General features: G+C 41.2%; 1 protein-coding gene across 9 annotated transcripts; it reads left to right on the forward strand.

Moving 5' to 3' along the window:
* The first annotated feature begins 2,265 nt into the window (after positions 1 to 2,265).
* On the forward strand, positions 2,266 to 130,053 carry ARHGEF7 (Rho guanine nucleotide exchange factor 7). 9 transcript variants are annotated; one of them, XM_029998757.2, is made up of 23 exons: positions 2,266 to 2,599; positions 17,463 to 17,549; positions 52,854 to 52,938; positions 57,178 to 57,308; positions 59,845 to 60,046; positions 69,334 to 69,422; positions 76,170 to 76,264; positions 76,579 to 76,674; positions 84,881 to 85,003; positions 95,364 to 95,502; positions 96,405 to 96,464; positions 97,687 to 97,833; positions 99,740 to 99,826; positions 103,352 to 103,430; positions 104,841 to 104,980; positions 105,663 to 105,887; positions 107,255 to 107,275; positions 107,860 to 107,953; positions 110,823 to 110,912; positions 114,138 to 114,314; positions 123,440 to 123,539; positions 124,173 to 124,227; positions 126,837 to 130,053. In XM_029998757.2, exons 1-23 carry the CDS (start codon positions 2,435 to 2,437, stop codon positions 126,957 to 126,959), a joined length of 2,610 nt encoding a protein of 869 aa, XP_029854617.1. In that variant the 5' UTR covers positions 2,266 to 2,434; the 3' UTR covers positions 126,960 to 130,053. The 9 variants fall into 9 exon arrangements, with proteins under 9 accessions (XP_029854617.1, XP_029854619.1, XP_029854618.1 ...); XM_029998764.2 differs by lacking the exon at positions 2,266 to 2,599 and adding an exon at positions 3,211 to 3,229; XM_029998763.2 differs by lacking the exon at positions 2,266 to 2,599 and adding an exon at positions 17,267 to 17,377.
* Positions 130,054 to 288,358: the final 158,305 nt, after the last annotated feature.

Below are 288,358 nucleotides of genomic sequence, written 5' to 3' on the forward strand. Positions count from 1 at the left end.
TTGGAAAAGGCCAAATAAATTGTCAACTGCTTAATCTTTATTTAGGGAAAATGATGTGTTGTTAAATCTACTAGATCTCTGCCAAAGCTGGCTGATGTATTTCATAGAGTAATTCTTTCTCTCTTGTTTAAAAAAGGGCCCAGATATTATTAAACCAAAAAAAAATTGTCAAAATATAAAAATCTCTTTGCTTGCGTAACAAGATTTAAGACCTGGAAGTTACCTGAACCTACATACGTGCTCTGTATCTATCCTTTATTTATGAGTGTCAGTACCAAGATGACTTTTTCAGCTTTGCATACATTTAAAATGTTTTGCAGAAAAAGGTGGTTAAAATCATGCCTCTCAATGCCTTCAGAAAGAGGTTAGATTGCCTAAACATTATCGAAATGGGTGCTTAAATAAAGATATCATCACTTTATGATTTAGAAGCAAAAGTGGGACCAAAGTCAGGACAGAAGAGAATCAGAACAGCTTTAATTGTGAAGCAGAGGAGGAGTGCAGGTTGGCAGTAATTGTACGTTTCCTTGTTTGTGTCACTTCAAACCCCCCACCATGGCACGGGTTCCACTTGCCGGGTGGTGCAGATGCAAAATGTCCGTCCCACGTGCTTGCGGTACAGACAGACAGTACTGGGGGCATGCAGGAGGACAGGGTCAAACAAGGGAGCAGTGCAGAGGGTTCGGGAGGTTTGCAGGGGAAAGTCTGACAAGGAAGGAAGCCAGGAAGGGATTGGCATGCTCCTAAATCTTTCGGGCACTTCCACTTTTTTCCTCTGAAGATTTGGAAATGGTTCCCCTGCCTGTGGCAAGCTTCTTTCAAAGGTCTCCAGGTAGGCCATCCGCACGGCAAAATCCCGACGGCAAAAATCAGCCACGGTTGTGTTCTTCATAGCAAACCAGCTGTCGGGTGGGAAGCTGTTGCTCAAAACACACACGGAAGTGGCGAAAGACAAAGTTTTGAATGGTTGATGCTAACAAATTTTGGAAGAGGCGTCACGCCTCGGGTGTCGGAGTTTAAGAAAACCTGTTTCTATTACAGATCAGAAGGAGACTGAACGTTGGAGTTGGACGCTCTCGTCTCGAACCCAAAGGCGTTCCTCAGGAGCGCGTGGGCTGGCCCGCGGTCCGGCAGGGGGGAACTCAGGACCAGGAGAAGAACCCACCAGAGCTGCTGCTCGGGCCGCGGTGCCGGCGGACGCGGCGAGCCGGGCTGGGAGCAGAACCACGGAGATGAGTTCAGGGGTTGGCAACGTCCCCTCGGACACCGCCTTGGCGGCGGAGGGGCCCCGCCGGGTCTGAAGGAAACACGGTGATGGCGGTAGGGTCCTGGCCGAGCACGGCTGTGAGGAATGGGCCCAGCTGTGAGGGACAGGGACCGGCCGTGAGGGACTGGGCCCGGCCGTGAGAAACGGGCCCGGCCGTGAGGAACAGGGACCGGCCGTGAGGAACGGGACCGGCCGTGAGGGACAGGGACCGGCCGTGAGGGACTGGGCCCGGCCGTGAGGAACGGGCCCGGCCGTGAGGGACAGGGACCGGCCGTGAGGAACGGGACCGGCCGTGAGGGACTGGGCCCGGCCGTGAGGAACGGGACCCGGCCGTGAGGGACTGGGCCCGGCCGTGAGGGACGGGACCGGCCGTGAGGAACAGGGACCGGCCGTGAGGAACGGGCCTTGCCACTGACAAGCAGAGGGACGCGTCCGCCGCCCCGTTCCTCCGGGGTCATCCCTCCCAGCCCTCCGGGGCACCGACATCGCCTTCCCCCCTCACAGCCGCGGCCCGTCGGGGCGGGAGCCGACGACGGGAGGGAGCCGCGCCGGGGATGGCCGGCGGCGAGCCGCGGGCGCGGTGGCGAGGAAGGAGCGGGCCGGGTCTCCCCAGCGGGGCTTCCTCGCCCACGGGAAGGCAAAACCCGCGCGGAGGGCGGGAGTCGGTCGGGCCGGGCACCGGAGGTGAACGGAATGAAACGCGCGTGGCCTGGCGCTAGCGGCCCGCGGGGGGTCGGCTCCTCCCGCCGCGGGGGGGGGGGAAGGCCGCCGGTGCCCGCCCCGCTGCGCGCCCGCGGAGGCGCCGTCCGCCCGCGAGGGGGCAGCCTGCGCCCGCCCCTCCGGCGCGGAGCGGCGCGGGGGGCTCTCCGCGGGCGCGCTGCCGCCAGTGATGTCATGGGGCGGCGGCGGGAGGGGGGGGGGGGGGGCGTGTGTGTGTGTGTGTGAGTGTGTGTGGGGGGGGGCGGGGAGGAGGCGGCACTGCAGCTGCATGTGTCTGTGTCTGTGGCGGCGGCGGCGGCGGCGGCGGGGCCGGGGCGTCGTCATCTGCATTCACATGGGGGCGGCGCCGGCCTCCGCCTGAAACCCCCGCCCCGGGGAGACACGGAACCCACGCGAGGCGCGGGGTGCCGCGACCCCCGCCCCGCCGCCGCCCCCGCCGCCGCCGCCATGAATTCGGCGGAGCAGACCGTTACGTGGCTGATCGCCCTGGGCGTGCTGGAGTCGCCCAAAAAGACCATCTCCGACCCCGAGGGCTTCCTCCAGTCCTCCCTGAAGGACGGGGTGGTTCTCTGCCGCCTGCTCGACCGCCTGCTCCCGGGCACCATAGACAAAGTAAGTGCCCGGTTCCCCCCCGCCGCTCCTCCCGGCCCCGCCGCCCTTTGTGCAGCCGGGCCCGCCGCCCCCGGACCCGGCCTCGCCCGCCGCCGGGCCCCCCCGGGCCGCCTCCGCCTGGGCGGGAGGGATGGGGGGGTCGTGTCGTGTGTCCCCCCCTCACACACACACACCCCGGGCCCGAGGTTGGGGGGGGGTGGTCGGGGTGCGCCCAGGGAGGGGGGGGGGCAGCCTGGCTGAAGAGCGCTTCTCCCTTGAGGGCCACGGTTTTCCGTAAAAAACGCTTCGCTCTCCACATCCGAGTCCTGGCCGTGCATGGGAGAAGCATTTTTTTGAGGGGGGGGAGTTATGGATCTTTTCTGGCGTGCCACGAACCGGCTGCAAACTTGTCTACGCAACTGCTGGAATAGTCGTTGCCTCACCTCGCTCGGGAGGTGATTCAGCTCATCCCTCCCAGCCCCTGAAGGACATCTTAGTGTTTGATGCTTCGTTTTCCTGAAGGCTGTTTTAGCGTTATTTGGGTCTTCTGCTGCTTGGTAGCCTGTGGAAAAACATCTCGTTCTTTTAGGGGTGAAAAAACGCATCGCAGCTCTCTCCTGCGTTGCGTTTGAAGAAAATGTACTCTGTCAGGTAACTTTTATGTGTTATGTGTGCGTACGTAATTCTCGTCGTAGCTCAACTAGAGGGGAGGGGTTTTATTTTTGGTACTGTGCCCCGAGACTTGGGACAATGCAGTTGTCTCACCTGGCGTTCAACAGCGTAGCGACCCGCGTGTTGGCAAAACTTTCCTTAGGAGCCGATACAAGGTAGTGAGGAGAAGATTAATGAAGGTCATCAGCTATGCTGATGGGAAAACTTGCATTTTTCACCTTTTGCAATTGGCAGACCACTCCACGCGTTGGAGCCTGCTGACAATGGGCTTCTTATCTTTCGTGGCTCTTCTTCAAGTAGTCTGCTGACCCACAAAGTTGAAAACCAGTGCTTTGAGCTCGTTAGGGCACTGGACTGGGCTGTCTCCCTTCAGTTCTTCAGTCTCCCACCGACTGCGGTTGTTACTGGTTTGTGTTGTACCGTAGCGTGGAGGTCCTGGCTCTGGACTGGAGTCCTGCTCTGCTGGCTGTAGTAGTTCGTTCCTGCCCCCCTAAAGTCACGAGCAAATTAGGAGGCGGCATGGGGATACGGAAACCCTGCAGGAGCCCACGGTGCTACCGATGGGCAATGGAAGCAATGAGAGCGAGGGCAGCGTGTCGGCGGCGGTGTGAGCCTGGCTACCTCGGGGTCCACCACGGTGACCGTCGGAGCTAGCTGGGACAGCCGAAGCCACCACTTTCCCAAAAGTGGCTGTTTGTGTGATAGAGCCGAAGAGGACGTGTCTCCCCTCCTGAGGCTCTGCGGCTTTGCGGCCGTGGTACGCGAGGTGCAAGCTGCTGTCCGGTACGCTGGGCTGTAAACTGCAGCTTGGGAGACGAGGTGACACATGAGATGTGGGGCTGAGGGCAGGGACCCCCTCGGCGTGGGGATCCCCCTGCCTGGCCGCCCGCCCGCTGGGGCGGGCTCTGCCCGTGCCTCCTCGCCCCCAGGTTCTCTTGCCTGGTGGCACCAAGTCCGAGGAGGGTCTGGGCAGCCCGTCCGGCCGTGCCGCTCCAGGCGCTCTCTGAGAGCACCTCTCCAAAATCCCGTGGCTTTGGGTCCTGAGCTTCGGGGCAGAAAAAGTCTTTCCCCTTGTGCAGATGTCAAGCCTAGTAAAATGGGGTCCTGAACTCAATTTGGGAAACGGGTGCTACTGAACAGCGAAATGAATAAAAGAGCACGGCAGGAGCAAGTGTTAGAACAGTGTTTCCCAACTTAATATGTTTTTCCATGTATGGTATAACTAGGGACAGCTCAGTTAGTGTGAATGAGAGGCTCTCTTCTCTCTTCACGTCAGAGGAGCGAACACCTCTGATGCTCGGGCCGGGGGTCCCTCCACGGCACCCACACCCAGAGGAGGGTTTGCAGGGGGGCACAGCTCCCCACAGCCTACCCCGCCACCGGCCTGGCCTGCCAGGGGCTGTCGGGGGCTTCTCATGGACCTCGTGGCGCGGGGTTTGCGGTGGGTGGTGCGTGGGCTGGGACGGGAGCCAGGGCAGGAGGAACGCTGGCACGTCGCAGCCTCCCACCTCCCCGAGCTCGCCCCGCGTCGAGCAGGGCGCTGGGCCGGGGGGCTGCCGGAGGTGCCTGCTGACCTAGTGTGTCTCCTCCGGCTTTGGCTTAGTTAAAGTCTGGCTGGGGAGAAATCATCCTTTTTTTCTTTTTTTTTTTTAGGTGCTTTTTATTTTTTTTGCGAGGGGAACTGTACTTATTTTTGTGGGCCTTTCACGTTGCGCTTTCTAATTCATAGGTGCGTCTGAGAAACTCATGAACTCATTTTCCCATCCAACTTTGTGAATATTCTTTTTCTGTAGACTCAGAGTATATACCACATACTTCTTTCATGCTCTCAGCTGCTGTTATAAGTCTGAACTATTTCCATGATACTTACTTTTTTTTTGTTTGCTAATAAAAAGATATAAAATTTACATCCTTCCCTGTATTATGTTATTTTTTCAATGTCTTTTTTGCTGCTACTGTTCATTAGGTGTTTTTTTTTTTTTTTATATTGAGTGCATTTTAAATATGAGCCCTTTCATTCCTTATTTGTCCTGAAAGCCCCCAGTTCAAACTGGACATTTTTGAAGTCTAAAAGATAAAAGGTTTGTCCCACAGATGTAGACTCATTCAGTTCTTAAAATCACTTGAGATCATAACTTTCTGTAAATATCTGACATCAGCAGACACTTTGCAGACTCACAGAGCTCGTTTTTCTGTAAATACAAAGTAGTAACTAAAACCAAAGAGAACTTTAAAAAAAAAAAGTTGTTATAAATAAGAAGGAATGTTTATCAGTTGGGGTTTTCTTAAGACGTTTTCTAGAAAATACTATAAATGCATTTCTTTCTTTCAAAAACTGTTTAGAAAGAAGATTCAATATGTGCAGGAATGCAATAATACATTTTTTGATATTTTGTGCTTTTTAAAGCCTCTGGGTACCCTGAGAGTAATTGGTAGAAGATTTTTTATAAATAAAGGTTGTGTGACCATAAAAGGAATCAAGCACTTGAAGGTCAAAGAACAGATTTTTCTCAAGTCGATAAAGCAAATTAGTGGGTTTCAAGGCTGGTTAGTATGTTCTTCCTTTAGATTGCTGTGTATTTGTATACCATCCTTGCACAGAATAACGTACAGAGCTTCTTGTCAGGAAGTTTTGGCTAAATTTGTTTATGTTACAGTCATCTTCTATCTTGAACAACAGCTAAGGACAGATATTAAATTCACCAGATCCCAAGAACTCTTGAATGAAAATACTTTGGAAAGCAATATTATTACAGACTGCTTCTTTCATGGTGGGGCTCCCATTTAACATCGTTGTGATTCCTTTGCATTTTGAGAGAGACCATGACAGGGTAAAACAAAATAGTTGGGTTAGGCAGTGTGATGGTACTGCTCAACAACCTTATCCCGAACACAGGAAAGGAACAAAAGGGAGAGCAGTTACTTGAAAAAAAAACCCCAAACCACAAAACCAACAAAAACCACAACAGCTTCCCCCACCCTGACCAAACCCAGCCATGTCTTAGTTTTTTAAAGCGCAGAGATGAGTGCTGAAATACAGTGGTCAGTTGATCTGCTCTAAAAGGTAGGGAATTGCTGAATTCAAGTCCTTTGAATGAAAAGCCATGGTTTCAAGTTACAGGATTTCAACCCTGCACTGTAAAATTGAGTTACTTTGATGGCAGGGGAGAGGATCCCCGTGGAAGCATTGCAGTGTGGTCGTCTGCCGCTTAGATGCTTTTCCTCGCAGAGATTGTCTTCCAAACAGATTCCTCCATCGCAGACCAGTTTGACCCACTTTTGACGTTGTAAACAGAGATCAGAACTGGAGCGGGAATTTTCCTTGTCATATGAGGCTTCGCGCTCCATTAAGTTTTGTTTGTACTTTCATTTTTGGTCAGCTGTTGGACAGAAAGCATCATTTGGAGGACAGCTTTGTTCCGTTCAGGGAAAACGGGGAAGACTCATGGGGGGATGCTGTGCAGCAGCCATTTGGCACCTCGTGGTCCCCCCCCGCTTCTGCTAGGGGCTCCTGGAGGGGATGACGGCAGCTGGTGCAGCGCTTTGAAGCCAGGGGATGGGGAAGCGTGCCGGGTCTCGCACGCCTTGGCCCCCCCTCCGTCAAACAGACCATCCCCAGCCCTTGCGCCGAGCATAGGATTAAACAACCCCAAAGCTGCTCGGCTGCGTGTGGGAGGCAGATCCAAAACACAGCCGCTTCCTCTCGCCGCTCCCCCACGGCCGAGGGGCGAGAGGAGCGGTGCGGGGCTGGCCCCGGGAAAATAAATACAGCTCTCTCTTGCTGGCTGAGACTTGGTGTGTGGCTGGAAGAAAACTTTGTTCTCCCTGTGGAGGATTGGGCACCGGTGTCGATATTAATTTGGTTGTTAATTGGGATAGTATCAGGACTGATGGCAGCAAAGATTAGGATCTTTTTATAAATACCTCGTGTATTAGTATGATTCTCTTTTTAACGATGGAGGTCTTTGGCTAGATGAGGTGTTCTGAATTGTGATTTAGGAAGAAATTAACTCTTGGCGACTCACAAGGCAAATGAATTGCTGTGTATGAACGCAAGCACTGAAAGAGGGTCAGAGCCCCCAAAAGGAGGGTTCGGGCTGCCCCGTGCGGCAGCTGTCTCGCCAGCCTTGTCCTCGCGAGGGTGTGTGCACCTACAGCTCCGGCAAAGGGAGATGTATGTTCACTTATCTCTGACTTCACACGGATGTATCGGGGCCAAGTACTTCTGTCCTGTTGTGACAAGGTGTGACTTGAAAGTGGTATTTCAAGCATTGCAAAGGAAGAAGAAAGGGAAGTTGTTTGGGAGCCAGGTTAATAACAAGTGGTGGTTTTTATAGCCCAGTACCTTTGTGGAGGGTGCAATGCCGGCTGTGAGCTGACTGTGGAGCCCAGGCAGAGCTCGGGAACCGTGGTGAGCATCCCACCAGTGGTGCAGAGGTTACTACTCCTAAGGTAGCAGTTGCCAGGTGCTGGTTGCCCCCGAGCAATCTGAATTTTGGAAATTCTTCTGGCAGGCTGGCTCTGCCCTGGCAGCCCTGGTGAGGCTATCGGGGTCTGCCTGGCTGAACCGAAGGACTGTCCTGCTTTCTCTCACTGAAATCTGTTGGGAAGGTATTGCAGACGCTGGTATTGCAGCAGCAGCAGAAGGTCATCGTAGGACTAGACCTGTGAGGCAGGAAGCCAAATCTGCGTTTTAATGTGCATATGCTCTCTCCCCCCGGCAACAGTCCTTATGTAGAGCCTCCCAAGGAGATTATTGTGCTTCTGGCAAGAATAATCCGTGGCAGGCAGCTGTGCCTGCCGTGGCTGCGTGCTTGGGGAGCACTGGCGTGCGTGTGGATGCTGTTGCTCCAGGGTGGAAGCACTGCGAGGGCGAGCAAAACGCCGGGTGAAAGCTATCCCAAGAGAAGTTGTAAGAGTGCCTTTTTCCTGAATACATGCTGTTCTCACACGTGTTACTGTGAGCTTCTTAGGGGATCGTTCAGTCCTGTTATGGAGTTGTCATTCACCACGTTACTCCTGTTGCTTTGCAAGAGCAGGGGTGCACAGATGCACCGAAGGAGGATGCCCTTGCATTTCCCATCTATGCACTGGCTCTGTAATTCTGGTGACTGGGATGTTATCCAGAGAAACACAGTCTGCCTGTGTGTGCTGAGGAAGCAGAGGACGTGCATCTGTGTTTGCTGTCTTTTTCCTTGAAAATCAGACCCTTTTAATGCGTAAGGATCTAGACTGAATTAAATAAGGGCATGCCAGACCCTGAGAAGAGGGGGCAATTAAGGAAACTGTTGGGGACTAAATTGTTTTTGTGAGTAAATACAGAAAGATAATGTAGTTTTGCTGGTTTTACTCTCGTTAATGTCCTTTCCACAGTTTCTCGATGCATTCTTTCTATGTCTGTGCATAATATGGACAACAGACAAGGCAATTCCTTAGCCCTCAGGTGCCCTACTGCTACCCAGGCCATCCGCTGAACACTGTGTCTCTGTGGGGAAGAGGAAGAGCTGGGGAGGTGCCACCAGCATGCTCCCTCTGGTTACTGCTGCATGCTAGTGGCTGAGGGCACCATGTCGTTCAGCTGAAAATGTTTAAGATTGTAATTCAAGCCTTAGAAAAACTGGAAGTCTGGCTTTGAAATTGAAGTTGACAAATTATATATATATGTAAATGTATTTATACATATATATACACACATATAGGTACTTAAAATCGGGCTTTGAACCGCTGAAGGGAATTCAACCTACATCTTTCTTAAATAACAGTTTTATTTAGTTGTTACTCAGTGGCTGTGATTTGAAGAGCTGGAACCTTAAAACATTTCAAGCATGACGGGGCTTGCAAAAATACTGTGAGCACGGAAGCGGTGTCAGTCTTGCAGCTTGGCTGGCTGAGCTTTACTCCCTGATCCTCAGGCAGTGTGACACTCCCGTGCTCTCCCCGACTTCGCTGCGTGGAGCAAAGCCACCTTCTCTCCACATCTCTTGGTATGACGTGGTTGCTGCCATCACCCGCCACCGGCACCGCGGAGTCAAGGAGGGGCGGCCGGCCTCGTCTGCAAGAAATTCATGTCGTGCCACTCCTCACCACGGACCTTTGGCACCCGGTGGGCAGAGTCCCCTCTTGGCCCGCGAAATGCTGCTGGGGTCTAAGAGCATTTCGTTCAGGTCTCCATTTTCCTGCTCTGCAGTGAGCGCCGTTGGATGATGCTGGCAGCTTGCCCAGGAGAGGGTCTTCACTGCAGGGCTTTGGTGGTCCTATGGAATATTTGTACACAGAGAGAGGGGGGAAAAAGCAGTAAAAATCATACACACAGACCCCCGCCGGTGCAGCTGTGCTGACAGAGAAGTGCTTTTGTTGGCTTTGTTAATGTCATTGGGGGAAGCGGTACCGTTAGACTGGCAGAGGAATTCCCTCTCTGGCATATGTTACATCCACACCAAGGAGCGATGCCAGCATATCTAGCAGCAGAGCTCTCCCAGTGTAAACAAACCCTGAGTGATTGGACTCCTGAAGCCCGAGCTTGTGCTGCACCAAAACAGCGACGCTGCGTGGGAAATGCTGCAGGGTTTATCTGAGAAAGGGTGCAAAATCCCTACCCGCCAGCCTCCCTTTGCAGGGGAACCTCTTTAGGTAGGTTCTCGCCAAGCCCTGCCCGAACGCTGCCCGCGCCTGGAGCAGCACTTCATCGGGCTTTTTCCACTCGCTGAGTTCAGGGAAACACACGTCTTCCTGCAGGCACCTAATGCTGGCACTCCTGGAGCTCCGCAGCGTGAGGCTGATGATACTGCACGGGCTTGGTGACAGTTGCACGCTAGCTGATTTCCTCTTTTTCTTTAAAACAGCAAGAAAATAAGCAAAACCACAGGAATTAGGAGTATTAGGTCTTAGCATTTAGGAAACACTGGAAAGATTACTCCCGCAGCTGCAACTAGACCCTCTTACGTGTATACATAAAATTGTTCAGGCACGCTCCCGTGCATGTGTTCCGGTAAGACTCCTGCCTGATTCAGTTCACAAGCTGGCCTGCAAGTGGATCATAATTGCAGTTGCAAAGGCAGCTGTCAGTCTTGTATTTGCTAAGTTTTACGTGCTTGGCATTCTCAGTTTCTTAATGGTGTCTTATTGTAGTTTTTTGTGTGAAATATAAAAATATAATGGAAACTTCAGAAAACAAAAATACCATCTGGAATGTCCCGGCGCTCTTAACTTAGCTGTGTTTGTATCTTAAGGCTTGGTCAAATACCCGCCTCCTGGGAGTCAGTTCATAGACTTTGATGGGAATTTGATCAGGGTCCAAGGGAACTGACAAAAGTACAGTACTTCCACTGCAAAGAACGTACTGTTTTCCTGAATGTTGTTTAATACAGTTGCAAATCTGAAAGGATGAGCTCAAACAGCTGTATCAGTTTTACAGTATCATTTTCGCAGGGCAGATTGTAGAAAAAAAAGTAGCTCTGGTTGTTGTGTAAGAATCAAAGAGACAGTTTATCAATGCTGGCATTTTAACCAAACTGTAAATTTCCTTTGCAAACTTGGCTGAACTTAGTTTTTGAGGGCTATTCCCAATAAGGGACTGAAGCGGCTAAAGCAGAACATTGGTGTGTTTGAATGTAGGTCACTGTTAATGAAGGCTGGTCAAGCAGACGAGCATTTCTGAACATGTGCAGGGGAAGGACTCAAAGAGCTGGAGGAGTTTTCAGTCAACCAAAGTGCTCCTGGTTCCAGGTGCCATAGCAGGGTGGGAGTTGAGGGAGCATGGAGCTGTGGCTGATGAGTTGGTATGGCTCATTGGACAGTAAAGGAAGGGTGCTGGGATAAGGTTGTATGGTGGAAGAGTAGGGCGAAATGTGGGATTGGAGTTGCTGTTTTGGGAGGTGGTGGTGTGTGGTCTGAGGTGGGACAGATGGAAGGATGGAGCACAGGGACTGGTGTGGTGATGATGTAGGATGTGTGGCAGAGGAGCGTCAGATGTGGGGTTAGCTGTAGTGATGGCTATGGACCAAGGCAGTGGGACCTAAGAGCTGCTGCTGCGGCTGTCACTAATAGTGGTGTCCAAGGGCAAGAGGCTTGGGAACCTCCATCCTAAATTACTTCATTAAAAGTGGGCACCTGTCACTTCTCAGAGAGGATGCACTGTTGAGTTCTTCCAAAGGACACTCAAAGGACTCTTGTAAGTCTAGGAGATGACTGGAGTTTGGGCCGCTAAGCATATGAAGGCTCACTGTGTTAAAGTCCCGGATGGGGTCAAGAACGTAGGTGCACTCTTGCTTTTGCCTTCTGCTGTGTCTTAGCTCTTGGTTAACTTCAAGGCCGGGTATCCTTCTCAGCATATAAGAACTTTGGGGCATATTTTAAGGCACCTGCCTTCCCCTTTGTGCTGTGTGCAGAGCCTAGGCGAATTCTTGTGTGAACCCTGGAAATTTAAAATTTGGGCACCTTACTGCATGGCTTGTAGGAGCTTCAGTCTTTTACTGGATCTAGCTCTTACGATCTATGCTGACTGACTGCTGCTGTGTTTTCAGAGGTGGGTTTCCTCATGCCAAAATACAGGTGTCTAGCACACGGTAACTGCTGCGTGGCTTATTATTGAAAAGTTTGTGGGCAGCAGGTTTTCTAAGTTGGGAAAAGTCAGTACTAAAGAGCTACGGTACCGCAGAAGCAGTATCGTGTTAAGATCTGGTGCTCTGTCAAGACACCTAATTTTAAAAGAAAAACTGCGCCTTGCTGAGAATGCTGATCTGTGGTTTTAGTTTAATTATAGCATCCTGCTAATGTCACCTAACACCACCAGCAAGACGTGCGATCCATGAAGTGGTTGGGCTCAACTGCAGAGTGCTCCTCACTTAGAGACATGGAAGATGCGACCCTTTAAAATGCAGCTGTGACTCCTGCTGTCCTGGGAGGAGTGTGGGGCTCCATCTGCAGTCCTCTGAGCCCAGCTCTGTTCACCGACTATGGAGGAAGCACCGTACCTGCCATCGGTCCCTAGCAATGGATGCTTCCTCAAGAAGCCACTCGTTCTTTTCCATCCCTGCTGGGGGCAATTTGTGAGGGCGGGTGCTCTGGGACAGAGGACGGAGCAGGAAACCCGAATGCCCCAAGGGATGGACCCTCCTGGGCATGGGAGCAGGAGCGGACAGGAGGTAGCACGGCTGGGAGCGGTGGGGAGGGAAGGAACCTGCAGGAGTTGCTGGACGGTGTATCAACCTGCAGCTTCACAGCCCAGGTTAGTGTGAGAATGGCCTGGTTTCCTCCTCATCATTTTTTTAAATCTCATTTTTATCCATGAACGCAAACCCTGGTGACAAAGCCCAGCCTGCGGCACTTGCGCAGAAGATGTTCGCTTCTGTGCTCCATTGGAAGACCAGTTGCCCTTGATGTTGTGCCTTAGCCACTGAAAGGGGCTGGACACAAAACACGGCTGCTGTGGGACCGAATGTGATCCACAGGACCCTTTGCTGCATGGTTCATTTATAGTGTTTTTACAGATTAGGTTGCGGTAATGCTCTGTATGTACAAGGTGTTCTGAAACCTGGAGAGAAATCAGTTTCCTGCTGTGAGGCGGATACGGTGTAAAAGGCTCCGGGCGGGATGAACAGGGTGCAGGAAAAATGGTCCGGCACATTGTGACAGAGGACGGCACCCTCATCCACCCTGTCCCTACACCACCTCCTTTTGGGATTGCATTCTTCTGTGATGCTCTTCACAGTGCAGGGCTGCCTCTTCATGGGGTTTTCCCCTAGTACCCCTGCTTGAGAGCCAGGTCTTCGAACTTCAGACTCAGGCAGTCGTACTCCTGAACAGGACATTTTTAAGTGTCTGCTGGACATGCCTACTAGTTTGCAGCTACCTGTTATGTTCTCTATTAGTTTCTGCTTTCTCCTAACTGAGATAATCTTACATAGTAAACCATGTTGTACATATTTTATGTCATGCTAGGTAAATGATTGATTTTTTTTTTTTCTATTTACATGTAGTAACTCTGCTGTCATTCAATCTCTTCCTATTGCCCTCATGGCAGATTGCAGTTTATGTATGAAGACCTTATACACCTCTCTTCTTTGACTCATTTTGTCAACTTGTTTGTTAGATAAATGCAAGTATACAGCTAGTTTTCCATACATGTAGCTCAAGGTGTCTCCTACTTCTTATTAATTTCTCATGTTTACTTATTGCCATCAAAGGACTTTGTTTTTCCTTTTAAACTCATTATTTCATACATTCCTTGCTTATTTTCTTCATATACTTTCCCTGTTCAAATGAACTAATGGTAGCTTTTTTCATTTTTTCTAAGACCACCCCTGTCATACCCTTCCTTGATACTGCCCATCTCCACAATGCCCTTTTTAATGCATTTGTCATTGATGATTAAAATGATAGATTTAAACTGATCAAAAGGGATGTAACATTTAGCTAGGTACCATCTATTTGTATTGCACATTGTTCTCCATCTTTTCTGGATGGCGGAAGATGTGCTCCACTCCTTGATAGCTGCAGTGTATGACATAAGTGTCCTCATTGAACTATCCGTGATTTCCAGAACTACTCCCTGAGAGATTAAATCTTAATCAGAACCTGTCCCTGAACCACGAAGAAGTGGTTTAAACTGTTGCTGCTCTGTGTATTGCCTTCCACTTGTCTCTTTGGATTCCACTGTGGAGCCCCAGTCCCTAATTAAGAATCTGTCAGGTCCCTCTGGAATTCCTGTCTTTTCTAATTACTATTAATCTTTTTTATTTGTATTACTAGAGCACATAGAGGTTCCAGTTGGACACTGAGGCCTCTTTGTACTGGGACTTGTATAGACATATAAGAAGACAGCCCCTATTAATGAACTAAGGGTGTTGGTCTGTGAAAGCAAGAGGATGAAGCAAATACTGGAGAGGAAAATATGTAACCTCTTTATTTCCTTGGCTTTATGTGCATGCAATCTACTTTTTATTAAGCTAAGTAATTTTGGAGTATGACTCTAATTTTATTTTATTTTGTTTATTCTTTCTCTCTGAGTGTATTTGCCATCTTTCAGGCAGACTAGAACTTACCTGGCTGTGGTCTGCTTGCAGTTATGTTCTGTTACGTTTTGAATAGTCTGCGAGGCTATAAATGTGATCTGTGAGAGAGAGGTCACCCTCCTGACCTGCCTATAATTGTATGTGAAGGATGTCGTATACCGTAAGTGTGATTTTTAACATGGACTTGGCCCACATAATTGCACTTTGAGATTCTGTCAGAGGGGCTGAGTTTGTTAGTCAGATCCCTCACCGTGTTTCTCACCCATCTGTAGGAGAAGGTTGCCAGAATCACATTAAGATTTCCCAGGTAAATAACTTAACGGGTTTGCTTCTTTTCATGGGATCATTAACACTTTAAATTTGTAGCGGGATACAAATGCTAAGGTATTTTTAGATTCGTTACCCATACGCTTCTCTCTCCTCTTGGATCAAAATGCCACTGTAGCCACAGAGCTGAGAAAATGTATCCTGCTTCTCACATCACCCCTGAAGTCTTTCCCCTTGTTTTGTGAGAGAAGAAATGGCATTTCTAAAGATTTACTGTAACTTACTTCATTCTTTTGAAGGAAGATGATTTTTAACATGCATTAGAGTACTGGTAGGGCTGAAGTCTCACAGACGTGTATTTGGCATTATTTTAAACTTCCAGACGTGACAGAGGACAATTTGCAGGGTTTGGGTTTTCTTTGCTCGTTGTTTCTTTAATCTTTAATTGGAAGTTTTTGCCCTCCTCTAATCAGATGTCCCTCCTTGTCCCTGCACCACCCCCACCCCCCCTTTTTTGGCCTACTTCCAGGTATTGTGCAGTCTTTTATGAATTATGTGCAGTCTCTCATGAGGTGGTAGTACATATATCTGGCTTTCTTACAATTACAGACCTCTGCACTTAACGTGTTGGGGACTTTGGGAATAGTGTTAATGTGGATTATGTTATGAAACAAGACATTTGTTTCTTTTAAGAGAAATCTAGCTTTACTCTGATTTCTTCTTAGAGGTTATTGTTTGGAGAGTAGAAGTAATTTTAAGGTTTCTCAGAATGAAAGGAGGCCTTGATGAATGAAGTATAAGCAACGAAGAAAATGGTGGGTGCAAAATAAGAGATGAGGAAGTATGACCTATAAAGGGAGATAAAACCCAGTTATTATGCAAATAGTTTAAGAAAAAAAAGAGTTATAAATTGCAACTATATAATTGTTAGGAACATGGAGGAGAGGGCATACTAGAAGCATCAACATGGAAGGACTAACAGGATTCTCAGGAACCTGTTCCAACAAGGGATGTTGGCATGATTGACCACGGTTGAGATTTCTTACTAGAATTAAGAAATAAAGTAATAGAGTAATCAAAAAGTATAACAAGCAAGAGGGATGAAGCTCATGACGTTTCCAAGAGGGTTCTCTCACCACTTACATCCTTTCTAAAATTACTGAACTTACCTGTCGGGCTGTTGTACTCCCATGGGACTTCTTTGGCTTTCCCTTTACACATTTTAGTGTAGTAAAAGGGTTATTCTTAACCCATAGCAGTTTATCATAGTACCCAACAATTCGAGGAGTTTGATGTGTGTGTGCTTGCTTAAGGAAAGGAAAATTATTCAACTCGTATTGCTACCAAGTTCCTTGTATTACAAAATAGTGGCTTTCATTTAAAACTCATCTGAATTTTGTGTTTAGGAAATGATAGTGACTTGTGTTTTAAGTTTCTTCGTACCAGGTTCACCCTGTCGTGCTGTTGCATTTGTTAATTTTTGTGGCATCACGGGGTCAGAGATATCTTTGATACCGTATAAATGTATGGGAGGGCACTGCCTTGGTTTCAGGTTGGTGCAATGTTTGGAGTCAACCTTACGCCAAGTTCCCAGTGCTATGGAGGTGGATTATGCTTGTGAGTTTATGTAGCCTTGACGTACGGGTGCAGTTAACAAATCTTCCTTCTGAGTGTAATGCATAATCGAAGGACACGCCGCCCGCTGCACGTTACCTCCTTAGCTTCCAGCGACTTGCAGTGCACGTCTGTGCTAGGCTTTCCCCTTCCAACGGAACGAGGTGTCCAGGGCTGCAGGTCTGCTTTCCTCTCTCAGTTTGGGCAACGCTTTGTTTGCTAAACTACTTCATAGAAATCAATGTATTGTGAAATGATGCTTACGTGCACGCGGAATTTGAGTTGAGCTGTGGTAGGTTAAGCTACGTCCCTGAAGCCCATGGGGCTGGCTGCTTTTCCGTGGAAGGTCTACGCTGGGCTTTCAGGGTAGAGGTTGAACCGAAGGCAGCACGAAGGCGGCTGCGGAGAGGACACGGCTGCGTTGCCAAAGGCTCTTTTCTCTTAAGTTCGGTCAAGGTTTTCCTCTTTGTGAAGTTGCTTTTCTTCTGGAGCAGGAAGAAGTTTCATAAACTGCAGGTAAACAGAGCTCGTTAACATCGGACCCTGGAATTGGTCGATCATTAACTCCGGGTACTGCTCTTTTCCCACTGAGGTGTTTGGGGCATTTCTGATAGAATTCCTCGTTAGAAAACCGATAGTTAAGGGCGAACCGAAGTCAAAACACCGGGTGGGGGGGGGGCACCGGCAGCCTGCAACAACCGACACGACCCACCCGCGACGTGGGCGCTTTACCCCGCGCACGATCGTTTCTCGCTGCGGCCCGGGGCGGGAGGGGCTGTGTCCCGGCTGCCCCTCAGCCCCGGGCCCGCCTCGCCTCGCCTCGCCCTGCAGCCGGCTCAGGGGGGGTGTGTGTGTGTGTGTGTAGTATTATTAAAAAAAATAAATAAATTAAAAAAAGACGAAGGCGGGGAGGCCTGGGGGCGCTCCCAGCCGGGCTCCCCGCCTTCCCTCCGCCGGCCGGGCCTGCGGCCGCAGCCGGGGCGGGGCAGGGGAGGGCCGGGTCGGGCCGCGCCTCCTTCCCTCCCTCCTTCCCTCCCTCCTTCCTTCCTTCCCTCTTTCCCTCCTTCCCCTCTTCCTTCCCCTCGCCGCCCGGGGCCGCGCCCGGCCGGGGCACCCCTGCCCGCCGCCCCCTGCCCTCGCACGCCATTTCCTGTCCTCCGTGTTTACTTCCCGGTTCAACCCCTTCAGTGGGAGCGATCGGCGCCGCCGCCGCCGCCTGCGGAGGGAGCGGGAGGTGAGGGGAGCCGGGGGGACGCCGGGCCGGGCCGGGCCGGGCCGGGCCGGTCCCCGCGCTGAGCCGTCCGCCTCTTCTCTTGCAGGTGTACCCGGAGCCGCGGACGGAGGGCGAGTGCCTGAGCAACATCCGCGAGTTCCTGCGGGGCTGCGGTGCCTCCCTCCGCCTGGAGGTGAGTCGGGGCGGGGGCGGGCAGCGCCGGGCGGGGGGCGCCCGGCTCCATCCCCGCGGGTCGAGGAGGAGGAGGAGGAGGGGGTGTGGGTGTGGGGGGGCTTCGCTGCCCGCCCGGCGCCGCGGGAGGCGGCCCTGCCCTCCCTTTGTGCCCGGGGAGGCGGGGGCGGCTGACAAGATGGTGGCGGCGGCCGCCCCTCCCCTGGCTGCGGGCCCGGGAGGGGGAAACCGCCCGGGGGGGGAAACCGCCCGGGGCTGCGCTCGGCGGCCTCTCTCCCCCTGACCGCTGGGGTCTCGGTGGCGGCTCCGCCGCGGCGGGATGGCTTGGCTGGCCGACTGACCGAGGGGGTGGAACGTTTCACGGGGATTCGTTCCTCCCCCCGGTACCGCGGGGAAGGGGCTCGCTCCTCCTTACCGAGGGCTGGGGGAAGGTGACGCCCCCCCCGGCTCTGTCCGTGCGAAGCCGGGGTGCGGGGGGGGGGAGTTGTCCGGCTCCATTGCGGATAAAACCTTCGCTTTTCTGTTCAAGTGGGTTCTTGGTGATAAACGTATAAACGGCATCCGATTCATTTGTGAAGCTGCTTCTCATGTGCCGGAGTTGGCTTATGGAAATTAAGTTGGTAATGGCCAAATGAAACACTAATTAAAGAAAATGGTAGGTGCTGTTCCTTCCGTTTAAATTTACATTACGTAAAAGCCCAGCAAACTGCCATCTTCTCCAAACGTGCATTTGCAGGGTTGCAAATTAGGTAGTCATATATTACCAGTATATTTAGCTATAGCGAGTACATGCTGCCGTCGAGTTTACTTGATGTGTGTGTGTGGGAAGGAACTGATGCGATTAAAAACAGGTTGCAACTTCTGTGCATTGGAAAGTGAGAGGTATCACAATTTCAGTTCTTAGAGGCATTTTTTGCATGGAAGAAATGGTTTCTAGTGCCTTTTTTTGGGTGGAAGAAATGGTTTCTAGTGCTTTTTTTTGGGTGGAAAAATGGCTTCTAGGGCTTCTGAACTTAAATTAGCAAAGTGTTGCCTCATTTACTTCTCAGGTTCTTGCAGTACCTCTGGTCCTGCCTGTGATTTTGCCAAGCAGTAACAGAGTATCATTAAAAAGACCCTGATAGCTTTACTGAGGCCTCTAAACCATGAAGTATTGTTAGTGAAATTAATGATACTTACAGGACTTGCATTTAATCTTAGGTTCCATCGTGGGGAAAGATGGAAATTACGACAGCTTTTAGCGCCGTTCCTTGTGAAATAAGACCTTACACTCTTACCTGCCTTTCTCTTCCCCTCACCAAATAAATAGAGAATCTTCTAGGATTTGTTGGGAGAGAAAAACCAAATTAAGTTCTAAAATGTTCAGAAACCAGGTTCTGGGGTGAACTTTGCGTTCTCTCAAGCATTCTGTTTTGCCTTAAAGCAGCTGTCTCTCCATTAGTCTTTTCTAGGGCTACATTAAGTTTTTCATGTTTTGAACATTCATGTGTGAGAGCCGATTGAAAAGTCAGCTAGTAGACATGCATGAGCTAGGGAGAATTGGGGAGGCAGGCATTTCAAATCTCACTTCAGAAATAAATTGAGTACTGCAAATGTTAAAGCAAAAGGGGGAAAAAATACCATTAATATCCCTCTCCCTCCCTTACTCACTTCCTACCACAGGTCTGTCACTAAGCTTGAGGTTTTTTTCAATTGTGACAGGCTAGAAATAGTCACAGTGTTGCAGTTTGGTCTCTTTTGTAGTTGCAGAAAGCTTTTGTCAGCTCTTTTCCTCAGAGTGACAAGAAAGCGAAGAAAAATGATTAAAAGAAAAAAGAGAATTTTGGTCTTACTCTCAGAGCCTGAGTATCTTTGGGCATAGTCAGATTGTTAACCTGGCCTCGGGGGCTTCTCAGCAAGATTGCCGGAAACTCCTTTCTTACGTGGAGGTAGCTGGCTGCAGTAGCTTCCAGCTTGGCATGTTGGAACAGGAATTACTCCCAAGCTACCAGAAGAGTTGAGAGGCTGGCAGGAAGGAGCACAAATGCTTGGGCTTATGGAGCCTCTTGTGTGTGTATTTACGGCTTGTACGTTGGCCGTTCCCTGTTGTTTTCTCATTAATTTTTCCAACCCCCTAGCTGTGGCCAAAGATGAGAGGAATGGCAACCCGGATTCAACCAGTGAGTAGCTGGCAGGGGCCTCTCGGCCGTCCACTAATCCTGGGCTCTTTCTCCTGTCTCCTTGAACAAGGTGTGAGTCAGCCCTTGTGGATCTCTGCCTTCCTCGCTGTGGGAACTGGGGAGATGCCATAGCTCCTCTGTGCAGGCAGCGTCTATGTAATGCTTCCTTAGTTGCGATCAGGTTTAAAGATTGCGTTGAGCGAAGAGCGTGAAGAGCGTCTCTGGAAGTGGTGAAGGGGATATTTTCGGAGAGGGCAGATTAGCTAATAAAGAGTTAATGGTGAGTATAAATATTTGACAAAGTGGTGGATGTGTATGTGATACCTTAAATAGTAGAAACATTTGGATGATACAGGTATCGGAGGAAGCTCTAGAGTGGTGTGGGGAGATGTGACCTTGTTCTGCGCACTAATGCGGTGCTTTTCCTAGCAAGTATTCTGCAATGTGGAGTTTTGCATGGCTCTGCAAAGGGTGCAGTTGAGCCTGATGTTGAACCTGAGTTATATGTAGTTGGATCAGGTGATTTCTCTGTCTGTAATTTTGTGAGTGTCGTAAAAACACAGTACTGGTTTGCTCAGCCTAGGTTCGGCATTGCACAAGCACTTTTTGCTCCCAGATCTGAACTCATCTTGGAAGTAGTAGAATTGTATTTTTACAAAACTATGTCAGAGCTCCTTACCTTGCTCTGGAGCTCTGTACAGTTAGAGCTTTGGAGACTTCGTTATGGAATGTTTGAGGACTTGATAAACTGCTGTGGTTAATGGAAAGTTGCACAGCAGTAGATGGCTTCTTTGGGACGCTTTCCTCTGTGGTGTCCTTTTATTAGAGGACATGATGACTCTTGCTTTCCTACCCTAAAAATAAGGAGTGGAGGTGAGAACTTTGTTGGTCTGGAAATGTTCTGGTGTCTGAAAGTTGTCGTTCTTGTCTTCTTCCGTCTTACTTCCCAGTAATTTGGGGCTATTAGAAAGATGACAGGATATTCAGAAAGGATATTTCAAATTATAATGAGAAAGATTGCTATTCCTCAAAGGAAACCAGTGGCTCCCTTCCCACACCCCTCAGTGGTTTTTGATGTTTTAAGTGTTCCAGAGCAAAAAGTGTACTTAATCTGGAGCTTGCAGCAATCCTTTGTAAAATGAAATCTGGGTTGGTGAAGCAGAGCAAGTTTCAAGAAATAACCAGAAGAATGTTCTGCAAGTATTGTTTTTTAAAATATTTTTTTAATACAGGTTTTTTGTATGCAGATACAAAGAGCTGAGACGTATTAATGAATTTGCAACTCCATATTGTTTTTCCCTTCTGGAAACTCTTAGTGTTTGCTTAGAATAATTCTAGTGTTGAGTAGTTTATTCTACTTTGAAGCTTCACTGGCTATGATGAATGTCTGCGTAGATGGAAGGGACTGTAGAATAGCTGCCTACATTGTCAGTTCACAACTTACTCTGTGCTTTTTGCTTAGGCAAAGCATATTTACTATATACTGCTCATGCCATTTTTGCTTTAAAAGCTATTTTCCCCCACAGTTTTGTCTTTGGGTAGGAAGACATTTAACTGTACTTCCTTCTGAGTAGTATGACCTGCTTTTCGAAGCAGGGTCCTAGACAGTTGTTGTATGTGATGGACTCTGTTCTAGAAGAATATGGGTGGATATGTATAGTTGAGATGGAACTCACTGCAGGTATACAGTACCTTCCACAGAAGTCTGGCGAAAAAGACAAAAATGAAAAGGTGATGGTCACAGAGCATTTGTTCCTGTCTGAGCCCTAATAAGTTTTGCCGTAATGATTATCTTGTACCTGTGTCGTGTTACTCCAGTTTTGTTCTCTTTCAAAGGAGTTTCAGCTTCCTGAATATAATGCAGTCTTTCCTCTTTCTTTGACCAGAGCTGCTTGACAGCTTGCAGGGCCAAAAAGAGGCCCTGGAGAAATCACTGTATAGTTCAACAGCAGAGAAGATTGTTTGGGGAGCAGTTAAATGTGGAATAATAAGCAAAAATAGGTTAATAGAAAACCATGTTAGTGTCTGTTGTTTAAAGGGCAGAGTGCTTGATATATCCTGTGAACAATACCAAGCTCTATGTGATCAAATTCCATGAGTAGTGTCTTGCGGCATTTTTCTGCTGGCTTTCATCACAAAAGATTAATGCCTGCTTATCTGCAAGTATCTAATGTTAACAGGTTTCTTGAGCTCAAAAATGTTTTGTATTTCTGACTTTTATACTGATGTGAAAGATGGCAGCTGGTTAATGGAAAAAGATAGACAAGCCATGGATCTGAGAACCTTCTCTGTACCTGCCAAGAGACCTGCTTGCCTGTGGGATTCAGGATGGTCATTTTATTACAGAGACAGCAATGCCGAAACCAGGATTTTATTTCTACAGTAAACTAACCAAAGAAGAAATAAAGCAAACCTGGCAGTCTTATGCAATCTAAGAAGATCCTGTGTTTTGTTTATTATTAAATCTCTCTTGTACAAGAAGGATTTGCCCTTAGGGTTCAGAACACTGCATGCAAATTTGGGAAATATAATTCATAGCTCTCGAGATTTAATCAAGATATACAAATGTCCATAAATGTCTATAATACAGCTCTAGCCTTGGGGAAAAGTTTGTAAGGGGTGCCAGTGTCGTTCTGTTTGACCAGCTTATCTTTTGGGAGCAAGCCTGCATGTCTGTCATCTTCCCTCACACCTACCCCTACCATAGCAGTTCATCTATTAGGTGATGCTCCTCTTCTCTGAGCCTTGCATACTTCTTTAGATCATTATGGCTACAATCCTACTACCATTGTGGCCTTGGAAAGGTATTCTGCAAGTTGGCCTTCAAAGACCTATTCGTGTAAGGAACGCACAGAGCTAAGCTGCTAGCATGGATGGACTTAGGTGACATCTGTTAGTGAATTAGGAATGAGTAGGATTCTAGTACTGAAGAGCTTTAGGCCAATCTTACGATGATACAGAAATTCAATCACCCAGCTACTCCTTTCAGCCCTTGTTCAGACTGTAATCTTTATTTTGTCAAGAACAATATTTTCTTTAGATTTGCTCTTGGCTTTATTCCAACAGAATGCCTTTCTAACCCAGAAGGCGTGTTGCCGAATGCTGTGGCCGAAGGCCTTTGTGATTTTTTGTGATAAACATTTTCCAGAATTGTTATGTTTTAAAGTTACCATTCTTTGCTTACAGACCACACGTTGGAAAGTTTTGTTTGGAGGCTGAGATCTTACGGGTAGATTTTTCAAAAGGAAAAAGCCGTACAAAGAGGTTGCATCTTTTATTAAAGATATGGCTACTGTATTTCTTCCCCCCACCCCTGATTTCTAATTGTTTACAAAACTACTCTAACAGATCTATACTAGATAATATTTACAGTAAAGTGTGGTGTGTCACTGCAACTTGCCTTGTACATACTGACCTCTAAGAAATGACTGTCATGTCTGTCATGTCTGTTCCCCCCCCCCCCCCCGCCCCGGATTTCTATCCTTTTTGTCATGTGTTAATATGACAGTTCTGAAAATCGTTGTTTCATGCAGTTTGTTCTTGGGTCTTGTCTTTTTGGTCTGTTTTGCCCATCACATATAACAGAGAAGTACAGCCTGACTTGCATGATTAGAAGGCCATGGTAGCACATCTTGGAAGCTTCTAAGACAGGAAGATGCTGTTACTTGACTATTTACGTTACTTTTATAGAATGGCTTCTTTTTATGATACAAAGGATTCTTATGATGCCCAAAGTAGTAGTCTAGGACTGTGATGATGTTTCATGGGTTTACCAGTTTTTTGTATTTGAAGCCTTTGAATATTACTTTAAGGGTGTCTTACAAATAGAATGGTGGAAAAATAGTCTTTTTTTTTTTTTTTTTTTTTTTAAGGTCAAACCAGTTCCTCATCTCGTATACCATTCATGCGTGGTGTCATGGTAGCTGAGGAGGTGACAGAGAGGCAGGAACATATGGTGTTGGACAGGGAGGAATGGTAGTATCGGAAGCTGTTACAGTTTTATCCGGTAAAACACGGTCTAAAACATGAATGTGCATGGTAGCATTTCAGATCCTCACACTGTTTCCTGCTCACTTAAACCTTCCTTCTCTTCCCATGAGAATTTATTTCTTGTGGTTCTGCCAAGCTTGTCGCATCACCAGTTGTGGTATTGTGCTATCGCTTCTGGACTAAAGCAACTCCAGTGGCTTTCATTAAATAGGAAGAGTGCTTCTCTTTATTGGGGTACGTGTTCAAAAGCACCTGATACTGAAAAATTTTAAGACGACTTTAAAAAAAGAACCCTAGCAAATAACAAAAGTAGATTAAAAGCATGTGCCTTTGTAAGGAGTACTGTAACAAACACGGTTGGGGAATGTGCTAGTATTTTTTTGGCTACGTAAGGGATATATTCAATATTTCGTAAGTAAAAAATTTTTCAGAAATTTTGAATTTGGACCATAAGTATTTTCATTCCTGCCAATTCTTTTGTATTGCACGCTGGCATGATACTTTGAACGCAAAAAATATAAGTGAGTGTGTGTGTACAGAGTCTGTCTGGCATGATGGATCTGACACGGGCGCAGATCTGTTTGTCTTCACTGCATGGACCATACGTGAGGGTGAGTTTGGCATGTCAAAATACATCCAAAACGTTTCAGTCATGTTTTGGAGGTCAGTACGTACAAGGCAACTTGCAGTGACACACTGTACTTTGCTGTAAATATTATCTAGTATAGATCTGTTCAGAGTAGTTTTGCGAACAAGTCGCTCTGTGTTTTGGGAGAGGCTTCTGTGTAACTGCTTCATTTGTGGCGTTCATTTGGATCTTAAGAATAAAATGAACCTTCATCTAGCAATTAAAATATATTGCACTATTAATCTAGAATTCACAGAAGATTTCAGCATTGTACTCATGCTCAAATATAGCAAGCTGTTTTCACAAAAGGGTTTCAGTGCTTCTTCGATAGAAGAGGAGTTAATCATGTGAGGGAAAGCCTGGAAACTAGGAAAATTGGGAGGAAAGGGTGGGTAGAGAGGGCTGGAGGGGAGGAGGCTTTTGGGCAGAGCTTTGGGTCCCTGAGGGGGAAAAAAGGGAGAAGAGGCTGCTTGCTGACTTACGCTGTTCTCCTGACTTGTCAAAGGAGTTCTTGCTCTCTAATTTCTTTAGCCCTCTCCTGCCCTCCAGCTCTTTGGTGCGAAGCACAGTGAGGAAGGGCTCATCTGCTGGCTTTCTGAAGGGTGAGAGCTGCGGGAGGAGGGACTTCTGATTAGCCCCGAGGAAGGAGCAAGCTGTGCAGGGGTGGTGGGGATGCCAGGTGTGAAGACGGTTCTTGGGAGGAGGGCAGGTGAGCTGCCCCATCCTTCCCAGCAAGAGAGCGACAGCAGGTACAGCAGGTTGGGTGGTGAGAGAGGGGAATGGAGACTGCGTCGGGGCAGTGTTGCACCTGCTGTTAGTGAGCGCTGAGCAGTGAAGCGTGTTTCGGGAGACTGGTCTGTGTACACGTCAGGGCCTGCCTGCCCGTTTCCTTCGCAGGGGATGGCTATGGTCTTGTTAGCTGCTGTTGTGGTTTTTATGAATGACTTGTGAAGTTGGGCTTCAGAAATCTCGGGCTCCCTCCCCACACACATTTCTCTTGAATAGTTTTGAAGACATGTAAGACATTCTTTAGCTGGCAAACATACTGAAAATAGAAGTGTAGATAAAGCTTGCCCTCTACAACTGGGCTTGTGTACATTGAACATAGTTCCCTTGTTATTAGGTGTCAGCTGAATTTCCCAAGCCTGGGTGTGACAGAGGGAGAACAAAAGATTTACCTCTATACAGAATGTGTTACCTCTATACAGAATGTGGTATTCTGCGTGAAGAAAACTTGAGTACCTGCAGATCTAATGATGCAGCATCGTACGTTTTTAACACAGGCTTTTGGACTAATAAGGTCCTCATAGCTGAAGTGCCTCCTGCAACATAGGAGACGGCAGTGCTCGGCCTCCGCAGGAACTCAGAAAACTTTCTCCTCTTCTGACAATGACTATGTTGGATCCCTTTGGCAAGGGAGGAATTCTAGCAGAACGGTTGCTTTGAAGATTACCTGAGATGAGGACTACGCAGAAGAGTGTCCAAGTCCGTAAAACAGTCTACTGCTTTTGTTTACTGTGACCTCAGCAGAATCTTCTCTTGATTTTTACTTGGGACTTAAGAGTCAACATAAATCACTTCAATTGTGTGAAAATGATGCAATGTCAAATCTAGGTTTTCTGTGACTTGCTCTGATTTCTTAAATGCTTCCAGCTTTGCAACTGTTCCTGACTTCTGCTCACATGTAAATATCTTGGCAGGTGTGGGAAAGGTGATATGCACTCTGCTGTGGAGAGGAGGTTTCACAGGCTTGATTTTGCAAGATTGTGTTGATGAGAGGAGAGAAAAGTGCCTTGCTCACTTCCTCTAATTGAAAGGAAAAGGCATATTAGAATATGGTGATTTTTCCTTAAGGGGAGTTAATCTTATCTTACTATGTTCAGGTGAATATCCAGATAGCTCTAGCTCTCACATGTTTCAGCTTGCACCCTCTGTTTTGCTGTAGTTAGTTAACTGTGTTTAGATGTTTCATCAGGTGCTGGGCTGGTCCCATCAGTATTATTGAGAGCTGGAGTCTGCCTGTGCGGGAAGTGTCATGGCTTTTTGACAGGACTAGCTTTTTCCAGGTCTTTACGTTTTTCAGGAAATACTGAAAAATTCTAGGTGACAGAAAATTGTAGTGCTCCTGTTACTGAAAATAAGCTGTCCTCAGCTGCGTTGCCTCAGTCTGTCGCCTCCCTGTCTGACGAAGCCAGCAGGGTCTAGCTGGTGGGTTGACTTGGGGGCAGTGGGAAGGGAACCTCAGCCGTGTGGGAGGGCGGTGTGGTGTTTCAGTAGGTGGCAGTCCTCCTCCGAGCCAGGCCAGGGCCAGCCGTCAGCCCGGTGTCGGAGAGAGGGAAAAAGAGGGAGCAAAGTCTTTCCGTCAGTGCCATCTTGTGGGCCAAGCGCAAATACGCGGGCCCGAGCGCTGGTGGCTGGGGAAGAAGAGGGGTGTCTGCCGGCCGGCTGTCCCGAGGTGGCTCTGCCCCGCTGGCAGCCTGCGCTGGGGGAGCGGGGGGAGCCCGTCTGGGCAGCGCAGCAGCTTCGCCTTTGGGGCCAGCGCGGAGGGCGTGAGGGGTTCTCCGAGTACCCGGTGCTTCCTCAAGGGATGGGGCTGGAGGCTCGTGTTTAGCAGATGAAATCCCGACTGATCCTTCTCCCCCCCCTAAACTTGAGCCGAAGTCAGAAGACTTCTTCCAGTTTTTTGACTGTCGCCTATTTTGCACAGCGTAGGGTGTTGCTCTATTTCATCACCCGGTTGGCTGCGCTTCTTTGAATGAAGTGTTTAGAAACTATTAAGTAGCGGTTGCTTTAGAATCCGATTTAGAAACAAAACATTAAAACTGAGCCAAGCCCCTGCTGCAATACAAATCCTCGATACTACTTCACCAGCCATATGACGGGTAGAGTGTAGTAGTGCAACTACCTTAGGTGGTGAAATAATAAAGGAAAAAAATAGAGGGGGGGGGGGAGAAACCCCAACAACAAATATGTGCCATTACTAGCTGGTGTACTTCCTGTTTGTGAAGGACACCTTCACAGATCCTCTCCTGGTAGTGCTGAGTGATTTTTAATATATATTTATATTTGTAAAATTTTTGTTCCCGTGCCCCCCACCGTCTTATTTTCTACCCTCTACCCCTGACTTGTTTTCCTTAAGGAGGAGGGCATGCGAGTGGTTATCAGAGAGGAATAGTGGTGGTTAGTGAGAATGTGGTGATGACATGCTTAATAGTTTTTTCCAGATATATACTTGTTAAATATCTTGTGAAATTCCCACCTGATCAAGTCTTCTCCCTGTGATGTCCACTCTTGCTTCACAAGAACCCCTAGGCTGTTTTGCATGTTGATTTTAGGGGATTATTAGCTGGAAGTGCCAGCAAAAGCAGTAGCTCTTGTCCTCTTAGGCTGGTAGTGCTGAAGAACAAACAATTGCCCTAACTTTAATTAAATTATCCCTCCCGTTTTTCCCCATTTCTCCAAAAAGGGGCCTTAACTGGTTTGATTCCTTCATGCAGATCACTCAGCAGATGAATGGAAGGTGGGTGTGCGAGAGGCATTTTTCTTTTAATGGCATTTGCAGCATTGGAACAAATTAAATAGTCCTCAATTTTTAGGGTGACTTAAGTGTGCTGAGATTTGTCTAAATAGGACTCTGGTCTCTGTGCTGAAAGCTGTAACACTCCTTTTTCCTTTTTTTTGTGGTTTTTTTGGTTTTTGGTTGGGTTTTTTTGATGTTTTTTTTTTTTTTTTTTTTGCATCAAGTTCCCCTCTGAAAAATTTTAAGAATAGGGACTCTGGGTGTCCCAGGGCAGGGTTTGAGTGCTGGTTAAAATGCTTTCCCCTCGCCCACCTGCCTGGCAGTGACTGAGCGTGGTGGAGCAGAGCTTCCAGGGGTGGTGAGCGGCTTCACATGTAGCTGTGCACTAGGCAGCTTCCCCTGAAGCCAGGAAAATAGAAGTTGAATTGAAATAGTACAAAAATATTTGATGGTGGGATTATTGGTGGTTCAGTGTAATGATAACCAGTGGTGAATTTACGTGTAACAAAGGGAGCCAATTTAATTGGTCGCTGCTGCCGAAAGAGGTCTGCTCCCCGCTTTGCTCCCCCCTGCTCTCCCTGCCATGGCCATTTCATCTTGTGCTGGTTCTCATGTGTGCCATCTAGCTGAGTAAATGCACAAAAATCCAAACTGCTCCCTCCCTACCCTCTCTCTCTCAAAAAAACCCCCAAAACCCAACCAAAAAAACCCCAACAAGAAGGAAGAGGGAAGGGAGGAAAACCCACTCCACCTTCAAAAACAGAAAATTGTGCGTCCCCCCAGCCCACTGCTGATGGGATGGTGAGCCAGGTTGCCTCAGTGCAGGGTCGGAGTGCTGGGGTTGGTGCAAGGGAGGAGTTAGGAACACCTCTTAGAGCAGGACCGTGTATTTTAGCAGGTACCTGGATGGAAGTTGAAATCCTGCTCTAATTTTCAAATAGAAGAAATTATTTTTGAGAATCCTATTGATGGGCAATTGCTCAAGCATCTGTGTAAGGAGTTGGTTTGGTTGGTCAGGGAGCAGGAGGCAGTGTTAGGCTGTGCAGGACCCTGGTTCAGATCAGTGGGAGCTGCCGTGGAAACACCCCTAGCCAGGCATGCACCAAGTCAATGCTCACTGCCAGAGTTGTAAGGAAAGTCAAACATGTACTGCCCAAGTATTATTTTTACTTCATCTAGATAAGTTTATGCTGTGTTTCATGTTTATTTCTAATGAAATATGACCAGAAACACCGCTTGCTTTATTTTTAGATGAATTGCCAGGCTCCCAGTTAACTGTTTGTTGCTTCCCTGCCAGTCTCTGGTGAGTTAGATTTTTTTTCTTCCAGCGTAACTGACCCCCTGAACTGGATCAGAGTGGATCACTTGAGTGACTGTGGCACAAAGGACACAGGGGAGAAGGGAGGGGACTGGGACTTCCTCTTTTGGCAGCAGCAACCTAACCTAAAATAAATAGACCTTTACTTACTTTTCAGCTGGATCAGTCTATTCTTCAAATATTTTGAGTTCATTCAGTCAGGACAAAGCAAACAGACTGGGAGAGGGGGTGGAATTTATCATACCCCCCACCACCCTACTTGTTCACTTAATTAATGAATAAAAATGAGGTTTAAGAAAAAGACAGTTCCTAATTCTGATCTCTATTAGCAGAAAGTGCCTAGAAGCAGTTTGTTTTAAATCAGCAGGCGCAAATACTTCTTCCTATTTGTTAAATTAACTGGTTTTCCATGCAAAACATGTTGAAGCATTTTTTTCTTGCATGTTCTGTATGTTTATTAGCTACATAGAGTACCTTCAAAATGTACACTTCAACTGATTACCATGTTTTGTCTAAAAGCAGCCTCAGTGCAGAAATTATGACATAGTTCATAATTTTCTGTCACTTGATCAAATTCTTTGTTCTCATGTATGTTAAAGCATTTAAGTACATGGAGACAGGGTAATCTCCCACTTTTTCTTCCTAAAGATTGATATCCAGTGTTTAGGAAAGTGCTTGAACTACAAATATGGAACAGGATGTTAATGTATACTAATCTAATCATTATTTGAGTAGGCCATTTAAATCCATGCACTCCACAGGTCTGTGAGCAGCATAAAGTAAATTACAAGAAAATGCATTTTCACACCCTTTGCCTTAGGCTAGTTCTTCACCCTGGTGTCACATGAACATTTTGCAAAAGATAACTTCCATGTATAAATACAGCTAAAGTATTTTCTGTACTTGGCAGTTAAACTGAAAGAGCAATTCTTCATTGTTAAGATACAAAGTTGTTGTAATTGGCTGACTTTGATATTGTAAACTGCTGATAGTTAAATTGACCACATCTAGGTATTATTTATGGCCTAAGTTAATTAGTTGGCTTGGAGGGCTCTGCAGTTTTGAAGATGCCTGTCAGCTTGTTGATTTCTTTCCTGCCTGTACTTGCTTATTAAGATGGCTTATCTCTTAATTTTTGTTAATATTCCTTGTAGAAGTATCTCATTTTCAAATGTCTGTATATAACTCAAAATTAAGTGAATGATTGTAATTTTATTTATAGCTGCTGTCAGCAAATGCGGAAGAAAATGTAGATGTGCTTTTAGAGCAGTTCAAAAATCTCGGATCTCAGGGAAGTACTCTTTGAGGTAGAAATGACAGAATATTGTAGCTTAAAATGCTGCAGTTTGTTTTTCCTAGTTGACATATTCAAGAATGTGTAATTTGGGCTTGTTTTGCCCAGGTGTAAATAAATCAGTTTTTCTATTAGTTTAGCTGATAAGTAGGTAAGTGGGGTACTTATCTTTTGCATTGTAAAAGCGTTTCAGGACCAGAACACCTGTAGACGAACTTTTGCGCACCACACTATCCTCAAATCTGTTTTTGTTGTGGATGCTACTGAGGCTTTGACCAAAGAAAAATTGTTATGCTGAAACCAAAAAGTTTTATTGGGCCCCCTCTGTATGCGTATTGTGATAACAGGTAGTTGTTTGGTTTTCTGAAGGAACCTTGCCTCTTTTCAGCTGGAAGGCTCTTCAGTGCTCTTCCTTTGTTCATTGGATGGTCTCAGACTTTTATTGGATATGTTTTAAGTCTTCGTTCGGAGGCAGAATTAGTAGCTTCTGCATGGATGTTCTGTGGTGCTTTCCACAATAGTGTCAGATACAACCTTTTTTTGGTTTGGTTTGTAAGACTGTTTATGAAGGAGTGGTATTATGCCAACTTCACAGTGCTTGAGCTGCAGGCTAAAGCATCTGTAGTTTGACACAGCTCCAGTGGACCTCAGTTGCAGCTGTGAGTGCTAAAGATGCTGCAGAGCGGACTGAAGCCAGGCTGTGGTGCTAGGGTAGCTTAAACCCATTGCAGCAGTGCAGCAGCAGCATCTCATGCTATTGCTTATAGACTCATAGAATCATTTAGGTTGGCTTGTATACTTCTTGCCCTTCCCTCTTCTAGCATGGCTGCTTGGCAGACTCCGAGGTGAGGTGGTACAGGGAGATGGGCTGGTAGAAGTAACCCTACTAACCTGCTTTCTTTCCCTCTGAATCAGTTCACTGTGGGGATCGGGAGAGCTGGGGCTGGCACAAAGTGGGGGGATATTTGCAGTGCTGCCTCAAATTCATTTAAACTCTTATTTAACTCAAAGCTGTGGCTTCTGAGCAGCTGAGGAGACAAGCAACAGATCAACTCAAATGAAATGAGATTACTTTTTTTGTAGTGATGCAGCAATGTTGTGGCCGATAGAGGGAATTAATTTCTCTGATGTAGCTGTCACCTGCCTTCACCGTGAGACACACAGTTTGCTGGCTCCTTACCATGCCTTATGATTTCTGCAGTAAATGGCATGGGCATCTAAAGGAGCAGGTTTTGTGAGCTTCTGGCTCAGTGGCAATACTAGTTTAGCACTGCCCACCACCTCACCAGCCTCCGTGTTTTGCAAACTCAATTCATTTTGGAGCTAAGTTGCAAACCAGGACCCATTTTCTGAAGTTGCTTTTTATCCAGGTAGGTGAAGTGATTTGCCCGAGTAATGTACAGAATGTGGTGGGTAGGAGGATGTCCTATATGAGAGAGATTTGGGGCTTGGGAGAATGCCCTTACAGGCAAATCCTTTTTTAAGGCTTCCTGATTGATCCTTTGACCAGCCTTGCCCGAAGTACTGAATGGGGACAGAGATGTTGAGGGAAATGGTAATAGTTGATTGTTGTACATTGAATATGCAGATCATCTTTAGGTGATCCTAGATTTAAAGAAGTGTAGGGGGGAAGCTCCCTGTGGGAGCAGAACTGCCATCTCCTGCTCAGCCTCTGCACCTGAACTGTCAGTGTATCTGCTAGCAGCAGTAAGCTCATGTTTCTTCTTTGTGCTGAGCTGGGAAGAGATGGGCACGTTCTCAAATGCTGCATTTTCTGAGTATTTGTTGATAGCAGAGGGATGACATAACTTGGCTTCTACACCAAGCTCTTGACAACTGTTTTTGTTTCTCCTCTCCCATTCTCCCTTTCTCGTTGGCTTTGTTTTCCCACTTGGGTTTTGAGTCCTGATCTTCCTTTCTGCATGTTCTCAAGTGATTTGCCTCGCTGTTTCCTCTCTCCTGCATTCCTAGCCTAGCATCAGCTGACTAGCCCTGATTTCTGAGGTCTCCAAGACAAATAAGTCAGTGCCATCTCTGCTCAAAGAGAGAGGTGTTTTTCTGTCTGTGTCTGCTACTTACTGTAGACCAGCTCTGGTGCTGGTGAGGCTTCTGAAGTGGCAGAGACCTACCTGAGCAAAAAAATGGATTGCCTTAGTCTTTAGCAGATTCAGTTTTTTACAGTGAACGTGGTGATGGGCTCAAAAACTGTTGGGCAAGGGAGGGTGCAATTTTGAGCTGAGAGTGTGGTTAAGGAGGAGTGGGATTTCCAAGGGCTGCAGTTCTCTGTGACACTATCCTTCCCTTGCTTTCAGTTCTGTCTTCTAGACCCCAGCTAAAGTTAGTTATGGAGGCTTCCTTTTACAGTCAACAACAGAAGCCTCTCCAGAGGATGACCTGTGGTGGATGGGATGCATGTCCCTCTGGGGATACAAAAGGAGACAGTGGTTTCCTAAAATAAGGTGAAACTTAGCCTTGACAGTGTCATTCTTCCACCCCCAGCTCCTTGGTTCTGGATGTAGCTGTTGTTTCACGGCATTTGAATTGGGCAGTTGCTTTCTCTTGGAGGTTCCCTCTCGGTGTTAGCGTCCAAACTGTGTTGAGACCTCCAGGAAAGTGTTCTGCTCTATGCTTTGCAAGTGGACTCCTCTGTGAATCTGTGACATGCTCTCTCTGTCCTAAGCATGTGTATAGACTAGTTTAAAGAAAAAATGAACAAAACAAAGCCAAAGGGTCTTAAGCTGGTCAAAATTGGGTGGTTTTTTTTTTTTTTTTTTCTATGGGACAATTTCTGGTACATTTTGGAAGGAAATTTGATAGTGTAGAGAGCCTTTAGAAATTCTGCTGCAAAGCAAAGGGAACGAATTGTTTCAAGGTTTGGATTTCCCAAACTTGAGTTCTGGCAAACATTGTTTTCTTGATGTCATTTCTGGTAACAACAGAATAGGGAAGTTGTGTACAAAATATTGATAATGATAAAGTGAGGCATGAAGCACATGCACAACATTAAAAATACTAGTCCAAATGTTTGAAGTTTAGGAAAGCTTAAGACAAAATAAAAGATCTGATAATGGAAAGTGTTAGCATTGACAGGACTACCAGGTCCTGATCCTGCAGACTGCTGATCTGTAGTAAAGCCTGTCAGACATCTACTGGTGTCTCTTGAAGAGACTTGAACTGTTGGGGGTGATGTGGTACTGCAGTGCTCAGCCCTTCAAATAGGGTCTTGGTGATTTTGTTTTGCTACTGAGAGTCCTGAAGCTGGATTGAATTCCGCCTAATTGCTGCCTGTAATTGCTCTGAAGTCTGAGTCTGTTCTTGGTAGTAGTTAAGGCAGGTCTCACCAAGGAGTGTCCTCACTGCATACTGAATACTGTAGTTTCATTAGATAAACTACCCAAGTGAAATAATTATATTTTCATGGCAGTGTCTACCCTCAGGTAACTGTGGCGATGCTTGAAATGAGGTACGTTGAGGCTTGTTTGAAATAATCCTGATTTTAATATTAAGACAATTTTTTCATCTTTGTATGTTTCTTTTGCTTCTGTAGAATATGGAGGCTTTGTAGTCCTGAAGAGGAAGCCTCAGGTGCCCTTCCCGCGAGTTAATGAAGGACATGAAATTCCCCTCACAACAGGAAACTCTCTCTTCCTTTGTTTTCCTGCCTTTTTAAAACAGTCTCTCCAAGGGAATTTATGCAAGCAGACGCAGTCTGCCTTTTGAGGCAGTGAGCTGTGGCTTGTTTGACAGTCAGAGAACTTCTTGCTCGAGTAGCTTGCAGAGAGCACAGCTGCTCTCCTGCTCTCTTGGCTTGAAAGAGATTTGGATAGAATACCTTGGCCCATAGCTGGGGTGGCAGGGTGGCACTGGGAAGGAGACAATCTTGTGTTGGAAGCCAGAATGGCTTCACATAGGACTGTGTAGGTTAAATTGTTTGGAAAGTACTAGGATCGTGGAGTTCAGGGTGGTGAGCTGCCATGAAGCAGAACTTGCATTGCTTTGGTACGATCGAGGCATTACGTTATGGCTTTATTTGAAGCATGTCGTAGTAAGTTCATTTTAAAAGATGGTGTGAAGTTAGAGATTATGGTATGAATGTCTGTCTGGAAGGAGCTGCTTTTAGAGCTGGTAAAAGGTATTGTGGAAGCTACTGCTGCATGGTTTAAGAGCAATCTTCATAGCTGGATTTATTGTCTGCGTACCCTAAAACTAATTAGGTTGCAGGGCACGAAATACAAGGAGTATGTACTGTACATGTATTGCTTTTTCAGGTGTGTGTTATTGGGCAACATGCCAAGCTTTGTACAAAATAAGGCAGGCTATTCTAAAAGCCTTGCAAAGGCTTGTGTAAAACAAATTTGGCTTGACAGACAATGTACAAAATAAGTATATTCAGTCTGCTCTTAAAAACAAATGAGGAGTGCTATTTAATAGTTATTTTATGGGCCAGATGTGTTTAAAGACTGTGTGTTTGCTTTCAGAGCTATTGTTACTTCTCAGAGGTTAAAAATTTTATTCACTTGGAATTTTTTGCTAGTAGCTGTGACCTGTTGGAAAACTCCAATGTTGTCCTAACTTGTTTGTTAGCTTTGCATTATGTTTCTTGCAATGTATCTGAAAGGGTTTCTCACCTCTAGAAGAAGTTCAATTTTTTTTTTTTTTTTTTTTTTGAACACCAGTCACCTTTATGTTGTCTTCCATAAAGATAACATGCTTGTGGCACCAGCCCTTTGAGAGAATGTTGCTGGAGACTTTTAAGCAATTCCTCTTTGTTGGAACCACATCTTTTGTTTTCTAAATGCTTCTGGAGCATCCTATTGGAAAGTCTTGCTTACCTTTTCAACCTGCTTCTAGAATGGCACATTTTACTCCATTATATTTTCTTTTAATTTCACTTCCTTCCTGCTTGCAGCATCTGGTATCACTTGTTTTTCATATGAGAGGAAACAGCAGGACTTTGGAAAGCAGACAGAGTTTGCAAACGTGTGTTGATTGGTAAAGAGGATACACCTTCCAGGAGAGATTTGGATCAGCCAGAGATACATAAGATACAGTACAGAAAATAAGCGTTACCATCACTGTTCCAGCTACAGGGAACAAACCTGGTATTGCTCATGGAAGCTCTTGTGTTCCTGAACAGGTATCGATAGCTTTTTAGCTATTGTATTCCCTAAGAACAAAGTTTTGCTGTAATTGCTTTCTGCGTCACATTGCTCTGCATTGTTGCAGTCCTAATCTGGGTTAAAAACTGCGGCAGTTGACCCCTGCTCCAAGAGTAATCCCACAGTGGGTGAACAGCTCGCAATGGCAGCCTGGTGGATTCAGAGCACTTTCACTGTTTCCTATTCACATGCAAGGGAGAAGCCCTTGCTTTATTGATCAGGTCATAGGCTGTATTTTTGGGTGTGGTTAGACTCACCGGAAAGCTCTCACCTCTTTTGCAGCTCAGTTAGCTATAAGTAGCCATTATGTGCCTTTGCTTTAAGAAGCAAGGGAAATGAGAGGGCATCGCCTGGAACATTGCTTGATGTGATGCCTGCTTTTGCCACGTGCAGAGCACCTTGGTGGGTGTTTTGGTGTGTATTGAACTCCTCTGAGGTTGGATCTTTACGATCACTGCCCTAGTTACTGCTTCTAATGCCTGACCTCATATTTTTCTATTTCTTTTATTCAGTTGGGAACTTGACGCTGCATTGGCATTTTCTATGTTAATATAGCAGTATATTTTGCAGACTTTACCTCCTGTAGAAGTTATGTTTCCAGTGCAGTATGACTCTGGTAATAACAGGATATCTACTCTCATCTCACAGCTAAAAGGTTGAGGTCTTCAGACTGGTGTCAGTCACATCAGTGACCTCAGCAGGAGTTTCACATGTGGTTTGGGGGGGGGGGTGTTGTAGTGGAGATCACAGTCTGAAAAGGGTTTATATGTGCTCTGACTGGCTCTTCTGAGACTGGCGCTGAATGCCAGAGTGTTGTAGCCGTTCATGCCTTTACAGTGATGTCTATGATAAATTGTGTTTCTGAGGATGCTGTAGCACCATGTGATTTGGTTGGTATCTTTCTCCTTTAAAGTGTTATGTAAGTGACAGTTTCAGTTTTAAGTGCTTCCCTGTAGGGGTTTCAGTTACGCTTGAAGCTTCATCCTTAACTCTGCATACTTAACTTTGATGTGTCTGAGAAAATCATGAGCCTCCAGCAGAAGTCTCATTAGTATCAACTGTGAAGATGGGTCAGTATAATAATCCATAACTTGTTCTTCTAGACTGAGGCTGATTTTTGTGGTATTTAAATAGCAAAGATTAAATGGGGGGGGGGGGGGAACCCATGTGTTAATATACCACATGAAATTTTTATAACAAAATGTTATTGCTGTTCTGTGCCATAACTTTAACATACTGGTATAGTGATATATGGAGCTGTTTCTTCTTGCTTGTCTCCTTGCTGTTATTTAAACCTAGACATAATTACTAGCTAATTTTGAAGTGGTGCAAAGTTCATGTCAGTATTAAGAGGTGCATTTGGTGATATTTGCATTACAGTGTTTGCATCTCTTAAGGGTGAATACAGTTTGTTGCCCATCTTCTGCTGTAGCTGTGGGCTGCCCTTGTGAAGGGAAATCCTGATCGTGCATAGTCTTAAACAGAGTCCTGCCACTTCCCCAGTGTCAGACATACAGACTGTGCAGTTGCAGAGTGAGTTGTTTCAGGGAGCTGATATTAGGGAAAACTAAGGTTGATTAGCTTTCTGTAGCTGAACTGACTCACCCCTTGATTACCCTGTAGCCAGATCCCACACTGGGGAGGTATATGGGGTACATCTGTGGGAAGCATTGCGTCAGCATTGCCTCTCTGGGTAACAGGGTGCAGTTGGAATGACTGAGGTAAAATGTTTTCTTAAATTTCTGGCAGGTAATTTCTGTCATGATAGTATTTCTGTATCTTCCAATATGACTATTCAATTGCTTAACTCGGCTTTTAAATCCTGTATTAGTTGTAAAACGAAGTCTGGTGCATGGTTTTGAGAATTTGGGGAATAAAGGCTGATTATTGTTCCTCAAGCAGTGTTTTACCGAGGGGTTTTCTGTAGTGACTAAGTTAGCATAACAAACTTTTTTTGCTTAACTTGGCTTTGGAGGTTAAAATGCAGGACTAGTTTTATGGTCTTTAATGACCTAAGGATGACTATGCAAGTTCAGATGAAAGGTCCGTTTACTTTGTTACCCTGTGAGATAAGGGTCTGTAATAGATGCCTGGGAGAAAAGGTGTGAAGAAAAAAAAAAAAAAGTGAAAATACAGCATGACACCTTCTGTTATATCTTCCCAGCTTCTGACAGTCCATAGCTGAGGAGCTTCTTGAGGACTTGGGGATGGTATCTGTATCACTGTGTATTTAACAGCTCAATGGACCCCCTTCTATGGCTTTTTTTTTTTTTTTTTAAATAGCTTTCCAAAGCTATTTTGAGCTTTTTTTACCTTCACAGCATCCTGTGGCAATAAGTTCCAGGGTTAAATTATGCATTTTATAAAAACTTCCTTTTGTTTGTTCAGCTGCTGCAGCTGGTGGCAATGAGTGACTTTGTTCTTATGTTATGGATCTTCTCCGTGCTATACATGACTTCACACAGGACTAGTGTACTTTGCTGCATCCCATATTCTCTTTCCAAGATGAACGCTTTTAGTTTATTTACTCTTTCCTTTTATGAAATCCATTGCATTAATTTAGTTGGTTTAAACAGCATACATCTCTGTACCCTTTCTTGTTTTACGGTATCATGGTGGACCAGAGCTGTATTTAAGTTACAGAGATACTATGGAAACAATAAAAGCCATCTGTTTGTTGCCTCTGTCTTTTCTAATTTTCCAGTATTGTTTCTCTTGGACTTTACAACTCGGCTGATCCTTGATCTGAAGTTGTTAGCTGACTGTCATCTTTTACTTGTCAGGGGGAGTAGCTAATTTAGAACTAATTTTTATGCAAGTATAATGATGAGATTTGGGTTTTTTATTATTTTGACTGAGGGTAGTTTTTGCATTTGTTAGGCCTGGATTTCACCTGCCACTTTAACATTTGGTCATCCCCAAGATCGTATGGTAGCTGTTTGCTATGAGTTCAAGTTTTGACTACCTTGAATAATTTTGTATCCTTAAAGTTCATTCTTCATGCCTTTTGTGAAATCACATGTACATTGTGTCGAGTGGTGTGGGCCCTAAGTCAGATCCCTACGGGACGCTTGTGGTACTCCCTTCACAGTGAAAACCAATTGTTTGTATACAGCTGTTGTTTCTTACTTCTTGAGCACTTCTGAATCTTCAAGAGGAGTCTCCTAGCTCATATTACCTTTGTTTAAAACAAAACCAACCCTTGATAGGTGTCTTTTCAAAGGATATTTAGATATGGTGTGTTAACTGGACTACCCTACGTTTACGACTAATTGCTTCAAGGATCATAGATGCATTTTGGAAAGATTACTTCCTTCTGCCAAAGCAATGTTAATTACATCTATTTCCATATTTATGCAAACCCCACCAATTCTGTTCTTTATTATAGATTTTATCGATTTACCAGGCTTAGGCAATTGCTTTACTGGTCTGTAGTTCTCTGGATCTCTTCCCTTCTTTCCTTCCTTGATCTTTAAAGGCTTGGTTTGTGTTTGCTGCCTTCCATTCCTCCGCTACTGAGGCTGTGCCAAGTCCAATGTTGCACACTATAGTTAAAATTTCAGTATAGTATCAGAGTTCTTTGAACTGACGGGTATCATGTAGTCCTGGCAAATCACAAAGGTATTGTGCTTGGTCGCTCTCTCTGACTATTCTGTGAGTTGTAGCATTGAGATGAATTATATTTATAGCAATGGCCAGGAGAAATGCTGTATTTAAAGGAAATGGAATAGCCTGCCTTTTCAAGACTTAACAGAAGTTGTTACAAGAGCAGGAAGGAGTGGAGTCCATGTGAGCTGCAGATAAATGTATTGACTCTTCTGTTGACAGAAGAGATGAGTACCTGAGGTTGATAGGGTCTCAGTAACGGGTGGCATGGAGAAGGTGGGAAGGTTGTTTTCTCTTTCTCCTTGCACAGGAGCTAAGGGCTACTCAGAAAAAGCAAGCAATTGGCGAGGTCATATCATATGAAAGGAAGTGATTCTTCACAGTGTAACTGAGATGTGCAAATAATTTGTGTGGGTTTTTATAGAAGTTGAAATTACGTGGATTACAGAAGTGACTAGAGAAGTCTAAAAAAATCCATTTAAGGCTTCTAAATGCAGATAGTCCCTGAGACACAAACTGTTGGAAGAACATCTTGGTTAAGTATTACTATGTAATATTTGCCTTTCTATATTCTTCCTTATTGGCAGCTCTTAGATGCAGGTTTTGGGGCTGGGTGGGCTGTCATCGATTTTTCTTAAGCGCTTGTCCTGATTCCATAGATGGCATCCCTGGATGCTGCTTGGAGGAGTGTATGGCTCTCTGCTAGAAATTCTTGTTGTCAGGGGGAGCAGCTTTAACTCCTGGATTCTGCTGCATGAGCAGCAGTTACATTAGCAAAAGATCTCACACTGAAACAATCTTTGCCAGTCACTGAACTGTTATAACTCGTAAAAGCACACGGTAGCATACCTGAGTCTTCATCAGAAGGTCCCAAGCTCTGGTGCCTGCAGACAGACACATTCCTGACCCTACAGGGCATCACCTACCACAGGCATGGACTCCTCGGCATTGGCTGGCTGTATGGAGGTGATAGGAATAGGATATCTCTGTATGGGTACCATTGATCAGGTGGTGGCTGAAGCTTGCTCTATTCAATGTCTGCTGTGGAAACCCAGGACCTGCCTTCTGGATCAGGGTGCCAGATCAAGGCCCAGACAGTGCTGGTGAGGCAGGGTGTGTTGCAAGTGACAGGCTGAATTTAGGACTCTGTGTCGGGAAGGTTGGAATGTGAGCGGTTGTGTTTTGGAGAGGGCATTGAAGTCAGGGCATTGCAAGGGGGAGGGTGATGGCATGAGGCTAGAACAATCCTGGACCATGGAGATGAGAATATGTAGGAGAAAAGGAGGAGTTGAGATAAACTGTTGGGCCTGGTTGCTCATAGTAACACCTCTAGCTGCCCTTGCCAGCTTGGCTACCCAAGCCCATCATATGGCCTATCAGCTGATGAATGAGAACTATAAAATTCTTGCAATAGCTAGTTTCTTGGAAAACTTATCTTTATTTCTTTCAGATTGTGTCCCCAGGCATTACTATGAATAAGCAGAATTGGTGTGGATTTCATTTTTGTTGTTGCTTGTAACCTGCTAGAGCCCATCTTTTATTCATATTTGGAATGTGGAAATTTTAATAGGTATTCCCATAAACTGTAAGTTTTAATTTCTTACAGAAACTTATTACTGAACATCAGCACAATGCTGGATGATTGGGGTGGGGGTGGATTGCAGCTAAGTTGTGGGTTTTGGTTGTGGGTTTGGTTTTTGGGTTTTTTTTTCTTTTCCCTATTGAAAAATACCTGAACAACTGTGGCATTTCCCAGCACCTCAAGTGAATCTTTTTCTCTTGACAGACAAGGTGTTTCTCTCCCACACATTGGCTCAGGTGCTAATCTCGTCCAGTACTGAGCTGGTTTAGCTCCTGAAACTTGCAGCAAATTTCCTGCTTCTTGCTGGATTAATTTTCTGCCAGTTCAGCTGCTGGAACTGAATTGCTGTGGGGGTTTAATGACCCCTTGAGTGAAAGAAGTGTGAGGTGGTGTGGGAGAAGGGAGTGTGGGAGATTTCCCTCCTGAAAGCTTGCCCTGATTTGTGGGCTTGTGAATCCTGAGCAGCAATGGTTTACCTAGAGCTGTGCTGCGTGTCGTGCCCCTCGGTGTCTGCCTCACCCTTCGTAGGGATGACTCGGCTGCTGGCCTGGCAGCTGCTGAATGCCCTCAAGTTACAGGCTGTTGCATTGAATTGGCTTCGGTTTTCTGTCTTCCTCGCCTGAAGATGCTGGGACCTCTGGCTGCCCGGCTGCTCTCAGGCAGCTCCACCAGCCCCACAACAGGAGGAGTGGTCGGTCACCGGAGCAGGTGGTGGTGAGGCTGGTCCCTGCTTGCTGGATCAAGTCCTGTGCCTGCCCTTTCAAAATGGGTTTTATAAATGGTGGAGGATCCCGGATCACATTACTGCAGGTGCCTGGGAGAGAGGGAGAGGTCCAGTCCTAGGCTCCTTTTTAACAGTATTTGTACTGGCTGAAATCAAAATGGTAAGCTATGAATCAAAAGGGGTTTGCTTGGGAGGAGCTGTAGCTCAGCGGGGAGTGCATGCAGTTTTGTGCTCTTCAGTGAATTTTTAAAATGGAAGTGTTGAAATGAATTCACTCTGATCTAACTGAAACCTGAAATCTTGGTTTTGGGGGGCTTGTTCATTTCTGCTAACTATTTTGCAATTACTTTTTTCCCATTGGTGATTCTAAATGAAAGCTTCAACAGGCTATATGGAAATTCAGTAAGCCTTTATTCTTAATTTTTGGCACTTTCCACAGTACATTCAGGAAGCAGTTGAGATTTCTGATTAAATCCCTTCTTACCAGAAGGGTATAACACTCCTTTTTTTTTTTTTTTTTTTTTTTTTTCTTTCTTGCATGTCTAATTTTCTTTTTCCCTCTCCCACTTTTTTTGCATTCGTCTAATCATGCTTAGTCAAATTCTGACCCATGCCAGAAATCTCAAAATATCAATTCCCCTTCAGTCTTTCTCTTCCAGCTACTAATACATATTTAATGCTACAAGCATTTTCCTGTTTCTTCTGTTAATAAGTTTATTTTAAAAAGTGTGTGTGCAGACAACAAAATGAGACTGCTAAGGGTGCTGATAAGCAGTAGGTGAAATAGTGTTTGAGGTCAGTGGGGCTGTTTTTGTGGCTCATGCTTTGTCTGTAGTTGGTTCTCCATTGATGCTGAATCTGTGCATCATCTGATCACTTGGCTGTATGCATTTGTTCCAGATGAAACGTGAGCATGTGATAGTGTTTAAGTTGTGGTTAGAGCACGTGGTAGTGTAGTAAAACAGCCAGCAGGCTATTTTAAGAGGGCAGATAACCTCATGTAGTACAAAATCTTTTGCAGTAAGACGACTCCTTCCCGCCCCCAGCTCTTACTCTCTGGCATGCGCTGGGTGTGTCTCTGTCTATGAACACTGCTGTTTTAAAGCAAAAAAATCTGTCTCTGCGATCTTACTACGTGTCTGTAATACTTCGATTTTATGGTAGTGACTTAAACTGGTATTTAGCCACTATTTTCCCTGTTTTGCAAATGGAGAGATGGGTTGCAGGTAACACTACCTATGTTGGATGCAGAGAAGTTGGTTTTTCTACCTGTTTTTTTTTTCCTTTTTTCCATTATATAAATTAAGCTTTTTTGCTTCATTATATAGGCCTCTTCTCACTCCATACAGCATGGCTTTTGAAACTAAGCTGATACTTCAGAAATTAGTTGAGAAATGTTGGCAGAACATGTATCTAGACAGAAGGCATCTGAAATAGTTATGGCAAGTCATCCTTCCTGTGTTTTTAGGTAAGAGTATGGAAATGTTCACAGTTCAGCTGATGTGTACTTCTCTATTTTAGAAAATAAATCTAAAATTCAAGTACTCCAAAAGCAGGCATCTCCCTTCCTAATGTTTGAAACCTAGCTGCAAGTTTCCTGGATGTATCGACTCCCTCTTCCTTAGGAACTGGTTTATTCTGAGCCTTACAAAATTCAGTGTGTCACTGCTGAGTTCAGCCATTGACAAACAGCAGTTTGAAAAACGTTGCACAGAGATGGCTCGGTTCTGAATGTTTGTGTTCAAGATCTGCTTTCAGACCCTGGCCAGGCCACTTGGGCAGCCTGTTTTGGTAGTCTTAAGCGACTGTCATTGTTGCTGTCCTGTCATTTTGATTTCTTCTATGACTATGAGTGATCTTCTTGAGGCCAGTCTTCATTTTCAGTGCTCTCGATAATTTCAGTTAGCGGTTGGTCTGGTGTTTGTGCAGAGCCATTTTTTGCATTGTTCTTTCATTAAGGGTTTTTCTGAACTTGTTTCTTTATAACTTATTATTGCGGAAAAAAGAAAAGTCAGGAAGAAACTGTAGATGTGTGAAAATGATGGAGCCATAATGTATGTTTATTCTTTAAGATGGGAAACAGTTTGCAGATTCCATTACAATAGCTTTGCTCGCAAGTACAACATTTATCTATAAATTATGGAGGAGGAGGTGGATATCTACCTGTGAACTTTACCTAGTAGTTCAGGGCAAGATAGCCATCCTCCCAATTGGAACTCAAGAAGGCTTGTGTTCTCCCTGCTGTTCCGTTGTGGCAGTGTTGAATGGGGTTGGTGGAAGGACAGGTGCCCAAGAGGGTCTGAAGTAGCAGAAGCTGTGGGATGAAGGAGCGGCTTCCCAAAACTGCGATCTACTACTGTGACTTAAAAAAAAAAAGCGTGGCCACTCAAGTGACCAACCACTCCCATGACTTGCAGTTGTTCACATCTAATGGGGACTGTAGTCTTGCAAATGTGACCAGTTGATACTGTTACAGACATCACATGAATTTGGAAGACCAAAATCTGCCTTTTTTGTGTGTGTGTGTAATTGCAAGTTATTGACAAACTAATTCAAACTAATTGCCAGCATCTGTCTCATAGAAAGGCCTAAAAACTGACTTCACAGGCTTTCTCCTGCTACATTTATCTTTAATGTAAACTATTCATACAAGAAGAAACTGGTTTCATTAAGTGTAAGCATCTGCTCTCAGAATCAGAGGCACAATCCTGGAGTTGATGTTAGCATTGTTCTTGGAGGGAGGGAAAGCGGGACCTAGAAACTGCTTTCCTTCTCTGCAGTCTATTGCTTTTGGGAAAATCTCCTGTTAGTTCTGTGGGTTTTGCTGTTGTTTGCTTTTGTTTCTGGAATTTGGGCCAGCCTTTTTATTAGCGGTGGCACTGTATCCAATCCCCATGGCAGTTTTGGCTTCTAGTCCACCCACGCCCTTTAGTGCTGAATAAGTTTGTCATCGGTGGTGTCCAAAAGAAATGCTATGAAAGCAGGAGCCTTCTTTTTAGCAAAGGTTACTGACAAATCACAATTTTTCTGAATATTTATGCTAATAAGCACCGCAGAAGTATATGTGTTTTTTCATTGCAGGCTCAGATGACACAGTCACTTTCAGGAAGAAAAATACTGTGACATTCTTGAGACACTTCTTGCTGGTTTCTTGTGAGGCAGTTCTGTCAGTGCAGAGACTTGAGCTTTGACCTCTGGAGCACTGCTAGGGTACATGGCTGGCTTAGTGGAGCACAGAAGATTAAGTAGAACCCATCAGCAAATTGAGGAAATTAATGTAACTTGTAGTTAACTGAGCACCTAGTCTTCGTCCTCCAAATGTATCATTGTTATTCTGTACAGTGGGCCTTCATCTAAGCAGGTGGACATTGTCCTTCAAGCCAAGTAAAGTGTTTGGGTATAATTTTTTTACTTGTCATTCAATTTCCTTTGGTTCTTTCATTCTTAGGAATTGCACCATTGGGAGAAGGATAAGGTGGAGTTTTCAGTTCTTATTTTTAGAGAGAAAAGCTAGTTCAGTAGGATATCCTTCATCTTTCTCTTGTGGTTTTCCCCAGAACATATGACTATTTAACCATGTCCTTGTTTATCAGATGCACTGTCAGTCTGTGATGGCTTGTGCACTTATTAGCCCAAAATTCATTTTTACCATTTTTATCACTGAGCGCTTACTCTGCTTCATAGCAGAGCTGTCTGTATTTGTTTCCAAGCATGTACTTTGTGGTTTTTTTCTCAGTCCTCTGTGTCGTCTTACTTACACATAGTATTCCCCATGCATTTTGGCTGTGTTGTTTTCCCGCAGCTGTGTGTCCTGATTTATTTTAGGAGAGTAGTTTACATAGTTCTTGTCTGTGTATATCAGAAAGAGAGGTGACTTTTACTGGGCTGAATCTTCCTCGGGGTACGTTTGTGGCCAAGTTTCCCTGTTGAGGTGCCTCTCGTCATTGGCACCCAAAGGTCCTTATGCAATTGCTTTCTTTCAGCTAAGCAAGTAGGTGTACCCTGTTGCATGGGCAAGTACTGAGGCATCTCAACTTCAGTGTCCCGATCAAATTTTACCATGAGTAATTTCATTGCAACAACTTTTATTTTTGCCTGTAGTTCCAGGACTGTGAGCTTCCTTAAGCTTTAGTGCTCAATCATGTATGCCACTGAATGTCTCCTTCACTGGCAGCTGAGATTACCACTGTGTGGTATCATCTGTAAGGTTCAAAACCTACAAAGCAATTTGAAAGTGATTTAGGATGAAGGTGTGATAGATGTAGTTCTTGTTTTGCTGTGCAGGTAGAAATTTGGAACAGGCTGATGTTTTCTTACATGCTTATACAAATGTAGGCAGTGCTAACCTTTCTGTTCTATAAATTACATCTTGGTTTGCTACTACTAGAAGTTTATGGTTAAAAGTGCCAAATTCTATGACTTTCTTACTAAAAAATTCATTTGAGGATACTAACTTGCTGTGTCAGATTCTAAAAACAGACAGATGTGGAAAGCTTCAGAAATTGTACAGTCCATCTCCAAAAAAGAACTTTGTGTTTCTTTGTGTAGATTTTTTTTTTTGTGCCATTTTTGCTGGGGTTGGTGAAAAATAAGTTCTACATGTTTAGTTTTGGCAATGTTTAGATGTTTACTTTGAAGCAGTGGCTTAGGTAAAATGTTATGTAGCATTTTAAATTAATGATCTGCAGAATCATTAATGCTTTGATGCAGTTGGTTTGGGCAAAAAATTCTTGGAGCTGGAAAGGTTTAGTACATCTTCAGGGACTCTAAAAGAAGTTGTTTTTTTTAACCTTTGTCCTCTTTGGATTTGTGTTGTAAATGTATATTTGAATACATGCATATGCACACAGATGTGCACACAGACACTACAAACTTCCATGTACATTTTTATTGCTGGTTTTGCCTGATTTTGTAGATAACAAGTTAGGTCTTAAAAGTATTACTAGTTGTAGGAATTAAAGCTTTCTAGGTGATGTGGTGGTTTTAGTACAGTTAAGTTTTTACTTTTGAGGAACAGGTTTATATGAGCAGTAAAACTTATTCCAGATCTCCTCTTAAGTTTTGTATATTCTTTACCACTGAGTTTTAATTTCTCTTGTGAACTGTTACCAAATCACACAGAAATCCTGCACTGCGGGTCTGTTCTCCCAGTTATTTTCAAACTTTTCCTCTTGTCATACTTTTAATTTTTGAAACAGAACTTACTCTTTTTTTTTTTTTTACCTTTCCCTTGTGCTGTGCATTACTACATTTGGGCAACAGTATGCTTCATAGAGATTTCCAGAAGATTTGTAATCATCTCTTCTTCTCCCCCCCTTCCCTTCCTCTCTCAGTTGTCATAGTTCCCTGCTTTTCTTATCTCTCCTTTTACTGCCGCAGCTTTCAGATGATAATGCATGGCTCGAGGAACAGCTGCTGCATAATAGCTGAATGAGACTCAGCACCACTTCCAGCTGACCTAATGTGAGAATAAATGAAAAAATTTGTGCTTTGCACATAGGCTTACCTACAGGATCTTTTGTCCAGCTTGGGAATACTAGGTGTCATCACGGGAAGGGGCACCCTGGATGGCCTCCATGGCTTCCCCTCGCCAGCTGCTCCAGGGGTAGAAATACACCAGGGGCGGTGGCGCAACAAAGCAAGGTGTTGGAGATCCTTAGTGTTTTTCAAGAAGGTCACCTGTTTCTGACCATGAGTTGCCTTTTTTTCCTACCACTTGTTCATTCATGCTCCGGTGGCCAAAACCGCCGCAGCCTGTGCACTAGGAACAGGTGGAGCGACACGGTGTCCACGGCCATGCTGTGCTTTGCCAAGCTGCCCTCCTCATTTCCTTTCCTTTCCTCCGGCTGAGCGAGCCAATGTTCGCGTAATCTTTTGCACTGGGGGCCCGAGGCCACCAAACTGAGCTGGAAAGTGTCCTGCCAGTTTAGTACACACAGCCTAGGGGTTACAGCTTATTTTGGGGCCGGCTGGTGAGGTTAGCAGCGGCAGCCCTATCTGTGCTGCACAGATGTCTGGGCTGCTTGTAAGTCAGCTCCTCAGCTGCTGCAGTTTATGGTGCAGTGCTGTAAAGAAAGCTGTCATCTATTTTTGTCAGACAGATGCTTAAAAAGTTGACGTTCACTGGGAATACTGTACCTGTGTATATTCAAGGCACTAATCTAGCAAGGATATATTTATTAAGAAAAACCTTTCTATTTTATGCTTAACCAGTATAGGAACTTTTCTTACTATGACTGTTAGATACAGCCTTACTGATGCTCTGGTGGTTTAAGGATACAAGCAAGTTAAGATTGGTAGAAGACATGCTTGAAGAAAAAGCATGTGTTTGGAAGTTTGGCTGAACCACCCCAGATTTTTTTCCCGTCTCCAGTTGTAGACCTTGCCTTAATAGAAGAAGTACCTTAATTTAAAAATATTTCCTCTGTAACTGGCTTCTGACTTAAAGGGCTAGAAGGGGGGAATAAAATAGTGTAAAGGATACCTGAGGCCTTGAAACTGATTGAGCTGAAGAAAAGAATGCTGCTGCAGGCTTACTGTATGCTTTAGTCTGCTCTCACCAGGTATATTCTCAACCTTATTTTCTAACTTACTTTTTCTTTCACTAATTCCTCAATTAATGTTTTTCCAATTTCAGTAGGTACTGATTGCTGCAGGGTTATGAAAGATGAGCATTGTTATGTTAGTTTTATTTCCTTATTGCTATTAGATTGTAAACACCATTTGAATGGAAGTCTTATTCACTGAGGGTTAGTGGTTGAGATGACTTAAAATTACCTGAGTGTATTACCATGGCCATTTTGCATGTGATGGAGTTCAAACAGATGCATGCAGAGGTCAATCTTGCTTTAAAATGTGAGGATGCATTTGGTAGTTGAACAACCAGCATGTGGATGAAATGGATCTCTAAGGCATTTAGTTTTGTGTTTAAGAAATGTCAGTGATGGAAAAATCAATATGGCTCATGTGAAATTAATTTTAAAACTGGCTTATTAATAGGCTTTAATACAATTACAAATGTAGAATGGCCATCCAGTGTACACCTTGCTATAGGGGATTTGCTGCCATTGGTACTCAACCATGTTATTTAACATTTCATTAATGACCTGGAAGTAGTCATAAAATTGTTATTAATAAGTTTGCAGCCAATTGAAATCCTAGGAGCAAAAAATGCAGGCATAGTTATGGAAAGCCAGGCTTGTATATTTGGAATTGGTGGGGGGTGTGGAAAGGGAAGCCAGAATCTGTGGGTCAGGGTAGGCAATCAGCAGGCTTTGGCAGTCAGTGTCCTGTCACCAAAAGGGCCAGCATGTTCTTAAGAGTATGCATAGTGTCACGTAAGATCACGTAAGACCCCTTGTTATTAGGCAGTTTGATCTGGTCTGCTTCTAGAGTACAGTATCTGCCTGGGATATTGATGTGTCAAATGTTGAAATCCAGGAGAGAACAGAAGAATGTGAGAAAGATGTTAAAAACCAGGAAAACAGGCAGATAATAACAGGCATACAGGGATGAGTCTGCTAAGCTTGAAGTTCATTGGTCCCCAGCTAACTATTTATAAATTGCAAAGTGTTTCTAGTGTAAGGCTCCTAATACAGTCCTGGTCTGTCTTTATTTAATAGGTGTGCTTCGTGTTAATGCTTATATAAGACATATCTGCATGTGGTCAATTCTATGGAATTTAAAAATGAAGGTATGTTATTTAAATAGTTTTAAATTTAAAAGATTTTGCTTGGCTGGGTCCTCATCCAGTGTGACTTATGACTGTTTTATACCTGCATCCTGACTATTGTTTTATCTGTCTTGGTGGAAGATAAGGATTGGATGAACAAGGGGGTGAATGTCATCACAGGAGGAGTCTCTGCAGAGTTAAAGATGTTGTTTGCCTGAAAGCAAGGGCATATTGGCAATATTTTTCCATAAAGCCTTATTTAATGTCTATATATGCCTGTTGCATAATGTTTAAAAGACAAATCTCAGTATCTCCAAGGTAATACCTTTCTAAGTGTTTGCATTTTTAGGCTTTAAGAGCTGTAAGCATGTGCAAGTTTGAATTCACGTGCTTCTGACATGATTTGAAAAGTGGGTTATGCTAGAAGGTAATTTAGCATGCAGACCTTGTTATTTGGTGATAGTTTGCAACATAAAAATAACTTTGCTTGATACTTATATCTCAAAATTCAGCTTTGATTCTTGCAGATGCAGAATTGAGGGTGTTGTATGGGGGGGATGTTTGTCATCCAGTGACACTGAATAGGGAAGTTACTGAATGACTTTCTCGCATCAAGATATCATGCTTTAAAGAGTCAGTTCTCACAGCTGATCTGTCCGTAAATACCAGAATGAAGATTGTAGTCCACATGCAGGTCAGACTTCTCTTGAAAACCTGGAACAGACTGTTTTCTCTGGCAATCCTATGGAAGATCCTCTTAAAGCATTTTGGTGCTTTTACTCATGTCAGAGTTTTCAAATATGTTGTGAAATGAGCAAACCTCCACTAAGATAGAAGGGTGTGAGCATTTGGTGGGGTTTTTTGTTGTGTGGATTTGTGGTTTTTTTTGTTCTGGTTTAGTTTTTTGAAACAATGTTTTTATAATCAAGTAGTTGAGTTCATAATGAATTAGTCTCAAAACTTTGGAGCACCTAAGCTTTTTTCCTTACTTTTTATCTCTCTATCCTCACTCTTTATCTATCTATCTATTCTTAAACATTTGTTATGTTAGAAGACAAATCTCTCTGGAGGGTGTCATGTCCCCCTCCCCCTTTATCAAATGCTACTATTGAACATGCCGGCTGTGAGCGTGCTGAGGGTGGCTTCCTGTCAGAATTGCTTTATGCAAAATCGCAAGGAAGCAAATGTTTGTCATATCCTCCCATTGTGTTGTTTCCTGTGAAGTAGCAGACTGGATGCGTGTCCTGGATACAGGCTTTTTTATGGCACTATACGTGTTGCGATGATCCAATCAAATCGTTCTTGGTATCCCCTATAGCCTCCGTATAGCAGGAAACGAGGCTTCCTTGCATCCTGTTGTTCTGCAGTTAGCCTGACTTTGGAGAGCTCTTGGCTCTATCAGAATCCAGAATGAAGGTGAGCTTAAAATGGATTTAGGATCTTTTTTCTTTTTCTTTTTTTTTTTTTAAGTTTTTGTAAGTTTAAGCTATAGTTTATAACCTTTTTCTTAAACATTCTTTTTTTTTTTTTTAATAGCTCTCTCTCTCACCTGTAGTACCTTTCTGATCCAGTACTGGTGTCCACACAAGCATGTGTGTCTCATGTATTTCCTTTTTTTTAGGATCGGGACCATCATTTTGTGATTCGGTTTGTACTTTTAGTTTGCTTGTTTAAAAACTACCACAACACGCATGTAGCTAGCAATGAAAATTTTACACTCCTGATGCTTTCTCGCTCCATATCAGCTTGAATTTTTTTCCCCGATTTGAGCAGTGGTTAGGCTGATCTCCAGTCTGGTTTTGCGTTTAAGGCAGGTTTTATATATTCTGCTGCCACCTTATTGGTGTCGTTTCTCATCTCTATTTATAATAAATTATGCTATTAGTAAAACTTAACATATCTTTATTCTTTTTGTAAAATCGGATTATTTCTAATTTGCATAATGCCTTTTTTGTGTATATAGTCTTTAAATACTTCCTCATCTTTCAGGAAAAACCCTACAAAATTCACATCCAGGCAATTTCCTGGTCCCTCTCCTTACTCCTTACAGCTTCAAATAAATAAGAGTGGTCTTTAAATTATCTGTAGCCCAGTGAAACTCGATGAAATACTTACTTGACTTATTTTATGTGAGTGGTAACTGCTTGGAGTATATTAGTGTTTGCCTCTGCTTGATTCTGCATCTGCTTTGTGGCATTGCTCTTCTGAGCTGTATACATACTAGCTGAGCTTGAGAGATGTCGGCACCTGAACAGCCAAGGTAGAACTGCTGCTCGCTGGGACCAGAGATGATCCTCAGTCTGAGGGGCAAAAATGTGCATGGTAAAATATGCAAGTACCTTAAATACTGTAAATGCTTCGGGAGATTTTTTTCCTTGCTGAATAATACTGTCATTAAATGTTTTCTAAATGTGCTCTACCTTTGTCAGTATATCACATAACCAGTCATAACTGATCTGGCAGCCCCTTCTGTGGTTACTTTAGATAGCTTTCATGAAAATTTTCACTTCTCTTGGGTTCAGCTAGCCTTCCTTTGTCCTTTTCTCTCTTCTCCCCTGGGAATATGGGTTTTTCCTCTCCTGCCTCTGAGGGCTGCTTTCTGAGGTCCAGACTTTCTGATAGTGCCTGTGGGATGGGTCTGTTATCAGGAAAATAAACACGTTTTTGTTGACTTTTTAGATGAAAACTGCTACGCTGTGGGAAACTAAATCTCTTTCTGTTTCTTAAATCAGTTGGAACAACTGTGATAGCTGTCTTTTATTGTCCTCTTTCTAGTCTTGTACAAGGGAGTACTGTGACTGCTTTCGACCTATGCAGAATCTATTGTGAGAGCTATTTTCATGAGACTTTGGATGAGTGTTTCCATTACCTCAGGCAAATATTATGGGTCTCTCTCTTTTTTTTTTCTTTTTTAATCTCCTCTTTTCCCCCTGAAAATCCAGATGTTTAATATCATCACTCAGTGCTTGAAAGTTACTGGAGTGTTTTCTACAAGATAGTTTGGGGTTTGGATCTCTTTCCCACAGTTAAAAAATAAAAATAAAATAACCCTCAGCTTTCATCCCTCCCCTCCCAAACCTCATTTTCCATCTAACCTATCCAGCAATTTCACTATTTGTAAAATTAATTAATTTTCAGGAGTGCTGCTTTCCTCTGTCTTGTAGAATAAAGAGATAGCATGTACATTGTTGTGCTTTTTAAAGTACTTGTAGTAATTTTAAAAGTACTTTATAAATAATAAGGTACAGTGCCTGTGAGCTGCTACAGAAAAAGAAGAGTATGCCAAGAGTAATGGTACCCAGTAACTTCTTTGGCCAAAATGTCTGAGGAAAGCTTCTCTCTTCTGATAATTATGCTTTATTCAACTTCCCTGTAATTTAAATGACACTTGGTATTTTTAGCTTATGTTCTTCAGTTTTTCCCAAATGCAGCTGTTTCTGTATTCTCTTTCTATTTAAAAAGGAATTGATTTTTTTAAATTAAAAAAGGGGGGGTGGGGGAACCCCCAGAGTTTTACTGGTCCATAACAGCTACTGAAAGACTGATACCTTTATCAGGCAATAGCTTCTACAGTCATGGTTTGCACGGTAGCATAGAAGTGCTTAGTTTAAAGGCTTGTTTCTACGACTTACTGCTTGTTCTTTTGTTTTCAGACTTTTGATGCAAATGACCTGTATCAGGGACAGAATTTCAGCAAAGTTCTCAGCTCTCTTGTGGCTTTAAATAAGGTGACTGCAGGTGAGTAGACTCTGCTCTGTCTTGGTGCTTGCTTACAATTACCTTCAACTCGCATCAGTGTATATTTATACCTGTTCCTATGCACATGATAAAATGAAGATGCATAGTGTTTTAGAAGAGTTTTTGTGGCAGTTCATGTTGTTAAGACTTTGGCAGTGGCCTCTCTGGGTTCTCTATTCTCCTCTTCTGTAGAAGGAAGCTTTGCAGTGGAGCTAAAACTGAGCCTTTTAGCTGGCAAGAATTCTTAGAAAAGGGCCTGGGGTTTTTTGGTTGTTTTTTTGGTTTTGTTTTTTTTTCCCCCCCGTTTGAAATACTACAGTTGACTTTTGCTTCACTCTGTCATTCCCATGTTTGAACAACTTTGTCAAGGTTTTTTTGTCGTTCCCTCCCCACTCTCCATTCCCCAGAACCATCCTTTCTTGACAATAACAAAAGGATAGCCAACGTCTTTGATACCTGAAGCCACGCTTGTTTCATTTAGGTAGCAGCTAGAAGTCTCAAACCACACACCTCAAGTTCTTTGGTGGGAGGGAGAGAGCTGTAGAAATAGCACACAGGTGATAGGTGTCCGTGTTTCATTGTAGGGTGAGACTGTGCTAAACGATGCCAACTGGACCCAAGGACAATGAAAAAAATGTTAACATTGGTGGCCCTTTTTGGCTTCTTTCTGCTCCATGCTGGGGCTTTACACTGTCAGCAGCAAGTTCCAGTAATGGCCATCAGGTTAGAGTCTGGTGAGAGAAAGAACGTATTTAAAAATGAACCATACTTGTCAGTTTTTATGTGAGGAGGAAAAGGAAGCTGATAGAAAAGTCAGCGGTGGATCAGTGTTCTTTCGTTTAATAGCAATATGGTAAGCATCTTGTCACTTCTATAACACTCCTCTGGTCCATTACAACAGAGGGGGGGTTTTTGTGGCTTTTTTATTTCTTGTATCAGAAAACACCCCATAGGAGTGAGTTTTACAACCACATTCTTAGTTCTAATGAATGGGCATGGAGTTATACCATTGACTTCTTTGAAGCTATTTAGACCGGTTGAAGATACTGCTTTTCATCTTAACTGCAAGTGCAAATGTAGACCATTTCAGTACATCTTTAAAGCTGCTGTACACAGACCATAGCTGTATTGAAAGGGGAGAAAAAGTGCAGCTGTTTGGTCCAGACATTGATAGATTAATACCCACATAAAAAAGCCACAATTGCAGCTGGCTTAGAAAGGACCCGGGCTGATCCCTTTCTTTGGGGGGTGGTAGTGGTATGGAAACCAAAAATCAAACCCACGTGCAAACTGTGGTGTTGCCTCATTCCTAGGAGCAAGCAGAGCTGCATAAGTCTTCCTGACCAACTGTTCTTCCAATGTTCTTGAATTGGGTGACGGTGTAAAAGGCGTTGTAGACTCTGTCTCCCTACTCTAGTATTGGAAGATGGCTTTCAGATCCACATCTGGGTCTGCAAGAATTTCAGGTATACACAGGTTCTTCCAAGATGGGCTTGTCTGCAATGGAAGGAGTGTGAGTAATGAGCATGAAGACTGATGAAAGGCTGCTATGGATATATGCTCCGTTAAATTCTTAATTTCAGGAGGGGTGGGATCAAGTTGCTGTTTGTAGACAGATGAGAGGAGAGGAACTGGTATAGGGAAGTTGAGGTAGTGGTAGAGAAGAAGAAAGGGTGTTACAAACCCTGGAAATCTTTGGATGGATGGAAAAGTGAAGCTTCAGAGAAAATTACCAAATTAATATTTGTCAAACGTGCATTCTGTTGCCACTCAAGATTCTTGAGTTTTTAGCAGCAGGGTTGAATTTTTCCTGACAATAATCCCATTGAGAAATTCATTGAACATGTTTATTTGGTATTGTAATGGAAACTTTAATGGATACATGGTGTCTGCAAGCCTTTTAAATATATAAAAAGTTCAAATTGATTTAAAAGTATTCACATATTGGTAAAAATACTTGCAATTTGCATGTGGTTTGTTTGTAATAATTTTCCTTCTTTTCAGCTCAAACACATGCAGTTTCTAATTCACGCCTCAAAAGGTGCTCTTGTGTTGGTGTATTAGCTCTGCTGTTGTGCGATAGAAAATTTCAGGAATCAGGCCACACTTAAATTCTAGGTAGTGTGTTTTAGGGTTGCCCAGAGGCTGGAACACGGTGCCATAAGTCAACCTGATCCTGTTTTCCTGGGTGAACTGTGTCAAGGTATAATGCTGGATTTGGTGGCGTGTCTGTTCTACTTGACTGCAGTTAGGAAACATAGCAAACTGGACATGGAGATGTTTCAGGTTAATTTTAATCCTTAAGTTCTATTAGTTACTGATGGTTATGGCAACTTCAAAGTTTTTGGGAGCATTAGAGTTAGCCATAAAGTTATGATTTACAAATGAGGCCCATGATATAGTACCATTTCTCTCCTGGCAGTCTGTGAAAACAAAGACTCATGTCCTTTCTCTAATGGACTATAATCATCAGCGTTTATATTAAAACAGTGGCCTTTAAATGTGTTTAGGAAAGCAGTTTCACAAAGGTGACATCTTTTATGACTTCAATATGTAATGATACTGTCCATACAAAATATGCAACTTAGTGCAATATTAGAACTATTCATATTATTTGACTAGGGAGTGTATATTTTATAGGTTGGGTTTTTTTTGAAGGATAATGATTTTCGAAGGATAACAATGACTCGCTTAAAAAGATGCACCTGAGGAGGGTGTTTTCTGCTCAGTCACTGCGGACTTGGAGCATCCTTTGTCAACACTTTTGTGCTTGTTGTCAATCTCAAACCCTTTCCCTCCTCCTGCATCTCGGCTGCTGTTGGATGCTGAAGTTGAAAGGCTCTCCAGTTACGATGAATCGAGTTGTCCATTCAGGTTTGACGTGGAACGGCAGATACGCCTTGTTCACCAGTCTCCTCATGGAACTGAGCCTGTATGTGTCATTTCCCTTGGACCAAAAATAACTTGGATTTGCATAGCCATGGTCTGCATTAGTCTGGAAGTAACTAATAGGAGACTGTAGTTGTGTGCATGTACCTCTGATATGGAGGTCAAGGGTTGGAAGCAAAGCAAACTACTAGGAAAGAGAGTAACAGAGGCATAAAACCCAGGAGAGCAGTTGGGAGGCTTGCGTAGTCTAGTGAAAAGACCGAAGTTTGGGACACAAAATACCGCATTGCTTTCAGGGCTCCTTGAAGCTCAGATGCTCACCGAATGATTTCCTTGTACGTGGGAGGACATGAGGAAAAGGCGCGAGTTGCCACGTGTGCCTGCTGTAACGTGTCCCCTGCGCGAGGGCCCTGGGCGCGTGCCCCTGCTGGGGGTCCGGCTGCGAGGACCGGGGAGCTGGCGCAGCCAGGAGCAACCCCGTCCTGCTGTAATGCTGCGGGGAGGCTGGGGCCAGCACTGACCCCGGCCCTCAGGAGCCGCTTTCGGTGCCGCCGGGCCCCTGCCTGGCCGTGGCCTGCTAATCCCCGTGAGGACACCCCGCGTCCCGTCCGCAGGGAGGTGCCCAGTGTCCGGGGCTGGGGCGGTGGGATGAGCCCTGCCCCGCCGCTCCCTTGATGCTCCCTAGCCCGCAGGGACCCCGGCGGCACCCCGACGGCCGCCCTTGGGATGAAGAGCTCAAATGGGTGTGCTTCTCGGAGTAGAGACATATGAAAGACGGGAGAGGTTTTGGGAGGGTGGTGGTTTTTTTTTTTTTTTTTGAACAAGCAGCTTTCTTCCTTTCTACTCCTCCTATCCCTCCCCCTCCCTCCAAAGAAGAAGAAATAGCTTAGTTGGCAAAAAAGGGATGAGACAAAGGAACGCAGGAAAAAAGACAGTGGAAGGAATGTTTTAATTGAGAAGGAGATGGTGGAGGGAAGAGCTAAGAAACAGATGTGGCTGGCTTTACTTCAAGCAAGTCCTATGCATTCGAAATCCTTGGCCACTAGCTAAAATGATGCTGGTTAATTACCTTTAGACTGGTAGTGAGTAGGAATGGAGAAATATTACCCTAACCCTCCTCTTCCTAAACAGCTCAAACTGTTTTCCTGTCTGTGTGGAGAAGAAGCTGCCAGTGTCTCAGGATTTCAGATTATTTATTGCTATAATTTTTTTTTTAATGTTTAATTATTGAGCAACTGCAGATACATCGAATCTGCTTTAAGCATGTGAGTTTTACAGAGGTAAGCAGAAGTTATATGCAGATTTCTCAAATTCTAATATATACTTTTTTTTTTCCCCTCCCTCCTATAGACATAGGGCTGGGCAGTGACTCTGTATGCGCACGTCCCTCATCTCATCGGATAAAATCTTTTGATTCTCTGGGATCCCAGTCTTTACACAGTAGAACTTCAAAACTCTTTCAGGGACAGTATCGGAGTTTGGTAAGTTCTAGAAGAAATGAAACATGCTGTGGTGTGATTTTTTTTTTTTTTTTTTTTTACGTATTTTTTTCTTTTGACGAGATTTATAAGTAAACAATAGTGTAGCAAAGTAACTGCTCTTTTTCACCTCTGTATTTGAAGCCTGTGACATTCTATTTTTGCAGCTTATCTTACAATGCTCCAAAATACATGCAGCTTTCTGTGAACTTCTAAGTATTTTTTTCCTCACTTACCACTCCATGTTGTCTGCATACACAGTATGTTCCTGGGTTTATTTAATTCTATTAGGTATAAGGACTTGCTTTTCCAAAGGCAAAAATCTCATTTTCTCCATGTCTTGAGTTTAGGGACGATGATTGAAAGATACTCAAACCTCAGCAAAGGTGGTACTTTTAATGTTGGTAGTATTGGTAGTTATTCCTGTTTTCTATTATGTTTCAAGGTGAATCCTTCAACTAGCCTTCAGGTAACTGAGTGGTATGGGCAGTTATTTTACAGTACAACCCAAATCAGGATGGAGTACTGTATTGAAACTAACTGTGATGAAAGGTGCTTTTAGTGACTAAAAGGTTTGCAAGGAGGGTTCAGATCCCTACTGTAAACTGCTTTTTCCATGCTTGAAGGAGGCTGGTTTGAACTATGTGATGATTGCTATGTGAAACTTGAAACAGTGCTCTGCTTAAGCTTTCTTAGGTGTGGTTTGATGTGTTTTCTCTGGTAGCAGAGCCTGTGCAAGTTCTTGCCCTAGGCCACTAATTCCAGCTCCCACTCTGCTGTTCACAACCCACTCAGTTTTGCTGATGCAACTGTTTGTGGGACTAGCTGCTAGCTGGATCACTGAAGTAATCAGAGTTTTAAGTATTTCTCACTTCAGTGATCTGAGCAGCTCTGCAGAAAGCTGCAAAGGGGCAGAGAAGTACAAGAAGCAGAGAAAGAGAGCTAGTGGCCAAACCTGGGAAGCTTTTAGTTTAGTTTTACTGCTGTAGATGATCAGTTTGGAACTGTTCTCACCAAATTTGTACTCTGTTTCCTTTACTCGAGAGCGATCCTGGCAGAGTAAAGGGACTGTAGTTGATGTCAGTGTGCAATGTTGCTGTTTATTTTGTGGCTTTTTACCATTTAGTAAGGCAAAACTTTTTCTCTTGTTGAGCAGTCATAGCAGATGAAAGCACATGATGTACAAGCAGAGGACTAAGGCAGAGGCACTTGTTGGAAAATGTGCCGATCTAATTGTCAAACAGTGTGACTTACAGTATCTTGGGGCTTTCTGCATGTTTTCAAAGTTGCATTTGCCCTCATTTTCCTACAGTTTCTCAGCCACTAAAAGTCTGATTATTAAATTCACAATAACATGATTGCTGTGGATACGAATTAAGCAGACGTGTTACAGGATCCTAGTGACATTATGCCGTACATCTTTTAATCATCTCAACTGTATAGACAACGTGTAGGTGAAATTCTGCTACCTGGATAGTTGACTAGGATTGCTTACACAGTCATTTCCTTACTAAGTTACTTTTAGTTATACAGGTATTGATCCGTACTTACGATAGAGACAGACATGATTTATAGTCCTTTCACTTCCAGTGCAATGGATTGTATTTGGATTATTTAAAGCTGTCCAAGCATTTAGCTTTTTTTAGCATAAAAGTTTGTCCTAACACTCATGAAATGCTTGAGTGATGCAGATACTCAAAACTGACATCCAAGAACAAAATGCTGAATTTGAACATCACCAATTTGAAAGACTTCTTAGAAGTAGCTACTAACATTTAGGTGTTAGGACAGAGCGATAATCAGCCTTCACATCTGTGGTAGGGGATGAGCGCATACATATATATATATATATATATATGCATATATATATGGACAGCTGCAGGTCTGACATGCTGCAGACTTGCAGCTTTGCTAATCTTGAGGCAAATGATTTGTGAGTACTTATTCAAGGTAAATTGCATAACTGTTTTGTAGGTTTTGTGGAAGAACACTGTACTTCTCCATTGGCAGGCCATGGAGACTTGCACGTTCAGGTGTGGAACCTTCCAACCTGATCTGTTACGGGGAGGGGTGGGGAAAGCTGCGAACTCTATTTATATCCAGAATTACATTAAACCCAACTCAGTTTTGCCTTCCTCCCAGCCCGGAAAGTTTTAGAAAAAAACCTCCCTAATGTAAAGCTGTTGTTTCTTTGTAGTTGCCGAAGGCAGTTTCAATTTATACTATATATAGAAGATAGAATTTGATTTTTGGGGGAAATAAGAATTACTTTTATTTTAGCTCTGTTACCACCTTCTGATTTGAAGGATCTGTGATAAGACGATATACTCCCTGGACTGATACAAATCCATAGATTAAAAGTGTCAGAAATACTGGAAATGGCAAATCCTACCTTACAAATGCTTAGAGTAAAAACGTGTGGGGAGTGTTGTGTGTGGAGAGGCCATTTCCATTTTATGGATACTTCTGGTTTGTTCATAGAATAATTGTTTAAATCTCTTAACATGATCTTTTTGTTGTTTGTATTCTCACTTACTAGGACATGACAGATAACAGCAACCATCAGTTGGTGGTGAGAGCAAAATTTAATTTTCAACAGACAAATGAAGATGAACTTTCTTTTTCAAAAGGAGATATTATTCATGTTACAAGAGTAGAAGAAGGAGGCTGGTGGGAAGGAACTCTAAATGGCAAAACAGGGTGGTTTCCAAGTAACTACGTACGAGAAATAAAATCAAATGGTGAGTTTTGAAGGAGAGCATATTTGCACAAATTCTTGCTTTGGGTAGAGGTTGATAGTTGGTTGATTCATTAAAAATTGTAATGCTTTTTGTTTGACTGTATTTACTGAACTTCATTCACAGCAATCATTAATGCTCAGGAACTCATACTCCCCCACCCCGGTTCTCTATACAGAGTGCTCTAGCACTTTTGAATTAACAGTAAGCGTGCAGAAAAATCCCCCATTCTATTTGCTTGTCTGTCTGTCTCTGTCACAGTTAGGCAGCTCTGAATTCCTAGAATGCTGGATTTTGGCTCTGATGCTAACATACTTTGAGTTGGTGCTTTGGGTTTAAATAGTGAGAGATTTCCTGCAAATCTCTTTTAAAAACAACAATACTAAAAACCAAACCAAAACAAATCCCCCCAAACCAATCAAAAACTACACAAAAAAAATCTCTAAACATGTGCCATTACTTAGAAACAAAGAACCGCAGGAAAAATCGCGGATTCTACCGAAATCTACTAAAAGTTAGAGACAGTTTTTGAAAGATAATGTGTTTGTGATTTTTCTTTTTCTTATTTGTTCATGTGCCTTCAACTTTTCTTTATAGAGCCTTTAGTCTTCCACTGAAGTTTTATTTTGAACTTCATACAGTGAACATGCCTTCTGTAAATGTCATCTTCATGACTGAATATCAGAACTAACACTGCTTTGTAATCCACTAGGACCTTGACATGGGTGACATCATCTTCCCTGCCCCCTTTTTGGGTCTTTTTCCAGTCTATACTTACTTTCAGAGATCAGGGATAAACCTGGTAGGATAAAACTACCCAGGGACTCTCTGAGAGGCTTTACAACTCTTTCCCTTGTCACAGCTCCAGTGAAAACACAGATCTTTGGGCCATGCTAAAATAATTGACATCACTGGCATGACTTTTTTTTTTTTTTTTTGGCAGCCATAAAAATGTGTTACTGCAAAGTGAAGTTGTGAGGGTAAAACTCCATTTTAAACTTAATCTTTCTCCTCCAGTTGCATCCTCTTATTTTCTTCCTTGATTGGCTATCTACAGTCTGTTTTTGCAGAATGCTAAGAGTCTTAGATCTGTAACTTAGTTGTCATTTTTAACTAGATCCCCTTAGGCATAGTCAGGATGTGAGACTTAGCTTTAATGTTCTTCAGAGATCTCTCAGATGTGGCTTATCCTGAAAAACAATTCCTGAAGCCTGTTTTTTTCTTGTTTGTAGTGTTGTAGCAGTCTCTTTCAGCCATGATGACTCTTGTCCCATCGTTATTCATTTAAAACATTGCTGCAGAGGTCTTTTTTGGATTTCATCAGTTTTGATCTCTTCTGACTCCTGAGACTGGAACCTGGGTCAGCAGTTAGGCTCTGGAATGGAAGTAGCTTTTAACAGTCAACATATGAGAACCAAAAGTTGCCACCAACTGAAATTGGGGTTGTTCTTGTTTTTTTAAGAATACTTCACTTGGGTAAAGTAACTCTCCTAAACAGGAAAGCCAACAAGCCTTGGGGCTGAGGTTAGTACTAAGTGCAGTTTGATTCTTGCCAGTTCTTGCAACCCTGTCCGATTCCTGGGGGGGCTGATATGAACTGCTTCCAGTCCCTGGTTTAACTTTAACTTCTCACCATCAGAAAAGTTTTCTGCTAAACTCTTCTTTTCCCTCTGCTGTATAGGCGTGTTCCCTGTGCTACAAGGGCTTGCTCCTTCTGGCTTCTGCGAGACTTCTTGCATTCTTGGAGTGCGCTCTCATACGCTCAGTTGCTTCTGTGGAAGGGAATGTGCCCGTGCTTTTCTTTCTCTGGAAGTTGAGTTCATTACTTTGTTTTCTGTGCATTTACTGACGATTGCAAAGTTAAAATGACTGATCTGTAGTGCTCTAGCTTTCTCTATTCTCCTCCCCTTTAAAGACAATTACTATCTTTGGCCTTTTCCAGTACTTTATGGAACTTCACTTGTCCTCTGCGGTTTCAAACATGGATATAGCTAGTTCTCTTACTGCCAGATCAGCACAGCAGGTACTGTTTAATTTATCAAAGTACTAGTTTTAACCTGGTTTTTATGCCTTCGTAGGTATGTGTTCGAATTGTCTGAAGCTGACCTTTTTATAATGAGGATGGGGGGGTGGTAGAAAGAAGCATGACATACTAAGAGCTTCTTGATGCCGGTTAATAACTCTTCTTCTCTATTGAGTTGCAAATCAGCTTTCCCCCTTGATGTTATATATACTATGGAATGTTTTGTTGCTACTACCCCTATGTCTATGTTTTATTTCAACTGGTGACCTGACTTCTTCTGGTTACTTTTGCTTCTTTTTGTGTGTTTGAGGTCACTGTAGTATTTGTGATATTTGATCATGTCAATTTGCATCTACTCTTCCTGTTCTTCCTTTGAGACACTCCTAATTTTTAAAGGACTTGTCATTCTTGTGAGCCGTTTCCCCTTGCATTGTCACTAGTGGGAATCCTTTTTTTACCCATATTTTTAAGTTTACTGAATTTTTCTTACTTGAAGTTCATTGTTCTTGTTTTGCTGCTTCCCTCACACCCCCGCCCCCGCATTCCCCTCTTCTTGGGTGTTTCCATGAAATTTCTATTATCAACTGATTTCTGCTTTGTGGTGTTCTTGAAGGTGCTAAAGAGAGGACTTTTCCGTAATTCTCCTCCCTTCTGCATCAAAGTGTGCTGCCACTGTGTCCTGAGGTTGGACTTCCTTTGTTTCTGCTGTCCTTATTGAAACAAGAACGTAGTGCCGTTTACCACAGAGCTCTGAAGTTACATGAATGGCTCTGTTGGGTGTTCATGAGAAGTTTCATCTAGGTTATATGTATGGGTTGACAGTCTCTATTGCACTCCCGTGCCCCTGCTCTTTTTTGCTAGTCTTCATTAGACTGGTTGATGTTTCTTGAGTTGATAGTCTTTTACTGTGCATTTTTCTTGACTTCCTGGCAACTATATATACCTCACTTGAAGATTTTCCTGATTCAGAAATATTTTAAGTGCCTTCATGCTTTAAGCATGAGGATGAAACACAAAAGTGCTTTTTTTCCCCTGATGTATTTTAAAATGAGTTAGTAGAACTTGCTGTCTTGCAAGCTCAAATTCAAAATGTGTTTTCTGTCAGCATTACAATGAATTGATTTAAAAAAGATCAGGATAGGGTTGTTGAAATACTTGCTCTTGATTAAGGTCTCTTTATGAACAAAATGTTCATCCTGGACATCTAATCAGTTTTCAAAATATTCTGTAAAATGTTCTGGCATCAATAGTATGACTCCACCCTTCTTTCTTCTCTCAAATCTGGCTGAAAACATTGCAACTAGTTAGAAATTCTGTACAGGCAACACTGTTCGTTATAATTTTTGATGGTGCATTATTTGGAGAGCTCCTGGGAAATAGTGGGTTTGATTAAATAAATCCCTTCAGTCTGCTGGAACCTGACTTCGGCAGACTGGGTAACAGAAGAAGGGAAAGAAGTTCCTTATGCATGTGTGGTTTTGTTTTAATTCCCACAAAATTCATGGGCATTAGATGTTTAGATAAATGGATTTTTGTTCTAAATTAAAATCTTCAAATGTCAGATAACTGTATATTTGTAGTCTTATATTTAGCTTGTACGGTTGCTCTGAAGTTAGATATTCAAGGAAAGGAAGGAAGAGCTGCTTAGTGATGGGAACTGCCTTTACCCACATTGCTTTCTTAAAGATTTTAGGAGAAAAGTAAACTACGTTACATATATTCATATCACATAACATGCTCTGCTTGTATCTTAGAGTAGCTAAAACATCACAAAGCTGTGCCCATGTTTACTACGCTGTAACTTGTTTGCGTAGCTGTGCCAGAATGATTAGTGTTAGCACAGAATGCTAATTTATGAATGAGGCGAGCTGTGAATGGTTGTAGGACAGATACTGGGATTATTGAGCAAACCACAGCATTTAGTTTTCTTAGGTTGGACAATGACTGTTTTTTGGGAAATAAATTTGGTTGAGATGGAAGATGGTTTCTATTCTGCTTCTGAGTGTGTGTTTATTCTTTCCTCCCCCACCCCCCTGACCCAAGGGGAAAAGGAGGATTTGTTTGAAATTGTGGTACTTATGATCAAAGCTATAAATAGAATTTAAAAATGAAGTAGTAGTTTCTTTTCAGGTATGCGCCTACACTGCAAGGATCAGAAAGATGGTCCATTTCTCTCTCCTTCCCTCCCTGTGCACATGTTTTCATTTCCCTTTTTAAACCCTGTAACATCTTGCCTTTTTTTAATGTTCTTTGATCGCTAGTCAGGAAGTACTTTGAAATGAGAGGACTTTATTTTTATCCTGCTGTACTGTTACACATGACAGAGGGTAAAAGATTTATACTGTGTAAGCTTGTTAGATATTTGACAGTGTGGCCTTATTGAGGTTTGGGGTTTTTTTTTTTTCTTACATAGAACGGAGCAGGGAGGGGTGAAGGTGTAGGTGGAGTCTTGTCTCTAACACTGCTGCTTCTGTCTCGCACAGTAGAGAGATCTGAAGACAGTTTTGTGAGTTCTCTTGCAGTGAAAAGAATAGCGGTTAGCTGGAATGGGATGCGCTTGCTTAGCTACTGTAAGATGTTGATCAGAGTTTTAAAAAAAATCACATGGTCACTTGCTGGGTTTTATCAAAGTGTAATCCATTTAAATGGCATGAGATGAGCAGAAGGGAATATAGCGTTGAAACATTACATCTGATATGTCACAAACTTTTTTCTAATTCTTCACAGAAATTAATGTGTCATTACTCTCCTAGCCTCTCTTCTGTTGCTTTCTTGACAGTTAGGTTAGTATCAGGCCCAGTGCAAATTACAGTATTAGTGGTTCTCCTGGTTGGATGTTTAAAAAAAAAAAAACAAACAAACAAAAAAAAAAAAAATCAGTGTGGGAAAAGCCCAGAGTATAGTGAAAGAGTAGAGTATCTGTTGTTCCCATCCTGTGGTGCATGAGGGAAGGACACTTTTAGCTTTGCAAAAAAAAAAGAAGAAAAGGAAAAAAGAAAAGAAAAAAAAAAAGAAAAACCCACCAAGAATGCTAGTTTTCCTCTCCCCAACCACATACACTTGGAAGAGTATTTTGTTCTCTTGTCAAGTGTTATTCTACAGGCATAAATAGAATAGAGGTTGGGGCCAGTGAATACTACTAGGGAAGAGGCATTTGTAGTGTCCACATTGCAGGGTGCAGCATGTTGCAGCGATGCCTGAGCCAGCTTGGGAACTGGGAACGAATTTAGGTCTGCCCTCGTGGTGTTGGACTTGAACTGATTAGTCTAGAGAGACAGAGCTTGCTTGTAGCACTTCACTGATAGGGACCACACAGCTTTTGGTGTCTCAGTTGGCACATCTTTCCTCCCGTATTGTAGGATGAAATAGCCCAAACTGGATCTTTGCATCTAGATTACTCACCATAGCCGCGTAATGGCAGAAACACACGGTGATGTTTGTGCAGCAGTAGGGTTGAAATGCTTTAGTAAAGTATGTCCTGAAGGACTGCTTTGTGGAGTAGCGTGAAGTGGACTGTTAAATGAAAAAGAGTATGACATAAACTGGAGCCATGGCAGAAGAGAGATGGGAGAGAATATGAGAATGACAAGTAATTTGAAGGCAAGTAAAAGAAATACTTACACGTAAATGAAAATATAATGAAACAAAACATTGGGAAGGATTGGGTAAATTGTCTTTTTACAGTCACTTAGGTAGATGTTTGTAAAGGATAAGATAACTTCATTTTAGAGAGTTCATGGCATCTTATGTACTACTTAGGGAAAGGTTAAAGAAGCAGCTGCTCTAAGTTGTTTTTGTTCTACTGAGAATAATTATTTGCTGGAAGAATAATGTTAAGCCTGTGCCAACCTCACTTTCCACCCAAAGATGATCTGTTAAGTGAATTCTATCTGGTTTATCACTAGCCACTAGCTACTTCAAAGCATTATCAAGTGTAGCTGAGTGCAGTTGAATGTAATGCTTTAATCAGGAAAGAAACTGATAGTGGTAACTTACCTCTTGGTTTCAGTCATCAGCTAGATAAGGCCTCTTGCAGTACTTGAGCAGATGCGTGTTTGCTTTGGATTTGATTGCATGCTGTGCATGTTTTTGTTGTGTTTTCAGTGTTAGTGTAATGGATTCACATTGTGACTGGGAGAAAAGTACAGAGAAGGGAAGAATCTTCTATATGGGAAAACTTGGTGTCTGGCTCAGGTCGCTCCCTTCCAGTGCTTTGAGAAACAGAGCTTATATGTTGGAGTGGGCAAGGTGCCAGGGTTTTGGTAATGTTTCAGAAACCTATGGACTTCATAGACCTATGGACCTATAAGACCTGTATGTGTTCCCAGTATGCTGAATGGATGTGACACCTGCTTGAAATGTTTAATGAAGCATGCTATATGTTTGCAAAAGTACTCTAATGTTCTGTCATGAAGGACGATAAATAACACTTATCTTTGTTTATGCTAAGAAAGTGATTTCTTATGTGCAAGATCAGGGTTTTCTTCTGTGTAATGCATTGTGCAATAAACTCATTGCAATGAGACTGTTTCTTATTCCTCTTTATGAAGCAAGGCAGTGCTTGGAGGCAGAATACCAGACGTGATAGACAGCTGGACTGATTTGCTCTGTCTAATTCTGTGTTTCTACAATAGAAATGGCCTTCGCATTTTAAAAGCTGACTGTTGATTACGGCTGTTCAGGCAAAATGATCTAAATGTGTGATTCTTTTTTTTGTCCTCTTTTTAAATCTGAATTTGATCATGTCTCTCTGATGGATAACTGAAATCAACTGAACAGTTGGTGATACAAATGACTCCGTATATTTCAGCAAAAAATCTCCCACTTTCTTCAGCAGCTTAGAAGAAGAAAAAGTTAGGGGAAGAGATGTATTTTTACACACTTTAAGATAACAAAGTAGCTGGAAGAAGAGCCAGATTTCTATGACCAGTCAACTTTCTCCAGATTAACAACGGTCAGACTTCTGTATTATGATAAAATTCAGTGACAAGCATTTACCTTTTTCCTTAAATAACTCTGGTTTCTCCTTTCATGCTTTTTTGGCACATGATTAAAAAACCTTTAGGTATTTAGCAAACCTGAAAGTCGCTGTAAATTGTAGGGTAAGTCAGGAGCTTCCACAGAGAATGAAAGCAAATTACCAAGTTTGTGTAAACTACATCATTTTCATCACTTAGTACAAAGAAACAAATTGTAATTGTCTCGTAAATGTGTAGCATTATATACGAATACATAAATGAGTAGCTGTACGTATGACATGGCTTTAGGTGCTTCTTTCACACTGAGTGTTTGATGACAAATCTGCTTGGGTTTATGGTTTTGTTCTAAGGGGATGGGAGGAGTCCTGTCACTTGGAATTACTTGGCTGTACAGCAAAGCACGTACATACTGCAGGGCTGGTGGCTGAGAGCATTGCAGTTCCCAGCTGAAGAACTGCTCGGGCTAATGGTTTTTGTGCTATCTGTCGGCTTATAGCTGAATTGGGGGGGGTGGGGGGATATTAACCAAAAGGATTTTTACTGTTATCTCTGAACATGGTAAGGAGAAACGTTTTTGCCCATGTTTGGCAGTTTTAAGACCGTATTTTATTTTTAGAGTAGCTTCTTTGAGGGGAGTTGCAGTGCAATACAGAGAAAATCCCCTTAAAGATAATACCACTTGTGTGCTCTTGGGGCCTGCTCCTTACGGGCTGTCAGCTAAAGCCTCGGGTCCTGCCAGTCGCTCCTGGCACTGGAGATGAAAGGGTGGCCGGCATCTGTAGTCCGCGACACCCGTGGGGCTGCAGTGGGCAGCCTGGGGAAGCAGGGGATTACCCAGGACCCAGTCCAGCACGGGCTGGTACCACATGGGCTGTTGTGCTTATGGTGGTGTTTCCCTGGTCAGCCGTAGTGTCCGTGGGAATTTCCCATAGCTGGCCCTCACCTTGGCTGACTGGGCTTCTCCTGGAAAGGCAGGCCTGTATTTGAGACTTGCATAATTTATTCTTAGTGCCCTGAGGTATCAAGTAAACTAGAGTTGAATTATTCATACATCTTTATTAAAATGTATTTGAAACAGGAGCTTGCTTTTAAAATAAAGGTAAAACTTTCAGTAGGTATGTTTTGATGATACCATGCTTTTTTGGGTTGGTTTGGTGGAGGTTTTTTTTTGTTGGTGTTTTTTTTTTTTTTCTTACAATTTGCCACTTTATTGTTTGGATACAAATTACTTGAATGCTTATTTGAAATTTGCATATTAGACAAGCCTGCTTATTTAAAAAACCAAACCAAACCACCATAATGTTCTGATAAATACAGTCTCACAAGCTTTTTCAGTTGGTTTTGTATAAAGTCAGGTGTGAGAGATCAAAAAGAGAGGCTGTAAATCTTACTTGCTGTTTCTCCAGCATGCAGCATGATGCTTTTCACTGTCTCTCCCCTCATCTTTGTTCCTCTGTGTCTGATTTAGAGGAATGGTAGAGGTGGGAGGGGAGGCTTTAGGAGTGTGTTTTCTGTGCCTCTGCAGTCTGGGAGTCAGCACTTGGATAACTCTCAGGACTGTTGTTTTGGTCTTGCAGACTTATGTTCTCCTTCCATGAAGAGCGTGCATTACTGAGGGGTACACTCACTATGGGATTATAGGAAGGATTGCATTTATTGTTGTGATGGACTCTGTTCTCAAGTGCATAAGCATTTTATTTTTTCCTTCATTAACAGTAAAAGATAATTTGTTTTAAAAAGATGATTTTCTGGGATAGGCATCTGGTAAGTCACTCTGCTACTTACATAGTGTTTTGATTCTCTCTTTCAACCAGACTGAGTGTAATGTCCCACCTCTGGTACGTTCAGCCTTTGACTGGTGACTTGCTTTTACCAAGTTCAATAAATTGATATTAAAACTTAATACTACTTCTGTTTGAAAGTGTGTGTAGTGTTTAGAAATGCCTGTTGGTTGTGGTTGGTTTTTTTTTTTTTTTAATTGGGATTTGTGATAATGTTTTGTTTTTAAAAAACAATTTTGGAAAAGCTAATTTTATTAACTGACTTTCTGGTTCCAGGAAAAAAAATGGGAGTTTTTCTACTTGCCTTCATTAAGGCTAGAGTTTTATTCATTGTGAACATGTGAACTGTTTTGATTCTTTACCAATAATTTCAAGCACAAGTATGTATGTTTCTCAGTGAAGCACTATTTTCACTGTACTTACAAATATTTTAAAGTGGTTTGTTTGACCTCTAGTGTTGAGCTATGAAATTGCATGCCACTGACCCCAAAATATCTTACGTTACAGAAAAACCCGTCTCCCCCAAATCAGGTACATTGAAGAGTCCACCTAAAGGCTTTGATACGTCTGCAATTAACAAAAGCTATTACAATGTGGTAAGTAATCCTTTTTCCTCCATGTGAGCTGTTACATACCATTGAACACCATTTAACTAAATGCTCTTATCTGCACAAAAAAATTTGGCAGTCTTGTCAGAGCCTTAGTGCCAAAACTAGATAGGGGTTTTAGTGAATTCTCATATAAACAAGATCATTACTAGTTTAATAGAATATCACACATACGGATTCTTAAGCATGATGCAAAATTATAGTCTAAAGTAAGTGAATAATAGGCATTTATGTAATAAATTATGCTCGTTTTTATTTGCTTTGCTAGTTGTTAATTTCCCTTTTCTCCCCATCCCCCAAATATGCAATCAGTCTTCCCCTATCTCTATGAATTAATTAATTTCTGCTGTGTTAAAATGATTAAGAATATTTTTTGTCTTTTTTGGTGAACAAGAGATTGAACATTTTGAAAGAATTTGCCTCCTTTGTATTTATGCTTATAAATCAACTCAGTTACTAACTTCGGGAACCTCTCCCTTGCAATGATTGATAGATTTCACAGCAAAAGCAGTATAGCCAGAGCCAGCCTTTAGCGCACACACCAGGAATTCTTAACCTAGTACTCAGACCTCTTTAGTAAATGCAGGTAAGAAACATACCAAACTCTGTCTTTAAATGTGGTGTTGTAACCATTTTGAGAATCCTTTATTTACTAACAGGAGATAGGAAGCATAAAGCATCTTACTGTTTTTGTTAACCACTGCTCCCTGCTGGTCTAAAAGCAAAACACAAGGTTTCTTTCCCTTTTCTTTGAAGCAGCTGTCATTGGTTTTCATTTTGTTTGTCGGTTTTTAGCAGGGATCATAAAGCATCATTTTATGCTTTCATCTTTTGCGGTTGTGGCATGAATTGACACCAACCACCTGGAGGAACAGAGCAGTTTTGCATATAGTCCCCTAAATAAAAACGATGAAGCAACCTCCAGCTCCTGCCCCTGGCTTGCGTGGTGCCTGTCAGTAGCTGTAATTCCATGGTAAAGGGAGGGCTGCAATTCTTTGGCCATTGTATCCCACACCTCCTAGTCACAGTGGAAAGTACCTGTGCAGGCACACCTTCCTTTAAACTGCAGGAAGTAATGATCTTACTGTGGTACCTCCAGCAACAAAATATCAGATAGTTTTCGGGGGGGTTTTTTGTTTGTTTTTCACTGTATCTCTTTATAGTAATTTTTTTCAAAGTTGCTGTAGTGTGTTCTAGCAAATATGTCTTCTCAACAGTTGTTTGCATGTTAAAACCTGTGTTTTTCAATACGAATAAACTGAAGTGAATGCAGCAAAGAGAGGATTTAGTTCCTTCACTAGGCAGAAGACTGCTCTTAAATTTAATCTATATCTGTGTTGACTTTTTAATCAAAATAAATTGGCAGCTCTCTTGGACATCAGTCCTTTAGATTTGGGTTGGTTTGGGTTTTGGTTTTTGGTGGGTTTTTTGTTTGTTTGTTTGTTTTTTTAATCAGTAGTAAATACATGCCTCATATTTAATCTTATATTATTATTTCCCTGATAGATCTTAATATGATGAAAAGTAAGAGTTGCAGCTGTTTAATTTGGACTTAACTAAAACTTTAGTTTGACTGTGTCCAAAATTAATTGAATCTTGTGGTTGCATATTTTACTTTGTAAGAGTAATGCAGACCATTTTGGGGGGCAATAGTGTACTTCAGAGTGAAAATAATATGAAATAAATGTTTGATTTTGCCTAAAACCATAGTTAAGTTATAAAAGGCCATACAGTTTGGAAATAGCACCTTTGGCTTGTGTGGTTTTTATAATTGTTCCCTGGATAACCTATTGACATAATCATGGAGACTCAAGCTAATACCTACTTTGGAAAACAAGATAGCCATAGTTGGCTTTTAAAGTAGTTTAAGTAAAAAAAAAAAAAAAAAAAAAAAGTGAAACTGGTGACCATCATACCTACTCTTGGAACTAGGGTTTTTTTCATCTTGCTTAGGTGCAACTTTCTTGGTGCACTAAACTGATGTAATAAGATTCCCAGTGTTTTGGCTGCTAGCTGTTTATTAATAAACTGTTGATAATATATTACATTGGGGGGGTATTGGAAATTACCAACTTGTAATAATATATATATTTATATAGTAAATTAGAGCACTGGCCCTAGAGTGCTGTTCTTAATTCTGTCTGCAGTGATTTGGATAATTGTTTTGTTTTCATGTTTTTCCACAGTGTGGCAAATACCTCTACCTTTTTTTTTTTTTTTTTTTTTTAAGCTGCTCATTTTATTCTTTTTGTTTAAAGAATGAGAGGCTGTGCTGTAGAATGCACTTTGCTTCAGAGAAGTAAGACTTTACTGCTGTGCTTAAAACCTAAATTAGACTAGCTGGCATCTGGATTTTCTTGAAAATGCTTCTGATAGCAATATAACTGTAAAATAATTATTTTTTAATAATTATTAAATATGTAATGATTTTTACATGTATATATGACAAACAGCAAACCCATTCACTGAAGTGAAAGCAGTTTAACCTGCGAGTTGAGTTTTTGTTCTGTCTTGATACGTAAGCTGCAGACATGGGACTTCCCTGTGCTAGAAGTCTTACCATCAGTCTGCACTGATAGCAAAATTGAGCCCATACTAAGGTAAAAACAGAATAGCTCCAAATAAACCTTTGGCAACTGGTAGCTAAAAGGATGTAACCTGAGTTAAGGAGTAAGCATCAAAATCTGTGTTAAAGGCTCTCTTGACAACCAAGCGTGATTTGAGGCTGGCGCTCTGGGACTGCTTGCTATTTTTATGTTGTGGCTATCTTCCACCATACGGGTATGTGCCGAGGCCCTGTAAGCCTCATGATTATTTATTGCTGTTTTTCCTAGGGAAGGATTTGTGCAGGTGCGGGCAGCACGTGTGGGTACATTCGTCAGACTGAGGACAAAAATCAAAGGGCAGTTCAGAGGAAGTTCAGAAAGTGGTAGGAGAGGCTCTGCTAATCTCCCTTTCTGGGAGAAGGACTGGGATAGGCTAAGGGAAAGGTGCTTCCTGTAAAGAGGAGACTGCTTTCACTGCTTTCCTCTGTTCGTCACTCCCTTGTAAATGTGTTCTTTATTTTTACGGATTCGCAGAGCTCCATCTGAAGTTCATAACACAAGTCACATACCTTCTAGTCTCAGTGTGCTTTATTAGCTGCACCTTGCACTAGGTGTTGCTGAGAAGACAGAGCACATTTGGTTTATGCTTACGTTTTGCCTGGCTCGGGAATGCAGGTTAGTAGAGAATGACTAGTGCTACAAGGTCTTGTACTCCATAAAATGGTACAAGTCTACAGCAGTGTGTAATGTGAACCAGACTCGTGATCAAGCACGAAGCGTTTTTCATGTAGAAGTAATTTAGTAACCTGTTACTGAAAAAGTGGGCATATTATTGCAGGTTATTCCCTGAAGACAGAGCAGGCGTAACTTTTGAGTTTTATTTTTACTTGAAATCCCTTGAGAATTTAATACTTTGTGTCCAAAATAAAATTAGGTTATCTCCACTGACAGGACAACTGCCTTGAGATTAAGCAGCTGTTCTAAAAGCAGGTAAAGAAATGGGCAAATTTCTCCATAGTATGAGTATTTGGATGACCTCATTTTTCATCTAAGTGTTTGAGAAGTGATGGAAAATAAGCACTCCTTTTGAGGCCACACTTTTGAAGTTGGGTCAAGAGTTTGTGTTTACTGTAGTTCATAAAAGTTTTTGAGGACCCTTGAGATATGGTATACTTGTGTGGTGCTTTACATTGCCCCTCTCAAGGGCCTGTTTTAAGGGGTTCGTCTCTCAGATTCTCCTGATCCAGGAAAATTAGACGTTGATCACCGTTTTGCTGAAGTACGTGATACTTCAGTTGAGTGCCACACTACTGCCATAAAATGGGACTGTGCTACAGGATCATGCCCAAGCATAGCTGTGAAATCTGCCTTTTCTCCCTCTGATTTAGAAGGTTATCAGCTTCATGTACGTCATTTTAAATCCATTTTTGGGTGGTAGTTTTTGCCTTAGGGACATGGCTGGGGTTTTCTGTGACAGAATTGTTAACCATGCTTGAATTTTCCATGCCGTGTGATTGAGAGAGCTTGTGCTGTATGAGCTCAGTTGTCTGTGCCTGCCATTCATCAGTGTTACGGATTGCAAAAGCTGCCACTTCAATGCTGCTCTTTTGGTACCCGGTCTTATCTGTGCAAATGTTGTGGTGGAGTTGTGGAAACAAGGTCTTCGAGGTCTCATGGGGTCTTGCAGCAGCCAGAACGCGCAGAAAGCAGGAAAGGGAAGAAAGGTGATTATTAGAGCATGCGGGCGAGATGTGGATGTGAGAAATATAAGGGTGCTCTGGTGCCAAAAAACTGAGTTGCAGTACTGACTGCTTATCGCTTCAAAGCACAGTCCAAGCATTTAATCCTCATAGCTTCTCGGTGAGGTAGGTAAGTCAAGCTGGAAGGATGCGAGATTTCACATAACTGATGTTTTAGAGCTATGTAAGCAAGATTATTCTTTTTAAAGGATATTAAACATAAAAGAATGTTATATGCAGTAGAAACTGTACTTGTAAAAAAAAAAAGGAAATAGATTTAATATGTTTTGGGAAGTGTTTAAAACTGTGTATATCTAAAGTATTGTGTAACACTGCGAACTACTGCAATAACATAAAGCAGTGTAAGTGTGTCTAGTACTTTGCATAGGTTTTGTAGCATAGTTTTATTTACCGTTGCATTTTACTTTCCTTTTTTTCCAGTAATTTATTAGGTTGCTAATTCTAGTTTTTAAGCTTTCCTATTCTTTTTTTTTTTTTTTTCTCCTTTCAGTCTTTTTCTTCCAATCCTATATTCTCCGTATTGCAAAGAAAATCCTCAAATAAAAATACAAATGAGCACAGGAAAATAATGGAGTTGTGTCCAACATGAAAGTAGTTTTATTTCAAGCTTTTCAGACAGCTCTTTATAACAAAATGGAAATACTCTTTGAGAAAGTGGAGCAGTGGTGCAGCTTTTCAAGATCTCTAGTGATTTTGTTGATTTTTATCTTTTAATGCTGTTCAATGCTTCATCAGGACACCGTGTTTTTGTCCTTGGCTTTCAGTCTGCTTTTCCCTACTAATGGCTGTGTAATGACTTTGGGCTGGGAGATTTTTGTAGGAAAAGCCATATTGGAAAAGATTGGTCTTGCATTTAGTTTTGAACATCATGGACACCAAGTACTTTTATATTTCCATTTTAACAATTGACTTTGTTTTATATATGTCTAAGAGAATATGGGGTTTAATTAGTGCTATGATCAATGGAAATTTTTTTCTTTTTTTTTTTCCTGTTCTAAGTGGTCGAGAAAACCTTAGCTTTTTAAAAATGTGTGCCCATATTGTACTTTATGCTGTAGTTTCCTAGTTAGTAGCCATAACTTTCCCTGTGACGTTCTTCTGTCATAGTGTTTAGCAGAGAATGGAGACATTTTAATCTTCAGTTCAGGATTCAGATTTCCAACAAAAGAATGAACTCAAAAGTGGTCTCTCTCCCTCTCTCCACATGAATAGAAGCATTCAAGGAATAAGCAGAATCAATGACACCAATGAAAGGAACAGTGAATTCTTCATTGACATACTGAACTATTTAAAGTTATTTCATCAGGTTTGCATTTAGGAATGAATGGCTTTTTTTATTTCCTAAGAAAGAGTATTGACTACAACAGTGAATAATGCACTCAATTACAGTTGTTACTATAAATGCTGAAATGAGATATTACTGTAGGCTTGACAAATATGGCATGTAGCAAAATGAGAAGGTTTGTGGTGTGGCTTATGACCAGTGAATAGCAAAAAGTTTTCAAAGCTCTGCTGTATTCATTGAACTACATTTAATTCTGATAGTTCTCTTACTAAATCATTAACTTTTTTGAAGGCAAGAAGTAATTCGCTGGCTAGAAGCACAGTAGAACTTGATGTGAATATATTGGAGGATATCCTAAAGCAGGCTCCCGGGAGATGGCCCAGTAAAATGTTTTCTTGTACATATTTGGGGGCATTCCAGTTGTTTGATTTAGATTCAGCCAAAAGACAAGTGTGTGCTGTATTTCATAAACTCTTGGCTTTGCATCAGAATCTGTTGTAATTTTCTCATGGTAGTGTATATTATTGCACTCCCAGTGGAAGGTTAGGCAGCCTCATTTACAAATAATGCAATAATGCTAATCATATTGCTAAGTAAAGTTGGCAATTACTTGATATTTATAAATCTGTTAATATTCAGACCTTCTAGATAGAACAGCACATCTGAATAAGTAAACACTTCGCTAGCAAAATTAGTTGTAACATGTTGTAATGGAAACTGAGAAAACGTCACTAATTGTTCATTTCTCTTACAACTTCTATTGTGCTTTACCAACCTCTGATGATCTTTGGCTGTTCTGAAGTACATAGGAAGAATAATTACCCCTAGCTTTGGAAAAAACACTGTATAGTTCTCAAATTTTACAGTAAAAGTTTTAAGTGTAGTGAGATTCCTGTTAGCTTACAAAAACAGTGGTATATGGCTAAAGGATGGCTCATAGCATGTGGGTGTGGTGGTTTTTTTCCTGTGAATTTCATAGATTTATAGTATTCAATGCTTTCTTGCTGATATTTTTCATGTAGGAACACTGATTTTAGTTTTCCTAGTGCTAAGTAAATTTTAGTACAGTTTAAAAGTGGTATTTATTTGAAGATTTTGAAGTATCTCTTGAAAAATACCAATTAGCAACTGTCATTTATTGCAGGTGCTACAAAATATATTAGAAACAGAAAATGAATATGCTAAGGAGCTACAAACAATGCTTTCAAACTACCTGCGACCATTACAAGCCAGTGAAAAGTATGTGAGTTTGTTGTTGGGTGTGGGGGGGTGTTTTTGTTTTGTTTGTTGTTTTTTTTAAATCAAGCTTGAGATCTCTCGTGTATTGGGAATGGTTTACATGGTCAAAATTTCAATGTCAGTATGCATTTTCTTGTGTGGACTGTGAGATTCTTGAGGCAGGGCTTGCTTTTATTCAGTTTGCTTGCTGACTAAAACAGCTGGTCCTTGATCTAACAACCAGTAAACATTTTCTTTTAAGGCTGTAGGTTTTATTAAAGCACAATTAGTCAATAACTGCAAACGTAAACACCCTTTATTTACTTTGGCTCCAGGTTAAACTCGGCAAATACTTCATACTTAATGGGAAACCTGGAAGAAATAAGTTCTTTCCAGCAAATGCTTGTACAGTCTTTAGAAGAATGCACCAAGTAAGTACTATGCATACTAGATACTGTAAAATTCTAACAAGCAAATATTTTTTATTATTTTACTTGTGTGTATTGTTTGACATTTTTGTTCCTCTCACTTTAAGCATAGTTGCTACAGCAGTACAGTAATGTTTGGATAATGCATTGATTGCTTGTGCAGATAGATATTGGCCCTAGGAGGCAATTGCAGAGGTAGGAATTTTGATGTAGTTTGAAAACAATTTATGAATTTCCATGATGCACTTGCATACCAGTGGGGAAGTGGTAGAGGAAGTGGTGTTTTTTGTTTTGGAGGCATTAATTTTAAGTCTTTTCTTAAAGTAAGAGAAATAATGAAGGGAGCTTACATTGTGATGGAACAGTGGAGGGGGGGGGTAAGTGACTTGGGTGAAGGACACTGTATGAGAATGCTTGTGCTTAGTATTCTTCTGTCCTGAACAATGGTGGTCATCAAAATGTGCTGGGAGAGGCATGCAGGGCAGGCAGAAGGAACAATCTGAATTTAAAAAAATAGCCTTAATGCCTGTATTGTACCACATAGGAAGCATAAAGCCCAGAAAGAAGGGGATGAAGGCACCTGTGTTCCTTCCATAGGTTAGGCTGAAGTGGTAGCTGGATATTTTTCAGCTTGTACCTTAGCACTTGGGGGTGTAAGGAAGAAGGTGACCATATCACGTTTAAATTGTCCTAACAGTTTTCTAGTGTTGAAACTCCACTGAAAGCATAGTTCCTGTTCGTAACCTCAGTTGTGCCCTCTTCCTTGTCTGTGTTCTGGTTTTGTCTGACCACTTGCTAATCCAAATTTGCTTGTTTTCTGCCAAGTTAGTAATTTGAATTGGTACTGAGGGCTTAGGCAAGTTTCAGTCTGCTGGGAGTACTTGGCTGTGAGAAGGAATGAATGTCTTGGGTGGAGGAGAAAATACCTCTTTTGGCAGCAGTGATCTTTAGATCAGCTCAGTGTGTTGTGTTTTGACCTCTCCCTCCTCTCTTCCTCTGAGCTGCTGCACGTGAAGAGGAAGCTTTGTCATGACAAAGTATAAGCTGCATCTCCACTAGGCAGTAACATACGTCTGGGTCTGTTGCTGACTTTGGATCCCACGTCTTCCTACCACCTGGCTTCTCTCCCTCTCTTCTGCCTCTAGATGACTTAGGGGAGAATGGAAAGGAGGATGGTGTAGTTCAGGTGACTATTCAGCAGTCGAATGGAAACGTTCTTGAAGTGGCTTTTCTTCCACGCTGTGTTTGAGAGGAAGGATATTCTTTCTGGCAAGTTAGACTTGATTAGTTAAGTGTCTAAATCCCTGAGAATGACCCTTTGTCCCCATACTTCAATGTTTTCTTTCTTTTCTTGTCACTGTGCTTTGTTGTCTCATTCTTTTGTTATCATGATTTTGTTTCTGTGAATCAGAAGTTAGGGAAATGAAGTACCTGGCATGAACAGGCTGTCATCTTTTAAAACTTTTGATTAAGGTGGTCTTAAAAACAAGAGTGGAAGAGCATATGTCTTTAAACAAATATTAATGCAAGCTTTGTTTTGACTTGGTGTGTGGGTTAATGTGATATCATAATGTAGCTTCAAGCTCAGAAAGCTTATTTAGAACTCCTTCCTTGATTTAAACTCTATTAGAGCACCTTCTCACAATGTCCTTTATTTCTTCTTTCTGCTAAATGAAACGTTGCTGCATAATAAATTATGAACATAATGGATGCTAGTAGGTGGGCAGAGGAAGCGATGCCCCAGGGTTACTGAAGGGTTACTGCAAATGTTTTGTGTTACTTTCATTTCATAAATATGGTGGTGATGCCAAGTTGTATTTTCAGTTTAATTTTCATCATAACATATTGACTTGAGTGTCCAGCTTCCTCCTGTTTTGAATCTAATCCATCATAATTCCCATCCTGTAGAAGAATGCTTGCCCTGCTGCCTTGCTTTTTGTCATTTTGCCATGTTTTTTTGGCTGGTGAACCTGTTCTGTAAACTCAGAGTAGCTCCCGGGCTGAAAATAGATTTATCGTTTTATTTTATTTTTGGCAGAGAGCTTATAGTTCCATCATTCAGGCACTTCATATTGCAGCATCCGGTGTGGTGTTTTTTCTAACTTGACATGTCAGAATGACCAAATGCCGATGTCCTGCCAGTTGTAGTGCTGCCAGCCTACCTTGCTTGACAAATTCCTGTTCTTGGGCATGAGAGTTGACTGTTTTTTGAATTCCACACCCCTCTTGAGTCATTTTGTCGTCTGAGTTTTCTCTTAACAAATCCTGGCATGTACTTCAGTGACAGAAACTTTCTGCTGCTTTTCTTCTTGCCTGTACCACTTTGGCTTGTTTAATTGTCATGTTGTTAAACGTTGGATGCTGTTTTTTTCAGAACACATAATGCTGTAGTGGGTGCTTCGTGTGTGTCGGGGGAAGTAGTTGTTTGGATGTGGTTTGGTTTCAGTTGTGTGCCACCGTCCCACCCTGCCCCCAGCCTTGAAGCTCTTCTGGTGCATTGCTAAAGGCTTGTCCTTGTCGAACTTGTCCAGGTTGGCCTCTCTTGCAGTATCACTGGGCTGCTCCTGTGGGCTGCTCCATCTGTCACAGGCCTGGGAACACTGCTTGTCTGCCTTGCCTGGATGCTGGGCTCCATCGGACAGATTCGTTCGGGGTTACTTCTACCTTCGTGACTTCTCTTCTTCATTTACCAAACTAAAGTGGCATATGAAACGAGTCTAACTAGCACCGAGTGAGAATCTTCTGGCTGATCTGCTTCAAAAGTGCTTTTTTTTGACCGATAGCTTCAAGTGCACGTTGTTTTGCTGCCAGAGCCTTCAGTTGCAAAAGGGCAGATTTCTGACAGTAAAACAGAGCAAGAGCACTGCGTGCTCCCGTCCCTTGAAGACCCGAAGTAGTCCAGTGCTCTAGGTCTCTTTCCAGATCTGTGTGTGATCCAGTGCCAAAGATCAGTTCTGCAGTGGTTCACACAGCAGAGGGGTCTCTGAACGAACGAAGTCAGTGTCCGTCAGGTGATCTCTGGGCTGATCTAAATGATCTCTAAATCAGGTATTGCTCTTTGGGTATTTTTGTAGCAGGAGATTGAACAGATGTCTCCTGCTCCATAAAAAAAAAATGTCTTCCATTCACCTGGGAATAGAAGCTGTCAGTCTATGGCTATACTTCTCAGTATGGGGAGTGGGGACACGACACACAGGCTGGCTGGTGACACCAGCCTGCATGGACTGCTTAGGTATAATCCCCTCTGTAGCAAGTTGAAGGCACTGGATGTCTTTTAGCTAGTATCACTGACTTACCTCCCTGCCCTGTAACAGCCATAGCTGGGTTTTGTCTTCTCTTTCCCTCATGTCCCTGCTCTTGCAGTCACAGTAACTGTGATGTTTTTCTTTATCTTGTTCTGTGTTTGGAGTGCAAGCAGATACTTCATGTTCTGGGATGATCCTGGAATGGAATGGGAATTTTTAAAAAAAAAAAAAAAAAAAAAAAAAAAAAAGGCAGGAGGGAGGCCAGGGTGTGAAAGGGAGAGCGCTTAAATGTAATCCAAAACTAGAGTGTTTCAGATTTGGTTTTGGAGTGTAGATATAAATTGAGTCTGTTAAAGGTTTATCCCAGTATTGTCCCTTGCTTTTGGTTATTGTGAGTATCAACAGAAATAAGGCTATCAACGTTAAGTTAATTTGAATACAGTGTCTTCAGGTTGCCTGAAACAAACATGCATATTAACAGATGTCTGAGAGGTAAGGCAAATAGACAAATAGTGAAAAGTGTGGTTGGGAAGGAAGCATTGAAAATCACTGATGGATTGTGAATAAGTTGAATAGTGTCTCCATTTTTGCAAACAGTAGCTCAGAAAGTTGCAAAGCGTCCCCCTTATTTCAGTAACCTTCTTAACTGTGAAGCCTCGGGAGATAACATCTAATCTTGTGTTTCTTCACAAGCTGCATTCCTTGGAGTCATTAATCACAATTATCCCTTAATTTTTGCAGACCTTCACTTGCACTGCTATCAGCTTTTTGTCTGCTATCAGCTTTTAAGTTCGACATTCTCTGTACTAACCTCCTGCAAACATAGCAAACTTATCATTGATGCTCCAGTTCCTTCAGGAGGCCTGCGAGAGGGGCAGGAAATTCTGCTGTTTATCTTTCTGTGGGAGGAGAGGGGGAAGAGCAGAAAATGCCACCCAGATAATTGAAAGTTTCCAGTTTGTAGCAGGTTCTGCAGGTGTGTGTCCCTATATACAGGGACATAGATTGCTGCATGACACTCTTATGGTAACCACACAGTTCAGTGAAATTTGGGGACATCTGATCTTTTCTTTACAAAAAGAAAACATACAGTGCTGATTACATTTTGTTACCTACTTTTCTTTTAAAATTGCCTCTGTTAGTCTGTGTTTAAATTTGTCTGAATTCATCACAGTTTCCACAACCTTTCCCAGAAGGTTGTAATATCCTCTGACACCAAAACTAAGGCAGATTTCTTCTGACAGGCAGGACATAATTAGATATTCTGTAATGTCACTCTTTCTCTGTTGGCTGCCAGTCTAGCTTTAGTCCAGTTCTGATTGCTGGTTTTGATCAGAATCTTAAAGTAAGCACGATTGAGCAACAAGGTATTTTCTTCGTTTCTTTTCTCAAATTATCATGCAGCGGGAACCTGTTTTGAGTCTGGAGAAACAGTACGGATAGCTGTTGGATGCAACTCCAACAAGCAGATAATCTGTTAGGTAGTTTAGATGTAGTCGTATGATGATGCCTTTAGCATGTGTGCAGCAGCAAAGGCTTTGTTATGGTTCTCTTAATTCTGTAAACAAAATTAAAACGTATCTTTGGCCTTTTTATAACTGAAGTTATTAACATTTATATATATGTAAAAATAGTTATATGTGATTCCTTTTTAATTAAAGTACCAAATATGAGAATATTGGGATGACAACTTAAGAATAAATTGTAAAATAACTATGCTCTTTATTGAACACATTAATTACAAAAAGGTTTATATGATGTGGTGATAGGTGTTAAATTGTTGGTTTTTTCAGCAGTTAAAGGAGATACAGATAACTTACTAATGGTTCCTCTAAAAATAGTAGAACACTTGCAACTAATGCGTGGATTAGAAAAGTCACAGGGGGATGAGTTGCCACCCCCTCATAAAATCTGTTAATTATCCTAATTCAACAAAGAATGTGCAGTATAAAGTTGCAATGCATGTGCAATATGTAAAAGAGAATAACGTCAGTCTTTCATTCTGCTAAAAGGACAGCAGACTGAGAAGACACAGATGTCTGCTTGGTGCGAGCAGCCGTAATTCACTTCCCCGCCCGGCACTACAGTATGAAAAGGGAATTTAACCATTTTCAGCAACTGTTTCTTGGGGCCTCTTACTATTTAATCCCGAGTTATATGCCTTGAGTATGTCTTCAGAGTTTGAGACTTTTGCTGCATCTATGACTCGAAGAATGTATTATTAGCTCGTGCTTAGATGTATTAAAGGGAGCCAGCTGCCGAGCAGGAAATGCTGTTTGGAAGGCTCCAAGAATAGCATTCCCTCGGTATGCTGGGGAATGCCCCTGGTTTTCCCCTGAATACCTGCAAAAGCAGCCACTCTATTGATTTCAGAACTTAAACTTTTCTTGAAAGAGAAATAAAGATGCAGGCAATAAAATAATAAAAAATAAAATAAAGGCCCTAGCCTTTAATGTAAGGAGTGCTGATAATGTGTTCAGAGTGTATCTGGCATGATGTGCCAGCTGGGGGTTCAGCTGTCATTTTCCAGGTGTTTATAGTGAAAGCTGCTTTCAAATAAGGAAGTGTGTTTCCCTGCCTCGTGTTTTGATCACCTGTACAGTCAATTTTGACTTCATACTGGGTAGGTCTTCCCACACCATACAGAGGGACTGAACAGCTTAGTAGTAGACAGACTTATTGTTCTGAAATTTGGGGGAATATTTCTTGGGGTCATCTTGGGATGAACTTTGAGTTTTAACTATTATGAACAAACCCAAGGAATGGGAGAAGAGGACTGTGTTTGAGCAGGATGGGAACATCCCCTGCTTGGAGGAGTGGCTGTCCTGGAAGGCTGAACAGTTCTTCTCTTTACTGGACTTCACTGGAGCATCTCTTACTTTTTCAGAGGGAATATGCTAAATATTGATGTTTATAGAGACTTTATGCAGATGTTCAGGACAATTACAGAAAATCTTGACTTTAAAAAAAAAAATTATTTTTAAATAAAACCAATATTCTTCCAGAGAGAATTGTTGGAACTAATTTTAGCATGAAACCCTTTGACTGTGCTTAATGGTATGTCTGTTGAGTACTTACTGAGGACTCATCTAGCTCTAGAGCAGTGTGGAATACTAGTTTTAAGAGTACTTAAATGGGTGATAACAGTAGCAACAAAATCCACTGTTTGTTTCATCTTGCAAACAGGCTGAAGCAAAGACTTGGTGTATTTATATCAGGAGATGCAATCTTTATGCAAGGAGAGGAAACATATGGAGAAATTAAACATTTCATCTCCTTGCACATGTTGTACAATGGGTTTAGGCAAGGTATCAGGGACAAGCTTGTAGTCTAGGACTGATGGAAACTTAGTGTCCCATCTTCTGGTTGACTTCAGTGTGGGTTATACAGCTGGCTATTGGCCATAAACCCTACTGCTGAAGAGGCTTAGTCCTTCAAGTGGGAGTTGCTCTGTAGTAAATAATAGGGTTTCATCCCTTCTGACACCCTTACGATATTGTTCACTTGTTTGTCCAATTTATTCTTTCTCACGTAAGAAGTAATCTAGCATGGATATTTTTGAGTGGTTCTGAGAATGGTGATATGGTAACAGTAAGTAAGCATGACTGGTTAGAGTATATGCTTCTTCCCATCAGTTTGTGTTTAACTTGAAAATTATTTTAGATTTTTAAAAAGTATGTAAGTGTGCATCTGAAGTATGCAGCTTAAGGAGATACTAAGAATAAGACTGGAAGAGTTGCATTTTTCTTTTTCTTTTTTTCCCCCTGCTTATACAGATGCAAAATCAGAAGTCAGACTTTTACTTTCTGCTGATCCTACCAGTTCTACGCTGGTGCCACCCAGCCAGTTTCAGATATTTATACTCCAGTTATTTTCTTACTGCAATTCGAGATGACAGTTTCTGCTAAAAACTTCTGAAAAATACACTATGTATATTCATATTATCTTTTTTCATATCCTGTCGTCCCTTATTTATGTGGATAAATATGTTTTTATTCCTCTGACAAATCTGATCAAAACTGATTAGGTTCACCAAGACTGTGTGAAAGTAAGCTTTCTTCTAAATACTGTTCCTCTTTGCTGACTCATCTTTTTTGCCAAAGTCACTGAGGCTGCTGTTATTTAAGCACCATTTTATGCTAGACAAAATAAGCTGTTCTGAACAGAATTGTGAAATTTTCCTTCACTGCTTGGCAGATGTGGTACATTTGAGCATGAAAGATGAAGGAAGTATGAGTTACAGAAAGTATTTCTGTACTGATGGTGGTAAAGCAGCACTCTTGCCCTGGTTACAAACCAACATAAAAGTGCTTTATGGTCCTTAAAAAGCAAGATGAGTGACAATTGTGTAAAAACAGCGTCTTACTGCACTGTAACTGGCTTCTATTTGTGCTATCAGAGCTTAATACAGTACTTAGGTCTTTTAATGAATATTTTAAGCCTATCATCTCTGCTGGTGTAGGCTAGAGGGAAAGAATCCTGCTGCTACTCCATCCATTTTTTTGTCTAAGTGCTGAAATACTGCTTTTAAGATTTGCATGGCATATATAAGTGGATAGTAAACTGTTCTAACAGATAGGTATATCTTGACTGAAAAATCAAACTCCTAAAGAAGGTGCTAATTACCACTAATGCTTGAAAAAATTTTGCTGAATGACCATCTTACAGGTATGTAGCATATTCTGCCTGTACTGTAGTGGCATAATCAGGCCTGACAGTTACAGGGTTGAAGCTGTGAAGAAGGAAGAGAAGGGTGTTGGTTGCTGGTCAGTGACCATAGAAATTGATCTGTTGATTTTGTTAAAAAAAAAAAACAAACAAAAGAACACCCCCCCCCCCCCCCCAAACAACAAAACAAAAACAAACAAAAACAACCCCCAGTATACACTGCTTTTCCAGGCTTTAATTTTTTTCTGTGTCTGGCTGGTATTACAGTAATTTCATCTTTATTACTCTCTTTTTAGGTTGCCTGAAGCTCAGCAGAGGGTTGGAGGATGTTTTCTAAATCTGATGCCACAAATGAAAAGCTTATACCTTGCATACTGTGCCAACCATCCATCAGCAGTAAATGTTCTCACAGAACACAGGTATGTTTGCTTTGGGTCTTTTAAGCCTGATACAAAAAAAGTGCATAAAATATACTTGTGTTGTAAAGCTGTGATGTCTCTTTTGACACACATTTGGTATGGTAGAGCTTGTTTAAGGAAAAATAAAACTAGTATATTTTTTTAAAATAAGACCAAAAAACCTCACAACGCAAAGCTGTTCCATGTCATTAGGACCAGCTTGTCGTTTTAGCCAGTGTCTTATCAAGTATTTGAGAGAATCTTCTCATTTAAAGAATGCATGCTGGACTCTGAATATGTAAACCAAACTGTACTGATTGTCATCTTTTATTTAAAAATGTCGAGATCAAAACAAGTTTGTGAAATTATGGCATAATTGACATGATTACCAATAGGCTTTTTAGACAGTTGGCAAATTGTAACTTAGCCCTGTAAAAGCCTATATGTTTGTATATACTTAACTTTATAATGGTATATCCTTAGTTTTACTTTTGAGTAATATGAAAGGAGTGTGAAAGTTGAGAAAGTTTAGGAAATTAGTATTTCCTGGGTGTAGAAGTAGGATGCTGAGTTAACATGATGTTGCTCAGCTTTGGGACAGACCTTGAATTTGCATAGAAGATGCCCTGTATCACCTTGAGGGAAGAGTGTTGAGGCCAGAATTTGCTAAAAGAAGTCTGCTTTCACAAACTTTGCTATGTATTCCTCTCATGAGCATGTGCTGAAGCAGCTGTTACTTTGGGGCTATTTATGTTTGCTTGTGGTGCAGGACAGAACTATGATCTTCTCTTGAAGGTTAGACATAGGACAAATTCTAGCAGGATATCTGTTCTTTTTGCTTCACCACCACCACCCCCCCCCCCCCCCCCCCCCTTTTTTTTTTGTCTTCTTGTGATGGACCAAAGTAAAGTTATTTTGAATGTTCTTAACGTTTCCTAAACAAAGAGGAGAATAATTGATTGTTTACTATAATGTTAGCTTCTTCCAAGAACTCACATTTTGTTTTAACAGCAACACTATGTGGCATATTTGTGAGCTTTACTTATAATATTATAAATAAAAAAACCTTGTAGCTACCAAATACTATGAACTATCGCTTATGTTAGTAAGACATGTAACTATGTTCCAACCCTAGTTTGAAAAATCAAGCTGTAAATTCTCATTGCAACATAGGCAGAAATAAGGTAGTTTTTTGTCAGAAGCAATGGCAAATTAAAATTCAGCTAGACGAAATATGTTTAAAACCCCCTGATGAAGCCCCTTAGTGTTTGTTTTCTTTCAAGTGGCCTACTTCTAGTACCACTTTCTGTAAATGGTAAATACTCTTAGGCTTAGATTTTTTGTTTGCTTGTGCCTTTATGCTCTTTCCATACAGAGATCTGGGATTTAATCTATAGATAGAGGATGGCAAGCGATAGCAAAGTGATCATCTACATTTCTTAAGGTTTGGAGACATTTATAAAGGATTATCCTAACTTTCAGAACTCTTGGAAAACACAGGGAATAGCCATGTCTGAGAAACAGTGATAGAAATGTGAGGGAGGAAAGCTGTTCTGCAAATGGAGAAAAGCAGCATTTCTTCTCCTCTGTGTTGCTTTGCACATCGGTTGTCTTAGAAAAATTCAGCTTATGGTCTGTAAAGTGGGCTTGATCTCAAGTCCTGGTGGAGTCAGTGTAGGAGTCATAAAGTAGTTAAGTAAGTTGGATGTGGAGCAGGTTCAAAGCAATTGTATTGTTTGTATGAGATAGCTCAAGGGGAGAGACGTTGTGATAAACAGCTTTCTGTTTAATGCTATTGTGTTGCCAGGCATGAGTCAACAGAAGTGAATCCTGGTTTTTTTTAAATTACCCCTATTTTATTATTCTAAGCCCATCATTTTTGTGGAACATTGCTGTAGGTAGTAAGTGGCTTGACTAAAAATTCTGCTTGAGATGGCTGCCATGAAGAAATCAGAAGGTGCTTTAAGCAGGTCTGAACCTTTTCCTCTCAGAACGCTGGGAAGCTTTTAATTACATTGTTTTAAAAGTAGAGGAAGAGAGAGGAATAACAAACTGACTGAAGGCATGAGGAAAAGGAAAATACTCAGAACTATCTGCTTGTCTATTTAGCTGAGATGTTTTTAGTGTGTAAAAGCATCCCTCATAAACCTTAATGTAAAAATTACTGCGAGGTTTGTGGATAGTCATCGTTGTAATAATAATGAAACTACTACACTGCGGTTAACACTAGATCATATTGAACTGGAGTTTTTCAGAGATGTCAAAAGCCAAGGTTTAAGACTTCTAAAAAATAGTGATGATTTTGTTGGCTGGTTTTGTAGTATAGTTTTACCAGAGGGTCCAAAAGCATTATATGTGTTTTAATACCAGCAAAAATATGGCAGAGAAATGGATGTTTGCTGAATTCTTGGATTTGAGTATCATGTTTGTAACAGCTGTGCTATTCAGTAGCGTTTTAGAGAGAGGAAAAAGTAACAGTCCGGAGCGGTTTGATTTGGAACACAAATTCTTACTGTCTACAGTAGATTATTTCTTGCCATGAACTCTGTGCACTTTGTAAACTGAACATATATGCATTAACTGTGCTTCTGAAAGCTTTTCTACAAAAAAACACAGCAGATAACTTGAAGTCAGATTCTTATATCGCAAAACTAGTATTTTCTACAGTTTATTAAGTTCACTTGCTTTTTGGTGGGAATCATACCAACAACAAAGAAACAAAAAATCTCCTAGATAATTGTTCTAGGTGAAACTTCAGAAACTTTACCTCTCTTTTTGGTTTTTATTCGATAAAATATACTAGTTTTATTATTGTATTTTTACTGTCACTGACTAAAACCAACTTACAGGAAATTGGCTATCATTTTGAAGCATTAACTATGGTTTCTATAACCAGTTGGATCACTGTAACATCAAAATTGTAAGCAGTCATCTGCTTTGATGGAATATTGCACATGAGGTTTTTATATGTAATTTTCTGAGGTGTCAAGCATGCTCTTTGAGGAGTGTTGTAATATCTATTAAAATGCCATTGACACCTGGTAAAGACTGTGTGTGTATGCATATGTGTATATATAAAACCTGATGGCATTAACTTAGAATTGTTTTGGACTTCTAGTCAAAAGCTTCTTTTTTTGAATAGCATTTTCATGAAGTCGATTCTAAATAGCAGTACTTAGGATGGGGCTGGAGATTTAAAAGCGGCATTCAGTTGGAATGTGACTGGGTTTTTTTCTTTTTTTTCTTTTTTTAAATGCCATTCAGTATGAATGCCAGCCTGTGTTTCCTCTTTCTTTTCCTTGCCATTTGCTTCTCGATCATATGTAGCAGCAACATGGGGTCTTTTATTCAATTGGTACAAATAAGGGGGGGTGTGCATATATATGTTCATATATGTCTGTGTTTATATAAACACACAGTTGGAGGTGAAGGGAGTAAATTATATTACTTAATGAATAAGAGATTTTTTCATGTTCAAATCTTCAAAGTTGCAAACATCATTCATTTCCTTAAGTTAATAGTTAGTAGTCAAACTACTGAAATTAGTATCGTTAGAGACCTGAGTGTATGTGAATACGAAGAAATGGGAAAAAAACCTAATACAGCCCATAACAGGAGTTCGGGTTCCAGAGCTGCATGTTTCTGAGGATGTATTTGTCTCTGATAATCATGACAACAACAACAAAAATCTTACTATTAAGTTTGGGAACAGATTCTCTTCTTGGTTCCAGATGTGACACTGTAAGTTTTATCTAGGTGTTAGAGTTGGTACTCAACATAATTTCTCCAATTTTATACAGTCCTGAAATTTGGTAGGTACTTTCTGTCTCAGGAATTGTTTCAGAACTGTTAAATTTTTTTTTTCCAGAATTACAATTATTTCTGTTTAATGAATCAAGAATTTTGAAGAATTAAGTCATTTTTCCTTAGGTTTGTCATCGTGTCTTGTAATTGTGTCTTAAGCCACTGGCTAAAGCCGAAGAGGTGGAGTTTGCTGGGTACAGTTGGGTGATGGCTCTGGCAGAACTCAGTGTTTTGCATGTTTCCACCACTGCCTCTTACCTTGTTCCCCTTGTTCCCCTTGTTCCCTTCTCTCATATTGGCTATAGTGCCACTGTATGTGATTTTATTTACTTTATTCCATAACAGTCATACCTTTTTGGCTCTATTATATGAGGTTTGTTTCTAATATCCCATAGTTTTGCTTGAGGATCCCAGTTCAAGGCCAAGGGTAGGTGATTCAATATTATAATATGGTATTATTTTAGGAGAGAATTTTCCTAGCTGGTGAGAGCAGTACGGCCTCAGGAGCATAGTGTTTAGTCAGAGTAGCATTGATTGCTGTGTGTGCTTCTTATCGTAGACATATGCTTGCCTTCCAGTAAGAGAATAAACAGGATGAGCAACCTAAGGCATGAAAGAATGAATTTCCCTCAAATTAAAAACCCCAGTTGAATGCAAAATACAGAAATGGGTAATTGCAGTGGAGTAAGGAGTCCCAGGAACATCAGATGTTCTCTACCTGGGGAAGATCACAAGCCACAAAGTTCAGTGTAAGAAGAAACTGAAGCAAAGAAGAAGATGAGGCAGAAGCTAGGACTGGGAGTTTATGTGGACTGTATCCAAAATGGCAAGAGGAAAGATATTTGAGTATAGAACTCACTGAAGGGTGGATAACATAATTAAAAAAAAAAAGTCTTAACAGGCCCCACTGATCAGTGGACATAAAACTCTTCTGAAGAAATAGAGAGTGCAGACCCAACGTAATCAGCATTAAGTATGTAATTGGGGGGGGGGGGGGGTTTAAGCTTTTTTACTTAGTTTAAACAACACCATGTTTATTTTAAAATGAAATGGATGAAAAATGTTTCCAAAAGAAAATTTAATTTGATTAAAAGGCAGCCAAAAATTAGTAATATACGCCTGCTTTATTTATTTTGCCAAGTGGCAAGTGTCGATCGAGCCAGTTCTCAGCTGGAAGAAAGCTATTCACAAATCTTTGCTTGTTCAAACATTAATTTTGCTAGATTCTTTTCTTCTCTTAGATAATGTCCCAAGCATATTCTACACTTGCATCACAGACCTAGCAGTCTAGATAAAATTTGTGGAGCTGAAACATCACAATTACTCAGAGTAACTGGAGCATGGAATACAGATCAGCTTGAGTCAGAAAACTCTTTGTGCCTCCCCCACTTTGGTGCATCCCTGAGCCTGCAAGTGTGCAGGCTGATGTCATATGCCAAGCAACAGTCCCTGGGAGAGGAGCTTGACTGGGAAGTTTAGCACTAGGAAATTAAAAGCTGCGGTTGAGGGGTTGCTGAGGCAAGCTGTGCCACAACGCTCTCAAAATGCGGTGCCTGTGTGCAGTCCTCAGACCCGTCAGCAGTGATAGCTCATGTTCCATCTATTACAAACAGAGACCTACTTCAGAAGTGTAAGTTGTGATTTTAAACATATATGTTTTAGTTCCTGGGTGTGCTTTCCTCAAGTTTAAATGGCTGCTTTTGGGTTGGGTGGTTTTTTTGGTTGGGGTTTTTTTTTCCTTCTGTTAATATAGGCACATCTGAACTTGTTTTCTTCCCTCCCACCAGTCCGATTTGCAACTTTTGAGGCATCTGTACTAAGAAAGATGTGAACATATTAATAGGGCTTAAAGACACTTTTCATGGTGACCTTTAAAATATCTCAAGCTGTGAACTAACTCTAGTCTGGAGTGAAGAGAACTCTTCAGCTCGAAATTTCAGCATAAATGAAGCACAGCACTTTCATACGCTTCTCTGCATTCTGTTCTGTGAAACAACGCAAGTAGTGAATTCAAATCTCAGCTGCCTCTTTCTGAAAAGATACTTATTTAGGCAGTTGTGACTACGTTGATGATTTCACCGTTCAGAAGTTTTTTCCTGTTCAGCTAAATGATACCTTTTTTAAAAACATACTGCTTAGCTGTGGGCCGGAGTTTTATTTAGCATATATTGCCTAGGAGAGTGTGGTACTTGCAGGCATCATTTGCAATTGTGACATGAAAGAGCCATTGTCTTTGGCAAAGCAGCTGCGCTCTTCAGCTAATGACACTGACTTTCAAGCAGCTATTAATTAAAAGACAGTTGTGAACTGCTGTCGTATTCAAACAGTTTTTTAATCCACCCATATTTTATTAAAAGTAAACCTTTCAGTTATGTTCTGTATCACATTTGTCCTTTGTGAATAAATGAAGGATGCTCACTTTAAGCTTTGAGCTAAAGCAACGTCCATTTTGCCAAATATTTTATGTCCACGAAGCTGCAGAGGTAGCAGGTTGGTTTAGCATGAGTAGACTGCTAACGGGGTCTGCGTGATGGAACTGCTCAGACAAAATTTTGGGTCCTATTGTATTAAAAGACTGTGTGTGTGTGTCTGTGTGTTCACACTAGAGTTTGAACAAGCTGGCATGTCAAAACTTGTCAGAGGGAAGCACAGAAGTGTATGAAAGAAAACATTGTCCTCTTGGGAATGTTGGGAGGAAAACGACGTCATTCAGTTTTAATTACACCTATTAACACTGCTCTGGTAAAAGGCTTCCTGATGATGCCATTGCTAAGCGTGTTTTTCAGGACTTTGTGTACATTTCAAGTGAGCTGAGGTTTAAACTTGCTTAGTAGGTTCCTACACTGTGATTAAGGAAAAGGGAGGTGATAAACAACGGAGTATCTTGTGTGGAAGAGCAGTGAATGGTCTGGAAACTGCTGCAACATTGCGTAACCACAGAGTGTGTTTAGTCAAAGGCGTTGCAGAGTAGACAGTGAAAACAAGATAGTGTCAGGGTTTTATTTCAGCTTTCCAAGTAGTCGATTTTAATTCAGGCTACAGAGAGTTTTTTCCTGTTTTCTCACACATTTATTTCATAATTCCGAAGTTGGGAAGAAATGGAACAGTGATAATGAAAATTAGAAATGCGAATATGGGTGAAATGGTAACCAATGTTCCTCCTACTGTAGAGGCATTAAATGGAAAAAAAAGTGGGGGGGCACAAGCATTGTGTTGGTGGATAGCTCAGCAAATACCATTTATATAATGCATTTGTATGCACCCAGCAGCATGGAGATGGCTGAATTAAATAGGAATAGGATTTTTTTTTTCCTCTTTGCAATCTGAAGGCAAAAATTATTGCTGTTCAGAACAATGTTAAATTGAACGGTGTGTGGTATTTGTGATTGGCACGTCCTGTAGAACATACTGCTATGCTGGGGGGGAGAAGAGAAGCTGCATAGATACGCGTATGGATTGTGCTGCTTGAAATGGGGAAGAATAGCAGATAATGTGAAAGGGAATAAATAGTTGATAAAGTTAGGCAGCAGGGGTTGTGTGTCTGGCTAAAGCAAACAAAATGCAAAGAATGAGTTTAAATGGTTACTTCCTGTTGGTTCTTGTAGCAAATGTCTTTCATTTAAAATAAAATAGATGAAGATACTTATCAAGTACCATATGTAATCTAGCTTTATGATGGTGGCATGGGTGGGGGTGCTTACAGGGAGAATTAATGGATAAAACAAACAAAAAAAAGCAGTGTTGTGCAGATGATCAGTGTCATATACACAGTGAATTGAAATATAAAACCACTGAGTGCCTTCTGACAGAAGGGCTTTCACATGTGAGCTTTGGTAAAGCTTCCTGTGGAAACTGGGCGCTGTACCTTCACTTGCCTGCCTCATCACCTTGCTGGAAATAGGTCCCTACTTTTTAGCTGAGTCAGGAGGAGAGGACGTGCCACCACACCAGAGCCATGCAGCTTAATGTTTCATTTCAGTGAATTAGCCTGAATCCTGGATGAACAAGCAGCTGGTAACACTGTAAAACCGAATCATGAGTCAAAATCCTTAGTCTTGTTTAGGGTGCCACCAGAATCAGTTGGCAAGTTCTGAAGTTGGTGTGATTTTATGCTAAGTAAGGGCTGTGACTAAGAAGGCGTAAGGCAAAGTAGGTTTTCAGGCTCTAGGTATACAGAGTTGGCCAGCTTTACTTCTTCAATCTAAAGTTAAGCTAGAAGAGTACTCAGGTTTATCTGTGTTGCATTAATGTAATTTTTCATGCAAGGTACTGTAGGAGGTTTTTTCATTGGGTTTTAATTTTGGCTAAAACATGATTGTGTCATGAGCTGATTGTAGGAAGCCTGGAGTTGCTGATACACGTTGCTTGAGAGAGATGTAGCAAGGTCTGCCTGGTGGACCTGTGGACGTTCTCAAGTGTGCCCAGCCCTTCTCTTTGCATCTTTAAAACGCGAGGTTGGCCGGTGTTGGGAAATCCCTTCACTGGCTTTGTCAACTCTGCAGTTGAGTACAGCAAAAATTGCACAAATACATGCACCGAGGAGTGCCTGGGCCTAGTTAGAATGGGGATGGCGTGCTCTAAAAGAGGTGGCGTAACGTTATGTTGGACCTGACAGTTCAGAAAGGGTACTGGATGTATTTAAGCAAGGTAGTGTAAGTAAATGCCAATTAATTAATTTGAAGACAAGTAAACATTGGAGTAAACTGTATGGAAAAGTACCTTCTGTTCTGTAAACTTGGGGAAACTTCAGCAGCTGGGAGGAGAGAGATCGGGGTGGGATGGTGGGTAAAGCACTTACATTGGGATGGGAAGGTTGCGGTTCACGTTCTTGTTCTGCTCTCTTATCTATTGGGACAGATGACATCAGTAAAGTGTCACTTGTTCTGAAATGGGAAGGAGTGTGCGTGTGTCTTGGGGGAGGTAGGGAGGTCTGTTTTGTCGGAATCTATGTAATGCTTTCATACAGCATGACTCACTGATAATTGAGCATGTGTGTTATGGCAGTGTCCTATCAGTGTCTGTTTCCTAGGGAAACTGAGCAGGTCAGGATTAGCTTTCTGCATGGAAACGCTGTGCCCTAGGTTTGGAAATCCTTGCCCTTCCCTTTTCGTTAATGTGGCCATAATGTACAAGTGTTCCTCCTTTATTGCTGTTGTTTCAGAAAGTATAAAACCAGTGCCAAAGTACTGAATCTGGTAGCTGACTAAGGCTTCCTTTGAAAAATGAGACTATGCCAATAACCAGGGAGGGGAAAAAATTTTAAAGTAGTAATTCTGACTTATGGGGGCGTAATGCTATTAATCAGTAGAAAGATAATCTTAGAGTAGAATTTACTCGACTGCCACATGAGGATAGTGGGGTTTTGTTGTGGGTTTTTTTGAGAACTAGTTAATTTATTATAACAAGGGCTGAAAACATGAGCAACCCTATCTGCAGATGTTTGGAATGACACAGCTTGAGTGCAAGAAGATGTTAATCTTTTTAATAAGCGGCTTTCTGAATTTCCTTTATTTAGATTTTGTCTTTAGAATCCCATGTTCTTCTGCAACTTGTATTTTCTGAAGCCTGGAAGTCAGCTCAGGTGCTGCTGTATCTTCCTTTCCCCATGGAGAGAGCTCACTTTGTTCTTGGTCATTTAAACTCTTGAAAAGCTTGTCCTCCACCATAGTCCTCTGAAACCTCTGCTTTATGAGGAAGCAGAATATGTAGCTATTTTAAGTCTCCTTGATAGCAAAGTGAGCTGAAATTCCCAGGATGCGCTGCTTTTTAAACTGAGTTAATGTAAAAAGTTGAGGGGCTGGGCCAGTTCTTGGAAATGACAAATATGAAAAAACATCTGGGTAGGGAAAGTAGCAGTTCGTGATACTTGGAGAGCATGGATTTCTTACAGCAGCTTTGCTGTCCAAACAAGTGTTGTTGTGTGAGTACACCCTCAGTGAAACCCTAACTCGTTTGAGAATAGATTGCCCAGTAATTATTTCTACTATGGTCTACCATTTGTATGGCTGTTGGTTAGTTGGTTATTCTGCAATAACACCTTGGATGTGTGAGATGAGGTCATTAAACATGTAAGTGTGGGAGGAAAAAAGGTCCTGAAACATTCTGTGTCTTCCCGTTAGTGCCTGACACCTTAAAAATATCAATGCTTGATTAAATATGAAGCCATTGACTCATTTATGCTTGTGTATTACCTGTGTAAATCACCTCTAAGGTCAGATGTCATTTTACTAGAATAAAGAGCTGAGTAATAAAATACAGCGCAAATGGCTTTATTCTGTAATCTTTGCTCAGATGGGGTACTCTGTCTTTGAGCATCAGTTGCCTAGAAAGGTGGGTTTGATCCTATGTCTGTTGTTCCCTGGATGGACCCCAAATCTGCAAATGTCTTTGTTCCTGTATTTTATTTAATGCAGAAACTGATTGCAGCACTTAAATTGTACTTGAGTTACTTTTTGATTTATTTGGCCTCTTGTTTTATTGGCAGAATTCATTGTGGATGAAAGACTGAAGAACCCAATGTAATTTTAATTGCCTTGGTAATTTGATCTTAATTTGCTTAAATATCTTGTGTACACAGTGAGGAGCTAGGAGAATTCATGGAGATGAAAGGTGCCAACAGCCCTGGGATCCTTGTACTGACCACGGGCCTCAGCAAACCTTTTATGCGTCTGGATAAATACCCCACGTTACTCAAAGAACTTGAAAGGCACATGGAGGTATATCTTATCAGCATTTATGTTCCAGCTTAATGATGATTTGACAACAATTATTTTAAAGGTACATGTCAAACATGATGGGACCCAAAATTACATTTGTTTGCTCTTCCGTCAGCCTTCTAAAATATGGGCTGGAGTGGTTTAAAATTTAGTGCAGTAAAACTTCCTGTAAAAGCTAAACGTTTAAAGTAAAACTAGCCAGAGAAGTTAATCTTCACTGCTAGAACAGTCTTGCAGGGTCTTTGGTTGACTTGACGTTAAATGTGTCTCCTGCATACTGCTCGAGGCTACTTTATCTTGTAGAAGGAGTGCTGCTTCTCATCTTAGGACCCCAGCATGTCGAACACATCACTGGAGTAGTCCCTTTGACTTCACTGAGCACTGTCCAAAACCGATCTTTCCAATATGGGAAGGTGTTTGAGGAGCTACTGTTTCCGCCTTCGCGTTTTATAGGTTAGATTTTGGAGTGTGAAGGAGGGAAAGAAATAGAAAGTGTATGGGTCTTTGTCTTGTCACACAATTTGGTTTGTCAGTCAGTGGCAACGGAACACACTAGTCTGCAAGGAATCTGGTTTGTGACAAAGCTAACATGCCAAATAAAACTCTTCAAAAATAAACACGTTCCTATTAGGATTTCAAAATCTCTTATCCACTAGGTCTTGTAAAACTTTCTTGGCTCTATTTTAAGCATAAGGAGGAACGTTATACGTGCTTCTTTGTTTTTACTACAAGCAAGACCACCAGTGTTTGATATAAGAATAAGGCGGCTGTGAAAAGAGAGCAGATTGGTCTACAACTTCTATTTTACAGAATTACTTGTTTTTAGTTAAGCCTCTAAAAATTTTTTTGTTAAATTTTACTAGAACTGAAGTTTTTATGTGTGTTTTCTCCCTTGTTTTTAGGATTATCATCCGGATCGTCCAGATATTCAAAAATCCATGACTGCCTTCAAAAATCTTTCTGTAAGAGTGATAAAAAACAGATGATATATTTTAAGTAGAATGTTTTCTAATTTCATCCCCCTCTATTGCTTTAAAAAAAAGTGAAGCCTTTTTGTAAATGTTTGTATAAGAAATCTTTGTAAGCCTGGAAATTGATGCTGTTTGTGGGGAGAGCTAGGGATGGTAATTTGCTGGGGAGTTAGAACAAATAGACTATTAATGTCAGAGCAACGGAAAGCATTCTGCATCTCTTGGTCTGCCCTCTTGCTCGTGCTTCGTCTCCCTTTTGCCTAGTGGTAGCATAACTAGTGTCCTGAAGAAGGGCTTCTTTGCAACAATTGAGTATATTTTCTGAGTTTTTTCTAAAGTGCATTACTTCTAGGGGAATGGTGTTGGAGTTGGGGGAGAGAGGATGAAGGGGAAAGTGCTAGTGAAGTTCAGAAGATATGAAACTTCTAGGAATAATGGGAGCCTAATTTGAACAGATGAGCTGTCTGTTACTGTCTTTAAAAAAAACAAACACAAACCACACGTCAGCTGCAACAAGCGTATACTTAATGCAGTCTCAGTTACAATAAACTTAATGTTTTGCCCTTCCTGTTAGGAGTGTGTGCTGGTGGTACCCTGGCATTTTCTGGTTTTTATTTTTTAACGCAGAAATTAAGTGTTATCTGTGTTCAGAAGAGGTTTGGGGATCCTGTTCTGTTGGATGCTTTACAAACAAGAGGAAACAATTTTTGTTGAGAAAAATTCAAATAAATGGGAGTACAGCTAGTAGAGCAGGTTGAAGACATTTAATAAAAATAGGAACATAAGGTTATACACACTCATAGTTGGCACAATTGTCGTGACTCTTTTTACTAAAGAAATTTGCTTTGTTGTGTAGTTGTGTATTTGTGGCAGCTGTGTTACTCTTTTCTGCTGAGCCTAGCTATTTTTGGTTGGAAGTACAAAAATATGAAATGTAAAGAAAGGAGAAATTTGAGAAACAGAGCTATGACTATGAATTTGGAATGGTATTTGAAGTCAGTGTATTGAAAGGAAAAATAATAATATTGAAGTGCAAAACTAGTTTTATAAGAAATATTGGTATAGTCATCTAAATGAAAATGTTTCAAGTTAGGTACTGTCTTCTGTGTACTACAAGCACGACAGTAAATATAACTGTAGTGGTATTTCTATCCTTAATCCGCTCCAAATTGATAGAGTTGATAGAGATGGTATTTTTCTCTATGTTTGTTAGGCACAATGTCAAGAAGTACGGAAACGGAAAGAACTTGAACTACAAATACTGACAGAAGCTATCCGTTGTTGGGAGGGAGAGGATATTAAAACACTTGGCAATGTGATTTACATGTCCCAGGTCATGATTCAGTGTGCTGGAAGTGAGGTAATGTCCTTCTCATTTTTACTGTCGGTCTTTTTTTTCCATTTTGAATAAAATTAATTATAATAATTATGCAGCAGAAATAAACAATGCTTCAGAGATACTAATCTAGACTAAAATCTTTTTCTACTGATTTAAGGCTTTTATTACAAAACCTGAAATAAATGTCCTTGAAGATGGATGGTCTCATCTGTAAAATTTACTAAAACATAACCAAATATAGCAGTTATAAACATATGAAGATGACTTTGCAGGATTATTTTCAAAGTGCATAATTAAACAGGATTTTCCATGTGCAGTTATGTTACAGGATCATTTTGCATAGCAGTTATTACGGCTTGTTTTAAATAAAAGCTTTCAAGTTTGGTATTGTATTGTATGCTGTCTGAGGCACATTTTTTCCTTGCTGTTTTGGGCACTTAGCTCCAGCAGTAAATTTTAAAATACAAGCTTGAGAACTGAGTGGTTTTGGAGAAATAGGATAGAACGAGACATTAGAAAGTTGAAGGTGACACTGGGGTGGTTTTTTAAAATGCAAACCAAACAAACAAAACACACAAAGAAAAGGTTGTCCTACCAGAAATAATGTTAAAATAATCTTAAAGTGCTAACAGAAAGGAAATGTTATACAGATTACTGACATGTTTTTACTGTAAGTTGTTCCCCTGTAAAATCAATGAAGCTTTGAACCTGGTGGGGCTTTTGAATTGCAACCTCATTCAGTCAGTTTCCTCCCTTAGAACAAAGGTGCCCATAAATATGAAAAAAGAGTAAAGTGTTTATGCAACTGAATGTTTAAAAATTTGTTGCCTGATGTTTTTCTCTCAGACATTTTGTTAGGTGTTAAAATAAATAAATAAGATTCAGTAGTGCTGATAGTGCATCTTCTGCAGTCCCGTCTCTTCTTGTAGTCTTAAAACTAAACCAAAACACCCCCCCCCCCCCCACTCTCATCATGAGCTAAAATGTCAAATGTAATGACTTTCAGAAGTTTCTGCATAGCATTACAGTTTTTTGACTAGATATAGAACAGCTTCATTTGTGCAAAAGCAATTGGGTTTGGTTTTGTCTTATTTTAAAATGATATAGATATTTACAAATGTTTACTGAAAAACAGAAACATTAAAACTTGGTAAGGACTTGCATTGTTTTGCAAAGATGCTTGAAATTGAGACGTGGCTTTGTCAATGGATATATTTGTTTTGTCAGTAAAATTAAAACATTATACCTTAATGCTTCTCTATTTTGTTGTTTGTCTATAGCAGTAGATTGAGTAAACCTCCTCCTTCCGTAAAAATACCCCCAAAACAAAACCACAAAGGACAACTTCATAAGTGAAACCAGCAAATTAAAGCCAGAAAAAAGTAATGAGTGTTTTTGTTGCAAATATAAGCGTTACTCCTTTTCTTTGATATTCTTTTTCTGCTTTGGGGCATAATCCAACATCATTCAAAAATCCAGTCTCTCCAATTTGAGAGACCATGGTCTTGACGTTACAGTAACAGCATCCATCTAAATTATATTAAGAAATATATCAAATTTGTAATTTTGGTTTTGATGAAATTGGCAAAACATTTGTTACCATATTAAATGTGGTCAGTATTTCACCCAGACTGTAAAATTTCTGTTTTAAAATATTAGGCTGTAGTCTCCAGGAAGAAGCAGAGGCATGTGTTACTAGCACTTTTCGAACAGAAAATCAAATAATTCTGGCACTTCTTGGGGTTTGGGGAGGGAGTGGGGGTGTTAATTCTATGGAGAGTTAATTTTGCCAGGAGCAAATACTTGTGGAGTAATTATGGAGTTGTAACATTGATGGTAGCTTTTAATAATATAAAACAGAAAAGGGGGGGGGGGGGGGGGGGCTTCTGATGTTGTATTTACTTTTTCATTTTCTTTTTTTGATAAGGAAAAGAATGAAAGGTATCTTCTTCTCTTCCCTAATATTTTGCTAATGTTGTCTGCCAGCCCGAGAATGAGTGGGTTTATCTATCAGGTAAGGTGATACATGTACGTATGTGTATAAATGTGTTGGGGTGTGTTTTTTTCCAAATGGTATTTCGTAGAAAATTTGGAAGGATTATTAAACTTTTACATTATAAAAATAAAAGGTAATTTCTACAATAGGAACTGGTGACGTGTTTTATAAAATTCTGGGCTAGAAACGCAGGGTTTGATTTTTGCAGTTATGACTATCAGTAAAGGTTTTTTTACCTTGTTAGTAGTAGCTAATGAGAGGAAGTATCGGTAGCTTTTTAGATCTACATAGGAAAACAATGATGTTATACAGGTTGGTTAGTGCTCTTTGCTGGTCGAGTCTTAGCAGAATTACACAGCACTCTTAAGCTTTCATGGGTGTGAGTTAGGCTGTTACCATCTGTTTCTTTAGGCGCATCTACAGTAGTGTTTTATCTTTGAATCAGCAGAGCACTTTTGAAATGAATCTAGTTTTTTTCTGTTTAATGATCTTTGAGTCACAGTGTAGAAGTCATTTTGGGGCTCAGAGACTAGATTCCCTCTGGATGAAGCTGAACTGGAAGGCATGCTCCAAAAGTGCACTTGATCTGCTCCAGCTACTGGAGCAGATGAAGTGCATGGACTGACATTTAGTCCCTGGCCCCAGCCTAGAGCTAGCCCACTGTAACACCACCCAAAATGCATACAATGTGGCCTTCAGGTCCTCAGCGCCAGTGTTTAACTTCACAAATCCTCTGCTCGCTGCTGGTAGACACAGTCTTTGAGCTCTCTACCAAGTTTCCTAGCTGAATACTTGTGCCTGTTTCCCCACTACAGAAATAGAACAACTCTGCTACAGTGCAGGAGGATCAGTGCCGATTGGGTTGGCTCCCCCATAGCTCTAGGACACAGTGCTTCTGCAGAAGCTCTCATTTTGGGTGTGTATTTCGAAAGACACTTGAGAAGTAAAGCTAAAGCAAATGCACAGTCCATGACTTCCTGAAATCTTTATAAAATGTTCTTCAAGTATTGCTATGTGGTTTCCAGTAGAAAACCAAAAGCAAGGGAAAAACTGCAACAAAATTCTAAAAGGAGGCAGATATTTCACCTGCTGTAAGTACTTCTGTAAATCAGGCTCTTGAGCAGTTTGTTCCTTGCTCCTGAGCAGTGATTGGCCTGCCGTGAAGGAACGCTGAAGCTTAGTCATTCGGGGTTCCTACATGATCAACCACAGCCAGTCACAAACTGTGTGACTTTTTTTTTTTCTATTTTTTAATTAAGAGCAATTAAATTGGAAATTTCATGTTTGGATTTGTATCTTACCTGCCATGGCGGTAGCTGGATTTGTCTCAGACAGTGTTGCATTAGGTGGTTCAAGTGGACAATGAAGTTTGTTAGCTTTGTGCTGCTTTTAAGAATTTTTGGCAAGTGCTTTATCCCAACACTGATGGAAAAAGATACTAGAAAAGGCAAGTGAGCTCTGTATTCCAAGTGACACATCCAGAATTTCTGATGAAGGTAGATCTTCTGTACTGTTTACAAAGGCAACTGACTGGAAGTTTAGTGTGTTAACAAACAAACAATATGAAATTAAACAATCTGTCAGGCTTTCTTTTGCTCTCTTATTGTACATCACTTACATTTCTTCCTCCTCCCTCCCACCTTGTCCCCCAGGTGCACAGCATTGTTCAGTAAATAAGCAATTTTCTGTGCATTTGTCTTCAGCTGCTATTAAGTATGGCCACAGCACTTAAGTGTTCGCCATCCAACCCTCTGTTGAATGCAAAGCTCTTAATTTCCTCATAACCTCTCATGTGATTTTCTCAACACTGAGAACTTCTCAAATTTTAATGACTACATATTCACAGCAAGGTAAAATTATTTCATCACTGTTTGTGTCTGAGACAATGGCTCAGAGCCATGTCTAGGTTGCATAATGTAGGCCGCCTGAACTTTTCTTCTGAGGTTCTTGTCTCAGAACTGGGATGGATATGGACAGAAGATGATGCAGCTCCCTCAGTCATTCCCAGGGAAATGATGCCACTGGAGGCAGCATCTTACATTACACCCTCCCTGTATTACTGAATATTCCAGTTATCAGCAGGCTTCAGATTTTTTGGTTGATAGTGCTGATATCTGCCACGTGAGCTAATGGGCAGAACTTTAAGCAGTGGTGAACTGAAGCCACAAGGGGCACAGGCCATGCTTCACAGGAGGGCTTCACAATTGTGTGTGGAAAGAAGGGGAACGTAAACGATTCACAAGTTCAGTTCTGTTTTCTTCATGTTTTGCTGACTTTGTACTTTTTCTCTCCATGTGGTTCAAGTGATCTTTGTTCTGTCACCGGTCTTTTGCTTAGTGTATTCCCATATTCCCTTTCCACCTACATCGAGAGTTCTTGCACCTCTCTTTCCTTGCAGTTGTGTGCTGTGTTATTCATGAACCAACAAACACAGAAAAGCAGAAGAGAGAATTTTAGGCTGCATCGTAGTGCACAATGCCACCATGTTTCCTTCAGAGGGGAAGCTGTTGCAAGAAAACTCTTCCTTTCCCTTTGGCATCTTGGGCTTGAGCATGCTTTGTGCATACAGAATATCCAGTGATTTTTAGTTTCCAAGCTTCTAAGAAACCTTTGTCCATTCTGCAGACATTAGGAAAGAAAGGGGGAAGAAAAAAAAAATTTGGTTTTTTTTTTTTTCCTTTTCTCTCCATTGGAGCCAAAATTCCACAGTACATAGTATTTGCGCTTTTGCCAGCAAGTGCTGAATAGTGTTTCTGTGCAGGAGAATACAGAATCTGTCTTAAAGAACTTGTATTGAAGTTGCATTTTTGGTAGAGCATTTCATCCTGACAATATTCAGTCTTATTTATTCTTCGTGTTTCTGAAGGGTCAAAAAGTTATCCTAAACTGACATTTTTCTTCCAGCTTGTCTGGGTTTCAAATGAGAGGTTATTTTCTGTAAAATTAATAAGTTCTTCTGAAACTTTACAAATGTAAAGGTATGTTTGCTGCTTTTGTTTTTTTGGTTTTTGTTTTTTTTTCCCCAAATGTTTCTGTGAGTGAATTTAGTAGTGGGGTTATTAGAGACGTAAATCTTCAGTAAATAATTGATGCATGTTTAGTGAAGTCTTCCTTTCTAAATCTACTTGTACTACAAACCTTATTTTGAGAGCTAATCAAACAGTTTGCAAACAAATGTGCTTAAAGATGAGTCACCATTGCCTCTCATCATGTAATATGGATGACCCTGAAGGCCTCGGTTTCAAGAACCTGAGGCTATGATGAGTGACCACTATTACATTTGTATGGATATCATACCCTGCCTAGGTATTAAATAGACTCCTTGAAGTCACAGGTGTCATTTGCAGAAGTTGGGCATGTCAAAAACTTCCATTACAGGGTGTTTGTATGGATTTTTAAAATGTTTTTAAACCCATTGGTGTGTATGTGTTTGTCAATTTACTGTGTATGTCTTTGTTCAGAGCTTGAAGTTTATATATTCTTGGTAATGTTTTTGTGTGTTTTTGATTTAACTTCAGTGTTACTGGTTTTTGGTTTTTTTAGGGAAAACTGCCAATGACAGGAATGACTATCACAAAGCTAGAAGACAGTGAAAACCATAAAAATGCATTTGAAATATCAGGTATTGATTATAAATATTTTTATTTGCTATTTACTCCAGGATATACTACTTCAAATGTCAGATGTTCTGTCTGATCAGAGGGAAAAACTTTTCCATTGCAAGGGTGACCAAGCACTGGCACAGGTTGCCTGGAGAGATCTCCATCCTTGGAGATACTCAAAAGCTCTCTGGCCACGGTGCTGGGCAATCAGCTCTAGGTGTCTGTGCTTGAGCAGGGGGTGGATGACCTACAGAGGTCCCTTCCAGCCTCAACCATCCTGTCATTATACAAAATCATACAAATTTTGTAAGGCAGCTACCTGGAGCCTCGCTGGAAAGCCGCTTTTTACTGCTTGTCTTAAGCAGTTAACAAACTGTCTTTGCATGGGATTCATCCCCAGATTTCTGTATTTCAATAAATGGAGGCAGTAGGCTTGGAGGAGGTCCTTTATAATGAAGCAGTTCAAAGTATGCTACTCACTGGAAGAAGAGGAATTCCAGAGACTCTGGAAGAGCTTTAAGCAAGAGCTTTCTTGTAGAAATGGTCCACCTCTTTCCTGAGACCTTTAGTATCTCTAATGCTAATGATGGTTGCCATTGTGCTTACTTTGGGTAATTTCTGTCTGTTACGTCATTTGTTTCAGCATGTACCTTACATCCTTGGGTGATTTAAAGGACAGTGAGAGCAGGGTCCACACGGTGGAGCTTCATACCTTCATTCATTTCCTGGATCAATTCTGCCTCTGAGCAGGTTGCATTTAAGTAAAGTAATTTTGACCCTCTCAAGTGGCAGGCAGTATCACACCTCAATGCTAGGAGACAGAGGGAAAAAGCTGTTGGTGGTGCATGTTCTTCTGAGATAATAGCTATGAAGCTGACCTCGGATGAGGAATGTTGATGGGTTAAAATGGAATGAACTGCAGAAATAAAAGTAATCTTTGGTTAAGATTGCTTTCCCAAGTGACTTTTGCCTCAACTTTAATATTAGATTCAGACCAACTGTATGCCTTTTTCTGAGAGAGATCAGTGAACTGTGTTGTATAACTTTTCCTATATTGTAGCTTACAGACTCAAGAATGACATTTTAGGCTATACACTACCTTTCCTGGGGAAGATGGAGAAGCATAAGGCTACTAGATGAGCCTGTCTCCTACATCACGTCTATTTCTTGTCATTAAAGGTTGTGTGTAATTATTAGAGGTGGGGAAGAAGGTAGAACTCCTATGCCTGGCACAAGAACAAATTTAAGTGGAGGAAATGTTTGTTAAAACTGGAAAACTGAGATGCTGTTGTACTGAAAATAAAGGTTAAAATTTTTGCTTGGTACTCACAGGATTCAATGTTTTAGGAAATGAGTGTCTTTATAATCATGTCAGACTGAGTAAGGTGTTCTTCTGTGGTTTCTTACATCTTATCATTTCTGTCACCTAGGAAATATGATTGAAAGAATACTAGTGTCTTGTAACAACCAGCAAGATTTGCATGAATGGGTGGATCACCTGCAGAAGCAAACCAAAGTCACAACTGTTGGGAATCCCACCATTAAACCTCACTCTGTGCCATCTCACACAGTAAGAAAGAGCTTCTAGATTGAAGTGAATGAGCAGTGTATGCAGAATTAGGTTATCTGGCAAATATACCACCATGTAAAGCATTTTTTTAGCCATTAGTAACAAGAACTGAATGTTATGACTGTAGTTTAATGGGTCAAAAGATCATTCTGTTTTTCATTGTGTGAACAAAGAATAAAAAGCTTAGATCTTGGTGTAATAGTTTAACAGGGTAAAAGAAAATTATCACTACTTTTTCTGTTTTGACCAAATAATACACCACCAAGTAATGCACCACTATCTTTTAAGTATCCTTAGAACAGTAGGTTTTAATTGGTGATGTACTTGGCAGGCTGTGGAGAAACGATTTCCTTAAGTACTTTCTTTTGGGTTCTGCATTTGAGTTGTCAGGTATGAATGGATCTAAATTTAGCTCCATCCTCAGTGGTGAGAGAAGTGGGAGCAGGGCTGCTCGTAGCTGTTCTTTCTTTAGTGCGTGCTCTGTCTGTGGTAGACAATAAAAATTTCTTCAGGCTCCATTTTTCCAAATAATAGTTTAGTGTAAAAATTTTCAAAGGCCAGCTGTAATAAACAGAAGGACTAGATAGCGAGTGAGATTATTTCACCAATTCTTGATGATATTATGTCTTTATGACAATAACATACTTTCTTTCCCTTCCCATCGCCTTTGTGTCTTTGACAGCTTCCTTCCCATCCAGTAACGCCCTCCAGCAAGCATTCGGACAGTAAGCCGATACCACTGACTCCTGCGTACCACACTCTTCCTCATCCATCACATCATGGGACTCCGCATACCACGATAAACTGGGGACCTCTGGAACCTCCGAAAACCCCCAAGCCTTGGAGTCTGAGCTGCTTACGGCCCGCACCTCCATTACGGCCTTCAGCAGCTCTTTGTTATAAAGAGGTGAGATGTGGCAGCCAAGAAATTTGACTGTGTAGCAGGCCTGCAACAGGAAGTTTAACTTTTTTTACGTGATACCATTTTACAATTTTGTGCATGTTTTTATATAAAGAGGATTTAACAGCCAATGCTGAATCAATGGTAATGGACTAGTGAATGCTGTTTATTTCAAACAGGGATTTAGTCTTGTGGCTCAGAAGATACTAAGGCTTGTTAGGAGAGGCTTCCCCCACTTACTCCAAGTGCTTCCACTTATTTCCACTCTTTATCCAGTTAATAAATAAGACTGTTTCTTTTTTTAAAATTTTTTTTTTTTTTAAACTAGAAATTCATTATGTTGATCATCCAGGCTTTATTGCTAAGTAAGTTATTTGCTAAGCATACTGCGAAGTATTTAGGATGAGAGATCCTATGGTGCTTCAAAGTGCTGTATCAAATCATTCTAAACAGCTGTGGTGGTATAATTGACTCTTGGTTCCTCAGTAGTTGCCACTGTTACTAGGCAACAATAGCATATTAAAAAAAAATGCTAACTGTCAAAATATATGTAATGTTTTTGTACTCAAAAGAATCTGATGGCTAATGTTACTATTAGGAAAAAAAAAAAGCTTAGATTTTAACATGCTGTTGTATTTTTTTAATTAGCATATGGTCTGAAACAGGAATCTGTTCCAAGAGAAATAAAATGTGGTGTTTTTAACCATAAAAAGATGGTGGTGGTAGGTTAATTTGGCCCTGCCAGTACATTTTGCACAGTTCTGTAGATTTATGTTAGAAGTCTGTGTGTATGTAAGGAGGAGAATATTACATGCTCTGTGGCCTCCTGTTTCAGTGTCTTTGTCATACGTTCTCATGATACTAATTTAGTGTGAAGCAACAGGGCCCAGGAGGAATCATGCAGTTATGCCTAAGAATATTTTATTCTGCAAGCATGAGATGTTGACAGAGAAATTTTATTTTGCAGACATGTAACTTGCAGTTTCTTAGAAAGTGCAGCCTAAACACTGTGCCCCAGTGTGGCCTGGCTGTGTTTTTTTGTGGTGGCTGTGTGTCTGTGACTTCTTTTCTTTTCTTTTATAAATCCCCTAAACAACAGGGAAAAAGTGATAGGTGATCAGCAATTGGAAGGTTAGTATTCAGGCTTAGTTGCTACAAGAGGTTCTTCTGTTTTGCTGTACTATATGCTCATTTGTAATTTACATTAAATTCCTTTCATGCTTTCATGTGTAGGGCACTGAATTCTCCCATGTGGTAAAATTTCAATCATCTTTACAGTGTTTAGCATACAATGATGTTCAAAACCTATCTTCATCTTCTTTGGTCTGTCTTGCTCATTCACCTTTTTACTTTCTTGTTCTATATTTTTATAGAGGATGTCTTGTATCCTTAAGGTAAGGGGTAGACCAGTATATTCCTTTTGTTCCTGTAACCTAGCATTGTCCCTGTAAATCAGCATGACCACGTTTTGAGCAGAAATGCTGTATTTGTTGCTGTATTTTTTTTTTTTTGCTGTACAGCTTTGTAAGAACAGACCTAAACATTTACAAATTCTGGCTTTGAAGAGTATACTACCTGCCAAACTTCCTTGTTAGGTCCTTTTTTACCTGCTTCTAAGTAGACAAGTGAAATGGGTTGTCTCTTCAAAATTTAAGGAAAAAAAACCTGTGTTAATGTATGCCTGCCTCTTCCCTTCGCTCTAGCTCCCAAACAGCCTGCATGCTTTTGCAGCAGCTTTTCTGTATATTTCTGTTAATAGAACAGATAAAATATCTGACTTTGTGTATAGTTGGAGGAAGGGTAGAGAGGAAGTCAGCCAGTTCAGGCAAATCGGATGTGCCAAAAAATATTAGTAAACTGAATTTTGGTGCTGTTAAAAGATTTTTTTAGTTAGTAACTCCTGTATGCATCTTAGAAGTTAAACTTTTGAAATATCTTAGAGAAGCTCTACTCTTTTTATTTTATTTTCCCTGCACAGGATCTCAGTAAAAGCCCTAAAACCATGAAAAAGCTGCTTCCCAAACGCAAGCCAGAACGGAAGCCATCAGATGAAGAGTTTGCACTGAGAAAAAGTAAGAGAGACTTGAACAAATGTCTGCATAATATAAAGGATGGAATTAACATCAGTTTAAATTCTGTGAAGGTTAGGCGTACAGCGTAAGCGAGTCATCTGGCTTCCTCTCTCCTGTCAGGGGAGAGGGGGGTAGGTATCTCCAGCAGATGGTTTGTTTTATTCATCTTAGGTGCTTATGTCATGATGGCATTAGTTGCTTTCTAGAGCTTTACTATTGACTACAGTGGATGTATGCTCGGGATGGAAAGTGCCTCTTTCTATTTGTTTGCTACAGAGGGAAGTGAGCTTGACTATAGAGCCATGTAAAGTTCAGTAAGGTAAACCTGTCTTTTAATACTGTGAAGAACAATTTGAAGATACTGTCCGACTCTTGCAGAACACTTGGTAGCTATGTTCTTAAATTGATCCTGGTAGGAGCTTCTGCTGAGCTGTGTGTTGGAAAGCTGGGTATTGCTGCTGGTTCGAAGTCTAGTTGCTTAGAGAGGTCACTCTCTAAGATCCAACAGTCTGCTCTCGTCTCCTAGGAATAAGGTCGTTTGCTAGTGTCTGCGTCTGAGTGAATTGCAGGGCTTTAGAGTGCTTGAAGTCTGAAGAGCAACACTGAACTGAGAGGGACTGATGAATGTATAGAAAAACAGAAGGGTCAAAATCCGGATGTTGGGATAATTTGGGGTGGAGGGAACATTAATGTTATCAAGCAAACACAATATTCACTTAGTTGTCAGTGTCACTCTAATTCTTCCTTAGAAATTTGTGTGAATAATCCAAGTATTTGTATCAATAAAAGACAGGGTATTTAAGTTGAAGGCCATATTCTTTTATTGCAGCTTTTGCTTCTCTGTGTCTGTCCTTTGCTCGTGGGCTTTTTAAGACAGAGACTATGCATGAAGTGTGTTATTGTGAACAATGTCTCTCCCTGGTTTATGTAGAGAGAAAAAGCTTTTCCTCAGGGCACCGTTGGTTTGTCTAAGGTGGAGGTCCTTCTGAGTGTGCTGTGAATTTCATACTGCAAAGGTTAAGGTAGTGAACAGAATGATCCTGTGTTCGTGGATGTGCAAGTGGATGTGTAGTTCAGGACATTTTAACCTTACAGGAAGGTGTCTGTTTAGGAAAAATTAAAGTACTGCAATACAGTATCATTTCAGATGTTGGAGGATGGAGGTTCAGTAGTTGTGCTGGCAGTGGTAATACAGCTGTCAACTTGGAGATTTAGGAATTATTAAACACTTAGGAGATAGTTCTTTGGGGGGGAAGAAGGGGGTTTTTAGCTTGCAAATACATTGTTCTACTGATTAACACCTTCCGGTATTTTGTATGTAGGCGATAACTTTGAATAAAAGGGATTTTTTGGTGGCTTTATGTCAAAGAGTGTTACTTACAGAAATATTTACTGATTCTTGGTATTCATCTTCTCCCCCCCCCTTGTATCAGTACTTAGAAGCTTCTGTTACGTGTTAGTGCTCCTGCAACCTTTTGCCACTTGTGGAGCTTATTGATAGATAGGTTTGAGTTTTATTACTTATCTCCTCCAGAATCCCAGGGTTTTTGCAGGCTGTGTTTTGAGAACTGCTATGTTAAATTAGCATTATAACAGACAAACCAAAATAAGTAAGGTATTTCAACTGAGTGCCCTCACAGTACTCATTTCAGAAGTGATATATTTGTCTTGCTACTGTAGTAATATGGTGCTGCATTCTAACCACAGTGAAATCCAAAATGAAATTTTTCCTGCCTTGAAAGAGAAATAACCTGTACTTTGGAGTACCTGCGTCTCCTAAACTGTAGGGAAACTATATTGGGTCAAGATAATTTCTTCAACAGTTAGCTTGTCAGCTGATCCTGACAAATGTTTGTACGGTTGGCTTTGTTCTGGTGATAATAAATCACAAAGACTAAGAGGATGCGTTGGCTGGCAGGGAATACTACTACATTTTGGTGTTGAAGGCAGTTCAGATTCACGCAGCACAAAATCTTCAAGCCTATTTTTTTCAAGGAGGAAAACAGGAAAAATGCTTTTAAAACAACAAATCATCTTGCCCTACATATATAGGCTCCTAGTTCCATCTAAGCTAATAGTAGAGGTACCTCCAGATTTCAGTTTGATTGGAATTTCACTCTGTTGCAAGTGAACAATTTGAAAGCGTTTTTACTGAATTCCCCAAAGAGGAGATTTGCTGTGGAGCTCTACCTTTAGGAAAATTTTGCCATGTTAAGCTTGAATGGTTAGATTTTTTTCAGTAATTGTGTTTCTGTTTTAAAGTCTGAGAAGTTTAATTACTCCACTTTTCACAGATACACTTACGTGGTAGTGACATCTTTCCTGCTGCACACTGGACTGAAACTGTACTGACGTATTTATTGCGCTGTTAATTCTGAGTTTAATTTTCAATAGTGTGCTGTTGAAAGGGGTAAATCTGATACATATACAAAACCCCAAAGTTTTCAAGATTTCTTTTCTGTGAATTAATATTCTGTTCCTTTATTTCTTTCATTAAATAATGAAATAATATGTATATCATAACTGTATATACGGGTTTTTTTCAGTTTAATGGCTGTTTGGTTTAGAACCAGAGTAATCACACTTCAGAACATGTTCTGTGCAACTTCAGAAGCTCAGAAAATTTCTTGAATGTGTGGGTAATTACTCTGACTTGGGTTTTTTCCCAAGCATTTCAAGATACTATTTTGTCTTAAACTGTTACTTTTGCTCATTGAAGTTTGATTTTTAAAATGGGATGATTAAGAGAATTTTAAAGGGTTGGTTAGGCTGAACTTTGGACTCAACTGAAACGTAGTGATTTAAAGAGGCTTTTCTGTATTAAGAAACATAACCATGTTTAAAATTCTATTTTTCCCATTGATTCTAGGTACAGCTGCTTTAGAAGAAGATGCTCAAATTCTTAAAGTCATTGAAGCATATTGCACAAGTGCCAAAACACGTCAAACACTAAATTCAAGTAAGTTAGAAAGTACTGAAACGGCTAAAACACAAATTAGATAGTTTGTGAAAAAGAGAGGTGTATGTTCTCAGGCCTTTGCAAGTAGCAAGCTGGACCTGGAAGAAATAATAACCTGTTTCTGGCTTAATATCAATGCCGAGTGTTTAAGTATTGGATGCCAAGGACCGTGGTTAAAGACTATAATTCTTTCAGTATTTAAAAAACACAAAACATAACAAAAAAACCCAAAAGCCAAAAGTGACTACTTGTCATGGTTTAAAATTGCACAAAACCTTCACCAATGAACGAGAGGTGTCTGAACTGAATGTGACAGTTAATCAGTATGCTTTTTGATAAATTTCAAGAAGCTGGTAAGTAGAGAGGAGGAGTGAAGATGTAGTCATAATTTTGGAGGAGTGTATTTTTGTCTTGTTCTGTTCAACAAAGACTTCCACTATGGAAAAGTAACCTAGACCTATAAAAATTTCTTTTCTTTTATTGCCACTAGTTGTTTTTAGTATTAATTACAAATTTTAATCCCATCTCATAATTTCAGGAGAAATTGTTCTCAGATCTGTGTGTTGCTTAAAGCCATTTTTAGTTTCTCAGATCAATACCTAGATTATTGAAAACCTGTAACGTGCCTCTGGGGTCCTACTTCATTTAATCCAAATCAAGGTTGCCATGTGGAGTTCCTCTGTATTGTAAGTAAAACACTGCGCAAAGCAGGGGAGTCCACCAGCATGTGTTCCATTTACACAAGGAAGGAGAAAATGCTGTTGCGTTTGTTCCGATTGCACAGTTTTTGCACAGTTGAATACCGATTTCATTCGGGGATCCTTGGAACACAGTATAATGATCCTGAAGAACTTGGCTGGTATTGCTGTTGTCAGGAACTAGAAGAGTGGACATTATAACTTACTCCTTGTCCACTAAAGCTGTTTAAATTTGTGGTATTAATCACTGTTACTACTGCCCACAGTGCTCTGTGCCTGTTTTGCTTCCAAGCAAAAGCACTTTATGCTGACAGTTGAGAAGTCTCAAAATGCAATTGCAAACTTAGTTCATGGATTTTCCTAATATGTGTTTGCTTACTGTTATCACCTTGAAAAAAATCCAGGTACTTTGTATTCATATGTAATTTAAAATGGGAATATAGCCCTTGTATTAGACTGTAGATACTTTTGAAGTAACAGCAAAAACCTTCATTTTAATTTTTCTGTCTTGAACTGTAGGTCTTCAAGGTGATAAAATTAGATACTATTACATAATTTTTTATTAATACTAATCTAATTTGTAGCCCTACAGTCATTACAGTAGTGTGTTTAATTGGATAAAAAGGAATGAATGTGTTCAAAATTCTGAAGATATACTGTTGTTCCAAACAAAATTAAATGAGATGATTGCCGTTTAAACGCTTCGACTGTGATCTGTTGATTATTTCCAAGGATAATGTGACAAGAAATGGTTGGGGAAACATTTGCACTTGCACAGTAGTGTGCAAGATATAAAATGTGTGTGCAGATACAAAATGGATATGATTTTTTTTGCTTTTTTGCCTATTTTTTTCCTTTCTATGTATATTTAAGAAATATACATAGTGCTGTGAGTATCATTGCATACATCAGAAGTCAGCAGCTTTTATTTGCTCTTAATTGCAGCAAGAAACATTTTTTTTTATTGATTAAGCACATGGCTGCTTTGTTTGGAAAGAATAGTGTTGTCATCTAAGACTTTAGGTTTCAGAAGATCCATTTTTAGACTGGTAATGGGGGAAAAAAACAATCATGCTGGAATTGCTTCTGTGGGAGCAGTAGTCAGTGTAGAAGAATAGAATTAAAGAATTGCCTGTCATCCGTGAAGCACGCCCTTGTTTTACATACTCCTTTCTTACCTCCGTGTTAATATTCTGCCTGTCCCTCACAGCACTCATTTGGCAATGCTCCCACCTACACCACAGTCCAAAGCCCAAGGGGTGCTGCTTTTGGCAACGTCAGATCAGCAGACCTATGGCACCAGTGCAAACTGGTAGGGAGTGGCAGTAGAGGTAGCAGAGCAACTTTTTAAGTTGTTTGGGTTGGGAAGATGTGGGGTTTAATTTGGGGAGACAGATGCAAATAGAAGAACAGAGTTTCACTTTATCCTGCTTCTTATATACCGAGTTTATTTTGCACTTTGCTCCAAATGGAGGCTTAAAATCTTTTGCAGTACCATGTGTATGGTGGCTTATAGCGTGGCCACTTACATGGTTTCAGTCCTTGGATATTGCCAGGCCTTTAAAAATAAAGGGGGGTTGATCAACTACTCTAGTCTTTAATTGGGAAGATAGATTCAGATAGAGGTGTGTAGGAGGAGGTGTTTGAGGGGTCGGAATGGACCAGGCTGTGTTGCTGTTAGCCTCTTGGCCCTGTTTCTCTGTGAGTTAATTTACTACATGGTTAAACAAATAACAAGGGGTACAGGCACAGAAAAGCTGTACTTTGACAGCCCTCTTGAGTGGATGCAAGATGTTGCTGCTGATTTAGACAGTCAGCAGCCCTGCTCTGCATGAGAACCTTTGCTTTTTCCCCTGCATTTTCCTCTTTACAGTGGTGACACAAGCGCTTCTGCGGCTGTGTTGTGAGCTGGTGGGGAAATTACCTGCTTGAAAAAGAATCTTTTGTAGGGTTAATTTTCATCTGAAACTGTTCCCTGACCTGGCTCACCAAGCAGCTGTACAAATGACTGTGTCATTGCAAGGGAGGGAAAGGATGGAGGTACAGATGTGTGATGGGGAACGGCCTGTTGCTTTTCACATCAGCGCTGGATCGTGCTGGCTTACTGTGTTTATTGCTCTGTCCCCAGTCAAATCCCTTCAGGCCAGAACCGACTCCGTACTTCAAAAGAACCGAACTCCCTCTTCCAAAAAATATATTTTCAAACAAGGTTTTGGTTATTCAAAATTCTCAACTGAGGCTGCTTAGAAGCTTAAAAACCACTTCAAAAATTGTGTTGTAACAGTTCAAACATTATATGCTGAGTGTAACTTATACCTAAACCCCAAACAAATAGAAAAAAACAAAGAAAAAAAAAAAAGAAAAAAACTTTGGTGCCTTTTTAACAATATTTTCTCTTTTCCTTCTCTTCCCATCACCTTTTTGCTTTTATTTCATGTGTTTGGTTGTGGCTATTCCTTACGTTCTCCTCCTCATCCCACCTCTGCCTATCCACATCCACCATTTCATTTCACCTATACATCCTTAGCATGGCAAGGCACTGACCTGATGCATAATCACGTCTTGGCTGATGATGACCAATCAAGTCTAGACTCCTTGGGTCGTCGCAGTAGTCTTTCTCGTTTGGAGCCTTCAGACCTCTCAGAAGACTCTGACTATGACAGTATATGGACAGCCCATAGTTACAGAATGGGGTCTACATCTCGTAAGAGCTGTTGCTCATATATCTCTCACCAGAACTAATGCACTTCTGAGCTTTTTCTTAACAAATGCTTGTTGTATCACAGCCTGCTTTTCTTAGATGTTTTCTTGCTGTTCCTTGTCTCTTTAATGTGATATTTTAACAACTTCTGAGGGAGCTTCTGAAACTTCAGTTATACCTGGTGGAAGGCTCTATTGCCAATTCAATACACATACAAATAAGTAACTCTAAAAAGTGTATATCCTGTTAAGGATGATATTTCTTGAGGGTTTTTTTAACTGACAGATGTTAATTTGTAGCTCTGAATGGTCTTTTTTTTTTCTTTTGACTTGGTCAGTGTAGCAACAGGTCCTTTCTTCTTTTCTTTTCTTTTCTTTTTTTTTTTTTTTTTTAATTTATTTTGGATACAGCACGTTTTTGTATTTTGAACTGAAACCATACTGGTTTGTGAGCCGAGTGCCAGCAATATGGAAATACCTTAGTGGTAGTGGTTGGATTTTCTACCTATTACAAACAAAATACAAAGCTGGTAGAGTAAGAAAAATGCAGCTTAAAAATAAGCAGAACAAGAGCTGTAAAATCATTCAGGTACTCACATATCTGGCCCATTTGTTTGGAAGAGCATTTGCTAATCCATAAAAAATTCTGTTTTTATACTGCTGTCTTTCCCTCATTGCTTAAACGTTTATACGAAGGACCGCACTGCTCTCCCCCCACCCCAGTCTGGCAGTTGTCATGAAAACCCGGCAGTCCATGCTCATTACATGCAGTGTTTTGATAATCTCATGTTACCTATGGTCATACTGTCACTTTACTGTATGCAGTAGCGTGGCAGAAAGCAGGGTCTAGATGTTTACTTGCCTGTTAAAATACACAGCTGTCAACTCTCAATTGACCATTCTTCTTGAAAAGACGAGATGAAAATGGTTCCCCTGATGGAGGCTCGTGTGTTCAGCATCTGAAACTCTAGGTACAACTGCGATCACATTGGCTTGTTTGACGTTCTGAATAATAGAATGCTTGGCTTTTGGGTTGTATTGTTTGGAGCATGTCCGTGACAGATTTTATTGTGTCTTGTAACTTCTTTCATGAGCAGGTTTGTTTTCAGCAGCAGCTCTTCAGTTACAGTCGTGTTGGCTTTTCAGAGAACTGTGACATGCTGTGCACAGCTGAAGGTCTCGAACCTGCACCTGGGGCACTGCTGGGGTGAAGTGTGTGTGTTCTGTCTTGTGGATACCGTAATCGGCATCAAAACAAAAATGACATGTTTTCTACATCTTCCTTGGCGTTAGGGAAAAGCATGTGATAAAAGGACAGAAACAGTTCTTGTTTTCACCAGGGTCCCCAAAAGCAATTCCCCTACCCCTTTTCAAGTAAGCATGATATCCAGTGTTCAGGTATTACTCTATGAACAAGTTCAGAATAATCACGATGCAATAAACTGCCGCCTGGGAACTTGATCACACTCTTTAAAAGATAATCAACACCTTTCTGCAGGTTACATGATCAGAAAGTTAGTAATTGCTGATGTGCATGATTCCAGAAGGCGGTCAGCGTGGAGAAGCTATTTCAAAGCAGTTCACATTTGCAGATCTGCATTCAGTCTTGTTTGATCACCTCCTTTATCCTCTCTCACTGTTGTTGGCATTCAAAAATATGACTAACAAAAGCAGCAGTGCTTACTGAGGAGGGTTTTCAGGGGTACGTTTTACTAGTCATATGTTAACGTAATGACCAGGAACTTGTGTATGTTGAACTTTTTTCAAAATGGAGGAGTGTTGCTTAGAGAAACGCAAGAAGTATGTGTGCTCCATACCATTCCACAGCGCATTTGTAACCCACTTCACTCCCCTCTTCCTTTCAGTCAGTTTTTGGTTTTTTTTAACATATATGGAAAGTATGAATTGGTTTTTTTCCTGTTTCTTAAGCTGTGGTGTTCTAGTTGAATAATGTTTTCTGCATTGGATAAACGGTAATTCCTTTATGTCTGTTTCATGTTATATAGTGTAAATATGAGTTTGTAATACAGTTGTTGCACTTGATCTCTCCTTATCACACAGAATGTTTTGTTACCCAGATCCGAAGATTTTATTGACTTTCTATGCACCAAAGCTTTGACAGTTTACCACCATTAATTATTGTAGCATTTAAGTCATTAACTGTTATCATAATTAGGATCTCTCATGTTCTGTAGCCTCATATTAATGTCACCACACATTTAAAATCATTCCGTGTCTTCAGTGTTCCAGGCCATAAGCTATTGTGAACTTATCAGGAGTATTAATGCAAAATGCTTTAAAAAAAAAAAAAAAAAAAAAAAAAAAAAAGGCAAATGTGGAAATGGTGGTATTCGGTCCAAAGGTTCAGTGTTTCTATTTTTGTGGAACTTTAGTCATGGTAATAATAGTACCTTATGTTTATGCAATTCTGTAAATTATATGTGTACAGTTACAAATACACTGGAAGGATGGAGAATCTGAATTGGAAGGTAGGTTCAAGCCATTGTCAGCCCCTCTTCACATGGCTTATGCATTGTTTCCATAAATTAGTATTTGCCATAAATTGAAACCAACCAATATTAATTGGGTGTTTTGCATAATCTTGCCAAAACACAGTAATGTGTATATAGTGACGTAAAACATAGAAAAAATAATATATATTGTGCACTTCATTTGTGAACGGGAGAAGCCATCTTTAGTAGGTGACTGCCTTTTGAAAATACAAAATGGATGTATATCTGAATGTTGCATTGTACTGTACAGTATGCATATTGTTTGTGGTTGCATATATCAATTAAGTGTTTTGTTTTATATAAAAAGGACATCTGTTATGTACAGTTGAAATAAATTTTGCATTTGCTAGACTGTGACTTTAATATTTAATTATTACACAGGGGGAAAGGACAGCATAACTTGTAACTTAACTTCTTCTTCTCCCCCTGCCTCCTTTCTCTCCCTCCTTCTTCCTGGAGGAATCAAATGCTGAAGTGAAAGAGCTTTTTTGACATAAGTTTGTAATCTTTGTTTGATGTAGTTGACAACTACAGGAAATTCAATGTAATGTGAAGTATGTATCCTTCTGTATCCTCTCTTTTTTAAAAATAACTTTTCAGACATGTTGCCATCTATAGAATGTTATTCTGTTGCCTCCCTCTCCCCTTAATTGATTTTGTTTTCTTCTTTCTCATTTTTTGGATTGGTGTATTCTCAGTAAAAGCACAGGCTGAATTATTGGAACAATCTAAAACCTACTTCTGCAGGTCCTGTTACCAGAGAGAAATTTTATGAATATGATACTGGTTTCTAGAACCTTGCATATTTTCAAGATTTAATACTGCAACATCTTTCTCTTCAAAACAAGAGTTATCTTTAGTGCTTCTACTTAAAAGATGCTCATATTTGAGTGAATTAAAATAAAACAGTAACCTAATATACATACTAAAATGTTTACATCAGAATAAATGAAGTAATCGCCTACTTCTATTAAGAGGTCATAACATTTTGCTGCTATGATTGTAGTAACTCTAGTTTCAGGTCTGCAGCCCTCTGGTTGGAAGTTTTTGTATTGGTTAGTGAAATACACAGGAAGTTTAGTGGGATAGCTATTCCCAAATGTTGTCTTAGAAATATCCCGCTTCTTCAGATGGTGTATCTGTCTTTCAGACTCTTCATTCTGTTCTTATACGACTAACACTCACATATGGAGCTGTATGTGTTTCAGTCCACTTCAGTTATTTTCATTTTACTCATCAAAACATTTTGCTGTAAACTGCCTAGATCTGTTACCTGAGTCATGTGGGGTTTTTTCCTATTTGTGTATCACTGTTAGTTAAAAAACAACAACAAATAACTTCATGCCAAAACCTTTGTTACTCCCAAGAATTGCAAACAACAGTGTATTTTATACAGTGAAACTCAAGTTTGGCCTGATGTTTGGATTCTGACTTGTTGTTATCTAAACAAAGATATTAAAGGGTTCCCTTTTGACTTCAGCAGATCTGTAGCATGAAGGATTTTTTTTCAATGCTTTAATCTCAATGCACTCAGAGTCTGAAGGCACCATTTTTAGGATTCTTCATATTAGGACTTCATCAAAGATTCATTGAGAAAGAGAAGGTTAATTTGGCAGGTCTGCTTATCCATTTTAACATCTTTTATGTAACTAACACAATGAAACACTGAATGTTTTAAATAGCAAGTAATTCTTATTTTTTGTCTAATGTTTGCTTCTCTAGGAAATATGCACGTCTGTACATACTGGTGGCTAATGGTAGATCTAAACAGTTGTGTATGCACATATTTGTTTTTCAGTGGCAAGTCAGACTTCTGTCTTTGAAGTTCAAGCAAATAATTTCAAAGAGCTTCTTAGCTTATGAAGAGAGCCTAGTAAAGTTGCTGAAAACCAGAACTGTATATTTGCAAGTACTGTTTCTAATTGTTTACCTTTATTGTGCCTTGTTCCCCTCCTTACCTCTCCGAATCACAATAAAGGTATGAAAAAGTGAAGAAAACAGCAATACTTAAAAGCTGTGCAACAGAATCATTGCTGATAGCCTCAAATTATGCCATGCATTTCTTAAAATTAACCGCCATCGCCACATGTCTAACTTCCATAGCTTAAATTAGGACCCTCATAGTCACTGGAAGAAGGCAAACTCTTTGTAGAGTATCACTGTAAAAGTACCTAGGTTGAGCCTTCTCCTCCACATGGCCGGCTGGAGGAAGGAACCCTGGTCCTGATGGACTGGGGGCAGCTGGCTTTTAACTGAGGCCCTGAGGTTAGCTGCTTTAAGTAGGTGATGTGCATACCCACCTCTGTTTTACTGTTGCCTTAAATGGTTCCTGGCCAGACAAGGCCTTTGAACGTAGGCCGAGACTTAATACCTGGTTAAAGTGAAAAGGTATCTGAATTTCGTCCCCCTTCTTCTCTTCCTTCCCTCCTGCCTGATGTGTTAAGATCTGTGCAAAACTTCTGGACTCCCTTCACATGTGTCTGCTAAATGATTCAGAACGAAGGACCAGACTGATTACCAGTACAGCTCCTTCTGAAGCCTGGTTTCTGTCAGGAACCAGCATGGTACCATATCAACTGGTTTTTAAGATGTCATGCTCCCTTTGGAGGAGAGTGAATAAAAGGCTTGGGTTGTGCAGTTATGCTTGCAAACAGACATCACTGAGAACCTCTGTGGCATTCAGTCTGGGCTCTAGTTTCTTCCCGTTTTGGTCTTAACAGACTGTACTCCAGGGCTGGTTTCAGACAGGTATAAAGTGAACTTCTGTCGCAGTCTTTCAGCCACATAAATATCCAAACAGCTTTCAGCTTTCCTTTTTTTTTTTTTCCCCAGAAATGCTCAGAACTGCTTGCTGGTTTGGCTGATTATTAGGCTGGAAAGGGGATCAGACACTGAAAACTAAAAGCACGGGGCTGTTACCCACAGGCTTGTTCTTGTATCTTGGGTGTCGCACCACATTACGTAGTGGGTATTGCTAAGGTCTCTACCCCTGGTCTGAATGCCGTGTAGGCTGTGTTTATTACTTGCTTTACTCTGGAGGCTAAATTTGCTAAACCTATAATTTAGGGTATGGTATTGGGAAAAAGCATTGTAATTCTTTATTCTCCACTCTAGGGCTGGGAGGTATTGATACTGAATAGATACCTTTATTTTCTTGCTGGAATTTAATTGATGGGAACTTAGTTGAATCTTGATCATAGTGGCCAGTTGTTTTGCCTTAAATATGCAGCAGACTTCTAAACAGTGGGGTCATTCTTCCAAGACCCTGGATTTAGTTCCCCATTGAAAAGTTAATGGCATCTTACTCAGCCTTACTATTTGTTTGCTAATCTTGTAGTAATTGCCTGGGTTTGCCAAACATCTGTTCTTCTCCCATCCACCTTGCTTCCCCCCATACCCTCAAAAAAAGGAAAAGAAAACCCTGTTTTGTAAAGCTTTGGGGGTAGCGTTCCATCTTTTTTAAACTAGTACCTTTGGTTGCGTTGTCTCAAGGTGATTTAGGGCCAGAGTTATTTGAGGTCAATTTAAACATTGTCTTTTGGCCCATTGACTTGGAACGAGAGTGAGTAGTGTCTCATAATAAAATTCAGCATGAAACTTGGATGCTTAGGATTGGTGAATGGCAGAAATGGCAAACTGAAGTAATTTTTGAGTCTTCTGCACTACTTCATGAAAACATGGAATATGTCTCAAAGAAGTGCTTAGGATTATCTAAGTTGCAGGAACTTCTTAGACTCCCCTTTTAGTACAACTTTGTGTGAACTACGCACTGTGCTATAATGCAGCCCTCTCTTCATGTCCTAAAGCTGTAGCTGTAAACTTCTCCGGAGAGAAATGGTCACACAGAGAATAGACATAAAGAACCTGGTGGAGGGACAAGGTGCAGTTTAGGGAATATTGCTGAGTGCCAGTAGTGAGGTGACTATGCTTGAAGTTCCTTCTAGATGTGTAATTGCCAGAAAATGCATCTTAAAAAGAAAAGCTTCTGGCATAAATGGTGCAGAAAAGCAAGATGGTGAAGTAGCTTCGTTTTACCTTTAGAACTTGACACATCAAGTCTGATGTTACTGTGCACGTACTCATTTGATGACAGGGTCCTTTGTTGCAGGATAGATGTGCTGTGTGTTTGTACCTTTGATACTTAGCAAGTGCTCATGGGGTTTAGGAAAAATTCCAAAACAAACAAAAAACCCTGCCAAAACTCACAAAAAGCAAACCAAGGTGCAGAAGAAAGTGGGGGGTTTTTTTGCATAAGTACAAATTGTAAGAGCAGCAAGCGTTCTGAGATACGAATTTAAAAGTTGCATGACCGACGGTATTGGAGCAATGAAGGCGAGAGTGAAACTTGTGATGTCCTGAATTCCACAGTAGTTAATGTTTTGTGGCACAGGAAGGTCAGTGTTCACAGCAACAGTTTTGCATCGTGTAAGTGTGTATGTGTACTGTGTGGTCTCCTTGTGTGTATAATGTTGGTGAACATTTTGTTTTTAATGAAACTGCATTCTGTGTCTCAGTAGTATTAAGTGTTTACTGTGCTATGCTGTACATACATCAGGATATGCTGGTGTAGACATCTCTTTTACATGCATGTGTGTATATAACTATACTGCTGGGACTTTTTTTTTTTTAAAGCTGTCTACTCCACACTGTTTCTGCTTTGCAAGGACCCATGTTACTCTGACCAGGCAAAGACAATTGGATGCAGCTCTGTACAGAGATAAATACAACGCGCTGCTCCATCTGGTTGAAGGGAGTCACGGGTGAGAAACACGTGGCAGTTCTCTCCCTTTGGTCAGTGTCTCCCTCGACGTGTGCTGGGCTGAGGTGCTCCACATTGGTACAGAGACCCAAAATGTAGTGATCTGGTAGCAGCTGCTGCCAGCTAATTCCTAAAATAACATTTAGCTCGGTGTTCTCTGCTACCTCCTGGGCTAATAAAGCAGAGCAGTAAGCAATTAACTGAAATAAACATAAGACAACTTTTTGCAATTAGAGACTGACAGCGCAAACTGGGAAATGTCCTTGAGCTCCATACAGAGTTTGGATGTGCTTGTTTTATGGGTTATTCCTTCCCTGGAAAATAAGTGGAAGGGCATTAACCCTTAAAAGATTTCTTCACTCTGTTAGCTGAAGAACTTGCAGCTTTCAAGGACGAGATTCTGTTCTCAAATCTGCAGTTACCTTTCTTCCATAAAATTTTGACCATCATGTACTGATACATTAGATCTTTACTGTCAGCTTACGGAAACTGTTTTCTTCATTAAAGGACTTTTGTTATTGTTTGCTAAAACAGTTTAAATAGCTTAACACGTACTGCTGAACTACAGTCCCTACAAACTCATTGTTCAGAACTCAAGACTGCAGGTGTGGTGTTAGGGAACTTAGTATTTTTCTATGAGCTTGATTTCTTTCATTTATTTTCTGTGTTCAGATTATGTATTTTATCATGAACCATAAAAGAAAAGCACTGTTATCACAAAGCAGCTGTTCAGCAAGAGCTAACTAATTTCTCCTGACAGGCATGCACCCTGTAGTACCTAGTTATCAGTTCAAACTGTACTAGACTTAAAACATTCCTGGTTAATGAAAGTTCATTACAACAAATTGATAGGCAAGTCTACCTTTTTTGTTAAAACTGATATCTTGGTTAAAATATGCAAGAACTTTAATGCCTTATCTGCTGTGTTTGAATTCTGAACAAATGCTTAGACAGCAATTTATTCGCAGACCTTGTTTTAAAAAAAATGCCTGTAATTTGTTGCAGCCTAATGAAATAACGTTTCTAGAATACATACTTCATGTATGTATGAATGGATACACATCTCTGAGGTGTAGATTTTTCTATTCAGAGCTACTTTTTTAGAATCTATATGTATTATCAATTATAATAAATTATAAATTGTAATGATTGTGGAAGACATTTTGAAGATGTTGGAATGTTTTGAGTTTCTATTGTCAAACCATTAAGTGCTTTTAAAAACATTTATTAAATACGAAGTATGTATTTCATTTGGTAGGAATTTATTCTAGGACTAAAAGGCTATCTGTAAGTGTATGTGTGTGTATACATGTACAGACACACACACAATTGTGTTGTTTATAGTGTTTCAGGGGAAAGGGATTTTAACTTTTTTTCTTCCATTGCTGTATTATTTGATACTATTATTCTGCTCCTTACCGATACAGTAATTGGTTTAGAGTGGAATTATTTCTTAAATTTATATCGGTGTGAGATCAGAATCTGTCCTTGAGGCTTAAATCACTGTTACTTAAACACATCTGTCTCTTTCCGAGTCAGGTATGGTGAATTTGTACAGCTTTTACTGAGATAGTTGAATGGTGCACCGTTCAACAAACGGTGTAGCATCCCCATCGATGACACAGGAGTTACATCAGCAGCAGGATAGGAATGTCAGACAATTTTTTTGTTGTTGTAAGGCTGTGGTTTTGAATGTTAAAAATGTGTCAGTAACTTGTGTGTGTGGAGGGAAGGGGGAAATGGAAACTGATATACCTTGGTCATGCAGGTGTGTCATGCAATGAATGAAATAATAATCTTTAAAATGCCCCAGCAATATTTTTGAGTTGCTCATTTTGTAATTTATTTTTACAACAGGTTCCCGTAAAGAATCAGCTCCTCAAGTCCTGCTTCCAGAAGAAGAAAAGATTATTGTAGAAGAAACTAAAAGTAATGGTCAGACTGTTATAGAAGAGAAGTAAGAGAACATTTAATGAATGGTGGATTAAACCAGTAAACTTTGCGCTCTTCCTCATCCTCCCATCTCCCATTATAGTAGTGTGTCTGTGGTATATTTGTAGTAGGGAACAGAGCTGTTTGGAGTATGCTGCCAGTCCTTTAAGTGCAGTTGGCCTTCATTTAAATGCTTGTAGTCTCGTTTCATTGTATATGCTATGCAACTTCTTCCTTCCAGGCCAAGAAGTGATATGTTTCACTTTTAAGTAATTTTTCCAAGTACTGTAGCATTTCAGTATTAAATTGGTGTAATCTTTCTAGTTAGTGTGTGGTATCATTCTATTTTTTTGGTAAGGTGTATGCTGGAAATGAAATACAGTTCTGTTACAGAAAGCTGTAATACAGTAACCAGTATAGGTCCATATGTGCTTGAGAGGTGTATCCTGTTACAGAAGCTGGTAACAGGTCCTTGCCTTACTGAATATAAATCAGGATAAGAGAAAATGTTTTCAATACAGTTTGAAATTAGCTGTTAGCTGTGGGTTTGTTTTTTTTTTAAATGCATTTCATTTAACAGTTTTGTCTAACAATAGATTTAGGCATGTATTTCTGAAAACCGTTTTAACAGATCATCCCTTTTTTTTTTTCATTTTAGAAGCCTTGTTGACACAGTATATGCATTAAAGGATGAAGTACAGGAGTTAAGACAGGTTGGTAACTTGCTACATTTATAGCGACATGGAAATGGAAAGATGGAAGGCTTATTATAAAAATAAATATGGCTTGTAAGTTGATTCACTTTGACAGGAATGAACGTGAATTTTGGACTAGATCCACTTTTAAAAGTAAAACATACCAATTTGACAAAAAGCACCTTCTCTGGTGGTTGTCATCAGCTCTTGGAGCACCAACCCTTGAGAATAGCATTAAGTATCCTCTCTCTGAGGTGACTTACTAAGCTGTGTTTCATTTATTTTTGGATGTTACAACTTGTGAAATGTTGAAAGTGTTAAGCAAATGCGGTTTTGCTGTATCATCAGCAAAATAAGCTTATAGAGACAGTGAAATAGTATTTGCTCTAGAACATATAATTTTAGTAGTATAAATGTCTGGATCTGTTTAGGCCTTTATTAATGGTCTTTCAGTAACTTGAACACCTCTTGAGAGGTTTTAAGAACTGATTCCTGTTTCCAGAGATGAGAGTCCTTTTCTTTTCAGTGTCTATCATGTGGCCTTTTTTTAATGAGGGCTTCACGTTAGCTTAGGGTGCTGCTTTGTCACATGGGGGAACTGTGCAAGATCTCACCTGAGTTGCTGGTATGGAAGTTGCAGCTGATGTTTTAAGCTTGTTTTAAGTATCCAAAATGAGGTGTTTAAAAATGACTTTTTCTTGCCAGGACACAGCCTGTTTAAACCATGTTAATGATGCCGCACGTAGTCATTTCTCAGTGTGTAGGCGAAAAAGCATTGAATTATCCTCACTCTCCAACGTGTGAATTTGCTAACTGACCTTAACAGTTCTGACTCAAGAAGTTGGATTAAATCTCCTGTGTAAAATGGATTTGTATTCAATTTACTTTAGGCTTTGGGCTATAAACATGAATCCGAATTCTTTGCCCATCTGTAAGCGTGCCCAGTATTTCTAAGGATGTCATGCATGTTCCTTGAAATAGGACAGCTGACGTGTTAAATACTTAAATTCTGCTGTTTTCAATGTACAAAGCACATGTATCCCAGGTTTGATGCAAATTTGACAGTCTTTTGAAAAATACAATTCACGTAATACAAGCAGCAACAATAACCCACTAATATTCCTGTGCCCTGGCTGCTTTTGTACAAAGGATAAACGTGCTGCCTTACTGAGGCCCCACAGATCTCTGTGTGACCCTAAACAAAAAGTCAGAGTCTCCTGAACTTCCAAGCAACAGCTCTCTTTTCTGGTGCCTTGCCAAATAGATGGTCTCTTCAGAATCTCGCACCTTCCAGGGCCAAGACCTCTGAAAGCCTGAGTTAATTTTCTTGTATATCAGGAATCTCAGCTTAGAAGCATTTCTTGGTCTGCTGCTGTGACGTTGCCAACTGAAGTGGCAGAAATGATCTCTGAGCCGGGAAGGTCCCGAGTGACCGAGGGCTTTATGGATACAGGCTCTCTGGGAGTACGTAGTGCACTGGTGGGTGTAGGCACTGGACTGCCTTCTGGTGAGAATTACCACGCGTGGTGGGATCCCTCCCGTAGCAACTTCCATAGGTTATTCGTAGCTGTTGCTCCACAGGCACTACGTCTGAATAGTACAGTCCTGAATTGGCAGTAAATTAATAAAGAAATGAAAAGAAATTAAGTCTGTACCTACAAGAAAAGAATGAGATTTCTGAGTTTCTCAACAGACTTGAGGAGGGAATGGAGTTAATGAGGCAGCAGCTGTTGATCCCATCCTGTTTCTAGAAAGGTCTGTAGATGACAGCTGATGGGAGTCCAGTGGGACCCCTGGGTTGCAGACCCATGTTTGTTACACACCTGTAGACTGGTTGTCCTGGGGCCTTAATATAATGTCTTATCTTCTGGTTGCTTCCCTGCTGTTGCCAGCATCACCTTGGCCTGTATAGGATTGAACAGTGTAAGCATTACCGTGGTTTGGTCAGTGACATCCTTACGGTCCTTTTGTTCGTGATATTTCAATACTGCCTGATGGCGCTAAATATTGAGAACTAACTCACTCGTTAATACACATGCAGAGTGGTGGTCTTCCTTGAAATTCAGACTCCTCTTAGACTGTTGGTAGTCATCTGTCTGGTTTAAAATTTAGTCACAAAACACTTTCCAGAGAACGTAATGGTTTTCAAGATACTCCTTTCAACTATCTACTTTCCTAATGAAGCAAGTTAATTTGCATTAAGTTTTAAGAAGCTTTTCTGAGATTGTGAAACTAGTTATAATCACAGGAGGCTCTTAGAGAGGATATTTACTCTACTTATTGCTCCATTTCCCTTCTCCATTAACAACAAATCTATTCTATTCTTCATTGATCAGATTTGAGCAGAAGAATTAAAGATTATTGGCCATCTGTTGCTAGCACTTGCATTATAAAGGACCCCTAAGTATAAATGGGAAATAGCTCAGTTTCCATTTGGTGGTTTTTGTTGCATTGTGTGAAGTAACTGTGTGTAACTTGTGAAATTTTAATAGAAGGCTTTGCTTTGGAACAGCTAATAGTCTTACTGAGAAGAGCCTTCAGAATTTGTAATTGACAATGTATGTGTGGTCAGAAAAGATCTGTTTAAAAAAAAACCAACAACTAATATTTCTGTCTCTATTAAACAGGATAATAAAAAGATGAAGAAATCATTAGAAGAAGAACAAAGAGCTCGCAAGGACTTGGAGAAGCTTGTTAGAAAAGTTCTAAAGAACATGAATGACCCATCTTGGGATGAAACCAACTTATAACTAATTTTTTTCCTTTTTTTTTTTTTTTTTTTTTTCCCCCCCCCCGTTTTCTTTCTGTTGAAAGACCAGTTGTAAAACTGAGCTGGGAAGCCTTCTGACATTAGTCAGTGTTGCATCAAGAGCACTACAAAACAGGATTTAACTGGATCTAGTGATTTCTTGCTATGAACATATAGAACCAGTCAAGCCATTTACTGAAGCAATCTGTACTTTAAGTGTGGAGACAGTGGATCCTGAACTCTACTAAACTTAATTTGTTTGCATCTAAATTACCTCATTTTGCAGAAAGTGCAGCACCTGACTAAAAGTCCATGTTTTTCAGTGGCTTTTTAATTAAATATATGTTTTTCTTGTAAATATCTGTAATTTTGAATGCATATGTGATTGATGTATCAGGGCTGATATGTTGTTTTTTTCTCTTGTTATTATAATGGTCACAAGTGTTAGAAATGACGGCAGTACTGTCTTACCTAAGAAAGGTCAGAGTTCTTTGTGGATAATTATGGATTTGTTCCAAATTACCTGCTCATCACACATGCAAATTTGAAAACCTAATTTTCCTATTGACCACTGTATTTAAATCCTTCACTGTTATTTATGTCTGTGCATACATTTTTAAACAGTTTACAATTCTTTAAGAACAGTATTAAAATACAGAAGATAGTTTATTGACAGTAGAAACAATTTTTAACAAAACTAATGCCCGTGATTTACGTTCATGTACACTTGTTTGGCAGACTAATCTGTTGTGCTTTGGCCACCAAAAGACTGATGTACTTGCCTGCTTTTTATGACTGTGATTTTTAGGTGTTTATGTACTACATTTTCTATTGTTGTGCTTAAACATACAGCTGGCTGATAATTTAATAGATCATGCAGTTTGTTAAAGCAAAAAAATCAATCTAATCCAGAATTTTGTGAATAAATTGTTGCTATTTATATTTTATGGTCATAACAATTAAATTTTAGCTAACCTTTGTGCGTAAGACACATGGGCTAGGCCAAACTTCATTCAGAGCTTTGTTTTTATACCACTATGTAAGACTCTCTGTTTGGAATTCCCAGACTGTGGTAGCAGTCATTCCTTTCCCACCCTGTGTACTCAGCATGTTGCTGGTTTCTGTCCTACTAGGATTTAAGTGGAAACAAATCTGGAAATAAGATACTTTTTTTTTTAAGTCATACTGTAATTCATAATTTGCACTGCTGACAGATTTAAAAATACATAAATGAACATTTATTCCCTAGTCTGATAGGTGCAATTACTGCAATCTTTTCTTGTATTTAAAATAGGAGATGCTGCGTCACTGCAAACGGTGAGCTTCAGTTGGAGCACTTAAAATACTAATCCCATTAAAGTTTGTTGTAAGTGTTTCATTGATTCTGGCAAACTTTGGATTAAACTCCAGACAGTGCAATTTTCTGAGGGGTTTGTCTTCAGTTGACAGTCAGAAGTGCAGGTATAGCACAGACCTGAGTCGCACCTTTTGTCATCCTGATTTCCTAGTGCCCTTTAACTCCTGTTCAGTTTCATGCTCAGACTTCAGCAAATGTTTATATGAACTTTAATGAGTTGGAGCCAGGATGATTAGGGTGGTAAGAATTGTCATGCACACTTTGAATCTAATGAATAAATCTGTTTTTAAAGCTATCCACTTTTCTCAGCCAAGAACAGCTTTTTTTAAATAGGAAAGAAAAGTCAATGATTACATACTTGAGAAACAATTCTGTGGGAATGGATACTTAAGAATCTGAATAGACAATTAGTAGTCTGATGTAAGAAGCTTGAATATATTTGTAGGTATTTTAATTTGTGTTCCTACAATGTAAAAATGTCTTCCTTTATTCTAAAGGAGGAGACTGGATAAGAAAACTAAAAATGTCTACAGTATCAGAGTTACTTTTATGCACAGAACTTTAAATTTATGATAATTCTTGATACCAAAATATTTTCCTGTTGTTTGCAGTTGCACAAAAATGTGGACTGACATTTATATTTATCTTCTTATTTAGAAAGTACTCTTGCTAAAAGCTAAGTGATACTGAACCCTGCAAATTCATAGTATCTTGGCTAAATTTAGATTTGGGAATGCCAATATAATTAGAATTTTGCTAACATTTTTACCTTCTGACATTCATTCAGGCTATTTACAGAGTGAATTTTAATTTTTCAGTTGAGCATACATGAAAGGACTTTCCAGAGGAAGACGTATAAACAGAAAACATTAACCTTAGCAGTATTTAGCAAATTTTAACTCAGGAACAACTTCCATCATAAGAATTTGTTTTACATTATATTGTAAAGAGTGATGTTGCTATGTAAATTTGCTGACTCTTTGTACCTGTGATTATTATCATTTCTGACAGTACCCCTATACTGACATCTAATGAACATGCCTTAAACACTGGGATTAAGCAGTTGTTAAATATGACCAGGACTTAGGGACTGATTTTATTCAAGGTGGATTGGGATGACTAATTTTTACAAAAAAAAAAAAAAGAAAAAAAAAAAAAAGAAAAAGAAAATAAAATGGACAAAACCCCCACCTAATATTGTAGGTAGCCTTTGTCTCTAGTGCAGTGAGTGAGCTTCAGGCTTCTGGGAACCTAGGAGTATCTGAACTTTTTTCTTTGACAATTTGTTATACTGTACATAGATTGTAAATTTCACCATGGACCTTCTGAATTGTTGGAAACTTTATATAAGCATGGATAAATGGGGCACTGTTTATTTAACCTATTAAAGGGTTATTTCTTTGCTCTCATCATTTAGGGATGAGGAGATGAAGCCATTTCTTATCCTATAGATGTGAAGCACTTTCAGTTCTGAACTGTCCAAAATGTAGCATAACATTTCTCTGTACTTACTGATGTATGTGTGTTTGTCTCGCCATGTCATGACATCTTAAAGATTGAACAACTGACCGCCTTTGTATAAACCTTCTTAATGCAAATCATTTAGGGATTTTAGAGTGTCTGTTTACAGTATCTGTGGAGAACTCAAGTTTAGTTTAGACGTCACAATAATATCCTGGTATCGACTACTAAAGTGTTTATGCTACATTGTTGTAATTAAACCATGATTTTTCCGCTACGCTATGAAGTGTTACATTTCATGTAGTATGTGGGCTGTGAGATTAAGAAGGAAAATTGCTTTAATTTTTTTTGCCTTTCATATAAATAACCTCTGCTATTTAATAGTTGATATACTACCTTGAAAGGGCTTTTTCCTGGTCTTTTATAATAGCAAATTGATGCCTGGAAAACAAACAAAGCAAGGGTTGTTTAGAGGGGTGAGAAGGAGGACCTTAACTGTCTTGCACTGAGGAATTTTCACTTTCTTTGGCGACCTGATCTGCTAGGGTAATGTAACAGATGGAGGAGATCAAAGACAGAAGATAATGAAAGGGAAGAAAGCAAGAAACACTAGAAAATCAAATCACTGCATAAAAAAAGTAAAATACTTGTCAACATGCATGATTTATCTGAATAGACCTCCTGAAATTTGTGATAAGTGTGTATTATAGGGACATTATTTGGTTGGTGCTACCTGAAATAGGGTAGGGGATGATTTTTATGGTAGGAACATCACAGAGGGTATTGCTTTATGCAGGGTGATGGGATATGGGTGAAGTGTAGGGAGTCATTTGTTTCTAAATCTGGTTTTAGTCTTTAGACAAGGCATTTGAAGGGGTTAATAACTGAGCTTAGATGTGTGAAATACCTATTCCAGCTTAGTTTAGCAAGGAGGTACACTGAAAAAGAACAGAGGACTTTACGTGTAGCATTTTATAACTTTACAGAACCACAGAATGGTTTGGGTTGGAAGGGACCTTAAAGACCATCTAGTTCTAACCCCCTGCCATGGGCAGGGACACCTTCCACTAGACCAGGTTGCTCCAAGCCCCATCCAACCTGGCCTTGAACACTTCCAGGGATGGGGCATCCACAGCCTCTCTGGGCAACCTGTTCCAGTGCCTCACCACCCTCACAGTGAAGAGCTTCTTCCTTACATCTAATCTAAATCTACCCTCTTTCCATTTAAAGCCATTACCCCTTGTCCTATCACTACGTGCCCTGATCTTCACCTACAGTGGGTGGTTCTTCATTCTCCCAGTCCCTGCCTTTGCTTTCTGTGACTCAGGCAGTGTGGCTGGAGCACTTGCTGGTGAAGACTGAGGCAAAAAAGTCGCTGAGTACCTCAGCCTTCTCCATGTCCTGGGTAACCAGGTCTCCTGTTTCCTTCTGGAGAGGGCCCATGTTTTCCTTAGTCTTCCTTTTATCACCGACATACCTATAGAAGCTTTTTTTGTTGCCCTTGATGTCCCTGGCCAGACTTCACTCTATGAGGGCTTTGGCTTTCCTAACCTGATCCCTGGCTGCTCGGACAATTTCTTTGTATTCCTTCCAGGCTACCTGTCCTTGCTTTCATCCTCTGTAGGCTTTCTTTTTGTGTTTGAGTTTGTCCAGGACCTCCTTGTTCACCCACGCAGGCCTCCTGGTGTTTTTGCCTGACCTCCTCTTTACTGGGATGCATTGCTCCTGAGCTTGGAGGAGGTGATCCTTGAATATTAACCAGCTTTCTTGGGCCCCTCTTCCCTCCAGGGCTGTATCCCATGGTACTCTACCAAGCAGATCCCTGAAGAGGCCAAAGTCTGCTCTCCTGAAGTTCAGGGTAGTAGTGAGCTTGCTGTGCACCCTCCTGTGCTCCAGCGTGAGGTCCTCCATGGGCTGCAGTGTGGATATCTGCTCTGGCATGGACCTCCGTGGGCTGCAGGGGTCAACCTGCTTCACCGTGGTCTTCTCCATGGGCTGCAGGGGAATCTCTGCTCTGGAGCCTGGAGCACCTTGTTCCTCTCCTTCTTCACTGACCTGGGTGTTCACAGGGCTTTTTCTCACACTTCCACCTCGCTCCTGCACTCTTAAAATACGCTTTCCTTGAGGCACCACCATTTTGGCTGAGAGACTCAGCTGTGTCCTGAACTGCTGCTGCTTGTCTGAGGGGTATCTAATTTACATCCTGCTGGAGCCTACACCTAGTAGGCTCAGTAATTTAGGAACAGAACCTGCTGTTACCCACTTGCAGTGGACACCTTTGCTTGGTATGATAGGGCAAGAGATGGGAAAGGAAGGAGCATGTAACAACTGTTGATTATGCGAGTGGGAGGCCTAAAATAGGGAAAGTGTGGGTGAAATGCGTGCGGATCTATATGTACACCACAAGTTCCACGGTGCTGGTGCTGAAGGGTCCCAGAAATGTGGAGTTTGCACTTTGGAGAAATGCTGAGATGAAATTTGAGATGAATTTGCTCTACAAGGCATGCTTCATAATCTGGAAAAGGGATGTAGGCTTGCCATATTTCACTTTGCATGCTCTGCACTTGAGCTTTCTCTTTAATTCATGTGAATCAAATATCATCTTGGAAGGCGAGCTGAGCCTGGATTTGGAACTAAATTAACCTCCTGAGCTTTTCATTAATTTAAGTGCCTGCCCTCTACCCACTGCTCAGTCCCAAATCTAATTCTTGTGTTGTTAGAAGGAAATGAGAGCTACACAGTTCAGTGAGTTACTGTGAACAGTTACAACTGTGTAGCTATTTACATAGTGTGGATTTTAGCAGTCCAAAATTTGCTCAGATGCTCCCATTAGTTCCTGAACATTCTCACTCATTTCATTCCCTTCCTCTGTTGAACGCTCACAGGCTTTCCTTTATGCATGGCAGAGCTTACTTCAGCACTTTTACCCCAAGAACAGTCTTGAGTGGCTATGAATCTGTCCTGTCCCCCATTTGCCTGGCTGTGCCATGTATACCTGCAGGCATATCTGCTGGCTTTCCAATTAACATGGCAGTGCTAACAAGCCTGGGCAGGTAAGGCCCTGTGCATGTCTCACCGTATCCTTCTGACTTTCCTCTGCATATGTAGTGAATCTGATCATGAGGATGATTTTAGGCTGACATCTAAAAGGCAATGGAGACTGGTACAGTGAGAAAGCTTTTACCTACTGCTGTGCACCAGTCCCAGGAATGTGGCGTGCCATATGTGACACCCAGGATATCACAGAATCGTAGAATATCTCAGGTTGGAAGGGACCCATGAGGATCGAGTCCAACTCCCTGCTCCTCACAGGACTACCTAAAACTAAACCATATGACTAAGAGCATCGCCCAGGCGCTCTTTGAACTCTGACAGGCTTGGTGCCGTGACCACTGCCCTGGGGAGCCTGTTCCAGTGAGTGACCACCCTCTCGGTGAAGAACCTTTTCCTGATGTCCAGTCTGATGTTCTAGGTAGGCCTGGTGAGATTCCCCAAACAAATTTTTTTTTTCCTTAGCCAGTGTATTGCTCAGGTTTTGTTAGACATCTCGTGCCTGTCAAGCAGCCTATGATAGCTCTGTGTTTGCAGTAGACATAGATGAGCAATACAGAAATAGCATGTTTTTACAGTATTTTTCCAGCAGGGGACTGTGTTAGCTTCTGCTTTGTCAGAAACTACTCACAGTTCCCCTGAATTTGTTAATATTAGTACTTTTGTATGCTTTTATAACTGACTGGAGTTAGCTTTTTATATATTTTGGAGCTGTTTTTCAAGGTCCAGGAAATGCAGTCCATTAACCTTTTGTCCTGTAGAACAAAAGTAGACAGTCACAGTTGAAAGTGTTCATGCAGCATTTGACCTAGCTACATGTCTGGGATTTGTACAGGTTTTTTAGCACTTCCCCGTGTCATGCATGACTTATCACAGTGGCTGTACATTGAGCATCACAAGGGCTCTTTCAGCACAATGCAATGTGGAGGTAACATAGGATCAGGTTTATTGTGAGGTGAAACTAAGCAAGGAATTTGGCTGTGATCACTAGCTTGTTTATCTCAGGCTTTACTCTAAAGTAGGCAGAATTTCTGTGGAACTGAGAAACATCCACTGCTACAGGACTGGTCTTACCAGTTCCCACAAGAACTCTCCATTCTGAGATTGAGTTGAGAAAACACTGGGATGGTGCAATGCGTGCTCCATCCACTGCGCTCTCTCGTTACTATCTACTTTACCAAGTGAGATTTCTGCTGGGAATTTAAAATACAGGACTATTTTACCTATCATCAGCCTGCACTGTGGGGAAAGGAGGATGGGAGGCAGGTCCTGAGCAGCTGGAAAAGCCACTACCCCTAAACTTGAAGCTCCTGGCCTGAGCTGCACTGAATGCTTTGGTTTTCTCAACCATGTTAGACTCCCTGTAGCCTTTTCCCCCCTTTATTTCCAGCTGAACCGATGGCTTTCCAGAAACTTCTCTTCATAGCATTGCCAACAGAAAGAGCAGACATGTGCCATGAAGAAGCATTTTCTTTTAGTGTGCTTCCTCACAGCTTCCTTCCAGCCAAGGGCTTGGCCTTCCCCCCCTCCAAGTCACGCAGTGTCATTGACCGTAAACTTGCTGTCAGTGTTCAGGTGAGATCTCCAAGCTGTAAGGTTAGAAAGCACTGACATCGTTTACTCTGCACATTCATGTGTTTTGCAGGTAGTGACTGTGCACATCATAACATATTAAACTACTCGGTGAGCTATTACTTGGTCCCTAGGCAAAAACGTGCTGGTGTGAGGCTGTTCTGCCTCTTGCCTTGATCATGTCCTGCAGCATCTGGAAGTGCTCTGTGAATGGCCTTAATGAGGTAGAATCTGTTTTTGTCTCGATTTAATGCGAATCACTTACAGGGCTTTTTAGGTCTAACGAGTGTTGCTTTATAGGAAATTCAAGAACTCGGTCCCTGTGTCAAACATGGTTGAAGTCCACCGGGAGGTTCAAAAATTGTTGTGATTGGGAGGGAGTATGGGAAGCAGAGGAGCTGGCCAAGTGATTTTGTAGTTTTTGTAGGTACCTCAGGAAAGTGAAGTAAAAATGGTGTGTACAGACTTTTTATGAAACATGTAATTGCTTGTCACCCTTGAAACAACTGAAAATAACATGACAGAGCTGGGTTGCATCAGACACTGCTATTTTATAGGGTGCTCGGGACGTGGGTGCCTCTGTGGCGCAGCTGAAGCCTACCAGCTGCTAGAGGTTGTGCCTATGGGCAGCCATAAGATCATGTGGATGTCTGCAGTTTTGCTAAAAACCCCTTTATAAAGCCAGTAACACTTTGCTTGTTTAGTTGCCAAGTTCTGTTTTTAGAACAGCTACCCAACAATTTTGGAATGGTGTTGCTGGATTTTTGTCCCCCTATTCAGTGCGAAGCAGTGCCATGGATATTTGAAGAAAAAAAAAAAAAAGTTGAGGAATACTGATTAAGGGAAACGCACTGACTTTCAGATATCCTCTACAACTTGAGCAAAAGTGACTAGAGCAAAAATGATCGCTCACTGAAACCCAGCTCTGTGAACTTGTCCCAGACATGCATCCTCCTGTCTCTTTGGTGCTTTGTCCCTCCTGCTCATGGCTCAGGGTCTGTTGTTGTTCTCAAACCCTTTCTCCCTTCGATTACTAGCTCTCGACTGCACAGAGCTCATGGGTTTTGTGCTGGCTGGTGTGGTCCTTGGCAATCTCTTTTCTTTGGCTCAATGGCTCTGCAAGGGCCATTCCTCAGGCAGCCCTGATCAGACCTGATCTTCTTGAACCCAGCTCTTTTTCACCTGTCCATGAAAGCCCCTGGTCTGAACCAAGCTGTCCCACTGGCTGCTTAGATGCTGTCCTGGAGCTGTAACTGTAGGGGATTGCTAGGGGATTGTTTGGATGTGCCAGCACAATTGTTTAAAGAAAAATATTTTAAATGAATTTGACTAAATGGATATGAAACCAACATGACTGCCCATATTAAGCTGAGACAGAAATGAAAAGTTGTATGAAACAAACAAACAAAAAAACCTCCTGGATGACAGGTCTCTTCCTCAGCCCCTGTTTTGTGAGGGATTGGTCTCTGGAAGTGGTACCTGTACAGGCGAAAACTGCAAAAAGGGAATACTTGAGAGGCACAAGTTGGTAGGCTGAACCTAGCAATTTGCTGTAGCTGAGACTGTCAGACAGGTATTTGCCTCTCCTCTGCCAAAACTGGGGTAGTGAGGCTGAGGGGAATGTGTCAAAGCGTACCTGGAAGGCAATGACTGACAACCCCATGAACTTGATTTCCTGCCAGGCTTTGGAAGATGACTCAAAGTAAGTTATTTCAGAACATTCGCCTTTGAAATAGTGATAGATGGGGCAAGTTGTTATTTCATAAGTTGCGGTATAGAAAGCAAACGGCTTTGGATGGAAATATTTACTTTGGATTTACATACTTAGAGTATGAAGAGTAAAATATTTACTTCCATTATGTGAGGCCACAGGGGAGACACAACTTGTCTTCAGGGCTAGAAAAAAGCACATTTGATGAGAGAGAATTCTGAAATGTAAACAGTCAATATTGTAGCGCTTCACTGCAAAATTGCACATATTGTAAATGAGTCATGCCACTACTTTAAACTGTGGTAAAGCAGTAAACAAGATTCAGAAGTGTAATGGTACAGTTCAGTCCTGTACTCATCAGAAAAATATAAAATATGGAAAAGAGTTTTGGCAAAAGCTGAGTCCTTCTGAAATCTGGTGCAATTTATTAGATTTTGAAACATGATGAACAAATAAGGTTCACAGAACACCTCACCAAACTCTAATTTATCTTTGTTCACTATATGAGACTTTGTGTTGTAAGGAGATTGTGTGGTTTGATGAATTATCCTATATAATGCATTTTTCAGTATAGGCAAATTTGTAGGAAAAGAAAACTAGATCTAGAGGAGCTGGTCATAAATATTCTATTACGTCTGGAACAAGCACAATCCTAATAAAAGCTGTGCACATCCATGATGTAGGAGTACAGGCTGGGGGAGTCAGAGGTCTGCTAGCCCCTCTTCTCTCATTTATATTTATCCCAATGTCATGTTGTTTGTGTCCAAAGCAGACAATGAAACGTGGGTTTTGTACTGAAGCCTGAGAGCACTGAGCCTGGACGAACTCTCTAAATAGAGCTGAATTTGTTCTTGGATACCTTGGATACCTTCTCTTACTATTTGTCTGTACCAGCCTGAGCCTCCTGGGTCTTGATGCCCAGCCGGGTGTTTCAGCACTACAGTTCATGGTAGGATTCAGGGCAGCAATGTGAGGAGGGGAATATAGTTCAGGGGAGAGCAGGGCAGATGTTTGTTTTGGTATATCCAGGTGAATCCTGGCTCCGGTGCGTTGACAGGTACGTACATCTATTTGGTACTTGAGGGGTTACCTTGAGATGTGGGATCCTGTGGGGTTTTTGGATCCCATGCTAGTTACATACTCACTGAATGCAGCAGCAATCAAGGAAAAGAACGTTTTAAACAGGACCGTGCCTAAAATCCTCCCAAATAATCCTCTCTCTCAGGACCTCTTCCTGTTGCTCTGGTATTTTCTTCATTTCCCTCTGTCTGCCTTCTTGTGGTTTAACCCCAGCCAGCAGCTCAGCCCCACGCAGCCACTCGCTTACTCCCCACAGGTGGGATGGGGGAGAGAATTAGAAGAGCAAAAGTGAGAAAACTCACAGATTGAGATAAAGACAGTTTGACAGGTAAAGCAAAAGCCACGTACGCAAGCAAAGCAAAAGGAGGAATTCATTCCCCACTTCTCATGGGCAGGCAGGAGTTCAGCCATCTCCAGGACAGCAGGACTCCATCACGCCTAATGGTGACTTGGGAAGACAAACGCCATCGCTCCAAACGTCCCCCCTTCCTTCTTCTTCACCCAGCTTTATACGCTGAGCCTGACGTCCTATGGTCTGGAATATCCCTTGGGTCAGTTGGGGTCAGCTGTCCCGGCTGCATCCCCCCCCAACTCCTTGTGCCCCCCCAGCCTCCTCGCTGGTGGGGGGGGAGAAGCAGAAAGGGCCTTGAGGCTGTGCAAGCACTGCTCAGCAGTAACGGTGTGTTATCAACACTGTTTTCATCACAAATCCAGACATAGCCCCGTATGAGCTACTATGAATAAAATTAACTCAATTCCAGCCAAACCAGCACAGCCTCCAGCTACTTCACAGGCTTGCAGACACTGTATCTTGCCAGATCCAGCCTCCTGCATGTTTACAGTCCATTTTCAGTGGAATATTTTGTTATTCCTCAGCACTTGGCAGGTCTGTGGTTTCATGTGGTGGCTTCTGTCACCATAGCTGTCATTTTCGCAAAAAGGGGACCCTAATCACTTCCTGCAGTTAGCATCAATCAAGGTTAGATGCAGCATAACAACTGGTGCTGGAAACTACTGGCAGGTTTTATTCCAGGTTGGAACTGGGACTTGGAACAACATTCCAGTGTTAGTAGTGAGGGGCAGAAAACCTGAACCCATATTGAAAAGAGTAAAAAGTCCTTCTGGGCTATGGGTTCTATATCTGCTCAAGGAGGTTTAAGTATCTAAACCCTGCTGGATCTTCAGAAAATTTCCCCACTGGCCATGAGAAAGACCAATAGCAAGCAGGCTGGTCTTTTAATCCCTTTTTCTTCTTTGACTTGGCTTTCTTGCTTAGATTTGCCTCTGGGAAGACAGACATGAAACCCATACCAAATATGTCCCACACTTAGGCTGGCTTGCCAGGTGCTTGCTTTTTTTTTTTAAGATGTGTTAAGTGGGCTTTGCTCAGGTTTGCCACAGTTGCTAAATTTCAGAACTCATAGGCCTATATTGGAATTAGTGATGTGACTGTAGCACAGAAGAACAAGCCTGAACTTGACTACCTCATCATCTCCGCCAGAGCCCTGATGGTAGGATGAGCTAAAGCAGTACAGGCTTTGGTATGGGTGAGGTATGTGAATAAAACCATTCAGGCTGGAAGGGACCTTGGGAGGTCTCTAGTCCAGCCTCCTGCTCAGAGCAGGGCCAGCTCTGAGTTCGGACCCAGTTGCTCCTGGCTTTGTCCAGTCGGGTCTTGAAAACCCTCAAGGGTGGAAAATGAACCAGAGAACTCAGTGGGCTTGAGCTGCTGATGCTGCTGAAAGAATTTTACTCATAAACGCCTGGACTGAAGGTAGGCTGGGCAGGTCTGCAACGCTGCAGTGTAGCTGGCATGGGTACTAGCTCAAATAATGATACAGTACTCTCTTCATGTGCTTCATGCCGACCATCAGGGTACATGCTCCTGGACCACAATGGCATTGTGTACTGCAGCACAGAAGTACTCTGAGATGCCGGTGCACTCCTGTACTTCCATTATATATATATATATGTATGGATGTGTGTGTATATATATACACACACACCATTTTTTAAATGCTGTATGAGACAGGGCTAATGGAAACAGTTGACATAGAGTGGTTCTGAGGCTGCCTTTGAGAATTGCGGTACCACTGGCTGCTGAACTGGGGAGCGGGCTTTCCCCTTCTCCTCAGCAGTTACGGGGAGACAGGTATGGAACTCACACCTACGGTCTGGACCACAGACACCTCCAAAGGTGCAGCTGCCAAAGGGCTTCTGTTGAGCCAAAATTCTTTTTTAATCCAGACTTATTAATGTTTATGTTCCGTTAACATTAGCTCTGCATCTGGGAGGTGTCCCCTACTGTGGGTTCAGCATGTTCTTTTCTGTTGCAGGCAGTCTCTTGTGTGAGCCTCTCAGTGTGCCAGCATAGAGCTTTCTCCCCATTTTTAGGTTTTTTTTCTAGTTGTAATCATTTTGCAATCTCATTTCCACTTTATATTATAAAAAGCTTTCTTGATGAAAATGTTGAACTACTTGTAAATATATTGAAAATGGTCAGTCACAGAATGGGTACTTTAATCTTCTTCTGTAGTACATATTCATTATCTTCTTTCCTTCCTGTCAAAATGGGAGTTAAAATTTCTATTCTATTACACAGACTTGAAATCCTAAAATCCTCTGATGTGGATAATTTAAATTTATAATCCAGTAAAATATGGATTAATTATAAGTTACAAATTGAATCTCAAAATTTCTGTTATATTCAGTCTGTCTTGTGCTCTGCTGGACTATTTAGACTGGCATCAGCAGGAGTCTTCCACTGAAGTGTATTATGACTTGAAGACTGTGTTGCTATGAATAGTCAATTTACCTTTATTTTGTTTGCTTCAAGCTTTAATTTATTTTAGATATGCATTACAGATTTCACTTTCAGTGATTATGAAGATAATGCAGCTACTTTCAGTGAAATTTAATGAAAAGCTAATGTTGAATTCACTGCCTTTTTTTTCCTCTTTTTTTCTGTTTTGTAGTTTGTGAACTTCATGTTTATGTAATACATCACTAAAAAGTGCCAGGAGAGGTGTACGTAACCATAGACTGCTCCTTCTGTGGGCAAGATGGTTATCTGAAACCTATGCCATGTAAGTATTTAAAAAAATAAGATAACATTGTTCAGATCCAGACTTTGCTGCTAATTTTGGAGTTTATGTCTTTTCATGGACTGTGTTTGTGGTGCTTATGTCTCAGGCAAGAAGAGAGGGGCCTGTGCCCGTGGAAGCCTGCCACGGTCTTTCTGTTCTCATTTCAAGTTGATCGATGCCCTTACGGCCCTGCGTCCTCCTCTGGTAACTGGCATCACATTGTTGATATTAAATGAACCAAGAGAGCTTCCTTCAACCATGCGGTTAATGTGGGAGGAGGATTTGCAGGAATAATACCCAGACTGCAATTAAAATTTATTTAAAGGTTCATTATAAAAATGTTCAGGACAGGCTATTTATGTTAGTCTTTGAGAAATCAGCCTATTTGGAGACAGCTAAAGGCTGACTAGTGTTTCAGTTCTGTCCAAAACTTAAGCTCATGTTCGTAAGTTGACTTGTACTTGGCATTTCAGAAGGTTGGTTTCAGCTTCCTCTCATAGAGCCACAGGCCAAGAAGGAGACATGTTAGAGAAGAGAACAAGATCTTTATGAATAAAAGGGCAGAAATAAATGTACTCAGAAAAATTATGGAAGAGATTTGTAAAAATGTAGAGCAGGCATGTTTTCTCCATGAGGGAGAGAGAAATCTTAAAAGAGCACCTTCAGAGAGAAGCGAGATGGACAATTTTTGTTTAGCTTTTTCTGTATGGGTCATGTGTGTATAAGTTACATCTGTATTTATGCAATTCTGTGATACTTGAAATACTGTTCTCTTAAAAATCTTGATTGAAAACATCTGGTTTTCATATAAAAAGGCTACCTGGACTGACTGAACAGGAGAAAGTTAAACCAGATCAGTGCAAGAAGCTTGGACAAATAATAATGAAGAATAAAAAAAAATGGTGTAATGCCATATATAGGAAAGGATTTTTTAAAAATTATAGTAAAATGAAGACAGTAGCTATGTGGGAGTGGGTAATGGGATAAAATGAAACTCAAAAGGGGGAAAATTACTGACCTATAACTCTTTAGCCTGAAGAGCAGTGCAAGTAAGGAACTCACCTTTGCTTGACAGATTTTAATTCCAGAGTGGAGTAAAAGGTTTCTGACATACAGTTTAGGGCAGTCAAGGAGCAGCAGACACAGTGAACTGCACAGTCATGTTTTCATTCTCAGATTACAACATTATAAGCTTCCCAGCCCCAGCTTGCCCCAACCTGCTCATATTTGATTTTTTCTCCCCCTAATTCCTTTTGCTTTGTGAAACAAGTGCAAAACATACACACATGCGTATGCATGTGCTTCAGTATCCTTTTCTGAGAATTGGGTTATTTCATGTTGTGTAAAATTTACTTCTCAACATTTCCCCATTTATTTCATTTACTCACTGTCAATGTAGCAGGTTCATGCTGCATGCAGAGAAGACGGTGTGTGGTATTGCTTCTTCTGGCACAGGGTACCTTTAACTCAGACTCAGTATGAGGCTTTGCTGAAAGAAATATTGTGCAGAGAAAAGGGTATTGTTTTTGCATACAAATCTATTTGCCAAAAAAGTGCTGCTTCATTGAGGCTGCTCAGAGTTTCACATCCTGATTAAATTACGTAAATAGTTTTGGTCAAAAGAGGGAAAAATTAATGACATTTTGTAATACTTGATCCCAATGACCCCATAATAAAACATCAGAGTGTTTCAGGGTGGGTTTGTAGGGAAGCGCAGGTGCTGTCTGTACAGTGGTCCTTTCCTCCCTCACCATGTGATAACCCAGCAACTAGAGAATTTGCCGGCCAGTGGGGATGCAGAGTTCAAACCTCCCTTGTCTTGATGCAAGTGAGCCTGTAAAGCGGGGATGGGAATCCCGTGACCCTTTGCCTTGGCTGTGTAAATAGACATAGAACATTGAAATGCTTCATATTTTATTTAAATGCCAGTACAAAGATATTCAGGGACTTAATTCCTTTGTGGTAAATGAAACGTGTTTTAAGATGCTTTTGTGACCTTGCTAGTGTTCCAGCAGCCAACCTCCAGCCTTTTAAAAACTGGTTTTTTTAAAATGTCATCGTAGTTAAGATAACAATATTATTACTATTTCTAATGGTACATTTGGGGGCTTTTTTATTTGGCATCCTACCTTTTAACATGAACTTTTCATGATTTTTCCCCCAGCGAGCAAGGCTAAAAAGTATGACTTTGTGGAGGGTCTGAAAGGTAGAATTATCTTTCAGATTGCAGGAAAAATGAAAAATCTGGTAAGAGCTGAAAGCATGATTTCTCTGCATGTTTGTTTCTGCATATATCTCAAAGGAATTGGTCACTTCTTAATTTTCTTCTTAAGATAATTCCCCTGTTGCAAGTCAAAGGTGGAGACCAGACTCCTCATTTAACGAAAACTAAAAGGAAGTCTCAGCTAAGGGTCTAAACTACCCATATGTGTTCTGACAGTACCCTACGAGTATCTCCAACTTGTGAAAAGGTGGCACACGTTGGAAGAGAAAAGCTGTTCCTGTGATATCTAATATTAATCATGTCATTAAATGTGTGCTGACTGTGCCACTCCTGCATGTAATCTGCAGGCTGCTGTCATCATTAAAGGAGGAGGAAGAAACAATGTTGAGGAGTTGTAGATGACAAAGTGGAATTGTTTTTCAGCCTATGTGAAAGTGCTCGCCAGCTTGATAATGCTTGTCCTGGTTGTCTTCATTGTATTTATGTACAGCAGGTGAGTGCTTTTACTCCATAAAGAAAATGTAATTCTATTGACTTTGGCAAAATTGAATTAATACCATATATAACTTGATTTCAAGTTTATAGGGGCTTTCACAGATATTGAACTTCTTTTTTTCTTCTTTTTTTTTTTTTTTTATCCCCAGAAACATCTGTGCTGCCTGCCCAGGGAATACAGAATGAAGGTAGGGTATGAGAATTACCTGTGTGGTGAGCCACAACAAAGCTATTTGGCGTATCCTGCCATATAAGCTTGGATGGTGATTTGATGTGACTAACTCCTTTCAGCCGTGGAAAAAGGATGACAGGCTGATTATAACTTTATCCCACTGAAGGGAGGGTTTGAGAAAAATGATTTGTGCCCTTTTGGACGGTCCTGAGCTGCTTAGGCAGCTGGATCCTGCCCTGACTGTCCAGTTCAGCTACAATTAAGACATCTAAATGTAGGCACCTTTGTGTATGCTAGGTGTCCAAGCTCTCCCGACAGCAAGTCAGTACAGTCTGTGGTGCCCAGAGAGCCATCCAGCCATTTGATGTCTGCTTTAGGGGGTGAGCTGAACCTTGCTCTGGACTCCCATTACTCTGCTGATTAATGGAACTTGATTCAGTTACCTAAATATGAGCATATCTTGCCAAATCTGGTGCCCTAGGGTCTTAAGATATCTGTCAGCCTCATGCAGATGTCTTATAGAACCTGTGGGAAATCTCTGCCCTGCTGGAGGCCAGTCAGAAACCCCAGCTCCTCTCAAACAATACTAGATACCCACATTTGATCAACTGAACCCAGCCCTGTCTCTCTGTTGGCTGCAGTGGGAGCTTGGGCACCCAGCTCATGTCAGCACCTAGATTCAGGTGACTGAATCTCAAACTGAACCCCCCTAGACTTCTCTTTCTTAGTGCCTACTTCTTGCTCCCTGGTAATGTAGCAATGCTGTGGCTTGCCTTGCTGCTATTTGTGCAATTATAGGCTAAACTTGTTCACATTTATATAAACTATGAGTTAGATTTCAAAGTTATGTAGAGCAAGGGCAGTCCAATACACCCTTGCAAGACCACAGGAGGTGGCCACAGCGTTCCCAGCTCTCGATGCCAGACTTTCATAGTAGAAGATGCAGCTGCCACCCTACCATTTCCTCCCATGTGGATGTGGAGACAACCTCTCTGTCTAGCTTTGGCCTTTATTTGTAGCTGGTGGAGGGTCAGGTGCAATTAGTCTTCAGCCCATGTCTTGCCTGAAGACAGCCACCCTAGCCCACCTTGGTCTCCTTACACACTAAAGTATTAGAAGCAAAGGTTAGTGAGGAGGCTCTTACTTCTCTAACAATGGTGTCTTTTTTTGCAGAAGGCCAAAAGATGGTGTAGGAAGACTCAAAAAAGAGATTAAGAATTCCACTGATCATTAAATCCTGCATCTCCATATAGCACAAAACTATACACCGGCATTTTGAATCTTCTTCTGACTGTCACACTGACTGTCATCTGCATAGCTCCTAAAATATTCCTAACACCAATAAAATCTACTAAAAATATTCTCGTTTTCCTTATTCATTCATAAAAGGCATTTGTCTACAAGGTACTGGTCACCACTTTAAAGTGACCCTATTAAATAAAGTTCTCTGGGATTTGTGAGGGAATCGTGTTAGTGACTTTGGACCTGTGGTAATACATATCTTCTTTATGGACATTTAGTACTCATAAATGCAGAGAATCTGGTTTTCTTTTAATTTATGAAAATACAGAGTGAGATGGATATTTATTTCAGCAAAGATTTTGGAGAATTCCTAGATGGGGGAAGAAGTTGTGAACTTGGTTATAACATCTTCTGTTGGTGTTAGAAATGCTTGGGGGTGAGAGCTGTGGGGCTGCGAGCTGTGGGGCTGCAGAAAGGCTGGGTGTTCTGCTGTTTGCTTGTGACTCGACAGTGACTGAAGTTATTCTTCCTGGTAGATAACTTAAAGCAAATATTGGCAACAATACTAGGCTTCTCCACACTGTAATTTTTGCTGCACTGTACTGCTGTTATGGTCTCTGACTTCCATAGGCAATATTTACCTCTTTTTTTTCCTCTCTTTACCTTAGGCTTCCACTTTTGCTAACAGCCTCCCTCTGCTCAGGGGGTACCAACTGCTTCTAACTATTTCATTAACATACTTAATTTAAGTTCACAGGTGTTGTGCTCATTCTGTCTTTAGCTGGAGGTGTGGTGCTTTTTCAGAAGGGTTTATGTGCCTAAGAGCTCTTCTCCTTTTCCAAATACATCAGATAGTGTTATAGAAGATATTATCTTTCCCCACCAATCTTACCTTGAGAGCATGTCAAGAGGGGACAACCCATGTTTGATGGTATCTCTAACACCGTCAGGTCAGACATGTGATTTTGACGTCGTGTCTCTTTTTCTGGGAGACCATCTCCTCAAGCCTGTTTAGTCTCTTTTGTGTTGATCAAGATGGTGATCTTACAATATTGTATATATTCCAGGATTTGTAAGGAGAAAAATACCATGGGTGGAGGGCTGGGTTGCACTTCAATCCCCTTTCCTGCCCCTCCAGGTTCACTTGTTGAGTGCTGGCCAGGTGCTCTCATTCTGAAGTGGGATTTTGTGGTTCTTGCAGACTCAGATGTGGTTCTGGGGTATGGTGAATTTTTTTGGTGTCTTCTCTCGTGCTGCCTCCTGTAATGGCACTCTTTCTTCTCCGCTCCTGAAGGTTCCTCCTGCCTTCTCGTTTTCCCTTTTCAAAACAAACAAAAAAGCTCCTGACTTCTTTCAGGAATTCTCATTGTCTCTTTTTCCAATAAGCCTAAAGATCTGCAATAACAATTAATGACACTAACCTTAGTCAAAAAAATAAGAGGCTCTCAACCTGTCTTTTGTTTTTTTTTGGCGGGTGTTACGGGTTTCTGTGGTGCGGTTTGGGTTTTTCGGCAGCAGGGGAGGGTCCGCAGGGGCGGCTCCTGTGAGAAGCTGCTCGAAGCTTCCCGGGCTCCAAGGCGGACCCGCCTCTGGCCCAGGCCGACCCAGTCAGCGCCTCTGGGATCACATATTTAAGAGGGGAAGGTTGCTTACGCTCTGGGTAGTGGGATGTGAGAGAAGCCCCCGAGCAGAGACCGAGGCCAGTGAAGGCGGAGGCGGGGGGGACGCTCCTGCAGACCGTGGCTGTCCCCCCCCGCCCATGGAGGGAGCAGAGGCCCCCCAAGATGGCCGTGACTCCCCGGGAAAGCCCGCGCTGGAGCAGTCTGTGACTGAAGATCGGCCCGCGGGAAGGACCCGCGCTGGAGCAGTTTGTGAGGCACTGCAGCCCGCGGGAAGGACCCACGCTGGAGAAGTTCCTGAAGGACTGTCTCCCGCGGGAGGGGCCCCACGCCGGAGCCGGGGACGAGCGAGGAGTTCTCCCCCTGCGGAGGAAGGAGCGGCAGAGACCAGGTGGGATGAGCGGACCCCGACCCCCATTCCCCGCCGCCGGGGGGAGGAGGTGGAGAGAACCGGGAGGGGAGTGGAGGCGGGAAGGAGGGAGGGAGGGGGGGAAGCTGTTCTCAGGTCTGGTTTTACTTCCCAATATCCTTGTTTCGATTCGATTGGTAGCAAATTAAATTGATTTTTTTTCTTCCCCAAGTTGAGCCTGTCTTTTGCCCATGCCCATAAGTGGGGAGTGATCCCTCCCTGTCCTTGTCTCGACCCACGAGCCTGACTTTGTATTTTCTCCTCATCCCACCGGGAGCAGGCGGGAAGTGAGCGGGCGGCTGCGTGGTGCTGTGTTACTGGCTGGGCTGGAACCACGACGGTGGGCATTGGAGGCAAACAGAAAATGTTTTTCCTCCTTATTTGACAGGCACAGGCTAAATTAAAACCCTGTAAATTGATGTCGTAACAGGGCTGGATTTGTCTTGCTTTTTGTTCATACTGTGGTTTTCAGTATTCCTATTTATCGTACACATTATACTTCTTAAATATTAGCAGTTCAAGGTGTATTTTTCTTCTGTGTATTTTTTTTTCATTCTATGAACACTGCAGAAACTGACTTTTCACATTTGTGATATGTAAATCACTTTTCATGTGAGATGCCTCTTCATCCTTGACAAGTCTGTTAAAGAGAGATGAGGTGTAAGAGCCTACTTCAAAGACCAAACTCCACCTAGAAAAGTATATTGTACTGTTACTGGGGCTCCAGTACTGTCCTTGCCTTGTACGTCATATTTACTGCCAACAGTGATAAATTCTATCATTTGTGACCCCGGGCTTCCCTCCTTAAGCCAACCCCATGTCCATAAATCTGCTGTTGCTATAAAGCTGGAATTGACCTCACTCTGTCTCCCTAATGTTCCTGTTCTTCATTTAGTGCCTTTGCAGTCTAGCCCAGGATGCTCTTTTTCTTCTGATCTTTATAAATATTTGTGCTGACATTAAGGAGAAAAAAAAAAGTCATAGCTGAGGTTCAGAAATCCCAGTCTGTGGTCCAAAGGGGTCTACCCTCCCCTCACCTAGGACATCAGGTATGTCTATGCTTTTGGAGACTGGCCATGCATGAGTTGAAATGGTAATTCTGGAGGATAGCTTTAAGCTTTGCTTAAATTTTTAAATTTCTGGCCTTACCACATTTCAAACAACACAAAAACTCTGTACCATGACTTTTTTTTTCTTGCTTTAGAAAGCTGGAATTTGTCTATCCTGCCATTTTCCACTTTAAATATTAGCCTGTCACCTGTCCCTTCCTTGCTACTGTGGCATCCTGGGTCTCTTCAAGCTGGACTTCCTGAGCTCAAAGGCAAGGTTTGCTCTGTGTTCAAACAGGTTTCTCCGTGTAAGTTTATTATCTAAGTTTCCAGTCTTGTCACTGAGGCATAACCAGCACAAGGCTTAACTCAATTGCCCCCACATCCTTCCTGACCTCTAGTTCAGAATCGGGCAGAAGGAAATGAGTTTCCTGCAGGTCATGTCCTATCTGCCTGCTCTGTACAGATGCCTCAGACATCTCAAATGGCACTATGTTTCTGTGGGTGAACAACTTAAACTCTTTGCATCCCTTAACAAAGACCTCCCAGACACATCCCTAACCACGTTGCTGTGAAGTCACAAGAATTACAGATGCACCAATTTATCCAGTCTTGCTGGCTCACAGCCCACTGCGTTTGCAAGTGACTTGGGACCATCGCTTCCACTATTCTGCTACAAGCAGACACCCATGTTTGGTCAGTTCGGTGATGCCTAAGCTCCACTTTGGGCTTCAACCAGTTACCCATACTTTGGCAACTGCTTTAGGGTAAATAGCTAGGACTGTGTTGATTATATCTCAGCTGGCTGCAATGGGATCTTAGCGGCACAGCATGCGGGAGCATAATCATGGACTCAACGACAGATCAATATGATCATAGTTGAAGACCCTTTACTAGAGCATCAGACATCATTTTATACATTCATTACATCCGTACATGCGTTTAGCTTTTTTACTATTGGTTACACACATTATTCACGCACTGTCCACGCGCCTAGTTACACTTAATGATTGGTTATATCAACACTGTACATGCGCATAAACATAAGACATAATTGGTTATACTAACTAAAACATGCGAAACTTGTCTCAGTCTAATTGGTCAAGATAAACTGCCGAATTGAGGTTCTTTGTGCCAAGTTCCCTTTATGATGGAATGCGCACCTGTGTTCTTCTAATTGATATCTTATTTTTGTCTTCTTGTTTATTCTGTTCAAGGCCTTCTAAAGGCGTCTGGAATGCTCTTGTGACCGTTAGCTAAATATATTCCCACAACAGCACACACAAACACCTGAATTTACCTATTTCGGTCTGAAATTGAATCTCCCCCAAACTGTTTCCTCTGAGGTGGCTGCAGTTAGAGCAATGCTAATAGAAGCTAATGTGTTCTGAAAGGCTGGCTGTGTGAGCCTGACCTCAGGACTGTGCTGTCTGATCCCAGCTGGCCTGGAGTAGTGGTGGAGAGACTGTGAAGGTGGAACAACAGATGGTGGATGCTATTGACCTAAAACTAAACTCTTCTTGGATGTTGCAAGCTACTAATGCTTGTACAATGACTGGGAGGACTGAGGGTTGGATAGGGTCATTACAGGATGGGTGCAAGGTAAGATGTTGTAAATTCAAGCATTTCTAGAAAGGGTTTCTTGGCCCTCCAGTAGGAGTCTAAAGAAGCTACTTCACCTGCATTGATTGATTTCAACTCTGTCCTTCCTAAGAGTTTTACTTTTGAAAGTCTTCTTCCTTTTAGTTTCTGCCCAAAGATGCCTATAAAGTGTTGTTTGCTGTGTCTGTGAGAAGAGCTCCCATGGAAAATGAAAAATGTGGTATTTTAGTTAAGAAAAGGTTTCTCTGGGAATTAAAAAAAAAAATACTGGGACTTGTTTTATGGTTGATCATAAATCCATAATCGATATTCATTTCACAGAGGCAGACCTTAGCAATCATTCCAGTGATATGCTTTCACCAAATATATTTTGACATTGAAATAATCAAATTATCCAGACAAACTTAGAGCAGTATCAGATCAAAGTCCAACTAATGTGGCAACATTGGCAGCACAATATACTGTCATTATATGCTGGTCATTAATGCCTGATTAAATAATATATAGAGACGTTGAACATTTATCCAAATAAATTGTTGTTTTTAAAGTCAGTTAAATGATAGCTGGAAAAGAAAATAATGTAATTGCTGTGAAAACATTGACTTGTATTCATGAGCTAACAGCCATGTCAATCACACTGCTTGCCTGCCTGGTGAATTTCAGGGTTTCTTTGTTTTATTTATTTAGGAAACTCATGTTCCTTAAAAAAGTGATGATATATCAACAGATAGACTTTTGTTAATATGTCCAAAGTCACAAATATTTATTACCACTAGAAATCAGGGAGGGTTTTTCGATTTCTTATGTTCCTAAACTAAATGTTGCCCAGTATCTGTCTGCCCAGAATGCTTATCTGTGGAGTCACATCACATCTGGATGATGTAATTCGTTATCTAGATGAATAAACCTAAGCAGGCCACTTGAAGATGGTAAGGGGGGAATCAACAGTAGTATAGAAAGAAAGACCATTTATTTATTTTTCCTTAATATAGAGAGAATCCACAAAAGGAGGGGCTTTTCTAGTAACAGGTTGGAGAGAAAGATTAGGAGCTATTTGGTGGTCCTTGTTTCCTTGAAAGCAGGAACCAGCTCAGACCTAGCCATTTCTGAATCTTCCAGTTCTGCAGCTGGTACCTACAACAGAGATTTGGTTTTTATGACAATGGGACCTATTTGAGCATCAAGAACTGCTAGGAAGAGAGATGATCCACCTGACCAAGGAGGGCAAAGGCATCATAACCAACAGGCTAGCTGACCTGAGTGAAGAGCTTTAAACTAGGAATGACAGGAGGCGGATGTGATGACCACGTTCAAGTGAGGAAGTGGTGGACTGGGTTGGCAGGCAAAGGGTGCAGGGCGATATGGACAAGAGAGACCTTGTAAACAGCAAAACAGGACTGAAAGGGCCTCATCCAAAGTGTATACACATAAATAAGGAAGTGCCTACAGGACAGTATGGTGGAGAGGATGGTCAGCCTCACCTTGATCTCTGTGAAGGTGATGGAAGGATCCTGGAAACCATTTCCAGGTGCATGAAGGACAAGAAAATGATTGGGAGTAGTCAGCATGGATTCACCAACCTGATAACCTTGTATGATGAAATGGCTGGCTTGGTAGATGAACAGAGAGCAGTAGATGTTGTCTACCTGGATTTCAGTAAGGCTTTTGATACTGTCTTCCATAGGATCTTCATAGAGATGCTGATGAAATATGGGCTGGATGAGCAGACAGTGAGGTGGATTGACAACTGACTGAATGGCCAGGTCCAGAGCGTGCTGGTCAGTGGTATGAAGTCTAGTCGGAGGCCAGTAACCAGTAGTGCACTGATAACCCACTCCCATGGTCTCCCCCTTAGAGACAGACAGACATAGAGCCTGGCTCCCAGACCACTTTGCATACCTGCAGGTATCTTTGCCAGTGCTCACACACTCACCAGCACACCCACGCTCGCTGCAGCTGCTGCCACCATGGACGCACGGGCCCCTGTGACCCGAGGTCCCGCTCTGGTTGCTGCACTCAGACCCCATAACACACACGTGCACAGAAAACAGAGAGCCGGCACCCAGGAAAGGAGAAAGCAATTTAATCGGGGAATAAAAGAGAGTGCACTGATCAGGTAAAGGGCATGGATAGCTAAGCGTACAACCCGGCTCTCTATTTACATGCATCCATCCCATTTTATCTGCTTGTCTCTCTGTTTTCCCGCACTTGTTCCTTCCCCAGATCCCCCCCAGGTGCCTCCCTTCTCCACCTTTGGTTCCTGCCCTAAGCATCCCATAGTAAGTCCTGGGAAATCCCAAACTGCTCTTCCCCTGCATCCCATAATGTGTCCCACCCCTAGGCAGCAACTCCCCTCAATCCAAAAGGTGCTCAGGCAGTGACTCATCTTGCTGGGTTTCACTCCTGGGCAGTGTGGCTGAGGGTCTCCTGGGACCGTCCCGAGACAGGGTTTTCCTTGCCCTGAGTCCCTAATTTGGGTTCCCCTTGCTCACCGTTGTGCCTCTGTGCTCCTCTGGCCTTGTGGAGGCGGGTCTTGGATGGGCTGATGGCCTCTGGGATGAACTTCCAAGTAGTCAGGCAAGGGTCTATTTGGGTGCCTCCAACTGCTGTTGTCTCTCTGTGCTCCTCTGTGGGTGCTCAGGGAATCTTTATAACCTAACTGACTATCTCAGGCTAATTTTAGCCAGGTAAACTGCTCTGTGTATGTGCCTGTCTCCCTTGGTTATAAAGGAAGCTGGAAGTGGCCAACAGAGATTTGGGCATGGCGCTTCCAGGTGTTCCACACCAAGTGAGAAGAATCTGCCTCTGGGCTGATGATGTGTCAGGAGGAGACCCAGACCAAAGAGTATCCCAAGAAATGCCCACAACTGATCATAGGGAAGAGTTGAATTGACTTCCCAAAGTGAGCCTTGGCCCTTGAGCAGTGAAGAGAATTAGGAAGGTGGTTGAAGTTTTAAAACTCTAGTTTGGGGTTTAAATACCAAATTATATGTTGTGTAATGGGTGATTTAAAGTTCCTGTCCTTAGATACACCAACCTTACCTAGACAGGTAGGCTGAAAGGTGTTAGTTTGTAAGTCTAGTTGCAGAAATGTTTAAAACCATAGCACTTCTTTTAACTGCTTATTTTCCAGGTATGCTCTGGGGGAGGCAAGAGATGGTGAGTGGGGGAGGCAGAGTTCCTATCTGCCATCCCCAGGTGCTTGCTGAGCTCTTTTTTTTTGAGTGACTCAGGACAGTACAGATGATGAAGTAGTTTCTAAGAAAAAAAAAAATTGATCTATTGTGCACTAATGTATTTTTTAAGGAAAATCCCTTCTAAGTCATCACAAATGTTCTGTAATAGTTAGTAGAGGACCTATTTTCTACCCATAAATAGTTTCTTTTATACTTAACTTCAAAAGCCAGTATCTTTCCGGCTTGGAATTAAACTCAAAGTGTTGCTTTATCAGACCATTTGTTGTTGCAGTAGCTGGTTGATTACAGATGTACATCTTTTTTTTTCTGGTCTTTTTAGAGGGCCAATCACTATGGTAACCACATTACAGAAAATTGCTTGGTCGTCTTAAAATACCCTTCAGAAAAAGGTCATTTGTTATTAACATTTTCTGACTAAGCTCGAAATGTTAAGAACATCAAGAATATTGTCGCTGTTTCTATACTTACATGGGTTTTTTCTTTACCATGCACCTTTCAGTTAACTATCAAAGCAGGACAAAATATTGAGACTCCAAAACAATTGTAAAGCTGCAGATTTTTGAGTATGTTTTGAAATACCAAGACTCACTCACATTGCTGTGTTTCGGCTGCTGGCATGCACAGCTTTGTTTCATTGTTTTCATTTCTCTGATTCTGAGAAAAATCCAGGCTGAACTTACTCTTTCAACCTCTGCATGCTATGATTGAAAGGAAGGGGCAGGCGTATGACTATTACAGGCAGCCGTCTGTTGTTGAATTATGAAATAGCTGTTCTGGATAGTCATTTAAAAGCCTGGAAATGGCTGGTTAAAGGTTCCTACTCTCAGGGTAAAATGCATCCAAGGGGTGTTAGATGGGAAAAATCAGGTCTGATTGTAATAATAGGGTCCTAGCCTGTGAAGTGAGAACACACGAAGTTGTTCTCTTTCTGGCATATGCCACTTGTGTTCTGCTTGATTGGACATGTTGTTTCTTTGCCATTTTACATTATCTACATTGCCGGCAAAGGATTCTCACATTTGTATAGTTTTCTTGTTTTGCAGATAGCTATTTGCAGCTTTTATCCAAACCCAGTAAACAATTCAAAAAAAAAAAAAAAATCCCCTTTCTTGGAGTTCCATCATTTTGGAATTGACAAACAGGTTAAAAAGGCTGCCAAAAGAAAGCATGAGTTGGAGGAAGTTAATTCGCATTGATGTGTGCATGCCACTGATAGCAAGTTGTGCCTATGACATTCTGACATCGCCTCTCAAAAAAGAGAAAGAGTGGAGTGGAGTGAAAGACTAAGAGGATGTTCATTTAATTGGAAAGCCTACTGAGATCTGAGGCAGCTGAGGCAAAGGATGCACCCTTTTTCTGCACAATGGCATTGGCTGAAGGTTGTATATAAGGTGGCCTTATTAAAGTGACAAGGCAATTTAATTCTTTTGTGCACAATGATTCTACTTCATTGATTTACAATGGGAAGGATATAATTTTGCTAGTGTTGGCAAAAAGCTCAAATGTCAGGCTTTTCAAATTGCCATACTTGCCTTGTTCAGGATGAATAATGAATAAGTCACCTTTTGTCTACAGTTAAATATTCTTGAATAAATACAAAGAACATAAAAGACATAAATGATTGCCTGATTTATATTTAAAATAAAGATCAACATTGTGATAAATGGTTGAAAATGCTTAGTGTGAAGTAATATGACTATGCTGATAATTACATTATCAATTAAGGGGCAGCCCAGGTGTGGAGCGTTACAGAATGGATGGCAGAGAGAAACCCCCAGTGTGGAACATGCCAAACTTGGCTGTCTGGAGAGGGTGTGGGGAGAGAGTGAAGAGACCCTTAGCTATGCAGGGGATCTCATGTTTAAAATTGGACCATTTAATGTACTGAAACATCCATTCTCTCAGGAATCTGTAGCTGTTGCTTCTTGCTTTGTCATTTGCAGGATGCATTGGTCTCATGTCTGGAAACAGATTTTGCTCCATTTATTCTTGATGGTTTGGGTGGGCTAAGAAGGCTGCTCATCATTTCTCAGGATCTGTCTTTATTCAGACCTGTCCCTGGTCTTAAACACCAATGTTCATAACTGGCAATGTTGTCAAGGCCCCAGTAAAAAAGCTGGTAAGACGTCGAAGATGACAAAATGCAAAAATATACTGAATACTCCTCAACAGCTGATTCCTAGATCATGAGCGACAGGCCTTGCCTCCATATGCACAAGCATGCAGCCTCCAGTTTGGCTAAAATAATTGTGCTAAAACCGTGCCTACTCCTGATCTGTTGTTCTTCCTCTTTTAGAAAGCTTTGTTTGTCTTTATTAAATTTCTCAGTGTCTTAAACAAGGTGGTCAGAAAGGTGGTGGATTAGCTGCTTGGACAGTTCTGTTAGATGAAACGTATGCTTTGAACTTGTAGTAGGGCAGCAGGCAGTCTCAGAAGTAGCTGGCTGGCATGAGAGTGTGATATGGTGAAGATCTCGGGATGCTGTACATGGAAGTGCAAGACGGAGTACAATGGAGTAGGTACAACACACGCCTGGGTCCTGCGGTACTTAGATCGTGATGATGGAAGGAAGGATCAGAGTGCTTACATGCAAGGAGGCCTTACAAAGGTGCTGCAGACAACTTCAACACCCCTGTAGTATAACATGTGCAACTTTACAGCTAATCACATACTTTAATTCTATATATGTATGTCTGAGAGAGGGGTATTTCTGGGACTTCTAAAAAAGCCCCAAAACAAGCCACCCCAAAAAAGCCTTCAGAAATGCGCAGTGTGACACCAAGTTGCCGTCAATAAGAGATCATCAGCAGGAACAATTACGTCCACCATCCAAACATCTTCCATTGAACAAACCAAGTATTATACAACAGTAGCAGGCTGTAGCTCTCTAAACGAACCAGGTCAGGGTGTGGGATTGCAGGAGGCTTTTATGTGCATTGCTGACAGCAAAGATATGGTGAGATTCCTCAGCTTTGGGCAGGGGCAGCATGTGCTCTTCTGTTTACTCTCTTCTGTGATATCTTTAATCTCTTCTTGTACCAGTCTTTCCTCTGTCCCTCCCCAGGCTTTCCTGTTCTCATCTTCTCATTCTGCCACACATTTCTTTGTTCAGTGAGTCCAAATGTTCTCCTTTTGATCCCTTGTCCCAGATCCATAATCTCCAGAACTATCCTTGCTTTCCATGTGTATATGCTCCCATTTCTCCCTACGTTTTTTTTTTTTTAGATCTCATTTCTCACTTCCATGGGGCATGTTGCAACGTAGATTGAGAAGGAGCTATTTCAGCCTCTCTCCTGCCCATTTGTTCCAAAAGCCCAACAAAGAACAGTAGCTGAAAGAAAAGGGCTCTTGCCTTACCTGCTAGCAGTGTGCTGCTTGCTTATCTCCGCACAGGATGATGGTGTTGGCCAGTAATGTTGCCCAGGAGCAGAACCTAGCTTCTTCCACGCTGTCCTGTAGTGTTAGGCCAGATGTTGAGAGTGATTAGTTTCTCCCTTGCTGCTAAGAGTTCTTGTGGGTGTCCTCCAGCCTCTCTATCACAGGTTTGTCACTACTTGACTGCTTCCTGAAGGAGTTTGTGTGTTGGCAGCTGGCGTGTGAAAGCTTCAGGTACCTCTAGTGTTTCCTGCTTTTTCTAAAGTATTGCTGACTGCTGACTCCTGTAGTACCTGTTTCTGATGTGGCTTTTGATTCCTAGAGCTGAGTAGTTTTAAAGTTATATTAAATGTAATGTTAAATGACTCTTTTCCAGTGGGTCACTGTTAGAAAATAAAATTTAATTTCTTATGAAGTTATCTGAGAATCTATATGCATTGATAGGGACTTACCATTCTGAAGCTGCCAGATTTCCTCCTTTCTTTGTTTTTACTCACATACCATTGAATAGGGTGAAGTCCCAATGTTAGGTTATAAAGAAAGAAGCACATGAGAACAACAAGAACATTGCATGCTACTTTTAGAGATTCTGAACAATTTTAAGCTACACATGGCTTAAAAACTTCTATTAAGCAAAAATGCATTCAGTGCGTGCTTCCATTTACCTGCGTTGTATGGCATATCATAGCCTTGACTATGCCTTTTTGTCTCAAGTTACTGCTACGGATCTAAATGACCGAGAAGCTGCTGTACTTGTGGATCTGTGGAAACAAACTGGCTTATGATTTCTTTGAGTCCTGTGATAATAGTACAGTTACTCTAGCTTTACTTGCAAAAGGAGTCTGTTGTATGAGTAAGTGTGGTGGACTACAAGGGGCAGTGAAGATAGACAGGACAATACAGTATGTAATAACATTCCTTTTGGACCCTGTGCAGGGTCAATCAATGCTCTATCTACAGCACTTGCTGTAGATATCATCATTCTCCCAGTAAGGCTGCATGGGCCAGCTTCAGCTCAAACCGTGCTTTCTCTGGTTTTGTTTCAGGTCCATCCAAGATCTTATGTTCTTCCTGAATGAGGAGCAGAGATTATGATAAATATTTTTCACTGATATTTTTGGGGGCTTCAGCTTCACAATATGACCATGGGATACAGGAGTGAGGTGTGTTATCAGTATAATAAAAGCATCAGACTCTTTACGGAAAACTTGCAAGAGACTGAAATAATGTGTCCTTGTTCACATACCAGTTAGCTATTGTTAATGAGAACCCCCCTGGCATTTGGTCTTCATTCTTTTTCTGTTTGTTGGGCCACCTGCTATCATGAAAAACAAATGTTAAAGATTATCATGGACTTAACTGATAGTGTAATCAGAAGAATACACGTAGTTTGAACACTGTCTCTCTGGAAGGGGAGAATGGGTGGATGAGACATAACAACTGCTATTCCAGTGAGGACCAAACAGGCACCAAATTTTCATTTTCACCTGAAAGGAGACTTACAGAGGGCAACAATTTCCAAATCAATATGCATTAAGCAAAAAAAAATCAGTGTACAGTGACCATTTCGTAGAATCATAGAATAGCCCAGGTTGGAAGGGACCTCTAAAGATCACCTGGTCCAACCTTTTATTCTAGTGCAAAGGCTGACAGGGAAAAAAGCATAATGGAAATTCTTTGTTAACTCCAAGTATTTGTCCTGTATCTAGAAAATGTTGAAAGAATGGGCTATTTCAAAGATTCACATAGCTGGCAATGCATTCCAGGATGTCTTTGCTAGGTTCGTTTTTACAAGAATATGCACAAAATAATCTCTTTTAGTACTGGGGACTGTTAGTGTTAAGAACCCAAACCTGAGCAATGAAGTTTTCCAACTGTATTTGTTTCTGCCATCCTCACCTCTCCAAGCTCCATTCTTTCACCATGAGAAATGTCCTGTAAGGTGCTTTTTTTAAATACAAACATTTATTATGGTGGTATATTTTTCAAAACTAAAGACTGAGGAAACTGGAAATATAAAGACGAATACTGCTTTTTACTCACTTACGTAATTCTAGCACCTCTTTTTGTTTTGACATTAAAACAAGTCTCCTGAGCAGAAACAGAATGTTATACTAGCAAGATGTCATTTTTAGGAAGGATTTATAAAGCGTTGTTCAGGTAATCAGCTCTCCAAACTTCCTTTGTGTGAGCATTGTGTGAGAAGGCACTGGAGTAGCAAGCAGAAAGCAGAGTAAATTTTCTCCGTCCTTCTTTAAGAAAAATTCTGAGAACTGTGCAAACTCCTGGACTTATGTGAACTGGATTTTGCAGGTTATTCAATTACTCTGATCTGTCAGCATAGTTTAGGTATAATTTGAGGTCTGGGAAGAGATCAGTGCTTGCTGTTCAGGAACTGCCTTGTGTGTGTAAGACAATTTCTTTACATTTGGAAACCTTAAGTTAAAAATAACAATTCTGTTCAAAATAAAAATTCAGTGTATTTTTGTTCTAGATGGAAGTAGGTTGTTTTCTTTGTGTTTTAAAGGCAGGTTGAACTAAAGCAATGTATGATGAATTCTACACAAAGATGTTTCTCGGCGATTGAGCTAGGTCTCTTTCTTGGTGTGTGATGGAGTACTACATACTTGTGGCCCAAAACTTGTATTTCCTCGTGCTAAGCTTTTACTAGCATGTATTTTAAAGTCAGCAAGCTGCTTTCTCTCTCCTATCTATCCCTGTGGCTGACTTCTGATAAATCTTTTCAATTATTTTTTAGAGCAGGAGAGATCTAAAATGTGCAAACATGTCAGGATAGCATGTCCCTAGGGAGAAACCCCTGAAACGCCATTGCAGAATGTGGTTTTGGTTGGTGTGAAACAGTACTGTTTGTGTGTGTAAGAGAGGCTAGCACAGAGTGGCTGGGAGGGGAGTTATTTGCAAATCTTGTCGCCTCGTTGTCTTGTGTGCTTCAGTTCTGGGCCTCACAGGGACACGGGCAGGAGGACAGGTAGAAGCAGAAGAGGGGTGACGGGTCTTTGCAGGGACTTGAATTTCAGCACCTGGGTTGCTGCTGAGGTCATGGGAAAGGAGGGATTGATGGGAAGGGTGACTGCCAAGGGCTTCAACTCTCTGGCTGTGAGAAAGAGAATGGCTGGGGCTGTCGGCCACTTCTTGGGTGAATACCAGGTGATACGAAGATGTTGTCTGAGTGAGAGACCTTGCTTACCTCCCTACAGATGTTGTGAATTGCCAGGACCAGCCATCAGGATGGTGGTCTGAGACACCTGGAGGAGCATAGCTCAAGTTCTGGATTCACCTGTTAAGTGAGCTAGAGAATTTTGCACATGGAAAAAAGTAATTTTGAAGCTCTGTTTGAAGGTTGCCTTTGGCTTACATGATACAATACACTAACCTGCACATCAGCTCCCTGACATGCAAGACCAACATTTGTTCTAATTTTATTGCTTTTAGGAAGCCCATGCAAGATTTAATCAACAAAGACCTGTCTTGCCAGTAAAATAAAGACCAACGGGAGCATTTATACAACAGGCAGAAAGAAAAAGAATGAGCAGTTGCTCCTTCTTTGCCCAAGAGTCATGCATAAATTCTGTCACAGGCACAGTTTTCCATGTGCTGCTTTTTAAACCTTGAAGTACAGGTTAAAAAACCTGATACTTCTACCTTTTGATTCCTTAAGGACTAGTGTCATATCTTATTATTGACTAGAAATCAATTGTAGCTTTTCCTCCAGGTTTGGACTTAAAGTCAAGCTGTGATTCTGTTTTCTGAATCTGGTTGCTAGAGTAGACCATCAATAGGTAAGCCTAAAAGATGATCACTCAGCAATGAATTCTCTTCCCTCTTTTTCAGTGCTTTCCTTGCCTTCTTCCTTTTGTTGGATTTAAATGTTTGTGATTTTCACCTCTTTATCCATCATAGCACACCATTGACTGAATAATACACTTTTATTAAGCTGCCCTCTTTCTGTGAAATAAATGCCAGTAATAATCAGTCAATCACTCAATCCATATGAATGTGGAATTTAGATGTGGCTGTTTGAATCAGGTTTATAATATACCATTTCTTGGTACAGCATGTTCTTTGATAGTATTCTTTTAAATGACTGTTTCCAACTGCACTTGAAAGCACCTATGAAAGAAATTGTTTGTGACGCTATACTTAGTTTAAATCTCCTTCTCTTTTCTTCAGCATTTTTGTCTGCATTTCATTTCTATGCAAATTATATCTTTGTGAGTTAGTAAAATTTTACAAACCAGTTGAAACGCAGCTATGGAATGAATTATCAGAGAAAATTTGGAAAATATGCGCATGAAAGGAAAACTGAGGAAAACATTTATATCTAATTGTGTATTATTCAAAGAGAATTTCAGAGCAACTCTTAGGCAAATATTACATAAATGTATACCTATATTAAATGATTAATTTACCACAGGTAATATACTTGAAGGCTCAGGGACTATTTTCCCATTAGCCTGTGCATGTAGCACTTCTCAGCTGAAACACAGCCTAGGTACACAAAAGCCCTTAACTCACTCATGGGGAATTGCAGAGGAGGAATTGTGAATGTAATGCTTGTAAACAGCTAGAGAGCAATGGCAGCTGCTACTGACTGTCCCAGTGCTTTGTTTCCATTCGAGTGACAATGACTGAGTTTAACCTTGCAGGGAGTCAAGCCCTGATGACCAAGAATAACTTCATATCCTCCCAAGTATAAAGCATCCAGTCCCCCTAAATTCATTAACAACAGCTGGCAGATCTGCTGTGCATACTCTGAATAACTACCAGATTCTCAGCAATCGATCTCCAAAACGGGAGACTTGATAGCTATGTATTTGTCAGTCAAGAATAATTTCTGTGATTTGTGCCTCCATGAGATACCTGCTTACCCTCATGAGGCAGACGGGCTTTGCGAATAGTTTCATCCCTTTTTTCAACATATACCTAGGAAGAATGTGGGCTGAAGTGCAGAGGCAAGGGAACTAAAGGACTTTCAGTACTTGCAGAGCCTCCACGGGAGAGAGGAGCTGAAGTCCAGTCCAAAGGTTGTGCTGGTGTCTCCAGAATCCAGGAGATGCTGTAGCAAAGCTCAACAGGAGACTTTTTTTTTTATATATTAAAAAAAGCTAATTCTACTCATGCTTCCCTATTCACAAGTACTGAGCTGCATATCCAGAGGGTCTGCCTAGGGCAGAGAACGAGTGGTGCCAATTATCCCCCCCTCCGTGTATCTCCTGGGTTCTTCAGCACATGGTCAACAAGTTGAGGTCATCAAGATGTGCCTTTTAGGAACTGACAGCGACTGTGGTCTTTTGAGACATCCTGACCCACTTGTGCGAGTCGTTAAGATTTACTCCCTTTTGGCTCCTTATCTCTGTGTCTTAACATTCCAGTCCTGTCCATTATCATTCTGTCATCTTCTCATAATGCAGCCTGTGTTTTGTTTAAGTCTGGGTGCCTTCTCCATCTGGGTGTTCTGGGAGCTGTGTGTCTGGGTGCTGGGAACTTGCAGATTTGCTAACCTGGGTGCTATCAACACCTGCCATTCTTACAGCCCTGCTTCTGCTTTTCCTTCTGTTGCTTCCACACCTAGATATGATCATTCACTCTCCGTTCATATCAATCTTAATATTTTTATTATAAATCTCTGTTTTCATGGATGGGTTTAATCAGTTTGGGTTTCTGAAGCCAGCAGAATGTCTCCTCACTCCTTATCAATCGTCACTGATGGCCTCTTGCTTCTGTGGAGCAAATACACTCAAACAAACAGTATTTTCTGAGGTGTACCCATGTAACTAAGGCCAGGATTCAGTAGAGCACAGAGCGACATATAAACTGAAATGCAGGCAGATTTAAGGCATTGAAGTCTAGTATTGCATCCCAAGTTTCCTCTTCCTAGTTGCCTGCTCAACCTGGAGCTTTATATGGTGCCTCCCAGCTTGAATCCCAAGTTCCTTGTGAAGTTCCCTAGTTTGAGTAGATAGGGGATTAGTTGGGGCCCAATATGCCTGAAGGTCTATCAGCTACTGTACATGCCCTCGACAGACTCAGTCTTCAAGGAGCAAACCTGTGCAATGTATGCTGGGAGAACTCAGCCCCATGTGAAAACCCACAGCAAGGAATTCTGCCTCAAGGGACTGTTTTGGAGATGTTTAGGTTGCTGCTTGGAGGTTCCCAGCTCAGCCCGTGTCCTCCGAAGGGAACTGTGGTGCTGAACAAGGCATTCCAGCTCATGCTTCAGGGGCCAGGTGCTCTATGCTGTGCATCCTCGTGAAGCAGTCATGCTGTGTGCAGTGCCCCCACTAAAACAAACTGTGCCACTGCTTTGCAGTGAAGTCTTATCTATTTATGAGTTGTTGTTGACTGTAGGAACACTTATATTGAGTAAAGATGACACGAAGCTTACGCATTCTTCTTATTTAATCAGACACAGTAGTGCTCATCAGTTGTTGATCTAACATGGTATTTTATATATTTCTAAATGGATGACAAAGGAAATTTAATCTTTAATTTGAATCTCCATCAAGGATATCTTACATTATAAGCTAGTAACGAGGTTTCCATAATGCAGAATAGAGGGTTATGTTTGTGTGTGTGTTTTTGGTTTTTTTTCTATAGTATTTTCTGGTATTATGGGTATGAAAAAAAGCTCATGTTTCCATACGGAATGCATACATTTGTACATACAGTATAGTAGTTATGTGGTAAATACAATGCATAACAGCTTGTAGGTATTACAGCTTGTGTCAATTTCCAGTGCTCTCAAAAAACTAAGGGGATTCATTGACTGGATGCAGTTCAACAAAATTATGAAAATCAATGGAGTGTTCAAATACTAGCCAAATTCAGACAAAATTTTTCAGGACAGTAAAAGATAGGATTCATCCTCTTTAATTTTAGTAAGCTTAAATTAGATGTCAAAGTCCAACTAGTCTTCAGGTTTCATGTGTAACATGTTTAGAGATAGGCATCTCCAACTGAATTGGGATGGAAGACTCTAAAATTGCAGATGGTCCAGAAAGATGACAAGGCAATTTTTATTCGCTATTTTTCACAAAAGAAGGGCTATGGAGCACATAGCTAAATAAATATCATGTCTTTAAAACAAATGTATTTTGTAATTAAATCATGTACGTTGTCACAGTATGCAATAATACAAAAAATATACATTTATTTTAAAAGATGTAGAGAAGTTCAAGGATAGGCCTGTTGCTGGGTTATTGAACGTAGTTATTTGACCGTGACCCTTGCCTTGGGAAATCCCTGTGCTACTCAATGAGATGGGGAGGATATGCTGGGGACAAATATTTCCAGCTGCTGGATAACATCAGAAACAGGATATTATTCTGAATGGACTTTTGCACTGATTAGTTTTGGGGTTTTATCTTCCTTTTGTCTCCTTAGGACTAAAGAGCATCACTGAAGTAACACTGCAGTAATACTGGGTAATCTCAGCACGCTGTATCTCTGTCAAGATTTTTGTAAGCATTATGTTGCAAGAACAATTCATCAGAATAGTTTTAAACGGCATAGCAAGACAGCTCTGAGTTTGTTTTTCCAAGGGAGCTCATGACAGGAAGAGCAAAAGCTTACTTCTTCAGATGCAATGGTACTCATACTCAGAATCTAAAGGAAGTTTTGTGAGTTAAGTTGGAAAAAAAAATTATTATTGATTTTAAGAGCATGTGCATAAAAATAAAAATCTAATTTTAGTATTGGGAATGCTTCAGGTAGTGGGTTTGGGTTTATTGGTGTAATAAGAATGGCAGAGAAGGGAAAAATGCTGGGGTTTTGATATGCATTTCTTGAAAGAGAGCTAGCTCTCCTGAGCTTTTCAATGGGTACTTCTACTGGAGTGTGCTTCCAAGGGGACCGAACTCCTTCAAGGATGAGGAAATGCTTTAAGCCACGCCTCTTGTTTCTTGGCAAGAGCAGTAAGAGTCGGGTTTCTGTCTAGAATAAGGTAACTTCTTCCTCTTGCACAGAGTTTAAGTTGCACTTGGAAGGACTTGGCAATTCAAAATCAGGTTGTGACTAGCTGGTGGTCTTACTCTGGTTACATGCTTGTTGCCAGTGACTCTGTATTCATGTGTAGCCAAGACTGAAGCATCTGCTCCTATTGTGTTTTATGCTTTTCATCCTTCATGTTCTTCCATGTTACCTTTCTGCACAGAATATCTTCCATTTCGTGTAGATCAAGCTAGGACCTCCCAGACTTGGTTGTACGCTGCGATGCAATTTGTATTTCGCAGCTTGGTCTGTCCTGTCTGAGGCTCTGCATTCTTTGCCTGGCAACTTAATAAAGCAGAAGCATTTCTGGCTTGATGTTCTCCTGCAAGCAGAGACAAGGCAAGGCATGGAACCAGGCCAAGAGCTGTTTCAGCCATCCCAGTTGGTGTCAGTGAATATGTAGCCCAGAAGGGGTCATTCTACAGGCCTCTGTGGAACAGAAAAGGAAGGTTTGGGGGGGTGTAAGCCAGCACGCAAAGTTCCAGTATGGTGTGTTATGCTAGGCGTTTTGTGGAGCTGTGATTTTCATATTTGCACAAAAGCACTCTTTTTTCCCCCACCTAGTAATATGCATTACAGTCTGTCTGCTGTTAATTTGGGAGACCTAGCCTTTTTTTGGCCTACATGGACTTATGAAGTGAGTGTATATGGTGGGTTTTGACCTTGGCTGGATGACAGATGCCCACCAAGCCGCTCTATCAACTCCCCATCCTGAACTGGACAGGGGAGAGCGAATATAATGAAAGGCTTGTGGGTTGAGATAAGGACAGGGAGATCACTCAGCAGTTACCATCATAGGCAAAACAGACTTGACTTGGGGAAATTAATTTAATTTATTGCCAATCAAATCAGAGTAGAATAATGAGAAATACAACCAAATCTTAAAAATACCTTCCCACCACCACTCCCTTCTTCCTGGGCTCAACTCCACTCCTGATTTTCTCTACCCAGAGGCACAGGGGGACGGGGAATGGGCGTTGGGGTCGGTTCATCCCACCTTGTCTCTGCAGCTCCTTCCTACTCAGGGGAGGACTCCTCACTCTTCCCCTGCTCCAGCATGGGGTCCCTCCCATGGGAGACAGTCCTCCACAAACTTCTCCAACTTGGGTCCTTCCCACGGGCTGCAGTTCTTCATGAACTGCTCCAGCGTGGGTCCTTTCTGCAGGCTGCAGTCCTTCAGGAGCAGACTGCTCCAGCACGGGCTTTCCCATGGAGTCATGGCCTTCTTCGGGTACAGCAATCTGCTCCTCAGGTCCTCCCCGGGCTGCAGGTAGATATCTGCTCCCCTGTGGACCTCCCTGGGCTGCAGGGGGACAGCCTTCCTCACCATGGTCTTCACCACGGGCCGCAGGGGAATCTCTGCTCCGGCGCCTGGAGCACCTCCTCCCCCTCCTTCTTCACTGACCTGGGGGTCTGCAGGGTTGTTTCTTTCACATACTCTCACTCCTCTCTCTCCCAGCTGCAGTTGCTGTTGCGTAGGTTTTTTTCCCCCTTCTTAAATACGTTATCCCAGAGGTGCTACCATCATCGCTGATGGGCTTGGCCTTGGCCAGCGGTGGGTCCATCTTGGAGCTGGCTGGCATTGGCTCCGTCGGACGTGGGGGAAGCTTCTAGCAGCTTCTCACAGAAGCCACTCCTGTAGCCCCCCTCCCCCCCGCTACCAAAACCTTGCCGTGCAAACCCAATACAGAAAAATACGTAATTGTACATTGGGCATCTGACTGTAACTTCAGTTTGGCTGACTGAAAGAGAGATGAGGTAGGTTGAGCCATTTTGAAACCACTGCGATATTTCCATTCACAGTGTTGATTCTTGAACAAGATATGCAGGTGAATCAGGAAAAGTCTCATGGACTTACAAGAAGAGCCTTTGAGAGGGGTATCTTGTATGCACAGTCCTTGGTTTCTTGCCTTGGGATGGGAAATTTTGAAAGGGAGCAAAAGTCACCCATGTCCCGTCCTGCACGTTCCAAGGTGTGAAGTGAAGATTTTGCTTCTTTTTCTTTCTTGTTCCTAAATATTTACACAGAAATGGATGGGATAGCAGAATAACAGGCTAAAAGTCTGCTGAATCTTTGGCTACTACAGTCTGAGTAGTTCTCTCTGTGATTGCCAGCCTCTGGTCTAACCTGCTGACAATGTCTGTCTCTTCAATTTCCCCTCCCTTCTGAGACATCTTACTTTGGGGGACAGTGCTACTCTGCTACATACTTTACATTTGTGTGAGGGAAAAATCCAGAACGGTTTGATAATCTATACTGTTAGAAGAAGAATATATCATATCAGATCCAACAGCCTGAGAGAAGTGAGGATACTGCAGCTATGTGCCTCCAGGTCCAGCCGGTAGTGAGGCTGGAAATGCACTCCCAGTAGGCAGACACAGATGGAGCACACGTATATGCCACATGGCTAGCAGCACAGACCTCAGACAGACACACAGACACACTTGCATGGACACAAGCAGCACCGATGGCCTCATCCTGCTCCCCTCTCTGGCTGAGCAGGATGGAGGTCACTAATGAGAGTATACCTGGGCTCGGACAGTCTGCCCTGTAGCTGGCTCCTGGATCCCAGTCTCCCCAGTTGCTGGCATCTGGACATATGAGTCTCTGAAGGAATAGCCCCAATGTACCTGCTGGCACAGACCATCTCGCTCATCCCCCACACCCCCCCTGAGCTGGCCGGGGCTCTTCTGGTCCCCCAGCAGCCACCATCCATGGGCTAACACTTAGAGACACATACGCGTGGCTCTCGCTCCTAGAGACCCCCCAGAGCCCACTGTCTCTCTGGCAGCTGGTGGGACTCTCCTGGTCCCACTGATAACCCACTCCCATGGTCTCCCCCTTAGAGACAGACAGACATAGAGCCTGGCTCCCAGACCACTTTGCATACCTGCAGGTATCTTTGCCAGTGCTCACACACTCACCAGCACACCCACGCTCGCTGCAGCTGCTGCCACCATGGACGCACGGGCCCCTGTGACCCGAGGTCCCGCTCTGGTTGCTGCACTCAGACCCCATAACACACACGTGCACAGAAAACAGAGAGCCGGCACCCAGGAAAGGAGAAAGCAATTTAATCGGGGAATAAAAGAGAGTGCACTGATCAGGTAAAGGGCATGGACAGCTAAGCGTACAACCCGGCTCTCTATTTACATGCATCCATCCCATTTTATCTGCTTGTCTCTCTGTTTTCCCGCACTTGTTCCTTCCCCAGATCCCCCCCAGGTGCCTCCCTTCTCCACCTTTGGTTCCTGCCCTAAGCATCCCATAGTAAGTCCTGGGAAATCCCAAACTGCTCTTCCCCTGCATCCCATAATGTGTCCCACCCCTAGGCAGCAACTCCCCTTAGTCCAAAAGGTGATGTGGAGAGCTGCTCTGATGACTCATCGTGGTGGGCTCCATGCCTGGACACCAGGGCTGTGGCCCTGCTGGGCCAACCCTGGGAGGGGACTGGACAGGGTGTCTGTTCCTTGGGGGTCCTTAATTCAGGATCCCTGCCTGCTGTTGTCTCTCTGTTTGCCTTTGTAGGAGCTTTTGTCACATAACCTAACCTATAACACTGTTCTGTGCAGCAGAAAAAAAATGGGAAGGCTTTTGGTTTTTTTTAACTTTCTGTATTGCAGCAAGGGAAGTTGGGGTCTACAGAGTTGTCTAACTGGTCTGTTCTGCAGCTGCCGTGTTTCAGTTTCTCCTCATGCAACCATTGCACAGACTCCAGGTACTTGTTCTGGTTTCGGCTGGGATAGAGTTAATTTTCTTCCTAGTAGCTGGTACAGTGCTATGTTTTGGGTTCAGTATGAGAAGAATGTTGATAACACTGATGTTTTCAGTTGTTGCTCAGTAGTGTTTAGACCAAGTCAAGGATTTTTCAGCTTCTCCTGCCCAGCCAGCGAGAAGGCTGGAGGGGCACAAGGAGTTGGGAGGGGACACCGCCAGGACAGCTGACCCAAACTGGCCAAAGGGGTATTCTATACCATGTGACGTCATGCCCAGTATATAAACTGGGGGGACGTTCGGAGTGATGGCGTTTGTCTTCCCAAGTCACCGTTAGGCATGATGGAGCCCTGCTGTCCTGGAGATGGCTGAACTCCTGCCTGCCCATGAGAAGTGGGGAATGAATTCCTTGTTTTGCTTTGCTTGCGTGCGTGGCTTTTGCTTTACCTGTCAAACTGTCTTTATCTCAATCTGTGAGTTTTCTCACTTTTGCTCTTCTAATTCTCTCCCCCATCCCACTGTGAGGGGAGGTGAGTGAGCAGCTGCGTGGGGCTTAGTTCCAGCTGGGGTTAAAACAAGGCAGTGCTATAGGTCATCCTTTGTACGCATTGTGGGACAGGTCAAAGACATTTTTGCTAGTAATATAATTACAAAGAGCATTGACACTGGAGTGTGTGAACATCTCAGAATGGAAATTAAAAGTTTTGCTCCAGGTCCCCAGCAGAGTGCTGTTCATCCAAACAGCTGCTCTTTTCCTGAGAATAGATATGGAGATTGATAATTTGGTTTAATATTCTTAGGAAAATATTCAAACTTTGTTCTTAGGAGCATCATGGTCAGTTTAGTGCTCCTGGAATCAGGACCTGTAGGATTTCTTATATTGCTCCACAAAAGAGGATTAATGGGCTCACCAAGGTTGCTTGGGGAATCCTTTCCTGTGCCATCTTCATGGAGGTATCTTTGCAAAAGTGAAAATTCCAGTTCTGTCTTCTCAAAGTTGGGTCTTGCTGGTATCACACCACCCTTCTACCAGGCTATTTGAGGCCTACATCTGGCCAGCTGGCAGCTTGCTGAGAGCAAGTGCTTGATGCAAGTGTGCTGGGGATGTGCATAGTGTGGGAAAAAAGAGTGATGGCAGCACTGCTAGTTCGGATGAATTTGTCCCCAGAATGAGACCAAAATCAGGACACATTCTTGCTGTGGACGCTTGAATAGAGTCTCTCTCTTCACAATGGCTGAAAGACAAATTCAGACTAAAAGTAAGGGCACAATGAAGGAAACTCTAACAGTATAGAAAATTAACCATTGTTATAATTTATCAAGGGCAGCAGTGCCCTTCATCGCACAGATTTCAACTCAAGAGGAATTCAGGCATACATTCCAGTTCAAGAAAGGCTTTTGAGCTTGAAATAACACATACAGGGAATATCTTAAAGTGCCCATAATGCACAAGGTTGGACTAGATGATTATTTTTGCCCTTCATATCTGTGGGTTTCATGTGGTTCCTGTCTGCAAGAAAGAGGAGCCTTGTTAATATGTGCTAAAGGTGTAGCATATCTAAAGTAAGCACATGTGCAAATGGGAAGACTGTGATGGGAAATGGGAGGACTGTTTTCCATAATGGTTATGGGGAGGTAAAACAGCAGTTGGTCTTTTCTGTGGTAGGATATTAAGACACATTAAAAATACACTTTTCTCCATTAGCAAAGACAAAACTGCACAAGTTTTGTAAAGAGGAAGCTAAAGCAATGTTGCAATGAACAAATGCCAAGTGAAGGGAGAGAGAGGAAAGCAATAGAAAAGAGGTCTATAGGCCAGAAAGGGATTTAGGATAGTGGAAAGGGGCAGAAAGGAAGAAGAGGTGATTTTGCTTGCAAAAGATGAAGTCTCTTTGGTAGAGTGTGGGACCTGTGTACAGAGTCTCACTCACCAAAAAGAATTGGATCACCTTTCTTTGAAATTTCTTTTCTTTTCTTTTCTTTTTTTTTTTTTTTTTGTACTTCAGAGCATCATTTAAGATTCACATGCCTGATACACCACACATACCTACTCAAGTGCCTTTCTCCATGAGAAAAATTGTATCTTTCATCAAGGTAATGTATTTTTTTTAAACTGTCAGAATCATTCCGATGAAATGCATGAAGAAATCAATAGCAGGATTGTATTAAAGAAAACCACAGCTTTGCTCACAGTTAAAGGTTTCAAGTTCAATAACGTTGGACTTTCTTTAAAGAGAAGGAAAGAAATTTCCTTCATTTTTACTATAATGCACTTAATGCACCATACAGAGAAGAATAGAAGTGCTGTCCAACAGACCCTTTGTGTTTTCCTCAACCTTTGCTATCAGCTTCCTTTTCCACTTCTTTTTAATTCTCCTTGTTCATTTTCAAAAAAGACCGCTCCACTGCAAACAAGGCTAATTCCTTCCAGTGGCACTGGACCAGATAATACTGCATCCTGTCACAAACAATATCTGTGACGTTTAGAGAACTACCTTTTATTTTGAAATACCAGTAGAAAAGGTATTCGTGGTTCTGTTCTTTCTGAGATAATGCAAAGAAAGATAAAAGAGTGGGCTCATGCCATAATGAGTACGTTTTTTTCAAACATACCTGTTGTCAGTATGTTAATACACAGTGAGGAGAAGAACCAGATAAGCAAGATGTAACTTGTCTGCCTTGTGTCACAAAGACGACTAGTTATTGAGGATTATTTTTTGGGGGGATCCTTTTCTGTCAGAAATGCAGGACTGGCCCAAACCAGCTGCTGTTGTTTGGGAACTATTCTTAACTACCTAGCTACTATTCATGGCTATAGCTTAGGTATGTTGTCTTCAGTATTAGTCTCTTTTGGTGTCTTTAAGTCATCTTCTTCCATTTGAATCTACATCAGGCAGTCATTTATCACAACCTTCCTTTGAACTGAGCTCACTTTTTTCCCTTGCTGTCTTTGAATATTCCTCCCACCGACAACTAGTCTTTCTTTACATTCTTTATACGTTACTTTGCGTGGGTTTTTCTGCCAGCTAACTCTCACAGAGAGTTTTGCTTTCTGATTTTAAATAGCATTTCTAATAAATAGTATTTACTTTTCTAAAGTAAATACTTACATTTCTCGTGAGGGAGAGGGGATTTCTACCAAGGAGCAGACAATTGCCTCTATCCTTCCAAAGACTTAAACTGGGGTTTAGGTTCACATGATCTGACCGCCTCTGTGTTAATAAAAATACATAGTGGGTTATGTACACTTCCCTGTCCCGCTCTAATTGAAAAGCTGTTACTTTCCACCAGTAACAAACTGTGATCCAGTTTCCACCTGAAAATCAGAGTCTCTGGGAATACTTACAAAAACATGAATGTGATTAAGGACCTGATGTCCAGGGAGACCATGGCCAATAACACTGACTGACAATATAGACTTACCTCCTCCTGCTCCCATGTCCATTGGTGTCTGCTTTGGGCTGTTTACTCCCCATGCCAGAGAGCAGTTTCTGTTTGACAAAACGGGCTCCAAGTCCATCAGCACTTTTCTCACCTCCTGCAGTAATGCCAACAGCAATGACAAGGTACTTCTTGGCTCTTTTTTCAAAGATCCCATCAAAATGCCCCTCCTCTTGGGGGGGGGGAAGAAAAGGTGCTGGTGGACACTTACTTACCCCCTCACATGCACAATAGTAGCACTTTTAGCCAGCTTCTTACTGCTTCTTCTTTCTTCTTTGTGGACTTAGACTGGGTAGAAGAATGGTCTCTGCCTGAGATTCCCAAACTGGTGAGCAAGGGAGCAGCTGTGCTGGCTGAATGGCTGCTGGAAGACTTGGCTGTGGGAGGAATAAAAAAATTGAGAGGATGTTTATTTTAGGTTAGGGGTAAGTCTAAGGCCTTTCCTAGAGACCACACACACACAAAAAAAGGTGGGAATAATAAAAAGTCAACACATTAATTAATCTGAATTAAATCTATCTCATCCTAGATGAAGTGGAGATAATATAAAAAGAGTAAATGAATTTGCAGTTTGAAGTTCTGCAGAGCCTATTCCCCCCCCCCTTTACCTGTAGTTCTTTTGTGTGTAACTTCTCTTTAAGACTTTCTTACCTCCTGAGTGCTGAAGTGCAAGGTGACCTGTGATCTGGGAGAGCACGAGGATGACTGACAGTGCTTTGGCCCGCACTTGTAAGGCAATGATAAAACAGTGAGCCCATCTTTAAAATGACTGGGATCGCCTACTGGCTGGTTCAAACAGTTTAAAACAGACTGTGTGACCACCTTTTGCAAAGGACAGTTTTTCAGTATTGGCCAAGTAGTGAATTTACTAGTCAAGTTCTGACAGGTCAGGCACTTAAGCCTTTTTTTTTTTTGCGACTTTCACATCCCAGGTTTGCACCCAGAGATGCTTATTCCCCCTGTCTCCTGTGTTAGGGCACTCCACTCCCACGGCAGTCACTGAAGTGAGAGGAGATGAAGGGAAAAGGAGGGTTGGGAGCTGCAGGGAGAGTCAAAGCACAGCCTTTACTTGCAGCGGAGGCTGTGACAGGAGAGGGCTTAAGGCGGCTGCTGAAGTTAGATCTGATGAGGAGGGAAACACCAAAAGGGTCTATGGCAAAGGCTTGTGGAAAGATGAAATGGGAGCAGGAAGAGACCTGGGGCAGGGTAATGTCTGCTAGAAACCTTCTATTGGTATTGCTCTTCTGTGTCCTTAAGGGCATCCCAATTGTATTTTGTCAAAGGATGAAGAAGGCATGGGAGGGACGACTTTACATCAGTCTTGTGGAAAGATTAATGAAAGACCTGGTAGAGGCAAGTCCCTTTGCTTTAAACATCTCTTGTACTTAGCTGGTGGCTTGGCAGCTTCCCTTGCTTTCCCTGTGCAATGCTCTAATGAAACAGTGTGGACAAATCCTGGGGCTATTTCCCTACTTACTGTTGTCCTGGCACAGCGCTTAATGCACATCCATGACCGTTGCATTCAAAGACATCTCCCTGCTCCACAACGTCAGGCTCTTGTGTATGTTGAGGGATTGAAATCCATCACGGGTTTCCACCTCCAATCTCCCTTCTATTCAAGTGAGCTGCCCGCTGGTTTAGCACCACATCAAACATTGCCATGTCTCTGCAGTATGGGCTTTACAACAGGCAGCAGCAGGCTGTTTGCTGCTGGTTTGCATAGTGCCTCATGTGAAGGGACTTTTCACGCCTGCCCTGAATGCTGCCTGTCCCAAACAAAGATAGTATGTGTTAACGAGTGGGAGAAGGGGCAGGGTGCAGCCATTAATTACCAAGAGGGTCTGAACCCTCTGTCAGCTCAGCGTTTCAGGGCATGGCAATGTATTAAAATACTGTCTATTTGTAAGACTTCCCTAGTCTGTCAGATCCTCTATGTTTAAAAATGTGGGATTAGAGACAAAAGATATTTTCAGAAAGCATCTGCTGTAAACAAAAATGTGCATGTGCATGTGACTGCAAATAACAGATACACACAAATTATGAGAGTACTGCAAAACCGGCTAGATTTTGTGTGTGGATATATCTGGAGACCACTTTCATAGTCTGCATGTGCACACATACACACATTTAAATATGTTATGCAACGGTATGAGATGTCTTTTGATGCTCAGTACTTTCCTGATCTTCGGTAGCTTTTCCACACAGAATGGTGTCAAGAATATAAGAATTTGGGTTAAAAATTGTGTCCCTGGGTAGTGGTGTTGTACAGGTGCTCTTAACACCTTGATGTGCCAGCAAGCCTCGGGAATAGGAACTGGAATTGCTGTATCTGGACAAATATTTTTCACTAGTTACAGTATACTTCCCTTCCCTAAATACTACTATTTTTCAGAAGGTAAGTGGCTGTAGTCATCTTCTCTCTACTCAGGCATACCTGCACAAGCATACAACATTCTCAATGTTTTATGGGTATTAAAAACCTGTGGAATTAGAACTCTTTGAATTTAAAAACTTTGAGTAATTGTTCATGGTCTATGCTATTCTTTTTGTCTGTCTTTTTTTTTTTTCTTGGTCTGGAGACAAAATTTTCCTGTGTTTCCTGCATCAGTCTGCCAGTGTTTGGTTGTGTCTCAAGGGAATGCATAGCCATTGCCACTAACTCTTCAGAGAAGTTTCAAACACAGTAAAAAATAAAATGAGGTAATGAATACACTTGAAGGTGTGAGTAGGATGAGACTGTGTAGCAAGTATAGCAGTATATTGGAATTTTAAAGTACCTCTTTGTACTCAGCTTCTGTGAGTTGACAGTGGTCTGTGTGTACACTGAATTTTGTAGGGAGCTACCTGACTGAGAAATAGCTGTGACAAAACAAAACTGCAATATTTTACTCAAAATTAGTTCTTTTGATGTACAGGCTCTTTCTCTCTGGTACTGAAGCAGTGTTTTTCAGGCTGCTTTTGCTTTTAGAAACTCTCTCGATATTTTTCAGTGAAAGTACTCCATACCAAAATGTACAAGAACAGGGTTTTTTTTGTTTTGTTTTGTTTTTTTCCTCAGTTGCACTTCACAAAGGACTTTGGCAGTCTGATCATCCCAGTACAGCAAGTCTGACTCTGAAGTGAGCATCAAGAACCAAACCCCTTTAACCTTTAATGCATTTGGACCTAGATATGAACCTCAGGAGTAGCATCTGCCTTTATCAAGAGCTGCTCTTTCAGCTCTTTGGTGCAAACTGTGCCCATTCTGCAAAAAAACTAGAAAGGAAGTTCAGATTATTCTGCAATTCCAGGTTTGGGTTCCACTATAGTTATGAGTGATGAACACCCAAAGACAGCCTTTTTTTTCCCTGAAATCTATATGAGATTGAGAGGAATGCCTTAAATGTCAATCTCTGCTCAGGCCAGGTAACGTTAAAAAATGCACAATGAATTAAAAGCTAGGAATATAGCATGAGCCGAGAATTGCTGGTTTACTTGTAAAACTAATTCAGGTTTAAAAATTTCTGTGTTAGTCAAAGAGCCCCAAATCGGACTTATGGTAGCAACTACAGTTTATTTTCCTCTTTTGCTTTTCAAAAGTTGATGTCAAATCATTGAAAGATGAAAATGAATTGCATTTTTACTGTAGCTGTGTAAAGATGGAGAAATTGCCTCAGAATCAGTAGTCTTGTGTGCTGCATTTGAGTCATTCTGATCTGCTGTATGTGAATTTTTTGGGAGACTTCTTAATTTAGTGACTGAGCCAATTCAAATTGTAGTGGTACAGAGGCTGCTTTCATATTGCAGCATCCAGGTGTCTTTGCCAAAGTCCATGCACTAACAGTTCAATTCCACTCTTCTATCATACATGTTCTATAAACCATGTTTAAAAAATCAATAATTTAAAAATCTTTCTCTCTGATACAGCAAAACCAATTTGTGCCCTTTATGGTCTGACAGCTTAATTTTTATTTCTTAAAAGAAAAAAATATTCAAATCCTAAACCCAATCTTGAGTTATACAATTGTTAAAAAGCCTCAGAAATTAGCAAGCAGCTTTTAGAAATGTTTAACTTAAAAACAGCCAGGAAGGTTGGTTTTTTTTCTTTTCCATTTGTTTAAAAAAAATTATATTCCCTCAAAATGAGACCTTTGTGCCAAGTTTTATTCTGGAGCACAGCTTTACAGCTGAGCTAAAACCCCCTATAATAGGAGAAAAGTGACAGACCCTTAACTATAGTAGCATGAACAGCACTGCTATAATTCCTGGGTGAACTTTGTCCCTGGATGTGTGTTTTTGGAGTGTGCCGGGGTGACATTCAGCCTCTACATTCATTTTTATGATAATTCAGAGTAAATTGTGGTGCAATAAACTCTTCAAGCCTGTCTTTCTTGTGAAAGCCATGAATCAATCAGCTGCAGGCTTTTTTGGGTCTTTTCAACGTATAGTGATCATTTAGATTTGACATGCATTGTGAGACCTTGGCTTAGCTCCTCTCTATGGTCTGTCATTAATTCCAGCCTTTACTGTTCTGAAGTACAGTGAAGGATGACTGAGAAATCATTGCCCCTCTTCAGCTCTGTTATTGCACAAAATAGCAGCGCAATAATTTTTTGTCAATGTTTTACTCTAAAAGCTTTCTACATCAGTTTTGAAAAGGAAGCAATAAAGCCCATTCAATGGTATGAATAAAAATCCTTTGAGGTTTAGGCGCAGGGCTGCTTTTCTTCAGCTGGTAATCAAATTGGAGCTAAAATGAAATTGAGTTTTCTTATGAAAATAGCCTTTGTTGCTGGGAAGGCTGGTAATTCATAAACAATAACCTGCTCTTTTGTGTGGATAATAATATATTCATGTTCTTTCAATAGGGTAAAAGCCAGACCTAGTGCATTATGGTACAGTAAAAATAGCAGAAGGAGCTTGCTGGAATAATCTTGAAGAAGAAATGTAGCATTCGGTGACTTAAGCTTTCAGCTCCCATCTGAAATTGTACTTTGCTTTTATTTGCGAGCCGGGTTTTAGTTGTTGATTTGTTGCTGCTATACAATATTTGGTTAATTGTGGAAGATCTCAAGCTGTGCTCATCACTGCTCCTGCGAAGGCTGCTGCCAGCTGCTAGAAACAGAGCCTGCTGCTACAGGATGTACACTATTCACAGGAGCAGCCTCTCAGCGCTGATTATCACTGAAGAGTTCCCCGCTCTCCATCACTCCGCGCCCTGCACGCAACCGGACTGCCGAGCACGGGGAGGTGGGCTGCCTGCCCTCGCTCCAGGGTAAGGTGAATGGCGTGCAGCGGGGCTGCGGAGAGCGCGGTGGGCGAACTTGGCTGGGGATTTTCCAAGCGCCGGTGGGGAAACAGGCTCCCGGCCCCCAGGAGGATGGTGTGGGCTCGGTCGCTTTGGAGCTGAGCAGGGGCTGGAGGAGGACGAGAGGGGCAAAGTGCGAGTGAGGCTTTCCAAGTGCACTGCGAGGGGCTCTTGGAAATGTTCCCTCGGGCTTCGGTGGTTTTTTTCCTAACCAGCCAGGTGATCCTTCGGAGGTTTGATCCGGCACTGGTGCTTGTTGGCGTTTTGGGGCGTACCTTGTTGTCACATCTGTGTTTTGTAGCTCGATGCTAAAGGTCTTGGTACGGGTGGAGGATGCTCCCCAGATAGGTTGTGTGAGCAAAGGCAAGAGGCTGGCAGAAAACTCTGGCAGCATGTCCTGTCTGTAGTGACTCTTTTTCTTTGCCTCAGCTCGTGGGGAGTGGAGGGTAAACTTCAGTCTGAGTACCTGAAATTACCTCCCTCCCCCTCCTCTCCATCAGGATATGCTTTTAAATTGTTGATAGTCCTGAGCTCTGAGTGGTGATTAAAACAATCGCATGCAGACACAGGCATGCAAAAATGCTGATTTGGGGTCTGTTTATGTGTAAGATGCAGACTTGATCAGTCTCACCAACACTGAGCTGAGAGATCGCTTCAGGATTGAGTTTAATTTTGACTCGTCTCCCTGCCTGGGGGACAGGAGTAATATTGAAATCACTCATCAGAGTGCCTGGGGAGATGCAGCGTGAGACATGCTAGCAGGTCAAAACTGTGCCGTTACTTGTGGATTTCAGCTGCTGGGAGGTCTAGAGGACAGACCGGGTCTTGGTGGCAAATCGGACGCAGCTTTGCACAGGGCTTTCTTACAGTGAAAGGGTTTGTAACCCAGAGTCTGTGAACCCCACTCTCTTTAACTGAAATAAGGAATAGATTAATACCAGGTGTATTGTTCTCCTTACAAACTTTCCTAATGCTTTAGAAAAGTTTTTAAAAAAACAAACCAGAACGTACCCTAGGCAGTTATAAAGTAAACGAGAATGTAAAGTGCAAAGACTTACAATGGGGATTATTTCCTAAGTAACATTGAAGTTAGATCTGTACCATATGCAAGGCTGTCTTGAGGCAGTTGCAGAGGTTTTTATTCATTTTTAACAGTGAAATTACATGCTTAACAAAAGGAACTTTTAAAGGCACAGTGGTAACTGACAGTCAAAGCAATATATGTCATTATCCAATTAGTACACACAAGTGTGTTTTTATTATTCACTTAACATACCTCTGTGTTTGGCTCTCAGAAATATGATGTCTTATTTCTCAAAGGGTTTTAAGACTGGTATGTGTTTTTACTGCTGTAATTGGAGTAATATTTTTGCACATTACATGTATTTACATCTTTGTTGCTCATTGGATTAGCTCTGTTTAGAAGAAAATCTGTAAAATGAAAAATTGGTTTTGTGGGTAAATGCTGGTTAGTCAAAATGTAGCATGCACTCAATTCCAGTTTTCTTCACAACTGGAAAATCTACTTTATATTGCATCCAAAGTTGAATTGAGAGTAATAATATTGCTTGTGTTTAAAAGAATGATAATACAATGAAATTTTCAACTGCATTTGAATGAAATGTATGTTAGTATATAATAGAACATTTATTGGTACTTGCTAATATGAGAACAGAGAGTCTATTCAGTAGAATGACCCTTTTTGTTTTGTTGAAAAATAAGCTATCTAGCAATATGTTGTTGGCATTTGTTTCATTGGGAGACTAGTTAACTGACAGATGTGGTGGTCATTTTAGCTTTTTAATTACAGGCTTAGCAGAGTTGCGGTACATTGTATTATCAGAGTTCTTTAGGAGCAAACATTTTGGTTGTAGTTGGACAGTGCTGTTATCCTAGCACCAAATAGGTCAAATAGGTATAACAAGTTTTCCAGAGAATCCATGTTGTCTACAGCTTTAGAAAGAGCAGTTTTGCTTCTCTTGCTACATTTAAATAAGATTTAGTGAATGTGTTTGGAGTATGTTTCCTAATGTTTCTGATGCTGGATTCACCTTTGTCATGGAAATACATGCTTTGTTCTGGGATTCATGCAGAAAAGATGCTTCACTTAGGTATACAGTGCTCTAATGAAGCTCTGGTATGTGCATAAACCTCCATGAAAACAAACTCAGTCTATAGATTTCACTAACGTTAGATATTTCCCATACTGATAGCACCAGAGTGGGACAGCTATATACTAAAGAAAGTATAAGCTTTCTCATGCCCAAGTACTATTCTGTTATTTGGCAGTATTATGAATAATTACCTAGCAGCGAATAACTCTTAAGACCTCCAAACTAATTTCTTGATGCCTATATTAGACTATAATATAAATAAATACAATGTTTACCGATGTTAACTTTATGTACCACTGTAAGTCACAAAAGTAGTTATTTTCAATTGCAATTAGCATTTATAAGTTCACAAAGGAACACGTTTCTAGTCTATGCAGTCATAAATTACATGCTACTTCTTACAACACACAAATTAAAGTTGTCCACTGTTGACAAAGTTGGTTGAATGATGCACTGCACATTTGCCTTGAAATTTTAAGTATCTACTGATGGTGGAGCATAAATTCTTTACTGAGTATGGATTCCCCTAGCAAACAAGTTGATCGTGATTATTTTGCAGTAAAATGCCAAGTTCCAGCCATTGCAGACAATAAGGTAATCGAAAGCCCTCAAACCCTGTAGTCAAAAAAATATTGATATATTCAGGTTTGTCATATTTTACCTAATGAATGCATCCTACCACTGGGGAAAAAAAAAAAAAGCTGACCTTTAAGATAAGAAGGTAAATAAGGTGAATTAGTCTAAATGTGAGAACTTTTAAATGTATTTTTATACATTCACTTTCTCTGTACTAACTGTATTTAAATTTTACAGCCTTGCCTTCAAGTAGTTTGTGGTCACCTTGGCTGGGTTTGCATCTAGTTTTTCTTTTTTTTTAAAAAGAGTATTCAGTAAAGGCATAGCTGGATAATTTATTCATATTAGAATTCTGGTGTTAGAATAGATCTGGCATCAGGCTGATCTGATAGGCTTTTAAATGTGTAAAAATAATACTTAAGAAGAAAAATATATTAAAGGATTCTTATCAATAATGATGATAATAAAGGTCACAAATTGCAACCCATATGTGGATGAATGTCTGTAGAATGCTGTTTCATGGACCTTCCTCCTTTTACTCTTCTGATTCTTATGTTTGCTTAAACTTTGTAGATTTTAGTTAAATGTTGTACTTCTTTAGGTAAATTGCAGAGATGAGAGTTCAGAGCAGCCCAAAGTTTCAATACTTTCATGTCTGTCTCTACTTCAATCCTTGAAAACTAAGAGCTTGTTTACAAGTGACTTTTTATTTTCTACTGAAATATAAGGTTACCAGATTTTAATTTTTATTGCTTTCTCAGCTTTCAATGCACTCTGCCTTATCGGTGTACTTCCATCCACGTGGTGCATATAAAATAAAAAGCTTCAAGTATTTTTATTAAGACATCCAGGAAGAGCTCTGTAAACAAAGCTTTGCTTTCCAAAGCTCAAGCTTTGAATTATCAGCTGCTATAAACACACTCTTACTTTCTCATTCCGAAATGTGGCCAGAAAAAAGAGCAGATCTCTAACGTGTGTGGTGCCTTCTTAATGTAGCTGTTTGCATACCAGTATTTTGCTTTGAAATAGGAATCTTTTACTTTATGAGGAGAGCTAGTGACTCAAGTTTTCTCAGTGCATGTGATGCCCTGAAGGTGATGTTATCTTACAGTGTAATTCAGCTCATTTTACCAAGACTGTTCTTAAAGATAGTTGAAACAGCATCTTTCTGCTTTAAGGTTCTCAAGTACAGTACAAATAAGTCAATAAAAGTAAAATATTTTGCTGGCAGTTGGGTTACTTAAGGGGCTATGGGAGTTGAAAGAAAGTAGGGGTCCTGCTTCAGTAGCCTTTAGGGGTTCAAAATGGGCCAGAAATAAGCAGAGGAAAATCAACTAAACAGTGAGCTGAAGCAAAATTCCTCCAATTTGCTGTTACAAATGGGAAACCAAGATCCTAACTCTCCACTGCCTAGTACTTCGCACTTCCTCTGGTGGTTTCAGGAAGTAGGTAAAAACCAGAGGTTGACATGGCGGCTGCATTGCAGTTCAAAGGCCAGGGCATCCTCTGGGTTAGATCATAAAATTGGGGCAGGGGTGGACGAAATGGTGGCCGGGCACAGCAAGTTTCTGGGGCCACGGGCAACCCCCCAACACTAGTGGTGTAAATGTAAAAAAAAGTGCCTGCTGCAACCGTAGGGAGTTTTAAGTCGCTTTGCACAGCTGTGAAGAATCAGGCTCAGATATTTAAGGAAGTAAATTCTTGTTCAAATGATCTCTCAAAATATTTCCGGCATCATCTCTGATGCCACTGGCCAGAGAGAATACATGTTGCAAAATCAGACCAATAGTTACTGGGTATATTGAGTACGTACATGCAGGAGGAAATAGAAATTGGCAGTTCTTTGGAATCTGGAGAAGACTCCCACACAGCATGAAACAGTCGATTTTTTTTACTAAATTTACATGTGCCTTTGTGATAGACAGTATTTTTTTCTTCTTTTTTTTCCATCCATGGATTATTTTTTTTTTTCCTCACTGGTTTTCTTACCTCACTGCAAAATAATTTAATCTTCTCTTAATTTTAGCTTATTGCTAAAAGCACTGGTCCTGATTTCCCCAGAGCATTCCATCACTTACAAATCTCTGTAACTAATTTGAAATCAGATCTATGCCTGTGTGAAAGGGATGGGAAACACTGGGAAATCAGGTTTGCTCTCACAGTAAAATGCTAGCTTTGTAAAAGTTTTCAGATCATCTTTTTTATTGTCAAATGTAAAAGTATAGAAGTTGAAAAACTTTCCTGTTTTGCTTCCTAAGCTGGCCATGTTTGCTAGCATTAAGGTAGTCTATAAAAAATTATGTTCCCACTGCCACACTGAAGGCAACGAAATAGCAGCCATTGCAGAATAATTGGAGCAAGAAGTAACTGCTGCATCCACTACACAGTACCATAGCAAAAGGAAAACTTCTAAGGGCAATCATTATTTGAAGTGTTATGGGTAATCATCTTCATGGTCTAGGCTTGATAGCATATCTGAAGTATTAAACAGCCGTCCTCAGACACTTATATAGCATTTTTCTATACACTGTTTACACTGAAGAAAGAGGACAGCTTATACTTCTACCAATCAGCAAAGATACAAAACTTACAGAGAGTTAAAAAAATGTAATTTCAGTCTCCCTGGGAAATGGAACATCCAGCTGCAAAGCATTTATAAAGTGCGTCAAATACTTCATATCACATAGCAGCTAGTAAAACATGTCTTGATTTATCTGTTTGAGAGCTCATCTCCAATGTCTCTGGAGCTGGTCTTAATATTTTTTCATCAAGGCCTTTCATAGAAGTTTTTAACCATATTGGAAATGTGAAAATGTTGCTTTTGAACTATACTGGAAATGTGACATTATGTTGCTTTAATTGAGAATTTTTAACAAAATCAATACAAACATGCCAATAAATGTTAAAGGATAAAATGGCATTGGACTCTACATTTGCTTTATTAGGCTGTGTTGTAAATATATAAAATGGATAATGGACTACTGAGTAACAATTGACTTCATAAACTGACTTAACTGTACAGAAACAAAATAATTTGTAAGTTCATAAGAAGACTTACTGTGATGATTTTTTTTAAAACAAATTGAATAGTTTTAACAGGTCTTCAAACCAGAACAGTAATTTGAATGAGACTCTACTGCCTGTTAACTTAAATAAAGCATTGCAGCACTTAAAATCAGCTAATACTCTAGTTAATAGAATAAGAATGTGATAGTTGCGTTACTCGGAATTAGAGGTGTTAGACTTTGACATTGCTGGCCAGCATCCTTGTCAGTCTTGAAGTTTGAGTACAAATGTCCTGGGTTGATTGGATATAGAAAAGGTCCAGTTGATAGAGATCTCTAATCTAGTGAGAATCTTGACATTTAAGGTTCAATTCTGGGAGACCAATTTTTATCTTCTATTGGCTATGAAAGCACATTTTGCTGAAGATACTTCCTCAATATCTCAACACTAATCTAATTCAGAACAGACCATCACTTTTGTGGTACTAAGTAGAAAAAACATCCAACTTTGTAAGTGTCTGAATTTTTATCCTCCTGAAAAACTGTGTTTGGGAGTCAACTTTTTGATGTCAACCCACTCAGAGTAGCACCAGTACATCACCTTATAGAAACTCTGTCCGGTTAGCTACATTTGTAGTGAGACTTGTGTGAGTAGGAGAAAGAGGGCATTGATCCTCTTTCAGTATGCTTCTCAACGTTGAATGCAGAGCTTAGAAAGATGAACTTTGCAGTTATTTTTAAAACTAAACCCAAAGTATTTACAGTAGTAAGGGAGCTTACTATTTGGAACACTGAATTCATGTTGTCTCTAGAGATCAAGCTTTTGTGTGTGTAAAGGCTGCCTTGGATGGCAGCACAGCAAAAGGAAAAATATTGTGCAAAGAAGCAAAGAGTCTTTAAGCTGCAAGAGTCTGTGGTTTCAAAATAATGGCCTGTCTGAAAGTAGGGGCATATCTGTGTACGGAGAACCTCAACCAAAGGACACATATGGTGATGAAAGACTGTTGGCAGTTCCATCGAGAAGCCACCGTGGAAATTGGCAATGCTATATGCTCTGTGAACTTTTACAAACTTCCTGTCATATTCTTGGAGAACGTGTCTTTTCATGGGCATTACACGTCACTCTGTGGATGTGCTGTGTGTTTCTAAAGGCCATCTCTACCTGGCAGGGTCAGATGGGCTCAAGCAGAGTACTCTTCGTTATGTTATCCATCATATCAACAACGTGTGGTAGGGAGCGCAGACTTGGGTAGGTAGGCAGTGACATCTTATCACTGCGCAGGTTGTGACTTGGATCTGGCACTGGAAGGGATAAGGAAATTCCAAAATACCACTGAATAGGGCATGAAAGACTGTTTGGGCTTTGTAACACAGGGAGGAGATGTGTCAACTTTGTTTGTGATAGATTAGCTGTATTCCTTTTGCACATATCTGGGAGAGGGTGACAGTTGCTGCACAAAGCTGACAGAGAATGAAATCCTTGCATTAGTGGATTTATCTGTGAAGAGAGCATTAGGCTTGTTTGGAAGGATGGATCTAATTGTATCTTTTGTGTTGTAAAAATATATGTGAATCTAAAGCCTATGAGCTCTTTCCCTTTTTCCACTTGAGAAAGTCACCAGTGACTATTTTCCCAGGTAATGTTGAAAAACAGAAATGCTTTGAGACTAACTGTTCCTAAGGGATAGCGCATGGCACAATCATACGTGGTAATAATTTACAGCTGCTCTCATTCCAGACTGGATATGACTTAGAAACCTAAAGATAGAAAGATATTTGTTCAGTTAGTAAGCTCTAGCACCAGTCATGTGCTGTAGTGATTCTGTTATCTGGAAACTACATTTCTATTCTGAATGTCCAGGGGACATTATGTTTCCCATGATTTTCATTTCGTGAGAGGGAGAAATATCTGCTGGCTTTATGAAATAATGCTTCTCTCAGTAGATGAGGGGTTAATGTCCTACGCTCCATTGAAGCTGATTGTCAAAAGCAGCAACGAGGTCTTGCCAGCTTTTTTTGGTAGTGTGTCACGTGGATGCTGACCTTGTTTGGTAGTGACATTGCATCGTCTTTTGTGTTAGAGCTGGGTAGAGGAGACTGGCCGGCTGCATAGGAATTACCATTCCTTGGAAGCCGATGCACGCGTGGGTTGTGCAGAACACTAAAGTGGGCTCCCCTCCTCACTAGCACCCTCCCCACACAGGAGCTGCCTTGTGGCACATGGAGGAAAACTATTGCTCATGTACTTTGTGATGGATCCTTAAATGAAGAGAAGAAAATGCTCTCAAGGCTTACTTCTTTTTAAGATTGAGGAAGAATCATAGAATTATAGAATCACAGAATGGTTTGGGTTGGAAGGGACCTTAAAGACCACCTAGTTTCAATCCCCCTGCCATGGGCAGGGACACCTTCCACTAGACCAGGTTGCTCCAAGCCCCATCCAACCTGGCCTTGAACACTGCCAGGGATGGGGCATCCACAGCTCCTCTGGGCAGCCTGTTCCAGTGCCTCACCACCCTCACAGTAAAAAATTTCTTCCTTACATCTAATCTAAATCTACCCTCTTTCCATTTAAAGCCGTTACCCCTTGTCCTATCACTACGTGCCCTTGTAAAAAGTCCCTCTCTGGCTTTGCTGTAGGCCCCCTTTAAGTACTGGCAGGCCGCTGTAAGGTCTCCCTGGAGCCTTCTCTTCTCCAGGCTGAACAACCCCAACTCTCAGCCTGTCCTCACAGGAGAGGTGCTCCAGCCCCCTGGTCATCTTCGTGGCCTCCTCTGGACCCACTCCAAGAAGAGAGAAAGCACTGGGTCTCTCTCTTTTCCTGCCTGACTTTAACTCTGGGGAAAGGAAAAGCCAGCAAACATACAGAAATTGGTCCAAAAGGAAGCAATCATCTTTCTAAAACAGGACAATCTCCTCTTTTTCCCTTGCTTTCTCTTCTGTTGCTGATTTTATCTGCTGGCAAGGTATTTTTGGGATCCTTTAAGCTCCACAGAGATTAGCTTCTTTTTATGCTCTAGATTCTTGCTTTTAACAAAGGAAGAGGACAAATCTCCACATTGTTTTTCTCTCCTTTAAATCCTGCTAAGTCTTTCTAGGCCCTTAAGCTGTTGACAGTCTTATGTGACTCTGATGTCATGCTGTGTCATCTCTAACCTGCTAGGAAGATGCTGTGATTTGGGGCTCTGTAGTCACACTGGCAGAGCATCTTTAGCGTCTTTGCTGTATTTGTGGGCATGAGCTTCTGGAGTGTCTTCAGCTGTTCACTGATAGCAAGAAGAGACCTTTTCCATGTTACTGACTCGTATTCTCATGAAGGATGGAGCTCTGCAAAAGCTGGTTCCTGACTTGTACAGGTCCACAGATCTATGAGGTACCAGGTTAAGAATGTTTAGCTTGCTGACCTGATCCAAAGGCCTTTGTTTCAATGCAGTTAAAGGTTAAGCATGCCTATTTTGGACTCATATTAAGATGCTATTAAGGCTGAAGCACAATTTAGTACTTCATGTAAACATTAAGCATGTTTCAGCTGATATATCTGGCAGATCTGCTGGCACACAGGGCTTTGAAATAAATTCAGGTAAGAAAGGTGATACATTAAATCAGCTAATACCTGTTTGAATGAACAAAGCAACTGAATGGATTATCTGCAGAAAGTTTAACAAAGATTATTTGTGATGTGATGTCTATCAGAAATTGAGCACTTGGGGAAAATCTCTAAATCACTAGTCCTGCAATACTTTCTTTAAGCATGCTTTTCACAAAAGATGTGTCTAAGCATCAGAAGCATCTTTGGATTTCTGTCAAGCTGCCCAGTAGGCATGCCACATGGGCCATAGAAGCAATAGGAAAGTTATGTTTTCCCCATATGCCTATTTCCACTTTTCAGTTACAGATTCCTGTTATTGCCTTAACACTGTGAAGAACTAAATAGAGATGAGGATGAACTTAGTGTCAAGGCAGCAACTTCCTGGTAATGCCAGTAAAAATGTTGTGCTCATTTGAAGCTTACAAGCATAGCGGGGATTATGATACGGTATATGGCTATTACTGGGTTCTGGCACTTATATATATATGTGACATGCTCAAGGTACAGGCATGTTCTCCATTATCTTGTAGCCTGTCAGAGAGCCTTCTTGCTCTTCACCGGTTGCTGGTAGACACCACTTCTCCTGACCCTGGGTTACCACGTCACCACGTGGTTTGTGAAGCATCTGTAGATACTTACTCTGTAACTAAGATGAAGAATGTGTTGGGAGCTGAGAGAAACTTATTTAAGATACCTAAGACAGACATGATTAAATCGTTAAAATTGTTTTTCAGGTGGTAGTCTTGCCATTTGTCTTAACGGAAATATGTAAATGAAGTATCCTAACTGAAGTGTCACATCCTTAGAGATGTTTCATGTTACACCAGTAACTTCTTTCTGCTTTATGGAGGAGTAAAACCTGCTCATCTCTCTTCATTTATTAGTGTGTGTTTGTCAATGAAAAATGTTTTCTCCAGTAAACCTTGTATCTTTATGTAATCAAAAATACCCGTTGCAAACAGCTAGAGGGCATAAACACAGATATCTCCTTGCTTGCTCCTGCTTGAGACCGGATGTTCTGGTGACCCTTAGGAGGAAACGGATTTGGGGAACAAGTCCCATCAGCTTTTTTCTGAGGATACTTCCACAAGATGTATTGTTTTCTTCTGTACATTGAAGCTAAGTACTATTGCCATGTTTTCACATATATTAGTCAGATGGGACTAACCTTTCAATCATTTCTTTATGAAATACACATGATGAAACTCAGCAGCAGTTAGAAACAATTACCTGTGGCTTGTGAATGGAGGTGTGTTACAACTGACTGTAGGAATATTCCTGAAATATTCTTATTTTCATCAAGTCAGTTGTAAGATTAAAAAAAATAAACCACATGATCCAACAACGATAGTTTAATAGATGTTCTAATTAGTGATAGCCAGTTTATTAAAATAATTAGTAATTGTAATACATTAGTTGCAAAGATACTACTTTGGGAAGTATAGGTATCCCATACTCTGTCGTAATTACTAGAGAGAGATAATATCCACATTATCTGAAAGATGTCACTATAAAAAAAAATTGAGGAATATGTGAAACTCTCTACTTGGGGTCTTAGTTTCTTTTGTTCCATCTTTATAAACTCCTCCATTTGATTACAACAGGACCTGCAATTTCAACATAAAAAACAATATAGAATTTCATTTTTTATGCCTCAGTGTTTCAGCAGACATTTTCACAAACATTTGAAAATACAATGTAAACATGTTCTGGAAATGGATATTTGACAGTTTTATCTCAACAGTTTGAGTACTTGTGTCGTGTGCTGTTACTTTGCTATTCTAGAATTGTTAGAAAACTTGGGTTTATGGTTGTGGGCAAATTTTTAAATCATTTCATACATACAGTAGAGTTTCTGTACAGATTATCTTTGCTTATAAATAGGATTTTACTCTGATTTTGATAAGAAAGGAAAATTACTACTTGTAACATCTACTCTCTACCTTTGCACGGTACCTCATTTATATTTGATTGTGACTTACGTGAACAGCAGTTGTTAAAATTCAGAAAATTACTTGTGAAAACTATCCGCTTACATAGTCAGTATTAATTTTAAAATGGAAATGGCTTAATTGTTTGTCTTAATTATTTTTTCAGTAGCAAAGGGGTTGAATTCGTTAGGCACATTAGACTTCGGTTCTGCAAACACTTGGCTCAGTTTTCAGGCCGTGAAGAGTCATGAGTGAGGACTCTGTTCAGCACAGGAACGTGTTTGCAAGCCTGAGCCCTAATGGCCCGCTCTAATGTCTCTGCTGAAGGTAGCAGAAAGTTTGCTTGCTAAGGACTGCTTAAATGAAGCTTTCTTCTCCATCATAAGTTTTCAATTTTTTTCTGCGAATGCGGTGTGTTGTAAAGATTAATAGGCCATTCAGAGATTTCTCTGAGGTACCAGTCACTCTTTTATAAGAAACATTTCTCTGTCGTTCTTACAGGGAGGTCTCCTTGCCATTATATGGCAGCACATGAGCTGTTTGAATGATGAATGGAGTAGAGTTCACCTAGAAGCAAAATCATTGTTTCCAGATGCAAAGGATTTTCAAAACTTAGCATTGCAGACAAAATCCCATGAGCCCATAAGCCTTCATCCGTCACTGGGGCTAATGCAAGGGGAAATTCTATGCAGAACCCCAAGACTCTTCAGTAACAAATGGCAATTGCCAGGCATTCACAATCAGGGTGCTGCATACTCCTATCATGGGGCTAATCTTGAAAATTGAGACTTAAAATGATGAATGTAAAGTATCATAAATATTTCATAGAAATATCATAGATGTTAACTGAAATCTTTAAAAGGAATATAATAAAAAATAATAATCATAATCAAGACTGCTCATTTTATGGGATATGACCATACTCATATGTTCTTCATTTTGTTTTTAATAGAGCAAGTTTGAAAGTTGATGAATAGAGAGTTGTGCATCCAGTACAGAACTTTTGTGCAACTCTATCAATTAAAGTCTTAATAACATTTACATAAGAATTTGATAAAACTGTTACCACTGTGCTGCTGAGGCTGTGCAGTCAGTGGCTGATGTTTGTGGGAAGACAGAGCTCTGCAGCCCACCCCCCCCCAGTCTCCAACTGCTTGTACCAACGCAGGTACTGGTTTTGCCCGTGGTTAGACAACTGGTTTTAGGACTCATGAAGGGTCATAGGGTGGTTTTAGTAAGAAAAGAAGCTAGAAACCACTGTGTAGTGATGAAGGAGGAAGCTTGATGGAGTATATTTTATTGTAAAGCTGTTCCCCTGGTGTTTATCTGCATTTACTACTGCTCCTCTTAGCTTTTCACAGCTTTTTATAGTGTTGGAAGAGGGTTTCACCTGCTTTCTGGTTGAAGTAAGGTTTACACTATTGTCTGCCCTATTCTTTTCATGAAGTGTGAAAAGCCCTCTCTCTCCACTCCTGAGTTTTCAAGCTTAACTCTTCAGAGGCATCTAGGGCCTCACTTTTTAATTTCTGCTTTGTTCTCTGCTTCCCTGGTAGACTTGTCAGAGGTTGGGTGATTGACTAGGATTCAGTCTTGGAGGATATTGATTGCACAGGAGTGGACTTCATTGAAGAAGAGGAAAAAATAACATGCAAGCAGTGTTATTCTGTTTCTGAGGCATCAAAGATAAAACTAAAGATGGAAGGCTATGCTGAGATGCCAACCTTGTTCCCAGAACTGGAAGAGCTTGGATAATACGTTATTTAGCGCACTAAATTCTGTGTGCTTTGAAGGCTTGACACAATGAGTCCCTCTTTGTGCACTTCAGTAACATTTGAGTTGAATGGTTGCTGTTGAAGACTGCCTGAAAGGCAGTTTGGTTAGCAAGTCCCTGTGCAGGGTCCTCAGACAGATGGCAGGCAGGTGGTATGATGGGAATCCAAGATGTTAGAAGGCCAGTACAATAAGTAAGTATGTAGCTACGCAAAGAGCCCTTGTGAGAGAGTGTTGGACTGATCTCTATGAGCATGAGGCCAACAGATTTATTGTCTAGATAGGCTAGGAGAGCAGCAAGCTAGGAATAAAATCCAACCTGATGGAAGGTGAAAACCAGTAGAAGGGTAGGTTGACACTGTAATGCTTAAACCTTTATGGCTCATTTCTGTCCCATGCCCAACTTCACAGTGGAAAAGTGAAGTTTGCAGGGATTGTTTAGACATTTAGAGGTTAGTGGGGTCCTGTCTCCTTTTCATTTCTGGTGTTGTCTGTGCTTTTCTGAGAGGAGTTTATTTAGAAATGCAATGCTAAGGTTGGTCTGAGATAAGAAACCTTAGAAATCTTTCTATAGCTGAAATGCTGTCATTTGTATCTGAGGAAATGCCTGATACAGTGCTGTGCTCAGCCTCTCCTCATGTGACAAATGATCCAAGCCCTTCATCATCTTTGTGGCTCTTTTCCATACTCACTCCAGTAAGTCCATGTCCTTCTTGCACTGGGGAGCCCAGCATTGGACCCAGCACACCAGATGTGTCTCGCCAGTGTGAGGTAGAGGGGAAGAATCACCTCCCATTACTTGCTGGCAACACTTTCCCTAATGCAGCCCAGGATGTGAATCTTTTCTTATTTCCAGAAGAAACAGTGATCCTGAACCACTGGTCCACTACCTGCCAGTGGCTGAAATATTTTCATCACTACAGCGAAGCAATGCTTTTGTGCTCTGCTGCTGCTCCAGGTGCACACAGCTACGCAAGCCTGTGTATGGATGCTTATTAGTGTTAGGTGGAAGTATTGTAATGAAGTGAATGTAGTGAGCTTGTACTAGAAAGTGTGCTAAAAGTAGAAAGCTGGTTATCTTTCTCTGTTTATACACAGGCATGAATGCAGGCCATGTCAACGTGTAGCAGCTGCATGTTGTGTGTTATCTCAGACTCCTCTGTGTGGTAGAGAAGGCAGTGATTTTTATTTTTCACTTTCCTGTGCTGATTACATGTTAGTGAAACTTCCAGTAAATCAATGGAGTTACATGGGTGCGAATCACAGTATAGCAGATTGCTCAGTTGGCCCCTTAGTTCCCACCGAGAGCATCCTCCAAGACCTAGTGCTATCAGCCTTGTAGGACTGAGGGGCTATAGTCAGTCTACCTTAATTTCTTAAATTAAGTCTAAGCCCTCGTAATTAACGGTAAGGCTATCTTGAACAGAGGGACGTCAAAGCCAGTTTTGGATTCACCAGAACATAGATAGCAGTCCAGCTGCAGCAATGAGGCCAGATGTCTAAAAGAAAATGACCTCCAAGTAGATGTATACAAAGACTGCCCTGCTGGGAAATGGTCAAACAGGTCCATGTGAAACAGGTCTTGACTCTGTTGACAGTGTTTTGCCACTTCTGGTGCAAAACTGGAATATGCAGCTAACGTAATTTACAATCATATGATGAAAAGCAATATTTTGAAAGCAAGTTTGCAGTGCTTTGAACTCTGAAAGCATATAGAACAAAGCAACTTTTGAAAAAAATCAGGCAAGACTTGATCAGTTTCAAGCTTTGCTTCTCAAACATTACAGGCTTTTACATCTCGTTATAGATCTGAAGGTTTTTTAAAGGCTTTGTGTTTTATCAAAAATATACACAGTAGCCATGGGCACGTAACAATATCCAAGCGATACTGAGGAGTAACCTGCTGATGCACTTCCGTGTCTGTAAAATATTGAACCCTGAGATCACGGGACAGTAGCATTTGCTCAAAGCACAGCACAGGTAGCTGCTGTCTTCCTGGGAGCATCCGACAGAGGATGCCCACTTGGGAAAGAATTGAGGTGATGAGCATGTGGTTTGGACCCAACAAATTGTAGTTGACTTTTCACAGACCTTTAGAAAGGTTTGGAGATCCATTGTGGATGTTGCTGTAGTCATGAGCAACCAAGACGACAGATCTTACCCCGTAAAACAAGTGAACTGCACATAAGGAAAGACATGAAGAAACGGGAAAATTAAGTTGGAGTGAGTAAGAGATAATGATGAATTTTACAGAAAAGCAATGTTTTCAGCTCATATTTTGCCCTGTCAATGTCAGAAGGGAGAGGATGGTTTTAAGGAAGGATTTGTCAGAGGTAGTGAGAGATTTGAAAAAGTGGGGAAATACTTCAGAAAGAAGCAAGAAAACTGTGTTGCCATTGGCATTACTGGCAGGGGTAAGGTCAGAGGTGTGCTGGGGTACTCCATGCGGTGCTAGCATTAAATAAGAGCCTGTTACTGAAGTGATGGAAGCAAGGGAGCTGGAGGAGTGGATTGCAGTGGTCAGGTTGATGATTTTGAAGGATAGTCCTAGTAACAGGGATGTGAATAGGTTTAAAGAGGCCTGAGGTGACTGATGTCGAGAGCAGGAAGGGGGAAATTCCTGGAACAGGGTCAAGAGCTAGTACAAAGCAGGAGGGAGAGACTTGAAGGTGCAGATAGTCACCAGATGCAAAGCTGTAGGGACACAGAGAAGGCAGGCTTGGTCCAACTGTAAAATGATGCTGTGTCTGCACAGACAAGCAACCCCTCAAATAAAAGCTCAGGAGGAGGACAGCAACAGTGTGTACAAAGCAGCAGAGGGACTGTAGCCGAGTTCAGATGAGTTCACCGCAGACTGGTGGGGTGGGAGGAGAATTCAGCTGCACTCTTGTAATACCTCCAGTATTCCTAATGTGAGAGAGAGACAGAGGTGCTCAGCATTGCTTAAAATCAGGAGGCATTATGTTAGTAAAATGGAATTTATGTTAAAAAAGTAAACATATTAAAGACTGAAACGTTGCTGTTCTGTGGTGTTAGGGCTGTATCAGTTTATCAGAAATACACGAGGAACCTCACAGCACCACTGTGACACACTTATGTATTGTTCCCATTATAAGTGAAAAAAATGACAGAAAGAAGCTTAGCACCTCAGCTGAGCAGAGCACTTGGAAAATGCATGAATGGTGAAGTAGGCTCATTGACTTCAACGGCACTGCTTTTTCTTAAAGTTACATAGGGACATAAGTGCCTTGCTGAATTGAGAGCCCAAGGGTAGGGATTAGAACTTGTGTTTTCTTGGCTCTCCGCCTGAGCAAAATTGGTTATGCCACACCGATCCTGAAACACAACTTCTGTTTATATTATTTGCAGAGTGCTGTGGGGAAATGAAAGCTGGTAAGGCATAATTTTATTTGTGTGCTCTGAAATTTTATATTATTATGTATTTCTTGTTGCACTGTAATGAAGCTCTGATTTCCATATTAAAATTAATAAAATGAAAATAACATGAATGCAATATTCCTGCTGAATACACATTGACTAGAGAATGTTTTCATATTATTCCACAGGCATATTCATGACAGCCTATTTCACTGTGTCTTGAGAAGGCTGCAGGTCCAAAGGAACTTTAATCATTCACATTTTGCCTACCCAGTTACAACAGAATTCACAGACAATCCACATTTGAATACCACCTTTAAACTAAGCAGTAATAGAATAAGTTCCATTGTAATGATGTATAAGAATTTTTAGACTGTTTCCAGCTTAAAACGGTGTGTTTATGAAAGCAACGGCACTTACTGGAGAGAAATAATCTGCTAAAGTAGGGTTTATATTTTGTGATTAGCGGTCCTTTGTTTTATCACAGATATTGGGCAGAGAACAAGAGCGTCACAGCTTCGGTCTGGGTTCAGGTAAATATATCAGTTTCATTCAGCTGTGCCTGTATTACTTGGACCTCTCAAGTTAGCAAAGACTGAATACTTTGCAATAAATAATATCAGTGCTCTGTAGGACTTGTCAAACATGTGTTGTGCATTCAGAAGGGTGGTGGGTTTGAAAGTTATGGTTGTCTATAATCACTGGTTATTCCTGATCAATGCAGGGATCATGGGTTGTTCCTTACAGCCATGCAAAGGTATCATAACCTACATTACCCTAGTGATGCAGTACATTAGAGAGCCCTCTGCTCAGTGTCCAATTACATGGGAAGCAGAGCAGCAAGAGGAATGTGAGTATCTGTACAGCAGATGGACTGCACCTCCCCTACGCCCAGCCTTTGTGCAGTCTCTACTCTTTCCTCATCTTCCCCCTCAGAATTTTCATAGAGTTGCCAGGGGCGAGGGTGCTTCACTATAGGAGGGGGAGAGACAGAGGTTGGATGAAATTTTTCTAGGGCTCCTTGCTTGCTGCCAGCCCACTCTCTTAGGACACGCACCTTATGTTGCCCCCGATAACTGTTTTTTAGGATGGAGAAGCGATCTCACAGGCCCACAAACAAAAGGCATTTCTCGAGTCATCACCATAACAATGGTTGCTGCCATCTTGGTGAAACTTCTGCCTATGGGATGGGGAAATAGGCATCAGATGTGCAAAGGTGTTTTGTAAAAGCATTTTCCCTTGTCACTCTTGCCCAGCTACGTCTCATGGGATTTATGACTTTAGAAGCATTATGACAAATGAATCATTGTTTCAGTAAATTTAGTTTCAGGGTGCCAAAAGGCTGTCATTTACATCAACATTTGGTTTTGTTTGGTAGCTCTCTGCTACCAGACATGAAAAAAAGCAAGCATCAGTGGCAATAATTTAAATATTTTATTAGATGATACAGCAGTCTGCACTGAAAGCTGTTATCACTGGCATTCACAGCATGGACAGAGTGCGATGGTATGTGGTGACGTTTACTGCCCAAGCTGTTGTGAATACTCTTAATGAAGAAATGTAGTTGGGAAATGTTATTCCTGCTCTGGTTCCATCAATCCAGAAAACATTAGATGAACAAAGGAAATGTGTGTTCTCTGTGTCATCAAATAAAACTTCTTCACTTTTTTTCAACTTGTCTGTAGTCTTTAATCTGGTCTTTGATGCCAGAGAAATAGTTTTTCCAACAGATTTTCTGGAGAGGAAGTTATACTTTGGAGTATATTACCTAAAATAGAATACCATATACTCTTATAGAAGTACATGTATATTATTTATAATACAAAAAAATTTCATACTGTAATACTACAATATAATACCATTTCATGATTTTCAGTGTTTTAGTAGTAGGACAACTTGCTGATAAAGGTAGTTCTGTACCTGGTCCATAATCGTTCCAAAAGTATAAAAATAAATGCGCTTCTACACTCTCTCCCCAGGCAATCTTACTGATCAGAAAACATAGTGCGTCTATTTGTGTTTCTTCACCTTTTAGTTGATTGTGCTTTTGGGTCAAGAATATTTTCAGTAATGAAATCTTTACAGGTCTATTCCCTTTTTGAACCCAAAATAAATTTCAATTTTAATTATATGAATTCAAGGAGGACTCAGTTATTTGTTCAGAATAATTAAAGTACATTAAATAATTTTAGGTTTTCATCTTATTTTCAAAAGAAGTGATTTAATGTTAACTGGGAAGACAGCACCACAGAATACAATTTAACTAATCAGCTATACTAAGCTGTAAATTTCTCACGTTGCTTTGGTTTGTGGCAGTAAAGAAAGTACGTGGGAGATCATGCCAAGCCATTGAAACCTTAAATGGATACCCTAGTTGCTTTTCTGAACTGCCTGCCTGTGTGGAAAAATGCTGTAGCTTTCCAGTATAACAGTGTGTAGTTTGCAACTGATTTATGGCAGGGAGAAAAAAAGATTCATCCTAAAGGCATTGCCAGAAATTACTCCATTTGCCTTTAGAGCCAGACTTTACCTTTCAGTGGTCTGCCAGAAAAGGGGATGTATCTGACTGATTTCTTACCCATATCACAGAATAAAATTCTGTTTTCACTTGCATGCGAAACATCTATTTTGATATTGCAGCGCTAATAAGTATATGGAGGTACACTGAGGCCTTTGATGCCACTGTCCCTTTCTGTGAAGACTGTTTTGGGTGCAGATGATCTTTTTCTTTTGTTTTCTGCATGCTGAAAGTGAGGCAGGATGGGTTTCCTTTTGCTACCTGTTATTTGGGAGGGGAAATTAGTTCAAGTACACTGTACTCTCTATTTGATAGTTACTTGAAAGGGAAAACACATTAACAGAGCACTGACACTGAGGTGACGCAGAACCAGAAATGTTCCTCATGCTTCTCTGCACAGCTCTCAAAAGCAGTGTCAGTCGCTATGGGGAACTATAAAAGGCCATAGCAACACCATGAGAAAATATTTTTTACTGTAGCTTTGGTGGAAGCGTTTTGTTCCTCTTCCTTTGGCTTTTGAGTTGTACTGGAAGAGGGGTGAGGTCAGTGGGTTTTGATGGTGTTGCATGGCACAGATTAATGCTTTCCTCTTTATCTGAATGTGTTTTGCAGCAAATACAGCATTACAGAGATGTGTGAACATCACAGTGCTGAATTAAATACCTGTCTTGGGGAAGACTTGCTGATTTAAATGCTGTCTAGCAGCCATTTGGGCATTAGAATGAATACATTTAATTTTACAAAAAACATGGGAAACAGTTATGGTTTGTAATGATAGATTATTGGTAATTATGGGCAGGATTGGTTTTGTAGATAATTACGGGTGGAGTTCATCTCCATGCTTCACATGGTGCCCTCGCTAGCTGGCTGCCAAATTGTGCCGATTTTCAGTCCTTCCTTCTTAGCTTCCAAGGGGAAGGTTAACGGCGGTGCCGGCCCCTCTGCCAGCAGCCCCTCTGCCAGCAGCCCACCTGCCATCATCATGGCACCTTCAGGGGGCTGGGGGGGGGGTGACAGGCAGGTACCCACCTCAGGGGTGAGTGCTCTGGACCAGAAACCCCTTGTAGAAGAAGTGGGCAGGTTTGTCATGGGGGCTGACGGTATGCAAGTGCTGCCTTGCTCAGCCCCCTAAGACGGGAGTTCTCTTCTGGAGGTGGAGTTTTAGGCACCTCTGAAACATGCTGATTGAGAAACGAGCCATCTCCAGAGATCAGGTGTTCCCAAAGTAAGGAAGAAGGTCTTGGATGGACATACCTATATTTCTATTTAACTTCAGCCTTAAGCACTGGGGCTCCTTTTTGCGTATGTTTTGCACCGAGTGCTTTTCTTCATTTGCAAATACAGTGGGATCAAACAGATGTGAAATCGTGGGGCGAGCTATTTGACGTTAAAACTTTGACTTCAAAATCCCTGACTACAGAGGGTCTTCTAAACATTGCGGAGGCTGGTAAGCATAAATGGAACTGGGCAACTGTGCGTAAATACTCTACCTGCATGAAATTCAAGCGCAAAACATCATGCACTGAATTTTGGGAGAATTTTTTAGTGGTCACTAGCTTTGTTTTCAGAATTATGTTTGTCTGCTCAAGACCCACAGGAACTATGGAAATCTTTGTGTCTCTGAATGACAAGAGTGTTAAATCTTTCCCATGCTATAAAATATTACAGGTCTAGCATTAAAGAATCAGAATGTGGTGAAGTTTAATTTGTATTATGTTCTATGAATGCTCTGAAACAGGTCATTAAACACTATTATGCACTACAGTTATTTCACTGCTCAGCAGAAAGTGCCTCACTGTTATCCTGAAAAAAATATCTTGAGCTACATGTAACATTTGCAAAGATTCTTAAGTCACTTTATAATGGAAGTCTCATTTATGTTCTGATGCTATTATTCTAAGTCTTGAGGTGCTTAAAATTTAGTGATGCTGCTGTCTGCTTTTCCCCACGGACCGCTTTGTGAGAAAAAGCCCAGGATGCCCATCTCTGCTCCGATTTCTACTTCTAGGTCACTGTGAAACTTCACAACTTTTCCCTGGTGTTCATTTTCTTTATTATTTCCATATTAAAATCACACTGAGTTGGATTAATTTAAATAGGCTGTGTAGCATGTACAGATCTTGCTAAAGAAGACTTTTTATTCCTTTGAAACTTGTGTAGTATGCAATAATTCCTCACTGTTGTACAATAGTACCTTTTAATCATACTCTGCTAGAAAAGCTTTCAGACAATTTTCTTACAGGCAGCTGGGTAAAGCCATGTCTGTGCCACATCTAAAGTATGTCTGTTTTAAAATTTATGTTTCTTTATAGCAAAGTGCCCAGGTACAAGTAAGTCATCCGTTTTAACAACTGTTGAGGCTTAGGTTTGACACTTTCATTCCACACTCCATTACAGATTGTGGATGCTTATCTTATCTCATTGATCAAATAAAAAGCTATAGGAAAAAATATAATTTTGCTTTTAAGAGCCTCATTCTTTGCTGGTTTTCCTGAAAAGGGAGATAGATGTGGAGATAGCTGCAGCAGTGTTTCAAAGTCCTTATTCTCTCACTCCCTGGGAGTTTTTGGATTTTATTTTAGACTGTCATTGAAATGGTATTTCCTGACTCATACAGGATTTTTGTTTTTTTTTTTTTTTTTGTTAGCATGTATTAAAATAAACTGAAAAAAAGGAAAACAGTACAAATAAGCAGCTGGAAAATCTTGAAAGTATGAAACTACTGACTAAGATTTTGTGACCTTAACTAATAATTATAACATCTGATTTCCAAATAGCACATACCTTCCTTTCCTCTCTGAAAATCCATCCCTTTCAAGATTACCCGTCAAAACATGAGTCATACGGGTTTATTTTGTCATTAGTTTTCTGTAGTTTCTGTAAAGGGAACTTCTACTGACTGTAAAAGTGTGAACCCTGGAAGAGGCAATTCCCATTTCAACTGTTCCCTGTACCATGCCATAACATCCCTCCATTTCTATGACTGTGCCCTGTAGTGACACTGGAATACTGTGAACTGGGAACACCAGTTACGATGGCTACCAGAAATGAATCTCAAACAGCAGAGGTGACATGACACATCAATAAGTGTCACAAAACCAGAAAACTGTTAGGAAAAACAAGATTTTTTTGTCTCTGTATGTAGGGGTGTGTGTAATTTTTTTTAATTTTCTTTTTTACATTGAAGTAAGTTGCGTTCAGAGCTAAAACCATATAGGACTTCTTGAATGCAAAAAAAGCTGCCATATAATAGATGTCTTTGACATGGACCACCATGCAGTTTATGCTATTGGCAGCATTTAAAGAAATCAACTTCACCAGTCTGCATTAGAAAGAACTTGGGACTAAATCAGGCGCTTCTGTGCTGGAGCAGATAATAATGGTAATACGAATGCTTGATAGAGGAACAGTTAGGGAACAAGAAGGGACTTTATTGGTGGGAATAAGCCCTAGTAGCAGTGGCATTATCTGTGTACTCCCAGCTTCTGCTGTTCTTGAGGACAAGGCGGTTGCTAAGCAATCACAGGGTTGGACAGGCAGATTCAGAAGTTGTTAGCTCTGCTTGACATGGGACGTTCACAATTCAAGCTGCACGTCCGTTCCGAGGAAAGGATAAGCAGGTGAATGAATCTAGCAGTGAACCACCCAGTGCTATATCTGGGAGAAATCTGAAGAAGCCTTTGAGTGTCTGAGTTCCCCGAGTGGCACATCCTTTCTAGGTAATGCCAATATACTCCAGAAACCTCTGATTGCACTCAGTTGCTCAAGGTGCGTTACAGAGCAGGTCTTTGTTGGGCCACATTAGTGTTTCTCTGTCTGTCTGTTATTATAGGTCATCTGCTAGTTCTCAGTTTTGTCCAGTAGACACAGGCTCCTCTAAAGGTCATTTCTTCCCAACGGAAGACAGAAGGCTGTATGAGTTGTATGATTCATCTAAGTGCCATACGTGGACCCTCTGACCTTACTCCTCAACAAGGTACACGTTTACAGCCCCTGCACAACAAAATTCAAGAAACAAGGTAAGCCCTTGAAGCACTGACAGTCTATGTGGTATTTTGTCCAGCAATGATATATAATATACTTGGCTTTTGGAAATATGTAAGTAGCTATGGCTGGAAAAAGAGCTTCTGAAGCAGTTTGTCCCAGTAGTATGAATTAAGAGACAAGATGGGGAGGGGGCAAAAATTATTTCCTACCAGTAAAGCAAATGAACAGTTCTGGTTTTCTCATGAGCTCAGTATAGGGAAAGGGAAAGGAAAACTAAATCTTGAAAGCTAAATATACTTAGATAATGAAAAAATTAGCTCAAAAAAGAAACAAGTTTACTCCAAAAATTTTTGGAATATACCAATGCAAAACAAGTAAACACAAAAAAAGGTGTTACATAGAGGAAGCTGGAGCAAAAGTGAAGCAGTTAGAATATGGTGGCAGAGTCAGGATTTCTGGAAAACACAGATAAAACTTAATGGCTGTATACAAAAGAATAAAAAAGTATGGTCACAATGGGCAGAGATGGAGTGACAAAAAAGATGAAGATTCATTGAAAAACTCAGACAATGAAAACTCTGACTTCTGATATACAGAAGGGAACACACAGTTCAGGCTGACTGAGTCTCATTTTAAAGGAGAGTATAAAAGGGTAGCATAAGCAGGTGAAGATAACATCAGAAATGCCAAAGGAACAAAATGAGATATAACTAGCAAAAGACATCAGAAATGTACCAGTAATGACAGAGAGACACTGAGAAGAGAAATGGTCTACGGCACATCAGAAACAGAAAGCTATTGATCGACAAAGCTGAACTGTCAGAAGTGTTATATAGCTTTTTTGTTTATCCTTGCTGAAAGTGTCAGCTCTGATCAGACAGAACCAAACAGTGGGAGCCCAGAGCTCTTAGTCTGGTTACACTCAGCCTGTAGTTGCAGGCACAATGGTGACATTTTGTGCCACTCAAAACTCTAAATTATATAACTTTCTAGTGCTATAGAAAGTTGACGTCTAGCACCCTCAGTGAGATGTTTACAGGAACTTGCATGCCCTGAATTTGTCAATATTTTATGTTAAGAAGGACTTCAGAAGGCTGAACAAGCAGCCTTTGTTTTGCTCAGGTTAAGCTGGTTTCTTATTTCATGTATTGGAAAGATAATATCTCTGAAAACAAAGTTCACCTGTGCTTACCTGGACGGGCCATATAATTGCCAAACAGCCTACTGTGCACTTTAGCTGGACTGCATAATGTTTTAGTGCTAGCAATTTGGTATCTATTTGATATGCAAAATATTTTACTAAGCCCAGGCACTCAGGGGTCTCTCTGTTGTAGAACAGCAAAAAAATCTCTACAGCAATTTAATTCCATCAGCTTTCCCAATCACTTCAGGCAATTAGTTCTGAAGACTTTTGCTGAAATTTACATAAAACACATCCTTTCCTCTAATCCATTTTACAAGTGGCAGATTATTGCTTGCATTGCGCTGCCGAAGATGAGGAACAGAAGGGGAGAGTGTGCTCGGTCTGCAGCAGGCACTGAGAACAGCTCCAAGAAGAGCAAGCTCCCAGGTTCCCTCATTGCTCTCAGTACAGTCGGTATAATGGGAACAAGAGATTAGCTGATCCCTGTTAGTGCAAGAAGGTCATCCACAGAGAAATGCTCTGAAGATCGATGGTGGTCACATTTTTAGGTCTGGAATTGGTAGACAAGGAGAAAACTGTCAGAAAATGGAGGTAGACCTGGCACTCTGGGAGTGTTTGGATGGGCAAAGTAGTTGAGAGAATGAGAATAGAGCTTGCTTGCACGTGCTTAGCTTCTGTGACTGAATTTCGCGTGAATGTAGGATAATCAGTTGGTAATGCTGCTCACAGCCTGGTTCTCACTGCTTTCTACCACTGCTTGGAGTACCAGAGGCTACCCTGTACGGGCAAACCTCAGGATCCAAACCCAGGACTTTAAATGATCTAGGTTTTTTTTTTTTTTCATGTATGGACCAAAGACATGTTAGAGAACACTTCTTGGAATTAACAGTCTGAGTAGCAACTATTGCGACTCCATGGATGGTATTTTCCTAGCATCATACATAAAAGTGTTTATTGCATTTCATGCTGGGGTATGGAGTCAAAGGAATCTCACTGTAAGGTGGACTGGATAGCCTCTATGGTTTTCAAAGCATCTAAGAAAGTTAGTGGTGCAGTGTGAAGGATCGGTTAGGCTGAAAGTTCTCATATGTGTGTCTTAAATGAATAGATTTGCCTTTATTTTGAACTCTTGTACTGATTGTTTATGTTAGGGATGTACAAAATAATTATTTTATGATGTGTCAGTGCATTTAGAATAGCTACAACTGTTCTAAAACTAAATTAATAGTCTCTGATATTCTTTCTGTTCTTCCCCAACATGCAATGTTGCCTTGTTAGAATTCTTAGTGCCAGATTCCCAGAAGCAAATAGCAAAGTCCCCTGGGTTTTAGTTTTGTTGGAACTGGTAAGAAGATGTCCTTAGCTTTTGTGCTAGAGGTCTGCAAAAATGGGGATAACCTGCTCCCATTCATGGGCATATGGATGAAAGTGATGCAGTTCAGTACTACAGAGAATGTAAATCATGGAGATAAGTTAAAAATGTGCTTTCAAACATACGTAGCTAAAACCTATTACCTTTCTGTTAAACTACTTGTGTTCTCTAGAAATCATCATAGAATCATAAAATCACAGAATGGTTTTTGTTGGAGGGGACCTTAAAGACCATCTAGTTCTGATCCCCCTGCCATGGGCAGGGACACCTTCCACTAGACCAGGTTGCTCCAAGCCCCATCCAACCTGACCTTGAACACTGCCAGGGATGGGGCATCCACAGCCTCTCTGGGCAGCCTGTTCCAGTGCCTCACCACCCACACAGTGAAGAGCTTCTTCCTTACATCTAATCTAAATCTACCTTCAAATGCTTTGGTGTGACTCATTATATTTTAAGGAATTTTGAGTGTTTCTGGAGAAACAAGACAGCAATGCATTGTGGAAAGTTCTTCTGAGTTGTCTTCCATTTTCCCACATCAGCTAGCACCATCTGAAGGAACTCAGTGCCGTGTCATGCATGTGCTTGATTACTTGACAGCCTGCATTTGCTTTTCTGATACTTCAGTATGGGTATTTCTACAGGCTAGATACCGCTTGGTATGCCAGTCTAGGCATTCAGGGAGTGACATGAACACATATGACAACTATATTTTTCTCTTAACGGTTTTATAATTTCATACTTGCAGAAGTTTTAAGTGCTCCAACATAACATAATTCAAATTACATCTGAGGCAAATTTGCCTGGTTTTAATTTCTGGTACATTTGACCAGCACAACATTTTAAAAGCAAGCAAATAGTATGTGGCAAAAGCTGTATGCAGAGATGCAACTTTAAAAAGCCCAAGTTTAAAAAAAAAGATGGAATTAATTATAAAGCCTTTGAACTTCTTTGCTATCTTTGTTTCAAGGTTTAATATTAAATGAGTAACTGGAGGGGGGACTATAGTGTCACTTGTGCTGCTATGTTTCTGAAAGCTTTCTCTCTGCATGTATGAAAAAGAAAGATTTTAAGAGTTTTCAGACAAATCAAAAGTTGGAAGTGATGGAGAAAATCTTTTTTTTTTTTTTTTTTTTTTTTTTTTTTTTAAACCACGGATTCTTCCTGCTCGCCTTTTTTTCCTCTTTATTTTTTATTTTATTTAACTGAAGAAATGAACTAAAATCTCAGTCTGTATTACTGCCCAAAGCAGCTTTTCAGCATAGGTCCCATTTCCTGTTAAAGTAATAGGATTTTCCTATTCATGTCATGAGCTGTATCTCATCTCTTGAACTACCTGGAAGTCTAGCACCTGTTAAAGTTTTGGAGTAAGTTGTTGTCCGCTACAAAGTATGGGTTGTCAGGGTCCATTTGGAGAAAACAGGTAAGTAACTATATAGAGGAATTTAAAGCTTCCAGACTTGGATTTGAGGTAGTAAGAACAGATTACCTATTTTTGTTTTAACTTAAATATACGACCTGGGTTTTCTTGGTGTCTCCAAGTGTTGTGATGATAGTAGGTGAAAATAACAGTCTTGAATTTGCAGTAGCACCAAAACAGTTTAGCCAAAGCAAGTAGCAGTTTATGTCCAAATGATTTCTGGGCAGCAGTGAAGGCAGGAGGAGGATATTTTCCATAAGAAAACTTGTAATTAAAAGCTGAAAATTTTGTGTTGAAAAATCCTGTACTACGCCTGACAGAATTGTAGCTCCGTACATCCTGCTTTCATTATTTCCCATAGGCTGAGTTCCCAATTAAGAGATAATAATCGGATACATCACGGATTTTCTTTCTCGAGACCAGAGCCATAAATCATGAAAGGTTGTAATGTACTATGTAAGATGGGAGACTAAACCCACACAGCTATGTTCACTAGACAGTGAATAATCCATACAAAGATTAATATTTCAGTTTTCGACAAAAATGTGGAAAGCAGATTCATCTAATCAACCTTTTTGTTTTGCAGTGTTTTGCCTTCCTATCAACTTAGTTTAGGTAGAAATTTTTTCAACAGTTCCTAGGTTTCAGTCTTGAAAGTACTGATGTTCACCTGAAAAATTATGTTGCTGAGAGCAAATGTAAATTTCCTGTGAAACAGAACTGACAAATATGTCGGTAAAACTGTAACTTATACTTAGGAAAACTGAGTTTTAAGTACATTTAAGTAATTGGAATCTGAGATATTGGTACTATCACAGGGAAAATCAAGTGCAGTGAGAGAAACTCAAGAAAGAAGCTTTTACAAAAAGATTTACTGAGGGTTCTGGTTTTTACTAACAGTCTTACTTGCAGGCTGAATATTTGGTTTGCTTTGAATGCTGTGGGACACTATGTATGAAGAAAGGGGTGGTTGAACTGGTTAAGTCTGTTTTACCAGAACGTCACCCCATGGCTGGTTTGAAAGCAATAGGAGTTAACTCTTGCAGAAGAGTTTTCCATCTCCCATGTTGCCATTTGATTCTGATTTGACGGGACAGTTTGCTTTTCTTAAAAGCCTTCGAGTTACTGTGTATTTGACTCAGTCATTTGAGTCATCATTTCTACCGCTGTGGCAATAGCATCCTTTTATTATTTATGAAACGGCACTAGCAATCGGACCATTGTCATCCTTGGCTGAGGCTGGTGTTAGTCGGACCTTGGTGAACCTGTGGGCTGTGTTACGCAGTGTTTTTTGACTGGGTTATGTCAGGATCTTCTTTGGGATGGTGCTTCTGGAATTTTAACTGTGTGAGGAAATAAGAGAAACTTGGAAGCCTGTACTCTGATCGAATAAGACAGAGTTTGAGAGTATCTTTTGGGTGTGTAACGATTTGTAACTTTAAGTTTTAAAATACTGCTAGGATAGCTATAAATACTTTTTCCTTTCTGCTTTTATTCAACATCTGGCAAAAAGTGTATCCTTTTACAGCACACATCAATTCAGCATGTGTATTGAAGGTGGAGGAGGGTTAACAAGGACCTTGAACCTCAGACAAGTGTGGTATTCCCTTGTGGGTATCTTATTGCAGTGACTCTTCCTACCCTAAGGCAATTCTTCATTCTCTCCTTGGACCTGAACTAGAAATGGTTTAACCTTTCCTCATTCCTGGAAGGAGGATTTGTGCATGCCAGCCTTAGGTGTTAGGTCTAACTTCTCCCTCCTTTTGCTGTCCCCCATAACTTCTGTCCTGCTGGCCTGTCTCTTTGCTAGGCTTCAATGGGAACTGCATTTGACGCATGAGCTTCGCTGAGGTGGGTGCAAGACTTCGCTCACCCTTTGCCATCAGATCTATTAGAGATGAGGGGAAAAGCAGCCCACGCTCATCTTAACAGAGCTTGCAGATCGGCTGGTGCTGCTCAGCCCTGCAGTCTGCTTCCTGCCCGAGTCAGCGGGTGATTCAGGAGCAAGGATTAGCCAACAGAGCAGAAAATGCAGAAACTGGCATGGTATTCAAGAACAATTGGGCGTATATCCATATCCTTCCTTAGGGCCAGAAAGTGAGAGGTGGAAAGCTTACTCACTACGTTGATATGGAGAACTTATAGAATGGAAAGACTAGGAACCTAATGAGATAGAAAAGGTATGGGCTGTTCTTAAACCATAATTGAATAGTTGTTTAAGAGCATTAAGGAAAATGGTGGATTGAAGGTGGAATTGGCATGGCAGTAGGCTGTGAAGCTGGCCGAGAAAGTGGGGAGCCTTTTTTATGAAAATAACACATATTGGGTGCCTGCAAAATTAATTTTGAGAGAAGTGGCTGATTTTGATGTACCCATAAAAGAAGTAAACAGTGGCAGGGATGGATGGGAGAAGAATGATTTAACCTACACTGAGGCTTCAAAAACTGTCACCTATCCTTCCATGTGAGCTAGAGATGAGAGAAATGCCACAGAGCTGCTTCAATAATTTTTCCAATTTAATTTACTCCACTTGCCTTCAGACCATGTTTAGCATTTGTCTTAACAATCCAGGCAGAAACAGTTTTTACTTAAGAGGACAAGTAGCAATCCAGCTTTGATCATGGCAGTTATCTGAGGGTTATAACACATTATAAAATAACAAATAGAACTAGGAGTATTTGGGGGCTATAAAATATACAAGCTGTCATGGGTTATTTTGGATACTTCTCAGGGAGAAAAAGAATACTTAGTTCTGGAGACTATTTACTTCATGGCTACAATAATGCTTTTGTACTTTGAAAAGATGTTACGTAACATAAATACTTTAAAGGTTATTGTGACGCCTAAGTATTTTACAGTGTAGAGCATATTCATATGTAAGTTTCCTAATGGATATGAGTTTTGCATCAACATCTCTTAATCTATAAGGATCTCACTGGCACACACAAGAGCAAAAGCTGAGACTTTAGCCTACAGTAAAAAAAGACCACTGTCAATGTTCACACATCAAAAAGGGGAAGAATTCATATCAGACTGCTCCTTGCTAAACAAAGGAGAAATGTTTTGGGTTTTCTTTACGTACAGTTCTCACCGCTGGAAAGAAACTGCCCATGTTTGCCAGAAGAAACTGGAGGCTTTAGTGTGGAGCAGTGTAGTTCGTGCTGCTCATTTGTTCCTGTACACTTCTCTGTTCTCAGTGCTCTCTGCTTAGCTGCTGCCTTATCTCTAACTTCCTCATTCTCAAGAATAAGCAGAACTGGACTGTTAAATAGAGGTGGCTAGGCAAAATGCATGGCCTATATTGTGACAAGTTTTACCAATATTTGTGAAATACAATAGTTAGTCAAATACTATTTGGAAAATGTTTGATTTGATGGTTACCAATGGCATACCAATGGATTAATATGTTCAAAACATTTTTATTTTTGGTGTTCATTCAACAGTAATTTATTTTTTGAAATCTTTAAAACAAATACCTGATTTTCTGTGCCTAGACTTCTAATCCTTAAACTCCTACCGAACTGTGACAGGAACTCACACTTCTGAAATAAGGGTTCAAACACCCACAGGCTGAAGAGACTCTGGAACCCAAACTTCCTGTTTTCTGGAAGAGCAACTAGTGACTATTGCCCCTTTGTTCTGTTTAACTATTTTTAGTTTGGGCTTTTTTGGAGGGGAAAGTGGTACTGTGCAGCCACCTTCTCGTCTGACATGGGAGAGGACATGCCTTATATTGCCATATGTAGAAAGGTGACACTAAATGCTACTCATCTTCCTCAGTAGAGCTGTGCTTGGTGCTTAATAATATTATAATGTTAATATTATAATGTTAATTTTAAATGTACTCAGGTTATGCTTAGATGTGAGCTGTGTTAAAGAGCTTGTTCAGCATGGCTGTACTTCTTTCTGGCCATGTTTGGGAGCAGAACTTTACATGTCTAAGGATGCTCACCCCCCAAAGCAGCTAGACAGGATTTCTGCAGATCTTGCTAGTGTTTAGGTACTGAAGTGAAAGTGAGCCACTGAGATCCATTTGTGGGTTAAGTCTTGTCTTCTAAGTCAATCCTTAATGCCTCATATTTTTAAAGGTATATTGGTGGTAGGTATATTGGGACTCTGATCTGATCTGTACCATATTGGATGATTACATAGCTGTGTGGCAAAAATCTTTCTCTTCTGCAGTAGGTTAGGTGATTTCTTCTCATCTCACCTTCTCCTGTACATCTTCGATGTAGTACTCTGACTCAAGTCTAGAGTCTATATTTATACAAACTATTCATTCTGAAGAGTATAAAATACAGACGTTGAAATTTTAATTGAAACAAAGCAAAATACTGGCGCAAGATTGGGTTGTGAGCATGGAAAACTTCCTTTACCTATTAAAATAATAATCAGTGGATTTTTTCAATTGTAAAAGTGTGTGTGTGTGTTTGAAGTGTGTTCTTGAGTCTCGAGTGCTCCATGGGTTAGAGCAAGCTGCAAGGACAATTACCTCACAATTTCTGACTACCACAACTTGTAGCATTTTGGTTCTTTTGAGACAAGGTGACTCTTGGCAATTGGGGTCGGTTCATGAGTGTGGGGATCAAAACCTTGGACTTCCAAGGAGCTGAAACTATCTGATAGGGTTTGGTCTAGATTTAATGACAGCTTGTACATCTGAAATACTTCTCTTCTGATAATCTCAAACCTATTCACTTTGGGCTATTCCTAATAAACACATCTTGTACATTGATGCAGTCCTGGAAAGAACAATGTAATACCATACAGGAATCTTGCAGATAGCATTCCCATCCTTTTTCCTGCTCAGTGTGAGCAAATATTTTCCCCTGAACTTCGTTAGGTTTCACTTTACAGTACAAGAACGTACCTAAATTATGTGTATTTATTGACAGAGATTGAAGGCAAAGTGCATTATCAGAAAGGGGTTACGCGAGCTCTTCTAACTTCAGGCTCCTCAGAGAGGTGCCCATATGAAGAGTCATCCTAAGCAGTCTCTGTAGTCAATGAAAAGAAGAAAAGCGGATCCTCAGAGGAAGATTTATTACACCAAAAAACAAGGTGATTGTGTTCCCAGGCTAGGCAGTCTCTTAGATGCTTACAGTGAAGTGGAGAGAGAGAAAGGTCTCATGAAATAGCATATCATTACACTGCATTGACTCTGTAAACTTCCAGAAACTGAAATCTTAGGAAGACATTGATTGGTAAGCTTTCCCTCTCATTGAATGTGAGCTATGTTTGCGGCCCTTCAGTTGCACACATCTGTGTTACATCAGCTGATGGACGCTAGGGGAAGAAGGATCACTTCATACTTGCCTTGATTTTTTGTGCCCTTTACCCCATGTGTTCCTGGGCTACCCCCAGGTTAGCTCATCAGCCATCCACGGCTGGGCCTGTCCTCTGACTTGCAGTGATCATTCTTATATACATAAACGTTTACAACTGATCTTACGTAGATATTCAAGTTGGGGAGGATTCTTAGGTGACAAACTTTGAGGAAAAGTCTCAAAAGTCTCAGTCTTCAGATAATCAGTAGACACTTTTGTCACGAACACCACTAAAGGGAAACCTATCCTTATACTACATAATATGACAGTAAGCCATTTTTATTGGTAGTCATAAAGATGAACTTAATAGTGTCTTTGAATTAGGTACATTTTTTACTATCATTTAATTAAACAAGGGGTAGTTATGACATTACAAGACTGTAAATATGTAGTGAAAAGATTTACTTTTGCAAAGATTAATCTCTAGTCTTATTATGTGTACTTTGCATAATAATATGCTAAAAAATTATCATAAATACAACAGATATTTACTTTAACAAACACCATGATCTCTTTCAGTTTCTTAGTCTTACATTCCTACCCTCTATTTCCAATGTTTGCCTCGTGCTCAGCACTGTGAGATCTGTTCTGAACTGACACACAGGTTTAGGTGGAACAGGCTTTCTTTTTAGACAGGCTTTCTTTCTGCTCTTGAGCTTCAGAAGGACCAGAGTAAAGTACCTCTGCACCCTGGCTGGTGTCATTAAGGTGGTATCCAGGACTGAACTTTGAATTGACTCCAGATGTGATCTCAGTACCATGGTCAAATCTGGTGGGCTGCTCCATCCCTTTGTCACTTGTGGAAAATTGGTCTGTGCCAGTGTGTCCTGTCTTCAGCATGGCAAAGAAAAAGACAAAATGCCCAGCAGTTGTTACCCAGTTCCTGAGGCTCGTGACAGCGTCCCCACGGAGAGGATGTGCCTTTTCTAAGTTCGGTCAGTGATGGGATGGAGGAGTACAAGCCTGCGACTGGGATGCATACATCTTCCAACAAGGCTCCTTAGACCACGTGTGCTAAGGGACACCAAATTCTGGGCTTCTGCAGTGCTGCAGCCTCTTCTCAGCCCCAGGTTCCCACACGTGACGTATGTCTGACTGATAGATCAGTGAATTGCCAGTGGCAATGCAGGTTTTGGTGCTGGAAAGGGGTGACGGTACTGCATGTGGGGTGCAAGAGTTCCCAGGCCTGTGGAGAGAGGGCAGGAGGGAATGTGAAACTGGGCCAAGGGGGTGAATATCACACATGAAGTGTTGCTCTTGGCAGGTCTGTTAGACACGGCCAAAGGACCTCCTGAGGAGATGTGGGAGACCTGTTACAATGATGTGCTCTCTTTGTGTTCCTGTTTTTCTACAAACTGAGTGAGCTGGCTTTTGCAAACGTTTAGAACAATTAATGGAAACTTGAAAGGAAAGGGATGACTTCACAGAATTTTCCCTGATGGGATAGTCCCGTGAAAATAACACAGGTGAAACACATAAGGGATGTGTATTAAGTCTACAAACACTCTGTCCGTACAGACTTGAATATGAAAACAGGTGTCTCCTAAAGAAATTGAGTATAAGCTCAGAACAGGATGATTGTTCTCTGTTCACCCAGCCAGGGTCTATTTCAAAGGCATAATGCAGTTTTGCAAAACATACCTTTATTTTCCAAAATACCTGTACTGAAAGATAGACCTACTTTGTTGTTTGCAAAGGCATTCTGCAGAAAAGCGTATAAAATAGAAGGGAAAGAAGTGCCAGTGGGTTTTAAAGAGAGAAAGCAAGGGTTTTGCAAGCACTTTTGAGACTAAAGCTCTCATTGATTAGAAATTTGTGAAGGTCGCCGCCATCTAGTGATGAGATGTTGAAGATGTTGCTTAGAACTAACGGGTACCAAAACACGAAGTGTCTTTTCCAGCTGTGTCTGTACTCACTCAGCACAGTAGGTGCATCCTGAACCAGTGGTTTTTAATTTGTGTGTCTTGTGGCCCATAAATTAACTGGGAACAGGAGACACTTATTGAGACTCAGTGTATTTGTTCCTATGGACTGCTCTTGCATTACAATCTTAGAGCTGGGCACTCAAGTAACTGACAGTAGGCAAGTACAGTTTTAAGTGAAAACGGCAGTCCAGCAACTTAACTACAAATAAAACTCCAACTGTCAGGGCAATAAAAGTTACTCATGAGTACAAGGTGGACAGTGCACGTCCTCTTTTCTGAACTGCCCCCCTGTGAAGCACTCAGGCAATGTCATAATTTTCGTTTAAGAAATTTAAAAATGTAGCTAAATGCACCCACTTCTTGTTCCTGGCTTAGCAAATTATTTGAGCACTATGTATCAACCACTAGGGATGTGAATAGTCCTCAAGTGTTTTAATCTAGGTTTAAAATTTCCACAAAACTAATCACTGTCATCTGAACATAAGGGAAGTACAGCACGCAACTGGTTTGGGAAACTTGCATCAATATTTGCGTGTTTTAGAAGCATTGAGAACCTGGTCTGCGCACACAAAGTCTACACCTACTCAGTGTCTACAAAGGTAACTTTTGTATGTTTGCTGTTTTTTTTTTTTTTTTTTTTAGCAGACATGCTTTCTTGGGTCCCACCTGTGTCTGTGTGATTTCTCTCAAATGCCTTTCCTGTGTAAAGAGCAAAGGCCATGACAGAGAATGAAACGCAGCAGCAGGTGAAGGCAGGCTTTTGATGAACAGCTATTGGCCTGGAATTCCTGTTCAAATAAGAGAGTCAAAGTATCTACTTTGTGTAGTAGTTCAAAGAAACTTTGAATATTGACAAGCTCAGCTAGATGTGAAGATGGATAGAACTTTAAGGGCCAACAAGCAAACCCTGCAGTTGCCTGGACAGTTGAAACGTTATGCCCACCTGAAGCATTAAATCCAAAAAATCAGCCCTGGCTTCACTATTCCTTCCTGCTAAACCTCGACCTCAGGCATCCTCTGCAGAGAGCCACAGCTTCTTTCCCACCGTGAGGTGATGAGCTGGTCTGATGGGTGCTCCCACAGCCTGGGACACCCACGGGTGAGCGCTGAGGAGGCGAGGGAGGCTGCGGGGCAGTTGCTCGGAGGAGCTGTAGTAAAAGGCAGCCGCACCTTTTCACCATGGCCCTCCTGAAGCAAGGGGCTGTACTTCTGCCTCGTAACCCAGCCTGCTGTGTGCTCCTGTCCTGGGTCCCAGTATGTGTGTGGGATCCTGGAGAAGTCACTGACTCCTTAACAAACGCTTAACAGAAGAGTATGTGGGTATAGGGCCAGCTTCCTACTGTAAGATTTTGCTTCCCAAGCTCTGCCCCAGTTCAGATAAAGAGGGCCACTGGTAAGTGACTGTGGAGCAACTCCATTGACTGAGGTGGAGGTATTGCCTTAGCAAAATTATAGTTCACATGAAGGTTGCAATGCTTATTCCAGTGTGCATACATGCTTCTGAACCCTCTGCAAGCGGCAGGCACTGGAAATGTCCTGCTAGGACAGAATTGCAATAATCAAGCCTTCTGGCCCCAAATGTGTATGTTACTGTTGCTAGGTCACTGAGTTATCAAAAAGGGGCAGCTTGTGCCTCCAAAATTTGCTTCCTTTCCAAAGCTGATTGCCACCTACCAGCCAAAATCTGATGACCTTTCTGGGGAAGGAGCATAATCAAAAGTGTCATCAAGATCCTTAATCTGATTCATTATCTCAGCACGCATCCCTTCAACAGCAGGGGCACGAAGGAAGAGAGCATCATCGTAACAATGACCTTGACCAATCTGCTAGACTTCTGATTTCCCCGAACGAAATTGTGCCAGCAGCACGCATTAGAGCAATCAAACTCAATCTGTTTTGTAGCACTAGTCTAAGTTTATTATAGCTGACTTGTAGTTCTAAAGGGCCTGTTGCCCAATCATCTAGTTTAAATATTACGCCAGGGACAAAGATAAGTGGTACTAAGTCAATGAGAGGCTCGAGTATGATGCAGGGAATAAGTCTCTGGGAGCTGCTTTTATGGAAACAGACCTCTGTTTTTGTTTTCTGCTGGAGGTCAGCTAAGGAGATTACTATTTTTTAGTATTAGTAAAAAGACAGTCTACTGTTTGGGCGGATCAGTGACAAAAGGAACCGATCCATCCAGCAAAAGGACTGATTCTGCAGTCCTTATAAGAATAACTGAAATCTGATAAGCTGAACAAATTCAAATTGCAGCTGGGGGAATTGTTGAAGCTTGCAGGTTGATGAATCATACTTGTGACCCTGGATGACCAAAGTGAAAGGCCCTTAAATTCTTAATATCTGTGGGAGAGTATAAGGACATTTTAATTCTCTAGCTACTGCCTAGCTGGGAACCTCTGTATTCACAATGTCTCCTGGGTCTGGCACTTGGTATTTTCAATACTGATGAAATACCAAATACTTGGTATTTTCAATACTGATGAAAATGGTGCTGTAGTGTTTGCAGGCAGTATCAAGCTGGAAAGGGTGCTCAGAATACAGAAGGACAAGGTAGGAATTCAAAATTATTTTAATGCCTTGGAAGAATGCTCTGGGGCAAAAAAAGAAACCATGAGCAGTATGAACCTTGGTGGCACCAAATACAGGATACCAGAGGAAGGCAGGGATAAAAAAAATGATAAAACCCCACATTTGGAAACAACAGGCTAGGTAAGGTTGAGAAGCAGGTTAAAAAAGGACTAGAAGATAATACTGATTCTGCTGGATCACGACACAGAGATCTAGTGGAAAGAGAAAGTGATGGGAATTATTTGTAAGCTGTGAAGTAGTGCGTTTGCTTTACTTGGCACCCGGAAGGCTTCTGCTGCAATGCTTAGTATAGTACTAGGGAGGCATCGCAGGTTAAGAAGTTCAGTGAAAAACCATGAGACTGGTGATAGAATAAAGCCTTATAACTAAATATTGAAGTATTTTGAAATTATTTAATCTACAGCAAACTGAAAGGCAATCTAGTCTTCAAATAGATGAAAAAGTTGCAAAAATAGGAGATACTATTTTCTACATGCTGTAGGGACAGGATAAGAAATTGTGAATTTAAAATGCATAAAACTTCAGGTTAGACAAACCCCAATATCTTCTTATAGTAAATATAGGCACATACTAGCACGTATGACTATTCTGACAGAAGGTGATGAAATCCAGAGTTTTGAAAACAGACCAGACAAAAAAATCTATCAGGAATGCTGTGGAGATGTCCGATCTTAAAGAAAAGGATGAGCGAAAATGGAAAAAACTACCTCCTTTAAATTTCCTTATTTTCCATCATGAAAATGTGGCCTTCTCAGGTAAGAGTATATATTTCTCAGAAGCTCCTTGAGAGAGCAGACCATTGTTTCAAGATTTTAAACTCAAGGAGAATACAAAGACCGGCAATCAATTCTTTACATATGTATAGCCACCAAAATGACTCACACTTGCCAAATTTAGCAGCTTTCACTGATGATCATGATCAGTGAAGATGAGTCATGTTAGGGCACTCCTGTCACATTCAGATGATAACATGCCTTCCAGGACTATAACACAGCCAGTACTCCTGGCCCCTGCTATCCTGAGTGAAACTTTAGGCTGTAGTTCATAGCAGTCATAAATGAAACTGTTAGAAAGTGACTTTTTATACATTAAAACCAGAATTTTAAAGAGCAATCTAGAGCAAGAGGGCCTTTCATATAAATGTTTTTTCACATCAAACCCCCAAAAACTGTTGTTTGAGACACTATTTATATAATTTGCACTGTGTTTGAATTTGGGACTTAGAATTCACTATCACCCTCAACCTCTGGTCTTCAGAAAAAACTTAAAAAAAAAAATATGCATATGCTTTAAGTGTCTGACCTAAACACATGTGTTGTTATCTGGGGCTCTGTCTCTTTGCAGCTTTGCTTCAGAGGCAAATGTTTGCCACTGGTTGGCTTTTTGTGGCCTTGGATCAGGTTCAGGGGTCCCTCTGGCTTCTTTTTTGGCACTGCATGTAACTCTGACATTCACAAGGGAGGTAAAACAGCAACCAAGTTGCTTTCTGTAGAGTTGACAAGAGCAAGGGCTGTCCTCTGCTTTAAGCAATCCCATTTCAGTTTGCCACTGACATGCAAGAAGTCTAATCATGGAAGTTAGGAGATGCAGAAGACAAACTGGGCCATTTAGCCCTCTTTGTGATTAAGCCTGGTCTTAAACAACAGGTCTTAGTCAGTAATCTTCTGTGGTGTGGACTGAGTTTAGGTTCTCTGGAATTAAAAGGGGAGCTAATAAGGTTTTCTCAGCCTTAGCAATCCCTAGATGATGCTGATCCACCCTTAAAGAGCAAGACAATTGCACTAAAGTATCGCAATAGCGTATTTTTGATGTTTTGTGTAGCAAGTTGGCGTGGTTTAAGCCCAGCCAGTAACACAGCACCACGCAGCCGTTCACTCACTCCCCCCACCCCAGCCACGGTGGGATGAGGAGAAAATACAAAGTCAGGCTCGTGGGTCGAGACAAGGACAGGGAGGGATCACTCCCCACTTATGGGCATGGGCAAAAGACAGGCTCAACTTGGGGAAGAAAAAAAATCAATTTAATTTGCTACCAATCGAATCGAAACAAGGATATTGGGAAGTAAAACCAGACCTGAGAACAGCTTCCCCCCCTCCCTCCCTCCTTCCCGCCTCTACTCCACTCCTGGTTTTCTCTCCCTCCTCCCCACAGCGGCGCGGAATGGGGGTCGGGGTCCGCTCATCCCACCTGGTCTCTGCCGCTCCTTCCTCCGCAGGGGGAGAACTCCTCGCTCGTCCCCGGCTCCGGCGTGGGGTCCCTCCCGCGGGAGACAGTCCTTCAGGAACTTCTCCAGCGTGGGTCCTTCCCGCGGGCTGCAGTGCCTCACAAACTGCTCCAGCGCGGGTCCCTTCCACGGGCTGCAGTCCTTCAGTCACAGACTGCTCCAGCGCGGGCTTTCCCGGGGAGTCACGGCCATCTTGGGGGGCCTCTGCTCCCCCGCTCCCCTCCATAGGCTGGGGGGGGGGGGTACGACAGCCTGCTGCCTCACCAACGGGCTGCAGGGGCACCCCCTCCTCCTTCACTGACCTCAGTACCTGCAGAGGGGTTCCTCTCACATTCCAATCCCCCTACTCACTGCAGGTTCCCGCTCTTAAATCTGCTCTCCCACAGGTGTTTCCACTGTCACTGACTGGGTCGGCCTGGGCCAGCGGAGGGTCCGCCTTGGAGTCCGGGAAGCTTCGAGCAGCTTCTCACAGGAGCCGGCCCTGTGGACCCTCCCCTGCTGCCGAAAAACCCAAACCGCACCACAGAAACCCATAACACAGGTGTAGTCAAACCACAAACAGCAATGATTTTATTAGTGAAAACGCACACCTTAAAGTGCGTGGTGTAAAGGTTAGGTTGTACCCCAGCGCTGGCGTGTATTTCCACAAGACATCTCAGACGCTGCACGCAAGGGGTTCAGGAGGCATTTGCCACCTGTTTTACATCTGATTCGTGGCTTTTTTCTATTTTGTTTCCTCATTCCCTTCTGGCAGAGGTTGGAAGCAAAGTTCATGTTTTTGTGCACTCGCTGTCACTATCATCAAATTTTGGCACTTTTGGTTGGATTCATTTTGTGTAGTGTAGAGCCAAATGTTTGTGCCCTCATCTCTTTCCTTTTCAGATGGCAAGAGCTTTTAATGTGTTTTCAGGGTGAGGCGTGCCAGAACCTACCACTTAACAGATTGTCTTTCACATACAAAGTGTTTAATCATTTAGTCAAGCAATAACACATTAAGCCATTAGTGTGTGTCTTGGGTGTGCTGGGAGACATGAGGCTGAAGGCAGAGTGACTTCAGTCACCTCAGCAGTGCTTTCATGCTTTGGTAATGTGCATCCTGGAGTGGCCGGTTGCTGTCGTAATACGGGCTTTCTGTATTTGAAAGAGCTTTGAAATTTTTTAAATGCTTTTCTTTTATGTTTTATTGACTATATTTCTCTTTTCGAAAAATGGGTTATTGATGTTGGTCTGTTGAGATGCCTGCATGCTAACTCTCTGGTGACCCTGGCTCTTTCCTCAGCTATTACAATACATCCCAACTACCTTTTTCTCAGCTTTGTGTAATTACAGATGATGAAAAAAATCCAGACTGAAAAATTTCTGATGAAGGCAGGGTCAAAGTTTGGGGCCTCATTTTTCTCATTTTGTATCAGTTCTGTTAATAATATATAAAATGCACCATTAAACATATATTAATATATGCTATTAATATATATACACAGTATCATTATGTATTAGTAAAATGCTATTCACACTTGCAATTTTCAAATAGCATAGCAGGAGTTTGAGTAGCTCTCACAACAACTGTATGAAGTAGATAGGAATGCTGTAAACTGAGGTATACAGAAATTAAGGTTGTATCTACACTAGTAAACACATTTTATGGAGTGATTCTGTTATCAGTATTTCGAATGTATATATTACATTTCCAAAGCAGTAGAGAATAATGCCCATAGGAAAATTAGGAATAAAATGCTTGAAATCACTTTTAAGCAATGCAATGACTCATGTCCAACTAAAACCAGGAGCCTTAACTGTACTGTACCCTAAGAAAAATGTACTGTACCCTTGGTGCAGTTTAAATCTATTACTGCTTTTCCTGTCCCCAAGGATATGTTCTCTTTCTCTTTGCAGTAACTGATGATGTTTTTGAAGGCAGTTCATGGGCTCACTTTTCTGTTTCTCTTTTCTAGAAGATTTCCTTTAGTTGTTACCCCAGGTTATGTTTTCTACACTTCACTCTTACTACCTTTCTGGACTCTCTCCATTTGGCACACATCTTTCTTGCAGTGCTGTGCCCAAAACTAGACATCACACTCTTACCACTGCCTTACCAATGCTGAGTAGAGCTGAAGTCCCCGTAAGGCAAGACGGAGTGTCTCACAAAGTACTTCAACCTGTATCAGCTGCCAGCAGTGTCAATAGGCCACTCCAGCAGTCAAGACTCACTGAGATGCAAGAGAGTCCTTGTCGTGTTCCCTCCTTCCCCCCACTCTTAGCAGTGCACCTACCACTAAAGAGAAAAGTATGCCATACTCCTTGATTTCTAACTATGGATTATTCACAACACACTGGTAAGTTGGAGTCGAGGCTCGAGTGATTATCAAAGGATGACTCGTCGTTTCCTTCTTTGGAAAGTGGAAACACATCAACTCCATCATTCCAGAGTTTCCAACTGTACTTCCCTCTCTTTGTAGTGGCTGTAATTCCTGAAAAGCAATACACATTTGGTACATTGATATATGTAGGAAACATAAACAAAATAATTCTCTGGGAATACCTATTTTAAAGAAGTCCTAAGCTACCCTGGACACTCTCCTGTAATTCAGGGAAGCAAGGGGCCCAATCTTTCTTTCCCAGCCTCAAAGATCTTCACATGATTCAGGCAAAGAATTTGTCCTTGAGCTTGACCATGTTATAGTCCCCTCCTCAGGTCATTTCTCAAGCTGATTTTATAGTATTTGTTCTTTTTCTTCTCTGTATTTGCATGTAACGGTTCTAGTTTTGAGTGGAGGTGCTGAATGTACCAGGAAGGATAACCTCAAAATGCCACCGATTTTCAGCTATTTTGTGGGCTCTACATCAGGTTCAGTTAAAGCATCCAGGTGGCTAGAAGTGTAGTTTAATACTTATGATGTTCAAAACTAAGAAATGTCTGGATGTGACTGTTTGTTAAGTAACTACGGCTCTTCCAAAAGTTTCTCTAAGGACTCTAAGGTAGAAAGGCTCATAACTGCTGCTGCGTGGGGATTTTGACAGTACTTCTAATAGGAGGCAAAACTAGAACTGAGAAGGCTGTGTGCCAAAAATTTGCATTTTCCTCAACATGACAATGGAAGGTGAATTGAGCTATGTTATGGGTCAGGACAAGCAAGGATTCACTGGACCTAATTCATGTTTGAAAGGTGTATGCACAGATGATCTTAGCGACTTCCAATGGCTATCAATTTAAGGGGCAAAGTTTTTATGATTTCAAAGCAGTCAGTGTGTGGTCTTACTGATACCAGAGAAAACCAGATGTAATCTAGAGCCCGGCACAGGAATCCTATGAATTTCATTGGTTTGAGCAGGTAAAGCTCAGCGATTTTGGCTGGGCTTTTCTTTGTAGCATCAGAATTGGCCAGACCTGATGTTTAAACTGTAAAAAAGCAGGCTGAAAAGTCAGACTGGAAAGCTGACTGGTAGCTGTTCCTTCAGGTGTCCTCCAAATCACTTTGTCTTTTGCTTCTTTTTGAAAGGTGGATGAAGCTTCCATAAAAGTCTTAAACTCCTGAAAGCTTGCTGTGTTTGAAATATACTTAGGCACCTAGTGTGTGTGCAATTTACGTTTTGTGTAACATCCTGAGTATTTTGTGAGGTCTGTTCTTTCTACATTGAATGATTTTCTTCACCTTGACATTCACCCTGATGAGGCACAGCCGCTCAGAGAGGCTAGGGTCTAGGGTCAGACCTCTGTTTCGCTGAGGCTGCATTCCAAGGACAACACAAATACTGCAAAGGGATTGTCCCGCCGATCTGTTCTTCAGCGGTCCCTGTGGGGCCAGACTTGGCTGGAGCTGCCCAGTCCTGTTTCGGCCAAGGGTTTGAGGTGGGTGCTGGTCTCTTCTATCGAGTAACTAGTGATAGGACGAGAGGAAACGGCCTCAAGTCGCGCCAGGGGAGGTTTAGATTGGATATTAGGAAAAACTTCTTCACCAAAAGGGCTGTCGGGCATTGGAACAGGCTGCCCAGGGAAGCGTTGGGGTCACCATCCCTGGAGGTGATCAAAACCCGCGTAGACGTGGCTCTTGAGGACGCGTTTCAGTGGCCATGGCGGCGTTGGCTTGACGGTTGGCCTCGATGATCTTAGAGGTCTTTTCCAAACGTAACGGTTCTCCGGTTCTCTGATTTTATTTCCGTCTCCCCACGCAGTGCTCTCCGGCCGTCGGGTTCCCGTCCCCCTCACCCACGCTCCGCGCTTTTCCATCGGGAATTGCCGGCTCTCGCCGCTCCCGTGTCGGGGGTGCCCGTCGCCGTCCCGTCCCCGCGCAGCGCTGCGTTCCCCCCCGCCGCCACCAGATGTCGCTCGCATCCCTACGGAAAGGCGCTGCCGGCCGGTCCGGGGGGAGCCGGGGAAGGGGTCCGGGGGTTTTTTGGCTTGTTCGGTTGGGTCTGGGGGGTTTCTTGGTTTTGTTTTGGGGGTGGGTTGGTGGGGTTTGGTTTGGTTTGGTTTGGGGTTTTTTTTTTTGTTTGTTTTGGAAGTCCCCGGCTGGCTCGTTGCTGCGTGCCGGCTGCTTGGAGAGGAAAGCCGGGACGGGGTGGGGAGCTGATGGCCGCTTTCCGCAGCAAGTTTCCTTCGTGCAAATCCGGGCTTTGGGGAAGCTTTGCCGGGGAGACGAGTGGAGAGGTGGCAGATTTTGAATGGCATAGTAATAATTTGGGTTAACACGAGGCTGATGGCTCTGTGCTCAGCCAGGGGCCGCGCTACCCCACGCGTGACACAGCGACAAAAGGTTAAGGGAACAGATGAGCCACAAAGGTCTTCAAGGCAAGGCACTCTGTACGTCGGGAGCCTCTGAGCACAAGTCCTTTGTCCAACTGCTCCATTCTCCACTGCCCTTCTGCGTGGCCCTGAGCATCAAAATGCATTTTTAAAGGAATGTTCTTTTGCTTTCTCTGCTTTTGTTCTGAAAGGAGAAGGTCATAGACATTAAAGACCTCAAGTCCTGTGGCTAAATCAATGTTGTTCATCTCCTGAATTCCTATTATTGCTTATTTCTTCTTCTTCTGGAATCAAATTCAGTATCCTCAAGCTCCAGTTTATGGCTTTCTGTTTCTTCTTTAGTGCTTATTTTTCAGCCAGCCTTTCATCCCGCCTGATCCCTTCATCCTGCTTTTATCACCAGTTCTTAACTTTTTTATTTTCCTTATTGGGGTTAGTCTGGAATTCTAGATAGGAAACTTGCCTTTACCTGCCTAATATTTGGATTCTTCTGATCTGAACTTAGGCACAGAGCTAGTGTTAGACCAATTTACTTTAGCAGAGAGCTGCTTTTGTGTTAAGGTTTTGTGTTTAATTCCAGTTACCTTCGCCCCAGTGTTTTTTGTGTCAGCTTTTTCTCTTAAGAAAAATCAAGTTGAAGCAATAAGACACTGAATGCAAGTCAGAAGCAGTATATTTTAAATTGTGTAATAGCAAAGAGCAGTACTAGGCTCAACATTGTTAGCTGCTGTAATATGCTTTTATTCTGTGAATTCCTATCAAGAACTAATATTTAAAAGTGTAAATGAGATAAAAATTAGATTACGTTTGCTATGTGTCTTTTTAATATGCAAAACTGGATGTGAACAGAGACAAATATATATAATTAGATAAATGATTCATTCTTGATGCACTAGGATATGACTTGTGCTTAAATTATTCCAGCTGGAATGATGTCGCTCTCAGTCACGTAGAAAGCAGGAAAAAATGCACTGGATGAATTTCTTACAGTTCTAATGTTCAGCTGATATGAACCAGCATCCCAAACCGCATGCCACTTCAACTTGCCCCTGCTTGCCCCTCAAAAATAGGTGTTCACCGTTTGTTTTCTTAACTTTTTATACCAAGGAAATATGGTTAACTCAAGGAAAAAAAATAAAAGAAACAAAGGAAAAAAAAGTCACTTGGGTCTTGATGACATCCTGTTATGTTGTGTGGAAAGACCGTGGCTGATTGTATTTTAGGGTGCTCAGCTGTAACCTTTCGCTGTACCTGGATGCAGCACAACCAGGTACTGCCCCTTCTGCGGCTGCCGCCATCACAGCCTGCTGACGGCAGGTCCACGCCAGCCTCCACACGTGCGAAGGTGTTGGTGTGGCTGGACACGTAGCATCGCCTATGCAGGAGGACATCTGAGGGTGCTCCTTTAACACCCGTGGGTCCTGGGAGCAGAGTGGGCTGGGGAAACCTACGGAGCTTCAGCTGGAGCTGGTGAGTGTTTGGACGGCACTGCACAGGCAGCCTGCTGACTGTATAAACAGTCCTATATTGGGTATTTTCTGATCTCTGCATGCCTAAGTAGGCTGTTTGAACATTATTTTAACATGTTTTTTGTTTTTCCCCTTAATGGAGTATTATAAACTACTGCAGCTATTGTGCCTTTGGTTCCACTGCGCTCTGGTGTACAGTGGATGTTTACTTGTCTTTGTTTGAAATAAGATATAATTAAATTGGGCAACATGCACTGTCAAACAGCAGTGCTTGGTGGTTTGCCGTCCTTGCAAAATGTGCCAAAACGCATTATTGAGCTAGAAACTGGTCTGATAGCTACTCCTTTTGTCTCCTTTCTGTTGCACAACCAGGAACCTGTTCAGTGATGCCTTCTGACCTCGGTGAGGGGGGATGCTTAGGGCCAGACAGGGCTGAGACGCAGCGCTCACATATTCACTCCTGAGCGTTGCAGAGGTAACAGATTAAAAAGGGTTTCTGTGGGGGAAAAACACTCGTCAAGACCAGAATGTTTGACAGGACAGGTTGATTAGAGCAAACTTGTTTAGAAGAGAAACTGGTGTGAAAAGCACCTGCAGACCTTAAGGTTTCACCATTCAAAGTTCTTCCTGTGGTGCAGAGCTCCTGTAGAAAAGGGTTACAAGATTTCTGGCCACTGCTCTGTGGTGCTGGAAGCCCCTCCGGCTCAGCTGAGCCCACTCTCAGGGGGCAGCAGGGAAAGGATGAGACTCCCACCATCAGCCCTTGAATATTCTCAGACCTTCTGGCCCTCCTGCTTCAGCCTGAGAGTATAGAATTTGTTGCAAGATTTGCTTGGAAGAGATCTTGAAATGCCCACATTTTATTGTGGGCTGGAGTACGTTCGGGGCTCCTTGGCTCACTGCATTTGGTATTAAGCCATATTTCCTTATGTAACAGGCAAATCCCTAGCACAGCACGCTGTTGAAGGAAATGTCTACTGTCACAGCTCGTTTCTTAATCCAGGGTGGCTAACTCAGCTCAGATTAGCTGTGTAGCTGGGCTGGATTTCTTAGGTTTCAGCTCAGGTTGGCAAAGCAAGTTCAAGCCAACAAGGAGGCCTGAGGCTGAAAGTGAAAAGTTGCTTTACAGTCCTGAACTGGAAACATGCTTATTGCAATATGGACTTGAAGCAATGACGGTCTCCAAAGCACCTAGCCCTCTCTCCGTGATAGCCTCACCCCTCCAGCAGTAGCTCTGGAGCAGAGGGTGCGCAGGCTCTGCAAGCAACACAACCATTTAGCAGAGTCCTTCAGCCCTGCTGGGTAGAATTGGATTTATTCTGTGGGTAAGGAGACTTTAGTCCCAGAAAGGATGGCTGTATTTGTCCTAAAAGGTCTCCTATTCAATGACACCACTGTAAAAGATATCTTCCTGTGATAAATTGAAGTAAACCATAATGAGCCAAGAGCTTCTTTCATGTTTATCTAACTTTCTGAAGAGATCTCATAGAAAATCTGTCATCGGCCATCTTCATAATAGGGCATCATGTAGACATTCTCTGTATGTGTTTTAATATAATAAATCATCAGTGGAAAACAATCAATTTTCTGAATTCTGGAGCTCTAAAAGCATTAAATAAACTTTTATTAAATCTAATACTGCTGCTATGAGAAAGTAATACTAAAAAGTTGGGTGGCTTGTCCCACAGAAACAGGATAGATGTAGTAGGGCACAAAATAGCCTCACATCTCCTGTACTGTGTGTTAAAACTGGAATTAATTGCGCCAGCTATTTCAAAACCTTGAAATAACTTAAACTCTGTTTAGAATGTTTATGTTCTGTGTCCATCATGTTCTCCAGTGAGACAGCACAATCTCAAATGTACTTTCAGATTTTAAATAGCAACATGAGATAGTGAAAATACAGGTTTTCCCCTTAAAGAAAGTATTGAATGAAATATGCTCTATAGGACACTGACAAGTTGCTTGCAAAGTTACTGAGCTGTGTCTTGATCTGCAGCAGCTGCTATAGTTAGACATGCTGTATTATAGTTTCTGTAGATGTTAGCGATGAGGATAAAGCCAGGCAAGTGATGATATAAGTATCTGTAAATAAAAATGGACTAGTGGAGGTAGGATCACTGCAAACAGAAGCAATACACACTGTTCAGCTGAGCAAATACCTGTCACGCAATGCAGCTGACACGAGAATAGCCTTAAGCAATGGGATTAATAACGTAATCAAACTGCTAAAACGTGAAATGGTTAATTCCTGTGATATCTGAATTTTGTTTAACCTGTGAATAGCAGTTAATTTTAGAAAAAAATTCCATAATAGTGCAGAGTATTTAGGGTAACACTCACCAAAATAAGCATTTACTAGTATGTAAAAATAAACAAAAGCAATATTAATTTTCTTGATGCTTCCCCAGTGTCAATATTTAACATGTTCTATTGTTCCGACATCTGGACCATTAAACAGATAAAGATAATAGGGACTGGAAAAATGGCCAGCCAAGCTACCCACAAAGTTGGGATATTATGAAATACTGATTACAACTATGATGCCTAAATTTGAATATGTAATCAAGCCTCTGGAGGTAAAAAAAAACCACAAAAAAAACCCAAAAAACCCAACAGTGACAAAAAACCACTCCCCTCAAAACAAAACAACCTCCCCAGAAACTCAGGCAAAAACCTGCATAACTGCATAAGCAAATAGGAATTTGTATATGCAGTTCTTTACTCATTAATATCGGCTTTCAGAGCATGGTAAGTGTATGTGTTTATTTAGTAAACCAAAACAGACATTTGACCTGGTCGTTGCATGTCAGTTCACTTTTGCTGCCCTGTGGAAGGGTGTGGGGTAAACTGGGCAGCAACGGAGTGGCAAGCTGTGCACACGCGGTTCCCACGCAGGATAGAATGGATGGCTCCAGGATGTAAATGCTCTTCTGACAACGTGGCTGCTTTGCTCCTCTCTCTCTCTTTACTTCAGGGTCTCTGAAAGATGGACTAATTTGTCCTTCTGACCTGCTTTATGACTTCACAGCATCTTACACCTACCTTTTCCTTCATTTATATACATACATATGTATGAAAATTTCCTTAACACAATGTTGCAAGTGCTTTTAATTCTCTTAGGATGGAGTCCTGAAACTCACAACACAAAGGCTCAAGGGTGCAAACTTGGTAACAGCAAAGTTATATCCCGTTTGACTTTTGACTTTTTTGTGATTTATGTCAGTTTCTCAAGTAATTTATATTCTCAAGATGTACCTTGCATTTTGGTGATTATATCTTTTTAAAAAATAAGATCAATTCTCACTAAGAATAAACAGAACTACTTTCAAGGCAGTATTTATCAGGATGGAAGAACACTTTGAGGAGTTCAGAAGCCTTCAATCCGCTATGGAGGGGTTTACATTCTTAATATAAGATTGCTCCATTATAGAGTAAAGGCTCATCCTTGAACTCTGGCTTCATATTTGTAGCTGGCTGCCCCCCCCAAATGATGTTGACCACAGTATTTAATGATACTATCTCTGATTCCCCACTTCTCACTCTTTTTTTCTTTACATGATAGATGTTAATATTAGAATGCCATATCATGAAGTCAAAGTAATCATAAGACTAATTTTATAAAACGTACAAAGCCTTCTTGCTTCCATACATGGGGGTTTCTAAAATGTGGAAAGATCAGAAGTGTTTCAAGAGGGCTTCCCAGTGACATACCTACAAATAGTATCTTGTGTAGATACTTAGACGTGTAAGTAAATGAACTCACACAGTATACCAGATCTGAATGGCCATCATTTTTGCTTCTCACAAGTATAAAAGACTGACTATTCAAGTCTCAGTGCACTGATTTCAGGCTGTTGATGTGTCCACAGTAAACACCTCGGTGAAATGACATGGGTGATATTTAAAATACTTATTTACACGGGAAAGATTGTATGTGGTATGCAAGAGCATGAGTTTACAGTGAGTCAGCTGCTCTGTACTAACTCCCACGGATGTTGGTGGTGAGGGCTATACATCCCTACTCCACTCTTAGAACCAGGGCCTTTGCGGAGAGACCAATATAGACAAACCCTGAGACATACTGGAAAAAGAAATGCACCTTCACAGTCGGGCGGTCTTGCCAGGATGGCTAGTCAGAGCTGTCGGACCCGGTGCTCCCTGCCTGCGTGGTCCTCCCTGCTCATTCTCAGCTCTCAGCACGTGGGCTGGGGCCGGTGCTGCTGTACTGAGGACGCCGGGTTCCCGCTGCCGGTGCCGTACGCGGGCACCGCGCAGCCTGCGGCGTGTCGAGAAGGGGATTTGGTCTCCAGCTGAAAGCGCAGATGATTCAGGCCTGTTTTGACAAAGTGAAATGTGTTTGTTGTGAAAAGCACTTGCACAGCAAACTGTAATTACGGAGCCGTTAGGTTAATAGTGGAGCCAGTGTAACAGACTGGCTTGATTTGATTTGATCCAACAGCCCAACCTACCCACTGAACAACCCAGACGAGAGCATTCCCTTAACCTTCCCCTTTTATCTTTTTGGGACTTGGTACATTCTGCTGTCTTATCGCCTCTAAAACCAGAAGTACCAGTTTAACTTGAAAGGGGTCTTTTTTCCCTATCTGTCTGTAATGGTGTTACCTGTGGCAAAGTCTCATTTTCTGCCTGTTTCTGAGTTGAGGGGAACAGATTATTGCCTCAGTTTCCTGCATTTTCAATATGTACATTGAATTTAATGTGTAAATTAATTACTAAATTGGCTCTTATTCTTCCTTATTTTGTATTTTGCTGGCTTCTCAGGACTTTAGTGTCATGTTTCCATGAATCTTTCTTAATTCAGGTCTGGCTTTGTAAGCTAGTCTTGCCATACAGTCAAAAATATTTTCTCAGATGCCACAGGTATGGCTCATTTGATGCCAAATGGCTGCCGTGCTTGTTTTGTGCCCTCGTCGCACGACCTGACGTGGTGCTGCCTCCGCCATGAGGAAGGGAGGGCTGGGGACTGCTCTGTCTTTCTTGTTTGGAGTCTTCACTGTCAGGACGCAGGCTGGCGGTGGGGATGGCTGACTGTCACTGGGAAAGGTGAGGTGCTCTCAAAAATAAGCGGTTAGCTACTGGTGAACATATGGCACTATCTGGGGGGTGTAGCATCAATTCACAACTAAACGAGAGGCTTTGAGTTGGCTGGAGGAGAGGGCTGAAGAAGCTGCTTTTGTCCAAGACAAGGAGCCTTGGCTAGGCACTGGCGGAATTTGTGAACTAGGTCTGAGAGCCTCAGCCCGGGTATTTAGGTGCTGAAAGCACTGTGTGATTGCATGTTGAGCAGTGGGCATACCCACCCGGCGTTACGCTGACGTGAGCTGCCACTTCCCCTGCGGTAGTGTAGGGCGAATGTTCGTACCCTCAGCTACCTCATAGCCCCCATGAGATTACTATTGGTAAGGGTGAAGAGTCATCCTGGCCCTTAAACCTACTTTTGGGGATGTCCCCAACTTGGCAGTCAGGCTGTGACAGTTCATGTTTCAAAAAGTAGTGACGTGCCCTCAGAGCTGAACATGTAAGTCATTAAAAAGTAGAGCTCAAAGCTTTTAGAGGTCGCTGGTATTACTAAGGAAGGGCCACAGTCCATTTGTTTGGTGGAACAGCCACCTCGCTGATCGATGAACATGTGCATACTATCATCCCAATTTGAAAGGGTGTTGACATGGCTGCACCTGTTTTAACTTCTTTTATTGTCTTGCATATCACAAGATTTAAAGTGTTTTTACCTTTTGGATCAGTTGTTTAACAAATGTTTGCTCCTTGAGTGAATGACGGCATTTTTTTTGCTCGCTTCTTTTCTTAATGGGTCTGCTTTGCACGTATGACAATACATGGCTAACTGGTGGAAGAGAAACTGGAGTAAAGGCAGCTGGAAAAATTGTCTTCCTCACCGTGTACCTGGGCCTGAAGTGAATGCAAACACTTAGATATGGTGAATATTCACCCTGTATGTCAGCTTTTCAGGAGTGTCAGTACAAGTTAATACTTGTGTCGGTAATACTGAGCTAACCTTTAGTGAGAAGGTGATGCTCTACTGGCATTCTCTTCTGGAAGAGGAGCAATGGTATTTGGGGGCACAAAACACAGAAGACATAATTGTGAAGTAGTTGGACAGAAGTATACCCCTCAGTGTCATGGTGTACAGATTATCTGTAACAAACATGAATTTAGATGAACCTGATGGCTGAAAGCTATCAAAAGGAGATAATGGTATTTTTGTAATAAGCCTTGATAGTCTTGCTTGTGACAGTTCTCTTGTCTGGAAATTTTCCAGGAGAGAGGAAAAAATAGCAAAGTAAAAAATGTGACTGATGTGGGAAAGGACACTTCAAGAAATAGGTAGCTTGCCTGCTACAGTCTGAAGAAGCAGGAGCACCAGGTTAGGAAATTTAATGAAAGGGCTGGCCGAGCAAAGGCGGGGCCAGGGTAGTCTGCATCTGGCTAGCATCACCCTGAGGACCTGTCTGAGCATATTCAGTTAAGTACTTTAAAAAATTCAGTAGGCTTATGCAATTCTTTCTTGGCAATTGTTTTTTAATTGAAAGTGTTAAAAAATACTTTAGGGGTCTTCTTCAGGATTGTCTTTGGAAACCTTGTACTGATGTGTCTAATGTAAGTCTCTATTAAATCAGGGGTGTTCATCTTTAAAAAAAAAAGGCAAACAGAGAAGTGAGAGAGAGTCAGACAGAGGCTGAAATACGCATGGTAGGATGGTCAATTCATCCCTGTTTTACTTATCATTCTTAGTTTTTCATTCAAGTTTGATATTCACAGAATGTACTTTCCCTATGCTTTGCTCTTCCTTTGATTGACCTGTGAGCATAATCCTGCTCTTCATTAGACATGAGCTTACATTGATACTTAATTTGATAGAAAAGACCAATGCGGTTGCCCAGGGATCTTGAACAGAGTCAAAAGAGGTCTAGAGGAAAACTTAAAGAAGAGTGGAAGCAGCACTTCTAGAAGCAGTGTCCTTATGCCTTCCTCCGCTAACAGAACTTATTCCAGGTAGTGAATACATGGTCTGGCAAATGGATTTGTTCCTGGATTTCTTCTGAAATGTCAAAAGGCTTTGCTGATTTTCTGAACTCCTGCTACATTGCTAAAGCTCTGCCTCTTTTTCATCTGTATATGATGCTGCTTTGGTGGTACAGTCAGCACGCTTCTTCAGTGACGTATTAATGTGTGCATGTATGGAGAGAGATGTGCCACTGTGCCTGAAGGAGAAAACATACAGCTGGTGTTTTTATTTCCAGGTTTGCTCCTGGTGTCTGCTCTTGCTTATTCTTCCATCAGCCACTGTTTTCCAGCCTTCTTTCAGCCTCCAAGAGCACTATCTGCCCTGAAACTGTAAACTAATAACTCCGTATTCCCTCCTCCTTCCTTCATTAAGTCAGTTTACATCGGACAAGAAAATAAGGAGGTAGATTTTCTACAGCTTTGAACTTCTGCAGCTACTATTGGACATTTGGATGTTTGGGCACTCAGCACCCCAGAAAATCCTGTTTCAGGTGTTTCAAGTAATCTCTTGTTGCTTTGTTGCTGAGCTGCTTCAAGCTGCGCATAAGCAGATAAACGAGGTGCATATTTTTTAGTGACACTAGGAATCAGTAGATTTAAATGCAGATCATTCCCACAGCCAATGAAGTACAATTCAAATGTTTTATATTTGCTACAGTAAGTACATACATGAGCCTTGAAAATTGTAAATGTAAGACATGGATAAGTAAAAGAAATCTGTCAGGAAAACAACCTGTACTATACCTTACCGTTCCATGAAACACATCAATCAGTTTCTTGCATAACACTGGGACTTTAATGCTAGTAAATACTCCGGTTTACTGGAAATTGACTGTTGATTTAATCATTGTGTTGGTGACCTGCTGCCTGCAGCTTTGGTTTGCCTACACCATTTCTCTTGGCGCCAAGAAGCGCAGGCAGCTCATCGCTTTCTAATCATCCTTGCTGTGATGTCCGTGCCAGACTACCTGAGGATCCCAAACTGCCACGCAGCTATTAATGCGGCTGTGGAGTAGCCAGTGAGTGAGTCACGTTATCTCCATTGTACAGATGAGGCAGGCAAGGGAGACAAAAGTGGGTTAAATGACGTGCTGAAGGCCATAGAGAAAGTTTTTGGTTCAGCCAACTGTTCCTTTGGCTCCAGCCCCAAATATTCACGCTGAGACTGTCCGTGCTGGCTCCGTACACCTGCTACAGGTGAACGGGAAAGCTCGGGCTAGGCACGGGGAATCTCATGCTGGCTTGCAAGAATACAATTTTGTTTCTAAATATTTAGCCTGTTGTTTCATAGTTGAAAGGGGCTTGATGTAGCAAAATAACTGACACGTCTTTTAGTCGTTTAGAACCTCTGTCCTCTTCCTTGGCACTTTCTCAGAGCTAGGGATGGGTGTATCTCAGCAGTGGTTACCCACACCCTGCTTCCCGGCTTCCAGTACCAATGTGGGGTAAACTGGCAAAGATTACATTTGTGTCCCTCATTTTCTAAATTGATTTCCTTATGGCCTTGAAACAGCAGGAGGAAGAACACAAAGTGTGACTCCAAGGTAGTAGGTTCAACCTTTTGGCATGAGGAATATTTTATTTTATTGTTCAGTGAGATCCCACTCAGGTTGTTCAAACATTTTCTTCCCTTCTGCATTTCTTTGTGATGGTTATTTTTAAATATTCTTTGATCATGCTGCCTTAGCGTTGTTTATCTCACAGAGCGTAGCCTTTTGTCTCACAAGAGCAGGTTCACTCCCTCCCTGCCTTGACACATGCTGCTGAACGTGGCTGTGTTCTTGCTGTGCAGCGGATCTATTCATGGTTTTATGAGTGGAAAGGGCTGTTTGCCGTGTGGAGCCCAGCAGGGCTAATAGCATATTTTTTCCCTGAGCTATTATCCCATTGGATTACCACCTGCCTTTTTACTATTTTGCAGGCTATTTACATGGTCAGCTGATAAGTGATAGGTAAGCTTACTACTAATTGAGTTCCTTTTTTAGGAGTGCAATTTGGGATGGACAGACCACACATAAGGCACCACGAATAATTCTCCAGGAGTATGTAGGCTCTGACTCAAGTCAGTTATCAGGCTGAACTGCAAACTCCATGTACTGGGTAACTTCAGACAAAATATTCCTCTCCAGGAAGGAGCTCTGTGCCTTATGGCAGAAGGTTGGGGAAGCACAAGATACCACCTTGAACAGGGAAGGTACAGCTGGCTGCTGCTGTAGCTGAGGTTGTATATTCACTCAGCTACTCCTCTGTGTCAAAGCACTCAGTTTCCAGGAGCAGCTGTAATTTTCAGTCTTGACATTTACAATCAACATTTTTTTCAAGTTCACAATCAGCTATGTTTGGTCCCTGCTGCTTCCACAGAAAATTTGGAGTGGGGGAGCTACTGGTAATAGGCTTCCAAAAAAAGGTTATTAGGTTAAACATTATCCAGCCACCAACATTAGAGGCAAACTTTAGGAGCTTCTGCCAAAGACCCACCTAGCCCCAGTCTCCCACGGCCGAGTAGGACATTTACTCCACTCCTTCAGAGTGTGGTCAGCAGTGCTTCAATGGTTAACATTGTATGATAAATGGACTGGTTTTTCCTTAATACAATTACTCGTCTGAAAGCTGGAAAGCTTCACATGTTTATACATCACATTTTTTTGTTTATACTGCATTTTCAGGATGTTCATTCAGAACACAAGCTGTCCTAATCCTTGTATTCAGAGCTGAAACTTGGAGACTTCCAAGGTTATTCTCAGTAACTTCAGGCTTATTATCCTCATCAACAAGGATAGTAACACAGAAAGTTCCTTAGAGCATATGGTAAACATTGTGAATGTAGGACTTTTGCTGTAGGATTCTGACCAGTACTTGTTTGACCCAAGTCCTGTCTACTGACCAATCCAAGATCAATCTGTTTGCTCAGTTAGCCTTCTGTGTAGAGCTGGTGGCTGGCAAGCAAATAGAAGAAATGTTATTTAATATTTGAAGAAGATCATAGGAAGAAAAGAAGAGGAGGAGAATGAAAAAGAAAAAGGAGAAAAGGAAGGGAAAAAAGGAGAAAAAGGAAAAGAAAAAGGAAGAAAAGAGAAAATTCTGAGGAGAGAAGCACATGATTTGGCACATTTTATTTCATTTTATTTCATTTCATTTCATTTCATTTCATTTCATTTCATTTCTCTTTCCCATCAGAAATGGCTCTGACAATATAACTATCAAATTAAAGAAGACAGGAAAGAAGCTCAACACCTTCTTTAGTTTGAAAGCTGTTACCATATGTCTAAGCAGCATATCATTTCTAGATACCATTTTCATTGTACTGACATCAGTAACATTTTTAATCTAATTAACACAAAATAGATATGACAGGAAAATGAGAAAAAGCATATTGAGTTGCCATGTACAAGCTCCTTTTTTAAATGGAGACATATTCTTTCTAACTTATCCCATGTGCAACTACTTTGACCACCATCGCAGAAGAGGATGGCATAAAACATTGATTCTGTTGACATCAGTAAGGGTTTTGCCATGAGGTCTAATGGTAGAAAGTTTCCCTTCTCAGTCCCAGATGTACTGCCTCTCCCAGTATATCTTATTTGTGTAATGTTCTACTAAGAGATGTTGTTTTCTAAGGTCATTCACCATAATTCTCAATGTTGTGGTCTCCAGCCCTTGGAAATAAAATTGATTTTGCACCACCTGTTCACACCACACACCCCTTGCCTCCCCCCAGAATGTATCAACCCTTAGCAAAAGCTTGTTCCTCTGAATTTTAAACCTGTCTCTCCTTGGTTAGCCTTTTGTGTCATTGAGAACTGCGCACCAGTTCTGACAATGCTTCTCTTTTTATGCCTTGATTAGTGGTGATGTAATTAACAACAGTGACAGACACAGCTCTGTGATTAGTCACAGGGTTATCAGCCCCTGAATTGGTTGGGGTAACCTACATCTCAGAACCAGTGTTTTAGGCTCACTGCAGATTCAGGCAGACATCTTCCAAAATGCTTTATTCAAGTAGTATTTCAAAGACTGTTCTTGCAATCTAACCACTTGCTTAGAAAAACAAATTAACAAAAAGCGTGCTAAAAACCAACCCAACCATCACAATTTTTTTTTAAAAAGGAGGGGGGATAAAGTGGAAGTTTTAGCGATCAGATCAGATTCTTGTTGAAAATGCACACTTTGTGAAAGTCTGATTTATGTGCTATAGGTATGAATGAAATAAAGACAGAACATAACTACATAATGACCTAATACAGTATCTCTGAGACCAAGAGAAAAAAATCAAGTGTTGTTGCATTAATATGAGTTGAAAAAAAGTACTGTAAGTAGTAGAATTGAAATGGCTACCATAAACCAGCTCCAATTAGCTGTTGTAATGAACATGCTGGACAATTTTCTGTCCTCTTCTTTCAATTCTTCTTTCAACCTTTGCATCCTTTTCTTTTTGCTTTGAGAGAAACAATGCAAAACATTTGTTTTCAGGATTTTGGAGAGAGCTATTATTAATTTAGCCTAAAAAAAGGTATCAGTACTTTGCACAGTGAGGGCTTGCTCACTTGCAGAAAAATTCTAGTCCTGCTGAACTGTGAAACTTATCACTGTTTTATATAAAAAATTAGAGCTTCTTTTAGTCTTCAGATGTCCCTACCAAAACACAAATAACACTGAAAGGTATTGACATTGGAGAGGCAATCCTCCTATTCATATTCAAATAAATCATCTGGCCTCTGCGGATTCCTGCACACATAGTCTTTCTGCATTCTATTTTGGGACTCTCTGTTGTAAATCGCACCCCACTTTTGGGTCTTGCTGAGGTTGAAAGTTGTGTTGTGGTCAACAGGAAAACCCTCTCCACTGTTACCTGGGACCAAGATATGGCTGAGAATTACATGAAAGCTCTATCTTGTGATGCAATTAAATATTCAACGGGAGCTCAAAACCATGGTAAAATATTTTGTCACTTGGGCCTTGCTGCTTTGGCTCAGATTTTCTCCGGTCGCTACCCTGGCTGCCTTGTGCCTTGCTGTCTCCTACTCCCGCTGCAGATCTTTTGCATAATGATGGCAGAAGGGCTAGAGTAAATTCATCCTGTTTGAGGTCTCCTGGCCTTACTGCTAATGCTCTGCATCCTTGTTTCTCTTCAGATAGTGTTGATCTAAGACTGCAGCATTCTCATGCTGAGTGAAAGAAGGAAAATTCAAATTGATGGTCAATTCTCTCTTGTACTTTTAAGAATAACTGCATTATTATTCTCTGCCCCTTGAAATCTGGCTGCTTTTTCAGTAAGATGGCAGCTCTAGGATTCAATTTCAGCTTGCTTGCTTTAATAACTGAGCAATTCTCAGGGTAGCTTTTTTACCAGAGAGCTGCTGCATGTTGCCGCAGAACTTCTACTCCTGAAAGAGAAGGCTTTGACTGTGCCAAACCACGAAGATGCAAGAGATAGCAGGAGATGGGTAGTCTCCAGAGAAAGACCACATTGTCAAAATTTGGCAACGGTTAGCTTTGATCCTGGTATGAGTCCTCTGTTAGTGGAATTCAGTAAACATTTTTCATCTGTCTTGATCTAGCAAGAAAAAGGGGGGACAAATGTTTATCAGACTTCTCTTTTGAAGACTTTTAGAAAGGTATAACTTAAGGAGCTTTTCTCCAGTTACTGAAGTATTTTAAAATGGAAATCCCCAGTCCACTGGGCTAGCTTATCAGTTTTGAAATGAGCCATTATACAAGTTCCTAGAAAAACCTAGAACAAATAAAGTTTCAATTCCCCAACATTTTCCTCCTAGGTAAAACACAAGAGGTAACACGTGCATGGAGAGTGCATAAAAGCAAGGGCAGTATTTTGGTCATAATGTACATCTGTAAGCATAGGCCACTGGTAGTCTGTTTATTTTTGGATGAGTATTTTGAGGAATAATTCGAAGAAGATCGTCGGGGTTGCTTTGTGGGCATTCACGCAGTTGTCAGCCTAACCATGAGGATCACAAAAAGCACGTAAGAATAATTCTTTGAAAAATCTTACCTTTAGGGTAATGGCCTGGTAGAGAAGACAGGTCTCCCCTTCTTGCTTTCAGATAGAAGGTAGCGGCTATGGTAGAGGGGCTGACAGGCTCCCCGACAAGCACTGGGTCAAGGTAAGGGAGAAGCGGAGGGCAGCGGGGGGTTTCACTCAGAGGTGCCCTGGGCAAAGGGAAGGCTCGGGGGATGATGGCTGGTAAGCGTCTTTGTCTAACATTGCTATGACCGAGACTTCCAAGAGTATTTTGAAAGACAGAGGTGTCTCTGTTTCACCATTACAGAACGAAAAGAGCCTCACTTCCCAGGATTTAGACGTACTTCTTACTGTTCTGCTCTCTTCTCTGCAACAGCGTGTGAACTCTTTTTTTCAGACTGCATACTTTCTGGAAAGATATTTTATTCTGTTTACATGGTGCCCAGAACAACAGTATGCTCAGTTGTCACTGAAGCTCCTCGGGACTAAGGTGCTATCCTTAAAGGACAACACTGTGTATTTCTTATGCTAAAGTGAGTAAAGGTACGCCTATATACATCTGCAAAAAGAAGTCATGCTCTGCATGATGTGAGCACTGGAGACATCTCTTAATACTTGGCTCTGTGTGCTTGTTATTTTCTAACCCCTTCTTCAAATAGTACATTAGTTTAATACCAGCTAGTTACTGTGCCCAGCATAATTATTTTTTTTTCCTCAAGCAAAAGGTGTGGGTTTGGGGTTTTCTTTTTTTAATATGGCAAAGAAACCTGTGCAGAACAAAAGGGCACACTTCATTGCATTAAAGCAGTCTCCATCTTTGCGACCAGTGTGGTGGCTCCAACTATGCTGAAGCACTCACATGCCATAAGAAAAGGAAAATCTCATCAGTGACAGCTGTACAGGGATGATTTTTCACTCATTGGAGAGACTGTCATAACTCACAGTCCTAAGAGAGTGTCTGTTTCTCACTGTCACTGGTGAGATAAGCTATATTTAATGCTGCAACATCAAAGCTGCCAATTTTACATTTGCATTTAGTGGTACAGTTACAAATTAAATACACTGCCTGCCTGGTTTTGGTTTGCAGAGGGTAAAGTGATGTAATTACATTAGAGGGGAAAAAGGGCTTACTTAAAAAAAGTTTCACAGTGTAGGGTTTGACATTTTAGGAACACTGGACAGGTACAGATTTAAATGATGTGAATTTATATATTATCAGCAACGCTACATTAAAAAATGTGCATAAGCATCTTGAGGTCAGACTTCTTATTCTGCAAATTACTATAGAGTATCCTTGGATAGCTCAGTGCTAACTATAAAAGAAAATCAACATCTAGTCTGCTACAGCTAGTATGGCAAAAACGAATTTTCGTTATCAGCAATGGAGATGAAATATGTATTTGTGACTTTAAGCAATGGTGGGATACAATTAGAATGAGAATATCCTGTTAGATTATCTGTTTGTTTAAATGAGGAAAAATGCATCAAGTTCCTTTCAGGTGGTGGACTATATAACAAACTACCGATCAGGATTAAGCATGACTTCTTATTTTCTTTAAAAGGCTAGTGAAGTAATTGAAAAACACTGGATAGAGTCTGTTGTACTAAGACAGCATAAATCTAAAGTAAGGGAGACAAACATACAATGGTTACACTTCTTCACTATCCATGTGTCCTATGTCTGAACTATTTATTAACTGAAATGTGAATGGGCAATGAAGGGCCAATTTATATGTTACACCAAGAGATGTATTATAACTGCCTTAAGCATTGATTTCCTTCCTTTGCCTATTCTTGATCGGGATATACACACATAGAACAGCAATAATGTGGGGTTTCCTTATCAGATCTTGGATATTTCCCCAGACTGTCTGCAACCATTAACCTTGCATATTATCTGACTTTAGTGATTAGTACAAGGCACATAAAACCGTATTGATGGCCAGCCTTGGGTTAGAATGGTGAGCTGAATTATTGGAGGTTAGATTTTGCTGACTTTGTGATACAAATGATAGTATTATGCTAGTCCTGTGAAATTGCTAATTTGTCATTTCTTTCATGGTGTAGTCAATGATGTGGTACTAATGAATGAGGCACATAATTGTGTGATACCGAACTGTAGCTTCTCGCTGATGCCTTCTGCGCCTGTATTAAGAGGAAGCAAATGTCAAGACTCTCTTTGTTCACTAGTTCTTCTCGCATTTCTGCACCCTGCTGCTAGATGATCAGAAACAGTGTTTGTAATTAATGCTAAGGCTATTGCAGTTCGGTTTATAAGCCTAACTTGGTTCTGTTGTGCTCATTACTTTTACGGAGTGCTTTTGGTAGGGTTCTGTCACTTCTTTACTCTTGCAGCTCTGCTGTGCGATGTGTGTGCTGCATCTGCAGTGAACTTCAACAAATAAAGTCCTCCAGGATCTTAGAGTTGCTGCCATTCTGAGATTCCCCTCAAGAAGTTTTTTTCAGTGTACATCTCAGAGACTATCCAACAAAGTGGGCCTCCAAAAGGATTTGGAAGATAAACTGGAGTCGGTGAACTGGGGGTCAGTGTTTGAAGCATTTCTTTTTGTCTACTGTTCTATTTTTGCTTAAGTGGTTGTGCAGGGAGATCTAACTGGACCAGATTAAGACACTGCAGTGGTCAATCAAAATGCTTCTTATTCTTATGATTAACTTGGGAGTTCCTTTTATTTTTTTTTTAAATTCCCTTTTTCTTATTCTTTTTCAATTTTATTACAAAGAAGAATGAGGATCAGGGAAGGAAGGGGAAAAAAGCAAAAAAAAGGGGGGGCAACTAAGTCTTTCCTCTTAATCATTAAAACAGAGTTCATGATTGTTCCTAAGTATAATTTCAGCTTGCGTTATTAAATACTTTTGAGTGCTTGTCCCAGAAGGCACTGAAGAAATAGACCTGCAGATAATCTACCTACTTTCCACCTGGCATCTGGGCCAGACCTTTAGTTTACTTGTGCAGTGGTGGACCTCCCTAGCAGCCTGAAGTGAGGCAAGTTCTCCTGCAGTGAGGGCTGGGGGGGCACCAGCTCAGGCACTGCTGCCCTCAGGAGCATTACAGCGGTCCCATGTCATCTGACGTCATACCTAAAGCTCTAGCTTCAGAAAATAAAGTAAATATTGGAAAATCTCAGCCTGTATTAAAATATGACAGAAAGATGAATGCAGAATAAGAAATAGTATTTATTATGAGAAAAATGAAAAATAATCATGGTTGGTCAAGAAGTCTGAAAAACAAGCCCAAGTGGATTTTGAAGGCTTGAAAACCAAAAGGTGTGTGTGGTGGAGAGAGAACCTAGAGTTTACACTATTATGAAAATAAAAAAAATCTGGTTTATGCTAATTGGATGCTTGTTGTACGCTGTGTTGAAGAATTTTACGGATTTGGAGTCCTAGAGTCTGATTTACTGCTGTATGGTTTGGTCTGATGTTAGTGTGATACCACTGAGCTCTCAAAATAATGGACCTCAGGCACAAGTCCTTGAAACTCCTTCCCTAACTGGTCTGAGCAGTTTAATCTTGACAAAATCACGTTGGAAATCAGCTTTTTAGCCTTCTTACATGTAAAATGGGAATAGCAACATTTGTTTACATTTGAAAAGTGTTTTTCAGTTTTATATAAGAATGACTTAGTGTCCGGCTGTTAGCGAATAGTGCGTTTGATATGTGGCAGAGGTGTTCTGCTTCCCTCATCAACTTTAACGTGGCAGAAATACACACTGCCCAAATGAAAGAGTCACAGTCCCAATTAATTTGATATGCTTAGATTTAACTAGAAGCCCCTTCAATCTTTTTAGTCTCATAATTCTGTTCTCTGATTCTTTACCATGTGCAACTATAGTGCTGTAATGAACTTTCACTGATGCTGAAGTTGTTACGCTTCTTAAAATGACATCGGTATAAATAGTCTTCTTTTGTAACAAACTGTGTACTTATTGCATTACTTTTCAAGCCAGTAGTCACACAATTCTAGAACGTAATACTAACACATCTCTGAGTTTGGAGTGATGTCCTCCTCCTGTTGCTGAAGAACTCAAGCTCTGACAGTGACACACTTGCACAGGGCTCTTCTGCTTGAAGCCTTTTAATGGAAGATGGGAAGGCAGCCTTTTTTCAGATCCAGGTTGTCTCAGTGTAAAAGCAATTTTGCGCTGGTTTTAGGAGAACAGTTTACTTGGGAGCTCGAGTCTTCATGAATTAACAGAGAAATTCTCCCATCAGAATCATTCAGAAGCATGTCAGTTGTTTTTTTCCAGATCTTTACTCATTCCACAAGTATTCGTGGAATGTGAGGTGCCCTAGCTTTTCTGTTAGATGCAGTACTTCAACAAAATAAACAAGCAACTACAGTAAAATGGGGAATGTTAGGGTCCCACTAATGCAGAGCTAGTGGCTTTTTGAAGCATAGGGATAGTAGGATTTGGAGAGAGACAGCAGGGAGCACGTGCCATTTCTGCACTGTGAAGGACTTCTGCAGGACTATTTCCATGGGCTTAGGTAGTGCAATTTAACAAATGAATCCATGAAACAGTTGCTATTCCTAGTTCTGTCCCCAAGCAAAGCTGTGATTTTCTTTTTATCTTTAAAATTTAAGCTGCATGGATGATCTTTTATAATGTGTTTGCACAAAGCCAAGAATAAAAAGGGTTGAAATCAAGTAGATAACATTTATTTTCTTCTGTTACTGTTGTTATAGCTGTCTAAGGAAGCAGATAAGAGAAGTCTTGTAGAGAGAGACAATATCTCTCTGTTGGAACAACCAGTATAACTGCAAAATCTAGGCAAGCTTTTGGGCATACAAACCCATCTTTAGGTCTGGAGTAGGAGACGCACACCTTAACTCTAAAAAAACCTGTATCTTACTGGAATTAATAATTTCTGGTATCCAGGGACACCACGAACATTATTTCATAGTTGCCTTTTGAAGAGGTTTTTGCAGTTCTCCACTGAAGAGCAGGATTAGAGATCAGAGATGGAGTGATTGGTGAATACCTGGGTCTTTAACTGATTTGTATGGATGTGTGAGCTCACTCTAGTTTGTAGCATTTGTTAAGTTTTGCCTACTCAGTTTCTGTGAGAGCTCTGCATCAAGTACTCTATGTGCGGAGAAGTATTGGGATCCAAGGATCTTGATTGTTTTGTTTATCTATTCTAACGTTGCGCAGGAGTGTCGGCAAGCTTCCTGCTGCTTAGTCAGACCTGACATAGTCTAGATCCATACAGTACTTTTTGGACTGTAGAAACTTTCATCTGTTTGTAGTGTAATAAAATGAGGAGGTTACTTGAAAGCTAGTGTGTTGGGAATATATCTTTGAAGGTAGGATCTCCTTTCAGAACAGTTTGTAATTTCTTAATGACCTTCTCCATAGTTTCCAGACTGGTGGTATGTGCTGTTGAGGGGTGTGCTATCAGTGAGTTGTCTGGGGTTTTTTCATAAGGTGGTGTTATACGGTAACTGGGTACTTTCTGTAGCTGTGTACTACAGATGTATGAGTCTTAGGTGTGTTTATTTTTTTATAAATTAAACATTATATTGCATCAAATAGAGATAAAGGAGTTATTTACTCTTCTAATCCACCTCACAACAGCTGCAACACTTTAACACCACTTTCAGAAGAACTTTACTAAGTTTTGTTTAATTCGGGTTCTGCTGGTTTTGGAGGGGTTTTTTGTCTTTTTGTTTTTTGGTTGTGTTTTGGGTTTTTTTGTTGTTTGGGTTTTTTTTTTAATTCTTGGTAATTAGCAGATGTTTCCTGCTCTCTGTCTTGCTGTTCTGGTTAGAAATGGGTGTTGCAGAGGTTTAACCCAGTGCTGAACGTTTTCCCTGAACAGCATCTGAAGTAGGTCAAAAGAGTATCTGCTGGGGTCAGGGGGTCCAACCATCCTTTTTGACTATTAGCAAGGCAGCACCCACCAATGCCAAAAGTGCTGGGAGCTCTGCTCTGCCTCTCCATGGATCAAGAGGAGCAGGAGCTGCACTCTTTGAAGACCTGTAGTCACCCTTTCAAGACTAATTCCCATGTTGCTGGACTCGAGCAAGGCAAAGCCGAGTCTCATGCTGACTATCATCATCTGCTGTAGTCTGGCAAACACATAATCTGTATACTATTTCTCTCCCCTTGGGCATAAGCTGCAAAGGTTCGTCTCTAAAAGTAGCTGAGAAGGTGGCTGGGTCTCTCGCCCACATATTGCTGATGGGCTTGCTGGTGTGATGGTAGAGGATCAAAAGAAACCTGACTGGTTAACAGTTTATTTGAATCAAGAAAGGATATTTTTGACCTGAAATCCTGTTCATTACTTGTTCAACTGATAAAAGAACTGCCATTGTTGCTACAAATTATCTGTTTTGTCCACACTAAAATATAAAACATTTCTGTTGAAGGAAAATACGGCACCATAAATAATTAAAACTATTCCAATTGACTTTTTTGGTCAATTTTAATCTGACCTTAAATCACAATGGTCAGCCGTTTTATTTATTTTTTTAATTACTGATTATTTAGAGAGATTACTCTAAGCAATTACTAGTTAATATCCTTAATAGCCAGTTTTACATGTAGTCCACTGCTATGTTGCCACTGGCCCTGCTTGAGAAATATAATACACTGAATATCAGATCACATCCTGTATGTCCCCAGTATTAAAGAGAACAAAATGAAAGTAATATGAATTCCACTGATAAGGACCACTTTTGCTGTGATTATAGTTCTATCAAAATGTACCAGTCTAATATTAAGCACAGATTTACATATCTTTGAAATAATACAATTATATATAAGAAACCTTGCTTTAGCGATTAAGACAATGAGATCTGCCCCATGGTGTTATAGGAAGAAGTCCACTTTTTTTGATCTGGACAGGTTTTTTTCTTCTTGATATTATTGAAGCTATATGAGGCAACAGCCTTTTTTTTTTTTTTTTTTTTTTTATTTTCTGGAGGGTTACAATCGTTCTGTCAGTGATACTTGGGTTACATATTAAATGACCTTGTGGAGGTTCCTGTTTTATTGTAATCAACCATTTAGCGGCAACTGGATGGTATATTTGTACCTCACCGTTAGTTGTTTCACTGAGATTAAGGAACTGTGGACCTTCTATATGTGCTATTATTTATTGAACCGCATTTGAAGAAATTCATCTACTGTTTTTCATTGATGGGAGTTTCTGGCTAACAGCACTTTAAATAAGTGGAAAATGCTCAGTTATCACCCAATGTGAACAGGATCAATAATAGTTTAGTAGTGTCTGATAATTGCAGTGGCTGTTATACACAAGAGCTTGCATCTTCTTGAGTGACTCTTATCAAACTATTGTCCGTCATCATCTGATAATCAGACCGAAAATATAGTGGGGAATTATCCTTTTTTGAATCAAGCTTGTGAAAAACATTTGAAATAATGGTAAAAAAAATTCTCATTGTTCCACTCAGCAGAGAGAAAAATTCAGTATCTGGGTGACTATAGTAAAAAAGGGACCAAAAAAAAAAAAAATCCAATGTGCACTTGCTACGTAGAAAAATATGTATAGCACAGTGACATAAGGGCAAAATATTTCTGCAATATTTGGAGAGTGTCTTAAAATATTTGCAATTACATTCTGAAGGAGTCATGACCCTTTGTACCTCTCAGGACTATGCTGGTGATTTGAAAGGAAACCATGGGACACAGATAGCAAGAAAGGTATGCCGGGGTGCAGCAGAGTGCAGCTCGTGCTGCTTTGTTCCTGAGGACAGCTGCCTCCCACTTCACCGCAGAAGCACCCCGACGCTGCGACGGTGTGCAGCTTTGACCGTTCCCTCCTGTTCTTGGAAGTAACGTTGCTCTTGGACACACCGAGTTCACTTACAAACCCAGAAATATTTATCTCCCCCCCCTTCCCTCCCCACCTCTTTCCATGCCAGTAGGAGTGGCTTTTTTAATGATAGTCTCCTCATCTTCTTGCTTATGCTTCTCTCTCCATTTTCCTTTCCCTTTTTTAATTTATCTTTTACCTTGTTACTTTCACTAACATCTATAGCCTAGCCATCTTAGGTTTCATGGCCTTTCTCCTCTGCTGAAAACAGACAGAATTGCCAGAAGTCTGTCTGGGCATAGGTTTTCGTATTGCTAGGCTCAGTTACCTAAGAGGATCCTTTGGCTGTTTTTACATATTTGCTCTCAGAATAAAGAAAATAAATTAAAAAAAAAAAAACCAAAAGGCAGTTAAATGATACATGCCTTTGTAGACCAATGGCTCTACTAGTGTATTCTTTTATGAAAAGGACTTGACAGTTTGTGTGTAGTCTACCAGTAGTAACATCGTGTTTTCTTTGGAGTAAGTTTCTGGCTTTGGTGTCTCTTGTATCAGGACACCTGTTTGGCAGACACATATGTTGGGCGAAGACAGAAGCACGACCTTGCACTCATTCCCGTTACTGTTGTACTTTTGATTGCTGAATCATAGAGTAATTCAGATTGGAAGAGACCTGCTCAAAGCAGTTCAGTTACTTTAGGTTTATCAGGGACTGGTACAGGCAAGTCAAGTTTGGGGTATCTGCAACAATCTCCACAACCTTTCTGGGTTCCTGTTCCAGTGTTTGATCACCCTCATAATAAAAAAAAGATTTCCTAATTCACAGGAAATCAGAAAGTCCCATATTGCAACTTGTGTCTGTTCCCTCTTGACTTACCACTGTGCACCTTTGCAAAGAGTCTGGCTCCATCTTCTCTACACCCTCCCACTAGGCAGCTGTAGACAGCAATAAGGCCTCCCCTTATCTTTGTCACCTTAAAGCTGAGCAAACCTGCTCCTTTAGTCTCTCCTTGTACTTCGTGTGCTCCAGCCCCCTGACCATCTTGGTGGCTCTGTGCTGGAACTGCTCCAGTTATGTCAGTGTTGTTCTTCTGCTGGAGAGCCCAAAACTGGACACAGCACTCCAGATGTGGTCTTACCAGTGCTGAGTGGAAGGGACAGACCACCTCCCTTGACCTATGGGTTGTACTCTTGCTCGTAGTCCAGTATTTGGTTGTTCTTCACTGCAGAGACTAATGACTCATGTTCAAAATGAACATGCTGTGATGTGAGGGCATAAATTGTGTTTAATTTTATCTAGTCTTTGGCACCGAAGTTGTGGTTTTGAGAACTTCTCAAAAACGTTCTATCAAGTCATATCCTAGACTACTGTATCCAGAGTATCTCAATTTAGATCTTATTCAATAGTTTCTGCAGTAGTCTTCAGTGACATTTAAGCCAAAGTCTTCTGTTACCTTGGCTATACTGTCTTTAATAAATTCTTTTGTCTTCTTTTGAGTAAAAACTTCATTTCTGCCATATGGCTTGCAAAATGAAGAGTTGAGTTAAATACAGTATTTCTGTACCCTGGCATGCATATACCTTCTCTTCCTCTACATTTATTTCAAAGGCAGTTTCAGTCTTGAGTGTGGTCTGCTGTTTAGTATATATCTCCTGGACTATTCAGAATGGAATGAAATTACAACAGCCCTAATTCCCTGAGAAAACACTTTTGACTGAGCAAATAGGAAACTTAACTGGTGGGTGTTTCTGTAGTCCTGTAGTTCTTTGCTAGATCAGTAGAGCACAATCAAATAACTCTGTTGAAACAAAGCAAAATTTACTGGTAGCCAAAGCATAATTACTTCGAAATATTAATCTCTAGTATGTACCTGCAGGACTTCCTCTCTGTAAGGATATTGTCTTTTTCTCCATATGTCACTGAGTAAGGATTTACAAATACTAACAAAAGTCTCTCAAATTTGAAAAATGTCCCTGTTCTATGTCAGGACAAATTCCCCCCCCCCGCTTTTTCTGGTGAAAAGGGGGCAACAGGTGATTCCCCATCAAACCCAGAAAAGGAATATCACTGAAGATATTGGGGAATTGGTTTCAAGTTCCTGTTCTGCTATACTTCTTATTCCCTTATATGCCATACTTCTTGATCCCCTTATGTATAAATCACTGCGGGGCGCTGCTGGGTGTCTTGTCATGTCCTGTGCTAGAGATGACACCCTCCTCCTGCCTGCTTCTAGGAGTAGGACTTGAAAAGGAACATGAGCACATTCAAGGTAGTGACCTAACTACTATGCCATGGTTTATGTCGTCTTCCAGAACGAACACCTTGGACCTGAAAGATTATCCCGATGCAAATTGCCACTACATTGGCATTATTCTTGCAGAAGAAAAGGCTAGTTTTTGATTCAGCTGGTTTGTGTCCTTACAGTTGTTTTAAATCAGCTTCTCTCACAAAAAAAAAAAAAAAAAAATCAAAAAGTGGAGCTGAAACATTCCTTACTACCTATATTTACAAAATTTTTTTTCGTTGGCTTTGTAGGGAGCTTTTTGTTCTCTTATGGTGAAATAAAGCCTCAGATAAAACAGAAATTAAACCAGTTTCCGTAAAAACTATAGCCTCTAACTCCATCAGCTACAACCCATTTAGTAGGTAAAGGCTGAAAGGCAATGTACGACAAATTTTTAGACCTAGCCTTGAAAGCTGACCTGCTTGAGCTTGGCTCATACCATCAGAGGACTAAGTCCACAAGGACTTTTGTTACTTCCATATTCACAGCATTCCTCCTTTCTTTTTGAGCTCTAGCTGGCTACGCTCTCAGAAAGGAATAGATGGTGCTCTGTCTTCTCAAATTGATAAGCAGAGTTCTGGCTTCCAAAATGGAGGATTTCTATACAACTGCAAGGAAAGCAAAGGAAGGCACTTGTTACTGAAATGGCAATCATAAGAACTTTTTCCTGTAGCATCCTGGAGTTTTCAGCTGGTTTGCTGGTTCCCTTTTCTGTGCACACAGAGCTGTTTAAGAAAGCAGCTCTCTTCACTCTTTGGAGCAGAACAGGTTAAATATTACAGCATAAAATGTGTGTTGCACACTGAAAATGACTTGCAGATGATGCTGCTAAGACCCATGAAACTTTTATACTTCAACCCCAACCTATGCATTTTGTTTTACTCAGAAAATTCAACCCTTAAAAATCAAAATGCAATGGAAGAGTATTCTTATCTGATCTCAGACAATCCCCATAATGTTGTAAACTCAATAATGAAAGAATATGAATAATGAATGAATATGTGGCATGTCTGTGAGAAGCTTTCTCACTTCTCTCCATAGAGTAAAGAGGGAAGGACAACTAGGCTCTAATTTGGCTGCCTCAGGTAAGAGCCCAAAGTTAAGGAAGGATGACTTTGGAGTCCAGCTTCTTACCAAAATAGAGTAAAGACAAAATTCAGCTGACTGGGAAATGGAAAAGTATTTGATTGAGGAAAGTGGGATTTAATTTCCGTTCTCAGTTACTTGGTTTAATTTGTACTTCCCTTAAAGAGAATGAAAGTTGCCACTCTATATTAGGATTTAGTGATATTTTGCAAATGGATAATAAAATGTAATAGGCTTAAGGCAGTAGTACTTGCTACAGATGAATTCCAAAGTGATAAGCATTTTAGGTGGAAATACAGGCGATTGGAATTCAAAGCAGTCAATTATTAAGTCACCTTCCAATCTTCAGCTCTCTGTAAACCAGCTCTAAAAAGAAACCAAGTGAGATGCTTGTCTACAGCGCTCAAGCTCCCATTACATTATATAAAAGCAGTGTCAACCTCTCCTGTCTGACTGAGAAATGTTGCAAACCGATGAGTGTGGGTCTCCATTCAGGTAGATAACTTGGTTGCAGACAGACCAGTTAAATAGTTGTTTTACTCAGTCTTTTTATCTTGAAATTAGTTTTCCTCTAGTGCCTACTGATTACAGTAAGCTTTTGCTTTTCCTCTGCAGCTCTTTGCTTTGGCATGGAAGGTGGGAAGAAGTTCCTTTTGGAGCCAGTCTCTGCTCATGCCAGAGCTGCAGAGCAGCATCAGGCTTATCTTCTCCCGTTTCCCTGGCGAAGGCTGCCAGCCTGCCCAACGCAAGGTGTTGGACAGCCTGAGCATGAATAGAGGGTTTCAGCAGATCCATGCGGTGAGCTGTCTTCAGGTTCTCAGACCAGCCCTTTCTACCCTCTTTATCCTCCAAAGCGGTGACAGCCTGATACCCAATACTCAGAAAGTCAGTGGGAGTCGTGCTTTTCTATTTTAAATCTTGATAAGTGGGTGTCAATATATATATAATCTTACAGCCTACCAGTCCTCCCGGATAAACACTAAAATCTAAGAGCATTGAAATGTTTTCCCCAGCCCCTGTCTTTAGGGCAGAATAGGCCACACGAGTGAACCCAAGACCCCTCTGAGTTAATAGCTCCCCTTTTAAGACAGGGAGGAGTTCACAGAGGATAGAGAGCAATATAAAAATGCATCTAAAACTAGAACTGGGTGATGACTTTCGTGCTAAAGGGCTAAAGAGAAACATGGAATGCTCTCAAGGATTGCAGTTCAATTCCTGGTTTCAACAGTTCAGTCAGGAGTCATGGAAGCAGCAAATGGCAATTTTACAGTTATTATTACTTTAAGAAACGGGATTTCTCCCTTCCTCTGCCCCCCTTTTTGTTTAGAAATGGGAAGCTCCTTTAACAGAGATGATGCACAACAGGATGGCAGGTGACATCCAAGTACATTATAGGCATAGTCTCAGCCTATAACAAAACTTTTCTTTCAAAAGTCATGATATCAAGTAAAGGTTTTAATGGAAGGTTCTAAGTTCATAGATGTTTATCAGTGAACAAAAAATTAGTATATTTAATTAACTTATCCTTTCAACAACTCTAATGCCCATTTTTAGTATCTAATCCCCTGAGATACGAGGTATCACTCATTTATTTCACCTGATCTAAGGTCCAGGGTGGGTTTTTTTGGTTTGGTTTGCTTTGTTTTTAGCATTTGTGAAGATATGAAACTGCCTCTTATGCCCTCTACATGACTATTATGTACCACTCATTTAAACCAGTGTTATCGCCACATCAGCCCCTATCTTCCAGAGTCGTATGGGAGTTCACCGGAGCACCGCTCCCTTACTTGAGAAATTTTTGACAGAAAGTATAGTTGAAGCATCTCTATCCAGCAGTACTCCAAGGTGGTACTGAAGACTGCCATTTCTTAGGCACCATTCATCATCCAGCTTGACATCTGCTGAGACAGTTTACTGCAGCTGCATTTAATATTCTAGCGCATTGATTTATCTATAATCCTGGCTGCTCAACAAATGGCAAGATCAGACAGATGTGATATGGATTGTCCCTGTAAAACACCTGTATTATAAAGTTAAATGTGTCTTTACTTGAGGTTCCACTACACCTAAAGTACTGTGTACCATTTAGGGCTCATGAAAAGTGTCAAAGACATTTAATTTTTTTGCAAGCAGACCTGTTCAGAGCACAATTGGGTCTGGGTATAGCTTTTATTACTCTTAGAATTCAACTGATTTGCCGTGGGGAGATGACTCATTTAGCTGTGTAAATATCTCAAACATCCATAGGTTAAAAAATTCAAGAAAAACATATTCTGCTTTGTTCACCCGTATTCCACTGATACATAAAATAACGTACCTTTGTGAAGTAGGTGCATACATTAATGGGAGCTTTAACTGTTGATTTCTCTGTTTCTGTCACCATTATAATATTACTTAATCACAGCTATTTGTGTCTAATTTACCCAAGAGTATTTTTAATAGAAGCATAAAAGAAGTTCAATGCTGGGTATGAAAAGAAAAGGAATTGGGGTCCAGTCTCTTTGGCAAATACTCCATAACAAGGTAATTCTTTAAAGGCATATCACATAGCTCTGAGAGAATAAAATAAATGCTTCAGAGTAATTCTGATCTTTCAGATAAATACACAATTAGATTATATGATTTACATTAGATGATGTTAGTTTACATAGGAAAATATGTGGCACGTTCCCAAGGAGTAAGGACAGATTTATATAACTGGAGAGACCTTTAACAAGCCTGTGCTCCCCCCTGTTAAATAATAAACCAGAAATAATGTTTAAGTGTTAGAGCTTTTGTGATATGTTTGAGAGCCTTTCTTACAAATTATGAGTAAAATTAACTGCTGCTCATTCTTATGCATGCTACCAAGTTTTTACACACCAATATATCAAGGTTTTTCACATGTCAGCATACTAATACATGTATATCCTTAACGTTCATGAGAGGTAAATGAACACATCTAAGAACAAATAGGTAACTGATTTATAGAAAAGTAAAAAAAGTAAATTGGATCATTAGGAACATGTCTATTTTTGGTTTTGTGAAATAAAAATTAGGGATATCCCATTAATGAAATGTGGGAAGAACTTGTTTGCTACATAATTTTATTAAGATAAAGTTTTTATTTTCACATAGAGTAGACAAATGATTTAAGATATACAAAGGACACAAAGTGGTGGGAACTGAGGTGAGTTTGTCTTCTTTTTCCTGGAAGACAGTGCAGCAGGCAAGTGAATGGACTATGGTGGGTCTTCCCAACCCAATCCAAAAGCCTTTGTTCAATTGGTTCCTTCCTTTAATGTAAGTGAAGACTTTCATGTTAGTAAAGACTGTAGGACTGCCTCCCCTTTGCCTCCCCCATGATCCGGAGAGCTCTTATTTTGGCTGCTTTTTCCCTTAATGCTCCCATAATGAATATATGGTTTATTTCCAGCACATCTAATTATCTGTTTATACTTTACAAACCACTCTGAGAGCATTTTTTTTTTTTTCTTTACCCTGGCACCCACATATATTTTTTAGTATTTTGGGGACATTTTGCTAAAAATGTTTAAAACTACATGCAGCTGATACAGAATATGGATATCATTGTGGTACAACCAAAAATTATGCCCTACAACATGATACACGTAAGTACATCATAACTTGTGTTTACAATACAATCAACCAGTCCACCCAGCCTTAACAGTTAAGGTTGCCACTTCCATTTCAAATGAGAGGCAAACCTGGCAGACAGGTTACGAGCAAGCCACATAGCCGATCCTTTCCTGAACTTTACGTTGGCAGAATAATAGTAGTTTTCTCTCTGTTTTGAAATAAGAGATGCAGGGATGTTAGAGTTAATGAGATGTCCAGTCTAAATGCAGTCACTAAAATTAGCAGAAGCAAGAGGTATCACATATGATGTAAAGGTCTTTTATTTTTTTCCCACTTGTTCTCCAGTACTGACTTGAATGGTTTGTGTAATGAATAATACTACGCCTGTTAATGAGGACAGGCCTGTTTAAATAGAGAAATGGTATTCTCTGCTTATTCAGGTGCGTTGTTTACAGGGGAGTGAAACGTCCAAGGTTAAATGTGAGGACTATGTCTTCAAGGTTTCTTGACCAGACGTGCATACCCATAGATATGCATCACTGTAGGTCAGGGTCCTCCTTTTTTAAGACATAAAAATTACCTGATGAGAAGACCAGCAAAACCCCGGATGAATACAAGACACAATGAAGGTCTCAGATTTTAAGAGGAGTGTAGCTTTGGATTTTTTTTTTCTTCTTCTTTTGTTATAACCCCATATACCTGACATAGGTACAGTATCGATCTGCCTACTGGTGGTGAAGCTGGCTTTTTGTTCATCTGGTGGTTGTGTTACCCTAAAGCTGCATGTCAGTTCATCAAAATCAATTCCCTTTTGATTTTTGCAACAGCAGAGATGGGTCAGCTAACAAATGACAAAGGGCCCTATTCATGACAAAGCGATTGTTGCATTACAAGTACAATTTTGTAGGAATTTAACAAAAAAAAGAAGCGCAAGAACACAATTTTACTGCATCATTTACTGTCTCACATGATTCCTCAGACCTCTTGAATGTCACATAATACAGTGTTTAGAGTGTTGTCTTCAGAGTAGACTAGTCACCTTCTTAAAGAGAAACACACTAGATTCAACAGCGCATATTTTTTTCAATAGGAAAAAAAATCTTCATTTAAACACATTTCCTAACACTTTGCAATAAATACAGAAACACCTTAATCGATGAGACAGAACCCCCTCCATATTACTTACAATATTATCTTCTGTTTATTTTAGTTACTTAGCATAGATTACATAGGTGAGGCAAGAGCTCACTGATCCAGTGCGTGAATTGGTCACTTCTCCTGCTGAACAGTTACAAATGCCTCCTGCAAGGCTGGCTTGTCTGCAAAGCTCAGACAGAATCTGGAGAAAGATCCACTTGATAATTTTGCAGAGATTTTTACCAGCTCATGCCGACAACTGACGCAAATGTATGAATTAACAGAGGGAGGGTATGAATTAACATTTTCAGGAAACAAAATTTTAAAGCTGACATTTTTGCCTGAATGAGAGTTTGTATTTCAGCAACACTGAGCTCATGCAGACCATAGATGTCTGTCTTTGTAGACATTTATCAGATGAATGGCAAATCTGTACATAAAAATCCAGTTTAAACACTTTAACTTAGACACAAACGTGAGCGTGAAAGTTTTCCATGGGGCTGGGAGTGTCCTTACTTACGTCCATATGTAGAACATCCTGGGCATATGTTTTAGCTCTGTTTTAACACCAAAGCTTGGAAAACTGCTGACTTGCTGTTGGAGAGTTGGAAGAGGTTTTCAACAGCCCTGGTGTAGTGCTTTAGGAAAGCAAGGATTTAGCAAGCTGGTTGAGCTAGTTCCCATCTCTGATGGTTGTTAACTTTTGTCTTAAACTGAGATATTGTCACCTACTTGATGCCTAACTGGCCGCACAATTGTCCCTAAAATTGGCGTGCTGGAAAAGTTTTGTGCCTAGGAAGGCTGTAACTCCTTTTCAAATTTGTCCTTTAATAAAGTTTTCTGAGCCTTTTTCTCCAGGAATTCTGAAGAACCATCAATATTTATTTAGCTGTAACAGGGGACAGAAAAGACTTTCTCATTATTAACTTGTCTAAGAGTGGTTTGTCAGCATTGCGAGGTCGGTGAAGAATACCTTTGGAAGTATTGCAGGGGGATGGCGTACGGCTTCTGGCAAGGAGGCGGGCTCCAGCCTCTAGCTCTGCAGGCTATTCTGCTAAGTCTTTGCCTTCGCAACCCGGTCCGAGGGTTTCCAAGCGCAGATTTAGCTCTCCCCATCTACACTGATGGCCAAGACATGTGCTTTTGGACACGTAATATGGCTGGGGGCTGGGGGGCATGCTGGCACCCTCATTGGAATTGGGACTGCATCTACCCCAAACTTTCTGTATCTCCACACGTCCATGGAAAGGAAAACCATTAGGCCACTCTGGGCTTGATTTTGTTGTTGTTGGCTTTTTTTTATTGCTAGAGAACTCAAAAGAGAAGCAGTTGCTGTTTGTCAGTCAAAGGGAATAAAAATGCAAACAATGACAGTATTATGCCTGTATGGATGTATGATTTGCATTTAGATTTATGTAAATAGCTATGGAAATTAAGTTGGCACTTGGCTTTCAGTAGGTTACTGATATGGCTCATGGAGCTGCAAAGTTTGAACAGCTATGTTTTAGTTCCTTTGGTCACAGGAGTAACTCTTCTCTGCTTAAACAGTAGATTGGTCGCTATTCCTTTTTATTTTTTGCAAGATGCTAGAAATTTTCCCCCAATTATAACCTTGAAACTATTCAAGCTGTTTGTTTTTAGCCCCAGAAGTTTTAAGCATGCGGATGCTTTTTCTGCATGTGCATATTCTTGTGTGTTTTAATTTATAGGCACAGAAACATCAATTTACCGATCTCTTCTGCAGAGGGATTAGACGCCAGTAGCCAGGACCATGTTGGGACAGCCTTTTCACAGCTGTTTAAGCATAGAATAAAAACCCTTATCGATCCTACTGAAACACCTAAGACGTGGCTATTATTATTACATATCCATTTATCCTCTGGTGTTACATTTGTCTTACAGACAACACTCTTTAACCAAGGTGTTGTCCAGACAGCTAGGAAAATGCATTACTCTGGGGGATGTGCTACTGTTTGTGCACTCTGCTGCAGTCTTATTCCTGCTATGAATGGGAATATCACATTAACTTCATTGGGAACAGACTCAGTCTGCCAAGCTTGGATAAATGTGTATTTCAATGTTCTTTTTGGAATTGTGCAGCTCTGAAATGCCTTGTCCGTAGGACTACTTTAAGGTCACAGTATCTACAAGTACTTTAATCACAGTTAATACATTCCCTTTGCCTATTTCATATTTTCTGAAACACTCGATAACATTTGCTTCTTCTCTAATAAAAAATACCGAGTGCCATTCCTTTCCTCTGGCACACGCATGTGATTTAACTTGGGGTCTGCCTGGTGCAGGGATGCTGGGAGTTTATCAGGGCATTTTTTTTCTCCCAGCAGTCTCTTTCTGGGGAGTTTGTCAGTTTGCAAGCTATAATGAGAAGTGGGTTAAAAGAAAAAGGGCATTTTAGTGGAGGAGGGAATTAAAATTCAGCAGCCTAATATCAGCAGTAGTTTATAACAGGGCCCTATAAAAGGCAGCTCTGTGTCTTTTTTTGTGTGCACTTTTATTTCCTTTGATATCAGCAGGGGAATTTTCTCTGCGAGACCCATTCCCATCTCACTTTTCTGCTTTCAGATCCCTGCTGCTCTGGGTTTTCTCCTTTCATTTTGATATATGTTATATTCTTCAACCTTCCCACTTGAAGGTTGTAGGAAGCTCGATATTGCCCTTAAAATAGAGAACACAATTGACGTGAAAATTCTGCAAGGGGTGGCCCTGCTTTTCATATAAGTTGAAAAGAATCCTTCCACTTACCGGGAGGCCTTGGCAGTGGCGGAGGTGAAATCTTCAGGATACCGCCCCGTGCCTAACGAAGTTGTACTGGAAACGGTAACTTGCTACCAGCGGTTTCAGTTGTACCACATCCTTACTAAGAATGTATTTGAGTTTTCTGTAGTTACACAAGAAGAAGATACAATTACGGCTTTATGTATATACGCCTATCTCTAATGTGGCTACTGAAGTAAAAACGTGTTGTAATGAGCCGCCGCTCAGACGTTCGCCCTCCACGAAACGTGGCAAGCTCCCTGCTTTAGTTCGAAGTCATTTCTTTCCTGGACTTCCCAGGGCAGAGGCTGAAACGCCGGTTAGGTGCCGCTGCGGAAGCGGGCAACTTCTTCGTAGACACCCACCACAGCGCGGTCAACGCGTTCCCGCGGACATCGTGTTTGAACCTCCCGCGACGGTCGCCCCGAGCTCTTCGCTGACTCTTGTGGGGCTGGGGGGTGACCCCGGGGCTGGGAAGGCAGCCCCCAGGGCAGGGGGGGCTCAGCGCCCCGGCTCCGCTCCAGCTGGGGCCTCCGGTGCATTTCTGGCTCTTACAAATAGATGGCACTTTTGACTTGTACTAGAGCAACGCCGTTGGTAGGACGCAATACCTGGAAAAAACCCGCTCGCTAGGGTTTTCCTCAGTCGGGCACGTATTTGTTCTTGCTTACATCGGGGCAAGAGAAATGAGGCCGATTCAAATAGTCTGGAGCGTGTATCTCGGGCGGCGAGAGCTTAAAAATACAAAAATTAACCGGTAGAATGGGCAAATCAAGTACATTTGCAATGCCTGTTCAGACTCATGCACTGGATTCTCAGGGCAAGCTGGCAGAGAATTATCTTTTAATGCTGAGTTGCTTTAAAGGCGAACTAGGCGATTGCCACAAAAGTCTCTTATTTGCTGCTTTTCTGGTCTACACGTGTGCACACAGAGACACACATACACACAGGGGGGAAAAATCAGCCTGTTGTCTTGCAAGTGTTACTTATCATATTAATTAAAATCTGGTGACACGATAACACTAGCAGCTGTGTGGGAAAGCGAGGGAAATTAACAAACGTTTGATTTGTTGTGTTGCTAATGTGACACTTATTATACAGGTCACAGTAAAACAATACCTCAGCCAAAATATGCTAATACTGGTGGAGAACTGTTGCAGTTGTAAAAACATTGGTGTTTATTATAATGAGGCAAAATAGCACATTACCTTTAGCAGACTGAATTGCTGTTTCTCAGAGCAAGAATCTGAAGATTTAATAAAAAAAATAAAAAAAGATCTAGAGGAAGAATAAAGTGAGATGGTTATACTTATAAAGCCAGTAAAAAAAACCAACCTCAGGTATGAAAAGGATGTACAGCTCTTAGAAAGCAAAATATGTGATTTCTAATGGACATGGATTAAATGGAGGATGCCTGCAGCTTCTTCGTTTAGCATTCCAAGGAACTTTGTTACAAGAACAAAAGAAAATGATTTACTAAGATACAAGTTATGCTATAAAATACTCGTAGCACTGGAAATGTAATTACATTTAGAAATGGATGTACTAACCGCCCTTTTCCCCGAGGAAAACTAATATGTAAGCTTATTTTTAATGGTGGCTTATATCCAATCAACCAGTTTGATGACATTTTTAAACAAAGACCTTTGGACCTTAAATAATTATTCCTGTGCAATTGTTGGATCACATATAATTGCTTGCTGTTTAGTACCTCTTCCCAAACTTAATTGCACTATGTTCTGGATCTGAGAGCTTTTTTATATGTATATAAATAAATAAATTTACATAATTCAAATCTGAAACAGGAAAAATTCTTCCCACAATTGAAGTAAAAATTAAGAGTATGTATTCAGCATTTTGTAGCCATTTACATCCTCCCAGGAATAATTTAATTTTTACCTTTTCAAAGGCTTCTTTCATTTCCAGGGCATTTTCTCAATCTTTGTACCATATTTTTGAACCCAAGGAAGGATTTTTATTTTTTTTCTTTCTGATGTTTTGATCATTTTACTGAAATGAGGTGTATGAAGTCAACCATTTGTTTGACAGTCTTTGACAGCAGATTATGTAGATTTTGCCTGACAGAACACTAGTCATTCGGAACTGAATTCCGACTGAGCAGTCTAGATCAGAGGTCAGGCTGCGGGGTACAAATCGGGACAGATATTTCACCTTGCTGCGCGAAAGGACACAAAAAAGCACACAAATCCGGAATTGGTAAGAACTAAAAGGTTAAAGCAGAGGTGATGCAATTACACAATATTTACAGCCTAAGATTGTGCTAAAGTCCTTTTGAACCTCCTGCCCCTCCAGTTCACAGAGGAAGCAGGCTCTGATTTGGAAGTCTTCCCCGAAGAAATGTAAATGCACTCTTTAAAGATCTGCTGTATGCCAAAACGCTAAAATATACCTGTTGTCACTTGCATTTCCCATCATTCACCTTGGTTTCAGTTTCAAATGGGTATCGGAATACCTAGGTGCACATGCCAGAAAATAGTTCCTTATTCCTCCCCCTTTTTCAGAATAATACCAGTAAGAAAAAAAAAAAAACAAAACACAAGGAAGAGAAAAGATAGTTGTCTAGGGCAAAACTCAGGTATAGTACCCAGGGACTAGATATGTTGACTTTTCAGATGAAAATCACCAGGTGCAAAAATGTAATGCTGAGATGCTGAATGCTATTATTAGTAAATTAAAGGCATACACACCCCCCAACACACCAAAACAAAAAAGTGATCTATATATCAGTGATAACTGGACCATGATAGAAATTAAACCAATTTGTAAATATCTTAAGCTCTCAACAGAAACTCTGATTTTTTTTCCTTTTAGTGATCAGTACTGCCAGTTACACATACAAAGCAAAACTCACAAGAGCATTTAAGTTGGAGATTTTAAAAAAGTAAGGACTAGAATGAAAAGGTGGTTTGTTTTAATTTTTTAACCTCTGAATTACTTTTAATTGGAGATCATTTTCAGAGGAATATTAGTGTAACATTTATTATTTATCCCCATTTATTACACTCATTCTTTTATTAGTATCTGCCAAAACACAGCAAAAGTCAAAGCAGAAGAGGTTAAAGAAATTCCAGAAAGTGATTAAGTTTTGGTTTTGTTTTTGGACAATCCGTATAAAGTAGATGGAGCTTTTGTGCAAACTCCACCTTATATAAGTATGAAAGGACGTCTCTACATGTTCAAGGAGGTTAAGGATACCTGAATCAATAATAAAGATGCCAAGAATACAATTTAAATCTACTAAGTAACTAAAATCCTAAAACCATTATGTGGGGGAAAAAAGAGAGAGAGAAAAAAAGAAAACACTTAAGGCTGATGAAATATCAAGGTTTATTATTCTATTAGACTTTGACAATGAAATGAAATACACAGACCTCTAACAATGTTATTAAAATAAAATTTCAAAGCTTGATTTTTCAATCATGCAGTCAAAGAAAGGAAGACATTTTACAGTCATATCCTGTAGAGTATAGGAAAGTTCTCTGTCAAAGCTGTGTAACATTTTGATTAAGTGCTTGATAGATTATAAGTATAAGTCAAAGCTAGCAAGACACTGTAATAAATGGATCTTCTAAGAATGACTTGTGATCAATTTCAAATTACAGAAGTTTGTAATACACTAATTTCTTCCCTACATGTACTCTCTTTAATAATGCCTTCAATTACATGTGTGTAGTTTTGTCTGAACATGGGTACCCAGTGTAGAAATACAGACTTGTGCATGTATAAATATATGTACACATACATGTACATACACATACATACATGTACATATATTTGCACATCCACGTCTCCTTATATACAGTTTCAAGTAAAGTCTTCTATTCCACAAGGATGGGGGTTTTTTTTTCAGTACTATTATTTTGCGTGTCATTAGACTATTTAAATCAACGAGAAGACCTGCCATGAATGGGTTTTGGACCAGGAGACCAGACCCCAAACCCACCAATGATTCCATGGGAAGTCAGTGGCAAATGCAATGCCACAAAAAGGGAAGTGCGGAGCTGTTCCTGGTAGGGTACAGGGAGCAACAAACCACTCTGCTTTTTGCTGCTGTGCCTCATTTCCACTGCAGCATAACTTTGTAAGATTTTTTCTAAGGGGAAAATATTTTGGTATCAACTGAGCAGTAGCTGATTCAGCTCTGTGCTCTCAACTTTTGTTACCAGTACTATTCATTGAAATAATATAATTTATTGATATAATTTAACCTCTCTCATATGAATTGTTTGAAAGCAACCAGTCTCTTAAGTACTATTGATCTATGCTCTACCCTGATTTTAATGGGCACTCTTATAATACTGTCTCTGGAACCTACTCTATTTGTCCCTAAGTACATTAATCTCAATAATTACAATTATATTCATTATAAAAATACTCCATGTAGTACCTAAAAAATTTGACTCTTAGCTGGAAATAATTTGTCATTATCTTGTTCGGAACTGGAAGAAGCCTACCCAAAAGGCAGGAAATGACTAGAGAAAGAAGAGAAAATTTCCAAAGGGTTTATCTAACAAAGGAGAGACTGTTTCCAGTGAAAGTTGTACCACACGACATGTTTTAAATGCATACATTCAATACTATAATAAGTTTACAGTCAATCGTTGGTTCATAGGTCATCGGTCATGAATTATAATCTGAAATTACTTTCTTCTGAATAAGCTCCAAAACTATGCAGGTTTTTCATATATCAGAATCTTTACAGTTCACTGGGAAAGATTCATTATCAATGTAAGCCTGATAAATTTGGCAAGATGTTAACTTTTATTACTAACATTTGTTTGTTTAGATTACTGTAACATGCTGTACAGTGTATTTATAATAAGCATTAGACCAGAAATAATGGAACTTTCCTTTTGAAATGTCACGGATGTGCCATTCCCTTTAATTCTCCAGAAATATGGGAAGTGATGATAGAAAAGGGGGGGGTGCCGTTCAAAATATGCAATTTGGGTTTTAGGAACAATTTTTAAAAAGACCAATTTCCATATATCAACACTTCTCAGTGAGTTCCATGAAACATTTTGATATGATTTACCAAAAACAGTTTTTGCATCAGGAACATTACAGTAGCTAATCTGCATCTGTAAAGAGTGGGAAATGGAATCACATTAGATATAAATGTAATGCAAAAAAGAAAAAAAGTTAATGCAACATTATGGTAGAGAATTTAAATGTACAATAGTGAGGATATTCAAAGTTATGGTTCCCACAGCAACAGTAACTCAGCTTTATTTACATTGCAGCATTATATATGTTTTATTCCTTAAAGGAAGACTGATTTATTTTTTCTCAACTTTATAGGATAACATTTGCACATTAGGAAATATTTGTCTCTGAGATGAAACTGTGAACACCAAAGATACACATTCAGTGAAACTGGGTATTTCTGAGTGAGGCCACGGAAATATCTTTTGCACTAAAACATGAGAGAAATTTAGCTTGGGAGAAGGGTATTTAAATTACTGTGCAGTAATTTCGTGCAGTTAACTCTTTAACTGATGACCTGTCATGAGATTTGCTAGAAGTACTTGAATATTTCAGCTAGAACTACTTGAATTTTAAACATTAACATTTTGCTTAAATATTCGATGCTTTTAGTTATTTTGCATTTAACCTGACCGGAAACTTTTTGATTTCAATTTTCCATTGAGCTTTTACGCTGGTTGGATCATCCATGATATAACCTTTCAGCAAAATGGTGAACTGTATTACAAGCTTCAGGAGAGCCTACTAAACTGATTTCATCTCTCTGTTTAAAAACTAACAGATGGTGAACACTAGTAAGTAAATGAGATGAGAAATAACCAAAAGGCTAACTATCTGTATTTGGCTGCATGCTTCACCATAATGTGGGGTTTACAGTGATGAAGCAGAAATCTCATTTTCAAGGTTGCTTTCTCTTTCTTTGAATAAAATTAACTCATTACATAAAAAATGGAAAATAGACCACTATGACCCATCATAGCCCACCCTTGGGCTCCTCCCATGTGGGTCATTAGTCTAATGTGGATCCTGAACCTTCAGGTTCCCCCACTGCAGACATCTACCACTCCAGTGACAAAGCAACTGTTAACCTCCCTTCGGGTACCAACCCCTACAGCGATACTTGAAGCACTCTTGGCTAGTAGGTTACATTCAGAAATCCCAAGTTCGCTCTGTAGCAATGGCGCAAGGTTACAGCACAGCAGTTAGTAATAGGATAACTCACGCTTGTACATTTTATGTACCAAGGTTTGAATGACAAGGCATTTGGTTGCAGCTCCTCCCTCTGTCTCCCAGTGGGATTTTGCCTTTAGTACAAAATCCATCGTGGTAGAGATGCCACGATATTTGTTAGGGCAAGATTGGTGAGGGCTTCTATGGTGTGAGAGAGATACCTAGCTGGTGGTGCTATGTTTAGGAATAGAACAAAGCCAAGGCACAGGTTAGGTCACTGTCCCACCATCAGTCTTAGCATACTCCCTTGCATGGACCAAGGGATAGTGTATTCCAGGAACTATTCCTAAGGGCGACTCTGACATAGGGGAGGAAAGCTTCACCCTATAAAGGTCAACTTTGTCATGGCACGTGGTCCATTTTAATTGTCAGCATAGACATCTCCTGCTCACCTAATGCGCTTAGGTGACCAGAGAAGCTTAAATTTGTGTCTGTGCTATTAAAATGCGTGTGCTTCTGGGGATGATTCCTGGCCCTTGGGCCAAGTAAAGGACCACACTTTGTGTCCATCCAAACCCTACCCAGATTCTTCTGGGAGATTAATAGTTGGGGCACCTGCAAAAAAAGGTAGGAGACAAATTAAGGATTTTGTAGTGTTGACCATCAAGGGTTCCGCAGTTTGAACCTGGTCCTCACAGTGCTTTAATTAGCAGTGGTTTTGTACTCTAGTAGGCCCAGGGATGGTAAACCATGTGGTATCAGGAAACTAGTTACTTGGTGCGAAAGGGATTTTCTTAGGTCCTGTGGCCTGTGAATAGGTGGCTACCACCTGGTACCTAGGTGGGCTGTGGGGAAAGGTGTTTGTTGTTCACAGGACATCCATCACACTCACATTTGCTGCCCAGACTTCTGGTCTGATGTTACCAACACTTACCAACCACAAGCTGTGCTAAATTAAGCCCTAGGCTTTCTGTGACCTACATAAAATCGTGTTTATCATCAGAATTGTGCCTGTAAATCTTTACACACTTACAGACTGCTCCTCTGGCAAATAATATATTAAATGTTTTTTGAGTGTCCTATACACACAATGCAACTGAAATTCCTAGATTGTTTATTTATATTCTCGCCCCTAAAAGCCTTTTTTTTCCTTGGTAATAAGACTTTTTTCTTTTTTTTTTAGAACAAAGTAAAAAGAAATCCATGTTTCGTTAGTCAGCATCCTCCTTAGCAATTCTGTTAGAGAAAACAGTCATTTCACATAGGGATTAAAAAAGATTTTCACTTAAGTTTTAGTCCTGCAGAAGGCAGAGGGAACATGTGGAGGGAGCAATACAGAGAAATTTGCACGGGTAAATCATCTCTGTTTAAAAACAGAAGACAAGTCTGCTGAGAACCCTTTCAATACAGTCATTTTGGAGAAAACAGAATGACATTATGAGTGAAAGCCTATGCTTATCTGAGTGTGATAAATTAGAATCAGACCCAACTACATGGTTCTGATTGTTTGCACAGAATGTTTCCAAATAATTAAATATCACACACACGATGCCAGAATACCATAGACGTAATGCTTGAAAATCTACTGAGGTATAGTGTGAATGAACACATGTGTAATTCTGTTACTTGGTAAGTAATTCTAAAGACAGCGAAAGATCATGAAAATTGTAATTCTGAGAAGGATATAATTTCTAAATTAACGTATCCAGATATTGCTAAACCACTCATCTTCAGAGTAGACTAAATCCTTTGAAAATGTGAAATTGTAAAGACACGCTGTATTTTAGCCTTCGTATCCAAAAGATGAAAAAGGCAATTTTTAACTGATTGGAAAGCAAATTTTCCATGACGCTTCATGTATACCGACTCTGTGGCTTGAATGCCAGCACAGACCTGGAATCCATAGTCTTTTGGCTGTGATTACTATAACTCTGTTGAAAGAGAAGTACTCAAACTTTGCAACTCAAATCTTGGTCTGAACATAGGATGTAGAGGAATAAACTCCCTCTCTTTCTCCCAGATCAAAACATGGAAGTGTTCAGAAAATTATGCACCCTTGAGAAAGAGAAGTATGTAATGAAATCACTTATTTTGATTCCACATTACAGATAAACATTGAAAACATTACGAGCTACGATGGCCTCATTTAAAATGTTATCATATGTATGGCAATATAAAAACATTTAAAATAGCTCTATGAAATTCACACGGCTCGTTTCAGAGAAACAAACACACGCTTTATTCTCTGCTTCCTAATAATTTAATTTATTATCTGTAAGCGAGAGCTGTGTATTGCTTCTAGCAAAATACCGCTTTTAGATTGGGCAAATGAGTCGTGATAGAAAACTATGGTTAATCAGTTTTTAAAATTATTATTTTAAAAAAGCCAGCTATACCTGGGATAGCTGGAGGTTCCAGACATTTCCACATGGACGGCATTTCTGTGTCTTTGAACCTACTGATCAGAAAACCCTGGATAAAAATCCAAGGTTGTTGTTCAGCTTTCCTTGGTTCCAAAAAATGCTGGGGGGGGGTTGTTCTGATTTCCACCGTGCCCTGTGAAGGGAAGGTCCTTACCGGGCAGTTGGCGTTGCTGAATCAGCTGCCGGTGGTCACCCTGTAGACTCCATCAGGGCAGCGAGCGAGCGCTTCCTCGGAGTGTTAATGGAGAGGAGCGGGTTCAGAGGCAGTCTGGAGCAGCGGCCTCTCTCCGAGGGGTGCAGAGGGACCCCGCAGAGAACAGGACCCAGACTCGCCCGGAGGCGAGTGCGGACCCCGGGAGCTGCCGCAAGCCGACGTTTAAGGTAGCGGCACTGCCGCTATGGCAAGGACCGGGGAGCAAAGGCCAGAGGAAGGCTTTTGCTTGTTTTCCACCAAAGCCTGCAGCAAAAAGACTGCCTGCTGGAGATGATAGGGAGAATGTGTTGTAAAGAAAATTAGAGATTATCAAGAAAATGGGTAAAAGGGAAGTCATGTGAGGAAGAGAGACAGGGAGTAAACAGAAGCAAGCAGAATGAGAACAGAGAACAGCATGAGGTTGAAAAAAAACACACCAAAAAAGTAAAAGAAAGACAGTATACATGTAAAAGCATCAATTTTAGAAGACCAGCTACAGCTCAAACTCAGGAACTTCGGGGGGGAAACTTTGCAGCCTGGTACAGGAGATTAGCTGAGAGGACCGTAAGTCTCCATCCTAGTGTTCACAGTTCTAGAGGTTGGAAGGAATAGGCAGCACAGCTCTCATCTGCTTCACTTTTAGATGTTCTTTCCCTTGACCCTCATGTAGTTGTTAACTCTGGGCATCTGTTGTCCCAGGGGTTTCTCAGGACAAGTTCACACCAGGAAAGACCTGGCTGCTTTGTGAATGCCTTCTTTATTTCAAAACATAAAGATTTAGTCATAGTCAACTTCTGCATTAACTCACACTAAGTGCAGCTCACCCTGAGGGTCTGTTTTGACTCAGGGAAGACCTCAGGTAGTTCATGATCACTTTAAGTCCAATCAAGTCTGGTATTTCAGTGATGTTCTCAGTATTGTGCTAGCAATATTTAGTACTACAGTGCATTTGTTAGTGTCTAATCATCAGAATCAGAGAGATGAGGTCTCAACATGTATAAATCGGCATAAATTTGAAATTGGTTAAAAAAATGTACAGAAGTTTCATGGTTAGGCTGGCTGTTAGACTGTTCTTGGTGAATTCAAGTATGCCATAAGAGTCTCCACACAATCAGTACCTGAAGAAACGGTAGGTACTTTTACAGGGTTTGATGAATGTCAAGATGAAACTTTCTGTATACTACTTTTGATATTCCTAGTCTGCCCTGAGCTACTCAACTCTGTTGCTGGACAGAGATACCTCCTTGCCCTGGCTTTAAACTCTTTAAACATACTTCTGCTGGAGTGAGAACACAAGTAAAGTGGCTGCTGGTATTTCCCCCATCTGTACGGTCAGTTTGAAAGCCAAACTTTCCACAACCTTTTTTTTTTTTTTTTTTTTTTAACAGCAAAGCTGAATAAGGAATCCTAACTATTAGATGAACCAAGAAATCAAGAGTTTTGTAGCACACAGCTATTACTAACAGTCAAATTACATATTTGAACTTACCTTTCGAGGTTAGGATAGACAACCCAAATACTTTTGGTAGATGGGAAGATGTGTTGGTCTTACAGGATATAGTGTCAAACATTTTTACTTCTAGATGGCTTTTAGAATGTATTGTTATTTCATGTTGTTCAGGTGGCAAATATATGCTTCAGATTCACTTACTGTAATTCCTCCAAATATTTTGTTTTCTTTGTCTTTCTGTACTTTTTTCTCTTGCCACAGCTGGTGGTGACAATTTAGGAATGAATTTGCTCAGCTATGCTAAAGGGCTTCCAGATCTTTTTGTTTTATATTCTCTAAGTTCTTAACCTCCTTTAGGGTCTGGCTCAATGACTTTGTCTTATGTAACCATACACATACACATCATGCTGACTTAAAATTTGTTCCTGGCTGCTGCTTTATGTCCTTTCTTTTGTCATTTTGCAGTCCGGTGCTCTGAAGTTAGCCATTTGTGATTTTAGATCAACACACTAAAAAAAAATGTTACCTTACTAGAACCCAGCTTTGAACCTGAGCAGTTTGCTACACTGAGGTTCTCATTTGGGATGGAAGTGGTTAACACTCTGCAAGCACAGGAATAGTGCTTGCCCCGTTGAGTTCAGCTGGTTCAAACTCTTGGTGAATACCTAAAGCCAAGAATACTTTTTTCCTTTCCAGCTATTGTTTAGCACTTGCTGTTGACAGTCCTTTCCAGATTAGGAAAAATACTCTCTTTTCTTGGTTTCATTCTACTGACCATACAATTAACCTACTTGGATAGTGTCTGGTTTTGATTAATAACTTCTTATTTTATCACAGGGATGCATAATTTTATTTGTATAATGTTAATATAAACCAAAGATAATTAACTCTCATAATGATTGTGATTCTTCTTATATAACAGCATTTAGATTTTAAAACATATTTAGATTTTCAAGACTTTTTACAGCACTTAAGAACTCAAATAAAACACATTCAAACACAGTGAAAACCAGTCAGAAACTAATGATGATAATAGACCAAACTCCTGCTTTAAGAGGCAGTAGAAAAACTCCATTTTGTTTTTTCTTTTTGAAGTATTTATTTCAAAACAAGTTTAAGAACTTTTTAAATTGTTGCTAGCATAAATTAAGAAAGAAGCCCTCAAACACAATTGTTTTATTTCACAATAAAATAGCTGTAGGAAGAGATTCACAGATGGTGTTGGGTAACCATATTCTGTGGCATTAATTTTGTAATAATTGACTGCCAAATAGAATGCCTAAATGACTATCAGCTAAATAAATTTCAGTTATTAAGAACGGTATTTTTTTCCTCACAATGACTTTGCTGCAGAAGGAAACTCAGTACCTCTTGACTTCTACCATATAAAATCTGCATCTTTGAAAACTAGTCTTAAAGTGATTCTGGAGGACGATGTTGTCAGCAGTGGCCCCGTGTTAATGGCAGCCAGCCTGTGGTAAGACTCTGTATTTTATTATGCTTTCCATGAAAAAAAATCAAAACTAGTGGTCAAACATACTTTTACCGACTCAATGTATAGACATAAAAATATCTTCCTTCATAATACAACATTGGTAGATAATCTTGAAAACAGTTGTCCAGGCCACATAGAATGAAACACTTGTAAACGAGTGTTTTGTCATCAAAGGGGGCTGTGAAATTTCTCCTAGTTTCAGAACCAGTTATCTGTGTTCCTTTTAAAAGGAGTTAAGTCCTTATTAACAAATTTAAAAGATTTTTTTCACTTATACAGTCAAAGCTGGGCCTGCTACTGGGTAGATGAGGCTAATAATACTGCCAGGGGCTAGTTCATGGAGTCTAAGTGGTGGGAAAAAAAAGTGGAATTAGTCAGGAGACAGGCACAGAGTCAAAAGAAATGGTGATTTAAGGGACTGACTTCTTCTCCCACCCAAATCATAAATTCTGTCTCAATCACTTTTGCTTGGGATCTCACACCGATGCACTTTTGTGGTGACATTTGAGCAACTGTCTAGTACTCAGGGCAATCTATATTCTTACCATATCATGTATAACGTATCATTACAGACACCTCACATACATACACTCTTAGGTGTATCAGGTGTACACTAGAGTGTAATGCATACCCTATATTACTAATAAAAATACGAATTAGTATCATGTACATGTATATTATACTATAGGTCTAACTAAATAAATATGCAGGCTGTGTGCACGTGTGGAATTTAAAAATAAAAAGAGTGATGATGCAGAGGAACTGCAAAACCCATAAGTTCTGAAGAAATCAGAAGATCAGCATCTCGAAATCCCAAAGAACAGAGTCCTGAAAATTATTTTCTGTAAGTCGAATGAGACGTATAGGCCAGAAGTCACTTCCAGACTGGAGAGAGATTAAATTTGGTTAAAGCTATGTAAGTTAAAAGCAAGAGAAGGTGGAAAGAAAGTTGAGGAATGAGAGTCTTAGGATGGAGAATAAAGTAGCAGCACAGGAGTTTCGGGGTAACATTTGAGGAAAGCTGAAAAGGGAGATTAGGAGATAACTCTTACAAGCTAAACCTACAGCAGAGAAATCTGTGGATTTTCAGAGGATTTGATGATGGTAGATAAACATGTAGAAAGCAGACAATAAGCTACAAGGGTTTCTCACAGGGGTGCTCTGCTACTCTGGGCTCATACACATACAACCGTGAAAGAGGCCAATCAATGTTAATATAGGGGAGTATCACTATTCATACCATGGCTAGAAAGAGAACAAAGCCTTGGACCAAAGTAGCCCATTTAGACTTGGAATCAATTAGAGCTGAGGAAATTGTCACCTCAAACCTTGCTAGCCATGTCTAAACTGACCTTGAATTCAAAGCAAAGTTTAAATCTCAGGAAAGGATGTTCACACAGGGGAGACGTACATGACTTCTATTGAAATATCATTTTCCAACTGACTGCCTTGCCCCAATCAAGCCTCTTTTGTAACAAACTTCCTTGGGATTTCAAATGTGTCTGAATAACATTAGCAGCTCCAGATCTCTGCCGAGCACGCTAACGAAGGTGGCCCTACTGCCCCTGCTTGCCTTGCCAACCCTACAGCTGGCTCTTCCATCAGCTTCTTTAAGACCGCCAAAGTGGGACCTGTCATTGTCAGAATGCTTTGCCATTCTCTGAACGTTTCCTAAATTTATTCTATTTAACTTACTGTGGCTGTGATCACTGAGCACATGTAGAAATGAGACAAGATGAATATTTTCTTTATAGTGGTAGGAATATTATGCACTAATTTTCTCTTGTGTGTCAGGAGAGTGTGAGTTTTACTCAAAGAGTTCTTTCTGCAACAAAGCCAGTGACGACCACAAAATCTAAATGAGCATCTCTTCTGCATTTCATCTTTTTTTCACATGTTCAAAGTAACTGTTTCTTTCAGCTTTGAGTAAGCCCACTGGGATTCCTGGTGGCCCATGACCACCTACTTAAATCTTCTGGCACTGTTCTAAGAGGACAAAGAAGTAACCAGTTCCCACTTCTAACTTGCTGCTTCCCCTGCCCAGCCACCATGAGACTTTTTCTCTAAAGATCCCTAAGACAGAGGTTATTCTGAAAAAAAGGGTATTCATCCTGAAGAAAGTAGCAAGAGAAGGCTGGCATATAATTTTTTTCCCTATTGAGTACCTAGTAGCACGTATATTTTTTGTACCATTTGTTTCCTCCCCTAAATCCTTCTTGGAAATGAGGATCCACCCCAATATTTAAGGTTAGATACAGCTGCCTTTACAGATGATAACAATGCCCTGCATGCAGTTATCCAGACAACGGTATGAGGGCTCCTTCCCAGGGACCAAGTGCTCTTCATCTTCGGTGCTTGTACAGCTCTTGTACAGCTTTCGTTTTGAACCCAGATGTCCTCAGACATTTTGGAAGGCCTGAGCTGGTACTTCTCTGATAATCGCATCACTTCTCACAGGGATGGATAATATGCACTGCGTAACTTGCTGCTTCTGTTTCTGTGCAGCTTTCTTCCCACTTTCTGAAGATAGTTGAAGTCTTTGTAAAAACACTCTTTGTCATCAATGCTGGAGGAATTTATAGTGTCCTATGCCAAGGCAGAATACAGCAGATGCACAGCCTACTCAAATCATAAATGAGCTTATATGCACTGGAACTGGTTAATTGGTAAATTTTCATACTTTAGGTGAGAGGATAAAAAAGTGGTTTTTTAATACAGAATTGTTCGTGTTGCTACATTTATATAATTGAGTCTGTACTCTAGCACAACTGCCTATGTGGTGAAGAGGCATTCATAGAATCATGGAATCATAGAATCATAGAATCACAGAATGGTTTGGGTTGGAAGGGACCTTAAAGACCATCTAGTTCTGATCCCCCTGCCATGGGCAGGGACACCTTCCACTAGACCAGGTTGCTCCAAGCCCCATCCAACCTGGTCTTGAACACTTCCAGGGATGGGACATCCACAACCTCTCTGGGCAACCTGTGCCAGTGCCTCACCACCCTCACAGTAAAAATTTTTTTCCTAATATCTAATCTAAACCTACCCTCTTTCAGTTTAAAGCCATTACCCCTTGTCCTATCACTACATGCCCTTGTAAAATGTCCCTCTCCGACTTTCTTGTAGGCCCCCTTTAAGTACTGGCAGGCCGCTGTAAGGTCTCCCCGGAGCCTTCTCTTCTCCAGGCTGAACAACCCCAACTCTCAGCCTGTCCTCACAGGAGAGGTGCTCCAGCCCCCGATCATCTTCGTGGCCTCCTCTGGACCTGCTCGAGGAGGTCCATGTCTTTCTTATGTTGGAGACCCCAGATCTGGACGCAGCACTGCAGGTGGGGTCTCACCAGAGCGGAGCAGAGGGACAGAATCCCCTCCATCGACCTGCTGGTCACGCTAGTTGGGATGCAGCCCAGGACACGGTTGGCTTTCTGGGCTGTGAGCACACATTGTCAGCTCATCTCCAGTTTTTCATCCACCAGTACCCCCAAGTCCTTCTCAGCAGGCCTGCTCTCAATCCCTCCATCCCCCCCAGCCTGTATTGATACTTCATTACTGATTTTCTTTTTACTATTCTTCACTTAGTAACTCCCACTTTTTTGGAGGGGGAGTGGCAGCAAGAAAGGCCACTTGTCCTGCGGGATCTTGTTAATGACTCCTAGAAACGTGTGCTCTTATTGGGGAAAAAGTGCTTTACCTATAGTCAATCCTACAGAAATGTGGGGTGAGGTCCCAAGACTGCAATACATATTTTACATAAAACATCAGGTTGTTCTTTAAATAGCAGTCCCAGAAGCGCAAGGCATTTTATTATCCATTAAGTTACTTAGCATCCACTATATTTTTTTTAAAGTTATTTTCCCCAGAGGAGTTCCTAATATATGGTATTCCAGCACAGAGGAAAAAGACCAAAGTATCTACAGCAAATAATCTTCTGCTAAATTCAATCCTTATAATTTAGGAAGTGTAGTAGATAGCAGTAGGAGTGCTGAGAGATCCATAGGATACCTCTTTAAATTTAGGATCTGTCCTGGACCTCTGTACGTGCAACATGGCAGAGCTGCTTTGTCTTTTTTATAAGAAGGGGAAATACTTATTTCTTTGTTTTTCCAGAATACTTCTATAGCCGGTATTCTTCTGTGTTGGTTTATAGTGGGCAAGTCTAGATGTAGGCATGTATGAGAGGGGGCCAAGTGGGTAGGTACTCCTGGAGAACAGGAGGAGGCAGACCAGAGGCACTGTACATGTTTTAGCTGTGCAGAACCTCTGTGGAGAAGCCTACCCTAGAAGTTTACTACAAATGAAAGGGTTTGGCACCAGATTATGGACATTAAAACCAAATGGACAGCCTTCTGGTTACTCCTGGAAAAAAAAAGAGGTGGGTGGACGGGGGGTTAGTCACATCTCCTCGGCTGTCTACCAGAAGAAGTTACTCTCTTTACATGCCACATTGAGCTGAAATGAGTCTTCTGCTCTGACTTGCCAGGCTCTCTGCATGGGCTGTCTGATAGGTACCCAGGTCAGGTTTCTCAAAAGGGGAGAAATTCAGTTTCACAAGGTTTGTTCTAAGGCAAAGGTGAGATCAAAATTCTTATGTTTTCTGTGATGAGGCAAACAATCTAACAGGAAGAACAAAATGTGAGGGGCAATGAATTCCGGAAACTAAGAAAATTAGTTGTTGATTTTAATGGAGATATAGAGAAGGAAGCCTGAGCTTTACAAAATGAATTAAGCAAGGAAGAAAATAAAAGCTTCTTCCAAAAGGAGAAGCTGGAACTTATGAAAATGGCATGCTCAGGGATGGGTTATGGCCTTGAAGTTAATACCGTCAGTGACAGCATCTGGAGAAATTTATTTTTTCTCCAGTTTTCTGAATTACTATTATCACTTTCTTAACTCTGTTGGCTTTCAGCTGCCCAACTCACCAGTGTGCCTAGGTTTGCTTTAGTCATTAAAGTGCTAAAGTATTACAGCAGATGATACACGCGTACTGTGTTTGAAGGCATCCTCCAAATTACATGAAGTGCAGAGATAAAGTTGCATACCACCACAATATGGATTAATTTTCTGGGTTTTGTTGTTGTTATTGTTAAAAACCATTCATGCTTCAGCAAAATTTCCAAATATGAAAAAAGGGGTTCTGCTTGACTCACCTGTTGTAATGCATGTGTCTTGTTATTCAAACCTAGATCAGATTTAGTTGTGCAGTGCACTAAGGTGAAGTTCTCTGAGAACAGATGTAATATTGGAGGGAGACTCCATGATCGCTCGAACAGCTGTATGGTAGGCAGGTAAGAGCTTCTCTGGAGACTGTTCAGGACATGAGGGACAAAAGGGATTTATAGAAAGGTATTAACAAAGGTTTGTGGTAGCTGAAGGATGCAGCTGAGCATGCCACTCTGACTTATGATCTCCTCTTAAGCTTTCCTATGCCCCTGTTCCTCTCAAACTGGCTGATGCACAAAGGACAGTATCTCTCTCCCTTTAGACTGCTACAAAGTCTAGCAAGAGATGTCTTAAAAATCCCTCCAAGAGGGATGGAGATGGGTTTTGGTCAGTTGGCAGCTACCTATTTCAGCTCTCTGGAAAAATGTGGCAAGAGCAAGACTGCATCTCTAAATTAGAGAAGAAACTTTTGGGAGAAGGAATGATCTAAATGTTGGTCTGCCTACCCATGTAATGATGGCTAAAACTCAGAGATTTGTAAACTCTCCCCAAAGACCATGACTGTAAACCTCAGATGATGGGACTGGAAAGCAGGGATGTGACTGCATCATTACTGCTCAGTCAGCAGATTTCAGCCTACCCTCATTTTAAGTCTGTTCTTTCTAAGCATTGCAGACTGCAGCATCGCTCTCTTATCAAGTCACTAATCCATAATGATAATATTAGTCTGTTTGCCCCAATAGGAGTGATCACCATTTTTTTAAAGGAAAAAGAAAACAAAGCACTGCAGCAACTATCCTAAATGCTCTCAGTGAAGCGGAGCTGCCGTGCCTACCATGACATAGAAGCTTTTGTCCTCCTTATTTTTGAAACACTTTGAGGTTGAAATGACTCGATTCAGTGGAGTCTGTTTCCTTTCAGGTTCATTTCTTTATGACGCTACAAGAGGAATAACTTTCAGCTTCCAGCCACCCACAGAAGGTGCAGTGTAGTGCATCTGGTTTATGTGCTTTGTGTACACAGCGGCTGCTTATTATATATTATTCACCAACATACTAAGTACAAAGGCGGATAGTTGCCATGTTTGATAGGTTAATTTTAAAGGGGTTTTGTTAGCAAACAAATCTTAGAAATAAAGCAGAAAAATGCCCAAGTTTGATTCCAGCCTCTCCCCCTCTCCCAGGGAGGAGCTGCTTGCCTCTTCAGCAAGAATTCAAATGAATTGAAAATTCCTTTAGAACTGACAGCCCAAGTGTAAGAATGATAAACGGCTTTGGCCTTGATAATTTTTATTAAGCACTAAATGTCACATTTAACCTGCATTACTGAAAGCAATTACCCATGTATCAACAGTCAAGCAGTGCAGAGCTAGACGCCTGAAGCAGCAGCATTATGCTCCATCTGGGAATAAGGATTTTCAATTAGAAGGCAAATAGCTGGAGAGGGGATCAAGTCCTCCAGTGGCTCCCAAAGGAGGTCTATGAGAAGCAAAGTCTTCATATCCAAGTAATCGCAGGCAATGTCAACAGAGCATTCCAAACCATCTGCTGCCAGAGTAGCGTTTACTTTATCAAATCTCAATATTTACAGAACACTGATCAGCTCGTGGGACCAGGATGGCTCACTGCCAGGGTGTTCTGGGAAATTCATTTTAAGGTGTGTTTCAGTAGGCTAATTAATTTACAAGCACCTGTTTCATCACTGGGAGCTGTTAGCACACCAGATGAGCTGCAGCAGGGGAAGGGGACTTTTTATCCCAGCTAAATTGATTTCAATTGATTTTCATTTACTGATGGCACTGTTGTAGTTTAATATGAGCATGGCCTAAAGTCTTTTTGTTTATTAATGTATAAGCCAGTTTAGATAGCTTATTATTTACAAATATACTTTGGCTTTAGGAGACCTGTGAGATTTTTTAAGATAAATACAGCACCCACCATCCTACAGCAAGGTATATTGTACACATCCTATTCCACTTTGGTTAATTGTGGGGGGTTTTTTCAATTCTATGCTGTTTAAAAGAGAAAAAAAAAAGACAGCTTTTTCTGTTAAAAGATGGGCCTAACGCTGTTGGCGTGTCATCCAGAAAGTGTCTGTGAAGGAAACATCATGCTGTAAACCTTTCTGTACCCAGCACTGGGAATCATGCCACCTAACCTCAAACTGGTCAGTCACGCTGGGCACTGAGGTTCCTGACTTCTGTGTCTCCATTTCCTCCATCAACAAAGGGACTGTAATAACTTCTTACACTACTTCTTCCCATCACAGAGCCAATTCAGGATTAATTAGTTCATGTTTGAATGTCATTTTGCACATGGAAAGTTCAGGATATTTCTAGTTAAGATGTGACAAGTGGCACAGAGGAGTGATTTGCAAAGCAAAATTAGTAATTTTTCTTTCATAAGTATGGTGCTTGGAATTATGGCTATTTTCCCTGGCTAGCTGCAGAGCTTCCACAACCTCTGTGCGCTACCCCAGTAATGGCCAAGAAGTACATTACATAGAACAGTCTTCTTCAAAGGAAGCTGGACTTTTGAACATAGAATATTTTCACTACAAACTACTTAGATCTGAGTGATGGACCAAGAATGAATTGCAAATATTATTTTTCCTAAAACTTCAGAGTGATAGGTTTGAGAAAATAAATCAGGGATTAAGTTCAGAAAAACTTGTGTTAACACAACAGGATAAAATTTAAAAGGCTTGGGAAGTCCTGGGACTCTTACACTGCCTGTGAGGCTTTCGCCAGGTCTTTGTGTCCTTCAGTTCTCATGCTGTAAAATGAGGATAATATTAGCTGCCCCACCTGCCCTGTTCAGCATCTTTAAACTGGGCGTGGGGTGACTGTGTTTTGCCATGTGCTATTACAGCAGTTTTCACCTTGCTGTTCCAGTATTGGTTGGTTCATCTTGACACTGCAGCAGTAGAAAGAGGAATAATGATAATTTTATTATGGCAGTGTCAAGATAACTTAAGCCATATTGACTTCCTCTTGACACTCCTATAGTACAATTATTGTCCTTTTGGATTACTGGTCTAGATCTTCTTTATGCCATGGATGTGTGGTGTCTGTATGAGATGGAGGGAAGATGTCTCACAGAAGGCAATATAAATTAGCAGGAGAAAGCATAAATAGTTTAGGCAGCTGGAAGTTCAGCTTAAATAGATTTAGACTAGAGATAAAGAATGTATTTTTTTAATTGTGATAATTAGCTACAAGTGGTTTAGTGGATTGTAAGTTTTTAGATCAAAACTGGGTATCTCACATGCCTTTGCTTGGGCTCAACAATGAAGGCCCTGATGAAGAAATCCTGTGGCTTGCTGTGTGCTGAGGATAGAACAAATATCAGTTTGCTTTTAACTTCAGGTCCATGGTTGCCTGGTAAATTTTGGGCTACTTCTTCAGGGAACAACAAAAATTATTTAACAGCCCCCCCCGCCCCCAATCTCATATTATGTTACATAACAGCCTACGCACATGAAGGAGTTTGAGTCAGCCTCTACTAAAGGAGTTTTGAAGGTCCATGGATGGGAAGAAGATTTGGAACTACTCATCTGGTGAAATAACGGTAATTTTTTGCTTTAAAATTTATTCAACGGTTTTGTTTTTCATGCCTTGGAAAGAGGGAGAAAGAGCTTGAGTCTTCTTTGTGCCCTCCTTTCAGTGTAAAATGTTTTTGTTTGTTTAAAATTTACTCCTTCCATGGTCATGGTCTGACATACCATGTCTTTGGGTTCAGTTTGAGAGAAGAGAGTTTATTTCCAGCCTTTACATTTGTTATCCATTGGCTAGAGGGGTTTTTCTAAAAGAATGATTTATGTGTGAAGGCGTTAGGAGTTAGCTTGTTCATATATTGCTGGGGAGGGAAAATAATGGATTGGAAATACTTGCAGAAGGAGGAAAAACTTTCTATGAGTATCTGTACCGTTCAACCTTATGATTATCGCATAGCCATGATCTCATCCAGTTTCTAATGTTAAAAGCAGTGTGCTGGGATTTATTTGTCTGTTTCTTATCTTTATGTGTAGAGAAGGGGTTTTGCTAAGGGTTTTTTTGTGGCTTTTGTGGTGTGGTTTGTGTTTTTGTTTTTTTTTCTGTGAGGCACATGTCATTGTTTCTCTCATCTCAGAGGCTGTTTGACCACAGTAATACCTGTGTCTGAGGGGTCTCCTTAATATGGAAAATGATGAAAATTTAATAATGTTGCAAGGCTCGGAGGGGTCTTTAGTTTGCTCAGTATCCGAGATAAGGGTAGTTAAGCATGATCATAAATTTGTTGCTTATAGTGTGTTGACCAAGTTCTTGGGTTTATGCAAAACAGAAAATGCAGCATTTCTTGCTTCAAGGAACTACCTTAGTCTAATTCAATTTTTTTTAAAAATTGTCTGCATTCTATTCCTGATTTTCGGAGGACATGTTCATCAAAAATTTCAACTTTTCAAGGAGGAAAAAGTAACTGTGTAAAAATGAGAAAGCTGTAGTTTCGCAAGACAGCTGGGATTTGCTTTGACTTCTCAAATCTGAAGAAATAACTTTGAAGAAGGAATGACTATCAGAACACATTATGAACATATTAAAAAGCTGGTCTGCAGTCCTAAATACATGGCAGTGGTTGTTACAAAGTCATTGTTGGTTATGCTTAAAAGCATCTTTTTCTTTCCAAATTCTTCCCAATTCAGTGAAAAAGAATTATTTATTCCACAATATTAATTTTTTCTATAATGCAATCAGTACAGTGATGGATATTTTACATTTGAAAGAAATTTCAGTAGTGATGTAGATCAGGCAAATTGAGATAGAGCAAATTTTGACTTTTTAGGATCATTTTGGTATATCTCAGGGAGGGCTTCAGAACAAGATGAAATTATTTGCATCTACAAAGAGAGTTGTATCAGTCATTTAACATGCACGTAAATAGCAAGAGAGTAAAATCCTGGACTCTCTGAAATCAATGGCAAAACGTTTCACAGGATCTAGGATTTTACTCCGTAAGTAAGTTTTGAGAAAACATGTCAAATTTTCTCCTGCAGTTATTATCCTGAAGTAATTTTTTTAATGTCTTACAGAGGGTGCGGTGAATAATGTGGTGAGCCAGCCTGGGGTTGCCACCCAGCAGTTCACAGAATGAGGGGGCGAGGGAGAAGGTGGCACTGATAGTGCCCCTTAGAAGTGATGCAACTACATAGCAGAAAATAGACTGGAAATCCCATTTATTCCTAGTACCCTACCACTACAGTCATGTGTTTGTGCCAGGTCTTTTTTGACAAGCATACTAACCTGATGATTCCCCTGCACTGTTAGTTGTGGCATTTTATTGCTAGGTGTTTGCATGCGCTGGGACAGGTGCTTTATTTGCTAAAGAAACTCAATAAATCTTTAAAATGTTGCAGTTTGAGCACAGCTGACTAGCAGCTGCAGGAACAAAGTTCTGTATACTTGCTCAGTGTTGCTCTTTGTTGTGGTGGAGGTTTGTTCCTTGCAATGCAGAAAATACAGACCTACTCCTTAAGTCCTGGACTTAGCGTGGCCATTGACTTGTTCCACAGAAGCCACCAAAAAGCTTTATTTACTACGTGCAGATGTCTGTACCCTGTGACCTAGAGGCGAAAGGATCTATATTTAACCTCTAACACGGTCTGTAATCTCTTCACTCCCCATGCCCATTTGCTTTATCGTTCTACTTCAGCACCCTTTCACAGCCTGCCTTCTTACAGTGCTCTCACAAGGGTGATTCAGCGTACTGTAATTTTATTGCTGGTAGTTCTGTTTTCTTTAATGGGATTTGTTTTACTTTGCAATATTACTTTAAGCTCTGATCTGTTGTAGGATAAAGATGTTATTATGACAGTGTTAGCTTCTCTGTAAATTACAGTGCCTTGAGGATTGCATTTTGAGACTTCATGTAAACACTTTACAGAGCTAATAACATAGATACCATATGTAAAGCTTGAAAAATATTTAAATAGGGCACATTTGAAAGAATAAAATAATCAAAAGGCTTTTTGGGGGATAATGAAGATTACACTGAATTGTTTAAACTCAGTGTACAGCTTTTAAAACATAACCCATATACCATCATCCATTTTCCCTTTTCTTCCTGCTTACCTACAATTTATTTGAACTATTGGAATATGTTTTCAGCAGAATTCCTTTACAGTAATTGACGAGATCTCTGGGATAATGTCTTTGGAACAACAACCTTTCATTTAATGTAACAATCATTAGTCATTTTTGTTAACAGTCTTGACTAGCAGAAAAACATTTGTTGCAAAAAAAGAAAACAAGCAAGCTAGCTTGCTGCTTAGACAGAAATGCACAACTTTCTGTGATGGCAGTAACATTGCTCGGATGTTTTGGTTGACTCCAAGTGGGGTTTTTTAATCCCTTTGCAAGCTAAATAGCTTCAAGACTGCAGTTGGTAGTTTGAGTTACAGAGGAACTGCAGCCATCAAAGGTTACTACTACTATAATATTTTCAGTGTAAGACTTTCTGTGGAGACTGAAACCCAAGCCCAACCTTTGATCAAAATGGAGTATTTATTATTTCATTTTTCTTGTAGTACTTGTACCATAATATAGTTTGAACGCTGCCCCTTCCCTTCCTTTCCCCTCCCTTTCCCTCTCCTCTCCCATCAAACTTTATCTCATTTGATTCCGTTGACTTCCCTGGAGTTATATGCGTGTGAGTAAAGCAAGTATTTTTTTCCCAGTTTTAGACACAGTGCAGCTCTATTAAAGTATCATCTGGCTTATTTAAAGAAGGTCCCATGGCAAGTCCATGTCATTCTAGTTGTTGTCAGCTGCCTTAGGAAACGATTAGCAGGTGTAATGGGATATAAACCAAAAACATGGAGGTCCTGCTGCTTCATTTTCTTCATCATCGCATTTCTGGTGGTGTTATTTTTTTCAGCTGGTTGGGTTTGGTTGTTTGGTTTTGGGTTTGGGTTTGTTGGGTGGTTGGTTTTTTTTTGGGGGGGGTGTTATTGACCAATTTCATATTTTCCTTCAGTATTCTATGGGTTTTAAATAAAGACCCAGTTCTCCAGTTAATCTGTAGAGCTAGTGTTGCTTGCGTTTATTCAATACAAATTCTGATGTGGGGTTGTATATGCAACAGTTCTGTGGTTGTGGCTCTTAGTGAGCAGAACTCACCTAGATAATTCCTCAGGAAGATTAACTTTGGGTTAACTCCGAAGTTAATGGCGTTACTCCTTTGAGTAGAGGTTCTCCCTTCAGGTGCCAGCACCGGCAGGTCCTGGCTCTGCAGCTTGGAGGAAAGCCACCTGGAGATCACTGACAAATTACTTGCACATCGTTTTGGTGACCCTATCTGAGCACTATCAGTTAAATCCACCTCCTCACATCTACCTCCTCCTTCTCTTTGTTCCCAAGTCTATTTCTTGCTGTCAAGGAATCTGAAGACTTGTAACTAGGGCCTGAATCATCAGAAAATGGCACATACTGCGTTACTGTCCTTCTCCAGCGTGAGGCTGAATGACTCTGTGGTTTCCTATATAAAAAGTGTCTTTTGTGAGATTGCCTCTTTGTTTAAACAAAAAGAGAGAGAGGGAGAGAATGAAATATACTATGGAATACTCAAGCAGATGCTTGGCATTATATTAACACATGTATTATGGCGTATCATGTAATGGTACACTGTGGGGAATAGTAATGAATAGTTTGGAGCACAATAATGTGCATTGTTGATGTTTGTTAAAATAAAGATATTCAATTTATAATAAAAGGGATTAAAAGCTTAATTCATGACTATGTTAATATTTGTCTGCAAGTACACAGATAAATGGTAACGTACCTTATCACATTAAACACCTGCACGTACAAGTTCCCCTGCTGAGATCTCCATGGGATTGTATGTTTTACAGAGCTTAAACTTTCATTTCCCAAAATAATGATATCATTCATTTACAGATATAGATAGGCTCTTCTTACTCAAACTCTATCCTGAAATGAGAATTGTTACTTCAACTACAAAAATGTGGGATTAATTACCACAGTGATTGCCTGCTGCATCATCTGATGGTATTTGTATATAGATTTATATATTTTGCAACAATCTGATTGCCTGACAGAAGTGAATTAAGACTTTCTAAAATACACTGCTGTTAAGGGTAAATGATACCTCCAGCACGGATGTGATGAGCCAGGTGGCGGTGGCAAACAGATCTCATCTCAACGCAGATCTCCCAGCGTCTTCCCTGTATTTCCCACATGCCATCCTCTGTGAACAACAGAAAAGAATGTGCATTTGTGAAGAAAATGCATAATTAAGGAGGGTGATTGATGTCTGAACTATTTCATTGTTTAGCTCTACTGTGCAAGTGTTTACAGGCATGCTGGATGCCTCTGCAGTCTCAGTGTATGTACTTGGAAGCATCCAAAGGACAAAATGTCAGCAGAAGCACCCACCATATTCCCCCTCCATGAAAAACATCATCCAAAATAAAATGGCAATAATTCAGACTCTCTTTGCTTGCCAGCTTTGCTAAAAGTAGGATCAGAAAAGGAAAACAGTGCTATGAAAGCCTGACTAAAAGTGACACAGAACTGTCCTGAGCAAAGTCACCAAACTGGGCACTTGGAAGGATTTGGCTGCATGAAGACAGTTCAAAGAAATCCTGTGGACACCAGACAGGGACATCTTTCCAGAGTGGGGAAAATAATTCTGTAAACCAGAAGACATTGTCCAGGAGCTCCCAGGTTTACGGCTGTATCACAGTCAAAACGTCCTGGCTAACACATACACAGCAAGCCTGCTTGAAACTCTTGAACTTTGCTATCTTGTCCTCTGCTCAAGCAGGTCTCACGGACAACACGTGGCTTCTAATCCTCTCCTGAGTGTCTCGTGTCGGTTCTACAGAACCACGTCTTCCCTCCCACCCCCTTCTTCCACACACACTTTTTTGAACTTGTCCTACCAGGCATACTATTTAACGCATTTTCTATTGACTAACAGTTTAATAGCAAAGTACAGTTTATTAATCGACCGTCGCTTTTAGTATCTCATTTGCTTCTTATTCTGCAACTACATTCTCAAAGGAAGATTTTGTGTTTTAAAGTTTATTTTTAGCACGCGGTTTGATTACTTGGTGCTGCAGCATGATGGGGAGATTATGACCCTCTTGGCTGCGTCAGATGCAGTTGTCTAGTATGTGTCTAGAGTCAAATTTTCAGTCTCTGTTGTGCAGTGAAAATTAAGCCTCTCTGGGGGGGGGGTGTGGGGTGTGTATGCGGCTTGTGTGAAGGGACGACCACCTTATGAAACAGGAGAACCAGGGGGTCCATCATTTGAACGTCGTCCTGTACCTTCTGAAGTAGGTTTTCGTTGAACGTGTCTGAGGAACGCATTGGATGTGTGTATAACCGCACGCCTTTTGTATACCCAAGGGTGTGTGAGACACCCACCGTGGGCTGGCAGATGCCAGCTGGACGTGGTGGGAGGCTGTGCCTGTCTGCAACAGCAGCAGGAGGCTGGGAGCGAGAAGTGTTGAGGGTTTAGAGTTGTACCAGCCACCTGTATTCCAGCAACTGCCTCTCACCCTTGGTGTCCACCCATTAAACAGAGGAATTAAAGAGTAATTTAATTTAATTTAATTAAACCTGCATTCCTGTGAGTAGTGCAACTACCAAAGCTCATTTTTCTACAGATCCGTGTCCCCTGCCTTGCCCCCGCAGGTCACAGCAGCGGTCCTCCCCATCCTCCCTCCCTCCTGACTCAGTGGTGCGTTAGTAAGGAGTCTCCCAGTGCTGACACCCAGGTCTTGGAACTTCTGGGGACTTTCTGTGTATCCCATTTGAAAGTTGGTTGATGTTTTCCAGAGGGTTAGAAGGAAATGGAGAGGACAAACAGGCACACGAGCTGGAAAGACAAAATCTACGGGCTAACCTGTTCTAACAGATCTCCCTGTCCTGGCTAGTCACAGTTCTTAATCTCTTTATTTTTAATTGTCTTACTGAACAGAACATTTTCATGTAGTGTAAGAAGAAATGTTCTTGTTAGGCCACCATTTTGTGTCTTAGATACATTTCAGCAAAACATCATAAGCTTTAATTTTTTACATTCCCTCTCCAGTTCATGTTCTTCTGAACCTTCATTCTTCTGGCTATGCCTCGTTACTAGAGACCTGCTCCTGACACCATTCTCAGTGGGGTGATGCATTTGGGATCCTGGGTAAACCAGAAACTTGCTAGCAATAACTAAGAAGCAAGAGACATTAACAAATTTGCTGTCCCATACAACTAGGCAGCCAGCTCTGAGTCTTGCTACCGCAAACTGTTTTTTCACAGGCTTGGATCTATTTGTAGATCCAGACTTTAAAAAGTGCCCATCACCTGAGAACTAATATACTGCGAAAAGACTGAAATCTGTTGTTGTAGCAGTGGCTCTTTGGACAAAGTGAGATGACCCTCACATTTCCCTGCATAGAGCAGCTGACACAAGGCCGGCAGCGGGCTGGGAAGTTGGGGCAAGGTTTGTTCTGCACACTTTTAGGGGAGCTACCGGCCTCAGAGCCGGCGGGCAGAGAGGCGAGACAACGCAAAACTGGCAGGGCGCTGAGACCCTGGATCACCCTTACGAAAAAGAGAGGTGTATTCGGGCTTCCTCTGGCCTCCGCAGGGGCTTGGCTGCTGGCACCCCCTTCCAAGGGGTTCTCACCACCAGCAAAGCGGTAAAGAAATGTGTCGTGTCACACAGTAATTTGGGATGATAAAACAAAGTCGCTTAGAGACAGCACCGTGGTAAGACAGATTTTCCCTAAACTAGGACCCCGAAAGTTAGGAACGCTATGAAGAGCCTCTTTGATCTGCTTGCTCCTGCATGCATGCTCCAAGCATGCAGATACACTATTAATACAAAAATATTTTGTCTAACCAGGGAAACACAACTGAAAACACTTGATTTTAAAAACATGAGCATCTATCCCTGTTTCTTCTGTATTTGGGAGGTGAGAATAATAAAAATACCTTTGTTCCATATTAAACACCCCTACTAATCTATAGATACAGTAAATAAGATGATTTTCCCACTAGTTATATTTTTATAAGTAAACCTTTCTTCACACAGCTGTTCTGCAGAAATAAATCTGTGCACAGTTATTTTAATTTTTAGCTCCATTTCGCTTTGCCTTTCCAAAATATATATTTTACCAAATTCTAATTCAAAATCTTTGAGTAGAATGTCTCTTATTTATACGTGATAAATTGGGGAATGAAACTGGAGAAATTTTGTATTCATATTCTTCTGTTAAAAATTATATATGTTTCTGAGTGACACCATTAAAAAAAACTCTTCAAAAACTCCTTATTCACACTAGTATTTTAGATCTTTCTCTGAATGTATATTTTTAAAGATAACTAGTGTATGTTTGGAGGAAGATCAGTTTCTTTTTCTTCCCCCCCTCTTATTTCTGCAGAGTGACTTTCTTTTTAAACACTGGGACTTTTGTTATGTTAATCAGTCAGGGAACATTTCCAATTCAATTTTACCTGAGCGCTGGTCAGCTAGAGTTTCCTTTGTTTGATGTCCCTTGAGCCTTCCCTTGTCTTTTAAACTGTAATTTAGTTGGAGCTGCTGTCAATTTACTCCGTCCATTACATTTACAGTGATATTCCAGACATTGTCTTCTATTCAGTCCTAGAGAAGTTCCTCGACCTAAACAAAATGTGCAGGGAAAAATCCTATAGAAATCGGAAGTACAAGCACAGAATTGTTCGCCTATGTGCAATACATGCATACAAATAAAATTGTTGCTACCTACAAAGATTATTGTTATTTGGTTTTTAATCTAACAGATCCTTACACTCAAGAGAGCTACCAAATGGTAATTAATTAGTATTTTCAGTGACATGGACATGTCCCATACAACTAGGCAGCCAGCTTTCTCTCTGCTCTGCCATGCCTCTGTAGTAATGAGATTTTAAACCCTGCTACTTTTTAACTCCACAGAACAGCCCTTAACATTAAGAGGTGGATTTTTTTATCACAATTACCAGCTGTCATGGACTTCAACAAATAGAGCAATTTTCTTGCCCTTAGCCCATATCAGCAAGTTCCTAAGGCTTCGGTGTGCCAGGTAGGAAATTGTTGCTTTGAGTAGTTGCTTTCAGTTGGACGAGAAGGGAAAAAGCCCCAGAAAAAGGGTGTTAGAGCTGATTTTAACCATTGAGCTGCCTTGACTGAGGGTGATGCCAATGTCTGTGGTGGCAGAAGGGGAAAGTATTGCCTACACGAGCTTCCCCATGTGCCTCTGAAAGCTGTTACCTAGGACTGGAGAGCTTAAAGGTAAAACACTGAAATACTATGCCCTTTCCTGCATCTCCCAGAAAAGAGAACAAAAAAGATGCAGTTAAATTGCAAATGACAGAGAGCAAAACTTCCAGCCCATGGAAGAGGAGGGCATAAGGACTTTGGGAAGCTTGAGAGAGATGGAAACAGGTGGAAGTGTGGTATACATCTCCCTCTGTGGCTCTACAGGTGCTACGAAGAAGCTGAATTGTCTTTTCTACAACGCTCCCCAGCCTGGCCGGGGTAGCTCTTGGAGCACCCCGCTTTGGTGGCGTTGGGTTCCCAGCCCTTGGGCAGGGAGTGGGTGCTGTGTTGGCAGCTGGATACTTTGGGGCAGATTCCTGAGAGTCCAGAGGCTGGGGGTACGTGTTGTGGCAGGGGCCAAACTCCGCTCCTCCGGCAGAGCGCTCCGGGAAGCTTTGCAATGGCATCGCCTAGGGCTTTCTGTCCTTCTGAGTCCAGTCCGTTTGGGGGATGATCGATCCATCCCCCAAAGGCTACAGGTCCACATTCAGTAAGATGAGGAGTCTCCCATTTCAAACAAAAGCAGTCTGGCCTGACCCTGCAATGCCTGGTCAGCTGCAATTCCTCCAATGTTGAATTTGGTTGTAAAGCTGCAGTAGTCTTGGCTTCTTCATGTCCATAACAGGCTGGAGGGTGCATTTATCCACGTTGACCGCAGAACAAAAAGAGGTGAAGCAGTTTCAGAAATGGCTCAACATTTTGGGATATTCTGTTCAGAATCTCTGCTTTTCCCATTTGATTTTATACGTACATCTGTAGGCAGCTTTTCCCCTTGAGGACAGGCTTTGGGAATGTCTCTAGGACAGCCAAATAATGAAGCTGTCAATTTATTAATTTGTCACTAGTGTGAAGCTTAAAAATAGGAAGTGATCAATAGTTAATGACAGAACGGATGGAAGAGCAGGAGCCGCCTGCCCTCTGCCAACAGGCTTTTGACAAGGTTACTGTTCTGGCAGTACTCAGACACTTGTATGGCCCTAACCTTCGTCAACGCTGCTTGTTGTAATTATCATGGGTCTTCCCCAGCATTTACCTTCCATCACTCACTTAGCACAAACAATTCTCAGATTGTTTTTCCATTATAAATTGTATTTGGTACCCAGAATTTAAAAGGGCTGAGTTATAGATTTCTTTTTCTGTCCTGTTGGAGTGGTTTTGTTTTTCCGTTTAATTATGATGGGAGATGGTCTGTGTGCTTGGTTTAATTGCATTCAGTCTCACCGACTGATACACTGATGTTCTGTACACGCTGCATATTCGAGCCCTGTGTGTGGGTTTGCATTTCATTCTATGTACAATCAATGAACCTTGTTTTAAAAGCCACCAGAAAAGGAGAGCTCAGTTTCTGTAGACTGCGATTCTCTGCGTAGGACAGCCAATGTATTGCAATGCAGAAGCTGAGCAGCGGGTCTCAGGGATACCCTTCAGCCAAGGTGAGCTGGGAGGTTCCCAGCACTCGCAGTCCTTGCTGCAGGGAGTCTGCAAGCTCCGGCGATTCGCCCACTCCTCGGTGTGAGTGGGCCAGCTTCTGCAACCAGGAGAGCCAAAAGCATAACCCCACCTAACCTTGGTTAACGGGAATTTTGTGATTGACTTCGGCTGAGCCAGGGTTTAGCAGCTCTTTTTAAGGGAAGCTCAGATCCTGATGGTGTCTGATACTTACTGCTTGAGGCTGGCTTTCGTTATTGCCTGTGCTTAATGTATTCTTGAAAATTGTTTATTTGCTGATGGCTGCGTTAAACAATAGAGGCTAGTTACTTACAGGGAACAGTTACTTATATGTGCAAAGTAATTGGTTCCGCACCGAAGAAATAATTTATTTCTATTCCACCATTTATCTGTGCTGTAAAGTGTAGTAATTATTTTATTCCCTTACAGCATAGTTTGTGATATAAATACGTGTTGGCTGTAAGTGTTTTTTAATGAAACAATTTAAATGTATTTTGTTTGTTGCTTACAAAAACATCAAGAAAGTTTGTGGTTTTTTTTTTTTATCTTTCAAAGCTGACAGTACCAGCAAAATTTATGTAGCAAGGAAAAGACTGCTACAAAATGCCTAATTATAACAAGAAGGATTACAATTAAACCAGCTTATGGTTATATCTTAAATAATACTGATTTTTCAGCTAGGTGAACTGAGAAATATTATGAGTGCTGCTTATGTACCAACCTCTAAATAAGGGGAATGGACGTGCCACAAGGGCCTTAAGTGTTGTTTACTGTGTAATGTGACTGTAAAGAAAGTTGTGTGGATAATGGGTTATATTGATGGGGTGGCCTGTTTAAAAAAAATCAGGGGCAGGAAGTCATTTTTAGGTTAGTACAGAGGGAAAATCTGTTAGACTTTCTGGAGGAAGAGGAAAGTTATCTCTGGGGAAACAAAAGTTTTACTGCACCTTGCTGATTTTGGCAGGATGTCTTTTTCTCCCTTTTTAAAAAACAATTTAAGTTAGATTTCAGAATGAAGATTGTTTAAAAAAAAAAAATCTGTTGAGATGAATTTTCCCTCCAATGGTATATTTGAAGTTGTTTGTTGAATTTGACTCGAACTGATGGCAAAGGCTGTTTCAGCAATGACACCTGCTCAGCTCTCTTCGTAACTAACCCAACGAGCTTCTGCCGTGCCTCTGTATCAGACCTCCCTGCTCACCCGCCGCGATGATCAGCTGGGAAGAGGCAGCTACGGCAGCACCAGAGAAGCAGGGGACAGGCTGTGATATAGGACGGTGATCAAGCCACTCCTGGTAGATGCTGCACTTGCCAGGCACTGATGGCTGCTCAAAGAGACTAATCGCTGACTTTGCCCTTGTGTTCCTCTTGTCCTCTTCTACAGCTGCTTCTTTATCCTGCCAACAGTCCTTTCTTTATCGTTTGTATAATTAACATATTTTAATTAGGGTTATTGCTCTCCTTCTAGCCTTGCTGAGGTGATATTTTCCCAATATTGCTTTTTCTAGCATTCCTTCTAGCCTTCATCTCAGTACTCCTGTCATTGCTGGCAATGAAGCAAAGCTGGATTTAACTGCAGTCATGTGTCTAAGTGCATCCCAGAGTCCTGGTCCCTTAAGCATATAGAGATACTCTGGAGAGTATATGAGTATACTGGACAGTTTGCCCTCTGACTATGTGCCAGACTTGTATTTGGTGGAGACCATGGCGTTGGGAGAGAAGGGAAAACTTGTATTTATCAAGCAGTGGATCACAGCATAAAACAGGGCTGAGAGGCATCTAGGCCCATAAACTCTTGCATCCCTCAATTCATATTTAAGGACAGCCCTCTTGTCTTATTCAGGACATCCTTGGATGTGTTATTACTGTTGTTTTGGTGTCAAATGTTTGGTTTTCAGAAGCCAAAAACATTCTAGAAATCATCTGTTTCTTATCATGAGTGCATGAGACTTTTTAGTCTCGCTGTGACTGATTTAAAACAAGACTCCTTCCTGTATGATTTTTCATCACTTGACAAGAGTTTGGTAAACCTGACACAGTTCAGAAAATAAAGAAGTTCCTATTCCACAGACCAACCAAAACATACAAACCAGCTGAATTTCTACCTAGTGCACATCTAAATGTATTCTCCATCAGAAAATAGCAATTATTGAATACATCATGTACAATGACATCAGGGAGCAAAATGTTCCTCATGCTGCCCAATGGACCATGCTGGAACACCTGTTTCATATCATGAAACCATTTATAATTACTACCACAGAAGTGAGAGCTGAAATGGCATCATTAAATCTAATTCTGTCACTCATGTCTTTGTTGAAAAAAATCCCTAAGGGGGAGGGGGGAGAAATAAAACATATTAAAAACATTCACTCATTTTCCAGTGTGTTAAATCTTTGAGCCATAGAAACAAGCAAATATTGATACTACATGTAGTCTTAGAGCTGATAGTTACTTCCATGACTCTACACTGACAAATAGTCATTAAATACCCTTTTTTTTTTTCCCCTGGAAGATGATGAGACAGTGGTCCTTTCAAACAATCTCACATTGTTCTGTTACCTGCCTTGGGCTCTACCCTTTGTAAAAAGCACATCTTGTGGTTTTTTAATTGTTTCTATGTCAGTAAGTAGTTTTGAAGCAGTAAGCCTTGTCTGTGCTTTTTTATATTCTTTTGTGCTCTAGGGTACTCAAATGGCCCTTACAGTAAATATCCACCTTTGCCTATAACTAGATGGGGTTTGTGTCTCGGGCTTTCACGCTGTAGCCTGGCCAAGGGAGGCCACGTACTCAGGAAATCCATGCTTTGCTATTGCATTTCATCAAATTTTGTCTTGAGTGCAAACACCACTGGAAATTCAGTATTAGGGAAAAAAAAAAAAAGTGGCATAAGTGGCTGTGAGGCAGCTGTAGGCAGCAATGAAGCAGGGGCAGCCGTGCAGCCCTGTGGAGCCATCTGGTACCTCTGCCCACATTAAAATAGCAAGGTGTGGTCTGAGACACTTTGTTTGAACACAAGGCCTGGTACAACTGTACTGGATGTACAGAAGTTATTTTTCCGTAGGGCACATCATCTTATCCCTAGTTCAGAAAGAACTAACTCCCCACTGACTGCAAAGTATACTTCAAAGTACCTACCCTGGTTATTCAAAGCTGTCCATGGGAATTGCCTTTTTTGGTCCCAGAGTGGGCAATTCCTCCAGCCGTGATTGCAAGACATCCTACTCTCAATATATTTTACGTGGGCAGAAGGAGGATGCTTAAGCACAGGCCACGTTTTCATGAGCTGGGACTATGGTACTTCCTTCCAAACAGTAACAAACATTTCACCACTTCTATCACTGACTGGCAAACTCACTGCTTTCAATGGATTTTGATCCTATTATTTCTGTGAAGAAGGGAATGTACAGATTGTGACATCTCTGTTCCTGTGCATTAAAGAAGTGCTGAAATACTATAACAGTAAAACCATGTGTTGTACCTTGACTGGTATCAGTTGGCTAAATAACTGATTGGAAGGAGGTGACGCACAGCTATAAAAGGGGTGAATTTGACATGACTGGAAGAGGGGAGTCAGCAGAAAGTTTCCAAATGGGTGATGGCATCTGGGTTGCAGGCTAAACCCACCGTTCTAGCAAATGCCGGGAAAGCTAGGAAAGAGAGATTATTAAAGATCAGTGAGAGACTTGGAAGAGAGCTCTACAATGGTGTCCATGACTGAGTTTTTGAATCTAAAATTACGTGGGAAACAGAAGACAAGTGGGTGAGTCCAAAATGAAGACCTTCCACGTTGCAGAAAGGCTAGTGATACTATGGACAGAGGTGAGGTCTGAGAGGCTTTTGAGTGATAGTTTTGGAGTTAATTTGGGGGGGTGGTGCAGTATTTACTGTTTACACTGTTTTATGAGTTTCTGGTTCATACTTGTGTGGTTTTCAGTGGTAGCAACCTTGTTCTGATACTGTGCTGGCTGTAGCCTACATGCCAGAGTAACTAGGACTGTTTGCTGATAACCCCAATTTACCTCCTAGATTCTTCACTGAATCTTAAAAGGTCTAATTGAAACTCTTTCCAATTTTGCTCTTTAGCTGAGAAACAGTTATTGCCACCAGTAGCAAAGGTCATGTATGCAAGTGCTAGCTATTTTCTTGCTAGGACAGGTAGTGACCAGTCTTCTTTTCCTTAGAGCCAGTCCTGCTATGGTGAAACAGAAGGGAAAAAGTGACAAGTCTTACTACCACCAAGGAAAGCACATTAAGAGCTAAATTTTCTCTTGTCACTGTCCTGTAGTCTTCTAAAGCCCCACTGCTGGCTCAGCTAGCTTGTGGCAGTGCACGGTCCCATTACCGTCAGAGCAGTACGGGGACAGGTACAGACAGCCACGTGCTGGTGTACGTGAACCGGTTCCAGGTTCAAAGGGGTGCAGACATTTTAGTAGCTTTGCCTGGACCAGCATGGCTATGCTGCCTCTGGACTGGTGCGCGTGGTCTTGGCTTGCTGGCACAGAGGAGTCCCATTTTAGTTTGGCTCAGGACCATGCATTTGAAACCATCACCCCTTTGACTCCATGTAATGTACCATGGTTCCCATCGCAGAGCAGCCTCCTAGCATGTGAATTTGATTCTTTTTGGATGAAATTAAACTGCAGGATGCATTCTGGGAAGTCACCTAATGCACTCTGACGACTGGTAGGCATGTTGCTTCTGGGAATAGAGCAGAGCCAGTCTGCAATAAAACCACCTGAAGAGTGCAGACATCAGGTCCCTTGCACCAGCTCCTTCCCCTTACAGATCTTCAC

Source organism: Aquila chrysaetos, chromosome 23 (assembly GCF_900496995.4).
Source record: "Aquila chrysaetos chrysaetos chromosome 23, bAquChr1.4, whole genome shotgun sequence".
Taxonomy (NCBI): domain Eukaryota; kingdom Metazoa; phylum Chordata; class Aves; order Accipitriformes; family Accipitridae; genus Aquila; species Aquila chrysaetos.

Bases quoted from the DNA above. Each gene is read 5' to 3' on its own strand.
- ARHGEF7 (XM_029998757.2), top strand. From the start codon at position 2,435: ATGAATTCGGCGGAGCAGACCGTTACGTGGCTGATCGCCCTGGGCGTG. The intron at 76,265-76,578 runs GTATGTGAGTTT...CTTTGGCTCCAG, and splicing joins CCATTACAAGCCAGTGAAAA to GTTAAACTCGGCAAATACTT. The intron at 107,954-110,822 runs GTAAGAGAGACT...CATTGATTCTAG, and splicing joins AGAGTTTGCACTGAGAAAAA to GTACAGCTGCTTTAGAAGAA.